The sequence below is a fragment of the Bos taurus genome, chromosome 3, assembly GCF_002263795.3.
Source record: "Bos taurus isolate L1 Dominette 01449 registration number 42190680 breed Hereford chromosome 3, ARS-UCD2.0, whole genome shotgun sequence".
Classification (NCBI taxonomy): domain Eukaryota; kingdom Metazoa; phylum Chordata; class Mammalia; order Artiodactyla; family Bovidae; genus Bos; species Bos taurus.
The window spans coordinates 55050567-55338924 of record NC_037330.1 but is presented as its reverse complement, the minus strand read 5'-3'; the positions used below and the strand labels follow the sequence as shown (position 1 = coordinate 55338924).

Below are 288358 nucleotides of genomic sequence, written 5' to 3'. Positions count from 1 at the left end.
TGTAAAAATGGAAGAACATTTTAGTGCTAAAGCACATGGTGCTAATTGATTAATTCATACTTCTTTGTATCCCCCATAGTACTGGGTGTACTCTTTGCCCATAATAAGCACATAAAAACCTTCGTTTGATTGACTTATAATGCAATATGAGTTCAGAGAAGAAAGAGCATGGTAATGGGAAATTTTTCTTGAAGAGGAGGAACTGAAGCTGAGCATGGACTGTAGCCCACCAGGCCCTCTGTCCATGAGATTTCCCAAGCAAGAATACTGTAGCCATTCTCGTCTCCAGGGGATCTTCCTGACCCAGGAATCAAAACCGGGTTTCTCCTGCATTTCATTTCCTTTGTTCATCTCATACTGAACCTGACATTCTTCTCCTTTTAGACTGCAGTACATTAAAAATTCATAGTTCACAACTTGGTTTATTAGCCTGTATTAGCCACCAACTCAAGAAGTTGGGGGACCTTTTTGATGTTCTCAACTTTATCTTTCCAAGATCCAAACAGGTTTGTGTCATCTAAGGAAGTTGAGGTTCCTTGTAAAGTTAAGAGTTCAAGGAGTAAAATGGCTATTGATTGCATCAATAATCCACTAGGCAGCATCTTTAGATTTGTCTGCTGGATCATCCTTTCAGTTTTCACCAAAAAGAAACACATTCTCATTTCCCTCCTGTTGCTACTAGAGGTTGCAATATGCAAAAACCTATATGCTCTAGCCCTCAAATCAGTAAGTACTCAAAATTGTGTGCAAAATATGAATAAAATATTGATTTCATTAAAAATGTTAAGGACTACTTAATTCAGAAACATTTTATATGTTTGCATATTTATTTCTAAATTTGCATATTTGTTTGCATATAACTTGTAAAGATGAATGTTAATTATACTTTAAAATCATTTATAAATTGTAACTAAGAATGTTGTATGAATTTTTAAAACTGCCAAATTCTCAAGTACCACTAATTATAAAGTGTCATGTAAAGTACACTGGAGCAGACCTCATATTGAAAAAATATTGAGATCTTGACAAATGGAAAAGCAGAATTATTAACTGTGCTTGCTGATTAAATGATTCCTGAGGCAAGTGAAACTTAAGTGACACTCTGTGCTTTTCCAAAGCATCCATTTACCTCCACGGTATTATGATGAGAAACTCATGTCCCTAAGCACACAAATATTTCACCTGATGCCTCCACAGTAACCCATGTTAGCATGTGAGCTTCTGAGTATCATTCCATATTTTAGCTGTGCATATTTATTTTCTGAAAGTGACAAAGAGAAAGTAAATAAGAATCACAATAAGCAATAAGGCCACCTCACCAGCGCCCTGCGTCAGCTGAGGTGAGCTGAAAAGATTTGACTGTGCATGCACTAATTGGATTTGTAAAATGTTTCAGAGTAATTTAAAAAACATTTGCACAAGGTCAGATATGAACTGGTTTCCAAAAAGAACCACAGAGAAGAATGAAACATCCGAGTAATTACACTGGACATGTAGATCTAACGCTCTATTAAATTGGGCATGAAATTGGACTTTTTAAAAGTACAGTAGGTTTTACACTATAAATCTCTGGACAGTTTTCTATATTTTTGATAAAATGTTTAATAACTGTAAGCACAGATATGCCAGAGATAGGTGCTATTGCTCATGTATCATTTTTCCCAAATCAGCAACTGCTGTAAGTGAATTTCTTTTCAGAAATTGTTAAAGCATTGCAGCATATTAAAAACTGACTAACTGGATTCAGCTTATTCCAACATCTACAGTCTTGCCAATAGAAAGCAACATATTGTTACCAGTTTTTACTTCTCCTCCACCACCATGCCCCTTATCTCTATTAGTTTAAGGTTGACTTGTAAACATCTTACTACAGGAAATAATTATGCTAAATTATTCCATGTTGTTATATTATCAGTGTCCTATCTGAATCCATACTAATATAATTAGAGATAAAGTCGACACTGAAATAACAAGTAGCTCTTAAAGTTCCATGCATGTTAAGTAGCATTTGCTGGGCTGGCAGAACAGAACTTAGATCTTGAAAATAATTTGATATTAAAAGACAAAAGTAAACAAATTAGATTGTAAGTTTGTTTTTTTCCCTTGTGTATTAATCAGCCCTAGTAAACCCTGTATTATACTCTTCAAACCTGTGCTAATCAGAATTTAGGTTTTGAAAGGCAAAGGAAAAAAATTGTCTCCCTCTGGTGGGGAATATAACAAGTTTTTCTTTCTGAATTGTTTTTTCCTACAGTCAGTGTCAGATAAGTCTCATGATGCTCTAAAAAAGTACTCTTGAATAACCAGATTTTATCATGTTTTGATCACATTTTACTATCTTTTGAACATGACCAACACTCAGAAAATTCAGATTCAGAAATGACATTTACTATTTTCATCTTTTTTTTTTTTTTCAGAAGAAAATAAAAGGATAAAGAAAGAAAATATAAAACCATCACTGGAGCTAAAACCTGGATGAGTTTGTGTATGTGTTAGTTGCTCAGTCGTGTCTGACTCTTTGCAACCCATAGACTGCAGCCCACCAGGCCCCTCTGTCCACAGGATCCTCCAGGCAAGAACACTGGAGTGGGTCGCCACTTTCTTCTCCAAAAGGAACTATAGAAAGAAAGTGAAGTCACTCAGTTGTGTTCGACTCTTTGCAACCCCATGCAGTGTAGCCAACCAGGCTCCTCCATCCATGGAATTTTCCAGGCAAGAGTACTGGAGTGAGTCTAGTCAAGGCTATGGTTTTTCCAGTGGTCATGTATGGATGTGAGAGTTGGACTGTGAAGAAAGCTGAGTGCCGAAGAATTGATGCTTTTGAACTGTGGTGTTGGAGAAGACTCTTGAGAGTCCCTTGGACTGCAAGGAGATCCAACCAGTCCATTCTGAAGGAGATCCAGCCCTGGGATTTCTTTGGAAGGAATGATGCTAACGCTGAAACTCCAGTACTTTGGCCACCTCATGCGAAGAGTTGACTCATTGGAAAAGACTCTGATGCTGGGAGGGATTGGAAGCAGGAGGAGAAGGGGACAACAGAGGATGAGATGGCAGGTAAGGCATCACTGACTCGATGGACATGAGTCTGAGTGAACTCTGGGAGTTGGTGATGGACAGGGAGGCCTGGCGTGCTGCGATTCATGGGATGGCAAAGAGTCAGACACGACTGAGTGACTGAACTGAACTGAACAGCTAACTAGAGATTTTAAGGCAGGAAAAAGCTTATAGGCAAAACTTTAGGACTAACTAGACATGTGATCATATACAAGCCACTTCACATTTTGGGCTACATAAGTAAAATGAACAGGCTGGACTATGATGATCTCTAAGCTCCCTTTTAGCTTGAACCACTTAGGATTGCTTGAATTTCATGATTCCACTTCCTCTTGTTATCTCTCCCATGATACTTCAATGGCATGAGTGCAAATTGAATGGTATAAATTAGGGCTTGCTTCAATTTTCTGAGAGTTGACAGTCCCGAAGTAAGGAAAAAGTAAAACTTGGAAACTGTCCTGATCTCATCCATGGAGTTTGGAGCAAAATCTCTGGCCTGTGGATGAGAGCCAATTAGGAGACCTGCTTCATGTCACACACAACCTGACACCTCTTTATGGAAAATGATTTGATTAAAATCATCCCAAGTACATCATTTACTCCCTTTGAAGAGTTACCAAAGAGTTTTTTCCATTTTTAAAACAACTCTTTACAAGTCACATTTTAAGGTTCATGAAAAAAAGCTCAAATTACATGGATCATCTTTTTCTTGCAACTAACACACATCAGCACTTTATTGTGACAGTCACAAGTGATGTGCACAAAATTAAATTATTATTCCCATCTCAACTGATTCATTGGGTGGGAACAAGTTCACATATGGGCTGATCCACATGACTGTACCACTGGAAAAAAAAAAAAAACATAAAATAGCATAGTATTTATGTACCAATTGACTAAAAACTGATAGACTTCTCTCTTTTTTATCTTTTTGCTTGTTTTCATGTAGACTAATTTATAGCTGGATTTTATACATCATGTCAGGAAGCAGTGGTAAAATAATAGACATTTGTCAGCCCAAATATTATTCATTCACTCATTCATTCATCAGTACTGACTTACTAAATGCCAGGTACCAACATTTGTGCATTTAATGGTAAAGATTAGCCAGTACTAGTTTTCACAGAGTTAATCCATCTAGTGGGAGCTACCACCACCAGATGTCACTAACTTCACCCCTCATAGCATCTGTGAGAATAGGAATGCCTGTCTAACACTAAAAAGCTTCATATTCACTTGCATTTATTAAAAAATAAGTACATTTTAGTGTCTGTTCATTGCAAGTATATAAAATGATACAAGTTATTATGAATTTAGTAATTCTTTTAATAAATGTATATGTATTCATCAAAGTCTTTACATACATTTGAAAGGAAATATTGCATCCATTTGGAAGACATACTATTTTGCCCATCAACAGTATATTTTATACAGGTGGAATTGTGGTTCTCTTGCCTTGGAGCTTAACTCCTTTTCCAGCAGGTTTCAGATACCAAGAGCCTCTGCTAAAGCCTGTGATGAAATAAAGTCAGACAGTGATCTCTGCAGTTCTGATATACTTGCTGAATTATGGCATTGGAATAATACTGTGTCCACACAGTGTTACTGTGTATCTCAGTTCCAAGTAACACTACTTTCTTATCCCAAAAATCTCAAGGAGAGTTTGTATGAAAACCATTTTCAGATATTTTAGTTACAGCTTCTTCTACATCCCACCACTTTCTGCCTCAGGCTCAACTAGATGAGGGCTGGAGGAATGCTGAACTCATAAAGGAAACCTATCCTCCTACCACAAAAGTAATGTTATTTTGCACAAAGGATATGTTTCTGATTCTGATTTTTTATTTACCCAACCTTATCCCTTGTTCCTGAGACTTCTCCAACTCTTAGATAAATGGACTCCTAAAAGACCATCTCACTAGAATGACCCATATGCTCAGAAATGTCCAAATCCCAAAGGAAAACACACTTTGATTTGCCAATAGGATACTCCCCTATGCTTGACAGTAATTAACAAGTACCATAGAGATGTATGACCTCTGTGCTGGCAGAAAAGTGAAAAGGTGGTACTAATTCTGATGGTGGAGTATTCCCAGAAAGTGCATTGGCCTGAACCTGATAAAATAAGTAGACTTTGAACACTTGGGGAAGAGAGAAGGATCATCCAGGCTATGAAAGAAATGGGAGGAGAAGGGATCTGGAACACAGAAAGTAGCCTAGAGACTAGGGTTTCTTATTAGCTACACTCATTGGCTTAAGCAAGTTATGATGTCAATGGTGACTCTTGCTTCTGGAGAGAGAGGGCAAGCCAGTTGGGGAAAAAACATCCCTAAAGGAGCAGATGGAAGAAGAAAAGAGATAAATGGCAGAAGTAATCTTTTCCTCATTCATACCCTTTGGTGTGCTTCATTCCACACATATGATACTTATCAGAGATTACCTTGCTCTCCATCCTTTGTGTTCCTGTCTCTTCTCCTCTATTGGATTGTAATTAAATTCACACAGCAGGGCAGCGATGTGATAGAGTAAAAATAGCAAAGAATGTGTAGCCGAACAACTAGTTACATCCAATTAGTAGCACTTCCATGTTGTGCTGTTGTTTAGTTGTTAAGTCGTGTCTGACTCTTTTGCGATCCCATGGACAGGGCCCACCAGGCTCCTCTGTCCATGGAATTTTCAAGGCAAGAATACTGAAGTGGGTTGCCATTTCCTTCTGCAGGGGTCGCTCCCGACCCAGGGATCGAACTCGCATCTCCTGCCTTGACAGGTGGATACTTTACCTCTAAGCCACTAGGGAAGCCCAGCACTTCCATGTATGTGACCTCAAACAAGACTCCCAACCTCTTTTAGACTTCTGTTCTTTATCAAATATTGATGGCAATGCCTACATCTTAGGGTTATCTTAAAGAGTAAGTGAACTAAGTAAAGCATATGAAGTCTAACATACAATAGACACATAACAAATACGTTTCTTTCCCAATCCTAGCTCCATGTTATATCCTTAAAATTTATCTTCATGTCTTTCCTATAGTTCAGTTATGGGTTCATTATGAGCTAAGTACAAAGCAGTTGCATTGCATTCTAGATCACCCTAGATAATACTGCTTCAGACAATTTGGCTTGGTTTGCAGTCTATATAAACTCTACTCCAAAAATCATTCATTAATCACCTTCAATGTCTGGCACTGCTAAAGCCTAGGACCATAAATGTATGTTCATCATGAGCCCTGGTCTCAAGGAGTTCAAGTTTAGTGAGTTATTCCTTTGATGATTCATCCTTAGGGAAGGACTTTTAAGGAAATAAGCCAATGGTATGCTGAATGAAGCCATTAAACCTGAATCATCCAAGAACATATTTTTAGAGCCAGGTAACTCCTTCACGAGAACATTCTGTTAATGTTAAAAGAGCCTTAGACTAAAACTAATGCCATAGTTAAAATCAAGGTCCTTAGCCTGGAGAATCCCAGGGATGAGGGAGCCTGGTGGGCTGCCATCTATGGGGTCGCACAGAGTTGGACACGACTGAAGCGACTTAGCAGCAGCAGCAGCAGCAACAACAGAAGAGAACTCTGGGGAGAAAAGATTTTATCCTATACTAACAAAATTATGTTTGATCTTACTGGTGAATTTGCCTTTAAGTGTAAGATGGATAAATAGATTTAAAACTGGCTCAAGGATGTGACAAAATACATGTTTGCATATTTTGTATAACCTCAACAGCTAGAAAATAACAGCCCCAGGTGATCTGAGATGAAATACCTTTATGTAAGGTAGCACCCAGCAAGCTAGAAGCTTAGAGAAAAGAGGCCCAGTGACAGACATGTCAAGCTGCGGCCATAGTCATGTCCTGAGGACAGACTTTCCACCAGCCTAGAAACAGCAGCACTAAGTGGAATGGTAATTATGGACAAACACAGCAACCTAAAAAGGTAGAACAGCAGGAAGGGATATGAAAATAAAAGTGCCTTAGATAATCAAAACCAAGAGACTGTGATTAAAACTGAAGTGACTCAAAAAGAAATTTTAGGGACCTCCAGAGCAGTCCAGTGGTTAAGACTCTGCACTTCTAATGCAGAGGGTGTGGATTCAATCCCTCATGTCACTAAGATCCCCTATGTCACGCAGCAAGGTCCCAAAAAATTTTTAACTAAAAAAAAAAAGAAAGTGTAAATTAGTAAAATTAGAGAGAAACTCTCTCCCTCACACGATCATGAAACTCCTTTCTCTCTACTTTTCTTCACTCCCTAGTATCCTGATCATTCCTTTTTCTTCTTCTACATCTGTACAGAGAGCTTATATAGGCCAGGTACTCTGAAAGGCATTTGACACATGGTATCATTTTCATTTTGCAAATAGCCTAGGAATTAAGAGTTGATATTAGTCCCACTATGAAGATGAGGAAAGTAAGGCGTAGAAAAAATCTTTGAATTCACATACAACTCAGTTTGAGAGCCAGGATATGAACTCAGGTCTTTCTGAGGACAAAGTCTAGGCTTCTTAGACTGTTCAAGTTTAATATGTTACCCTTCAAATAGATAACAACATTTTATAAATTTATCAGTGTTTCTTCAACTTCAATTTATCAGATACTCTTGAAAATGAAAATTCCATTTAGAACAAAAAGAATAATGATGAGATTTCAGCTGAAGTCCTGGGAGAACTAGAGGTCAGAGGGGTTAAGATGGGCAATAGGAAACCATTCTCAGGGAACTCAAATTTTACCCCATAGGTGGTTAATAGAGTCAAGACGCAGGGCTAGACAAGAGTGGGAAATAGAATGTTTATGAACTTGGAACAGAGTTTCAAAGCAGTAAAGTTAAAGGAGAATGATAAGGTCAGACAAAAGTGTCTCCAATTTAACCTCAGAAAAGGAGGAAAAGGTGGGAATATGCTTCAAAATAGGGATAAGAACTGGATATATTGTATCGAGTTTCCCTCCTCCCTAAAGTACATCCCATGGTTGTACTATTCATGAGTATAAATGTTGTCTAGGTTATTCCCAGTTTAAAAAAAAAAAGCAATTGACCGTCTCCTTTTCACCATTTTAATGTTGAGCTATTATAATCTCACATTCCAGTGGCCTTCTAACTGCATGGTTATAGTCTCCTTACACTTACTCTGAAATTGTTTTTCCATTGTTATCCTACATTATAGTCGCATCGTAATGTCATGTTTAAAGGTTCCCCATACACTTGTAATGAAATCGTTTTGCAGTTCAGAATGGCATCATATTGGCACTTTAAGCAGGGTATCCATCACCCTGTATTGATAGTTTTCACAACAAAACACCCTATTTTAGTGACTGTGAAAGTAAATAGCTGTTGCCAGTGATCTGTTCTTCCATTTCAAACTTAAATGGTCTCATCTGTTTTATTTTACCTTGCAATTTTCACACCCACTGTGGTATGGGCCAAATTTATACTGTATGCTTTCAAATGAGGACTGTCATTCCACTGGCTCATAAATGTTTATATGACAAGCCACTTATCTGTTTTGGTGTGGCCTTTGTGTCATAGATAATTCCTTGCACTCTGATAATATAGTTTGGCCACTCCATTTGCACTGCTAATATAGGCAAGTCTGCTAATTGAAATCTAGAGGCAAATTATTTGGTAAATGTTTTTGAGGCAAACTAACTGCATATCTAAAAATAATGCATGCGATTATGTTACTACACAATAACATCAAAAAAAAAAAAAGGATTCTATTTCCAAATAGCCACATGTGAAAATTTTGAGTAGTGTTTAAGGCAAAGGCTTAAAGACAGGAAATTTGAAAAGAGTAAATGTTGTATTATTATGATTATTACTGAGAATCAGGCGTTTAACACCGTTATCCCCCCGGGGTGGTTAAATTTTGAGAGGTGAGCAATTTGATTCAAATCTTCCCTTCAGAATTAAATGCTACCCAATCCAAGTGTAATCCAAACTAACTCAGACTTGGAAGTTGGCCAGGGCAGGCTCAAGTCTCCCAACAGTAGGCGCTTCACTTTGAGATCTTTCTATTCTCTGCTGTTAAAAGAGCCATTACTGCCCACAACACAACTCTATAGCTAGTTTGACGTTTCTTTACAGGTCCAGCTAGAAGTCAGGAGAGCAAAAAGAGAGCAAAAGTGTACATTTAAAAAATAAAAGAAAAAAAGATTTCTGCTAGCATTTTCATACTCAAAAGCAAAATGGCATTCAGTCGGAACTGGGAGTAAACTTCAGATAAACCCTTATTTTTTTCTATAGAACCACTTCTCTCTTTTTAGGAGCTGATTATAAGGATGACGCAGCCAGCAAATCAGCAGGGCCCAAGTGTTAACTACTGTAAATCCCCTTGTTTTAGGTGTTTGTGCCTGAGCTAATGCATGAATGTATTTCTACCAGAAAAAAACATGGCAATACCTGCAGTAATGATTTTGGTTCTTGGAAAATCCAAGTTGCCCAAGAAGTGGTAATAAATTCTTTAAAATATCCCCCCAGATTCGAATTTGCTTTATTTAAAAACCAAACGTATGTCCTCCAAAGGAGAATATGGTGTAAATTGGAAAACCAAACAGTATGTGAGACAGGGATGTGCATCACTCCACAGTGCCCAGCCCAAACGTCACTATCTCAGTGTGAAGCTCTCCCAGTTCTTTCGAAATTGCCTTTGGAATGAATCCAATGAGGAAAATGTGTACTTGAGTGACCACACATGAAAAACCTGACTGTGGATTTAAGATACTAGCTAAGTATCGCCACCCCAAAATCTCACATAACTTTGCAGAAGGGCATCCCACATGGTCATGGTCTCTGAATTTCTCTGCCCTCTAGCTCTGTTAAACAATTTATCTGCTTATAAGCAGCTCCCTCTCCCACTCCTGAAAGCAACCGCTAATTCCAGACTCCTGCAGTCTCCTCAAGGGCTCAATCCTGCACCTCTCCCTCACAGCAGTTGACACTGCCTCCCTCCTTACTGGGAAAACTGAATTCATAGTCGTGACCTCATCCTCTAGCTCTCCATTCCACCATAGCCACCACAGTCTATTAATATGAGTGTGTCTATGGCCGCCCACATTGACCCTTTTCCTCTGGACTCAGAGAATGAAACAAGTTTTCCTTGAAGACTCCTCTCCCTCTTCTGGGACTTCATTAACCAGTTGAATGCTCTCTCACTTAAATCTCAAGTTAATCTCAAGTTAATGTCCTGTCTCCTTACTGTCTCCTTGTCAGCCCATAAACAATGTCAAGTTGTTCCCATCATATGAAAAAAATAAAAAAGTTCCCCTGATTCCATACCTCCCTTGTCCCTAAATCTCCCTCAACTGTGTCCCAGCCTCTCTCTTCCCCCATCATATCTCCTTCAAAACTTTTCAAAAGAGCAGTATTCATTCATTTTCACTCACAGCTCCACTATAACGTCTCCTTAACCCTTTTTCTACTGAAACTGCCCTGGGTTCAATAGTCACCTTTCTGTGTTTCATGGCTGCATTGAATTATGTTGAAGAATTACTTTCTTCTCAGCAAAACTCTAGCCTCCCTTGGCTTTAATTTTACCATCTTCTCTTGATTTTCTTCATTTCACTCTGACTAGCCCTTCTGTCCTTTGACATGGGCTCCTCTTCTTCTGCCTCCTCTGTCAGTGGTGTTTCTTGACCAGCTGAGTACTAGTCCTCCTCAGCTCTTACATAATCTCTTCCACCCTTCAGACTTCAGCTATCACATGAAGGTGAGAGTGTTCTCTACCCCTACCCTGACGTCCCCCCTAGACTTCACTTTATACATATAACTGCTTCCTGAACAACTCTACTTGGATGTCCTGTCGACATCATAAACTGCATATCCAAAATGGCATTTCTCATCTTCTCCCAAATCCATCTCTTCCAGCTGATTCACTTTCAACAATGATATCACCCCAATCCTTTGAAGCACTCAGATTAGAAACTTGGGGTTCATCATGGACTGCCCCTTTCCCTTTCTACATTAATCAGATATTTCAGACTTAGCCAATTAAAATTGTATTGAACACCATAGCCTCTTTTCCATTTCTCTAGCTGCTCACTTATTTAAAGCCCTGGCGATCAGAAGTCAATCTACTTAGCAGTCTCTATGTCTGTCTCCCTTTAGTTAAAACCATCTGCCTAAAAAAATCCACCCATATCTTTCCCTTCTTAAAAACCCTCTAAGGGCTTCTGCAGCCATGAGATATTGTCCAAGCTCCTCCACATTTTGCAATTTGCTTCCATGAGCTTGTCTTACTGACCTCTCCAGCTCATCTTCCACTTCTCCATTACTTGTAGCTTATGGTCTAGAAACACCACACCCTTCACATATCCATGACTTGAACCCTAGAAGAAATATCTAGGATTTTTTCCCTCAGTTACCTTGATCTATAGATCAAACAACATTATTCACTGGGCTTTTTCAGATGACACACTGAAATTACTTCAGTTAAAGGGAATTTGTTGTAACATAAATGGGGAATAAGAGACAGGCTCATATAAAGACATCATAGAACCAGGCCTGCAGGAGAAATGGAAATCATTCTAGACACAGGCAGCAGGGAATCCTTCAGTGCTACTCATAGAGTCTCCCGTCCAAAAGATGTGTCTATTGCTCATGACTCAATTGGCCTACATTATTGTGGCACAACTTTTCAAAGAAGTTCTACTTTCCCACTTTGGGCACAAATGACTTGTTTACTGTCACCATATTATGGCTTCTTTCTATTCTTCTTTCTAACTCATGTTGCTCATTGCCTTTTCTCTGTACATCATTCTGCTTTTACCACCCTCCTGCCTTATTTTCTTAAAAAAAAAAGTTATTTAATTACTTTTTGGTTGCACTGGGTCTTCGTTGCTGCATGTGGACTTTCTCTAGTTGTGGCAAGCAGGGGCTACTCTTCCTTGCAGCACAGGGGCTTCTCATTATGGTAATTCCCCTTGTTGCAGAGCACAGGCTCTAGGCAAGTGGGCTTCAGTAGTTGCAGCACATGGGCTTAGTTGCTCTGCAACATATAAAATCTTCCCAAACCATGGTTCACAAACCCAGGATCGAATCCATGTCCCCAGCATTAGCAGGCAGATTCCTATCCACTGCACCACCAGGGAAGTCCTCTTATTTTCTATATGACTAGAATTTAAACTTCTGATTCGTTGGCCAGATGCCATCTGTATAAATGCCATACATACTTCTCTGGACAGCCCATTTTGAGTGACATGTCCTTTCCTGAGTGTGAGAGTCATGAAGAAAACTTGTGAAGATTTCTGAAGAAGTCACCACCAAGAAAACTGAGAATGTAAGTGCACCCTGAGACCTCTCAACAGGAGGTAATACAACTGGAAGAGACTCTCCATGACTTATAAGTTCACTTTCTAAATGCTTACAAACACATCATCATAATAACATTCACCATTTATTAAGCAACTACTATGCACCAAATGCTTTACATATATTGTTTTTAATTCTTACAAAAAAAAAAAAACACTGAAATACAGTAACCACTAACACCTTGCTGAGAATCAGCAAAGATAATTAGCATGTTCAAGTTTGCACAAATAACCTAATATATGGTAAAAACAATTTGAATCCAAAAATGTGTGGCTCCAAGGCTAATGTCATTTCCTCTGTACCTGACTTTATCTAGACTGTATTCCTCCAGTCTCACAACTCTAATTTATTACAGATCACTCTGTAATACTGTTGTTGTTCAGTCACTCAATAGTGTCTGACCCTTTGTGACCCCAAGGACTGCAGCATGCCAGGCTTCCCTGTCCTTCACCATCTCCCAGAGCTTGCTCAAACTCAAGTTCTTTGAGTCACTATGCCATCCAACCATCTCATCTTCTGTCATCCCCTTCTCCTCCTGCCTTCTATGTTTCCCATCATCTTCCCCATCTGGGGAAGATACTATATTATTATTAGATCCCAGCATCTAATTTATTACAAATCACTCTGTAATTCTAACCGCTTTACAGCTGTCCTCAGCCACGTCTTTGAACAATACTAGAATAAAGTTGCATCTTTTGACACATGATAACTCAGTCTCACTGTCTAATGGATGTAAGAACTCCCTCTCCAAAATTCTGTCTGGTATCATGCTCAATCAAAAATTGATCAAAGTTGAAAACTGACAGTATGATGTCCTCATTAGTCCAGTTCTTCTCTCACTGAGAAGATGGCTTCAGTGTAGAAATTTCCCAGTAGCATTTTTCTTTAGAATGTGGCTGTACTTTAAATATACAAATATGCTCACATCTAAGTCTCTTTAAAAAGATAAAAATGAGTGTCAAGAGTTAAATTCTGTTGGCTCAGTAAGGAGGATGGAAGAGTTTATATTTTTAATAAATGTATATAAAATAGAAATGCACATTTGAACAGAGCAGCAAAAAATTGTACTATAGTAGAAATGCAAATATTCCCTTCTTTTTTCTATGTGGAGTTTTTAAAACTGAAAAGTGAAAGACCATGAACAATTATGCACACCCGGGCTTAGCCCGGTTCAAATACCATTCAGAGGTGCTGAGTGGAAAGGAACCCATCCTGAAATCAGAAGGCTATACAACCAAACATGATTGCCAACATTTTATTTCCACTTTTCAAATTGTGTTTATTTCCACAGCTGCTTCCTTCTATTAGAGGTAAGGGCAATCACATCTCTGCTTTTAAAGTGATATTACAAAAGAAAAATGGTCAAAGTTTGCAAATTCCTTTTGGAATTCTCAATGGAAACCAATCTCTATTTACCTTGTCCCGTAGCTGGCATCCCCCGAATTACTACCTGGGAATAGTAGCTTACAAATTTTTATATTAAGTAACTGTAAAGCATTAGTACTGAAGCAAAGTACCATTATTTTGACATACTCTAATTTGAAAAGGGTAAATCAATTTAAACCATTTTTGTTTAAAATCAGCTCCTTAGGCTGTATACTCATAGTGGTTGCCAAGTTTCAACCCAATGTGAATGTTAAGGTCTATGTTATTAACCCTTGAAAAATGAGCTCTATCATGGAAACAATGACAGACCTGGGGACTACCAGGTGCAGGGGCTGAAGCTGACAGTCAGTCAAGCAAGAGTAATGCCTGCTTCCTTCATATGCAAATCACATAATATGTGCTTACCTTTAAAGGGCAATGTCAGATTATTGTGAAAGTGCTTAGATATAAATACCTTTTTTAAAGAAACTAAATTCATTTATATTGAACTCTCTATGGCTGACATACCATGATAAATCACCTCATTACTCAGGAAGCCACAAATATGGCTATTGAGGATGAGTGTGATTGCAAATGAGACCACTGGAATTCTATTGTGGCTTGCAATGACCCTCAGTAAAAAGATACCTGTAGGTCACAGCAATAGTTTCTCTTGGAATTATCTTGAAATAGTGAGCGCCTTGTACCCCACACTCAAACAATGTTATCCAAACAAGTTTTCTAGGGCTTGGCTTTTGCTTCTTAAAATGAAGCTATTGGGATATATTTTTTCTAAGCAGTATCTCTGAATTAAACAACTATAAGCCTTCTTTTAAACATGTTGCAAGAGATTAAGAAATACAAATTGATGAATTTATATGCTGAGAGGGGTCACAAAGTAGCCTTCTGGGATGTTAAGGAGTGTGTGTGTGTGTGTGTGTGTGTGTGTGTGTGTGGAGCTGTACACCTCAGATTTGTATACTTTATTTTATATAAATTATTTCACAGTTTTCAGAAAGTTAAAAATCAAAGGAAAATACATTCTGACATCACTAAGTCATTTTTAAGGGATTGCCTAAAATGAGAATTGCTAATGCAAACTCTAAGCACATGTGCGTGCACGAATGCTTGCTCAGTTGTGTCTCACTCATTGCAACCCTAGGGACAGTAGCCTGCCAGGCTCCTCTGTCCATCGAATTCTCCAGGCAAGAATACCCGAGTGGGTTGCCGTTTCCTCCACCAGGGGATATTCCCAACCCAGTGATCGAACTTGCATCTCCTCTTTCTCCTGCATTGGCCACTGGATTATTCACCAATGAGCCACCTGGAAACTCTAAGTACCATTTCCCAAAATGGAAATCCATGTCCTGCTTTCTAGCCCTTGCCTCCCAAGTCTTTTCTTATATTCTTCAAATATAAAAATGTCAAGGTAAAATTCTTTCTGGTGTGGAGTTACTATTCAACTCTAAAAATATTCATGTTAAAGTGAGATTTCAAAAAATTAGAATAGAGTGTCTGTATAGAGTGGAAGTAAGATGAGAAGTTGCTCAAACAGTTGGCTGAAAATAAAGGACAGAAAGAAGGGGAAAAGCAAAATGTTCTGAAGGGTATAGAGAGCAGGAGATCAACTATCCCTGGCTTTTCTGTTCTCAGGAGTCCCCACAGCCTTCTTGATCCTCAGTTCATCATCTGCCACTATTCATAATCTTATAACCTGTGCTTCTGATATCTACCTCACCCCTTAGCTGCTCCATCACCAGGTGTAGGACAAAAGGCACTGAGGGGCCCCCAGCTGTGCTATCTGCCCAGGGACATGGGTGTGTACCAATTGTTCAGACTTCTGTTTTAAAAAATCAAATCATCCATTTATTTTCAGTTTATTTTCAAGTTGGAAATTTTTATGGCCCTAAGTAAAGAAAACCCAAAGTATTTTCAATATCTGTATTTATGCAGCATGTAGACACCTGAGTATATGGTAAATGTAGTTTCAATAGCACATGTCATTCCTTATTTAATTCATCTAGCCTTACAGAGTTGGTAAGAATGAATGCAACAATAATAATATTTCATTTAGTTCCACTGGCATTTCTCACGATGTACATTAAAAAGATGTAATATATATTATGAATGTGAGAGCAGGTAGATACACAGACATGCATTTTATTCCAAGGAACATTAATAGAATGATAAATTCCATGTATTAAATCTACAAGAACCAAAATACTCTGAGTTAAGACATCTGTACAGAATAAGGTGCCAAATGAAATGTCACAATCAAATAAAACATCCCTTTATGAGAATCAAAAGCTTTTTTTAGAGCTAAAAGGAACCTTTGAAATCATCTAGTAAAACTTACTCATTGACAGACATCCTACCTGAGCTTAAGAAAAATTAAATGACTTAAATAAGGTCACAGCTAGCTAGCAGAAAAGCCAGGACTAGAAACTCTCTTCTCCAGGTACAATGCTCTTTCCATTCGCAGAAACTTCTCATGAAACAAAAATATGCAAGGGCTTACCATTCATGTGCTCACTTCAGTGTGTGCCTGGATGGTCTTTGTGACGCATGCGCACATTGTATCACACTGTAGCTAATTCAGTCCACCTCTCTTCTCAGAGTGAGTCTGGAACCAAACCGCAGTCTTCATAGTACAAACCAACCCAGGGATCCTATGGGCATGCGGATGTTGGTGATGGAGCCAAATATTGGCCATTGGACTTCCCTGGTGGCTCAGACGGTGAAGCTTCTGCTTACAATGCAGGAAACCTGGGTTCAATCCCTGGGTCAGGAAGATCTCCTGGAGAAGGAAATGGCAACCCACTCCAGTATTCTTGCCTGGAAAATCCCATGGACGGAGAAGCCTGGTAGGGTACAGTCCGTGGGGTTGCAAAGAGTCGGACACAACTGAGCAACTTCACTTTCACTTTCGTATTCTATACAGATAATCACACAGCACCCACTTCAAACAGACAAAATCAAAATAAAATCTATTTAATATAGTACCTCTGTCCTAACTAGACCAAAGTAACCTGAAAGCTGAAAGAGAAGTATCACAGATCAGGATGTCTCAACTCAGAGCTCAAGACCAGGGCAGACGGATGCCTGGTCAGTGACGACTATGAGGGAGGGACCGTTTCAAGTTTCCAAAGCACGTGGGTGAACCCCCATCAAGCTATGGTCACAAAAGGAGCTCCAAACTGAATCATGGGTTTAAAAGTTCTTTGAAGTCTAATCTCTGAAAAGAATATGAGTATCAAAACTGCCATATTTCAGCAAATGTCTGACATGAGATTACCAAAGACTCATGCTGAAGGCCAGGGAGAACGTTAAAATAAACATTCAGCATCACTCCTGCCCAATTTGCTGTTGAGAAATTGAGTCATGCAAACCCCAGTTGACCTTCTGTCCAGCAACTCAAAAGTCAGAATATGTGCCTATATCTCTGCTGAAATGTTGTTTGAGCTGAAGTGCAAGGGAGCAAACTCCAGCTTAGACAATGCATTCTTAAAGCAGTTCTTAATACAAGGACAGTGAAATCCAACAGTAGGAGCAGGTTGCTAGCTTTTACACATGATTATAGGATTTAGCATAAATGATTGAGTTTTGAAGATTATCAAGGATGCAAAAAAGACCATACACAAGGCTAACACAGGACAGGTTACTTTTTGTTTTTTGTAAAAATGTATAGCTGGAAACCACTAGCAACACTGCCTTGGATACTAGTAAAATTCCTGTAGAGTGTTTTATAAAGGTAATGAACTTGTATGTGCCTCACTGAACAGGCCTGCTAGTAAATCTTCCCTAGAACACGGGACAAGATTACTGGGGTGTTTTGTGAGTGATCTGAGCTTTTTCTGTAGCAGAGTCAGGAATTTTAATTGCTGGCCCCTAAAATTATGATTTTCACTAAGTAAAATAGAAAGCAACTCAGTACATATTCCACATCATCAATTTTTAATCTACCTTATTTTTAAAAGATTTCTCTTGTTAGAAGTAGATTTGGGGGAAAGGAGTAAAGAAGAACTCTCAAATGACAAATGTCCAGCCATGACAACCCAATCAGAAACAAATTAAATGTCCATCTCTGTCACAGCTGGCAACCCCAGCCTGGCCTGGGGGAAATCCTCCATGTAGTTCAGAACAAATGTATTGGAGGCTAATCAAAATTTAATGAATCCCTCAGGAAAATAGCTTCCTTTGTCCACATCTATAAGAATTATACTCAGTTTGAGGGAGGTATCTACCAGTTGTTTTCTGGTATAGAAACTGTTTCGTAAAGAACAGAACTGGACGCCTCTAGGATGATACTTTGGCCAAGTCTATTATTCAAAGCTATGTCTTCATTCACCAAAGTGTCAAGGTGATGCATTTGTTGATCTGTCTCACAATTTATTTTATTACCGACATGTAGAGATTGAGACAACCAGAGGAGGAAGTTGGACAGAGCAAAGGAAAGAGAAGTGATTTTTGACTTCCAGACAAAGCCTGTCTGTGACTAGTTGGTCTGATTAGCACCGCCAGTTTCTTTTGTCTAAATGGATGAAAGGAAAAAACAAAAGAGAGGGTCTGATAAGAGTGAGTCTGGGACATTAATTTAACCCAAGGAAAGCCAGGGACATGAGAAGGGCAAAGAAATAAGAAAAATGCACTGAGAGTTATCATCAACATGAACCAGATTTGTCCTGAATCCTGATACTTTTCAGAACCTTTCACTGCTGGAACAGTGGGTGTTAGTCGTTCAGTCATGTCAGACTCTGCAACCGCATGGACCGTAGCCTGCCAGGCTCCTCTGTCCATGGAATTTTCCAGGCAAGACTACTTGACCATGTTGCCATTTCCTTCTCCAGGGGATCTTTCCAATCCACCTGGATCTCCCATATTGCAGACAGATCCTTTACCACCTGAGCCACCAGGGAAGCCCCTACTTCCCTGCTTCCCTACTAGAAAACAAGCTCTTTCAATCAGAATAAAAACTATCATAATTGTATCAGGTATTTCTTAGCTAAACACCAGACACTTGACACACTTTAAATCTCATGATCACCTGGCAAGGAAGAAGGTATTATCTCATTTTGTAAATGAGGAAACTGAGCTTCAGAGAGGTTCAAAGCTTGCTGACAGCCAACCACAGAGCTGTTAAGTCACAAACCCAAACTCAAACTCAGAGCCTGAGCTGTTCTGCTTTCCCACACTAGAATCCATTCCTCTTCTCTCTCTGGTCTACTTGATAGTTTTCTCTCTCAAGAAAATCCTATTGCTTATTGTTTCATATTTAAGGTAAATGAAAAAAAGCTACCTCAAACCAAAAGCATGCCTACTCCAAACCATGTAATCAGCAAGATAGGTAAAAATCACTTGGCTTTCTTACTTTGCAGATTATATTATTAGTCAAAGCAAATTAGTCCAAGGCACGTGGAAGCAAAGAGTAGTGCAGGACTACACTCCTCTCATGTATATTCAGCCTTTGCCCCAAGACTTATTGTTCTCACCTTTCTTAGCAGATGGAAGGGTGCTGGGTTCCAACATCACTTTAAGGTTTACAGCGCCTGGATGGACTCAGATAAAAATGAGGCAGCATCCATATGGTTCCGTTTTTTGTTTTTTTTTTTTTTTAAACAAAGCATACTACACACATCTAATTAAAGTATATAAATTAGCACTGGAATGGCAATTAAAGGACTTTACACATCTAGGGTCCTCTGACAACATGTTCATTCACACTACCATCTAAAATTTTGATTTGTTCCCATGGGAACTTACAATTTAAATATTTTATGGTCTATTCCAAATACATGTTTCAAAGAGATTTGAGACATCTTGAAAAAACCTAGAAATCTAATTTTGCTTTGAAATGACAAATATTTTTTTAATTGCTTGTGAACTGTGTTGGACTTCCCTTGTGGCTCAGCTTGTAAAGAATCTGCCTGCAGTGTGGGAAATCTGGGTGAGATCCCTGCGTTGGAAGATCCCCTGGAGAAGGGAAAGGCTTCTGCCTCCAGTATTTTGGCCTGCAGAATTCTATGGACTGTATAGTCTATGGGGTTGCAAAGAGTCAGACGTGACTGAATGACTTTCACTTTCACTTGAACTGTATCAGTAATCTTTGTTAAAAGTCATTTTGGTGCCTACATGCTTCCTGGGGGACAATGTGATGTCAGTGAGTGTCAGGGAAGCTGGGAACCACAGCCTGAGAGCTGGTGTCAGATATAGAACAGCTTCAAATTCTAGCTTCTCTTCTCACTGGCTGTTAACATAGGGCACATTATTTAAATTCCGTGAGTCTCAGTTTCCTCCTGTGTAAAGTGAGATCAATGTATGTTTCACGGGGTGGTTTTAAGGATTGAATAAGGTAAAGCCCATCAAATGCCACAGAATGCCTTGGCACATAAGAGGGTCAAAAGCCTTTCCAGTCTGTATTTTCTTCTCTAGATTCTAGTAACAGATTTGCTCAGTCAGTGTTTTAACCAATGCTTTTTGCACTTAGCCTAGCTAACAAGGCACAATTCTAAGACTCTAAGTGCTAAAATAAATAAATCATTGTCTTTTCTTATTCTTAAAGAGCTGGTAGACTATTGGAGGAGTTTTTTACATATTACCTACACATATAGAGAAATGTTTCTCTCAGACATTGTGTGGTAAGTAAAACTAATGGCTAATATCTAATGAATATTTTCATTGTGCCAAATACTGCATTTTACACTGCTTAATTTCTACAATCTTTATGCTATAGGAGATAGAAGCAAAGTGCTATAAAAGCTTGTTGTTTAGTTGCTCGGTTGTGTCCTACTCTGGGATTTTCTGGGCAAGATTACTGGAGTGGGTTGTCATTTCCTCCTCCAGGAGATCTTCCTGACCCAGGGATCAAACCCATTTCTCTTCATCTCCTCCATTGCAGGTAGATTCTTTACCAACTGTGCCACCAGGGAAGCCCAGGTGGCATAGTGGTAAAGGATCTATCTGGCAGGGCAGGAGGCCCAAGGGACCTGGGTTCAATCCCTGGGTCAGGAAAATACCCTGAGGGAGGAAATGCAACTCACTCCAGTATTCTTGCCTGGAAAATTCCATGGACAGAGGAGCCTGGCAGGCTACAGTCCATCAGGGTCGCAAAGAGTTGGACATGATTAAGGGACTGAGCACACACACACTCACACACACACACACACACAAAAGGCTTAGAGAAAGAAATTACTAATACCAAGAAAGGAAATCACAAAGGCTCTTCCAAAATACTTGCAGTATTTAAGTCAGGTCCTGAAGGATGAATAAATGTTAATGCGCTGACATGTTTAACAGCCTAAGAGGATAAGACTATTCCAAGTGGAAGGAACAGCAAAAGTAAACACGAAGCACTCATGGGAGTGCTCAGTGTGTTCAGAAAGCCCAGAGTGGCCACCAGACAGGGAGATGCAGCTGGAAAGATCTACTGCAAGGAGCCTAGAGTAGAGGCCACACTAAGGACTTCAGATTGTTCCCCACCACAGGACTTGTGAATTGCCCAATCAGATCTAAGTTTGTTTGCTTGTTTTTTTACATTTTTATTCTTTTGAATTTTTCTATTTTGTATTGGGGTAAAGTCAATTAACAATGTGGCGATAGATTCAGGTGAACAGTGAAGGGACTCAGCCATACATATACATGTATCCATTCTCCCCCAAATCCCCCTCCCATCCAGGCTGTCATGTAACACTGAGTAGGGTTCCCTGTGCTATACAGTAAGTCCTTGTTGGTTACCCATTTTAACTATAGCAGTGTGTACATGACCTTCCCAAACTCCCTAACTGTCCCTTCCCCCTGGCAACCATAAGCTCTTTCTCTTAAGTCTGTGAGTCCCTATCTGTTTTGTAAGTTCATTTGTATCATTTCTTTTCAGATTCCAAGTACAAGGGATGCCGTGTGATATAACTCAGATCTAAGTTTTAAGAAGACCATAGCAGTGGATAGGGCAGATTAGAAAAAGGACTAGCTGGAAGTAGGGAGCCCCACTCTGAGCCTAGAAGTAATGGTCAATGTTATGTTCAGTGCTATCCTTGCCAAAGAATGGGGGTAAGCAGTGCTTTCTAGTGGTATTGGTCTGTAGAGGCGTAAATAAATGAGTCAAGCTAAATTTGTGTCTGTCATTGTCTTTCAGAAAAGTCAGACTCCTAACAGCACAAACCTTGGATCTAAAGGGAACTCTTGTAAATCTGAGAGGCAAATAAAAGCTTGTTTAAAATAAAAGGAAGGAGAGAGCAGATATGAACCAAATGTAGGTCTCTGGAAGACTTGTATTGATTTTTTTTTTTACATATCTGAGCCTTATTTTAGCTACATATCACACTAATAAAAAGCCACCAGCAAAGCATCATCCCTTAAAGACTTCATAGCCTTTTTTCTCTTTTTTGCAGTGAATAGAAGGGTAGATATTGTTTACCGGTTCAATACCCCTCAGTTCCTCAAGGGAAGGTTCTATTTATTCTCATCCTTATTCCCCCAGCTTCTACGCAGGACATGGGACATAGAAGATGCTGCATAACTCAGCAAACATTTAATTATTTAATCAATCAGTTCAAGGCAGGAGATCATAAGAGGCTAAACCAGATTTCAGCTGGTTCCAGTTGTGTGGGAACCATCTCCTTAGAATTTCAAACAAGAAGTGGACTCAATAATGAGTTGAAGTCCATATCTAGACAATCCCTGCATCTCTTAAAAGGGGATTCATAACAGAAGGCTGTTTCCTCCTCCCCTGACCCCATGATCTGTATAAGACCCCATCTTTTACATATAAGACACTACCAAGTACAATAGAATCTTTGCTCCTGAACAAACATTTTTCCACTCCTGTAGACTTTCTATGCATGGAGTATTGGCATTTATGTGAATTGGTCTTTCCTAAACAGGTAAATGCCTGAACATGCTAATATATATGAATTACATGTCTTTTTAGATAGGCCTATATATAAAGTCCAGAAGTTGTTGAAAAACTCATTTTCCTCCTCAAATCTCCTTATCATTCAGTAACTGAGCCCCTCCTCTTGGTGTCTCTCTGTCTTCATTTTTCATTTATTCCTGATCCCTTTGCACAGTGTCCCAGCTCTTTCCCCTTGACATTGGACATATAATTTCAGTTAGTGGTTCTAACTAGCTTTCACCCCACTGGAACTACATGTGGCTCTTCAAATTCCAGGGTAACTGAGAAGATGAAGGAAAATAATCTTTCCTAGTCCAAGCTCAGAATTAAATATGCAAAAGAGATAGTTTGTTTGATCATATATTGAATTAGAACTCTGTTGTTAGGCTGATACTCTTTATAATCTGCTTATTTTTTCAAATCTTTTCTGTCATCCTTAGAAGGTATGAGCCAGGACTTCCCTAGTGGTCCAGCAGTTGAGAATCTGCCTGCCAGTGCAAGGCACAGAGGTTCAGTCCCTGGTCCAGGAAGATTCCACACGCCATGGGGCAACAAAGCCCATGCCCCACAGCTTCCGAGCCTTCACTCTAGAGCCTATGCTCCACAACAAGAGGGGAGGCTGCACAGAACAAGAGAGTGGCACCCACACACCACAAGTAGAGAAAACCCATGCACAGCAACAAAGACCCAACACGGCCAAAAATAAATAAATACATTCTTTTTTAAAAAAAAATTAAAAGGTGTGAGCCAGGGCTCCAGAAAGTATGAGTAGAACCTCACTCGGCCCAAGAAAGAAGTGGAGAAAATTCTATCTGCCTACAATATTATAAAGATATAAAGTAACAAAATTAACAATTTTCATGATTTCATGATGGGATTTTTCATGTTTAAAAATTACTCTACTATTTAACAAATACTGCTCAACATATTTAACAATTATGGCTCTACTATGAAACTAAGCTTAACCAGCTGGGACGTATCATGAACAGTGCTGACATGCTTCAGTTGCAAACATAAGCTCGGACATGGCCTTAATTTCCATGAAAGGACACAAATTATTAGGAATATAATCTACAGACAAAAAAAAGGCTGGGGCACAGAGGACTTTTGATGAATTATGTTCCATGAACATGACATTACTTTTAACTTTGCCCTTATTGGCTACTTTGTAAGCCTTTTTTTTTTTTTTAACAAAGGATGATTGCTGAATCATCTCCAATTTTAAAAGAACAAAACCAGAGAAAGTGGAGTTAAATTTCAGCAGAAGAGATTTGAGCTAAGCATAAAGCAGAGTGTCATAGTAGAATCTGAGGGTCCTTGCTTGAAGAGTAAGATGAAGAGAGGGGCTAGTCACAGAGAGATAGGACTTCAAGTCTTGTAAACATTCAAATCTTGTCGCCTGGCACGAGTAGAGGATTGACCATCAGAATCAATGGTAGGAAAGCAGTTCCTTGAACACACCAAGCTTCTGGACATCCCATTCCCACTCCGTAAAATGACTTTCCCACTTGGCAAACTACTACTCATTCCTCAAAACCCAGATCAGATGCCACCTTCTCAGAAGCCTTCCTTGTTCATCACCCCAGCTGGAGTTAATCACTCCCTTCCCCGTGTCACCCATCTTCTGTGTGCATACTTCTGATGCAGCATTTGCACTAAACTGCATTTGTTTGCAGGTTGGCTTCCCTACCACAAATATTAATTCCTTGAAAGTCAGCCAAAGTCTTATTAAACTTTGAGGAAGTAAAATATCTGAAACAGAGCAAGCACATTTTTTAGTTTGTGGCACTGAGGAAACAAAGACTAAATGTGCAACATTGCTAAGCAGTTCTTGGAGCATATTTTGCAAAGCCTGAGAAGTCACACAAGGTTTCATCTTTAGCACCCCGGCTCTTTTTTGGCAATTTTTTTTTACTCCCTTGATTTCGGTTGTTTCTCTTTTGATTGCCAAATCTACATCTCCAGCCCTGAACTTTTGTCCAAGTTCTAGACTCACATCTCCAACTTCCACTGAAGATTTTCACATGAATAGCCCACGAAGTCCTCAAAGTTTCAACATACCCCCAAAGAACTTTAATTATTTTGCGACAAAGTTACCCATTTCACTGTATTCTCTGTTTCAACTCACTTTCCCTGTATAACATCTTCCCTGTGTTACAAGGTGAACATTTAGTCAGCTTTTGCCCCTCTTCTCCATCATCTACCATGTTCAGTCAGTCACTGCTGCTGCTGCTGCAGCTAAGTCGCTTCAGTCGTGTCCGACTCTGTGCGACCCCATAGACTGCAGCCCACCAGGCTCCCCCATCCCTGGGATTCTCCAGGCAAGAACACTGGAGTGGGTTGCCATTTCCTTCTCCAATGCATGAAAGTGAAAAGTGAAAGTGAAGTCGCTCAGTCACTAAGTCCCTTTATCTGCCCATTCATTGTCCTTGGCTTAGGTCTTCTCTTTTCCACTTCTACTGAATTATTTTAAGCTCTCAATATATTTCTCCTGACCAAATGCAATAAACTACTAAAAGGCTTCCTGCTTCCAGCCCTTGTAACCCAACTCCCATTATGCTGCAAATTACTTTCCTAAAACAAAGATATATTTGTGTCAGTTCTCTGCTCAAAAACATCACTGATGGCTCCCCACTGATACAATTCCTTTTTCTAGCATGTCAAACCCTTCACAATTGCTTCTCTTCCTATGCATTCATCTTTCTCATTCTGCTCCACACAATGCACATTCTACACACACACACACACACACTCAGACACACACTCATAAAGGTCTTAGCCATACCTATCTACTCCTCAAATATGCAGGGCCCAAAGGTAAAATTAAGGGGATTTGTGAACTTGGATTAAAGAAAATTGCATCTTGATTTTCACTAACTTCTGACTGAAGGGTAGCCTTTCCTTCTATTATGAATCTATAGGCAACAAACTATAGATATATTAGAAGTACATGTGACTTTGTCACAAATAGAAATCAGATATAGCCATATACCATTACAGTCACTGCAAATAGCATGAATTATCACTTGAGTTCATCACTATTTTGATATTACAAGAGCTATTAGATTTGCAACTGGAATTTTTAAATTAATTCCATAATAAAGAAGTGTACCTTTTATGATTTCACAACTTTTTGATATTTCAATAGCTGTGGTTCAATTGAATTGGATTTTATCTTTGTGCTTTATTTTATATATAATAAAATAAACATAATATATTACATAATATAATAAATATATAATATATATTTCATATATTTCAAAACATTGTTCTGAGACTGGGTCAATAAGTATAAAAAACATCAAGGATGCCTCTCGGAGTTTATCCCAAACTACCTCTTTAAGAAGTTTTCCCGGATGTCTCCGTACTACACCATGCAGTTTAAATTAATATTTCCTTCCACTATGAACTCATAAACTGGTTGAAACTCCCTCTGAAGCACTTATCACCCTCCCATCCTTTGTAGTTATTTATTAGTCATTTACTAGGTTTTGAGATCCTGAGGATAGGGATACTTAATTCCCATTTTTGAGTATCATGGAGTCTGTGTTTATGGTAGGTGATGAACCTAAGCTGTGCTAAACATATTCCTATTTCAAGGAATGTTTTAGGTTAAAGGAATTCAAATAGAGAAAATACACATGATGCTGATGTATTTCTGTGGTTGAAGTGAGCTTGCCTACTTGAACCTGAACTAAACAGGCTCTGTCTTGATACCTGATTTCAGAACAAGACAGGGAAAGATGAGCAAGGACAGAAAAGGTGACTCTAGAAGTTTTCCTTTAGGAATCCAGATGCATGGCAATGAATGATTTGAAATACACACACACGTGGTTTTATGGTGCTTGTTTAGTTGTTAAGTATGTCTGACTCTTGTGACCCCATGGACTGTAGCCCACCAGGCTCCTCTGTCTATGAGATTTCCCAGGCAACCCAGTGGGTTGTCATTTCCTTCTGCAGGGGATCTTCCCAACCCAGGGATCAAACCTGGATGTCCTGCATTGCAGGAAAATTCTTTACAACAGAGCCACCAGGGAAGCTCCATCACATCTAACAGTTAAAACAAGTTGAATTTGAACATTCACAAGATAATAAAAAAGCATTTGGAATACTGACCATTCAATGACCATCTATGTTGCAGTGTTAAAGAAGTAATTTTGGAACAGTGACTTTTACTGTTACTTGCAATTGCATGGCATAAGGTCTTTGTGTGAGGATATAAAACAGTTCTTCCCCAATGAACGTGTTTTATGTTCAGTTCAGTTCAGTTGCTCAGTCGTGTCTGACTCTTTGTGACCCCATGAACCGCAGCACGCCAGGCCCCACTGTCCATCACCAACTCCCAGAATCTACCCAAATCCATGTCCATTGAGTCAGTGATGCCATCCGACCATCTCATCCTCTGTCATCCCTTTCTCTTCCTGCCCTCAATATTTCCCAGCATCAGGGTCTTTTCAAATGAGTTAGCTCTTCGCATCAGGTGGTCAAAGTATTAGAGTTTCAGTTTCAACATCAGTCCTTCCAATGAACACCCAGGACTGATCTTTAGGATGGACTGGTTGGATCTCCTTGCAGTCCAAGGGATTCTCAAGAGTCTTCTCCAACACCATAGTTCAAAAGCATCAATTCTTCTGTGCTCAGCTTTCTTTATAGTCAAACTCTCAAATCCATACATGACGACTGGAAAAACCATAGCCTTGACTAGACGGACCTTTGTCGACAAAGTAATTTCATTGCTTTTTAATATGCTGTCTAGGTTGGTCATAACTTTCCTTCTAATGAATAAGTGTTTTTAATTTCATAGCTGCAATCACCATCTGCAATGATTTTGGAGCCCCCCAAAATAAAGTCTGACACTGTTTCCACTGTTTCCCCATCTATTTTATGTTCAGTGATACCTAAATCCATAACCTTAATATAGTGTACTTTAGAAAAATAACATACCATAACATAGGCATAGGATACTCATTTCTGAACAATTAACTGAGACTGATAAAAATCAACACCAGATAAACACTCTTTTGACAGTGAGCCTCATGATATGATGTTTGAGAAAAACAGAAATAGTGAATGATAAAGAAAATACAAAAAAAAAATGCTACATACATTTCCAAATTATTACAGAAATAAACATTACAAGCTATACCTGGGTTCAATCCCTGGTTTGGGAAGATCCTCTGAAGAAGGAAATGGCAACCCACTCCAGTACTCTTGCCTAGAAAATCCCATGGATGGAGGAGCCTGGTAGGCTACACTCCATGGGGTCACAAAGAATCGGACACGACTGAGTGACTTCTCTTTCTTCTTTATACATTTAACCAAATAATCAGGAATTTTGTCATTCTGTGATTTTATCCCTAGTACAGAGCCTAAGATACAACAAATGGCCCCCAAACCATCTGCAAGAATAGACATCTGCATGCTGATTTTTTTATAATTCATAATTTTTAGTTACTTGGGCAAGCTCCTTGCTCTTCTTCTTCCACTTTTAGCCATTTCAGTGTTCCCTGACACAATCCTGCTTTTTATGATGACTGGCAACAGAACTACTGATGTTAGTAATAATGATAATAATAATAAATATCCCCATGCCCCATGTCTGCATAATGTTTTATAGCTATTAATATTTTAGCTATCCATTTAGCTCTCAAAATTACATGTGAGGAAGATAGAACAGTTATTATACAATAATATACAAATATACAAATAAAAACAAATATGCAAATAAATATACAAATAATATATAATAATATACAAATAAAAGGACAAAAATTCATGGAGATTAAGTGGTTTGCCCCAGTTTCAGAGCTCTTGAACAACATAGTCAAATCATAAACCCAGGTCTGCTGCTGCTAAGTCACTTCAGTCGTGTCCAACTCTGTGTGACCCATAGATGGCAGCCCACCAGGCTCCCCCATCCCTGAGATTCTCCATGCAAGAACCCTGGACTGGGTTGCCATTTCCTTCTCCAATGCATGAAAGTGAAAAGTGAAAGTGAAGTCGCTCAGTCGTGGCCGAGTCTTAGCGACCCCATGGACTTCAGCCTACCAGACTCCTCCATCCATGGGATTTTCCAGGCAAGAGTACTGGAGTGGGTTGCCATTGCCTTCTTCGGCACCCAGGTCTACTGAGTCCAAATTCAGTTCTCTTCCCATGTTTCCATTCTATCCAGGGAAGAGTCAAAAATCAAATAATTACATTTGGGTGATTTCTGAGTCTAATTCAATTTTTCATTATTCACTGTAGTTAAAGGCATAATTGACCACAGATAGAGAGTAAGCATTTAATCATTTGTTCATTTATTTACACAACAAATAATTCTTTAGCACCTCACATTTGTCAAGCATATAAAACCAGTTGGCAGATCCAATTGTTCTTAAGCACATAGGGCATTTACATTACAAGGAAACAACTTGGACTGGTACATCTTTAACCTTTCAGGAGAATTCCCAGGAGGGAGTCATCTGTCTCATGCTTGTACCCACCCTGATTGTAAAAGGTAGAGAGTGGAGAAGGACACTGCAGGTGCACTGAAAGGTGGTGATGAATGCGCTAATGCACCCCCAGATGCTACAGCCCCTTCACTGATCCACGTGCTGGGACTATGGTGGCAGATAGCTTGGAGCTGAGTGCCTCTCCAGACATTGCCTTCAGCTGAATGAAGAGAGTCACCTCATCCAAAGCCATGCTCCCTCCCTCAGTGGCAGCCTATATCCAATAGCTGGTCTATGCTCCATAGTTACCATCAGGTCAATTGTGCAGAAGATCCCAGCATCCCACCCCCCTGCCACAGACTGGCAGCCCATCCCTGCTTCCTCCTGTCATGAACGTTAGTCTCATCATACAATAAAGAAGACTTATACATGAGACAGAGGGACTGAATTCATCCATTATCTCACTGGCATTGAGGGTCTCCTCACAGGTAGTAGATGGAGCATGAATAGCCCATGGTATGTGTTACTGTGATATTGTTAAAACTTCCACTACTGGAAAACTGAAATGATAACCAAGTGGAAGGGGATATCCTGGAAAGTGTAATAGCTCCTATGCTGGAGAAACATGGGAGAAATAGTATATATAAAGATAATAGAATTAGGCTGTTTCTGGGAACAATCAGGGCTTTTAGAAAAAAGATAAAAAACTGAGGATGATTAATTAGCAATTAACTATCAAGCCAGAGCCCCTCTTTGCAGCATAGAAGGAGACTCGTCTCCCATAGCCAAAAGACAGGTAAGGCCAAGGACCACAATCAGGTTTTACTATACAAGCAGTAGAAGTCCAGAAAAGGCTGAATTCTTGGCCACAGCAAGTCTGCTTTGTCAAGGACAGGACTCTGATTGGGAAGAAGTGAGACCTTAAAATATGAAATGGCAAATCTTCAAACACCATGAATTACCATGTTCTCTGGACTCTCTGGAATCACAGAAATGACCCACTTCTCCCAGGTAGGATCTAACACTTCCCCTCCTCCACACTTGAAGATGCTGTAGAGGCCTCTGCCTTTCAAAACAACATGAATCCCCTCAGAATATTCCGCAACCTCTCTTCCTGGTTACATAGCCATAATCTAATATTAAGTCACAACCAAACCTACTTGAAGTTGAGTTCAGCCTGCTAACAAAAAAGAGACTCTATCTGGAAGGAGCTACAGGATCTAGAAAGCAGGTACCTTTAGAAAGCAAGCAAGTTCATTTGGGATAGATTCTGAGTGTGCTGGACCAAAAAGATGGTATATAAATTTGGATTAAGAAGAATTTATTGATTTGGGAGCCCAACTCAGGATTACATATTCAGGCAAGTGTCCTAAAAAATCATGCTAACACTCTACTAGAATGACCCTTTATTTGGAGAAAACAGTGGTACCTACTAAGTCTAAAAGAAGTGCCACAATTGTCCTGGCAGACCATAGAAGAGGAATCAAAAGACTTAGAATGCTAGAGCACAAACTCTAACTAGAAAACCCACCAGCTGATTATAGCCTTCTAGAAGGCCCAGAGGGCATTCGGTTACCAAAGCAATAAGAAATGTACTGCCTGAGAGACACCAGCATCACTGAGAAACTGAGTAGCGGCTGTCTTTTTTTGGTCAGAGCTGATAGTAAGAGATTTCAGACCACTTGATAGCAGATGGGATGATAAGACCCCCAAATAATAGAAGTAAGGTAGTAAAAGATAACCATTAAAGTGAACACAACAGCAAGATTGGAATGTCAGCCTGTAGGGTCTGACCCACAGAGAGCTATAGAGGTGATTAATAGGATGTGGTGCCCACAAGGGCAAGATATATGAGCAACTAAGAAGGGTACTGCTCAATCTGTACAATCAAAAAAAAAAAAAAAATCAAATATAAATGACCAAGAAGCTGAAAGTAAAAAGAGTTGCAATCACTTGCCCAGTTTCTGGACCCGAGCCAGTTGTCAGACCCAAACTAATTGACTGAAAAATTTACTGTGTCCCCAGGAGAAAGGCTCCTGCAACACTATGCAGGCACACATGGTAATGATTCCCCGGTCCCTCTCAAAGGGACCAACAGCCATTTGCTTAGGTAACCATAAACTGCAGACAGGGTAATGTCAAATATTTGTAAGATTTACTGAATCGAGTGCCCATATTGACATACTAAAAGAACTGAAGTATCATCTGTAACTGCTTATTAGAACAGGGGTATGTGGCGACCAGGAAATTTTCAAAAGTGCAGCTCACAAACGATACAGTGGGTCCTCTAACCAAAAGAGACTTTCTTGGTAGCTGGTACAACTCCAAAATGGGCTTGGCCAACTGAGATTGCAAATCAAAAACAATACTAGAACCTGTGGGAACTGGCAGAAGTTGGTGCCATCCTTAAAGATCTAAAGACTTAGGGGTGGTGGTCACCATAATTTCTTCATTTAATTTCTTCATTTAATCAGTTAAGTTCTGAAGGATTAAGAGCAAACTAGGGGCTTCTGAGATGGCTCAGTGGTAAAGAATCCACCTGCCAGTGCAGGAGATGGGGGTTCGATCCCTGGGCCAGGAAGATCCCCTGGAGGAGAAAATGGCAATCCACTCCAGCATTCTTGCCTGGAAAATCCCATGGACAAAGAAGCCTGGAAGGTTACAGTCCATGGGGTTGCAGAGCAGACACAACTTAGTGACTAAGCATGATCATGAGCACCACAGCCTCAACCAAGCAGAATCCTTGATTATAACTACTGTACTGGGTGTGCAACTTTGCTGGAGCAGATTAGCACAGACTCGGTATATGGTATGCAGCCACCGACCAGGTTTATGCATTTCTTTCCATTTCTATCAGAAACAGTTCTCACAACCACGTATATTCAGTCTTGCCTCAAGGCTATGGTAACTCTCACATTATATCATCGAGTGGTCTAAAGGGAGCCGGCTCATCTGGGTACACTGCAGAATATCACATTTGGTCTGCCATATCAATGATAAGTAAATTGGGCCAAAATATCAAGAAGCAGCAAGTATGCTGGAAGGTTTATTAATAAACATAACACTCTGGTGGGTAGAGATAAACCCTACAAAGATTAAGAGGTCTGCAACATCAACAAAATGTTGGCGGTCCAGTGGTCTGGGAGCATGCCAGGACCACCTCTCAAAATAAAGAAGAAAATATTGCATATCCTACCTCCTACCTCAAAGAAGAAAGCATAATATCTGGCAGGCCTTTCGGAGGGCCTAGAAAAAGCATATTCCACACTTGGACTATTATTCTGACATGTATACCAGGAAACAGGAAAGGTGGCCAGCTTTGGATGCATCCAGAGCTGTTAAAGTCCAGGTCATGGTATAGGTAGTCTTACCACTTGGGCCAGAAAAAACAGCAGACCTGATGGATTTTCAGGTATCTGTGGAAGGGAAAGACACAGTGTAGAGTTTATGGCAAACTCTAATATGAAATGGAAAAGAAAATGGCAATCCACTCCAGTATTCTTGCCTGGAAAATTCCATGGACAGGGGAGCCTGGTGGGCTTCTTCATGGGGTCGCAAACAGTTGGACATGACTAAGCACTCAGATATGCAAATGACACCACCCTTGTGGCAGAAAGTGAAGAGGAGCTAAAGAGCCTCTTGATGAAAGGGAAAGAGGAGAGTGAAAAGGTTGGCTTAAAGCTCAACATTCAGAAAACTAAGATCATGGCATCTGGTCCCATCACTTCATGGCAAATAGATGGGGAAACAGTGTCAGACTTTATTTTTGGGGGCTCCAAAATCACTGCAGATGGTGACTGCGGCCATGAAGTCAAAAGATGCTTACTCCTTGGAAGGAAACTTATGACCAACCTAGATAGCATATTGAAAAGCAGAGACATTACTTTGCCAACAAAGGTCCGTCTAGTCAAGGCTATGGTTTTTCCAGTGGTCATGTATGGATGTGAGAGTTGGACTGTGAAGAAAGCTGAGTGCCGAAGAATTGATGCTTTTGAACTGTGGTGTTGGAGAAGATTTTTGAGAGTCTCTTGGACTGCAAGGGGATCCAACCAGTCCATTCTGAAGGAGATCAGTCCTGGGTGTTCATTGGAAGGAATGATGCTAAAGCTGAAACTCCAATTCTTTGGCCACCTCATGTGAAGAGTTGACTCATTGGAAAAGACCCTGATGCTGGGAGGGATTGGGGGCAGGAGGAGAAGGGGATGACAGAGGATGAGATGGCTGGATGGCATCACCGATTCGATGGACATGAGTTTGAGTAAACTCCAGGAGTTGGTGATGGACAGGGAGGCCTGGTGTGCTGCGATTCATGGGGTCACAAAGAGTTGGACACGACTGAGTGACTGAACTGAAGTACACAGTACTAATAAGAAAATCACAACGAAGAATCCCAGAATTCTGTAGTAAAGCCTCACCACCAGCAGTGGAAAATTAGACACCTATCAAAAACACACAGCTCTTGACATGCTACTGGGCCTCAGTTAAACTGCAGCACCCAACTATAGGACAGCAGTAACCATGCTGTCAGTACTGCCCACCGTGGGCTGGATTCTGTCCAGCCTCAAAACCAGCTGCAACAGTGGGGGCTGTGACTCATCCTATTAACTTTCCTCTTGAAAATTTTCCCCTAGGAAAAGAGGTTCAGCAAAACCCCAAAGGAGCAGTCCCTAGAACTGGTACAAGGCAAATGGATTTCAATGGCACAAGGAGGCGATTTTGGTAAACATTTAAGTATGCTGTCCAGCTCATCCTTTCCACTTCAGTCCTGAAGCACTCATTCCCCCAGCTGCCCAGGGTATCAGCTAACGAGAGCCTTCTCTTTCCATGTCATGTTCCCTTCCCAGGGACTGGTCAATATAAAATAGAAATGCTCAGTTCCCTTGGTGCAGTGCCATTTTAGCTCCAGAGCTCCCGATGGGTCAGCTGAGGTCTTCGTTGCGATGACATCAGCTCTTTCCTCTGCGCCATTCTGCATTCTTCACTGACCTATAGGTATTGATGCAAGAATGGTAAACTTTCTGCATGCTAATCTTCTCAGAATTTTCTTCCCAGGGAATCTGACCTGTAATAGCTGTACTTAGAGTGGGCAGCCTTCCCTTGACATACTCCCTTTCACAAAAAATGCTTTTCCAAAAGTTTTGAAAAACAGAACTAATGGTCCATCCACAATTCAACAGTGTTTTCATTTTTGTTCTTGGGTACACTGCAAGATATGAGGGATCTTAGTTCCCAGAATGGGAATTGAACCCATGCTCCCTACAGGACATGGAATCCTGTGGAAGCATGAATTCTTAACCACTGTACTGCCAGGGAAGTCCCCACAATTCAAGAGTTTAATCTTTCCAATTGCCTCTGAAAAACTAAAGTTAAAATTAAGAAGCCATATATCTCTTTATTGAAATAGTTGTTTCATTACTCTATAAACATATTTCCCATTCTATGAAATTAACATTATTGCTACATTTTCATACATCTTTCATAAAAAGATAAAATCATTGCCTTTTATTTCATTCAAACTTTAAATCTTTCTACTAAGAAATAACTATAAATTCCTAAAACTCTAGTTGGCAATATTGCCAATTACTAGAGCCTAATGACGAAAGCAAACATTAAACACATAATAACATAAATGATCATTTGAATAACAATTGTGATAAGTGATCTGAAGGAAAAGCCAATGTGTTCTTTGCTCATACAACAGAAGACCCTAACACAGGGGTGCTTGGGCTTCCTAGAAGCTGTTGTATTTATGCTGAGAGCCAAAGAGTGAATGAAATTAGCAAGATGGAAGAGGGGGAAAGGGATGTGCAGAGCAGGCAAGAAAGTAAGACGTGATAAAATTTCAAGATGGATGGAGGAGATGGCTATCTTCTTAGTACTTCTTTCTTAGCCCTTCACACTATGTTTCAAAATACTGAACACTTAGTTTTAGGAGCCTCATAAAAGTAGTGAAAGAGTACTCTTTGGTCTCTGGTCCCATGAGCAAAATGGCATGAGTCATTATTTCCTTTTGAAACACAGGAAATGTTCCCATCTTGTTGGGTTTTAGAATATCACTGCCACAGACCCATTTTAACCATGCTACATTTCTGCAAGCACAGGCTTTAATTGCTTAAGAGAAGAGTCTATTGTCCATTGTTTCTAGTAGTTTGAAAGCAAAAGAACATTTTACATATAGAGATGTTCCCTCACATTTGCTTCTCCACTTCAGGAGAAAATTTTCTCCCACCTTCTATATACACTATATTTCTTAAGGGCAAGAATCATACAAGAACCAGGTCTTACCCAGCCCTGCATTTTCAGCTTTCAGCACAGTATCTGATACATAACAGATGCTACATTTAAATCAAACTTTAATAATCATTTGTATTGAATCATACATTCAGATAATAACTGTGACAGATAACAGGACAAGATTTTATCAAGTTCGAAATTTAAAGAATCTTTGAAACATTGTTTTAAATAGTCAAGCTTAATTTACAATTTTAAAAAATCTTCCATACAATCATTTGTGAATAAGTGTTACCTGAGAGTGTAAGTAGAAAGTCCAAGCAAACAACTAATGCTTTCTCCAGGAATTAATCTCCTGAAATGAATCCAAGCTAGGGTAGTGCAGCCTGTTGATTCCTTAGCAGAGATTTTAGTAAAGATCACCTAACATTCAGAACTCATATAATTTCAGCATCAAGTGATGCAAGGGGAGGCCTAGCATGCCTGGGTGACACTTCTGCTCCTTACTGCCTGTCCCCCACTCCACCATGAGAGGACAGGTGCTTGTGTTCTCAAAGTGCCACCACTTATGCCAGCTCTTTCTCATTTTTGTTAAAGTATGGAAACAATTGCTATATGACTTCAACCATCGTCTCGTCATCACATTCTCAGCAAGTTATTTGGGGACCCAAGTGGCATTTTGTACTTCTATATATATTTCAGCAAAGTGTGATTCTCCTTTTTAGCAACTGTACAATATAAAAAAGTTATTGCAGAAGAGATCAGTATGACATTTTGATAAAAGAAGTTTTTATTTTAAGAGAGAAGAGAAAAATCATTGCAAATGTGAATGCAAATTTCCTTGAGAACAAAACAAAATAGTAACTATGACAATGATAGCATTGTACATTGAAGATTACATCAGGCAGTACGGCTTCACAAAGTAAAAATTCTATGTCAAGTATAAACTCTAAATATCCATCTCCTTCAAGTTAATTATTAACTACAAATCTATATAGCAAGCAAGAAATGTCAAGTTATTGCTCTTATTCTATTACTGATAGACTGTGAAACATCTTAAAAATAATGTTCTAGGGGCATCCTTGGTGGCTCAGACCGTAAAGAATCCTGCAGTGCTGGATACCAGAGTTTGATCCCTGGGTTGGGAAGATCCCCCGGAGGAGGGCATGGCAACTCACTCCAGTATTCTTGCCTGGAGAATCCCCTTGGACAGGGGAGCCTGGTGGGCTACAGTCCATGTGGTCGCTAAGAGTCGGACATGACTGAGAGACGAAGACCACACACACCCAGGGCTTCTCTGGTGGCTCAGTGGTAGAGTCTGCTTGCCAAAGCAGAAACATGGGTTTGATCCCTGATCCGGAAAGCTCCCATGTGCCATGAAGCAAGTAAACCTGTGGGCCATAACTATTGAGCCTGTGTTCTAGGGCCCAGAAGCCACAACTGTTGAGCCCATGTGCCACAGCTACTGAAGCCGAGAGCCCTAGAGCCCGTGCATCACAAGGAAGAGTAGCGCCCAGCACTCTCCACAACTTCAGAAAAGCCTGCACAGCCATGAACACCAGGCACAGCCAAAAATATATCAATAAATAAATGTTTTAAATATAATAATGTCCTAAGCCATAATTGTATGAGTGTGTACATGCAGTACTTGGATACAATCTCAAAAACGACAGAATGATCTCTGTTCGTTTCCAAGGCAAACCATTCCATATCACAGTTATCCAAGTCTATGCCCCAACCAGTAACGCTGAAGAAGCTGAAGTTGAAAGGTTCTATGAAGACCTACAAGACCTTTTAGAACTAACACCCAAAAAAGATGTCCTTTTCATTACAGGGGACTGGAATGCAAAAGTAGGAAGTCAAGAAACACCCAGAGTAACAGGCAAATTTGGCCTTGGAATACGGAATGAAGCAGGGCAAAGACTAATAGAGTTCTGCCAAGAAAATGCACTGGTCATAGCAAACACCCTCTTCCAACAACACAAGAGAAGACTCTACACATGGACATCACCAGATGGTCAACACCAAAATCAGATTGATTATATTCTTTGCAGCCAAGATGGAGAAGCTCTATACAGTCAGCAAAAACAAGACCAGGAGCTGACTGTGGCTCAGACCATGAACTCCTTATTGCCAAATTCAGACTTAAATTGAAGAAAGTAGGGAAAACCACTAGACCATTCAGGTATGACCTAAATCAAATCCCTTATGATTATACAGTGGAAGTGAGAAATAGATTTAAGGGCCTAGATCTGATAGATAGAGTGCCTGATGAGCTATGGAATGAGGTTTGTGACATTGTACAGGAGACAGGGATCAAGACAATCCCCATGAAAAAGAAATGCAAGAAAGCAAAATGGCTGTCTGGGGAGGCCTTACAAATAGCTGTGAAAAGAAGAGAAGTGAAAAGCAAAGGAGAAAAGGAAAGATATAAACATCTGAATGCAGAGTTCCAAAGAATAGCAAGAAGAGATAAGAAAGCCTTCCTGAGAGATCAATGCAAAGAAATAGAGGAAAACAACAGAATGGGAAAGACTAGAGATCTCTTCAAGAAAATCAGAGATACCAAAGGAACACTTCATGCAAAGATGGGCTCGATAAAGGACAGAAATGGTATGGACCTAACAGAAGCAGAAGATATTCAGAAGAGATGGCAAGAATACACAGAAGAACTGTACAAAAAAGTTCTTCATGACCCAGATAATCACGATGGTGTGATCACTGACCTAGAGCCACACATCCTGTAATGTGAAGTCAAGTGGGCCTTAGAAAGCATCACTACAAACAAAGCTAGTGGAGGTGATGGAATTCCAGTTGAGCTCTTTCAAATCCTGAAAGATGACTCTGTGAAAGTGCTGCACTCAATATGCCAGCAAATTTGGAAAACTCAGCAGTGGCCACAGGACTGGAAAGGGTCAGTTTTCATTCCAATCCCAAAGAAAGGCAATGCCAAAGAATGCTCAAACTACCACACAGTTGCACTCATCTCATACGTTAGTAAAGTAATGCTCAAAATTCTCCAAGCCAGGCTTCAGCAATATGTGAACCGTGAACTTCCTGATGTTCAAGCTGGTTTTAGAAAAGGCAGAGGAACCAGAGCTCAAATGGCCAACATCCGCTGGATCATGGAAAGAGCAAGAGAGTTCTAGAAAAACATCTATTTCTGCTATATTGACTATGCCAAAGCCTTTGACTGTGTGGATCACAATAAACTGTGGAAAATTCTGAAAGAGATGGGAATACCAGACCACCTGATCTGCCTCTTGAGAAATTTGTATGCAGGTCAGGAAGCAACAGTTAGAACTGAACATGGAACAACAGACTGGTTCCAAATAGGGAAAGGAGTACATCAAGGCTGTATATTTTCACCTGTTTATTTAACTTATATGCAGAGTACATCATGAGAAATGCTGGGCTGGAAGAAACACAAGCTGGAATCAAGATTGCCGGGAGAAATATCAATAACCTCAGATACGCAGATGACACCACCCTTATGGCAGAAAGTGAAGAGGAACTAAAAAGCCTCTTGATGAAGGTGAAAGAGGAGAATGAAAAAGTTGGCTTAAAGCTCAACATTCAGAAAACGAAGATCATGGCATCCGGTCCCATCACTTCATGGGAAATAGATGGGGAAACAGTGTCAGACTTTATTTTTCTGTGCTCCAAAATCACTGCAGATGGTGACTGTAGCCATGAAATTAAAAAGACACTTACTCCTTGGAAGGAAAGTTATGACCAACCTAGATAGCATATTGAAAAGCAGAGACATTACTTTGCCAACAAAGGTCCGTCTAGTCAAGGCTATGGTTTTTCCTGTGGTCATGTATGGATGTGAGAGTTGGACTGTGAAGAAGGCTGAGCGCCGAAGAATTGATGCTTTTGAACTGTGGTGTTGGAGAAGACTCTTGAGAGTCCCTTGGACTGCAAGGAGATCCAGCCAGTCCATTCTAAAGGAGATCAGCCCTGGGATTTCTTTGGAAGGAATGATGCTAAAGCTGAAACTCCAGTACTTTGGCCACCTCATGTGAAGAGTTGACTCATTGGAAAAGACTCTGATGCTGGGAGGGATTGGGGGCAGGAGGAGAAGGGGACGACAGAGGATGAGATGGCTGGATGGCATCACTGACTCGACGGACATGAGTCTGCGTGAACTCCCGGAGTTGATGGACAGGGAGGCCTGGTGTGCTGCGATTCATGGGGTCGCAAAGAGTCGGACACGACTGAGCGACTGATCTGATCTCTGATCTGATCTGTACTAGCATTAAAATCATGGACAGAAAAATGCAAGAATAGAAGTGATCAGGGATGATCTATGCCATAGTTACCAAAATAACTAATAAATAATATTTCTCTCTCATTCTAACAAATATGTAGTAATAAGTATAATGTATTATCAATATATGTTTAATATATACATATTATACTGATTTAATAATAGATTCACAACTTGAAAATTCATTTAGAGTGTTCTGTTTTAAAACTTTAAAATAACATCCTTTTAAGACTGGGGAACTTACTGTCACACAGGAACACTTAATGAAACACACGTTTTTAACACCAGGGCAGAGCAGACAGCTTCGATTAGGAAACCTAGAGGATATTTCATTTGATTGCTCTAAAGATGAAAAGCCAAGAAAGAAAAAGGATGAAACAACTTCAGATGCTTTCAATGCAGTTATCAAATCAGAATGAACTGCTTTTGACTATGGGTGCAATAAGTCAGAAGGCATTCACTAAACCAAAAAGCAAGAACTTCTGTTCCACCATGACTAATTCAACTTAATGAAATTATTTAAAAAAAATAAAAACTACACATATGAGACATAAGAAAAAAAAGGGAAGATAGAAAGGCAAGCAACAGCTGGTATGTTTCATGAAAAGACAATGGCTACAATTTTGAACCGATTAATGTTAGAATTTCTGCCTGACCTTGAATTTGACAAAATTCAATATAAAGACCAAGCTTATAAAAGGCCTTCAATTATAAGAGGTTATCTAAAGAGCACTTAAACTGGTTTTCAAGATGAAATACTAACTGAAGTTTGTATTTATTTCGTAAACAACCATGTTAACCTTGCTATTTGCACTGCCAATGACATCTTCCCAAGACTATAGAATCCCTTTGCTATAAATCTTTATAGATAAGCAGCTCATTCCTTGTTTGTCAAACTATGGTAGGAAGTTGTACCAGGAAAATAATATAGAAATGAATCAAATGCAATACTGTATATTACAGAAACAAAATATATTATAGAACATGCCATATACTTCATAATAATCTTTTCTCCCCTAGAAACAAAATTGACATTACAGTAACCAAAACATTTATACCTCAGAGAAAGGCCTTAAGAGCTAATAAAATATAATAATAGTATTAATAACCCCTTGCATGTGTTTATTGCTTTATGGTTTACAAGCCTCTTTTGTCAGTATTCTATCAGTTGATCTTTACAAGAGTCCTGTAAGACAGGTTAAGGCTTGTCTTAGAGAGGGGACTTGATTTGCCCAAGGTCATATGGCTAATAAGAGGAAACTTAGAATTCAAACACAATCTAATTTTTCTTTGCAACTATTTCTCTGAAGTTACTGTGCTTGGTCAGGGATAGAAGATAGGAAAAAAGAAAATATTACAATGTCAATGCTCATAAAACTTTATTTGATCTATTATAAAAAACAGAAACCCAAAATTCTTTCAGCATTTAATATTTTTTAAAATATCGTCCACAGATTTATTTAATCAAGCAATACTGCACAGAATTTCTTATATAGTAGAAACTTTATCAAATGTAATCAGGGCCAGTATTAGGGTGCTAATTGAAGAAATCAGTGGAAGTATGAAATTATTGAAAGATAATAAATACTTAAAATATTTTATTTTGTTAAAACATATAATGTTTTAATATTTTATATTTATATGTTAAACATATAAATGTTTAAATATTTTATATTAGATGTTATATAAAATATTTATTCACCAATTTTTTATAGGTGCAGATTTTTATTTGAGAATGGGCCCAGTGATTGTCATCCTAAATGTCTATCTTACAGCAGTCCCATATATAACTTATCATGTACAATTTTCAGTTTCAGTTTATTCAGTTTGAAGCAAGAACTTAATTACTTGAGTAGAAACTGGATTTGCCTAATGTCAAACTATCTCCTCCATGAAATATATTGACTAGAAAGGGAAAAATGCAGTCACTACCTTAACCAAGTGATAACATAACCAGTAGTGAAATGTATCAACATCATGAACCCTTTGATATCAAGCACTGAGAATGGCAGAATATCACTTCTATAGTATTTTTGCCCAAAATGTATACACTGCTTCCAGTCATAAGGAAACAGGAAACAAACACAAACTGAGGGTATTCTACAAAATAAATGATCAGTTCTCTTTAACAGTGTCATGGTCACAAAAAGCAAGAAAAGATTGTGGAACAGTTACAGATTGGAGAAGATTAAGGAGAAATAACAGCTAATTGCAATGTGAGATCCTGAATTGCATGCTGGAATAGAAAAAAGGAAATTAGGGGGGAAACTGATAAAATTCAAACAAGATCTGTTAGTAGTTAGTCATGCACACTCAGTTCAGTTCAGTTGCTCAGTTGTGCCCGACCCTTTGTGACCACACGGACTGCAGCACGCCAGGCTTCCCTGTCCACCACCAACTCCCGAAGTTTACTCAAACTCATGTCTATCACATTGATGATGCCGTCCAACCATCTCACCATCTGTCCTCCTGCCTTCAATCTTTCCCAGCATCACAGTCTTTTCCAATGAGCCAGTTCTTCACATCAGGTGGCCAAAGTATTGAAGTTTCAGCTTCAGCATCAGTCCTTCCAATAAATATAGAGGACTGATTTCCTTTAGGATTGACTGGTTGAATCTCCTCGCATCCCAAGGGTCTCTCAAGAGTCTTCTTCAACACAACAGTTCAAAAGTATCTGTTCTTCAGCACTCAGCTTCCTTTATAGTTCAACTCTCATATCCATACACGACTACTGGAAAAATCATAGCTTTGACTAGCAGACCTTTGTTGGCAGAGTATCGTCTTTGCTTTTTAATGTGCTGTCTAGGTTGGTCATAGCTTTTCTTCCAAAGAGCAAGCACCTTCTAATTTCATTGCTGCAGTCACCATCTGCAGTGATTTTGGAGCCCAAGAAAATAAAGTCTGTCATTTTTTCCATTGTTTCCCATCTATTTGCCATGAAGTCATGGGACTGAATGCCATGATCTTAGTTTTCTGAATGTTGAGTTTTAAGCCAGCTTTTTCACTCTCCTTTTTCACTTTCATCAACAGGCTCTTTAGTTCCTCTTCACTTTCTGCCATAAGGGTTGTGTCATCTGCATATCTGAGGTTATTGATATTTCTCCTGGCAATCTTGATTCCAGCTTGTGCTTCATCCAGCCCAGTATTTCTCATGATGTACTCTGCATATAAGTGAAATAAGCAGAATGATAATATATATCCTTGATATATTCCTTTCCCAATTTGGAACCAGTCTGTTGTTCCATGTCCAGTTCTAACTGTTGCTTCTTGATCGGCACACAGATTTCTCAGGAGGCAGGTCAGGTGGTCTGGTATTCCCATCTCTTGAAGAATTTTCCACAGTTTGTTGTGACCCACACAATCAAAGTCTTTGCCATAGTCAATAAAACAGAGGTAGATATTTTTCTGGAGCTCACTTGCTTTTTTGATGATCCAATGGACATTGGCAATTTCATCTTGGGTTCCTCTTCCTTTTCCAGCTTGAACATCTGGAAGTTCTCAGTTCATGGACTATTGAAGCCTCACTTGGAGAATTTTGAGCATTATACTTTGCTAGCATGTGAGATAAGTGCAATTGTAGGGTAGTTTGAACCTTCTCTGGCATTGCCTTTCTTTGGGACTAAATTGAAAACTGACCTTTTCTAGTCCTGTGGCCACTGCTGAGTTTTCCAAATTTGCTGGCACTTTCACAGCATCATCTTTCAGGACTTGAAATAGCTTAGCTGGAATTCCATCACCTCCACTAGCTTTGTTCATAGTGATGCTTCTGAAGGCCTACTTGACTTCCCACTCCAGGATGTCTGGCTCTAGGTGAGTGATCACACCATTGTGATTATCTGGGTCATTAAAATCCTTTTTTGTATAGTTCTTCTGTGTATTCTTGCCACCTTTTCTTAATATCGTCTGCTTTGTTAGGTCCATACTGTTTAAGTCCTTTATTATGCCTATCTTTGCATGAAATGTTCCCTTGGTATCTCTGATTTTCTTGAAGAGATCTCTAGTCTTTCCCGTTCTATTGTTTTCTTCTATTTCTTTGCATTGATCACTGAGGAAAGCTTTCTCATCTCTCTTTGCCATTCTTTGGAACTCTGCATTCAGATGGGCATACATTTCTTTTTCTCCTTTGCCTTTAGATCTCTTCTTTTCTCAGCTATTTGTAAGGCCTCCTCAGACAACCATGGCTGACTCTTCATGATTCCATGGACTGTAGGCCACCAGGTTCCTCTGTTCATGGGATTTTCCAGGCATGAATATAGGAGTGGATTGCCATTTCCTTCTGCAGGGAATCTTTCTGACCCAGAGATCAAACCTGTATCTCTTGCATTGGCAAGTGGATTCTTTCCCACTCTGCCACCTGGGAAGCCCAGTTAATATAGTAGTATTATGCTAATGTCAATATCCTGGTTTTGTTGATTGTACTATGGTTATATAAGATTAACACATTAGAGGAAGTTGGGTAAAGTGTATACAAGAACTCTAGGTACTTTTTTTTTTTTATTTTTATTAATGGCTGAGTAATACTCCATTGTGTATATGTACCACAGCTTTCTTATCCATTCATCTGCTGGTGGACATCTAGGTTGCTTCCATGTCCTGGCTATTATAAACAGTGCTGCGATGAACATTGGGGTACACGTGTGTCTTTCCCTTCTGGTTTCCTCAGTGTGTATGCCCAGCAGTGGGGTTGCTGGATCATAAGGTAGTTCTATTTCCAGTTTTTTAAGGAATCTCCACACTGTTCTCCATAGTGGCTGTACTAGTTTGCATTCCCACCAACAGTGTAAGAGGATTCCCTTTTCTCCACATCCTCTCCAGCATTTATTATTTGTAGACTTTTGGATCGCAGCCATTCTGACTGGTGTGAAATGGTATCTCATAGTGGTTTTGATTTGCATTTCTCTGATAATGAGTGATGTTGAGCATCTTTTCATGTGTTTGTTAGCCATCTGTATGTCTTCTTTGGAGAAATGTCTATTTAGATCTTTGGCCCATTTTTTGATTAGGTCATTTATTTTTCTGGAGTTGAGCTGTAGGAGTTGCTTGCATATTTTTGAGATTAGTTGTTTGTCGGTTGCTTCATTTGCTATTATTTTCTCCCATTCTGAAGGCTGTCTTTTCACCTTGCTAATAGTTTCCTTTGATGTGCAGAAGCTTTTAAGTTTAATTAGGTCCCATTTGTTTATTTTTGCTTTTATTTCCAATATTCTGGGAGGTGGGTCATAGAGGATCCTGCTGTGATGTATGTCAGAGAGTGTTTTGCCTATGTTCTCCTCTAGGAGTTTTATAGTTTCTGGTCTTAACGTTGAGATCTTTAATCCATTTTGAGTTTATTTTTGTATATGGTGTTAGAAAGTGTTCTAGTTTCATTCTTTTACAGGTGGTTGACCAGATTTCCCAGCACCACTTGTTAAAGAGATTGTCTTTAATCCATTGTATATTCTTGCCTCCTTTGTCAAAGATAAGGTGTCCATATGTGCGTGGATTTATCTCTGGGCTTTCTATTTTGTTCCATTGATCTATATTTCTGTCTTTGTGCCAGTACCATACTGTCTTGATAACTGTGGCTTTGTAGTAGAGCCTGAAGTCAGGTAGGTTGATTCCTCCAGTTCCATTCTTCTTTCTCAAGATCGCTTTGGCTATTCGAGGTTTTTTGTATTTCCATACAAATTGTGAAATTATTTGTTCTAGCTCTGTGAAGAATACTGTTGGTAGCTTGATAGGGATTGCATTGAATCTATAAATTGCTTTGGGTAGTATACTCATTTTCACTATATTGATTCTTCCAATCCATGAACATGGTATATTTCTCCATCTATTAGTGTCCACTTTGATTTCTTTTACCAGTGTTTTATAGTTTTCTATATATAGGTCTTTAGTTTCTTTAGGTAGATATATTCCTAAGTATTTTATTCTTTTTGTTGCAATGGTGAATGGAATTGTTTCCTTAATTTCTCTTTCTGTTTTCTCATTATTAGTGTATAGGAATGTAAGGGATTTCCGTGTGTTGATTTTATATCCTGCAACTTTACTATAATCATTGATTAGTTCTAGTAATTTTCTGGTGGAGTTTTTAGGGTTTTCTATGTAGAGGATCTATGTACTATTTTTATAAACTTATAAGTCCAAAAAAATCAGTTCAAAATAAAAAGTTAAAAACAACAAATACATGAAACATTTGCAAAGCAATCTGACTGCAAATGAGTAGGAATGCAGCCAAACCCCAATAGTTAAAATAAACAAAAGGGAGTAAAGCAAGTTGTAAAATAAAAGGAACCAAATGGCCAGCATTAAACAAAGAGAAACAAGATTCTAACTTCATAGATAAAGAAATGCAAGTTAAAATATCTTTGCTTTTTCAAACTGACACATTGGTTTTACATATAAAATTCAGTGTTTTATTGCATACAATTCAGTGTGTGAAGATACGGGGAGAAAGGCATTCATAACCACTACAGGTGGGAATGTAAATTGGTATAAACTTCTTTGAGAAAAATTTTTTCAATTTAAATGTCCATATCCTTAGGGCCAGCATTTCCATTCTCTAAAAAGTTATTTTGAAGAAATAAATGTCAGGAATACAAAAGACATTTATTGCATGAAAAATTTTAAACAACCTAAATGTTCATCAATAGGGAGAAGAAATTATTATGATGTATTCATGAAATATTATGCAATAATTTAAAAATATAATCTAGAGTTATATTAGTTGACATAAATAGATATACATGAATTATTATTATGCAAAATATGGATAGAAAAGAACATGTATGGTAATTATCAATTATATAGTATACCTGTTTATACTATATATACATAAATATATTTGATTTTCTTTTTTCATATTTTGATTTTCTATTTCTTCTACAACTAACATATATGACCTTTGCAATAAAACTTTTTAAATTCATGCCCCCCTCAAACTTTATTTACTTTTCAAGGATCTCTGTGTGAGGAGGGTCACTAACTCCATTCAGCTAACAGATGGAAAACCAACCATGGGATAGGCCTGCACTTTTAGGACATGTCACTTGGTGGTACACTGTTTCTCTAGCAGATATTCAAGACATTTTAATTTGTTTGCCATACACACTTTGTGCTATGATCCAAAGATAAAAATCCAGTCCCATATAGCCATACCCCTGAGATACTGTGAGTTTGGTTCCAAACCACTGCAATAAGCGAGTCTTGAGAATTTTTTTATTTCCCAGTGAACAAAAAAATGTATGGGGGCTTCCCAGGTGGTCCAGTGGTTTAAGACTTCACACTGCCAAGGCAGGGGGCATGGGTTCAATCCCTAGTTGGGGAACGAAGATTCCACATGCTATATGGCACAACAAAAAAAATTTTTTTTTGATTCTTGAAAAGTTATGTTTATACTGTAGTAGTCCATTAAGTGTGCAAAAACACTATGTCTACAAAAAAAAAGACTCTAAGTAAAAATTACTTTATTCCTAAAATTGCTAACCGTCATTTGAACCTTCAGTGAGTCATAATCTTTTTGGTGATGGAGAGTGCTGCTTTGATGTTGATGGCTGCTGATTGATCAGGGTGGTGGTTGCTGAAGGATGGGGTGGCTGTGACAATTTCTTAAAATGAGTTTTGCTGCACTGGTTGACTTTCCTTTCATGAACGATTCTAATGTAGTATGCAGTGCTGTTGGATGGCATGTTACCCACAGCAGAACTTCTTTCAAAACTGGAGTTAATCCTCTCAAATCCTGTTGCTGCTTTATCAACTTAGTTTATGCAATATTCTAAATCCTTTGCTGTCACTTCAACAACCTTCACAGCATCTTCATCAGAATCAGATTCCATCTCAAGAAACCACGTTCTTTGCTCATCCATAGGAAGCAACTCCTCACCCATTTGAATAGTATCATGAGATTGCAGTAATTCAGTCACATCTTTAGGTTCCACTTCTAGTTCCCTTGAAATTCCTCCTTGATCCATGTGTTGCAGAATGGACGTTGTGTTAGCAGGCATGAAAACTACCTTAATCCTATTGCACATCTTCATCAGAGATCGTGACAAATCAAGTGCATTGTCAGTGAGCAGTAATACTTTGAAAGGAATGTTTTTGCTGAAAAGTAGATCTCAACAGTGGGCTTAAAATATTCAAAAACCACATTGTAAACAGACGTCCTGGCATCCAGGCTTTGCTGCTTGCATTTGTAGAGCACAGGCAGAACAGAGTTAGCATAATTCTTAAGGACCCTAGGATTTTCAAAATGATAATTGAGCATTGGCTTCAACTTCAAGTCATCACCTGCGTTAGCCCCTATCAAGAGAGTCAGGCCATCCTTTGAAAGCTTGAATTCAAGCATTGATTTCTCCTCTCTAGTTATGAAAGTCCTCTATGCCATCTCCTTCCAGTAAAAGGTTATTAGATGAAATAGAAACTAGACAAAGTTAAAAATCTGCTATTTGGTGCAGCCACTTTCATTAATGATCTTAGCTAAATCTTCTGGATAACTTGCTGTAGCTTCTTTGTCAGTACCTGCTGCTTCACCTTGCACTTTTATGTTTCAGAGATGGTTTCTTTATTTAAACCTCATGGACCAACCTCTGCTAACTTCAGCCTTCCTTTCTGCATCTTCCTCACCTCTTTCAACCTTCATAGAACTGAAGACAGTGAGGGCCTTACTCTGGATTAGGCTTTGGCTTAAAGGAAAGTTTTGACTGGTTTGGTCTTCTATTCAGACCATTAAAACTGTCACCATATCCGCAATAAGGCTATTTAACTTTCTTATCATTCGTGTGGTCACTGGAGAAGCACTTTTAATTTCTTTCAAGAATTTGTCCTCTGTATTCACAACTTGGCTAACTGTTTGACACAAAAGCCTAGTTTTTAACTTGTCTCAGTGTTTGATATTCCTTCCTCAGTAAGCGTAGTCATTTCTTGGTTTTGATTTAAAGTTAGAAAAATGTAACTTTCTTTCACTGGAACACTTATAGGCTATTATCGGGTTATTAATTGGCTTAATTTCAATACTGTTGTCTCAAGGAATAGCAAGACCAGAGAAGAGGAAGGGAGGTGGAAGAATGGCCAGTCAAAACACACAACATTTATCTGTTAAGTTTGCCATCTCATATGGGCACAGTCTGTGGTGCCCCCAAAACAATTACAATATTAACTTCAGAAATTTCTAATCACAGATCACCATAACAAACATTTGTTGCTGTTCAGTAATTAAGTCATGTCTGACTCTTCATGACCCCTTGCACTGCAGCATGCCAGGCTTATCTGTCCTCCACTATCTCCCAGAGTTTGCTCAAATTCATATCCATTTAGTTATAGAGGTCATCTAACCATCTCATCCTCTTCTGTCCCCTTCTCCTCCTGCCCTCAACCTTCCCCAGCATCAAGGTCTTTGCCAGTGAATCAGCTCTTCACATCAGGTGGCCAAAGTATTGGAGCTTCTGCATCAGTCTTTCCAGTGAATATTCAAGGTTAATTTCCTTTAGAATTGATTGGTATGATCTCCTTGCAGTCCAGGGACTCTTAGGAGTCTTCTCCAGCACAATTCGAAAGCATCAGTTCTTTGGCGGTCAGCCTTCTTTATGGTCCAACTCTCATATCTGCACATGACTACTGGAAAAATTATAGCTTTGACTATATGGAATTTGGTCAGCAAAGTGATGTCTCTGCTTTTTAATAATATGTTTAATAACAAACATAATAATAATGAAAATTTTGAAATATTCCAAGAATTTCCAACATGTGACACATAGACACAAAGTGAGCAAATGCTGTTGGAAAAATGGTGCCAATAGATTTGCTTGATGCAGAGTTGCTACAAAACTTCAATTTGTAAACAATGCAATACCTGAAAAGCACAATAAAACAAGTTATGCCCTTTTTCATTTATCTAAAAATGATTTTACCTTCTCTCAAATCACTGTTAATTTAATAGTCAGTTGCTCCATTGCCTTATGGTAGGCATTCAAGAAGAACTCATTATTGGGCAAAAAAGACATAATTAAAAACAGAAACAACAGATGCATTAAAAATTGAACAGTTTCTTCATATCATTTTGCTGTCTTTGTAAACGAAGTTGAACTGGTTTCATGGGGGCCTTTAATATGATATTCTGCATTGTGGATCTACACTAGAAGAAAAGATCAGCATTTCTCAAATGTATTTCAATTCCCTTCTTTGGTGTAAAGTATCTCTGAAGGAATGACATTCCAAGGAATACAACTTGGGAAACCCGCCCTCAACACTTGTCCATCTTGTTTAATGAAATCACCCTAGCATCAGTCCAGCTGAAGTTTCCATCATCCTCACTTCTTGTTGTGGACTTCATCTTGACTCCACTCATATTCCCCGCCGCTATCATATCCCATCTTTTCATTTGCTATAAGTTGCCCACAAGGTGCTGAAGTCTGTCAAATACAAATCCTCTGTACTTAAAGCACTTCTTGTTTGTCTCTCCTACTAGACTATGAGCTCATTGAAAATAGTAAATATGTATAGCTCACCTCAGTACCCCCCTAATAACTAGCATGGTGTCTGTAACATTGTAAGTCTTGTTATATCTATTTATAATTATATAGACATTATCTATATCTATATATAATGTATCTATTTGAAGAATAGACACATTAAATAAGTAAATGAGTGAATAGGGTAATATGTTTATCAATAAAGACTAGAAGGAGCAGCTCAGTTCTAATAATACAAAAACATAAAACTTGCATTAAATATGCTAACATTAAAATGGCTTCCTCATTCATTCATTCAATCAAAAAACGTTAAATACATTGCAGACATTGTGCTAAGTATACAAAAGTCAATAAAAAATAATTCAGCCTTCAAGATGTACAAAGTGTAGTAGATAAAAATTTATTTAATGCTTCAAATATTTTCATGTCTGATATTCACAATAATCTAACAATACATATTTTTCATATCTACATTTTAAATCTTTTAAAAAGTCATTTGTAGCTACAAAAGAACCTTATACAATTGTGTAAGATATAAAGTAGAATGACTAAACAAGTTTCTGTGTAGGCACCACCCAATTTAAAAAGCAAAAACATTCAGATCCTCCATCTCCCCTTTTTATTTCCCCCAAGAGAAAATGCAAACTTGAATTTTCTCTTTACCTTTTTTTTCCACTTTATATTTAACTATATTGGTTTTACTAAGCAATATACTACATACTTTTCCATGTTTGGACTACATGTGGAAACATACTGGAAACTTGCTGTTTCTACCCAACATTGCAGTTTTGTCTTGTTCATGTAAGTCTTAATCCACATGGATTTCATTTTTCTATATGTGGTATGAGATAGATCTCCAAAGTCATTTTTTCACTTTCAGATTACCAGTTGTCCCAACAGCATTTATTGAAAAGTTTATCTTTTCCTAACCAATGTGCAGTGTCAATGTCATCTCAGTCATAGGTCAAATTTCCATTTTTGGTATAGGTCTGCATCTGAGCTCTCTTTTCTATTTTGTTGGTCAATGTGTATACCCCTGCACCTAATCCCAGACCAAATGAAGAAACAGAGATGCATAGTAAATTGTTAATTTCTCATTAAAAAAAAAAAACTAAACAGTTCTTTCACTTTGTACTTCTTCTTTAGGAATGTCTCTTTTATTCTTAATCATTTGCTCTTGCATATACATTTAAAACTCATTTTGCCATATCTCCTTTCACATGTAACTGACTTGTACCTCAAAATGGTTCACAACGAATTATGGTGAAGCCAAATATTGAACCCATTCCAGGGTTTCTTCCATCTAATACCAAGCATTACAGAGGAGATCTATTCTCACATCTTCCAATAAAAGACAAACTTATAAAGCTACTTCAGAATGTATCATGAAACAAATTTACCAGGAGATTCTTCAAAATGTAAAATGTTCTTTAAAACAAAGGGTTCCCTACGCCCATACTAAGGTTTTTCAACATATAGTTATGACGAGACTGCTAGTACTGATTCATCATTCATTCTCCCATTGTTTCTCACTGACAAAACCTTCATTTTGTTGGGAGATGAGGGCAAAGTGCCCGGCTAATAAAAACTAAATTCCCCAGCCTCCATTGTAGACAGACCTACACACGAACAGAGGTATCCATGTGTCAGAGTTCTGGCCTAGGAGATAGATATAAGTAGGTGTGTGAGGCAGGAAAAATGAAAATACCTAAGGGAGGTGGGGACAGACTCAGCTGGCACGCCCATTCTACACTCTGTGTCCTTTGCTCTCTCACCTTTCTGCATCTTCAAGTGCAGACACGATGGCAGGTGCTACAGCAGCCACTTGCAATTGATCACAAAGGAAAAGCTAGCAAGTCCTTAGAGAACTGATATCCTGCAGTTTCTTACCATGCCTGCCTTCCTGCATATTTTTTGTATCATGAAATAAAATTAAAATTTTGTCTAACTCAAGCCACTATTATTGATATTTGGGTGTTTTACTACACACAGCCAAATTTAAGCCATACTTGATAAAAGAAATAATTGAATTGCACATTTGTAAAGTTATACCTGCTTACAGTTATCTCTCCCATAGTATATAGCACAGAACTTTAGGGCTTCAAGCAGCCATTAAGTTAAAGCTCTTTGCCAGAGCATAAAAGAGGCTCCAGCTATAGGTATGCCTACCACTCAAGTTGATGGTCAGAGTTAGCCACCTATAAAGCCTTCCTTGGACACGACTGAGCTACTAAACTGAACTGAACTGAACTGAAAGCCTTCCTCAGCGGTCAATGCAAAGAAATAGAGGAAAACAACAGAATGGGAAAGACTAGAGATCTCTTCAAGAAAATTAGACATACCAAAGGAACATTTCATGCAAAGGTGAGCTCGATAGAGGTCAGAAATGGTATGGACCTAACAGAAGCAGAAGATATTAAGAAGAGGTGGCAAGAATACACAGAAGAACTGTACAAAAAAGATATTCATGACCCAGATAATTACGATGGTGTGATCACTCACCTAGAGCCAGAGATCCTGGAATGTGAAGTCAAGTGGGCTTTAGAAAGCATCACTATGAACAAAGCTAGTGGAGGTGATGGAATTCCAGTGGAGCTATTTCAAATCCTGAAAGATGATGCTATGAAAGTGCTGCACTCAACATGCCAGCAAATTTGGAAAACTCAGCAGTGGCCACAGGACTGGAAGAGGTCAGTTTTCATTCCAATCCCAAAGAAAGGCAATGCCAAAGAATGCTCAAACTACCACACAATTGCACTCATCTCACACGCTAGTAAAGTAATGCTTAAAATTCTCCAAGCCAGGCTTCAGCAATACGTGAACCATGAACTTCCAGATGTTTTTAGAAGCTGGTTTTAGAAAAGGCAGAGGAACCAGAGATCAAATTGCCAACATCTGCTGAATCATGGAAAAAGCAAGAGAGTTCTGCTTTATTGACTATGCCAAAGCCTTTGACTGTGTGGATCACAATAAACTGTGGAAATTCTTCAAGAGATGGGAATACCAGACCACTTGACCTGCCTCTTGAGAAACCTGTATGCAGGTCAGGAAGCAACAGTTAGAACGGGACATGGAACAACAGGCTGGTTCCAAATAGGAAAAGGAGTACGTCAAGGCTGCATATTGTCACCCTGCTCATTTAACTTATATGAAGAGTACATCATGAGAAACGCTGGGCTGGAAGAAGCACAAGCTGGAATCAAGATTGCTGGGAGAAATACCAATAACCTCAGATATGCAGATGACACCACCCTTACGGCAGAAAGTGAAGAGGAACTAAAGAGCCTCTTGATGAAAGTGAAAAAGGAGAGTGAAAAAGTGGGCTTAAAGTCCAAAATTCAGAAAACGAAGATCATGGCATCTGGTCCCATCATTTCATGGCAAATAGATGGGGAAACAGTGGAAGCAGTGACTGACTTTATTTTTCTGGGCTCCAAAATCACTGCAGATGGTGATTGCAGCCATGAAATTAAAAGATGCTTACTCCTTGGAAGGAAAGTTATGACCAACCTAGATAGCATATTCAAAAGCAGAGACATTACTTTGCCAACAAAGGTCCGTCTAGTCAAGGTTATGGTTTTTCCAGTGGTCATGTATGGACGTGAGAGTTGGACTTGAAGAAAGCTGAGCACCAAATAATTGATACTTTTGAACTACGGTGTTGGAGAAGGCTCTTGAGAGTCCCTTGGACTGCAAGGAGATCCAACTAGTCCATTCTGAAGGAGATCAGTCCTGGGTGTTCACTGGAAGGACTGATGCTAAAGCTGAAACTCCAATACTTTGGCCACCTCATGTGAAGAGTTGACTCATTGGAAAAGACCCTGATGCTGGGAGGGATTGGGGGGCAGGAGGAGAAGGGGATGACAGAGGATGAGATGGCTGGATGGCATCACCGACTCGATGGACACAAGTTTGAGTAATCTTCGGGAATTGGTGATGGACAGGGAGGCCTGGTGTGCTGCGATTCATGGGGTCGCAAAGAGTTGGACATGACTGAGCGACTGAACTGAACTTAGCTGGATGCCCCATATAAACTTTGATTGTTACTTCCCTCCAATTTCCCTCATTCTGGGGTTTGACATAAATGATGCTATTTTAATAAGCAGATATCAACACTTCATATACTTTTCAAAAGAGTCATAAGCCCTTGAAAATGAAAGTGAAAGTCACTCAGTCATGTCTGACTCTTTGCAACCCCTTGTACTAAACAGTCCATGGAATTCTCCAGACCACAATAACTGGAGTGAACAGCCTTTCCCTTCTCCAGGGGATCTCTCTAACCCAGGGATCAAACCCAGGTCTCCCACATTGCAGCGGATTCTTTACCAGCTGAGCCACAAAGGAAGCATAAGCCCTTAAACACAGAAAGAATTGTTGCATGAAGGGGGACCCCTTCCAGGGCCCGAAACTGGGCTCTTGTCTAACACTCAGAAATGAATTGTCTAAAGAGACACACATGTCCATTGGCAGGCAAGCTGGCCCCTAGGTACCCCGAGTGGTCAGGATGTCAGTCTCAGTGAAGAAGAGTCCCCACCAGAGTCGCCATTTGTTGCATGAAGGGGGACCCCTTCCAGGGCCTGAAACTGGGCTCTTGTCTAACACTCAGAAATGAATTGTCTAAAGAGACACATGTGCTGACAAAGCAAGAGATTTTACTGGGAAAGGGCACCCGGTGGAGAGCAGTAGGGTAAGGGAACCCAGGAGAACAGCTCTGCCACGTGGCTCGCAGTCTCGGGTTTATGGTGATGGGATTAGTTTCTGGGTTGTCTTTGGCCAATCATTCTAACTCGGAGTCTTCCCTGGTGGCACACGCATTGCCCAGCCAAGATGGATGCTAGCGAGAGGGATTGTGGGAAGTGGACATACACGTGGTGTCTCCTTTTGACCTTTCCCAAACTCTTCCAGTTGGTGGTGGCTTATTAGTTCCGTATTCCTTACCAGGATCTCCTGTCATAAAACAACTCATGTGAATGGTTACTATAGGGCTGGCCAGGGTGGGCAGTTTCAGTCAGTGTGCTTCCCCTAACAACTCCCCCCTGAGAGACTTCATACTCAAGATACTTCTTGGGAATTGGGGCAGAGGTCTCTTTCTTCTGTAACTTTTTCCTGCTGTGCATGGGTGTAGGCCTGCCTAGTAGAGCAGAAGTCTCTCTCTACCTGATCAAGGTATTTTTTGCCTGAAACCAGCATTCACCCTTGTAATAACAGCAATTTAGTTTGAAACTGTTGGCCCCTCTCAGAGATGAAATAGACAGGGGCCAAACAGGAGACCTAACAGGATGGTCATTTCTGGTCCCTGGACACAGAAGGCAACATTTGGGGTGAGGGTGGCAGGGTTTGTGACTCTTTTTGATTGGTTGGTGGTGAGGCAACAGAGCTGTGCTTCAGAAATCTTGAGTTCTGTCTGAAGTTACCATCCTCCACCTGGGTGGGGGCTCAAAGACGTTGTTATGCATGGAGGCTGTACCAACCTTTGATTGTTTCTCCTGTTTCTGTATCCCCTCCCTTCCCTGATTAGCAATTGTTTGAATCCGCCCTTTGGAATTCAGGGAAGGTCAAGGATGCTGAATGAAGCCTATATCCTACAGACAAGAAATGGAGAACACAGAGCAGATCTCTACTCCAGAGCCCAACAGAGTCCTGCTCAGTTTTAATTTAGGGAACTGGGCAACTATGACTGTGGTAACTCCCTGTCAAAATGGAGCATAGGACTGCCTCAGCTTGGAGAATAGACACTGAATTGGAAGTATTTCTGAGTTCCAAGTTCTAGATCTGAGTCTTGTATGATTAAAATCTCAGTCCCTTGGTCTGCCATTTTTGTGTAACAGATCCAGTTAGAAGTAGTTGGAGGAGTGATAACTGGAATTTAGTAGACAAAATAAATCTCATTTTTTTTTAGAAGAATAAGCCTGAAACCCAGTCTGGACCTGGCACTTCAGGGAGACTTGTAGCCAGGTAGACAGTTGCCTAGTTTTATGAAAAGTAAGGTTGCAGTTACTAGCTTCCAGAAGACATTGTTTTGAGAATGGTGGCATCCAAGCCTGACACGACTCAGAAAACTCAAGTGTTTAGCAATACAAGGTCTAATCTGAAAGTACACCCATACCATCACCCAGTTATTTCCCAGGATGTCTGAACCATAGCTACTCTATTTGGACTTTTAATTGTAAAGTTTTCCTTAATAGCCAAAGCAGATTTCACTGTTAATGACATCAGTGTTTCTCTAGGTATGAGAAGATGCAAGAATTGGGACTTATAAAATCTTCTCCTGAAAAGATCTAACTATCTGAAGGACTGTTCTGCCAGTTTTTTTCCCAGAGCACAGAGTGCCTCATTCCTGATTTTTACCCTGAACTCCTTTCAGGGAAGTTGAAGGTCAGCAGTTGCAGTGGTCATGATTTAATCTTTGTAGATGTAGATGGCAAGTGTCAGTTTCAGTTGGCAGAGTCTCTTTTGGCTCATAAACTTGACCATGATTTTGAGGGAGGCATTTCATGACCATTTTATCCCATGGTGCTGAGAATGTCCATTCTCAGGTTTGGCAAAAATTTTGTTGACAGGCCACTCAATGTGCTTGCTGTTATTGGACTAGGCCGTAAAACAGTATCCAAAATTCTCTGGACCACCGGTCTTACTAGCCTTTTGGTCCAGGAAAACATTCCCTCTTGTTGCTTCTTCCAATATCTAGAGTTACACTGTTACCATCATCGATCTCATGTGGAACTATATATTATCCTATCAAAGGCCTCAGTCACATATTTGGCAGTGTAAGAAACAGCAATTCTGTAAAACAGGTGAAATACAAATAACATAGCCAGCAGTATTAGTAAAGTCACAAGTAAGACTTAAGAGCTTCCATTAGATGTAGCCTAGTATATCCCAGGTCATCTGACTTAGTCTACTCTGTACGAATCTTTATCTTCCAGGGAAATTATATATTGGCACTGTCTATAAGGCACATAGCCCAGTGTTCTAGTGTTACTAGACTGAGATTTAACATTTTTTGAAATATCTTTTTTTTCCCCTAAAGTTACTCTCATTTTCATCAAATATAACCAAATTAAGGCTAGTTTGTTTGCAAAATAAGTCTGTTCTCACTAATTTTGGTCTGATGATTTATATAACCATAATTGATCATAGACTTTTTATTTTGCTGAAACATTTATAGAATCTCAGACTGAACTTTTAAAATAAAACAGGACTGGGAAACACACCAAAGGCTTATCACAGATTTTGCCTAACAAATCTAGGTGAATTCTTCCCTTTTTAAGGTCTCAAAAATTCCTTGAGATTTTTGTACCTGTTAGTGAGATAATCTTCCTAGCTCATTTGATAAACTTACTGGAAACCTAAGAGTTTCAAATTTCTGGAGGAGTCAGATAGAGAGAAATATAATTGTTTTGTTTATAACGTATAATTTTACCAAAGCATTGTCATAATTAGAGAGGAAGGTTTTCTCTACTCCCAGAAAACATAAGATTCAAATCCGTAATTTTTCAGATAGAAACCATAAAAGTTATAAGCATATTCGCTGGTTCATTCAGTCCTTTTGGTAACTTTTGTGAAGTCATCAGGTTTTCCATTAGAATACCAGGACAGATCAGAATGTTAAGAACTCCATATAATTTCTAGGATATCTGTATTAGTAATTTTACCATACATTATAACATGAGCAGATGTATTACTCATTTGATAATTTTTTATGTAATTTAATGAACCAAATAAACACAGTTTAATATCTCTCTTTGGGATGTTTCAGGGGCCCTCTGAAGCACCCTGAAGTTAGCTAGAGGTCAAAAGAACTTCAAAAGAGTTCTATTTAGGAAGTTTTATCGAAAAGATCAATTAAAAGGATTTAGAACATTTGGTCAGATTTAGTCCGTGTTGATGGGTGTATCATTTTGCTTGTTGATATGTCACAATAGGCTTAAATACCAAGGCTCAAGATCTAGTGAAAATCAGCCATCTTGGACCCAGTTGACTCTAACCAGTTTTCTTATGGCTGTGTCATTTCTAATAAAATCCATTTATCTAACTAACTGTAATCCAATTTTAGAAAACCCTGATCATGCATAACTTTTTAGTATTTTTTCATACCTTTTTCTTTTTTTTTTTTTTTAACTGAAAACACACTTCTTACTTTCCTTTAGCAACCAAGAACTAACTTTTATATTAGCATTTTATAGATTGGTGAGCATAATTACCAGTGATAATTTCTAAAACCCCTGCTTTCTTAGAACATTTTAGGATGGCACCAAACATTATTCATTTATAGTCCCAAATGTCTTTAGTTTCTCTGTAAAAGGAAATTAGTATTTAGTAGTAAATGTTTCAAAATCTTATTTTATTTGGAAATGGCCTAACTATTCAATAGACTTCCAACACTTAGCACACTTGGCACAACCCTTAGAAATTTAAGTTATGCCAAGCTGGAAAGACAATTTTAGACAGATATTTCTAAAGAATAATCATTCTTAATAGAGTTTATATAAAAGCTCATATCTCATTTACATTTTTTTTAGAAGTTTCTTCACTTGAGGTAATTTCCTTGTTGACGAACTTGTAATAGAAATAATATTTAACTTATATTAAACCTAGGTACAATGAAAATATTCTACTTAATGTTAATTACTCTAAGACATGTCTATATTAGATAGGTCAACAAACAAACATTAATATCAGGTATTTAATACTGAATATTTCCCAGTTCACATGAACCTGGAATTTATTGTTTAATTTAGAATTATTTGATTTGTAAGCGCTTACTTTTTTTTAAGCCAATTAAATAGAGTTCATTTACAAATTAACCTCAAAAATATTACTCAGAGACAAAGACATACCAAGACATATTTAGACAGACACAATGCAAGATCTAGCTTCATTTTCTAAGTTTAGTCATGAATTAGATATTACAACATAAAATTTACTAGTCTATAAAAAAACAGTTGAAAGAGATGGTCTAGATAAGTGTTCCTGAGAGCCCTGGTCTCAAGGCACAGGGAAAGAAAATCAAGTTCTAACAAAATGGCAGCAGATCTAAACCAAATGGTAGCCAGACAAAGCAAAATGGCCATCAAAAATCACAACATAGAACACAGAGTTAAAACACACATACATTCCTGGCAGTCCTCATCAGACACTCCCTTAAATACAAGTATACAGTCTCTCAGAAAACCTCCTATAAAGACACAAAACTTCAGATCCAAGTACTAACAGAGTAAATGAAAATATCTCAGGTCTTCATACATTTCAAAGGGAGGAAAGGAAGCCAGGTTGAAAGAAGAAGGGGGAGGAGGAGGGAGAGGGGGGCGAAAGGGGTGGCCTTACGGATGTCTCCTGCCACCTGCAGATACCCAGGCGTTATGGGACTTTACCCTGGGCCTCCAGAGAAAGGAGGACTAGAACTCGGCCCTACCAGAACCAGAATTCAAGTTCTCTGCCAAGAGGAGGTGATCAATCTCCAATCCTCAGCTCAGGCTGAGGCCCTTCAACCAGATTCCTGCGTCCAGGACCCGGGGACTAGAAAAATGGGGAAGGATAGGAAAGGTTAAGGAGAGGAAAAAGAGAAGGAAGGGGAGAGAGGTCAATAAAGTCTCTTGTTCCTTACCAGTCGAGGCACTCTGGCCAGTTGTCTGCATCAGGAGGAGACTAGGGACAAAAGGGTCCCAGTTGCGGCTGCTGGGTCTGGTCCATTGGCAGGCAAGCTGGCCCCTAGGTACCCCGAGTGGTCAAGATGTCAGTCTCAGTGAAGAAGAGTCCCCACCAGAGTCGCCATTTGTTGCATGAAGGGGGACACCTTCCAGGGCCTGAAACTGGGCTCTTGTCTAACACTCAGAAATGAATTGTCTGAAGAGACACATGTGCTGACAAAGCGAGAGATTTTATTGGGAAGGGGCACCCAGGTGGAGAGCAGTAGGGTAAGGGAACCCAGGAGAACAGCTCTGCCACGTGGCTCACAGTCTCGGGTTTTATGGTGATGGGATTAGTTTCCGGGTTGTCTTTGGCCAATCATTCTAATTCAGAGTCTTTCCTGATGGCGCACGCATCGCCCAGCCAAGGTGGATGCTTGCGAGAGGGATTCTGGGAAGTGGATGTACATGCAGTGTCTCCTTTTGACCTTTCCCAAACTCTTCCAGTTGGTGGTGGCTTATTAGTTCTGTATTCCTTACCAGGATCTCCTGTCATAAAACAACTCATGCAAATGGTTACTATAGGGCCTGGCCAGGGTGGGCGGTTTCAGTCAGTGTGCTTCCCCTAACAGAATGGTAGGATTTAGTCCAATTTCCCTTGCAGATCTCTGTCATTCTAGACACTGATCATCTGGCAAGGCATCAAGCTAAAAGTTATCAGGGAATCAGACACTTAAGATATAACCCTTGTCCTGAAAGAGTTTATAATGTAATAAAGAAAATAGACTCACTTGATGATTCAGCCTTCTGAGGTTGGGACTCAAATAGCTGAGATATGAGATTGAGTGAAAGGTCAAAGGGAACCAGTTCATTTCTACAGTTCATTTTTCTGTCATGGACCCAGAAAAAAAAAAAAAAGAATTGTGGCAACATTTTGCTTATCTCAGATGTCAGAGAATACCTGTTTCCTTAATTTTACATATAAGATTTCTGTTCTGTTTTATTCCTATTTCCTTATTTTGCATAATGAGTACTATCCCCATTAAATCTGTACGTCCCCAATCCCTTTAGAAAAAAGAACATAAAACTAATTTATGTGATATAATGCAAAGATCATTTGTTTTTGAATGGTAAATATTGGTTCTAAGACTCATTAGCTATGTGATTCTGAGCAGGTCATCTAACTTTTCTTAACACCATGCCTCTCCCCACAGCCTGAGTAAAGCCCCTTACCATAAGGAGTTCTTATGAGGCTCAAATGATAAAAATAGGAATTGAGCCAAAAAAAAAAAAAAAAGCAATGCATTGCAAATCTATCATAAACAAGCACTATTCAAAACATAGTGAATGAAAAAAGACACTTCCTGCCCACATGTACTTACAGTATGAAAGTGAAAGTGAAGTCGCTCAGTCGTGTCCGACTGTTTGAGAATTACAGTATAGAATGTGAAAAAAGACATGTATAATAGTATCAGTAGTGAAAGTGTTAATAGGAAAAATAAAGCAGGCTATGTAATTATCATTATAGTTGAAAATAAGGCACTATTAGGGGGAAGTACCTTTTTTGGTATGCTCAACAAAGAGGAGCATCATTTGAACAGAGTCCTAAATGAAGTGAGACAGACTATGCAGGTATCTGGAGAAAAGCAATTTCAAAGAGACAAAAAAAGGTAAAGGCCTAGAGGCTGGAGTGTGTTTAACCTGTCAAGTACCCAGCAGTTATCTAGTTAGCAGGACAAAACAGTTCCTTTGCAGCTCTGGGAATTCCAGCTGACCGTTCTGAAACGAAGTTGCATCACTGCTTTATCTCCTTTGCTCTGGACTCTGTACCATAACACAAGCTCTTTCTTCTAGATTCCAATAACACAAGCATTCTCTCTCTTCTTCTTTTACTTTTAGCTTAAGCCTAGATTCTCACCACAGATACTTATAGTGTTCCCTTTTTTTAAGTTAACACACATTGAGAGCTAAACATATATCGAGCACTTTACTTACTAAGCAGTTTGTGTATCTTAGGTTATTTGATCCTCACAAAAATCCTAGAATGTAGCTATATTGTGTTCCACAAATGGAAATAGCTTTGAGAGGTTAATGTGGTCACGTTCACACAGCTAATCAGAGCTTGAGTTGGAACTTGAACCTAAGCCATCTCAGGTTTATGCCCAACAGATTAACCACCATTCTACGCTGCTTGCTAGCAGTTGAAGAAGGATCCTGCAAGCCCATTGATGAATAGATTTGACATAGTCTGTTTCAGAGAAAATCCATTTTCATAATGAAATGATTCCCAGCTCTAGCCTTTCAGAACTTCTAGGGTATTTGCATTCATGCATACAACATTTCTTGAGCAAAAATTATGTGTAAGTAGTTATGTGGGGTTCTGGGGACACAGTAAGCTGCTGTGAGTTGTCTTTGTCCTAACAAGTCAAAGGTATAGAAAAACCATAGAAATGAAATTCATTTTCTTCCTTTAAGAGCATGATGTCACACAAATAAAATAACAAAATAATTATAAACAAACCGTTACTAAACTCAACTGCAAAGAAAAGTTGAAAATCACCTCTCTAAAGAGGTGGTCTTAAGTAGTCTGCCCTGTCCTAATCAGGTCCCATTTACCATCCCAAAGGGACTTCTCTCTACTATAGATTTTAAAATATCCCATTATAAGAATTAGCATTAGGTCCAAACATGTTCTTTATTGTTTGATGGTCTCCATCTATGTGCATTTTTACTACTTAGGGTTTGACAGGCTACAAACTAAATTTCAAAAACCATAAAATCTTAAAATGCTATTAACTCTCAGTGAACTTATTCTTTCATTTCCTGCTCCTTCACCCTTATTAGAATTTCACCTTTTCTCTTTCCTCTATGAATTCCAGGCTCTGTGTGCCTATGCGGGTGAATGGCGAGCAAGCAGCAAGACTATATTGATTCTGTTCTTATGCTCCACAGAAGATTAAATCCTGTCCTTCAACTACAGACTACAAGCCAGTGAAGCTGAGGAGCAATCGAATAGCACACTCTGTTAGGCAGCAATGAATTTTATGACGTTTAAATGATCCCTAATGACTTTGGGGGAGAAAATCCAAGCTAACACCAACAGCACTGTGGAAGAGCATTTTCTGGGATGACAGAAACAGTCTGTGTGTCCAGTTCAATACAATAGCCACTAACAATGGTGACAGAGTATTTGCAATGTGGCCAGTGTGACAGAGGAATTCAATTTTTAATTTCATTTCATTTTAATAAATTAAAATTTTAAACCCCATATTTGGCTGCTGGCTACCATATTGGTCAGCACAAACACATAAGGGAAAGATTTCCCTTGATGTTTAAATATTCCTAATGGCATGAAGACCGCTAAAATTCTTAAACTGACTTCTATCATAAAACAATCATTTCATAATCCTCATCTTAGGGCCTGTACTGCGAATAAAAGGTGGCACTAACCTGATTTGTAAAATTACATTTTCTTCTCGAGTGGCAACTGCAGATGTTATAGCTTGTTCATTAATGCCACAGAGCTAAATGTGCTACTTTAAAGAGATAACATTTACTAGAGCAAGATTTGGGGCATATTCAAAATGAGACTCTACCTAAAAGGCCAAACAAAGCTTTTCAGTCCATCAATGAAAGAACTGACAAAATGTGGTTTATACATAAAGTAGAATATGATTTAGCCTTAAAAAGGAAGAGATTCTGACACAGTCTACAACGTGGATGAACGTTGAAGACATTAAGTGAAATAAGGTGGGCACATAAGGACAAATACCACCTGATTCCACTTACATGACTTCCTAGAGTCATCAAAACCCCAGAGACATACTGTAGAAGAGTGGATGCTGGGGGCTAGAGAGAAGGGGTAATGGGAGTTATTGTTTAATGAGTGGAGACTTAAGACTTCCAGTTAAGGAAGAGGAAAAGTTCTAGTAATGGATAGTGGTGATGATTGTACAATAACATGAATGTAGATAATGCCATAGAACTACAAACTTTAAAATGTCTAAAATGAAAAATGCTATGCTATATATTTTTTACCACAATAAAATATTTTTAATAACTAATTATTTAAAAAGCATTTCACATGATGAGTTCTTACAGAGCAAATCACACACTACAATGAAGCTAATCCTCAGTCTAACCAAAGCTCATAAAGGAAAAGTACAGCTCAGATTCAGCAAATAGTTCAGTTCAGTTCAGTTCAGTCACTCAGTTGTGTCCAACTCTTTGTGACCCTATGGACTGTAGCACATCAGGCTTACTTGTCCATCACCAACAAACAGAGCTTGCTCAAACTCATGTCCATCAAGTCGGTGATGCCATCCAACCATCTCATCCTCTGTCGGTTCCTTCTCCTCCTGCCCTCAATCTTTCCCAGCATCAGGGTCTTTTCCAATGAGTCAGTTCTTTGCATGGCCAAAGTACTGGAGTTTCAGCTTTAGCATCAGTCCTCCCAATGAATCGTCAGGACTGATTTCCCTTAGGATTGACTGGTTGGATCTCCTTGCAGTCCAAGGGACTCTCAAGAGTCTTCTCCAACACCACATTTCAAAAGCATCAATTCTTTGGCACTCCACTTTCTTTATAGTCCAATTCTCACATCCATACATGACTACTGGAAAAACTATAGCTTTTACTAGAAACCTTTGTCAGCAAAGTAATGTCTCTGCTTTTTAATGTGCTGTCTAGATTGGTCACAGCTTTTCTTCCAAGGAGCAAATGTCTTTTAATTTCATGGCTCAAATTCCTAATAACTCAGACACACTCCTTAACTTGAGAATGTGTGACTGGGTGATTTTTACTTTTTGTCTTGGGATCAACTTCATCAGTAATGTTGGCCTGTGGAAATATTGAATTGCCCTAGGGTGCACTACTGACAGCAACTGGTAGCAGAGAAATTCTGATCTAACTTAACTTCCAGTGAAAGACTGCACTGAGCACATAAACCACAGACTGATAATGTGAAGGAGGAGGGAGCTGTTAGATTGGATGGGCCAAGGTCATGTCAGTGGTGCTCACAGCTGCAAACTTAAGACCCAGAATATGCCTCTATGTAGTAGACATTTAATAGATGTGCTGATTGTTTTCAGCAAAACAATGAATTAATTAATCAATAGGAAATATTTCTGCTTTGAGCCTAACCTGCATCTCCACATGTTGGGCTGGTCAGGAAAATAGATGGTATGTTATACCTGAATTCTATTCACTTGTGGGATTGAGGAATAATCGGGGGAAATAATTCTTCTAAGAGTCAAGCATGTACCCTTGACTCAATAACAATGTTTCAGTTACACAGAGAATATTTATTTTGAGAACATCAAGGTTTGTGTTACTCATAATTGTCTTCCATCCCAACACCTAGTCTTGCTGTGAGCCCTAAGGAGAGAAGAAACCATGCAGAAAATCTCGATTCACTAAAATGTCTATGGCATCTTGGAAGCCCTCATCAGGATTTCATCAAGACCAAAGATGGGGGTGGGAAGTGATTTAAAGTGTAGCAGGATGGGTAGTGGCTTGAGTTGACACCGCTGGTTTTAGCAGAAATGGCAAGGCTAACATTCTGTATCAACAGCTTTGGAGAGAAAGCTTTGAGAGAGACTAGAAATTACACCTGACACAGACTTCAGTGCCCTCAAAATGGACACAATGAAAACATTATTTGGATCTCCAAGTTTCCCATAGTTGAAATTAAAGGGATGTTTACAAATATGAAATGCATCCCGAAGAGTTTCAGAAATATTTGAGGACAGTTTTGTAGAATCCTGGAGGTGGATGAAGGCAAAATTTCAATAATTATTATCTGTTATCATCATTGTGTTCCCAGGTTGATGTTAACAAAGATGGCACACTTCCACTTGAACACTGTGACTGAGAAGGTTACTGGGCTCATTCTTGATGGCACAAAGCCATCAAAAAAAAAAGAAAAGGATCACACTCCCCAGTCTCCTTTGAAGCTGTGAATGACCACATGACTCAGTTCGAGCCAAAGAATGTGTGCAGAAATAAAATATGCTCCCCTAGCGGACATTTCCCCAGAGTAGGAAATTGTAACCCACTCTAGTATTCTCGCCTGGAAAATTTCATTTCTTAGCACCTCGCAACCCTTTCTTCTTTTATGTGCCGGTTTCATCTTTGGGCTGTTTCTTTAATCAGACAAAATGGTAGAAACATTTCTAAGCTTCATATCTTCACCTTCAAAATCCAATGGAGAGCTTGGAGAGAGGAGCCTGGCAGGCTACAGTCCAAAGGCTCACAGAGAGTTGACCACAACTCAGCAAGTGAGCATAGTGGATATTTGGCAGGCCTGGAGTTACTTTCATTGGGGGATGCTACCAGCATCCAGTGGATAGAGGGATGCTGTTAACCATTCTAGAGTATACAGAACATCCTTCATTAACAAAAAATAATCTGGCCCAAAATGTCGATAGTGCTAATGTTGAGAAACTGATTTAAAGAAAACAGACATATCCTTCTCTTCTTTGCCCCTTCCATTGGAATTGGGACACAATCATGACCCATGTTTGACCGTGGAGATGAAAGCAACACCCTGGAGAAGATGGAGCAACATCCTAGTCCTTTACAGTTTTACAGCACAAAGTTACTACACCATATCAGATTTTAAATGAAAGTGAAATACACTTCTATCTTGTATAATATACTGCTATTTTGAGTCTTTATTTCATGTACCTGAAATTATTCCAACCCATACAAAAACTAAAAAAAATTTAAGTAATTCATTTGTTTGTTGGTTTGTTTTTTAATTTTTGGCTGCACTGGTTCTTCATTGCTGCCCACAGGCTTTCTCTAGGTGTAGCAAGTAGGGGCTACTCTTATTGCAGTGCACGGGCTTCTCACTGTGGTAACTTCTCTTGTTGCTTGTTTTCTCCATGGCATGTGAGATCTGAGCGCTTCCTTGGTGGCTCAGTGGTAAAAGAATCTGCCTGCAATGCAGGAGACCTGGGTTCAGTCCCGGGATTGAGAAGATCCCCTGGAGAAGGGAATGGCTACCCACTCCAGTATTCTTGCCTGGGAAATCCCATGGACAGAGGAGCCTGGCAGGTTACAGTTCATGGGGTCGCAAAGAGTCGGACACGACTGAGCTACTAACACTTTCACTTTTCATGTGAGATCTTACCAGTTCAAGGATTGAACCCATGTCTCCTGCATTGGCAGGCAAATTCTTTACCACTGAGCCACCAGGGAAGCTCTCCATTGGATTTTGAAGGTAAAGATATGAAGCTTAGAAATGTTTCTACCATCGTGTCTGATTAAAGAAACAGACCAAAGATGAAACTGGCACATAAAAGGGGAAAGGGTTGTGAGGTAATAAGAAATCATTTGATCCCCCAGATCAAACTGCACCTATGACAAGACCTACCTCTGGCCCTTTTATTTGAGCCAATAAACGTTTTGTTACACAAATTTGAGTTAATTACTTGGTCACCTGCAACCAAAAGATTTCCAAGAGATACAGAAAGTTTTATGGTGGAAAAAAAATTCTGATAAGAGAAGGTTCACATGTGGGATCTTTGCATTTTACTCAAGAGTTAGGACATCATCTGCAACATTTCCTGTATCAGGAAAACAATTACAACAGAAGTTTTGCCACTGCCTGTGTACTAGGGGACTGGGTGTAAAGAGATTTGAATCACTAATGTTTCTTGGTGTGACATATGCCTCTTAGACTTTAGTCTACTACCCTCATGTATGACACACCTGTTTGTCTTCCCCTTACTTAACTTTACCCAGGTATCCAAACAATCAGACTGGAGAGGAACTCTATTTTCTTTCATGTTGTTATTCTTGTGTGTTTCATGTTGTTAGTCAAGGCTAGAGATGTTTAGCAATCATTCTGAGTATGTTTGATTGCTCAATTTCCCTAGGAATCATAAACTGTCATCCCTAAATAAATTGACCCAAATTTGTATTTGGGTTTTGTAAACTTCCACTTCATTTGCCTTTTTCTTATTCCTCAGTTCCAGGTTCCCATTTTTATTAAATATTGCTTAGGAATTTATTTTCTGCTCAACAAGCTATCAACTTTAAGAGAACTTTGGGAGAAAATTCTTGTTTCCAAGATTTAACTGTTCTAATAATAGGATGTTAGGAAGGTGCCATGGCAGGTAATATTGTGGATGCTTTCAGACCAGAAGACTTGATCACTCAGACCAGACAGTTAATATGCTTGTGTCCATGATAAAAGTTTTAGTTCCCTTGTTGTCCTGTATTGTTGCAGTTAGTGGTCAGCCTCTGTGGTTGTTCTTGATCTTCATATATTACAGTGGTCATGCTGCTCTTGATTCTAATATATGGAGAACATTGTTGCCCCAGGTCTAGCCTATACTCAATATAATAGCCATAATTGAATGGCTCTGTAACCTAGGAAAGAACACTGGAGTGGGTTACCATTTCCTTCTCCAATGCATGAAAATGAAAAGTGAAAGTGAAGTCGCTCAGTCATGTCCGACTCTTAGTGACTCCATGGACTGCAGCCTACCAGGCTCCTCTGTCCATGGGATTTTCCAGGCAAGAGTACTGGAGTGGGATGCCATTGCCTTTTCCTAACCTAGGAAAAGGTATCGAAATGCTCCAAGACCCAAATGAGAACAGATGGGAACCCAAATGAGAAGAGTGGTATTGGGTACCACTGGTAATTACAGTGTTTCAATTCAAAGAGTCATATCCTACAACCAAAAGCTTTGGAATCTTAGCAATCCACTTCCAGGGATTTATTTTAAAATAATAAAAGACCTAGAGAGCTGTCAGGGATGTTACATTTCAATCTAAGACTTGAGGTCAAAGAACAGTTGCAAATGGATAAACTCCACACCTTCCACACATCAGATAATCAATGAAACTAACTACTACATTGGGCTTCCCTGATGGCTCAGTGGTAAAGAATCCACCTGCCAACGCAGGAGACACAGATTCGATCCCTGAATTGGAAAGATCTCTTCGAGAAAGAAATGGCAACCCATTCCAGTATTCTTGCCTGGGAAATCCTATGGATAGAGGAGCCTGACAGGAGTCAGTCCATGGAGTCAAAAAGAGTTGTAAACAGCCACTAAAAACAACTACTACTACATTATTCATAAACAATTCAAGAGAAGATTACCTGGCAGAGCAGCTACCTTGACATTTTTATTAAACTACATTGACTCTTGCCTAGGGCCTTGGCATACAATGTTCTCTCTACTTGGAACACTCTGTCTCCTCTCTGCCCTGCTGTTACCTGTACTTCCCATGAGACCTCAAGATAGCTCATATTTTCCCATGAGAGCTGAAAGATCAGCTCTCACCCCAGACATCACTTTTTGTGGAAAACCTTCCCTACCTAATCTAACCATCCCATGGTTTCCAAACTATGGTCTTTATAAAACTTAACATAAAACTGAGTTTAAATTGTCTATTTATTACTTACACAAGAGTATAACTTCCATGAGGACAGAGATAGCTGTTATACACAAATATTAAGTTCTCAATAAATACTTATTGAAGCAGCAGATTGATGGATAGCTGAATAGTAGGAAGGATGAATAGATTGGCACAGTGCATTTTCTCATGGTTGCACATTGTAAATCTGAAAAATGACAGGCCCACCTACACTTGCAAAGCATTCTTAATTTTCAAAGTGTTTTCTTTACCTTACTTCCCTGAGTGAGAAATAAAACAAAGGAAAATCTTTTAAAATATGTGTGTAAAGATGGCTTAAAAGATAAGAAAGTACCAAGAGTTTTAAATGACTTAAGAAAACATAATTGTATGGAAATCTGGATTTCTGAATTCTAACTCTGTATTTGTCTTGTTTATCCATATTCCTCTCCAGGATTTGGAACAAGGGCTTGAATATTGAAAAGGCCATTGAGAAACCCAAATAGCGTGACTCTTAATACACAATAAGATGTTATTCTACTGCCATCTTAATACCATCAATCATTTGTACTAGTTAAAATGAAGATATACTCAATGATGTTATCAAGAAAATGAATGAGGTTAATTGAATATGACCAAACTGCAAACATATATGATTGCTTTGACTCTACACAATGGCCATGTGTTTTGCATATTGTTGTTTTGTAAGGGGCTGGAGATTACAGTTTTGATTAATTCTACTAATTCTGGGACTTAGAATCAAACTAAGAGGTATGCAATTCTTAGGCCCTTTCTTGTCCTTTATAAACCTTCCTTGGGAGGTCTTGAAAATGACTTTCAAAAACTGAAATTAGTTTTCTTTCTAATCCCCTAGAGATCAATGCAGTGAATTTCATCATGCCATGATGATTAAAAATGCTGAAATGAGTCATGATATAATTAGGAATTTCTTTGTCCAAATCAAGCCCCATGAACTATATCTCACACTGATTCAATTTATAAAAATCAGTCTGTTCTTCCTGATGCAGGAGATGAATTTTGGCAAGGAGATTTAAAAATCTCATAACTTTAAGTATATTTATTTAATCAGTCAATTTTTCTAAATGGTACTAAAGTGACTCAGGATTTTCCAGGTGGCTCAGCAGTAAAAAATCCACAGGAAACGCAGGTTCTATCCCTGGGTCAGGATCCCCTGGAGTAGGAAATGGCAACCCAGTCCAGTATTCTTGCCTGGAAACTTCCATGAACAGAGGAACCTTGCTGGCTACAGTCCATGGGGTTGCAAAGAGTCGGACACAACCGAGCAACTGAGCACACAAAACATCTCAGGAAGTTGGCAGCTTATGCAAAGACATAGTAACAGAGAACAAGGAACACTACAAAACCTGCAGGAAATTCATGCAGTACATGCAGCATGAAGTACATGTAACAAAATGAAGGAACTTTTCCTCTTAGCCACTGGTAGGATAATTCCTCTAGGAGCTTAATTGACATCATATTTTTATTAATAAATAAAAAGTTTAATATGCTACTTGGGATGAGAGGTGAGACTACAAGGGACATATTTAAACTAAAAATAATGGCACTCAACAAGAATGGAATCTAGAAATAGAAGGCACTTTGTTTTGTTGAGCCCTTGGATGGAGTTGGGAATGTATATTTATAAACAGGGGTTAGAACAAAGCCAAATTGCTCAGTATAATAAAGGGATGAGTGTAAAGAGCTGGGGTGTGGTGCAGGCATGAGTGGATCCAAGAAGACTATATACCTTGGGGGGAAAGTAAAGACAAAGGGAAAAAAATTCTAGGAGTTCCATAGAAGAAAAGAAACTTCGGGGGATAAAAATGTCAAATGGTAAATTGGGGATTGTTACTCTACCACATGTGATGGAATATTCCCTTCCTATCCCCTGTGAATTCTTAGTGCTTCCCACTAAGACTTTTGTAAATATGAATTTGGAAAGAGAATGTGAAGACTTGCAAGTGTTCTATGTCCATGTGGGTGTAAAGTAAAAATAAGGCTTGCTTTTACAGAGGAGACAGCTGGCCCCTGGGCGTCTATACATCGTAAGAGGACAGTGAGAAGGAATGAGTCTGGAAGGATAAGCAAGGTAATTTTATGACAGATCATGTGAGCCATCTAAAAATGTGTGCATCTTATTTCAGGGCTAATAGCAGTGAAAAAGATTGAAGGAGAAGAATGACATCATCAGGTTTGTACTTAAAAAAAAATTACTCTAGCAACAACTCAGAGAATGGGTTAGAAGAAGCAAGATAGAGGCAAAGAAAAGTTACAAAGCTTTGCAGCAGTCTAGACAAGAAATAAAATTGGCACTTAGTAACCTTAGTTCTTGGAGAAGGAAATGGCAACCCACTCCAGTATTCTTGCCTGGAGAATCCCAGGGACAGAGGAGCCTGGTGGGCTGCCGTCTATGGGTCGCACAGAGTGAGACACGACTGAAGCAACTTAGCAGCAGCAGCAGCAGCAGCAGACAAGAAATGGGAAAGCCTTGTACTGATTGCAGTAGCAGTGGAGATGGAGAGAACTGACAGCTGGACATACTAAAAAGCTAAGAGTCAGTGGGTCTCAATGACTGACTGGATGAGGGGGAAGGGGTGACCAGCCTCCTTAGTTTGCCCAAGATGGAAGGGTTCCCAAGATGTGAGACTTCCAGCTTTAAAATGGGACAGTTCCAGGCAAGTCACTCCAGTTTCCATAGATGTAGGAACTTTTATGCTAAAACCCAGAAAGTCCTGGGAAAACTGAGATGAGGTAATTATCTTAAATGGGAGTTGAAGTTGTGGATGAGTGAGTATGATATCTAATTTCTGGCTTGGGAATGGAAGTATCAGTCACTGAGACAAGGAAGACAGGAATAGGAACAAATTCAGGTGGGAAAAAAAATACCATTTCATTCTGGGACATGTTTCAGAAGCCTATAGAACATGAAAGAGGAATATCTAGGAGACAATTAGAATTTTTAAAGAATCTGGTATTGGGGTAAAAAATGAAGGGAAGAGATAATTGGGGACTTTGGGATCAACATGTACATACTCCTATATTTAAAATGGATAACCAACAAGGACTTACTGTATCACACATGGAACTCTGATCAACGTTATGTAGCAGCCTGGATGGGAGAGAAGTTTGGGGGAGCGTGGATCCATGTATATGTATGACTGATTCGCTTTGCTGTCCACCTGAAACTATCACAACATTGTTAATTGGCTATACTCCAGTGTGAAATAAAAAGTTTTAAAAAGATTAAAAAAAAAAAAAAAGAATCTGGTACTCAAGCTATCTTTCTTAGGAAAGGAGATTGAATTTTAAGTATAGTGTTGGGAGTTATTGGCATATAGTTGGCACTTGAAGCTATGAGAATGAATAATATTGCCCAGGGATAGTTTATAACTGAGAAGAAGAGTGGAGGAAAGGAAGAGGAGGGAAGAGAAGGGATAGGAGGGGAGGGGGCTGAGGACAGATCCCTGGGAAACATCAAGACATATTCACAAGACATAAAAGGTGACTGAGATGGAGCAGCTATAATGGCAAGATAAAAACTAAGAATGCACTGTCTAGAATTCAGGACAAGACAATGTTGGAAGGAGGTGAGGTCAGTGTCAGGTGCTGCAGGCAGATCAAGTAAGATAAAGACTGAAAATTATCCTTTGGATCTAAGCACAACAGATCATTATTGATCTTGGTGAGAGTACTTTTAGAGAAATGGTAGAGAGATGTTAGACTGAAGAATGAATGGCAGATAAGAGAACAAAGATAAAGAGTAAAAAAAAAAAAACAAAACAAGTCTATTTCAAAAAGTTTCAAAGGAAGAGAGATATAAGTAGAATATATGGAAGAAGATGTGGGGTTGAGGAAAATTTTTTTATAATCAGTATCTTAGCCCAGGTCCTCTAGGAAACGGAGCCTGAAGTAAAGATCAAAACACTCTTGTTTGTGAAAAGTGAGTCCAGGGATGTAGGGGTAAGGAAAGGGGGAAATAAGGCAAGCAGAGGTGCAAAGCAATGTGATGAGCTGCTTGGAGCCCTGATTGCCACTTTATGATGATGCACAAAGAAACAGGGGAATCTGCAGGCCTTTTTGAAAAGCTGTCAGAAGCAATCACACCTCAGCAGAGCCCGCAGAGGGGAAAGGTTGAGGAATTTATTTTATCCCTTCCTACTCTTGAATCTCACTGGTCATTTCATTTCACTGGGCACTTACTCCTCCACATTCTAGGCTATATCATCTGGCCTTAGCACTCATCAGGATGTTAAATTCCATGCCTGTAATGTAGTTTTTAATCCAATATGAATGAAACATTAAGGGCACCTTGGAACAGAGGATTCAACGTGTGGATCCAGGTGCTAGTGATGGCTGTGGTTAATAGCCCAGACCAGGGACCAGCAGTGTCTTTGTAAAGAAAGTAACCAGGATAGTCTCAGGTGGACAGCAAAGGGACAATCACAACATTGTTTATCAGATATAATCCAATATAAAATAAAAAGCTCTTAAAAAAATAACCAGGAAAATCTGAGAAGGTGCCCAAAGTTTGTGTTTCAATTACTGGAAAAGACTTAACACATTTAGTCGCTGGGGTGGAGTCAATAGAGAAAAGGTTGAAGGCACAGGAGAGAAGGAATCTCTTTGAGAGGTTTGGCTACTGAAAAAAGAAGGTGGAGACAGAAGTAATTTCAAAGGAAAGATGAAAGGAGATTGTCAATTCCCCACTTAAACTCTATTAAATTTCCTCAGTCCTTGAACATATTTATTTAGTGCTCACCTCCCTGATACTATTTGAGCTGGGCACCAAGAAAAGTCAACACTATAGTCCACCAACCTTAATCTAATCTTCCTCTAACTTTAGAAATCGTATGTAAAGTTCTGTGCTCTTTGGGGACAGAGACAAAAATATAGGGTAGAATAAGATATTATAGGGCTTCCCTGGTGACTCTGATGGTAAAGAATCTGTTTGCAGAGCAAGAGACCCAGGTTTGATCCCTGGGTTGGGAAGATCCCCTGGAGGAGGAAATGGCAACCCACTCCAGTATTCTTGCCTGGGACTTTCCATGGACAGAGAAGCCAGGTGGGCTACAGTCAATGGGGTCGAAAAGAATGGGACATAACTGAGCAATTAACACTTTCACTTTCTGGTGGCTCAGTGGTAAAGAATCTGCCTGCAAGGCAGGAAACCCGTGTTTGACCCTGGATTGAGAAGATCTCCTGGAGGAGGAAATGGAAACCCACTCCAGTATTCTCACCTGGGAAAATCCCATGGGCAGAGGAGCCTGGTGGGCTATAGTCTACAGGGTTGCAAAGAGTAGGACATGACTGAGCAAGCAACTGAGCACACACGCAAGCTATTATAATCAAATATTGTCAGGAAAGTAACAACCCAGATAATATCATCAAGGAATAAGGAATGGCACACTGCAGTTTTCTGGGAAGGCCTCTTGGGCAAAGATTGGAGAGACTGGCAGTGAGCCACCATCTAGGCTTTTAGCGTTTCTGTAAGACCTGGGTGCTGATCTTTCTTTGTCATCTACTGATTGTATCTGCCAAAATTACTTAAGCTTTTTAAGTCTTAGTTTCCTCTTTTGCAAAATGGAGATGATAATAATTGTTCCTAACACATTGAGTCAGAGAAGGTAGTGGCAAGCCATTCCAGTACTCTTGCCTAGAAAATCCCATGGACAGAGGAGCCTGGTAGGCTGCAGTCCATGGGGTCGCAAAGAGTCAGACACAACTGAGTGACTTCACTTTCACTTTTCACTTTCACACATTGGTGAAGGAAATGGCAACCCACTCCAGTGCTCTTGCCTGGAGAATCCCAAGGACGGGGAAGCCTGGTGGGCTGCTGTCTATGGGGTCATACAGAGTCGGACACGACTGAAGCGACTTAGCAGCAGCAGCAACACATTGAGTTTCTGTATTAGATAATATATGACAGGAAAACAGTTTGCACAGCACCTGGAACATGCTAGGCATTGTTTTTTTATGGAACCTAAAGCTGTGCTAAGTGTTGAGGATTAGCATGATGAAAAAGTCACAGATCCCTAAACTGGATAACCTTGCCAAAGAGGTAAAAATGTTCATATCGGAAACAGATCATCGATGGGGAAGCCTCTGCACTCTCTGCTTCTGCCCCCTCGTGACACCTCTGCCCTGGCTCTAAACACATAGAAATTCTGGACACAATTTAACAACAATGACAAACTTTAAATACACAGCTAAATTGTGAACAAGAAAGAAATACTATCTAGTTGTTAGAAATAAAGACAGAATTCAAAGTGAGAGCCATGAGCAGAAACTGAAGCCAAAATTTTATAAGGTGATTCAAAAAAATAGAGGCCTTGAGTCTTTAATACCTACCTGAGGGACAGGGGAGTCTAGGGCTCAGACACCTGATCTCTGGGACCTGGAACCAAGCTACCTGCATAAGCCTAGGAGCAAGGAAGGCTGCTCACTATGTGACATGGGCCTGAAATAGGATAATCTAGGCTAGAAGCAGTTCTCTGTAGAGTACAGCAGATTAAAAACTTCTAAAAAAAATTAAATCTGTGGTCTAAGTTGCACAGGGGCATGTGGTCTGAATTCAGACTACCTGTAAGTGAGGAAACCTAAGCTAGGAAGTTGACATAAACTTGGGCCAGAACAGATGGAACTTTTAAAAGTAAAAGTAAGCTGGACACTGTTCATAGGAATATTTCCAGGACCTAGGACTCCCATGAAAAACAACTTACAGGAAGAATCGATGCACATTAAAAAAAAAAAAAAGAATGTTTATCTTTAAGAACAAGAGGAAAAGAAAAATCTAAAATAAACTTCAAGATAAAGGGAAGTGTTCAAAATTATAAAAGAAGAATCTAATAAGGCAGTAAAAGAACAGTGCTTCTGTAAAACACAGACCAAATAAAAAGAAGCCTGGAAATTAAAAATATAAGCACTAAAATTAAATATACAATGGATAGGTTGAAATGTAAAGTAGACACAGCTGAAGAGAGAATTGATTAATTAAAACACAAAATCTAGAAAAATCACTCAAAATGCAACCTAGAGAAAATAAGAGAGGAAATAAATGAAAGCAAAATTAAGAAAAATAATGGATAGTGTGCTGCTGCTGCTAAGTCGCTTCAGTCGTGTCTGACTCTGTGCGACCCCATAGACGGCAGCCCACCAGGCTCCGCCATCCCTGGGATTCTCAAGGCAAGAATACGGGAGTGGGTTGCCATTTCCGTCTCCAATGCATGAAAGTGAAAAGTGAGAGTGAAGTCGCTCAGTCGTGTACGACTCTTAGTGACCCCATGGACTGCAGCCTACCAGGCTCCTCCGTCCATGGGATTTTCTAGGCAAGAGTACTGGAGTGGGGTGCCATTGCCTTCTCCGAATGGATAGTGTAGGAAATTCCAATAGGAATTTCAAAAGAGTAAGAATCAGAAAGATGTAATATTGGAAGACAAAATGGCAGGAAATGTTTTAGAATTGAAGAGAGACCCATGTATAGAATATGAACGGTATATACACCATTTTAGATGCACAGCACATATACCATTTTAGTGTGTTTGACTCTTGTCTGTCTCAAGTCTACTGTCTCTGAGCTACTACCGCAGTGATTGACCTCATTCAGGCAAAACACTTACCTCATCCTCATGCTGCACACTGTCCCTTGTTACCTTGGCGCTTCTATATTGATATCAAGGTCCAGACGCTCCAGTGCCCGTATATGTATACCCCATGAATGAAAGGGAAAAAACACTCCACGGGTGAATCTCTGACGTCAGCTAGGTTGTGTGCTTATCACGAATCAATCTGTGGTGTTTTCATTACTCTAATTCTTTACCAAATTAAACATTTTATAAACTGATGAAGTATGTGTGAGGAAAAAAAGAGAATTTTTTAATGAAATTTAAGTGGAAAACTTTCATAAGACTAGATGAAAGCAGTTGCTAAAAAAACCTTACTGTCAAAGGTAGATGAGACAAGCGTAAAAAATTGGGAAAAAGTTAAAATCTCAAGGGATACAACACTAAGATTGCTTTGCAGGTATCTTTAAATTTTTGTTTGGCTTTCAGGAAATGAAAATTGGAAAACGTAGGCAATGCGTTATGATCATGACTGAAGAGGAAAAAAAAAAAAACTTTAGAACAAGGTTACATTTTAAAAACAAGTCCTTTACCTAACATCAAAATATTGATGAACTAAGACATCCCTGGTGGTCCAGTGGTTAAGAATTTGCCTGCCAATGCAGGGGACATGGGTTCAGTACTCTGGGCCAGAAAGATCCCACAGGCCATGGAGCAACTAAGCCAATGCACCACAACTACTGAGCCCTGTGCCCTAGAGCCCGTGCCCTACAACAAGAGAAGCCACCACAGTGCGAAGCCCAAGCCCTACAATAAATTAGCCTCCACTCATCACAACAAAAGAAAGCCCAAAGGCATCAACAAAGACCCAACACAGGCAGAAATAAAAATAAATAAATACATTAAATTTTTTAAAATAATGGTGTATATATGTACATCTTTGGGATTTAATACAATATAAAGTAAAATGTTAATGGCATTCTCAATAGCCTTCCATTACATACTACTTCCATACTTGTCTTCCAAATGCTGTGTTTGTTTCCCAAATCCAATCACTAAGCTAAATCCAGTGGTTTAACCAATTCTACATAATTTTACCTAGCTTAATTCTCCAATTTTATTTTCTAATCATATACCTTAAGTTTAGCTCAATTAGACCTGTAATTCTTTGAACACAGGCTCTAATTTTAAGCTCATGCTAGTCTCTTTAACTGGAAGAAAAGGAAGGAGAGAGGGAGACAGAAAGGAAAGAAGGGAAGGAGGAAGAAAGGGAGATGAAGCAAACAGGAAGAAAGGAAGAAAAGGAGGAAGGGACAGAGACAGGAAGGAAGAGAGGAAGGAAAGGAGGGGAGGAGATAGGGAGGGAAGGAGGCAAAAAGGATTAGCTGGATGAGCTAATTTCATCTCATCACCAATGCTCCCAGGACATCTGTCCTCCCACTCAGCTCAAACTACCCCATTTATTGTTAGTCTCACTCAGTCGCATCTGACTCTTTGCAACCCCATGGACTATAGCCTGCCAGACCTCTCTGTCCATGGGATTTTCCAGGCAAGAATGTTGAAATGGGTAACCATTCCCTTTTCCAGGGGATCAAACCCAGGTCTCCTTCACTGCAGGTAGATTCTTTACTGTCTGAGCCACCAGCGAACCCCATTTATTACATGTATTAAAATCTATGGATTCACAGTAATGGGTTATTACATGGGGCAAGCACAGGAATGTGGGCTTCCCAGGTGGCTCAGTGGTAAAGAGTCTGTCTGCCAGTACAGGGAACCGTAAGAGACGCGAGTTCAATCCCTGGTTCAGGAAGATCTCCTGGAGTAGGAAATGGCAACCCACTCCAGTACTGCCTAGAAAATTCCATGAACAGAGGAGCCTGGCGGGCTACAGTCTTGGGGGGTCTCAAAGAGTCTGACACAACTGAGCACACACACAGTTACACAGGGAACACATCAACCCATGAAAGAGTATAAATGAAGCCAACCCTGTGGAAGAGAGCAGAATTCAAAACTTTTGTAAGTAAAATATAGGTAGCTAACTTTTAAAAGGACAGATGTAAATTTCAAGTGATATAAAGAGCTAATGTTCACTTGACTGTTTTATTCTGTAAATTTGCTTCAGTTCACAATCAAAAGAAATTTGTCAATATATACAAAATCTTCTACGAGATGAGACGAGTTGTGAAGTCAATTAGGGGAAACTAAAGTACTCTGGATTGGAAAGGAAAAGACAGGACCCTCTGTTGGTTAACAGTCAGTTAAGCCCCAACAAAGGACTACTAAAACAACTGACTTTGTGATTTCAAAATAATTTCTAACTTAAATATTGAAGCTTTTGAATCTCTTCACTTCTTTCTCACTCCTGACCCAAGAAAGTTAATAATTTCGTTAGTTTCCCCCCTTTTTTTTTGCATTACATTTCTGTCCGTAATTTTATTTTTCCATTGATCCAATAAAGTTTTTCTTAAAAGTGACAGAATTATAAACACTCCAAGTTAGAAAAGACCTTGGGCTATTATCTTCCATTTCGCTATTTTCAGACAGCATCACAATAAAGCTATCCCAGGCAGATGAAGATCTATGTTGTTTTTTAACCTCCAGAGAAGATGCTACAATCTGCCAACACTGACAACTCACACTGTCAGAAAATTCTTCCTCATATAATCTAAGTCTCTCATGCTGCTGTTCAAATCAGTTTCCACTCGGCAGAGCTGAGTCAATATTGAGAACAGCTGGTCTTCAGTCTCTATGTAGAAATTCTTCATTTGCTGCCACTGTAATGTAATAAGATTGAATTTTCTGTATAGCTTTGATTTAGTCCTTAGCTTATATCCTTCTCCAAGCTGATTAACCCCTGTTCCCCAACCTACCTGGAGAGTTCATTCAAACTCTGATCTGTACTCCCACTTCACTTTATAAGCTTCTCTACCAGAACATTATTTCAATTTAGTGTGATTATATGTATACAGGACTATTTCCCCACACTTCCTCCTGCCTTATTTGTGTGCCTATCTCTGTGATTAACATACAATAGGTCCTCAATAAATGACTATTGAATGAATCAGTGAATTAATAAATGCCATCCCGATAAACAATTTTCTTCCAACATTTCAGGCATGGTTGTGGCCATCTTCTGTTAGCTAAGTTTCTTTGTATAACACATAATATAAACCAATTCTAGCAGTAAGAGCAAAAGCAGGGAAGTGAAAGCAAGAATATCTTACAGAATCCAAGAACTAAAGGGAGGCTCAGAAAGGATAGGATCTAGGGCAACTCCATGTATTTCTTCTGCAAGAAATTGTGGGCCTTCCTTTCAGAGCACTACACTGTGTCTCAGCTACCAACAACTTCCAGTAACACTGATGCTCTTCTAGCAACATTTCCATTTCATGGGAGAAATAAGCCCATTGTCTCACTTTAGGTGAGATGACAGACTGGAATCAACAAGCCATGGTCCAGGGAACTCTTTCCTAACAATGAGATGGCTGTCGAGACAAGGGCAGAGAGAGCCCCTCTCTGTGTATCTTGGCAGCTCCTCAGAGAAGCAGAACCCTAGACTGTGGAGTCACCACGAGAAGTGCCCACTCAGGCTCGTTGTCACCACTGAATTCTTGTGAGGATGTCACAGCTAAATAAATAAGGTAAACCTTAACCTTTTTTAAAACTATTTTCTTTAGGCCTTCCATTACCAAGATTTAAGAAGATAAAACATTTATATTACAGTGTTGCAGTGTAAATTTCCTTTGAATTATGGATCGGTACTTGAGTTAATGACAAATATTATTACAAGGTTTACGGCACACAGAAAAATCTCCCTTTCTGAAATTTGATGCAATTTATGTATCACTGAATTGGTAGCAGACTTATATGTGAAATACTGATTAGCAAGAAACAAATAGTGGCCAAGGCCACAAACATGCCCCAATTGGCTCAGTATCCCTGAAGTATCTGGTCTTGAACTTCCTCAAGAGCATACCTGCCAAAAAGACCCTAGAAAAGAAGGGGAGGAACAATGGACCAGCTATACGGCAGTAACACTCTGCAGTGATTCAGGAGTATTCCATTTAAGTCAGATTCTTTCATATTGTTTAGCCCACTTTGTAACTGAGTTAAATACTTAGAGAGGTGAAAATAAGCCACCAATTCTTTCTATCCCCTCTCACAAAGAGGAGGCAGCTTCTCCATTCCCTAAATAGGGGATGGCCTTGAAACTGGGTCTAACTGAATGAGGAGGAAATCAGATTGTGTGCATTACAAGGCTATGCCTCAAGAGACCTTATGAATAAGCCAGATAAGAGGATAAGAAACCATGTGGAAACTTCCATATTTGGGAGGGTGGGGGATTGCAGAAATAGATAACATACATCACAAAAACTCACAGCTAATTTCAGACTATAATAAGAAAATAGGGATCCAATAAGGCATTTACATTATATATATATATTTCAGTTTAGTTCAGTCGCTCAGCTGTGTCTGACTCTTTGTGACCCCATGGACTGCAGCACGCCAGGTCTCCCTGTCCATCACCAACTCAGAGCTTGCTCAAACTCATGTCCATAAAGTCGGTGATGCCATCCAACCATCTCATCTTCTGTCACCCCCTTCTCCTCCCGCCTTCAATCTTTCCCAGCATTAGGGTCTTTTCCAGTGAGTCAGTTCTTCACATCAGGTGGTCAAAGTATTGGAGCTTAAGCTTCAGCATCAGTCTTTCCAATGAATATTCAGGACTGATTTTCTTTAGAATGGACTGGTTGGATCTCCTTGCAGTCCAAGGGACTCTCAAGAGCCTTCACCAACACCGTAGTTCAAAAGTACCAATTCTTCAGCACTCATTTATTCTTATAGGCCAACTCTCGCATCCATACATGACATTTGCAAAAACCATAGCTTTGACTAGACAGACCTTTGTCAGCAAAGTACTGTCTCTGCTTTTTAATATGCTATCTAGGTTGATCATAACTTTCCTTCCAAGGAGTAAGTGTCTTTTAATTTCATGGCTGCAATCACCATTTGCAGTGATTCTGGAGCCCAAAGAAAGTCTGTCACTCTTTCCACTATTTCCTATCTATTGCCCATGAAGTGATAGGACCAGATGCCGTGATCTTCATTTTCTGAATGTTGAGTTTTAAGCCAACTTTTTCACTCTCCTCTTTCACTTTCATCAAGAAGCTCTTTACTTCTTCTTCACTTTCTGCCACAAGGGTGGTATCATCTGTATATATGATTCCAGCTTGTGCTTCATCCAGCCCAGTATTTTGCATAATGTACTCTGCATATAAGTTAAATAAGCAGGGTGACAATATGCAGCCTTGACGTATTCCTTTCCCAATCTAAACCAGTCTATTTTTCCATGTCCAGTTCTAACTGTTGCTTCCTGACCTGCATACAGATTTCTCAAGAGGCAGGTCAGGTGGTCTGGTAATCCCACCTCTTGAAGAATTTTCCACAGTTTGTTGTGATCCACACAGTCAAAGGCTTTGGCATAGTTAATAAAGCAGAATTAGATGTTTTTCTGAAACTCTCTTGCTTTTTCGATGATCCAGTGGATTTTGGCAATTTGATCTCTGATTGCTCTGCCTTTTCTAAATCCACCTTGAACATCTGGAATTTCATGGTTCGTGTATTGCTGAAGCCTGACTTGGAGAATTTTGAGCATTACTTTACTAGTGTGTGAGATGAGTGTAATTGTGTGGTAGTTTGAGCATTCTCTGGCAATGACTGTCTTTGGGATTGGAATGAAAACTGACCTTTTCCAGTCCTGTGGCCACTGCTGAGTTTTCCCAATTTGCTGGCATAGTGAATACAGCACTTTCACAGCATCATCTTTTAAGGCTTGAAATAGTTCAACTGGAATTTCATCACCTCTACTAGTTTTATTCGTAGTGATGCTTTCTAGGGCCCACTTGATTTCACATTCCAGGATGTCTGGCTCTAGGTGAGTGATCATACCATCATGATTATCTGGGCCATGAAGATCTTTTTTGTACACTTCTTCTGTGTATTCTTGCCACCTCTTCTTAATATCTTCTGCTTCTGTTAGGTCCATACCATTTCTGTCCTTTATTGAGCCCATCTTTGCATGAAGTGTCCCCTTGGTATCTCTAATTTTCTTGAAGAGATCTCTAGTCTTTACTATTCTATTGTTTTCCTCTATTTCTTTGCATTGATCACTGAGGAAGGCTTTCTTATCTTTCCTTGCTATTCTTTAGAACTCTGCATTCAAATGGGTATATCTTTCCTTTTCTCCTTTGCTTTTCACTTCTCTTCTTTTCACAGCTATTTTTAAGGCCTCCTCAGACATTTTGCATTTCTTTTTCTTAGGGATGGTCTTGATCCCTGTCTCCTGTACAATGTCATGAACCACGATCCATAGTTCTTCAGGCGCTCTCTCTATCAGACCTAATTCCTTGAATCTATTTGTTACTTCCACTGTATGATCGTAAAGGATTTGATTTAGGTCATACCTGAATGATCTAGTAGTTTCCCCTACTTTCTTCAGTTTAGATGCTTCAAGATGATGCTTCGATAAGCCTCTTATCCTTCTCCATCAGAGGGCAGACAGACTGAAAACTTTGGAACTCGGAAGGTCATAATGGTTGAACTCTTACCTATAAGAAATCGGGGACATAAAGACCTTTGTGCCTGGAAGCCCCACAGGGCCCTGCTTGGTTTCAGTACCTCTTGCTTTTTATTTGTGCTAAGTCTCTTCATTTGTGTCCAACCCTTTGTGACCCTATGGACTGGAGCCCACCAGGCTCCTCTGTTCATGAGATTCTCCAGGCAAGAATACTGGAGTGGATTGCCATTTTCTGTCCCAGGATATCTTCCTGACCCAGTGATAGAATCTGTGTCTCCTGTGTCTCCTGCATTGGCAGGCAGATTCTTTACCACTGCGCCACCTGGGAAGCCTTTTATTTGGTATGACACAAATCATAGTCTTCCTTCAGAAATTTTTGATATGTGTTTTTCTTTACCATAAAATTAATAAGTAAGTCCAGCTTAGTTTCCTAACGTTTCGAATGATGTTCATACTTAAAATGTGGTTAATTCATGATCATTCTTCTCTAGGTTATTTAAGATATTCAGACAGCCCATAAAATCTTTTTCCAAATGTAAAACCATTTGCAAAATTCTTGCCTCTCTTTTTGCATCATTTACTGAGAGAATTAAACTTATGTTTTATACGCTTCCAGTTCTGTTCTCCTGAGTGAATTATCTGAAAGTTAACTGGGTAGTTGAAATCTATGGTCCATCTCCCTGGATGTAGAGATTTGGCTTTGTTCCACTTCATCTTCCCTGACTTCCTGATTTGGAGATCTGTCACAAGCCCCTGCTGTGAGAGTGTCTTTATTCTATTTTCCTTATCTTTACCCAGAGACTTTCAAGAACTCTTTGTTCCTCCTATTTCCATAGTTACTTTGGTATTTGAATATCTTCCTAGGTCTCATCCTGCTAGAGAGAGAAGTTTATGGATGCTTAGCCTGAATATGGAATGAGAGCTGGGATACTTTATAATAAGCACAGAAGCCAGCCTAGGAATTCCCACAGCTGGTCATATCATATAGCCTTCTGTACTCATTATTTTTACTATGTTCTTTGATAATATTCTGCTTCTCAAAGACTAAATGAGTCAGTTTCTTGCCCTGAAAAGAAAAAAATCTTATTCATTTTGTGTGGTTCCACCTTTTATTCATTTTTAATCTAATATCTTTATTGTCCTTGTTTCCAGTTTCTGATTTTCTCTTCTCCTATAATGATTATTGGGTTTTCTTCCCAGGTGGCTCAGTGGTAAAGAATCTTACTGCCAGTGCAGAAGAACTGGATTAGATCCCTGGGACAGGACAATCCCCTGGAGAAGGAAATGGCAAAACCACTCCAGTATTCTTGCCTGGGAAATCCCATGGACAGAGGAGCTTGGAGGGCTACAGTCAATGGGATCACAAAAGAGTCGGACACAATTTAGCCACTAAACAACAACAACAACAACAAAATACCTTGCTTACTCTAAATCGAGCCTCTTTTTTTACCTCAGAAAAGAGATAGTAATCACTCTGATAAACAGGAGACAAGAAAAACTAAGTTCCATAGAATAAGAGTTGGAACATTATTTTAAGAGATTCCTGCATTCTTACTATTTCTCCAGGCATCAATATACCAGGCACCTCTATTCACATTCATCACTTGCTCTTCCAAAAGAAATAATGCTTTTCTGGAAGGTTGGAAAGAGGGTGGGAGGGTACTCCATGAGAAGACCAAGACACTATTGCCTGAAAACATCAAAAATAAATTACAATCCTTTTTATTTGGAGTTTACATTAGGGGGAGGAGAGAGAAAGCAAAACTTTGATCTCTTTCTTCAAAAAGCACTTATTGACCACTTTGGCTGTACAGTTTACATCTGCATGTCTCAGTTTCCAAAGTGCTCCATGTAAATTATATGTGAGATAAGTAGGCAGATAATGAGTTATTGCACATGAAACACTTTAATGATAATACACTGTATACATGCAAGAAATATTTCCATTTTACATGTTAAGCAAATGGCGGTCTCAAAGAAGCTGTGAGACCTGCCTAATCTGATATGCCTGTTCTCCTGACCCCTGGGAACCTCTGCATCACACCTGTGAGTCTCCTCTGTGCAGATCTCTGACTTTAAAGAGTTTACATGTATGTTATGGGAAAATGCTGTACACAAAAAAGAACAAATAACATCACCACCACCACTATCATCATCATCATTTAGTGCTTATTTTCTGCCAGGCATTGTTTTGCCTGCAATGATTCATTTAATTCTCTCAGCAATCTTGTTAGATAGGCATTATTTTTATTTTCAGTGTAGCATAGAAATAATTAAGATGCAGAGAGGTTTAGCAACTTGACTGAGATCACCAGGAATAGTGAGTGGTAGTACCAGGATTTGAAATCAGTTTCCTGGCTCCTGAGTCTATACGTCACAGACCACTATACTTCACTGCCTTTCTACAAAACAGTATATGGAATTCCATATTCAGTATATGAGTGTGGTAGAGCATCAGGGAGATTCATGTTAAGGAAAAGAAAGAAAAACAAAGAGAGATGGATAGAAGGAGAAAGGAAGGGAATGGAGAGGAAGGGAGGAAGACAAGAATTTGTGTCCCAAAAAAAAACTAGTATAGAACAGAAATTTAAGTTAAGATTTACTTAACTGGAAAAAGCTAAGAAAATATCATAAGCAAAAAAAGAAAAAGAAAGTCTGTGCTCGGTATTTTCAGGAACTACCAATGGAACCATCTGACTAAAACTGAGGATTTAGGTAAGGGCATAATAGAAATTAACACTGGAGTGTTAGGTATGAATAAGTTGTGACTGGTCTATAATAACAAGCTAACTTTAGGACTCAGCAATAAACAACAGAAGACCAAAATGCCTTCTTAGCAAGAGGCTGAAGTCCTCGAAAATCTGTTTTTCTGTCATAAACAGAATAGATTAGGGAGGGGAAGACACAAGACCTGTGGGGATGAGTTAAGCAACTCTTGCACCAGCCCCTGGAGGTCACAAGGGCTTGAACTAGAGCGATGCGAAGAGGAAGGGAAGGACAGAGAAGCCCAGTGGACATCATTCACAGAAGATTCATAGGTTCTGGTGACTGACAGGATGGAGAAAATGGGGAATGCAGAGCTGACTCGACACTTCCAAGCCTGTGAGAATGAGAAAATGATAAATGTCATTCATGAGAACAGGGTGTTCATAAGGGAACTGAGTTGGAGACACATTTGATTTGGACATAGTAGATTTGGCATGACAGGGTGACATCAAAGGGGAAACATCAAGGAGTCAATCAGCAAGTATCTATTGAGCCCCTACTTTGTGTTAAGGCCATGTGCTGGTGCCTGGGGCTACTGCTGTGACAAGACAGACAAGGTCTCTATGCTTGTGGAGCTTGGGGTAGAACCTGGACACATAGAAGACTAGGCAGACTTGAAGAAAAGTCAGGGACAGAGACCAAGATTTCGAAACTCCCTATCCAAAGTGGTGACTAGAACCAAGATGCTGTCCTATACTCTTTCTCTTGCTGGCTCTTTCTTTTTTAACCTTCTAAGAGGTTCTTAGAAAAGACCCTGATGCTGAGAAAGACTGAAGGCAAAAGGAGAAGGGGGCAGCAAAGGATGAGACGATTAGATAGCATCACTGACTCAATGGACATAAATATGAATCTGAAAAGACTCTGGGAGATAGTGGAGGAGAGAGGAGCCTGGCATGCTACAGTAGTCCATGAGGATGCAGAGTTGGACACAATTCAGCAACTGAACAACAGAAGAGATTCCGTTATTATTATTTAGGCTCTCACCCCATCAATTGAATTACTGTTAAGAGTTGTTTTTCTTCACAGAGAATTAAATTTTTTAAATGCTTACTTAGGAACCCAAAGAAGCAGGGAGGTATTCCAGGTCAAGAACTTGAGTTTGCTACATCCTACAAATAGGGATGATCAAGCTCCCGTCACAGCCAGCATCAAACAAGAAGAGAAGAATTAAAAAAAAAAAAAAAAAGTAAAACAGACAATTTATTTTTAAATTCTACACAACAATCTATTTGCTGATAAATGAGCTATGGCCCCTAATGTTGGCCACACAGTCCCTAGGCCAGTGATGACTTTGCAGCTCATATCTGTGCATATCATTAGACCTTTTGCTTTCTTAATTACAGAGCAGAGAAACCAAGATCTTGATCATTTTTGATGTATAGGTCAAAGGTTGAAAATGGTGCCAAGGGTTAGATTGGCCCATAGGCCTGTTTTGTTTGGTCTGCACAGTGTTTGCTTTTTTTTTTTTTTTTTTTTTAAGTTTGGGTCAATATTTAAAATTCAAGTTTTGAATTTAGAGGTTATACACAAGACTCAGGATTTCCAGATGCTCTTGAAAAATCAGAGTACCCATCAACAATGGGTTAGCTTTTCTGGCTGACAATATTGGAACAGAATTAAGTCAGATCTGTTCTTTTGGACACAGCTCATACCTTCACACGAGAAATACAACCTTTCAAATGTGTAGATCTCTGCGGAAGTTCAGCAAAGGCCCTTGTCTGCAGGAGATAGTAGAGCAGAGGTCTGTGGCCCCATGCTAAACTGATATATTAGTAGGAATAAAAATGAAGGAGTTAACCAATAACCAATAGAGGGCTCTTTCAGGAGAAAGGGGCTTTGGTCATTAACAGTGAGACCTTGAACAAGTAATTTATATTTTCTAAAACTTAGGTCTCTAATTTGTAAAATGAAATTAATAGAATTTATCCCCCTAAATTGTTGATTCCATTTAATGAGGTCATGTTGCATAAAACCCTTAGTACAGTACTTAGCTTCAGGTGCACATACAAGCTGGTTTTTCTATATATTTTATTCATCCATGTTCATTGTGCACCTCTTGGGGCACCCCCCCCCCACCCAGAGAGTTAAAAAGCTGGCTTAAGATTCAACATTCAAAAAACTAACATCATTGCATTCAGTCCCATCATTTCATGGAAAATAGATGGGGAAACAATGGAAACAGTGACAGACTTTATTATCTTGGGCTCCAAAATCACTGCAGATGGTGATTGCAGCCATGAAATTAAAAGACGCTTACTCCTTGGAAGAAAAGCTATGACAAACCTAGACAGCATATTAAAAAGCAGAGATATTACTTTGTCAACAAAGGTCCGTCTAGTCAAGGCTATGGTTTTTTCCAGTGGTCATGTATGGAAGTGAGAGTTGGACTATAAACAAAGCTGAGTGCCAAAGAATTGATGCTTTTGAACTGTAGTGTTGGAGAAGACTCTTGTGAGTCCCTTGGACTGCAAGGAGATCCAACCAGTCCATTCTGAAGGAGATCAGTCCTGAATATTCACTGGAAGGACTGATGCTAAAGCTGAAACCAATACTTTGGCCACCTGATACAAAGAACTGACACTGGAAAAGACTCTGATGCTGGAAAAGACTGAAGGCAGGAGGAGAAGGGGATAACAGAGGATGAGTGGTTGGATGGCATCACCGACTTGATGGACATGAGTTTGAGCAAGCTCCAGGAGTTGATAATGGACAAGGCAGCCTGGCACGCTACAGTGCATGGGGTCACAAACAGATGGACACCACTGAGCGACTGAACTGAACTGACTGTGACATCGGAAATATATAAGAATAAACATCATTCATGTCCTTGGGGAATTCCCTAGTAAGAAGTCAAGACTTCAACAAAAAAGAATTAGCAAGAGAAAAAAGTTTCTGAAGTGGACAAAACCATCTAAGATGAAAAATTAGAAATAAACAACTGGAAAGAAGCAAAAGAGGCTCAAGACCATAGTCAAGAAGATTGTATATGGGAAAATATCACAAAAGGTGAAAGCGAAAGAATATTTTAGATTATGCTGAATTGGGGATTTCTGTAAAGAAAGAATGTTTTAGATCATGTTAAATTTGGAATTTCTATAAAGAAACAATATTCTTGCTCCACAAAATATTATCTTCAAACAATAACTCTGTGACAACTAACCCCTATAGCACTTGCTACATATCAATCACCATTCCTAGTGATTTGCATATATATATATATGTATTAGTTTATTTACTTTGCAGAACAACTTTTCAGATAGGTTCTATGATTTACCTTTTACAAATGAATAAATAACAGCACACAGAGTTCAATAATTTGTCCAGGGTTATTCTACTATTAAATGGTGGATCTAAAATTTATAATAAAACTAGGCATGACCATAACCGATGCTCATAAGAGAATCTGGAAGTAGATCCAGGAAGAAGGGAGGTATTTTCATAGCGGAAACCCTTCCAAGGGAAAAAGAAAATGTGGTCTAACACATCAACCCAAAGTGCTGTTCTCCTGGGATACATATGCAGGTAACTTCATGGAATCTGTCCATACACTTTTTCTGATCAACTTTGCCATCAGGAAATCTTGGCTTTAGTGCCAAACCATGCTTTTGAAGGTCTGAGGAAGAATGAAGGGAAGAAGATCTGACTTCGGGCATGTCCAGGAGCAAGCACACCATCTCTGCTTTCCAGCTGACTGCTAAGATTTTAGGAGAGAAAGCTGGATTTGGAAAGTGAATGACTGATCACATAAACAATGTCATAGGATGGGATTTGGGTTTCTCTCACACTGAAGATATTGCAATGAAGAGACCTTCTCAGAGTAGGAACACGTTACTAGCTCAGGGAAGCAAGAGATTCCCAGTGGCTTTCCAAATGGATCCTGAATACGTGTCATGATTCAGTTACATGCCAAATCAATACCAGGAAATCCACAAACACACAAAAGTCAATAATAATACTAGGACAATTTTACGGAGTACTTATTCTGTGTCAGATATAGTCCCAAGTGCTTTCCATGCAATATGTAATTTAACCTCACAACTCTATGAGAGGGGCAGTATTATTTTCATTTTATGGATGAAGAAACTGAGACACAAATGCCTCCACAGCTAATAAGGTCTGACAGAGTTTGAACCCAATTAGCCTGACCTGCAAGCTCTGTTCATTTCCAAGGCAAACCATTCAATATCACAGTAATCCAAGTCTATGCCCCAACCAGTAATGCTGAAGAAGCTGAAGTTGAACGGTTCTATAGAGACCTACAAGACCTTTTAGAACTAACACCCAAAAAAGATGTCCTTTTCATTATAGGGGCTTGGAATGCAAAAGTAGGAAGTCAAGAAACACCTGGAGTAACAGGCAAATTTGGCCTTGGAGTATGGAATGAAGCAGGGCAAAGACTAATAGAGTTTTGCCAAGAAAATGCACTGGTCATAGCAAACACCCTCTTCCAACAACACAAGAGAAGACTCTACACATGGATATCACCAGATGGTCAACACCAAAATCAGATTGATTATGTTCTTTACAGCCAAAGATGGAGAAGCTCTATACAGTCAACAAAAACAAGACCAGGAGCTGACTGTGGCTCAGATCATGAACTCCTTATTACCAAATTCAGACTTAAATTGAAGAAAGTAAGGAAAACCACTAGACCATTCAGGTATGACCTAAATCAATTCTCTTATGATTATACAGTGGAAGTGAGAAATAGATTTAAGGGCCTAGATCTGATAGATAAGAGTGCCTGATGAACTATGGATGGAGGTTCGTGACATTGGACAGGAGACAGGGATCAAGACAATCCCCATGGAAAAGAAATGCAAAAAAGCAAAATGGCTGTCTGGGGAGGCCTTACAAATAGCTGTGAAAAGAAGGGAAGCGAAAAGCAAAGGAGAAAAGGAAAGATATAAGCATCTGAATGCAGAGTTCCACAGAATTTTAAGAAGAGATAAGAAAGCCTTCCTGAGCAATCAATGCAAAGAAATAGAGGAAAACAACAGAATGGGAAAGACTAGAGATCTCTTCAAGAAAATTAGAGATACCAAGGGAATACTGCATGCAAAGATGGGCTCGATAAAGGACAGAAATGGTATGGACCTAACAGAAGCAGAAGATATTAAGAAGAGGTGGCAAGAAAACACAGAAGAACTGTACAGAAAAGATCTTCACGACCCAGATAATTACCATGATGTGATCACTCACCTAGAGCCAGACATCCTGGAATGTGAAGTCAAGTGGGCCTTAGGAAGCATCACTACAAACAAAGCTAGTGGAGGCGAGGGAATTCCAGTTGAGCTATTTCAAATCCTGAAAGATGATGCTGTGAAAGTCCTGTACTCAATATGCGAGCAAATTTGGAAAACTCAGCAGTGGCCACAGGACTGGAAAAGGTCAGTTTTCATTCCAATCCCAAAGAAAGGCAATGCAAAGAATGCTCAAACTATCGCACAATTGCACTCATCTCACATGCTAGCAAAGTAATGCTCAAAATTCTCCAAGCCGAGCTTCAACAATACGTGAACCGTGAACTTCCAGATGTTTTTAGAAGCTGGTTTTAGGAAAGGCAGAGGAACCAGAGATAAAATTGCCAACATCTGCTGGATCATGGAAAAAGCAAGAGAGTTCCAGAAAAACATCTATTTCTGCTTTATTGACTATGCCAAAGCCTTTGACTGTGTGGATCACAATAAACTGTGGAAAATTCTGAAAGAGATGGGAATACCAGACCACCTGACCTTCCTCTTGAGAAATCTGTATGCAGGTCAGGAAGCACCAGTTAGAACTGGACATGGAACAACAGACTGGTTCCAAATAGGAAAAAGAGTACGTCAAGGCTGTATATTGTCACCCTGCTTGTTTAACTTCTATGCAGAGTACATCATGAGGAACGCTGGACTGGAAAAACACAAGCTGGAAACAAGATGGCCGGGAGAAATATCAATAACCTCAGATATGCATATGACACCACCCTTGTGGCATAAAGTGAAGAGGAACTCAAAAGCCTCTTGATGAAAGTGAAAGAGGAGAGTGAAAAAGTGGGCTTAAAGCTCAACATTCAGAAAACGAAGATCATGGCATCTGGTCCCATCACTTCATGGGAAATAGATGGGGAAACAGTGGAAACAGTGTCAGACTTTATTTTTCTGGGCTCCAAAATCACTGCAGATGGTGACTGCAGCCATGAAATTAAAAGATGCTTACTTCTTGGAAGGAAAGTTATGACCAACCCAGATAGCATATTGAAAAGCAGAGACATTACTTTGCCAACAAAGGTCCATCTAGTCAAGGCTATGGTTTTTCCTGTTGTCATGTATGGATGTGAGAGTTGGACTGTGAAGAAGGCTGAGTGCCGAAGAATTGATGCTTTTAAACTGTGGTGTTGGAGAAGACTCTTGAGAGTCCCTTGGACTGCAAGGACATCCAACCGGTCCATTCTGAAGGAGATCAGCCCTGGGATTTCTTTGGAAGGAGTGATGCTAAAGCTGAAACTCCAGTACTTTGGCCACCTCATGCGAAGAGTTGACTCATTGGAAAAGACTCTGATGCTGGGAGGGATTTGGGCAGGAGGAGAAGGGGACGACAGAGGATGAGATGGCTGGATGGCATCACTGACTCGATGGACGTGAGTCTGGGTGAACTCCGGGAGTTGGTGATGGACAGGGAGGCCTGGCGTGCTGCAATTCATGGGGTCGCAAAGAGTCGGACACGACTGAGTGACTGAACTGAACTGAGCCTGACCTGAAGCCCATATTCACCACAATTTATTACAGGTACATATGTAATCTTGATTTCTAAATACCTTTTAACTAGACTAATATTTTTCACTCAACTCACAGCACATTTCAGGCCTTATTAAGGCCTGAGCCAAACTTGTTTCTAAACCTCAGAAGGGCTCCTAGCATTTCTCTCCTGCTAATGCTTCCCTGGTGGCTCAGTGGTAAAGAATCCACCTGCCAGTGCAAGAGTCGTGGATTCAGTCCCTGGTCCAGGAAGATCCCACATGCCACAGAGTAACTTAGCCTGTGGGCCACAACTACTGAGCCTGGGCCCTAGAGCCCAGGAGCTGCAAACTGCTGAGCCTATGTGCTGCAACTAGTAAAGCCCGTGCTTCCCAGAGCCCGTGCTCTACAGCAAGAGAAACCACTGCAATGAGAAGCCCACGCACCACAGCTACAGAGTAGCCCTTGCTCAGTACAACTAGAGAAAAGCCCACGCAGCAATGAAGACCCAGCACAGCCCAGAAAATAAAATAAATATTAAAATTTTAAATAAAATAAATAAAATGTAGGTATAGACATAGATAGCAATGTAATGCTAGTTCCTAGACTTATTGAGAATGAAATAAGTATTTGAAGTTTGGTGAGCAAATACATCTTTAAGTCTATAAAGATTAAGTAGTGATGTTTTCTATTTATGTGGAGTAATTGTCAATTAAGTGGCATAATAAGATAGTGAGTCTATTACATAGTTACCAGATCGAAATTGAATAAAATCTTACCCATGAAAAACTAAAATCTCTTCACTAAAGTCATATAACGGTTCACCACTAGATGGAGCAACTAAATTTTGTATTTTTTCACTAATGGCAAACCTTCAAGCTTGTTTTGAATTTAGTCCTGATTTTAGGTTACTTATTAACTGTGCTATTTTTCCTTATCAGATGTTTTGACATTTATTACAGTGTCTAGTAGAGAAAATTTAATGAAACAGCATTGCTATTTAGTGCATCTGATGCTTGTAGACATAAAGCTTTGTGAGAAAAAATTGGTCAGACAAAAGTTCACAATTTCAAGAAAAATACATAAGAAATTCAACTTAAACAGATTTTAATATGCTTAACAACTGCCTTAGCTGCCCTCCTATCTGTAATCTCCTACCGAACAATGTGCCTCATCCAGTCAAACCAAGCAAAAAATACCCTTGACCCACTAGAACAAATTTCACAGAGTTGGTTTACAGATGGCTTCATGTACTGATGGTTTTGTATGTGCATTAAACAACGTAAGTCCTGGCTGGAAGAGCCAGGATGCTGTTTGACAGTGGGCATAGGAAACACAACAGTTTAGGGGTAATGATTTCTGTGTAATTGAGGGTCATTTTCCTAGACAATGTGTATTATACTTTTCCCATTGAAAGCCAGAGTAATCATCATTTATTTAATAGATATTTATCGAGAGACTGCTAGGTGCTGGGCATCATAATCTCTATGACTTTCATCTCAGAGATAGAACCTTGTCTCAGAATTGGGCTGAGCTGACTGTGAGATATCAAACCCCACAGAACATTATTCTGAGCATCATTGTTAAGATAGCTACTGATAATACATGTGCTTATATTTCAAGCTGAGCCATATTCATATAATTTTGTGTTGTCATTATAAATACCTGAGTTAGAGAACGCTTTTGTATATAACATTAAAATTCTCTCTGGGCCAATTATAAGGGTCAAGATTCTGTTGATCAAAAAAAGCGAGTCAGGTAAGCAGCCCCTCTTAACAGAATGCTGCTGCTGCTAAGTCGCTTTAGTCGTGTCCGACTCTGTGCGACCCCATAGACGGCAGCCCAGGCCCCTCTGTCCCTGGGATTCTCCAGGCAAGAATACAGGAGTAGGTTGCCATTTCCTTCTTCAATGCATGAAAGTGAAAAGTGAAACTGAAGTTGCTCAGTCGTGTCTGACTCTTGGTGACCTCATGAACTGCAGCCTCCAGGCTCCTCCATCCATGGGATTTTCCAGGCAAGAGTACTGGCGTGGGCTGCCATTGCCTTCTCCCTTAACAGAATGATACCTCATTAAAGCTTTTTCCTGCCTGAATAGGCCAGCTGCACTAATGCTGGCTTTCCTCATAAGCTGGTTGGGTTAGGCATTCACTCACAGACCGTTTCATTTTATCTTATTTAGACTTGAATAAGCCTGATTATCTGGTTTCCTAGTCCTTAGCAGATTTGAAATAACAAACAAGAAAGAGAATGATAATAACAAACATTTATTGAGTATCCATTATTTTCCAGGCATTGTTCTAGCCAGTTTTATTTCACTTAATCTTCATGACAACCTCATGAGGTAGGTGCTATTATTATCTGCCACTTCATTCATGAGGAAACTGAAGAGCAGAAAGGTTAAGTAACTTGCCCAGGGTTTCCTGCTCTTACAAGACACATCCGAGATTTCTACCCAAACAGCCTGGCTCCACACTCCCTCTCAAGTCCACTACCTCTACTGTGAAGAAGGGATATTAGCTGGCAGGCCTTAGACAGCAGCAAGAAATGGCTTGACAGCAGGGGAAAAGAGGACATTTGAATGGCAGCTGAATTGATTTAAAATTCGCAGTAACCTTGGATCATTTAAAACACCAGAAAATTGTTCTTTAATTACATGTTTTCTGGATTTTTTTCAGGATACTTCAGATTTTAAGTATTTATTTCCATAATCTCCATAGTGACACTCAAAATTTTCCCACTGATTTTCCTAATTTTCAATTAAGAAAATAGTTACTACACACAAAACTTTCTTAGCAGTAAGTGCAATCAATGATGTAGCTCAGAGATCATGAGAGTCAGTGTCTAAATGTGCCTGTGTCCTGGAGGAAATATCACTGATCCAAGTTCTCTGAAAGTTATTTGTGTTCCGAGTACTAGGGCCCATGATTAGGGGCCAGGATTTCTATAAATGGGGCCCTGGGGTGTATGCAGATGGCCTCTGCTAAGGGGAAAACTTAGAAAGAAGCCACCACAAATCTTATTCAGGTGGCAGGGCATGTGCCCCACCCCACTTGCAGAGCTAGTTACCGGACATGCAAGTGTGCATACTAAGAAACCAGTTCTCACAGCCAGTCCTGTGACTCAGCCGAAGACAGGAAAGCTGTGGTAATACAGACCCCTATCCATAAGACAAGTGAACATGAGGGAACACTGGGGTACTACTGCCTGCTTCCCCAGAATCAACATCCCGAGCTAACTTTTTGGGGTATGCCTCCCCTTTTTCCAAGAAAGGAAAAACTAGAAAACCTTTGGTGGGATTCCGTCAACCTCCTATTGTTGTTTAGTCAGTAAGTCATGTCTGACTCTGTTTATGACCTCATGGACTGGAGCGCTCAAGGATCCTCTGTCCATAGGATTTCCCAGGCAAGAATACTAGAGTGGGTTGCCATTTACTTCTCCAGGGGATCTTTCCATCCCAGGGATTGAACCTGCATCTCCTTCACTGGCAGGTGAATTCTTTACCACTGAGCCACCAGGGAAGGCTGTTAACTTCCTATAGGAAGACAAAAACAGTATAAAATAAAAAGCTCAGTGTATAAATTATGCTAAGAGTGGGGTGGGTACAAGGATGGGTCCACGTTTTATGATGCCTGATGCTAGCACAATTTGGGAGTATCTTTTAAGAAAAGGAATAAAAACTTATGAATTTAAAACAGGGTCAAAAATGAATATTTATACAGAATAAGAACAGAAATTACAATAAATTACAAATTTTGAAAAGCTGAAAAATATCACAAACTTCCCTAAATCCAGAAATATAACATTTTACTAATTAATTTTATGATAATGTAAAATAGTTTGCTATACTTTTGGCTATGTATTCTCTGATAACATCTTTAAATGATAACGATTTTATAAAATTATCTATAAAAGAAATTAAAAGATAATTTGTCTTTCCTCTAGAATGACTGATCAAAGATTTTTAGTTCCCTGATCAGGGAGCAAACCTGTGCTCCCTGCTTAGGGAGTGCAGAGTCTTAAACACTGGACCACCAAGGAAGTCCCCGAAGTTTTTTATTATTATATTATTATCAATAGATTAGAAAAGTTTCTTCCAGGTTCACAGTTTATTATTCCCAATGTCATTTTTAGGACTGCTGTCAACTCTGAGAATATCAAATTTTTATTATAAATCAACTACAAGATTTTAGGGCAATTCAAGTTTTTTTGGCAGGAACTATGTTAAGAATTTTGCTGGCATATTGAGTGCAGCACCTTCACAGCATTATCTTTCAGGATTTGAAATAGCTCAACTGGAATTCCATCACCTCCACTAGTTTTGATTGTAGTGATGCTTTCTAAGGCCCACTTGACTTCACATTCCAGGGTGTCTGGCTCTAGGTGAGTGATCACACCATCGTGATTATCTGGGTCGTGAAGATCTTTTCTGTACAGTTCTTCTGTGTATTCTTGCCACCTCTTCTTAATATCTTCTGCTTCTGTTAGGTCCATACCATTTCTGTCCTTTATCGAGCCCATACTTGCAATAAATGTTCCCTTGGTATCTTTAATTTTCTTGAAGAGATCTCTAGTCTTTACTATTCTATTGTTTTCCTCTATTTCTTTGCATTGATTGCTGAGGAAGACTTTCTTATCTCTCCTTGCTATTCTTTGGAACTCTGCATTCAGATGCTTATATCTTTCCTTTTCTCCTTTGCTTTTTACTTCTTTTCTTTTCACAGCTATTTGTAAGGCCTCCCCAGACAGCCATTTTGCTTTCTTGCATTTCTTTTCCATGGGGATGGTCTTGATCCCTGTCTCCTGTCCAATGTCACGAACCTCCATCCATAGTTCATCAGGCAGTCTATCTATCAGATCTAGGCCCTTAAATCTATTTCTCACTTCCACTGTATAATCATAAGGGATTTGATTTAGGTCATACCTGAATGGTCTAGTGGTTTTCCCTACTTTCTTCAATTTAAGTCTGAATTTGGCAATGGTTCATGGAGTTCATGGTCTGAGCCACAGTTAGCTCCTGGTCTTGTTTTTGCTGACTGTATAGAGCTTCTCCATCTGTGGCTGCAAAGAATATAATCAATCTGATTTTGGTGTTGACCATCTGGTGATGTCCATGTGTAGAGTCTTCTCTTGTGTTGTTGGAAGAGGGTGTTTGCTATGACCAGTGTGTTCTCTCAGCAAAACTCTATTAGCTTATGCCCTGCTTTATTTTGTACTCCAAGGCCAAATTTGCCTGTTACTCCAGGTGTTTCTTGACTTCCTACTTTTGCATTCCAGTCCCCTATAATGAAAAAGATGTCTTTTAGGGGTGTTAGTTCTAAAAGGTCTTGTAGGTCTTCATAGAACTGCTCAACTTAAGCTTCTTCAGCATTATGGATTGGGGCATAGACTTGGATTACCATGATATTGAATGGTTTGCCTTGGAAATGAACAGAGATCATTCTGTCATTTTTGAGATTGCATCCAAGTACTGCATTTCGGACTCTTTTGTTGACCATGATGGCTACTCCATTTCTTCTAAGGGATTCCTGCCCACAGTAGTAGATATAACGGTCATCTGAGTTAAATTCACCCATTCCAGTCCGTTTTAGTTTGCTGATTCCTAGAATGTCGACGTTCACTCTTGTCATCTCCTGTTTGACCACTTCCAATTTGCCTTGATTCATGGACCTAACATTCCAGGTTCCTATGCAATATTGCTCTTTACAGCATGGGACTTTACTTCTATCACCAGTCACATCCACAACTGGGTATTGTTTTTGCTTTGGCTCCATCCCTTCATTCTTTCTGGAGTTATTTCTCTACTGATGTCCAGTAGCATATTGGGCACCTACCGACCCAGGGAGTTCCTCTTTCAGTATCCTATCATTTTGCCTTTTCATACTCTTCATGGGGTTCTCAAGGCAAGAATACTGAAGTGGTTTGCCATTCCCTTCTCCAGTGGACCACATTCTGTCAGACCTCTCCACCATGACCCATCCATCTTGGGTGGCCACACATGGCATGGCTTAGTTTCATTGAGTTAGAAAAGGCTGTGGTCTGTATGATCAGATTGGCCAGTTTTCTGTGATTATGGTTTCAGTGTGTTTGCCCTCTGATGTCTTCTTGCAACACCTACCGTCTTACTTGGGTTTCTCTTACCTTGGATGTGGGGTATCTCTTCATGGCTGCTCCAGCAAAGCACAGCCATTGCTCCTTACCTTGGATGAGGTCACCCCTCCTGACCTTGAATGTGGAGTAGCTCCTCTTGGCCCTCCTGTGCCCATGCAGCCACCGCTCCTTGGACGTGGGGTTGCTCCTCTCGGCTGCCACCCCTGACCTCAGACACGGGGTACCTCCTCTCAGCGGCCACTGACAGAATGACGACTTGTACCAGAAAGCCTTCAGTTAGCAATTATTATTAAAGTCTGCTCAAGGTAAAGCCAATCTACTGACACCGGGTTGTGTTGAAGGAAAGTGCAGGTTGCAGTGATGGAAGTGTACAAAAGAGTCCAGGAGAGCTAGTGCTGAAAAAAAAAAAAAAAAAAAACCTGAATTCAATATGCCAGCAAATTTGGAAAACTCAGCAGTGGCCACAGGACTGGAAAGGTCAGTTTTCATTCCAATCCCAAAGAAAGGCAATGCCAAAGAATGCTCAAACTACCGCATAATTGCACTCATCTCACACGCTAGTAAAGTAATGCTCAAAATTCTCCAAGCCAGGATTCAACAATACGTGAACTGTGAACTTCCAGATATTCAAGTTGGTTTTATAAAAGACAGAAGAACCAGAGATCATATTGCCAACATCTGCTGGATCATCAAAAAAGCAAGAGAGTTTCAGAAAAACATCTATTTCTGCTCTATTGACTATGCCAAAGCCTTTGACTGTGTGGATCACAATAAACTGTGGAAAATTCTGAAGGAAATGGGAATACCAGACCACCTGACCTGCCTCTTGAGAAATCTGTATGCAGGTCAGGAAGCAACAGTTAGAACTGGACATGGAACAACACACTGGTTCCAAATAGCAAAAGGAGTACGTCAAGGCTGTATATTGTCACCCTGCTTATTTAACTTATATGCAGAGTACATCATGAGAAACGCTGGGCTGGAAGAAGCACAAGCTGGAATCAAGATTTCTGGGAGAAATATCAATAACCTCAGATATGCAAATGACACCACCGTTATGGCAGAAAGTGAAGAGGAACTAAAGAGCCTCTTGATGAAAGTGAAAGAGGAGAGTGAAAAAGTGGGCTTAAAGCTCAACATTCAGAAAACGAAGATCATGGCATCTGGTCCCATGACTTTATGGCAAATAGATGGGGAAACAATGGTAACAGTGGCTGACTTTATTTTTTGGGGCTCCAAAATCACTGCAGATGGTGATCGCAACCATGAAATTAAAAGACACTTACTCCTTGAAAGGAAAGTTATGACCAATCTAGATAGCATATTAAAAAGCAGAGACATTACTCTGCCAAGAAAGGTCCGTCTAGTCAAGGCTATGGCTTTTCCAGTGGTCATGTATGGATGTGAGAGTTGGACTGTGAAGAAAGCTGAGTGCCGAAGAATTGATACTTTTGAACTGTGGTGTTGGAAAAGACTCTTGAGAGTCCCTTGCACTGTAAGGAGATCCAACCAATCCATCCTAAAGAGATCAGTCCTGGGTGTTCATTGGAAGGACTGATGGTGAAGCTGAAACTCCAATACTTTGGCACCTCATGTGATGAGTTGACTCATTGGAAATGACCCTGATGCTGGGAGGGATTGGGGGCAAGAGGAGAAGGGGACGACAGAGGATGAGCTGGCTGGATGGCATCACCGACTCAATGGACATGAGTTTGTGTAAACTCCGGTAGTTGGTGATGGACAGGGAGGCCTGACATGCTGTGATTCATAGGGTCACAAAGAGTCAGACACGAGTGAGAGACTGAACTGAACTGAACGTTAAGAAACTCCTTGAATTCACAACATTCAATTGGCCAGGTTGCTAGGGTCTTGGAATCAGCCCAGCCAAGTGTTGAGCCCTGAAGCTTAAGCTTCAGTGACTTCATGATAAACCCTCTTCTGGGTAAGCAGACAATTTCCAGCTGAGATTTGGGAACCAGTAGAAAGCTCAGTGGAAGATGTCTAGCTACGCATAGCGGAACACTCCCACAAGTGGCCATCTGAAGACTGGGAGCCACTTCTAATCTTAACGACTAAGCCACACAGCATCAGCAACAACACAGAGGCTTCAGCTAGGGGATAAATCTCTGCAAGCAAAATAAGGAAGCACTGCGTGAATTTGGACCATGTCAGTCAGTGGTAAGAGTGGCCAGAGCTATCATACATTATTGGTCAAAGGGAAAACATATTCCTTCTATTTCCTTTCTCAAGGCCTGACTCCTTTAGAAGAGGTTTAATAAAATGCAGAGGCAAAAGGAATAGTGCATCATAATAGGTGGTTTTCAAAAATCAATACTTTACTTCATTTTAGAGGAGACCTAGAAAATATGGTATTGCAATTGATGTTTGGAGGTCACTCCTGATAAAACAGTGTATTGGCTTTGGAGGCAAGTGGACTTAACCTCAGACTTCATCATCCAGTTTAAATTATTTTAATATTGATTGATTAATTGATTTGGCTGTGTCAGGTCTTTAATGAGGCATGCAGGATCTTCATTGCATCATATAAGATCTTTCACTGTGGTGAACAAATTCTCTAGTTGGGGTGCTTGGACTTCAGTAGTTGTGGCCCAGGAGCTTAGTTTCTCTGCAGCATGGGGAGTTAGTTCCCTGACCAGGAATTGAACCTGAGTCCTCTGCATTGCAAGGTGGATTCTTAACCACTGGACCATCAGGGAAGTCCTCAGTTTCAAAATGTATTAACTCATGCTACCCTGGTTTCTCCTATACCCAATCCATACCCCATCTCCTTCATCTCCAAACAACTGTAAAAACAAATTCCAGGAATCATAACTGCTCATTGGCAAATATTCTAGAATGTATTTCTGAAAGAAAGGGCTTGTTTTGTTCAGCTTGGGCCACTCTAACAAAATACCATAAGCTGGGTAGCTTATAAGTGACAGAAATTTCTCACCATTCTGGAGGCTGAAAATCAGAGATCAGTATGCCAGCACATCAGGTTTTGGCCCTCCTCCAGGCTGCAGACAGCTGACTTCCAATTGTAACTTCACACGGCAGAGCCAAGAAAGGAAGTAAGCTCTCTCCTGCCTGTTATAAGGGCATCAATTCCATTCATGAAGGCTCCACCCTCATGCCCTCATCTAACCCTAATCTCCCAAAGGCCCCATCTCCTAATACCATCACACTGGGGGAAGGGGTCAACATATGAACTTCGGGGGACGCAAGAAATAGCTAGTCATATCTTCCTTTACCAATGTAAAAAACCAAAAACTTAAAAAATGAAAAACAAAAATTTTAAAAGAACAATGAACTGAAAGTGAAAAAAAAATGTTTAAATCAGTTTTTTCCAGTATGCATACATGGCAAATTCTGGACTTTGATTCATCCTTATAAAATGAAGACAATTCCTATCCCACGTAACTCTCATTCTCTCATCATTATTACAAAGAGCAAGTAACACTTCTCAGAGCTTTAGTACTTCATCTATAAAATGGGAATAATATAAAGTTAACCTTATAAAGTTGCTATGAATATTGGAGGAGATGAATCATTTGAAATATCTGGCACATACCACCATTGAGAAAGAGATTAGTTCTCTTTCACTTTTGAATCCCAACTTCAACTTCAAACAATACTGCTACATTTCATGGTGTACAATCCTTGCTCTGATATTCTCTCTCAAGTATTCACAACAATCTGGAAAAGTAAATAGCTCAGGTCGTGTGTAATCCAGGGATCAGAGCGATTGACTTGCCCAAAGCGCACAGCTGTTTAACGATGGAACCAAGATTTGCATAGAAAAAGCTCCTTAATCTTCTGTGTTCTTTTGAACCTGTGACTTCAAGTGAAAGCTAAGTTTTATTCTGAATATTAGTTCACAAAGGCATATATATATATATAATAGTCTTAAGGAAAAATTCCATCTAAAATGGTTATATATTTAAAGTTTTTCAAACTATTTTATCTCAGAAATTTGTTTCTTAGATGTTCAGGACAAGAGGTTTCAGTTTTATCTATGCCAAAATGAGCTATGTGAAGGCTTTTAAAAACAACTACATTGACACTCAAGTGTCCAATTTGTACATATTTCAAGGGCAGTTTTTCTAAAGTTGAATGTCTATTGGTTTTAAATAATCACATTTTAAATCTGTTAATGATAGTTCACAATGATTTTTAATTTCTTAACAAACATGCCTATATTTTCCAGTAAAATAAAACCAGAAACCATTCCTGCAAGAAATACCACAACCTGACCAAATGCTCATTCTAATTAGAATGTTTATTGCAATTCAGGTTGCAGGTGGCCCAAAACCCTTTAAATTTCCTTGATTTGGTGTACTTAGAAAGTAACAAGTCACAAAGTGTGTAGCTTTCCACCACAGCTCTTCCACTAGAAAGAACAGCATGCGTTCGCTTAACCCACTTCATCTGGGTGAATACTATGTCTTTCTCAGCTACAAACCTGTAGGAAAAGTTATCTTACAGCTCAATAGTCCTGTATTTTCTTTACATGAGTCTCACATGATTCTTCTTAAGGTCATTTCTAGGTATTTTATATAGTTTCCTGCTATTGTAGGTGAAATTCCCCTAGAGGGATTTTTTTCACTGATATTTGCTGTGCCTGAGGGCTTAGTCACTTCAGTTGTGTCCGACTGTTTGCGACCCTATGGATTGTAGCCCACCAGGCTCCTCTGTCCATGGGATTCTTCAGGCAAGAATACTGGAGTTGGTTGCCATGCCCTCCTCCAGAAGATCTTCCCAACCCAGGGATCAAACCCACGACTCTTAAGTCTCCTTCATTGGCAATTGGGTTCTTTACCAGTAGCACCACCTGGGAAGCCTGGTATTTGCTGATACATAAGTAAATGATTGGGCTTCCCTGGTGGCTCAGTGGTAAAGAACCCGACTGCCAATGCAGAAGACTCAGGTTCGCATCCCTGGGTTGGGAAGATCCTCTGCAGAAGGAATAGAAATGGCAATGCAATCCGATATTCTTGACTGGGAAATCCCATGGACAGAGGAGCCTGGTGAGCTACAGTCCATGGGGTCACAAAAGAGTCAGACATGACTTAGCAACTCAGCAACAACAAGCAAATTATTGCAAACCTGGGTGACAGAAGCTCCTAAATATTTCTGGTAATGGATAATCACTAGCCAAAAGATTACACCAGAATTCAAAATGACCTTGAAACATTAGCAAAATGTTAGAAACAAAGAATACAGTATTTAGCGGACCAGGCACAACACAAAACGACAACCACCCATTTTTCAAAAAGAAAGGGATTCTGGAGAAGGCAATGCCAACCCACTCTAGTACTCTTGCCTGGCAAATCCCATGGACGGAGGAGCCTAGTAGGCTGCAGTCCATGGGGTCGCTAGGAGTAGGATACGACTGAGCGACTTCACTTTCACTTTTCACTTTCATGCATTGGAGAAGGAAATGGCAACCCACACCAGTGTTCTTGCCTGGAGAATCCCAGGGATGGGGGAATCTGGTGGGCTGCCATCTCTGGGGTGGCACAGAGTCGGACATGACTGAAGCGACTTAGCAGCAGCAGTGGCTATACAAAAGACTGTCAGCAAAACATGTAGGGTCAAAGTGAATAAGTAGCTGACCATGAATGAGCAATGAAGCCCTACGTTTTTTCTTATCAGGAATCTGGTATGTGAGAACCGTCAGTCCACATCCCTGGTGTGTTCAGTGCTAGTGGAACCTCTACCATGACACACACTAATGCTGACAGGCACCTCTTTAAGAGTAGTGCAGAGATCTTAGAACCTAAGTTGACATGACAATGCTGAGGACACCTATACGTTTTTTTAAAAATTAGAAGAAGGAATTACCAAAAAGATAAAGGTGCTATAATAATAAGACAGAGACCAACAGTAGCCATGTACACAGATGACAAAAGATAAAACAGGCTTAACCTACAACTTGAAGTCTTGCCATAAATGGCAATGTTTTTGGATAGCAGGTTTATTAGTCACTAAAATGGATTAACACATGAGATTGTCAAATTTCCTGTTCTGGAAATGTAATTTATTAAAGTTCTCTACTGTGTTTCTCAATTCTAAGAATACTGACAACTCCAGTGACCTCAGGCTGTTTTTGAAGATGCTAGTGGCTAAGATATCCACAGCTAAGAAAGTAAATAATTCACCTTGCTCCTGAATACAAACAAAAGGATAGTCCAGCTAGTGAGTGACTGGGAAAGAACAGAGTGTTTATCTTACAGTGCTTAGTGGAAGAGGAACATGGCGTGTTTGTTATACCCAGCAACCATCCAGGTCTAGTCTGTGGTGTCTGCTGTGTTTCACAAGAAAAGACAAGGAGAAGCAACTTGGAAATAAGGTAGGATCTTGTTGGATCAAATACAAAACTACCTCCTAACACAGGCAAAAAGAGACTCCCAGCATCTGAGAAACAATCCTTAATCGAGAGGGACAAATTCATTTAAAGAGGTTTTGGACCAAGGTATGAGAGTTTAAGGTTGGTATGACCTCTTAGAGAAAAACGTTAAGAATTGATAGGGAAACATAAGAGCAGTGCTAAAGATTATAGCACAGATGAAGAATTACTCCATGCTTCATTTAAAAATAAAGAGGAATATACCTTTTTTTTTCATGGTATATTTAGGATTATTTGAGATATGGCCTCTTGAACTGCCCCAGGTCAGTACTGATGTTTTTATTCACCTCTTTCTGGAGCCCCATGAAGGTCACTATTCATTTTTTTTTTTTTTTTGGTACATACCAGTATGTTTTCCTTTCCCATAATCCTATGTTCTTCCCTTTGTAATATGCCCTTTTCTTACTTAAAACTTATTCTACAATTCATTACATTCATGCTAACAACTGTTTCCTATTGTCTTAAACTTAACCTCATGAAAATGTGCAGATAGATCTGTAACGCAAACTGACTCTCCCTAAACTGGCTGTCTTACAGTTTGCCCCCTGTATTTATATCATTTCCTGACCTATAATTCACTACACTAGCAGTACAGAGCAATGACACTGAGTAAGGCTAGATGTGAAACTGGAAATACATGTGGAAGAGTCAGTCTTCTACTTACAAAGGAAAACTATATTTAGAATACCTATAGTACAGAGACTTGAGTTGGCATAGTTTGGAACAGAACATGTGCTCTCATTTTGAATACAGGGAAGTAATACTTTTTCCCTTTGATTTTCTTTGTCAAAATTTTCAGGAGATGTCCTTAGATTATCAGATTAATGCTGACCTGAGACGGCAGAGAAAGGATTCCAGTTCTTACTCTGCTGACAACAGATCTTTACATATGGCTAGATTATAGGATAAGTCAACATATTTTTTAGAGGCACGCTCTTGTTCATAAGGAATCCTTGGTTTGGTCTAAGTTAGGCTTTAATTGTTTTCAGAACATTTTATTAAAGCTCCAAATATTATAATTAATACACACTAATAAAATATTATTTTAGGGTCATTAAAAATGATGAAAATAATACAATATTTGATAGCTCAGTGAAATCTAAATTTGCATTTTTATCATTTGAGACTTGGCAGAAATAGCAATCAAATATTACTCTGAATCAATGTAGATTACAAGGGGCCTTGTAAGAATCAATGTAGATCACAAGGGGCCATACAAACAGATAGGATTTTAACTGAGAAGTAATGGGGAGCCACCTTAGAGGAGCAGCAAAATCTGATTTGCATTTTGGAAATGCATCTCTAGTGGAAGTAAATACATCTAGTGGATGTATTAGGAGGAAGTGAGGCTAGAGACTGGAAGCCTTTTTGAAGGTGATTGCAGAAGCCCAGAGGTGATAACAAGCATCTAAGGGAGGATCCTAAGGCAATGGCCATGAGGATGATGAGAAGATTAATCTGAGCTAAAGAGTAGGTTTGACATGACTAGTACTAGACGAGAGATAAAATACAGAAATGAGGAGGCCTTACAAATAGCTGTGAAAAGAAGGGAAGCGAAAAGCAAAGAAGAAAAGGAAAGACATACCCATTTGAATGCAGAGTTCCAAAGAACAGCAAGGAGATAAGAAAGCCTTCCTCAGTGATCAATGCAAAGAAATAGAGAAAAACAATAGAATGGGAAAGACTAGAGATCTCGTCAAGAAAATTAGAGATACCAAGGGAACATTTCATGCAAAGATGGGCTCAATAAAGGACAGAAATGGTATGGACCTAACAGAAGCAGAAGATACTAAGAAAAGCTGGCAAGAATACACAGAAGAAGTGTACAAAAAAGATCTTCATGACCCAGATAATCATGATGGTGTGATCACTCACACTCACCTAGAGCCAGACATCCTGGAATGTGAAGTCAAGTGGGCCTTAGGAAGCATCACTACAATCAAAGCTAGTGGAGGCGATGGATTTCCAGTTGAGCTATTTCAAATACTAAAAGATGATGCTGTGAAAGTGCTGCATTCAATATGTCAGCAAATTTGGAAAACTCAGCAGTGGCCACAGGACTGGAAAAAGTCAGTTTTCATTCTAATCCCAAAGAAAGTCAATGCCAAAGAATGCTCAAACTACCACACAACTGCACTCATCTCACACACTAGTAAAGTAATGCTCAAAATTCTCCAAGCCAGGCTTTAGCAAATACATGAACCGTGAACTTCCAGATATTCAAGTTGATTTTAGAAAAGACAGAAGAACCAAATATCATATTGCCAACATCTGCTGGATCATCGAAAAAGCAAGAGAGTTTCAGAAAAACATCTATTTCTGCTCTATTGACTACGCCAAAGCCTTTGACTGTGTGGATCACAACAAACTGTGGAAAATTCTTCAAGAGATGGGAATAACAGACCATCTGACCTGCTTCTTGAGAAACTTATATGCAGGTCAGGAAGCAATAGTTAGAACTGGCCATGGAACAACAGACTGGTTCCAAATAGGAAAAGGAGTACATCAAGGCTGTATATTGTCACCCTGCGTATTTAACTTATATGCAGAGTACATCATAAGAAATGCTACTCTGGAGGAAGCACAAGCTGGAATCAAGACTGCCGGGAGAAATAGAAATAACCTCAGATACGCAGATGACACCACTCTTGTGGCAGAAAGTGAAGAACTAAAGAGCCTCTTGATGAAAGTGAAAGAGGAGAGTGACAAAGTTGGCTTAAAGCTCAATATTCAGAAAACGAAGATCATGGCCTCTGGTCCCATCACTTCATGGGAAATAGATGGGGAAACAGTGGAAATAGTGGCTGACTTTATTTTTTGGGGCTCCAGAATCACTGCAGATGCTGATTGCAGCCATGAAATTAAAAGACACTCCTTGGAAGAAAAGCTATGACCAACCTAGACAGCATACTGAAAAGCAGAGGCATTACTTTGCCAACAAAGGTCTGTCTAGTCAAGGCTATGGTTTTTTCCAGTGGTCATGTATAGATGTGAGAGTTGGACTATAAAGAAAGCTGAGCGCTGAAGAATTGATGCTTTTGAACTGTGGTGTTGGAGAAGACTCTTGAGAGTCCCTTGGACTGCAAGGAGATCCAACCAGTCCATCCTAAAAGAGATCAGTCCTGAGTGTTCATTGGAAGGACTGATGCTGAAGCTGAAACTCCAATACTGTGGCCACCTGATGTGAAGAGCTGACTCATTTGAAAAGACCCTGATGCTGGGAAAGATTGAGGGCAGGAGGAGAAGGGGACGACAGAGGATGAGACGGTTGGATGGCATCACCGACTCAATGGAGATGGGTTTGGGTAGACTCCAGTAGTTGATGATGGACAGGGAGGCCTGGCATGCTGCAGTTCATGGGGTTGCAAAGAGTCAGACATGACTGAGCAACTGAATGGAACTGAACTGAGGATAATTCTAAGTTTTCTGGCTTGACCAATTAGGTGGCTAGTGGTGTTAATAACTAAAGTAGATAATATAGAAGGAAATGTAGATTTGAACAAAAACAATAAAATGAGCTTGGTTGAAGATAAATGGGGTTTGAGGTAGAACTATTTGGTTGTTCTTTAGAAATATTGTGATTAGGACAAAGATATGAGCAGGATAAACATATGCATAAGTAAGTTAGTCTTAGTTGCTCAATCGTGCCCGACCCTTTGTGACCCCATGGACTGCAGCCCACCAGGCTCCTCTGTCCATGATATTTTCCAGGCAAGGATACTGGAGTGGGTTGCCATTTCCTTCTCCAGGAGATCTTCCCAACCCAGGGATCGAACCCATATCTTCTGCACTGCAGGCAGATTCTTTACCAACTGAGCTACAAGGGAAGCCTAATTAACAGGAGTTGATGAAATGGCTCAGGTGTGAAACACTGATTCCTAGCCATTTCCCAGGCCAACATACCTGCATGATATATCACAGCCCCATTGGTGACTGTGGCAATAGTGGATTTATAGGTATGTGATCTTAGCACTCTCTCCTTTGAGTGTTGAGAAAGAAAGTGACAGAATCCTTAAGAATGGATATACTTAAAGCACTACTGCTTAAACTCAATGTGTACAGATCACCCAGTAAGCTTGTTAGAAGGAAGATGCCTAGACTCACCCTCAGAGACTTGGATTCATGGTGTAAGACCCAGGACTACACTTGTTTAAAAAGTAACTTCTACTATGTTGTATACACACTGAAGTTTGAGAGGTTCTAATAAAAAGAAATAAGAAAAGGTAGTCAGAAATTTGCATATGTGAATTGTACCTTTAAAATGACCATTTATTTTACTTCAATCCAATTATTCTTTTTGTTTGTTTTAAGTTCATGGTTTTAGTCAAAATCTAGAGACTATTTTTCCTAGAAAAGTTTGTAACAAACACATTTTCCTGCTTTGATTCATAGCAGCATGATTCCCAAGACTTAACAAGGAAAAAACCTAAAGTTAAAAACAAAACAAGCAGTGAAAAAGAACTGGTTTATAAAACCTGGAACTTCCTAATTTAAAATTTTAGACTCATTATGCTTAATGGTAAGGGTGCTAGACTGAAATTCAGAAAATCTGCATTATTTGGTATTAGTACTAACCTTGAACAAGTCCTTGGAAGTTTCTAGGCCTTCATTTTCCCATTTACCACAAGAAACCCTTGCGTTGGGAAAGTCTCATAAGATTCTAGATAAAGATGAAGTGTGATCTTTTAACTTGTATAGTAAGTTGAGTCAAGTAAAAATGATGCTATTAGTATTTAACCATTTTGACCTACAAAAAAATGGCAATTTCATGTTTCAACATATCTAGGATCAAGCTGGAGGAGGCCATGGAAACCTACTCCAGTGTTCTTGCCTGGAGATTTCCCATGGACAGAGGAGCCTGGCAGGCTACAGTCCATGGGGCGGCAAGGAGCCAGACACGACCGAGCAAACTAAGCACAGCACAGAACAGCACAGGATTGAGCGGACCCACTAGGCAGGAGCAGCCCAGGGGCTCTATATCACCCCATCTCACAGTCACAGTTGGCTTTATGTTCTCCAGCTACAAGTAGTCTTTCTCTACGGCCACAAGCAGAGCAGACACACATTTCCATCCTTCAGGTTCTGTGATTTCAAATTGAATACTCCTGAAGAAGGATTCAGATTATCATGGCTTGGATCATACCTTCACCTCAGCCAAATGCTGCAGAGTACCATTTCTGGATGGAAATGGATCACTTTCTTGTCTTAGTGACTAGAGGTATAGAATATCATGAATGGCTGCTGTTAGTCCCCTCAAAGAGGTGTGGTACTGAACAGACAAAAACTAGATATCCTCTACATGTCTGTATGTCTCTGGGTGTGTCATGACTTAAACCATACTTTATTCATTGAAAGTAGACATTATGAACAAACCAGCCAGAAGGAAGATGATTTTGATTCAAAATCTTTATGACTTGGGAAGTTATTTCCTTCTTTTGAATCTATTTTCTCATCTGAAAAAAATTTATTATAAATACCTCAAAGGTTTATTATAGGATTATATGACAGTATGTATATGAAAATTTTCATGTGTATGACATTATAAAATACTACAGAATTTAAAGAATCTTTCATTCAATAAACTATTGAGTACCTACTAAGGGCTGTGAACCTTGTTAGGTGTTGGGAATATAAAGATGAATACAATATGGTATTTTTCCTCTTTGTAATATCACAATAGAGTAGTATAACACCCAGTATTTAAATTACCTCAGTGCATCTTTTAAAATATTTTAAATAGATCAAGTGCTTGACAGTTGAGTCAAAAGAGTACAGTAGTTTAACAAATGCATGCATGCATGTTCAGTCACTTCAGTCATGTCTGACTCTTTGCAACCCTATGGACTGTAGCCCACCAGACTCCTCTGTCCATGGGATTCTCCAAGCAAGAATACTGGAGTGGGTTGCCATTGCCTTATCCAGGGGAACTTCCCAACCTAGGGATTGAATCTGCATCTCTTATGTCTCCTGCATTGGCAGGCGGGTTCTTTACCACCAGCGTCATCCAGGAAGACCTTTACAAATGCAGGGGTAGGCAATATATTACAGAATAGAGATATTACTAAAAATCTGAGTGTAAAATGAATTTCTTCAAAGCAAATCTTTCACTTGATTTACCTATATTGACAACACTTTATTTGGTTCTGTTCACCTCTTGAGCAAATGATTAATTTCTTCAAGATTAACATTTATTGCCTCAAAACTGGCTTTTATCAATAAACAATCATATAGCTAGTATTCTATTCTGTGTCTTATCTCTATACACACTTAGCCTGAAAACAGCAATTCTTACCACATAGTCTCTTGCACACACAATTTTCAAACTCTTTCCTAAACAAATCAATTTTGAACTTGATTTGTGTTAGTTTTTATTTTTATCTTTTCTTGGCACAATTCTCTTATTAAATTGTATTGTCCCACTCAAGCTCATGCCTTGGGAAAAGGTTGGTAAAACTGAGACTTGTCTATAAAATGATCTTACAATTGTCCTGCCATTTGGGATCTAAAATTACCAATATCACTCAGGACAGTCAAACATTTCTCACAGTGGTCTACATTCTCATCATTATGAAATACACTTTGAAACAAGACTCATTCAAAATGTTCAGATCAGATCAGATCAGTCACTCAGTTGTGTCCGACTCTTTGTGACCTCATGAATCGCAGCACGCCAGGCCTCCCTGTCCATCACCAACTCCCAGAGTTCACCCAGACTCATGACCATCGAGTCAGTGATGCCATCCAGCCATCTGTCGTCCCCTTCTCCTCTTGCCCCCAATCCCTCCCAGCATCAGGGTCTTTTCCAATGAGTCAACTCTTCGCATGAGGTGGCCAAAGTACTGGAGTTTCAGCTTTAGCATCATTCCTTCCAAAGAAATCCCAGGGCTGATCTCCTTCAGAATGGACTGGTGGGATCTCCTTGTAGTCCAAGGGACTCTCAAGAGTCTTCTCCAACACCACAGTTTAAAAGCATCAATTCTTCAGCACTCAGCCTTCTTCACAATCCAACTCTCACATCCATACATGACCACAGGAAAAACCATAGTCTTGACTAGATGGACCTTTGTTGGCAAAGTAATGTCCCTGCTTTTGAATATGCTATCTAGGTTGGTCATAACTTTCCTTTCGAGGAGTAAGTGTCTTTTAATTTCATGGCCGCAATCACCATCTGCAGTGATTTTGGAGCCCAGAAAAATAAAGTCTGACACTGTTTCCACTGTTTCTCCATCTATTTCCCATGAAGTGATGGGACCGGATGCCATGATCTTCGTTTTCTGAATGTTGAGCTTTAAGCCAAAATTTTCACTCTCCATTTTCAAAATGTTAACAAGATTAAACAATAAAGTCTAAGAAAGTTTTCAGGAACTTCCTGCTAAACAATATTTGCTTGCTCTGCACAGTTTATATGACAATCACATATTTATTCAGCATGAATTGGCCACACTGCAATGAGTTCCTGTCACTATTGCTGCTGCTGCTGTTGCTAAGTCGCTTCAGTCGTGTCCGACTCTGTGCGACCCCAAAGACAGCAGCCCACCAGGCTCCTCCACCCATGGGATTTTCCAGGCAAGAGTACTGGAGTGGGGTGCCATCGCCTTCTCTGCCTGTCACCACTAGAACTGTATAAAATTCTCAAATGAAAGGCTAGCTTAGTGTTCATAATGCCACTCCTTCTTGCTTGTACTTTATACTTATTGTTCAGTTTGGCATGGGTTCCTAGCTCACTCTTCTTGAAATGCTTTGCCTGGCTTTGCATATTCATTTCTTCAGCAAATATTTACTGTATCTTTGAGGGGTATGTACAAAATTAACAAGGCACAATCTTTGTTCTCAAGGCCCTTACAAAGCAGTAGAGGAGACAGAGACCTAAAAAGACAACACAGGAGAACAATGTAATATGGGAAGTATGGTTTGTGTCTATCTCCTCCTAGTTCCTTTAGGTGATTCTTCCTCAACTCTACTGGTCTAAAAACTCTACTGGCTGATCATATGGGTTCAAGGATGGGCATGAAACTGGCCCACGTCTATCAAAGGACTCCTCAGAGCTTTTCCTGCTGGAGTTAGAAGGGGAGGAGTATCCCTATGTCACAAGCTTCAGGTGTGGAGCCTGAAGCATGCAGGTGATTTCACTATTCGAAATGAGAAGTAGCACTTTTCCCACCATATGGAGAAAACAATTCAGGAGAGACCACAGGTAACATCCGAGGAGTAGCAGAGGAGAGCAAGACCTGAGAGATGAAGAAAGCCTCGCTGGTCCCTCGGTCTGGTATGCCTGAAGCTGTCACTTCCCTAGACTGACCATATGGGGTGGTAGGCAATTCTGGGACAGTATGGGTGGCTCCATAATCATCAGGGATCCAGGCTCCTTCTGCTTTTCTGCTCTGCAGTCCTTAACATTTGACTTCCATCCTCATGTATCAACTGCACTTTCAGGCGCACTTTTACTACAGTCTCCATCATTTCTTAACACCTCTGGCACAGACACTGTGTTCTGTGCCAGTTGTCATTTATCCTCAAGTGGTGTTGTTTTCCTTATGCTCTGCCCACTTCACTCATTACTCACTTAAACTCTGTAGCTTTGAGAGTATTGTCCCTAATAAAAATCAAGAGGGACATCTACTTAAGTACACTCCTATTGGGCTCAAGCAAGAAGTCTAACCACTCCTTTGTTGTAAATCTTCTGAAGAAAAAAAAAGACTCATCAATGACAGTGTTCTCAACTCCAAGGGTATGGGACAATGGTGTATCTACCTATGGTGAAGGAGATGAGGTATATCTAGTAAACTTACTAGATAGATGTAATTGTTTTTAAAGTTTGCTAACAGTGCTGTCTTTCTTTTTAGATAAGACTAAAGTTCATTCATATAATAACATCATTTTCTGTCTGTTGTATTCTTGTATGCTTGATAAAATAGGAAGATAAAAGGGTCAGAAGTACTGGTTAATTTACAACCTTGAAGCCTATTTAAATATATTCATAAGTGTGTCATGGGGGGATGGGTGGGAGGCTCCAGAGGGAGTGAATACAGGTGTACTTATGGCTGATGCACATTGTTATACAACAGAAACCAACACAACATTGTAAACCAATTATCCTCCAATTAAAAAAAAGTGTGTCAGAGATTTGAGCATCCTTTACATGCAGTAGCAGCAGAATATCTTAAGTATAACCCCAAAGCAGGCAGACATTATGATAAAGCTTGGAAAGGGACAGGGAGTAGAGACCAACTGTCATCACTAAATATGCAAGTCATTTCACTAGTCATGAAAAGTGCCAAATGGGATTCACTTGCTGGCCAAATGGGGTCCTGTGTGAACTTTAGCATATGTCAGTAGTCTCCTGGGAAAGTCCCACCTTAAGATTAGGAAAAGAAGATTGATGTTACATTTAGGAATGGAGTGTTGTGGATAAGGAAACAGAATGATCTACTTCTGAGACCATGGCTTGCTCCTCTAGTAATTTGGAAGGAGCAAGCTGTAAATAAAGGGTATCTAAGATGAAGAATTTCAAATCAGAGATGGTGCTGCCAGAGATGTGGACTCTGCTACAAAATTTGTCTCAATAGAAAAATAGAAGGAATCTAGGCCTTCAGATGTAGCTGTTAGCCCCAAACAATGAAAAAAAAAAGAAAATCACCTGAGAAAAATACTGGCAAGAACCTAGATAATAATTTGATGTTAGTGATGATGGCAATAAGCAGATTTTAGCAGCAGAAAATGGAGCAGCCAATTTTATAGGAACAACTCATCCAAAAATCGTGTGATTTGGGAGAATGCTTAGTAAGAGATATTATGAGCCTATGAGTTATATTAGAGACTGTGACTAGCGAAGTGGCCTTAGGAAAAAAAAATAAGGGATAGAAGTAAGAAACAGTTCAGTTCAGTCGCTCAGTCGTGTCTGACTCTTTGCAATCCCATGAATCGAAGCACGCCAGGCCTCCCTGTCCATCACCAACTCCCAGAGTTCACTCAGACTCACTCACGTCCATCGAGTCAGTGATGCCATCCAGCCATCTCATCCTCTGTCATCCCCTTCTCCTCCTGCCCCCAATCCCTCCCAGCATCAGAGTCTTTTCCAATGAGTCAACTCTTCCCATGAGGTGACCAAAGTACTGGAGTTTCAGCTTCAACATTAGTCCTTCCAATGAACACCCAGGATTGATCTCCTTTAGGATGGATTGGTTGGACCTCCTTGCAGTCCAAGGGACTTTCAAGAGTCTTCTCCAACACCATAGTTCAAAAGCATCAATTCTTCGGTGCTCAGCTTTCTTCACAGTCCAACTCTCACATCCATACATGACCACTGGAAAAACCATAGCCTTGACTAGACAGACCTTTCTTGGCAAAGTAATGTCTCTGCTTTTCAATATGCTGTCTAGATTGGTCATAACTTTCCTTCCAAGGAGTAAGTGTCTTTTAATTTCATGGCTGCAGTCACCATCTGCAGTGATTTTGGAGCCCCCCAAAATAAAGTCTGACACTGTTTCCACTGTTTCCCCATCTATTTCCCATGAAGTGATGGGACCAGGTGCCATGATCTTAGTTTTCTGAATGTTGAGTTTTAAGCTTACTTTTTCACTCTCCTCTTTCACTTTCATCAAGAGGCTTTTTAGTTCCTCTTCACTTTCTGCCATAAGGGTGGTGTCATCTGCATATCTGAGGTTATTTATTTCTCCCAGCAATCTTGATTCCAGCTTGTGCTTCTTCCAGTCCAGCATTTCTCATGATGTACTCTGCATATAAATTAAATAAGCAGGGTGACAATAGACAGCCTTGACATACTCCTTTTCCTATTTGGAACCAGTGTGTTGTTCCAGGTCCAGTTCTAACTGTTGCTTCCTGACCTGCATACAGATTTCTCAAGAGGCAGGTCAGGTGGTCTGGTATTCCCATCTCTTGAAGAATTTTCCGCAGTTTATTGTGATCTACACAGTCAAAGACTTTGGCAGAGTCAATAGAGCAGAAATAGATGAAACTCTCTTGCTTTTTCCATGATCCAGCAGATGTTGGCAATTTGATCTCTGGTTCCTCTGCCTTTTCTAAAACCAGCTGGAACATCTGGAAGTTCACGGTTCACATATTGCTGAAGCTTGGCTTGGAGAATTTTGAGCATTACTTTACTAGCGTGTGAGATGAGTGCAATTGTGTGGTAGTTTGAGCATTCTTTGCATTGCCTTTCTTTGGGATTGGAATGAAAACTGAACTTTTCCAGTCCTGTGGCCACTGCCACACTAATGAAGTAATAAACAGAGAGGACTTGGAAACTGACAATGGATAGGTGGGAAGGGAGTAGAGAGGTAAGGAATAAAAATTCACTTTGTTATTTTAGGTCTAAATAACTAGAAGAAATATATTTAAAAATATAGATATACTACCTTCATATAAATAAAGAAAACTGGTAGAAAGATTATTTTAAGGGGAAAGGTGATATATTCAGCTCTAGATAATTTGAGTTTGAGGTGAATGAGAAATATTCAAGTGGAAATGTTCAGAAGAGTCAGTAACAGGAAATGTGAGACTGAAGTTAAATGAGAGAGGTCAAGGTTACAGTTCTAGATTGGAAGCTATTCTCAGTGATATTAGTGGAAGCCGGAAGAGAAGACGACATCACCAAGGGAGATGCTAGAGACCAAAGTGTGCCACGTGAGCAAGTCTTTTCCCTTGTTCATGCATATTAACCTTAAATATGCGTACTGCAAATACTCATTTATTGCCTTGAACTGGTGATCATTTATAGCCTATCGTCTGAAACATAACACAACAGGGTACTTGGTTTGAATTTGAATTTCAAAATTAGATTAGTGCAATCAAGAAATTTAAATATATATGGTGGGTGAGAATATTTGGATACCAAAAAGTTGCTCCTAACTTGTGTTATAACCTAAGTTTAGTGACAGGTACTTTAACATTTAAGCTTGCTGCTGCTGCTGCCGCTGCTAAGTTGCTTCAGTTGTGTCTGACTGTGTGCAGCTCCATAGACGGCAGCCCACCAGGCTCCCCGGTCCCTGGGATTCTCCAGGCAAGAATACTGGAGTGAGTTGTCATTTCCTTCTCTGCTGCTGCTGCTGCTAAGTCGCTTCAGTCGTGTCCGACTCTGTGGGACCCTATAGACGGCAGCCCACCAGGCTCCCCCGTCCCTGGGATTCTCCAGGCAAGAACACTGGAGTGGGTTGCCATTTCCTTCTCCAGTGCATGAAAATGAAAAGTCAAAGTGAAGTCGCTCAGTCGTGTCCGACGTCAGTGACCCCATGAACTGCAGCCCACCAGGCTCCTCCGTCCATGGGATTTTCCAGGCAAGAGTACTGGAGTGGGTTGCCATTGCCTTCTCCCATTTCCTTCTCTAGCCAATACTAAATGCATAGGTTGACTTTCACATGATATTTTTCCTTAATTCTATTGCGATATGTTTTTTTAAAGAAGAATTTCAAAATCACTTCTGAATTTTTTAAATTGTATGGCTTTAAGTTAGATGAATGAAATATGCCTTTTCAAATATAGCGTTAAAGATTTTAGTACATGGTATTATCCAAACTATTAATATCTGTGTTCATGTTTAATTATATAAAGAACATTATGCAAATATTTACCTGAACAAGTAAGATATCATTATTAATGATGACTTGTGAATATAATTAGAAATGAGTAATTAGGAAAAATACAACAGTAATAAAGAGTATATTTCAAAAGTAGTACACTAGGGATATGAAAATAAGCCCTCTATATGTCCTTTATGTACCAGTAGAATATGCATATGGTGTTCCTGCCTATGAAATGCTTTGAAATGGAAAGGTAGGAATAAAAGAATCATAATGATCTCTTATCCTCAGAGTAATTTTAATCTTAGCTACTGTATTCTATTACTCAGATTTGAATAGACTAGGTATCTTAGAGAAAGTCTTATCCTCTGAAGAGCAGATTGTTATCTTATCTTCCAAAATAACATATTAAAAAAGGAGTTTTGAGGCTGGTGGATCAAGATGGAGAGTAGGAATACTCTGAGCTTACCTTCTCCCATGGACACACCTAAACTACAACTACATATAGAACAATTATCTCTGAGAATGACCTGAAGTCTAGCAGAACAAATTTTCTATAATTAAGGATGTAAAAAAAAGGCCATACTGAGAAGGGTGGGAGGGGCAGAGATATGGTCTAATCAGAACCCACATGCCTAGTGCAGCAACCCACAAGAAGAAGGGTTATCAGAACTAGGAGGTCTCCTCTGAGGAGAAAGGGGTCTGAGCCTCACATTGGGCTCCTCAGCCCTAGGAACCAGCACCAGGAAATGAGCCCCCATTACACCTAGCTTTTAAAAAAACAGTGGGGCTTACCTCTGGGAGAGGAGGAGGGCTGTGGGAAACCAAGACTCCACTCCTGAAGGGACTTGCATAAAAACTTACTTACTCCAAGTCCCAGCAGAGAGGTAGCAGCTTGGAAAGCACAAGGGTCATATGAAAAGAAAATTCAGATTTTAATTTTAGAGCATGTGCCAGAGGGAAGGGATCTGATGGAACTCTCTCCAGGTATGGAAGCATTCAAGGCACCATATTTTCTATTAAACTCTCCTTCCATCTAGCTGGTACAGAGCTGGTAGCTACCATTTTTGTCACTCTCTATCAACCTTGCTAACATCATGCACCTTGCCCAGGCATTCTTCTGAGGACCAGCCCTGCCCAATAGGCCTGCCCTAGGAGGCCCGTCCAAAATGGTTCCCACCCCTCCCCACTTGGTGGGCAGCACTGGCCTGCACCAGCAGTATCCCCCCAAAATGGCTCCTGCGCTGGGGGGTCCAGCCCACACATCACTGTGCTCACAACAGCTATAGCTGGACATCACAGCCAGTCATGCTGGGGACAAGTCCTGCACATTAGTGTGCCCATAATAGTCATAGCCAGGCCTCTCAGCCAGCCAACTCGGGGGCAAACTCACCCACCAGCAATCCCACAGCAGTCACAGCCTAAACACAACAGTGAAATACATGCAGCACATACAGGGGATACCCCTAGAGCACCTAGCTATGGGGACGGGGGGCTGGGGATAGTTCCACTGGCCCCACTGAACACTTCCTACATTAGGCCACTCTTTCAAGACTAGGAGACTTAGCTGACTTACCTAATACATCGAAACAAACATGGAGAGTTAGGTAAAAACGAGGAGACAACAGAATACCTTCCAAAGGGAAAAATAGGACAAAACCTCTGAAAAGGAACTAAAGAAATGAGGGTAAACAATCTACCAGGGAAAAGGTCAAAGAAATAGTCATAAAGACACTCACCAAATTTGAGAGAAGTCAGTGAAAGGGTCAACAAACAGAAAATATTAAAAAGAACCAATCATAACTGAAGAATATGATAACTAAAGTGAAAAATACACTAGAGGGAATCATCAGCAGATTAGAGGAGGCAGAAGAGTGGACTGAGATCTGGAAGACAGGGTAACGGAAATCACCCAATCAGAACAGCAAAAAGAAAAAAGAGTTTAAAAAACGAGTGTAGTTTAAGGGACCCCTGGGACAATATCAAGCATGCTAACATTTTCATGATAGCGGTCCCAGAAGGAGAAAAGAAAGATATACAAAATCCACTTAAAGAAATAATGGCTGAAAATTTCCCTCACCTGGCAAAGAAAACAGACATCCAAGTCCAGAAAGCAAAGAGAGTTACAAATAAGATGAAATGAAAGAGACTCACACCAAGGCATATTAGAGTTAAAAATAAAATAGAGAATCTTAACAGCAGCAAGAGAAAAATAACTAGATACGTACAAAGGAACTCCCATAAAACTATCAGCCAACTTTTCAGTATTGACTTTACAGGCAAGAAGGGAGTTACACTATACATTGAAAGTACTGAAAAAAACTTACAAATAAGAACACTCTACCAAGGTTATCATCAGAATTGAAGGAGAGATAAAGAGTTTACAGACAAGCAAGAGCTAAAGGAGTCTGTCACCACTAAAATGGCCTTTTAAGAGATATTAAAAGGACTTGTTTAAAAGAAAAAGAAAAATCCATAACTAGAAACAAGAAAATTATGAAAAAAAAAATTCACTGGTAAAGGCAAACATAAACTAAAGGTAGTGAATCAACCACCTACAAAGCTAACATTAAGGTTAAAAGACAAAAGCAGTAAAAAATCATCTATATCAAAAATAACTGAGTGTTATATAAAATTAAAAGATGCAAAATATGATATAAAAACATAAGGCAAGTGCTTTTAGAACATACTCAAACTTGAGTGACTATCAAAACAGACCCTACATACATAGGTTGTTACATATGACCCACATGTTAATCATGAACCAAAAACCTGTAATGGACACACAAAAAATAGAAAGGAATGCAAACATATTAATAACACTAAAGAACATTATCAAATCACAAGAGAATAAGAAAGGAACTGCTGCTGCTGCTGCTGCTGCTAAGTCGCTTCAGTCGTGTCCGACTCTGTGCGACCCCATAGACGGCAGCCCACCAGGCTCCCCCGTCCCTGGGATTCTCCAGGCAAGAACACTGGAGGGGGTTGCCATTTCCTTCTCCAATGCATGAAAGTGAAAAGTGAAAGTGAAGTCGCTCAGTCGTGTCCGACTCTTTGAGACCCCATGGACTGTAGCCCACCAGGCTCCTCCGTCCATGGGATATTCCAGGCAAGAGTACTGGAGTGGGTCGCCATTGCCTCCTCCAAGAAAGGAACAGAGAACTACAAAAAAAAAAAAAACCCTAGAAAATAACTCACAAAAGGATGACATGTACATACTTATCAATAGTTACTTTAAATGTAAATAGGCTACATGCTTTAATCAAAGGATATAGGATGGCTGAATAGATAAGAAAAAAACAAGATCCATATATATGTTTACCACAAGAGACTCACTTCAGATTTAAAGACACACATATACAGATTAGTGAAGGGATGGAAAAAGATATTTCATGCAAATACAAATAAATATGAATGGAAATAAAACTGGGGTACCAATACTTAGACAAAACACAAATATTTGTCTCTCCTAACAAGAGACAAAGAAAGACATTAAATAATGTAAAGGGTTCAAGCCAACAAGAAGATAAAATACTTGGAAATGCATATGTACCCAACATAGGAGCACCTGAATAAATAAAACAAATACAGACATAAAGGGAGAGAATGGCAGTAATATATTAATAGTAGGGGATTTTGACACCTCACTTACATCAAAGGATGGGCCATCCAGACAGAAAATCAATCAGGAAACACTGGCCTTAGACAACACACAGATCAGACAAACTTAATGGGTATATGTAGAATATTCTACACCAAAACAGAATACAGATTTTTTGCAAGTGTAAATGAAATTTTGTCCAGAATAGATCAAATGGCATGCCACAAAACAAGACTTCATAAATTTAAGAAGGTTAAAGTCATATCAAGTATCTTTTCCAACTACATAGTATGAAACTAGACATTCATTACAAGAAGAAAACTGGAAAAATAGGATAGTACTTGGCATAAATGTTTATTATTGTCATAAGAAATCTATTCAAGCCATGCAAATACACATATTCACATAACACATACGTATTATATCTTGTTGTTTGTGACGGTTAGGTACAAAAAGTACCAAGGTAAACAGGTAGGCACAAAAGGAAGCTTCGATTCAGTCTCAAGAGTTACACTTAGAGCTAGTATAGGTCCTCTGGAGAGAGGTAAAATTGAATGTGTGTTTTATTTAACTTCAAGTTCTACTGTTGTTTTAACCTCTTTGCTTCTTTATTCTTTACTGTTTACTCTTTGTGACTCAATTAAACAGATGCCAATATAGTCATGCAGAGAAATACAAAATAGTGCCAACACAGTCAGGTGAAAACAATAACAATAAAATTGTAGGAGCAATTTGAACTAAAGCTAGAACTCAGATCTTAAACACTGTCTAAAATGAAAAGGAAGAATTTTCTTTTCTCTAGGTTGGCTGGTCATATTGATCGCATTCACAGGCTAATTCAAATTAAGAAGCAAATGGGACTCTAATACATTCTTTTGATATTTAAGGAAATTGAATTTGGGTCACAAGTAACAAGTTGACAATTGATGGACAGAGAGTTGAATAAGTCATCCAATTAATTCTAATATATACATATATCTGTAAATATTTTTGCTTTCAATTGCTAAATATAAACATAATTATTCTATTTTGCTATCTATTCAGATACTCTATTTCACAAGTTGAGAGTGGTGAACTGATGTAAATTTGAAAAAAATGTATAGATTGACCAAAGGAAGAATTTTAAGATTGCAATTCATGGGGAAAAGGCGGATTATTTTCTTTTGGAAATTTTAAAGTTAGAGTTATTCTCCTAGTTGGGTTAGGTACAAAACACTTTAGAATTCTAGATTCTTAAAGTATATCAGTTCAGTTCAGTCGCTCAGTCGCTCTTTGCAACCCCATGAATCGCAGCACACCAGACCTCCCTGTTCATCACCAACTCCCGGAGTTCACCCAGACTCACATCCATCGAGTCAGTGATGCCATCCAGCCATCTCATCCTCTGTCGTCCCCTTCTCCTCCTGCCCCCAATCCCTCCCAGCATCAGAGTCTTTTCCAATGAGTCAACTCTTTGCATGAGGTGGCCAAAGTACTGGAGTTTCAGCTTTAGCATCATTCCTTCCAAAGAACACCCAGGGCTGATCTCCTTCAGAATGGACCGGTTGGATCTCCTTGCAGTCCAAGGGACTCTCAAGAGTCTTCTCCAACACCACAGTTCAAAAGCATCAATTCTTCAGCACTCAGCCTTCTTCACAGTCTAACTCTCACATCCATACATGACCACAGGAAAAACCATAGCTTTGACTAGACGTACCTTTGTTGGCAAAGTAATGTCTCTGCTTTTCAATATGCTATCTAGGTTGGTCATAACTTTCCGTCCAAGGAGTAAGCATCTTAATTTCATGGCTGCAGTCACCATCTGCAGTGATTTTGGAGCCCCCCAAAATAAAGTCTGACACTGTTTCCACTGTTTCCCCATCTATTTCCCATGAAGTGATGGGACCAGAGGCCATGATCTTCGTTTTCTGAATGTTGAGCTTTAAGCCCACTTTTTCACTCTCCTCTTTCACTTTCATCAAGAGGCTTTTTAGTTCCTCTTCACTTTCTGCCATATGGGTGGTGTCATCTGCCTATCTGAGGTTATTGATATTTCTCCCGGCAATCTTGATTCCAGCTTGTGCTTCTTCCAGCCCAGCGTTTCTCATGATGTACTCTGCATATAAGTTAAATAAGCAGGGTGACAATAGACAGCCTTGACATACTCCTTTTCCTATTTGGAACCAGTGCGTTGTTCCAGGTCCAGTTCTAACTGTTGTTTCCTGACCTGCATACAGGTTTCTCAAGAGGCAGGTCAGGTGGTCTGGTAATCCCATCTCTTTAGGAATTTTCCACAGTTTGTTGTGATCCACACAGTCAAAGGCTTTGGCATAGTTAATAAAGCAGAATTAGATGTTTTTATGGAACTCTCTTGCTTTTTCGATAATCCAGTGGATGTTGGCAATTTGATCTCTGGTTCTTCTGCCTTTTCTAAAACCAGCTTGAACATCTGGAAGTTCACGGTTCACATATTGCTGAAGCCTGGCTTGGAGAATTTTGAACATTACTTTACTAGCGTGTGAGATGAGTGCAATTGTGCAGTAGTTTGAGCATTCTTTGGCATTCCCTTTCTTTGGGATTGGCATGAAAACTGACCTTTTCCAGTCCTGTGGCCACTGCTGAGTTTTCCAAATTTGCTGGCATATAGAGTGCAACACTTTCACAGCATCATCTTTCAGGATTTGAAATAACTCTACTGGAATTCCATCACCTCCACTAGCTTTGTTTGTAGTGATGCTTTCTAAGGCCCACTTGACTTCACATTCCAGAATGTCTGGCTCTAGGTGAGTGATCACACCATCGTGATTATCTGGGTCGTGAAGATCTTTTCTGTACAGTTCTTCTGTGTATTCTTGCCACCTCTTCTTAATATCTTCTGCTTCTGTTAGGTCCATACCATTTCTGTCCTTTATAGAGCCCATCTTTGCAATAAATGTTCCCTTGGTATCTTTAATTTTCTTGAAGAGATCTCTAGTCTTCCCCATTCTGTTGTTTTCCTCTATTTCTTTGCATTGATCACTGAGGAAGACTTTCTTATCTCTTCTTGCTATTCTTTGGAACTCTGCATTCAGATGCTTATATCTTTCCTTTTCTCCTTTGCTTTTTGCTTCTCTTCTTTTCACAGCTATTTGTAAGGACTCCCCAGACAGCCATTTTGCTTTTTTGCATTTCTTTTCCATGGGGATGGTCTTGATCCCTGTCTCCTGTACAATGTCACGAACCTCATTCCATAGTTCATCAGGCACTCTATCAGATCTAGGCCCTTAACTCTATTTCTCACTTCCACTGTATAATCATAAGGGATTTGATTTATGTCATACCTGAATGGTCTAGTGGTTTTCCCTACTTTCTTCAATTTAAGTCTGAATTTGGTAATAAGGAGTTCATGATTAAAGTATATATATGGACAAAAAAATCCAGACCCTGAAATGAATTGATGCTGTAACTGTGGGATATTATTCTGCATGTCTGTCTTCACCAATCTATTGTGAGTAATTTCTAACCATGTGAGGTAAAGAAGGAGGTGAGTAGCGGAGAGCAGGGGGTCTGTGTCAGGGGGAAAATGATGGTATGTTGGAAAACATATTTTGCCACTTATAGATATAACTACCATTTTTCTACAAGCTACCTCCATCAAAGAGATACATTGATATCTCAGCACGTGTAGAAAGAATGAATATGTAGAAAACCCTGACTATCACACTTCAGATCTTTCTCAGGAATGTCCTATCTTTCATCCATTAACATTGCCTTAGACAAAGATGTTCTGTATGCAGTGCATACTGGTAACACATTACATATTTAATATATTTTAGCTTCGTTTTTCACAAAAATTTTTATAGCTCCTGGCCTCATTTACTTTTCAAAGAAAAACAATGAATTGAATGTATTGTTACAGCTAAGAAATTTAAATTTCTTTCAGCATTTAAGGGATAAGAGAAAGCCTGAATTGAAATCAGCTTTCACTTGGTACGTAGGGCAAGGAAAACAGGTGTTAATGAAAAATGATTCACTTAGAGCTGTCATTACCAGCATTGTTAATCTATATCAGAAGCCAGTGGGAGGAGAAAAATGCATTAGAAGGTTAATTGTTTTGGAATGACAGTTCAAAAATGAACATTTGAAGTAATGCAAGATCTGCTAAATAATCAACAGGCTGTAAAAAATTATTTGCTTTATTTTTCTGTTAACTATACTCAGTGCCAAACTGAGAAGTTGAAAATGAGAAAATTTTATCTGCTGGTTTTGTTAAATATAACAGAATTTTATCATTATACAGTTATATGCAAACAATGTCTACACTGTGAGCTATAACATATGGGCATAACATAAATAGTATCTATTAAAATAACTGAAGAAAGTAACAAGTGAGCATTTATTTCCCATTATGTATCTCCTCTTGGAGAAGGCAATGGCACCCCACTCCAGTATTCTTGCCTGGAAAATCCCATGGAAGGAGGAGCCTGGTAGGCTGCAGTCCATGGGGTCGCCAACAGTCGGATATGACTGAGCGACTTCACTTTCACTTTTCACTTTCATGCATTGGAGAAGGAAATGGCAACCCACTCCAGTGTTCTTGCCTGGAGAATCCCAGGGATGGGGGAGCCTGGTGGGCTGCTGTCTATGGGGTTGCATAGAGTTGGACACAACTGAAGCGACTTAGCAGCAGCAGCAGCATGTATCTCCTCTATGTGTCTATGTTCCTTTGTCTTTATTCATATACTGATGAATATATTATAATGAATTTAAAATTTTAATACTGTTTGATCAGTATCAAAGGTTATAATGGAAATGATTAATGTAATATTTTATTAAATGTTTTAGTACAAAGAAGTATTTATGAGAAGTGTTTCAAGTCAGGAAGGCATGCATTTCTTAGGTGAATTACTCCAAGTACAGATTTTATCAGCAAAAGAAAACAGTGCAAATGGATATTGATAATATAGGTAAGCCATTTACCACTATTTAAGAAGTATTTATAATAAAACAAACATAATCTGGGAAAAAAACTTTAAAAAACTTATGTTCCTTTGAGTGAAAGCCCATAAAATATGTTTATACCCAAAATAGGTTGTATGATTATATACCCATTACTAAAAACTTAAAAAAATTCTCATTTATAAGGTCAGTCATTTTCATTCTTTGTTTTAATATAGATAGCTCTGAAGAGCTTTCCATTCTTAGCATGTGAAAAATAGGAAGTGTTTTTCTATGCCACAGATGAACTCATAAGAAAATCTTTGAATATCTTCTCTGCAGCCCCAATTTCAAGTCAATAGATTAAGTGCCCACATTGTTTGCAACTAAGTCACAGCTGTCTAAATTGCTTCAGAAATGTTTAGCAGATTGCTTTATAGCAGGATAACACAGTTTGAACCACAGTTTCTTGAATACATCTTGCTGAGAGCTTATCTCATTCAAATGATGAAGGCAGCTGAAGCATGGTATTTGAATCAACCACATTTTGTTCTAACAAAGGAAAATTTTAGGAAGCTCTAGTTGTGATAGGCAACACAGTAAAGCAATTGAAATGTGGATATTATATTTTACACCATTCAAACTACTTGCGTATATGTGTGTGGTGATATTTTAAAAATAAAATTTTTTCATTTGGCGAGAACCTTACAGTTAAACTGTAAAAGCAATATACAAATCATGTGAATTGCCAACATATAAAAATAAATATGCAAATGAGTATAATATTCTTTTCCAAAATAGCATCTTTAATAGGAAACACTTCATAAGAATCTTTACAGAGTGATGTATTTTAAAGTCATTTTTATATTTCATAAGTACTTATAACTAGCAGTTCTTATTTTTAATTAGAAAATACACATCTCTTCAGCCATACCTGAATAAACTATAGATACGAACATGAGGAATGGGTACATTCACTTCTAAATTTTAAAAATTCTTATCAAGGAATTTCTTATAAAGTACTTTCTACACATGAGCTTTACATATACTAGATGCTGTTGTGATTACAGAAGTCTGATATATATTTTTTTCACTCAAGAAGCTAAAAATCTACTCGGGAAACATGAGTATAATAGGATCCTAAGGTGTGTGGCTTATAAATATAAACCCAGTAAGTTGTAGATACTTCAAAAAGTTGTTGAGAAAGTGAATGTGTTATATACAAGTTAAATTTTGTTTTTAACTGATTAGAGAATGTATTTAAATATTTCAGAAAAAGTCTATCAATGGCAAGTTTGAGAAGAAGGCTTATCTAAATATCCAGCTTGGAATGTTTGCTCCAATTATCTATTGCCATGTATTGAGTTGGTCAAAAATTTCCTTTGATTTTTTTTAAGTAAAAATAAAAAGACACATTTTTCATTTTCACTAAGAACTTTATGGAACAACGGATTCACCATTTTATTACACTACCTTATGCCATTTTTCAGGTAACTTCATAACTCCATGTTCCCAAAGGTTTTTAAGCAAAGAACTGTTACAGGTGCCTTTTCCAGTCTTCCAGGAAATTGAAAATTTTTTCCATTAAAAGAATTTTGTAAAGACGAAAACAAATGGATATCCAAAGGTGCAACATCTGGTGAATAGGGCAAATGAATCATAACTTCCCAGTCAAGCTGTAAGTTTTTGCCTGGTCATCAAAGACACATGCAGTCTTATATTATCCTGAAGGAAGATTATGCATTTTTGACTAATTCCAGATGCTTTTCATTGAGTGCTGCCTTCAGTTGGTCTAACTGGGAGCAGTACCTGTTGGAATGAATAATTTGGCTTTCCAGAGGATCTCATAATAGAGGACTCCATTCCAATCTCACCATATACACATCATCATCTTCTTTGGATGAAGACTGGCCTTTGGTGTGCTTCATGGTGGTTCATTTGCTCCATGAACTCTTCCATTCCACATTATTGTACAGTATCCACTTTTCATTGCCCATCACAATTTGTTTGAAAAAATGGAACATTTTCATTACATTTCAGTAGAGAATCACATGCAAAAATAAGGTTCCAACGGTTTTTTTGGCTTACCTTATGTGGAACACAAGCATCAGAGTGATTAACAAAACCAAGCTGGTTCAAGTGATTTTCATCACTTGATTTGAATATTTTGAGTATGTCGGCTATCTCCCAGGTGATGTAACATTGATTGTTCTCAACTAATGTCTCCATTTGATCACTATTAACTCCAACTGGTCTATCTGACCATAGAGCATCATTCAGCAAGAAATCTCCTGCAACTAGAATTGTCTTACAGAAAAAACAAAATGGACTTTTTGGCCAACCCAATATACCTATTGCTCCCAACCCCTGAAACAAACAATTCTATTATGCTCACAAATTATAAATTCAGAAATTTGGACAGAATATAGCAGGGATTGTCTCTTCCCATAATGTTTATGGCCTCAAATAAAATGATTCTAACATTTGGTGACTTGAACAAACAGGGGCTGAAATTGCTGAGACAAGATTCGTTACCAAAATGGTTCTTCACTCACCTGTTTGGGGCCTGGGCTAAGATGATTTGAAGGTTGGGCTTAGCTGGGACTGTCGACCAGAATATTTACATACAGCCTCTCCATGAGGCTTTGGCTTCTCACAGAACGGTGGCTGGATTCTAAGAAAGCTCAGATTAAGAGGGAGTGTTTTAAGAAATAAGTGTTTTAACATAGTAATGTCTGCAGGAGGAGAAGGGATGACAAGATGAGACGGTTGGACAGCATCACTGACTCAATGGACAGGAGTTGAGCAAAATCCGGGAGATAGTGAAGGACAGAGAAGCCTGGTGTGCTGCAGTCTGTGGGATCTCAAAGAGTCAGACACAACTTAGCAACTGAACAACAACGCTTGCCATGACTGTGAAAAAAAAAATTGTTTTTTTTTTTAAACTGACACAATGTATGTTTACTCTATGACACAATGTAGTCACTCAGTGACTAAAGAATCTGATAGTTACAGATCTGGAGCTTCCATTTTAAAGCTTGAGAAATAGAACACTTTGCTGACTATAAATTCTATGTAATGGATACTGTGAATTGTCAACCAAAATCCAAATTCCTCTTCTTCAGTAAAAGGGTTGACCCATGACTAGTCAGACAGCACAAGTCTCAGCCTCGTTTGAGGCTGTGTGGTCAAGTACCTACATTCTCACAATGGAAAGGAAACAGAAATGATGTGTGCTACTTTTGAATCTGGGCCTTAAAACAAAGTACATATCATCCTTCATGCTCTTTTTTCCTTCCTACAAGGTAGATCATGGAGTTGCTTGACCCAGCTTCAACCATGCAATTGAAAATAATGCCACAGAGGATAGTAGAGCAGTAAAATAGAAAGCCCCTGGATTTCTGGATGACCTTATGGAGCATAGCCATTCTGAAAATTTGGATTTCATGTGTGTGAGGGAGTAATACATTTTAGTGTTTTTTAAATCACAGTGTTGTCTGTTAAAAGTTTAGCTTTACTCTAATTTAGACAGTAGATGCACATGACTTAATAGTAGCTGGGTGCTAAAGAAATGATGGTAAAAAAAGCCAATTCCCTGTTGTCCAGCTCCCAAACACTTTAAAATGCTTGGTATGACTGATGTTGCATTCTTTGTGTCCATTCACTTTTATTGACATTTTGCAGTTGCCGAAGTTTTCTTCTTGAGGAAGTGCCACTAGCAAAACGGTCATGTTTTACATAATTCTTTTTTCATACCTATACTCCTTTTCTATTTTGAAAAGGACACATTCTTCATGTACCACATCAATGTTCCACTTGAAAACTACAGAAGTTTGTAATTATTTTGATGTGGTTGTAGAGCTTAAACTCCGGAAATACAGAGATCACACATCCATATTCGCATTCAGAGAAATTGTACTAATTCAGAATCATCAGAAGTAGCTTCACAGGTTAGAAGAGCAGTTCACAAAGTGTGGTTCAGGTGGTCAGCAAGGTCAAACCTATTTTCATAATGATATTAAGGTGTTGACTCATCTTTTTCACTTTTATTCTCCCACAGATGTAAGGTGGAGTTTTTCAGAGGCTAAGTTCATGGGAAGAGGTCATCACTCTGATAGACAATGAAACGTGAATTTGTATATACTTGTACTTTAAAAACTTCAGTTTTTAACTTCTAACACAGTATACATTAGGAGCTGTAACCCACATAAAAGTTCTTTAGTCTCCAATAGTTTCTTGGTCTAGAAAATTTTAATTTTTAATTATTAAAATGCATTACAGAATACTTTATACATTCCAAAAGAACAAAAAGTTAACAGAAATCTATATACTAACTACCAGATGGTTTGCCAATTATAGAGTATATTTCACTTGAATTATGTAAACATAGAACACCTTTTTTGCAACAGGCAAATGAATGGCTACATATTAATTTTTTTTTTTTTTTTGTCCAGTTGACATTTACTCACCAGTGAGACCTCAGAATAAGTATAAAGTACTTGGGAAAGAATCAACTGACCTGTGTTTAAGGACTCTGAAATCACCTTCTTTGTTATTATGTCTCTTTAAACTACAAGCCCCATGAAGACAAAGACTAGGTATGTATTGATAACCATTATACAGCAAGTGACAAAGAGGAAGGACTTTTATCTTTCCAAACAGCAGCTTTTTCTGCATCTTTGGACACATGGCAGAAAATAGTCTTTCTAGCACTAGGACCTAACACTTCCCACTCTAGAGCCACCAATTGACCAGCATTTCAATATTCTATTTCCAGTAGAGTATTCTATTCTAAACTTGGACCTGTTCTATCATGGTCTATCCATAATTTTATGGATGATCTAGGTAAAGACAAATCAACATGGCTACAGAGACTTCTCTGGTGACAGAAGCGATTCTCAGAGAAGGGAATGAGGCTGAGCAGATGCCTCCAAAAGTACCTGCTACGGTCACTACAGAACTCATGTGTTCTGAACTTTAACAATCTTGCTCTTGAAATTATCTTCATAGAGCTTGACAAAGGGTTCCTAAGGAAGAAAAGGGTGGTGACCAAGTAGCTCTGACTCTGTCTCTCTTCTGAGTTTGCCTCTCCTTTGGGAGTCTCTAACTTTGATTACCACTGTTACTTTACTTTTATCCCTTGGGAGTAGGGAGTTACTCTTTCTTTTTTTTTTAACACTAACGTTGCAAAAACAATAATAACAAAACAAAAACAAAAAACCTCTCCATGAATGCTCCATAATGCTGTTGGAGAATTTCAAAAAACACTTTACTATTTAAGAACAAAAGAGAAATTGACAAATACAAGTAATAAAAACAGTGTGACTCACAAAGTAAAGGTTTCTGACCCTTTCCCTGGATATACAGTTCTTGTCTCATTTCTAAGAGAAAACAGAAGCCTTACCATTTGAATAGCTGACTGTCTCTTGCCAGCAGCCCAGAACCCAACAAAAAATAAAGTTCACTAGGATTTTTACTGTAACATTTCTTCTTTCTTAAGAAAATAGAAGATACTTTCTAATTATTGTTAATTAAAACTATTCTACATGTTTGGTCATTTCTATTTCTTAAAGACTTTATTTTCTTGGACTCCAAAATCACTGTAGACAGTGGCGACAGCCATGAAATTAAAAGGCACTTGCTAGGATTTTTACTGTAACATTTCTTCTTTCTTAAGAAAATAGAAGATACTTTCTAATTATTGTTAATTAAAACTATTCTACATGTTTGGTCATTTCTATTTCTTAAAGACTTTATTTTCTTGGACTCCAAAATCACTGCAGACAGTGGCGACAGCCATGAAATTAAAAGGCACTTGCTCCTTGGAAGGAAAGCTATGACAAACCTAGACACCTTATTAAAAAGCAAAGCCATCACTTTGCCAACAAAGGTCTGTATAGCCAAAGCTATGGTTTTTCCAGTAGTCATGTACAGATGTGAGTTGGACCGTAAAGAAGACTGAGAGCCGAAGAATTGATGCTTCTGAACTGTGGTGTTGAAGACTCAAGAGTCCTTGGACTGCAAGGAAATCAAACCAATCAATCCTAAAGGAAAGCAATCCTGAATTTTCACTGGAAGCACTGTTGCTGAAGCTGAAGCTCCAAAACTCTGGTCACTTGAAATGAAGAGCCAACTCATTGGAAAAGACCCTGATGCTCATGGCAAAAGGAAAAGGGGGTGGCAGAGGATGAAACAGTTAGATAGCATCACCAACTCAATGGACATGAATATGAGGAAACCTCAGGAGATAGTGGACGACAGAGAAGCCTGGCATGCTGCAGTCCCTGGGGTCATAAAGAATCAGACACGACTTAGTGACTAAATAACAAAAACAACTTCTTAAAGACCTTTAAAATATCCATGAAAAAAATTAATAGCTACCTTCATAACTAGTGACACAATTCAGATACTTTTTAGGTCTTTAATTTCTTATATGGGAATAAAATTTTAAAAACCCTCTTTTTCATTATTTTTTCCATTGTTAACATAAATGATACCATAACTTGAGATGAACTGTATTTAGGATTCTCTAAAGACATTTGCAAGTAGGGATTGAATACAACTCATTTGAAGCAACATGATATATGTGTCCATTAAAACTTTTTCAAGTGTGCTTCATTTTGATAAATACATTACACATTCTATTACTTGGTCTTTCTCCTCACTATTCCCCCCATCATAGACTGGGATCTGGGTAGTAGTACCTTAAGCTAATTTACTGTTTAAATCACCACATTTTTTAGATTCTCAGGCAGTTTTTATATTGTCTTGATTCCCTTTTGTATTGTTCTCCCCAACATAAACTGACGTCAAAAATAATTCCCATAACTTTAAAAACTTTTTATGCTGGTTGCTTACATTTACATGTGATACCTGAAATTAAAATTACTATCAATACTTGATTTAGCATTGGAAACATGTAAAGTTTGAAGTCTTTTTCTTTGGTAAAAAATATTAGAGAGATTATGTTTTGAGTTCAATTTAAATGAGGAATCTATTTTAAAGTACTTATAGCAGCATGCTGTAGGTTTAAACAAGCACAGAATTGACAATTAGGAGACTAAGATTCCAATTTCCATCTCTGCCACTAATAATGTTTCCATGCTAATTAGTTAAGTAAATTATGGCTTATTTTCTTCTACCTATAATAAGAATTGGACTCAACATTTTAAGTCTCTTCTAGTTTTAAAATTCCACAGTACTAATAGGTGAACACTTTTATATCTGTTTATTTTTAAAAAGAATGCTCATTGGCTATCTAACTCCTTACATAGGTATTTTAAAATTACATCATTATTAAGCACTTGCTATGTGTGTCAGCCATCTTAAATCCATTCTGAAAAAAGGCAAAAGAAAAACAAGCAAAATATATCTCATGCATTTGATGCCATTGAACTGTACACTTAAAGTTAGTTGATATATGTTTACTACACACAGACTATATATATATATATGTTCAGTTCAGTCGCTCAGTCGTGTCCGATTCTTTGTGACCCCGTGGACTGCAGAACGCCAGGCCTCCCTGTCCATCACCAACTCCCGGAGCTGACTAAAACTCATGTCCATTGTGAAAGTGATGCCAACCAACCATCTCATCCTCTGTCATCCCCTTCTCCTTCTGCCTTCAATCTTTCCAAGCACCAGGGTCTTTTCAAATGAGTCAGTTCTTCACATCAGGTAGCCAAAGTATTGGAGTTTCAGCATCAATCCTTCCAATATTCAGGACTGGTTTCCTTTAGGATGGACTGGTTGGATCTCCTTGCAGTCCAAGGGACTCTCAAGAGTCTTCTCCAACATCACAGTTCAAAAGCATCAATTGTTTGGCACTCAGTTTTCTTCATAATCCAACTCTCACATCCATACGTGACTACTGGAGAAACCATAGCTTTGCCTAGATGGACCTTTGTTGGCAAAGTAATGTCTCTGCTTTTCAGTATGCAGTCTAGGTTGGTCATAGCTTTTCTTCCAAGGAGTAAGTGTCTTAATTTCATGGGTGCAGTCACCATCTGCAGTGATTTTGGAGCCCCCCAAAATAAAGTCTCTGTTTCCATTATTTCACCATCTATTTGCCATGAAGTAACTGGACTGGATGCCATGATTTCTGAATGTTGAGTTTTAAGACAACTTTTTCACTCTCCTCTTTCACCTTCCTCAAGAGGCTCTTTAGTACCTCTTCACTTTCTGCCATAAGGGTGGTGTCATCTGCATATCTGAGGTTATTGATACTTCTCCCAGCAATCTTGATTCCAGCTTGTGCTTCATCCAGCCCGGCACTTCGCATGATGTAATCCGCATATAAGTTAAATAAGCAGGGTGACAACATACAGCCTTGATGTACTCCTTTCCTGATTTGGAACCAGTGTGTTGTTTCATGTCCAGTACTAACTGTTGCTTCTTGACCTGCATACAGATTTCTCAGGAGGCAGGTCAGGTGGTCTGTTATTCCCATCTCTTGAAGAATTTTCCACAGTTTGTTGTGATCCACACAGTCAAAGGCTTTGGCATAGTTAATAAAGCAGAAATATATGTTTTTCTGGAATTCTCTTGCTTTTCCAATGATCCAGTGGACGTTGGCAATGTGATCTCTGGTTCCTCTGCCTTTTCTGAAAAGAGCTTGAACATCTGGAAGTTCACAGTTCACAGTACTGTTGAAGCCTGGCTTGGAGAATTTTGAGCATCACTTTACTAGTGTGTGAGATGAGTGCAATTGTGCAGTAGTTTGAACATTCTTCCCCATTGACTTTCTTTGGGATGGAATGAAAACTGACCTTTTCCCGTCCTGTGGCCACTGCTGAGTTTTCCAGATTTGCTGGCATACTGAATGTAACACTTTCACAGAATCATCTTTTAGGATTTGAAATAGCTCAATTGGAATTCCATCACCTACCTCCACTAGTTTTGTTCATAGTGATACTTCCTAAGACCCACTTGACTTTACATTCCAGGATGTCTGGCTGTAGGTGAGTGATCACCCCATCATGATTATCTGGGTGGTGAAGATCTTTTTCGTATAGTTCTTCTGTGCATTCTTGCCACGTCTTCTTAATATCTTCTGCTTCTGTTAGATCCATACCATTTCTGTCCTTTTTTCTTGAAGAGATCTCTAGTCTTTCCTGTTCTATTGTTTTCCTCTATTTCTTTGCATTGATCACTGAGGAAGGCTTTCTTATCTCTCCTTGCTATTTTTTGGAACTCTGCATTCACATGGGTATATCTTTCCTTTTCTCCTTTGCCTTTCGTTTCTCTTTACTCAGCTATTTTTAAGGCCTCGTCAGACAACCATTTTGCCTTTCTTTTTCTTGGGGATGGTCTTGATCACTGCCTCCCGAACAATGTCACAAACCTCCATCCATAGTTCTTCAGGCACTCCGTCTATCAGATCTAATCTGTTGAATCTGTCTGTCACTTCCACTGTATAATTATAAGGGATTTGATTTAGGTCATACCTGAATGGTCTAGTGATTTTCCCTACTTTCTTCAGTTTAAGTCTCAATTTGCAATAAGGAGTTCATGATCTGAGCCACAGTCAGCACCTGGTCTTGTTTTTGCTGACTGTATAGAGCTTCTCCACCTTGACTGCAAAGAATATAATCAATCTGATTTCAGTGTTGACCATCTGGTGATGTCCATGTCTAGAGTCTTCTCTTGTATTGTTGGAAGAGGGTGTTTGTCATGACCAGTGCATTCTTTTGGCAAAACTTTAGCATAAACTCAGGCCTTGTGGTGGCTCACTGGTAAAGAATCTGCCTGCAACGCAGGAAACGTGCAGGAGACATGGGTTCAATCCCTGGGTTGGGAAGAAAGGAAATGGCAGCCCACTCCAGTATTCTTGCCTAGAAAATCCCATGAACAGAGGAATTTGACATATATGTATATGTATATATACATACATACACATATATCTGAATTTGGTGGGACCCCAACATTTCACAATTGCCGTATAAAATTGCATTACAGTTTTGGATACAAGTTGGTTTCTCCAAAGGACTCAGTCACTTTGGGGACAAAGACTTTCTTAATCCTAGCTGTAGCTCCAGGGTCTAGAACACTGTCTGGCTCTTACAGGGAGGACATTCGTTCTGGCTTTTCCAAGTATTTGATATATTTTAATTATCATTTTCAACCAATCAACGTACTAAACATGTTGTTACTGTTTAGTTGCTAAGTAGTGTCCAAGCCTTTGAGAGCCCATGGACCGTAGCCTGCCAGGATCCTCTCTCCAAAGGATTTCCCAGGCAAGAATACTGGCATGGGTTGCCATTTCCTTCTCTTAAGAGCTCCTTCCCACCCAGGGATCAAACCCACATTTCTTGCTTGGCAGGCAGATTTTGGCGAATTCTTTACCACTGAGCCACCTGGAAAGCCCAATGTATTAAACATATGATCAGTTTTTAAACGTATGAAATACTTATCAGAAAAAATCTTTATCACGTGGAGTTCAGAAAACATCAAAGAACACTAGGCCTTCAACAAATGTTTGTAAAACAAATGCATTAGACTTTAGAAGACAAAAAGATAAACTTAAGCCCTAGCATCAGCCCAACAGATCTTACATGCAGCAATAAAAGTTCAGGACAGCATACTTAAAAAGTATGCTCATGAAACCATCCGTCAAGTAGCTAGCTAACTAAACAATCGCTATCACTTTCCTTAAATAGCTTTTAACAAAGCCAAGGTGTCTCAGTCTCATATAATAAGTCACCCAGTTGCCTAGAATATCCATTCACTACTCAGACAAAAGCTAAGGGTCGGAGATTTTATTGACATTCCTGAATACTACAGTGTCATTTCTTGAACCCAAACTTAAGACTATCTAACTCTAGGTTACTAACAGACAGGTTAGCTTGGATGTTTACTACACCAGGGAAAGCTGGCTTTTCCCCATTCATGAGGGTAAAACCGTCCCACCTCCTTCACTTTAGATTCAGTTAAACAATTCAAAAAACTACCTAATTAAATTCTAAGTTCAGCGGAATGCTACAGCCCAAACCATAGTGCTAGCGGTAATCGGTCTGCCAACGCAAGAGACTCAAGAGAGACGGGTTCGATCCCTGGATTGGGAAGATCCCTTGGAGGAGGAAAAGGCAACACCCTCCAACATTCTTGCCTGGAAAATTCCAAGGACACAGGAGCCTGGCGGGCGACGGGTCCATGGGATTGCAGAGTCCGACACGAGTGAGCACACACACACACATACATACATATACCATAGTGCAGCGCTTAGGAAATGATATCTTTAAAACACCGTGCATTAAAAGTTGCCAAAGGTCGAGAGCCGCTAACACGTCTTGAAATGTACAGACCACGCCCAAGTTTCACCAGCTGAGCACCTTACTGGTCGCGGAGCGGCGCAAAGCAGGAGAGCAAAACGCACGAATTAATCGCTTGGGCTGCGGACTAATCTGTAAGGTTTGAGTCTCGAAACTTTTGGCGTTGTGGAGGTTAGAAAGGGGTCCCTTTGCGTTAGGCCTAAACTTGGGCTAGAAAAGAGAAAGGGGCCTGGCGAAAAGAAAAGGAGTAGGCTCCCGACTTCCAGCGTTCTCGGCAGGGCCGTTAAACGCAGCAGGAAAGCGGGCGTGTGTTTTCTTCTTCCATTTCCCGCCTCCCAGGAGACGCGAGCCCAAGCCCTTCCCCTCCTTTTCACCCCGACGGGGTCCAATGGCAGTCCCCGCCGCGGAGTCGTGTCGAAAGACATCCCGCCCTTGGGGTCCCTACGCCCCACCTTCCCAGCCCGGCGGGAGGCGGTGGCCGTGGCCGTCACGTGACCTGCCTGCCGCCAAGTGAGGCCGCTTTTGCGACGAGGTGACAGCCAAATGGTGCGACAGGAGGAGCTGCCGCCGCGGCCGCACCGCCCTGCACCGAGAGGCTTAAGGCGGCTCCTGGTGTCGCCCAGAGGCAGCGACTGAGCAAGGGAGTCCGGCGCAGACGGGCGGGCGAGCGGCGGCGGCGGCGGGCGGCGAGGGGGAGCCCGCTACTAGTACCCTCGCTCCCCGCCGCTCTCCATGAACCTAAGCCGCGCCTCCAGCGGGGGCTGCGCCTCCATGAATCCCTAGGTTTTTTCTTTCTCTCCCCACTCCTCACCCCCCACCCCGGATCCCGTCCCGCCTTCTCCCTTCGCCGGCAGCGGCTGCGTCCAGGTGCGGAGTTCAGAGCGGATCGCAATGGCGTCCAATCCCGAACGGGGGGAAATTCTGCTCACCGAACTGCAGGTAAGGGCCGCGGCCCGGGCGCGAGGCGGTGGCGGAGGAGAGAGGGAGGGAGGGGGAGGGTCTGGCTCCGGGTAGGGGGCCGTGGGGAGCCGTGTGGCCGCCGCGCCCCTAGCCCGCTAAGTGCGGAAACTCTGGGATGTCACTCGGGAGCCGCTTCCTTCTGAAGCCAGAGCCTCTGGCCCCGCTGGAGCCCTGGCCTGCCACCGCTTTAATTTGACTCTACCCACCAGAGGGACCCCATCTTGCGGCCGAATTCCGCTCTCACTCGGTGCGGGGGCGGCCAGCCCGCTGCCCCCTTCTTAGTGTCAGAGCCGCCCGCGGACACCCCTGGCGCCCCCTCCCTCCTCTTGGCGGGGCCCCGCCCCGCCTTTCCCTAGAACACCGCTCCTTAAACTCCTTTGAATGACTCCCAAGCTGTTTTCTCGTCCCTCCCCTTCCCCTCCGACTCCGCACAAAGAGCGCCCCCATAACTTCCAGCCCCCAGACAAGTTTTTTTTTCTTTCTTTTTTTAAGGGGAAAAAAAAAAAAAAAAAGGGAGGGGGGGAAGTATCTCACCAAATGCTTGCTTCACTTCACCAGCCCTCTTCAGGTGACTAGATTTTTTTTTTCTTTTATCTTGCGGGCTACTCTTTTTTTTGTTGTTGTTAAACGAATAGATACAGGTCCCCTTCTCAACTACTCCCCTGCTCAGATCGGGAAGCCCAGATGCTGATGCTTTTCAGGCTTTCATTTTCCCTCCTGTTTGAATACCAGAAAAAGAGCTACAGAAGTTGTTTACAAAGGGCAAAGCAGTCGACTCAGGGAAAATGTTGGGCACCACATGCTTGCAGAAGACGAGAACAAAATAGATAGCTTAATTAGTTAAGTCCACGTTAAGTAGCAATATTATTCTTTCCATTTTCCAGCTAAATATTTGATGATGTAGGCATGATTTTTGTTTTTAGATCTCTATGATGTGCGCTACCTTGTAGAGTTTATTTTTTTACTTTGGAGTGTACCAGAGATGTTTACATCTGGATTAAAGTTTCATGCTTGTTCTCTGACTTAAACTTATTTTGGTTTGTTTAAATATAGTCGTTTTCTAGCTACTTGAAGATTGAGATGGAAATTAAGAGAAGAAAAAAATAGCCCACTTACATTGATGTTTTGTGTATGTGCTGGGCAGTTAATTTTTTTGAGAAGGCTTAATCTAGGCACCCTGAAGGATTGATTCTTGATTTCAAAATTCAGTTGCTTCTACATTTTTTGCTGTTTAAATATATTTTTCGGTAAAATCCTGTATTAGTTGGTTTATTGTGCATTTAGATGTAAGCTTGACGGCACTGTTGTAATACTTGATATTTCCTCCATAAAAAATAGAAATTTCAGTAAGGTGTATCAATGCACGTTTGTGAATTTGGAATCCTTTAGAAACGCACAGCTGAATTTCATATTACTGAACATGTTGCTGTATAGTGTTCTAATTACTCTTAGCTTTTTCTAAGGAGGTCTTACAACATACCAGTTTGCTAAATGAATGGAATTTGTTTTATTACTTTACATGAGCTTTTGAAGTGAAATTTGAGGCACATTGGAAACGCTTTCCATTATCTAGCCTTGAAATATGAAAAGCATACTAATGACTGAAAAAAACCTTGGAAATGACAAGAGAATTTTCTTTGAGTAGAGTGGCTTCAGAATCATAAAGTATTTGGTATCCTTATTTGTATTTATAGAGAGTTGACATAAAAGATTCTTACTTTAGCACTGAATGTGAAAATATATTTTCATCTGTATTAAAATATAAGATTTAGGAACTTTTGATAAGACCGGTTTTTACAGTAACAAGGAAGCATGTTAAATAAATAGAAATATTTAAACATGAGTATTTTAAAAATGGGACCAAACTAGGGGAACATCCAATCTAAAGCTAAACTTTTAAATAAACTAAAATATAACTCCCTCCAGAAAAAGCATAGTTTTTATTAAGTGTTACTGATAGGCTGTCATGTATATCCAGGGCATTTTTCTTGGTATACTTGACTCTTAGTTCTAATAAAGGTTATTGCATTTGAACTTTATCATGTTTATTAAAATAATTGAGAATAGTATTTATATCAGCACTCAAATAAACCATGATAAAATTTGCTTCACAAGTATTATGCATCTGTTCAGACATTCTATTATTTCATTGGGTTATGAAACTAGAATATAGTAACCAAGTATTTATCAAACTTGTTTGGAGAACCAATTTTTAAAAACCGTCTAAGTTGTTTGAATTTATTTAAATTGAAAAGTTGTTTAATGTGAGGTTCTTAATGCTTTTCTGCTGTAAAGATTTTAAGTATTTAAATAGTAATTTGTATAGCAAAATTTTAAATTGTTTAGTTGAAAACTGTTACTTTCCCTTATCTCACTGAAAGTTACATGTTACAGCCTCTTTTAATGAAATTGATATTTATTTAGAAATATTGTATATCCAACTTTTAAAAATTTATTTTTCAAATTATATTACGGAATTTGAAATACTTTACTACTTGAGATGAAACCAATAACTTTTGGTTATGAAAAGACAAAGAAAACCTGAAACCAGTCTTATTAATTACTGTAATATTTTTGTATAATGTAATGTTCCTCATTCTTGTTAGTCATTTAGGAGGCTTATTCAGCAAGGAATCATTAGTAAAGTATACACAAACTTTGATGGCTGGAGGCTTTAATGTGTAAGGAAGAATATATGCTGTGGTAAAAACAAAAATAGGCTGTTAAAAAATATAAACTTGGTTGGTAATTTCTAATTATCTCTTATAATTAACTATGTCCTGTTCTCTTGTTTTTTATTTGAAGTGTAGTGGGAAAATTAGTGAGATACTTTTGTAAAGCCAAAGAAATTAAAGTTTAATACCACAAAAACTGAATGAAAACTATATAAAGAATCTCAAAATGAAAATGTTGGCTATGACAGTAATTTTGTAGAGTGCAGACTCAAATATTGAGTAGCATACTAATAAAATTACCTGGTTGATTATTGGAAATTCGTCTTCATCAGAATGGTTAATAAAGTGTTGGGAATCTTAAGTTCCCTTCTCAGCAGAATTTGTTTAGGTAGAGGTGACTTGCTTAAGTGGAAGGTTGAGTTAATTAGTCTTAAATTACAGGGATTTATTTCAAGAAACATTTATTGAGTAGCTACCAAAGGTATATCAGAGGGCATAAAGATGACAGGATATGGCTTTCACTTTCTACAGGAAAGTACAAAAACATTTCTTGATTATCTGCACTATGTCAAACAATGTACTTGGTACCCTGTGTACTTTATATAATCTTGAAAACCATCCAGTAAAGTTAATGTTGTTATTTCCATTTTACAGATCAGGAAACTTAAGTTCAGAAATAGTAAGTCATTCATGTTCACACTGTAAGTCTTGAGTTTGAGTTTGGATTTATATCTTTCCCACTATACCATTTGTAATATGTGGACCCATAAATAAATGTTTTGTATTCTGATGTTGTAAATATGTGAACTTTCTAAAAATTGGCCCAGAATATAGTTAAACAAAGCTAACTTTAATTTAAACTTCTCTTTATTAGGTTCCTCTATAACAAGGAAAAGTGATTTCCACATTTAGTTAGGTCATTTAACAGTACTTTATTACTGCAAATAAGGTGTAGCATTCTATAAAGAATAACAGTACAAATAACCTTTTTTTCAGGTTTTCTTCATTTAACCATTACTGTTTCTGATGAAAGTTGTTAAATGTTTGCTCAAAACTTTCCAAAAGATTTCATAGTTCTCTGTAGACTATCCATAAGATAAACTTTGCTTTAAAAATTTAAGCTATGTAACCAGGCTATGCATTTAACACTGAGTAAGTACTCAGTACATTGATTCAAAGGTTCAGTTTGTCACCTAGGATGTCTTGACTGTTAGAAGTTGTTTATGATTACTTAGTTTTCTTTAGTTTACATAGCTAATCCCTTGTCCCCAGAATATTCCCTTTAAAAGTTCAAAAGGATTTCTGCACTAGTTATGTTAAATCTACATGTGAAGTGAAGTGAAGTCGCTCAGTTGTGTCTGACTCTCTGCGACCCCATGGACTGTAGCCTACCAGGCTCCTCAGTCAATGGGATTTTCCAGGCAAGAATACTGGAGTGGGGTGCCATTTACTTCTCCAGGGGATCTTCCCACCCAGGGATCGAACCCGGGTCTCCCGCATTGTAGGCAGGTGCTTTACCGTCTGAGCTACCAGGGAATTTTACCCATTTGATGGGAAGTTAGGAGGTGACATCTATTTTGCAGTGATACTGAAAAGTAGACAGTGTCTGTGTTGTGAGGATTAAGACGTCAGTGTGAGTTGCAGGAATGTAGTATGAGAATGTAGGCACATGGGTAAGACAAGTTTCACAGCTTTTTTCAAGTTATCAATGACTGGATGGCATCACTGACTCGGTGGATGTGAGTCTGAGTGAACTCCGGGAGTTGGTTGATGGACAGGGAGGCCTAGCGTGCTGCGATTCATGGGGTTGCAAAGAGTCGGACAAGACTGAACGACTGAACTGAACTGGATGTAATACAGGTTTATTCTAGAAAATCAGGAAAATGCAGAAAAGCACAAAGAAAATAAAATGTGTTCATAGTCTCATAGTTCTATCAGTCAGTTAACTGACAAACTTTCCGAACGTATGAGTCCCAGGGCATTTGAGTTCATTTCCTCTTTTTCTTCGCTTTTATTAAAAAAAAAAGAGGGAGAGATATTTGACATACAATGTGTAATTTTAAGGTATACAACATACTGATTTGTTATTTTTTCTTCCTTCTATATCCTATATTGCTGCTGCTACTGCTGCTGCTAAGTTGCTTCAGTTGTGTCTGACCGTGTGCAACCCCAGAGACGGCAGCCCACCAGGCTCCCCTGTCCCTGGGATTCTCCAGGCAAGAACACTGGAGTGGGTTGCCATTTCCTTTTCCAATTCATGAAAGTGAAAAGTGAAAGTGAAGTCGCTCAGTTGTGTCTCACTCTTAGGGACCCCATAGACTGCAGCCTACCAGGCTCCTCTGTCCATGGGATGTTCCAAGCAAGAGTACTGGAGTGGGGTGCCATTGCCTTCTCCGATATCCTATATTACTTACTAGAAATTTACAGAGAAATGAGGTTCATAGAGTTTTAAGACAGAAATAACTATAAGTTAAAAGTTGCCACTAGTTCTTGATAAATGGATCTAACTAGTTTTATTGACTGTTTTTGTCTCAAAATATTTTGATTTTGAGTAAGTCTTTGTGCTGAAACTAGTATTATAAAATGATAGCTCTAAAATGGTCATGTTTTCTTATTGTCTCTAATTAGTACAAGAGAGATTAGTTCTAGTCTCCTTACAGCTCCTACTATTCACAAATGATCAATATATATTTTAAAATTATTTTAAGTTTTTATCTATTTGTTTTTGGCTGCGCTGGGTCTTCATTGCTTTGCAAGAGCTTTCTCTAGTTGCCGCCAGTGGAGGCGTTGTGGTGTGTGGAGCACAGACTCCAGGTGCACAGGCTTCAGTAGTTGTAGCACGTGGGCTCAGTAGTTGTGGTGCATGGGCTTAGTCGCTCCACACCATGTGGGATCTTCACAGACTAGGGATCCAACCCACATCCCCTTCATTGGCAGATGGATTCTTATCCACAGAGTCACCAGGGAAGTCCTGTTACCAGTGTTGAGTAGGAAAGGTATGGACAGGGAGGCCTGCTGCTGCTACTGCTGCTAAGTCGTGTCAGTCGTGTCCGACTCTGTGCGACCCCATAGACGGCAGCCCACCAGGCTCCCCTGTCCCTGGGATTCTCCAGACAAGAACACTGGAGTGCGTTGCCATTTCCTTCTCCAATGCATGAAAGTGAAAAGTGAAAGTGAAGTCGCTCAGTCGTGTCCGACTCTTAGCGACCCCATGGACTGCAGCCTACCAGGCTCCTCCATCCATGGGATTTTCCAGGCAAGAGTACTGGAGTGGGGTGCCGTTGCCTGGCATGCTGCAATTCATGGGGTCGCAAAGAGTCAGACAAGACTGAGCGACTGAACTGAACTGAACTGAAGGGCCTTTTCCAGGTGTTTTCTGTTGGCCCCAGGGCTTTGCATCTGATTCCTTGGGCTCTCCTTTCTGATTTTTAAATTTGGCAACAGTAAATTTTCATGTCTCTTATCATGTAGTTCCTCTGTGTCTATTTTTAAACAAATGGGAAGAGTGGAGTGGTAGTTTGTAGAGATGAATATCACTTAAAATAATGTTACTTCCAGACGCATATATGATGTGTGAATAGAGTAGTTAATTTTGTGTCATTTTCTAGTATTGTGTTCTATGTTAAACAATTGTCAAGTGTCTACTGTTTTTCAGATACCCATCTTACTCTAGAGTATGACAAAATCATGTGACATTTAATATGGTTATATACAGCAGAGTTCAAACTTGGCAACAAAGAAAGTTAAAACTAGTTAAAAGCTTTAAAAAGATATGTAAAATCTTGACTGGAAAAAAATATACTAATGGAAAAGTAAGCTTCTAATGTCTTAGAAAAGCAGAAATAGAGAACATTTATTTTGATACATGTCTAGATTCCCTTAATTTTAATCTAATGAAATCTTACTTGAAGCTATCTCGTCACATTTAGTTTTTCACAATCTCAGAAACCTTAAAGTTTTCTAACAGTATATACATAACTATTATCTGTTAAAAATGAAGAACAGGAAAGCCTGAGGAGTGTATTTGATGATGATAATAAATACCTTAGATCCGAAGGTAACATCTGAAGGTAACATCATTTAGACATCAACATCTAAATGTTGATGTCATGTTATAGAGATGAACTGATAGATAAGAATTACATAATATATACCATTATTATAAGAATTTGTCTATTTTAGGAAATGGCAATGTTTAGTTTTTATAATTGGTTGAAGCTTTACTGCTCTGGCTTACAGACATCTTAATTTATTGGAATGTTGTTATTATAGAATTAAGAATTTATTTTAGATTGCAGAAAATATACTTATAACCTAATATGTGTGCTGAAATTATGTATTTTACAATTAATCATATTGTTTTCCCTTTGCTATAGTTATTTGTGAAGTAATTCTCTAAGGAGGTGCTTCTTTTGTCTGTTTCAGAATTTTCATTGAACAAATTTCATTAAATTTTCAGATTTTATTTTTCTTTTTATTAAACCTTAGGTACACTGGTTTGGATTAATCATTATCCATCTATATATATTGTAATAAACACCCAGGAATCACTACACACTCCCTAACTCCCCCACAAAGCTAGGATCTTAACCTACACATGGCTTTTCTTTATTCCATTCCCCTACCTCCACTTTCTTGTCATCCAGAGTAACCATCATGTTGAGTTCTGTGTTCATTCTCTTTCTTTGAATTCAGTTTTCTTGGACATATAATTCTAAAAGTTGTACCTCTTTTTTTTTTTTTTAATTTTATTTTATTTTTAAACTTTACATAATTAGTTTTGCCAAATATCAAAATGAATCCGCCATAGGTATACATGTGCTCCCCATCCTGAACCCTCCTCCCTCCTCCCTCCCCATACCATCCCTCTGGGTCGTCCCAGTGCACCAGCCCCAAGGATCCAGTATCGTGCATCGAACCTGGACTGGCATCTCGTTTCATACATGATATTTTACATGTTTCAATGCCATTCTCCCAAATCTTCCCACCCTCTCCCTCTCCCACAGAGTCCATAAGACTGTTCCATACATCAGCGTCACTTTTGCTGTCTCGTACACAGGGTTATTGTTATCATCTTTCTGAATTCCATATATATGCATTAGTATACTGTATTGGTGTTTTTCCTTCTGGCTTACTTCACTCTGTATGATAGGCTCCAGTTTCATCCACCTCATTAGAACTGATTCAAATGTATTCTTTTTAATGGCTGAGTAATACTCCATTGTGTATATGTACCACAGCTTTCTTATCCATTCATCTGCTGATGGACATCTAGGTTGCTTCCATGTCCTGGCTATTATAAACAGTGCTGCGATGAACATTGGGGTACACGTGTCTCTTTCCCTTCTGGTTTCCTCAGTATGTATGCCCAGCAGTGGGATTGCTGGATCATAAGGCAGTTCTATTTCCAGTTTTTTAAGGAATCTCCACACTGTTCTCCATAGTGGCTGTACTAGTCTGCATTCCCACCAACAGTGTAAGAGGGTTCCCTTTCCTCCATACCCTCTCCAACATTTATTATTTGTAGACTTTTGGATCACAGCCATTCTGACTGGTGTGAAATGGTACCTCATAGTGGTCTTGATTTGCATTTCTCTGATAATGAGTGATGTTGAACATCTTTTCATGTGTTTGTTAGCCATCTGTATGTCTTCTTTGGAGAAATGTCTATTTAGTTCTTTGGCCCATTTTTTGATTGGGTCATTTATTTTTCTGGAATTGAGCTGGAGGAGTTGCTTGTATATTTTTGAGATTAGTTGTTTGTCAGTTGCTTCATTTGCTATTATTTTCTCCCATTCTGAAGGCTAAAAGTTGTATCTCTTATTGAGTTGTTTATGGTCTCTCCAAACTTGATTTTTCACTTATATTGCTGATTTAACCATATTGTATTTGCTGTGTAACATTTCAATGAGTAAAATATTCAGCTCTCCCCTTATGGGATATTTGGATAGTTATCCACTGATTTTTCCTTATTGGGTGTTTATTTTATGGTTTTTGTAATTGTGAACAATGATGAATGTTCTGTGCATATTTTCTTCTTGCATATATATGAATTTCTATTAATTATACACCAACATGTAGAAATTGTCAGAGAAGGCAATGGCATCCCACTCCAGTACTCTTGCTTGGAAAATCCCATGGACGGAGGAGCCTGGTAGGCTGAAGTCCATGGAGTCTCGAAGAGTCGTACACGACTGTGCGACTTCACTTCCACTTTTCACTTTCACGCATTGGAGAAGGAAATGGCAACCCACTCCAGTGTTCTTGTCTGGAGAATCCCAGGGACGGGGGAGCCTGGTGGGCTGCCGTCTATGGGGTCGCACAGAGTTGGACACGACTGAAGTGACTTAGCAGCAGCAGCAGCAGCATGTAGAATTGTTACTTCACATGGTAATGCCCAGCTTCCAGTGTGGTGGTGCCAATTTATATTCATGTCAGCATATAATAGATAAAAGATCCTTTGCTTATCCATCTTCTCTGACATTTGGTATTGTCTTAATGTTTTGCAGATGAGGAAAGTGAAAAATGCGATCTTATTATGGTCTTGATTTAGGTCTTGATTTACATTTTCCTGAATTGGTTATTCAGTTATATGCATAGCTTGTCAATAAAGTGCTGTAGTTGATCAGATTTAATATTGAATATAAATAGAAAATAGTCTTCTCTTGCAGGATTTATTGGTATTTACAGATCTAGAATACTAAATACAGTTCTTATCATTTCTGTGGTATCTTTTGATGAAAAAATTAATCTTTATTTTAGATAAATTTATTGATGGTCTGCCTGAAAAACTTTTTGACAAATTGAGCACTCCTTAAAATTCCACTAAGAAAAATGCATTTGTTGAATATATAAATATATGTATATCATATAATCAAGAAAACTTTATAACTTAAGGTACCTTTTTGATAAATAAGTGAATTTACTGATTGATCATGTAGCATTTTGATCCACTGGCAAATTAGCCTGCTTCCTATTTTGCAACTCTTGTAACTGAATATATTATCCAATATGGCAAGTATGTGTCAATACTCATCCAGTTGTTAAACTGGATGTGTATCCAATTGTTAAATTATATGTGTATCAGTTTCAGGACAAGAATTAAATCTTACTGGATTTTCTGTCCCTAGCACCTGACATATGGCTTATAGTTAATATATGCTTGCATAAACAAATGCATAATAAATGATGTCTATGACTAATTCTGTGACCAGTTACTACATCTGACTTCTCTGTATCCCTAAAGGTGATCATTCTTTCCCTGGTTGACCAAACTAAAAAAATCTACTGGTCACTTTTACTTGACTGCTGTCTCAGCCTATTCGGTTGATTCTTCTACTTATGTAAAGTGAATTCATTCATCACTTTGCCACTATGTAAGTTTGGACTCTGATTATCATTTGGATTGGATTGCAATATTCCACCTCTACCTTTTCAGTCTCATTCTGTTTTTGTTTAGACTGTGTACAACTGCTAGATTGAGAAGTTGTCTGCAGCTTCCAGGGACTCCTGACTGCTTGTGAGATATAGTCCTAATTTCTTAGCTCAGCACTGAAAGCTGTCATTGTTGTGGCCTCAAAATACCTTTTAATTCTTAACTCTTTTCATGCAGACAACCTGATTTTTAGGGATACTGTGATTAGCGATTTTTTCTCACCTATATTCTGTCTATATTGTTACATTTTATCAACTGGAATGCTTCTTTAGGACATAGTTTAAATCAGCTTTTTAATTTTTTTCCCTTATATTCCCCTAGTCATGAATAATGTCTCCTCAAAACTTAAGTAGGCTATTTTCTATCTCATGACTTTTACCATACATTGTATTCCACTGTAGTTGTTTGTATCCTACCTCATCTTCTCTCCTGTGTTGAATGCTTAAAATCTTTGATGAAAAGAACTATATATGCTGTCTTCATCTTTACTGTTTTGTCCTGAGCAGAGCAACTTGTACACAGTAGCTATTTATTAAAGTTTGAGAAGGCAATGGCACCCCACTCCAGTACTCTTGCCTGGAAAATCCCATGGACGGAGGAGCCTGGTAGGCTGCAGTCCATGGGGTCGCTAAGAGTCGGACACGACTGAGCGACTTCACTTTCACTTTTCACTTTCATGCATTGGAGAAGGAAATGGCAACTCACTCCAGTGTTCTTGCCTGGAGAATCCCAGGGACGAGGGAGCCTCATGGGCTGCCATCCACGGGGTCACAGAGTTGGACACAACTAAAGCGACTTAGCAGGCAGGTTGAATAAATATCAGTCTTTTGCCTAAAAGTCCCCAAATTTTAAGTGTATTACTTTAAACTGGTTTTTTTTCTTCTATTTTTGCTGTGGTATTTATGAGGGAATAGAACTGCATTATGTTGTTTTTCTTTAGGTGGAGCCAGTTGATCAGTATATGACTTTAAGTTTATTACCTTCAGTTGTAGTAATTTGGTCTTCCCAAGTGGCTCAGTCGGAGAAGGCAGTGGCACCCCACTCCAGTACTCTTGCCTGGAAAATCCCATGGATGGAGGAGCCTGGTAGGCTGCAGTCCATGGGGTCGCTAAGAGTGAGACATGACTGATCAACTTCACTTTCACTTTTCACTTTCATGCATTGGAGAAGGAAATGGCAACCCACTCTAGTGTTCTTGCCTGGAGAATCCCAGGGACGGGGGAGCCTGGTGGGCTGCCGTCTATGGGATCGCACAGAGTTGGACACAACTGAAGTGACTTAGCAGGTAGCTCAGTAGTAAACAATTCACCTGCCAAAGTAGGAGTCACAGGAGCCACAGGTTCAATTCCTGGTTCAGGAAGATCCTCTGGACAGAGGAGGCTGGCAGGCTATAGTCCTTGGGGTCACATAAGAGTTGAACATGACTGAGCCTTTGAGCATGTACATAGTACTTTAGGGATCCTAAATTACCATGGGATTACGTAGTAATCCTAAATTCTTGAGGAATTCAGAATTTCCATAGGACAGAGGAAGCAGGCTCCTCTGTCCATGGGATTTCCCAAGCAAGAATACTGGAGTGGGTTGCCATGTCCTTCTCTAGGGGATCTTCCCAACCTGGGGATGGAACCCATGTCTCCTGCTTGGCAGACAAATTCTTTACCAGTGAGCCACCTGGGGAACCCAGTATGTAAGTTACAGTGTACAGTATAGTGATTCACAATTTTTAAAGGTTATGCTCCATTTATCAGTTCAGTTCAGTCGCTCAATCGTGTCCGACTCTTAGCAACCCCATGGACTGCAGCACGCCAAGATTCCCTGTCCATCACCAACTCCTGGAGCTTGTTCAAACTCATGTCCATCGAGTCGGTGATACCATCTAACCAGCTCATCCTCTGTCATCCCCTTCTCCTCCTGCCTTCAGTATTTCCCAGCATCAGGATCTTTTTCCAAGGAGTCAGTTCTTCGAATCAGGTGGCCAAAGTATTTTAGTTTCAGCTTCAGCATCAGTCCTTTCAATGAATATTCAGGACTGGTTTTCTTTAGGATAGACTGGTTTGATCTCCTTGCAGTCCAAGGGACTCTCAAGAGTCTTCTTCAGCACCACAGTTCAAAAGTATCAATTCTTTAGCACTCAGCTTTCTTTGTAGTCCACCTCTCACATCCATATATGACTACTGGAAAAACCATAGCTTTTTATTGTAAAATATTGACTGTATTCCCTGTATTGTACACTGTATCCTTTTTGTACCTCTTAATCCCCTACTACTGTATTGCCCCTACCTCCACCCTTCTCCCTACTGGTAACCACTAGTTTGTTCTATCAGAGTCTGCTTCTTTTTTGTTATTTTCACTAGTTTGTTACATTTTTTAGATTCTACACGTAAATGACACCATACAGTGTCTGGCTTATTTCACTTAGCATAACACCCTTCAAGTCTATCCATGTTGCTACAGATGATAAAATTTCATTCTTTTTTATGGCTGAGTAGTATTCCTGTGTGTGTGTGTGTGTGTGTGTGTGTGTGTGTAACACGTGCACGTACCACAATTTCTTTTATCCATTCATCTGTGGGTGGACACTTAGACGCTTAGATAGCTTCCATATCTTGGCAAATATAAATAATGCTGCTGTGAACATTGGGATTCATGTATCTTTTTGAATCTTTTGTGGTTTTTTTGGATATACAGGAGTAGAATTACTGGGTCCCGTGTAGTTCTATTTTTAGTTTTTTTGAGAAAACTGTTTTCTGCAGTGGCTGTATCAATTTACATTCTTACCAAGAGTTTAGGAGGGTCCTCTTTTCTCCATATCCTCACCAACGTTTGCTTATTTTAACTTTTTATTTCATCTTGAAGCATAGTCGATTAACAATGTTGTGTTAGTTTCAGGTGTACAGCAAAGTGATTCAGTTATATAATACATGTATTTATTCTTTTCACATTGTTTTCCCAGTTAGGTTGTTACATAATGTTGAGGGGAGTTCCTGTACTATACAGCAAGCAGGTCCTTGCTGGTTATCCATTTTAAATAACAGCAGTGTATATACATGTCAGTTGGAGAAGGAAATGGCAACCCACTCCAGTATTCTTGCCTGGAGAATCCCAGGGACAGAGGAGCCTAACGGGCTGCTGTCTATGGGGTCGCACAGAGTCGGACACGACTGAAGCGACTTAGCAGCAGCAGCAGCAGCAGCATATACATGTCAATCGGAAACTCCCAAACTATGCATAGTTCTCCCTACCCCCACCCCTCACCTCTGTTAACTATAATTTCCTTCTCTAAGTCTGTGAGTCTGTTTCTGTTTGGCAAATAAGTTCATTTGTATCTTTTTTCTTTAGATTCTGCAATAGGGGATATTATATAGTATTTTTGTTATTTGTGTTGTTTTTGTTGCCAGCCATTCTGACAGATGTTAAGTAATATCTCATTGTGGTTTTGAGGTGCATTTCCCTGATGTGTTTTTTTGAATGATTTACATAAAGTTCCTGGTATATAGTAATCTTTCCCTTGGAAGTTTATATTTTAGGATTACTTCATTTTTCTTTAAATATTTAAGTTTTGTGGTTGACAGGCTGACCGAAGTTGGGCATAAAAGCTCTAGAGAACTGATCATACTTCATAGGTTGTTTTCCCTTTTCTTCCCTCTTTTGCTTCATGTAGAATATAATGTGGATAGCTGTCTAAAAGGTGTATGTGTTTCCATGATTGTCTTAATTTAAAGTATCAGTATGCTGAAGTATGGTGTGTAAGAATAATAAAAGAAATCATAGATAAATGATGAACTTCTAAGATTAAGCTTTCATTTGAGAATCTGTTTCTTTGTCATGCAAAAAATATGCATTGTAAATATTGAGCAGTAAAACAGTTCAGAGATTTCATGAAGCAGTTTAAGTTCAGATTCTTGTCCTTTCCCAGAGGACTTTTTATAAATTTGAACTAAGATTATGTAGTTCAAATTCCAAAATGGTCCTGTACATTTCAGCATTGAAAAAACAGACTTGTGGCAATAGACTTCTGAATTTTAATAAGTTATATCAACTCTAATTGAATATACTTGAGCTTTGATGTGTAAGTTATAGTAAATGTCCAATTGTCTGTTGCTTATTTGATAGCATAATTGACTTTTCATTTTATTTCTTTGGAGACCTTGTCTTTGCACTCCGGCATCAAGAGAGTTCTTTTTACTATAATTTTTTTTCTGGTGTGTGTTTTCATTGTGTTAAAACCTCATAAAACACTGTACAAAATTCTACAGTTAGTTTTGGCTTGTCCTTTTAAGGACTAGAAATCTTAAGTATCAGATCTAAGGTAAAATTATTTTAGTTACCAAATCCCTAAAAAAAAAAGCACTTAACTAAATCTTAAAAAAATGGACCTTTCCTTTCCTTTTCTTTGAAGTTGGCCAGATGGTGAATAGCCTGTATTTGACTATACTGTAATGGTAATCATAGAAATGGAACTAGTATTAGTTATAAAGTTCTCTCATATAAAATAAAGAGGAAAACATTGAAAAAATATGAGTAATATTACTAATGGCAATATCAGTCTATGTTTGTGAAGCATTTTTGAGCACTGTTATATGTATTATTTCAGTTGATTCTTAATCCTTTTAGTTAGGCATGAGAAGAGATTATTATACCCAGTTTACAGGTGTTCATGTTTACTCAGCCAATGCTTGCTTTAACATGAACTGTTGTCTTCTGATTCCTACCCTTCATTTTAGTCTTCTATACAATTCTAGTTCATTAACTTTTAAAGTTGTAATTTTTTCTTTAGTATACCTAAAAATGGTTAACATTATTAGAGCTATTTTTAAAATGCTTGTCATTTTTTTTTCAAGAGAACAGAACTATAAAGGTAATATATAGTTTCCAACTAGCTATTAGTATTCATGGTAGTATCAAAGTCCTCTGTAGAATTTTTGTAATATAAAAATACTGTAGAGGTGTAGTGATGCCGGCAGCAGTAGTATGTAACTTCTGGAGAGTTTATCATGATTTAAAACTTATACAAAATTTAAAAATCATTTAAAGAAGCTATTACTAATGAAGTTGAATCATATTATGTAAATTATGTTAAAATGGGCCAGTCATGTTACCCACAATATCAACCTGCAAAGTGTTTCATTGTGCATGAGATGCATTAGTGCACTGAAAAAATACTTGTTTGTTTTATATCATTTAAAGGAATAATATATTTATTCCTATAAGTGATGTTAAAGTTTAGTCTGTACTTTTTTCTAGTTTTTGACTGTGGGGTCAAATATAGTAACAAACTGCTTTAAATATAAAAGTTTTTAAAATTTTTATACAAGCTTCATTTTATATACCCTTTTCCACTCAAGTGGATGCTCAAGCATCTAATAACTTTCCTAAAATATTTTGTTGTGATGGTTTAATATTTCTAGTGATTGGAGCATTTGGGCCTAAATACATTCAAATAGATGTGTGAGAAAAAAGATGATCTGTTTGTTTTTGTTATCTACATTAATTTTATCCTCCTATCTTGCACTTAAGCAATTTCTCATTAGTGGTAGTATTCTCATCTCTACCCTAGTTTTTCCCTGCTAGGCTCTTTACAACCTGAGAGCTGTACTTTTATTATGCCCTTTTACTAAAATAGAATTCATGTTATCTTCTAAGAAAGTTAAAAATAACTGTACAGTTAACTGAATGTATTTCTGTTTTGTTTTTCTTGTTGCTCATTATGTGACTCGCCCAAGGCCAGCTCTATTGCCAGGGCCTAAAACCAAATTAAACCAAACAACAAAACAGACAGTACTTTACAACTCAGCTTTGACTTTACTTTGTCTAGCCTTGTGCCTTCTTAAAAGAGACAATACTCTCTGTCCAGCTACATCCTGAGGAAGTAGAATGCTCAGCTCTTGGCTCTAGTGGGTTAATCTAATACACCTTTATTCCTTATGGGCTTACTATAGCTTTTTCTCAGCAGATCTGATGTTTTCATGTGTAGGAAGCACGGTATTCCCTTTTTTGGTGACTTTAGATTTCCAGTTAGCTATTTTATCAGAAGTACTTATTTGGTCAGATTATGATGCTTTTAAAAAGTTTTTTGATTGTGGTGAAATGTACATGACATTTGCCATCTTAATAATTCTTGTGTGCCTTAAGTTCGGTGGCATTAAGTATATCCACTGTGTTGGGCAGCTGTCACCACCATCCATCTGTGGAGCTCTTCTCACCTTAGAAAACTGACATTGTGCAACCATTCAGCACTAACTTCTCATTACCATCTTTCTTCAAGTCCTGGCAAAAACTGTTCTACTTTCTGTCTTTATGAATTTGACATATCAATGGAATTATGCAGTGTATATCTTTCTGTGGTTGGCTTATTTCACTTCACATAATGTCCTCAAGGTTCATCTTTGTTGTAGCATGAATTTCCTTCCTTTTTAAGCGTGAATAGTATTCTGTTGTATGTATATACCATATTTTGTTTATTCACCCATTAACGGACACTTGGGTTGCTTACTTTAATGCTTTTCTCTTCATATGTATTACACTGAGGTATTATACCTAGTTGTGATCATTTGATAGGCTGTAACTGTTCAGTACAGTAGCCACTAGTCATATGTGGCTATTAAAACAAATAAATTAAAATTAAAATTTAATTCTTCAGTTGCATTAGCTACATTTTAAGTACTCAGTAGCCATATGTGGCTAGTGACTGCCTTAGGAAAGCATTGATATAAAGAACATTTTAATCATCACAGAAAATTCTGTGGAATAGTACTATATAATGAATGCATAGGCCTATTTTAATATTTTTAAATTAAGGAAAACAGAAAAGTCTCTTGTGGATTATGGAAATATTTTTATTTGTATTTGAATAAAGAAATGTTTTCGTTTTGCTTAGAAAATAATTACGTCTGTTTAAAAATAGTGTTCTTTTGTGTTTTTTTTTATAGTGAGTCGAGGTTTTGGTTCACACTGATGGGGAGGTGTTAAAGTACTTTGTACTGAATGAATGTTAAGTAAATTGATTTTCAAGGGAAGTAAATAATGTCTTAGGAGTTTAATACATTAAAAATGTATAAAGTGTCATATATATTTATATATATCAGAGATTTTCAGAAAAATAGATTGCGTTTAAAATGCTGTTTTGTGTCCATCATTCTCTTAGGACAATATGTGTTGTGTTCTCTTTTAAGAGTTGGAGTTTAGTTGGTCTCAGGTGTAGAAGACAGCATATGATGATTAGTAGTAATTTTTCCAGTTTTTCTTCATGTTGAAATCTTAAAACAGCTTTATCCTAGAAATTTTATGTTTAAAATTTTTAATTGTGTTTTTTATCAAGATATAATTGCTATATAACAGTGTAATAGTTTTAGGTATACAACATTAATGATTTGATACAGTATATGTTGCTAAATGATTATCATAATAAATCAGTTAACATCACTATCACACATAGTTACACATTTTTCTTATAAGAACTTTCATAAGATCTGCTCTTAACTACTTTCTAATATGCTATACAACATTGTTAACTAGAAATTCTGTACTGTATTCTAAGCATTTTTACTGTCATTGAAATTAGATGAAGCTTTTCTCTTTTTTTGCTGACAGTCTCAAATGCCATCTTTAGAAAACTAGGGGGCAAGTAGGGTGTGTGTGTGTGTGTTTAGCATTCCTTCTATTATTCTGCATTGTGTGTGTTCATTAATACCAGTTTGTTGACCTGTCTTTTTAGATTACTTTTTAAAAATTTATCAGAGGACATTTTTAAATGCATGAAACAGTTTTTTAACCTACTGGTTATGTTTAGAAATTATTTTGATTGCTGAATAATTGCTTGAACTTGAGAACTTATTTAAATCTAGCATTTTTATAGTAATTTAAAAAATTTTATTAATTCTGAGTATATTATTTGAAAGACTGTAAGTCAAAAATAAAATTCCTCATTTCTTATGAATAATGGTTCATATATTTCTTTTCAGAAGTAAATGGGAAATTGATCTAATTTCATTTTTCAAAGTCTATCAAATGACTTTTTTTATATCAAAACTTTTAACTGTTATTGCACTAATTTGAAAACAGTTTTTAGTTTGAACTAATATTAAGGAGCAAAAAATTAGGCAGTGTTTGTTCTGATCTAGTGGAAAGAGAATGGAGTGATATTGACAATAAGCAACTTTGGAATAGGTATCTTTTTAGGCTTAATTATTGAAATTGGACTAAGAAAGGATACCAGTTCACATTCCAGCTCTTTGTAAAACAGAAACTCTTTGTTTTTCTGTGAATAACTTGGCTTCCTATAGTTACAGTTAATGAGCTGGTATGATAATGAGAAGTGGCTGAAGCTGAGGAAAGTAGATAATTTTTTAAATCTTGTATATGTAGATACCATAAAACACCTACAAATAATATACATTGAGTTCAGGAAAGAGTTATAAAACCAGAATTGCACAATTCACTATTTGAACATTAACATTTTATTTTTATCTGATGTGCTTAAAGCAATTTTTTTCATATCTAGACAAGGATAGAATTCATTAATTCAGTCAATAGGAATGCCTATTGTGTGTCTGCTATTGTTATCAGTATAAGCAAATGAATTTTGGTATTATTGTGAAATTAAAATAAGCACCTCTTAGTTTCAGTAGTCCTCAAAGGAAACTTTTTAAAAAATTAGTTTCAAAAGTTGCATTATTAAGATGTGTTTTTGAGAGACTCTCCTTGAAAGGCAGTCATTAGGCATTGCCAACTAGACAGCATACGAAAATTTTTTATTCAGAACTTTTCATTTCTAAAAAAAGAACAGTTTATTTTAAGGACTTGTAATGTTGAAAGGATTATGTGTCAAACTGGCCATGCGATTTTAAGTGCACTATAAGTTTAGAAAACTGATCAAAATTATTTCTTATATTACTCAATAAAAAATAATTTTTAAATGTCCATAGAGTTTAGAGCAGAGGTCGCAAGTAATATGCCTTCACTGTCTAGGCAAGTAACAAAATAGTGAAACAGTTGAGTGTAAAGAACATACACACAACATGGAATTGACAAGTGTAAAAGCAACTGGCAGCAATCATTTCTTGACTGTGGTCATTTGTTTCCATGCTTTTTTTTTCCATTCTCTCATTGCTTTTTTGGGAGGAGAGATGCTCTAAATTTTAAAATATTTGTTTAAATTTTTAAAAGACTTCAACAAGGCATTTGTAGGACCCTCTCTTCGAGTACAGTAATTTGTCTTTATTAAATATTGAAGTGCCTACCATATTCAGGTACTATGTTAAGTACTATAGGCTATACAAGTAAACATTGGACCTGGCTACTTCCCTTTAGAACAATAGTACTTCTTGGGATGGTAGAAATGTCATATATCCTTATGGTAATTGTTCCATATGGTAGCCACTGCTGCTGCTGCTGCTGCTGCTGCTGCTAAGTTGCTTCAGTCGTGTCTGACTCTGTGCGACCCCATAGATGGCAGCCCACCAGGCTCTCCCGTCCCTGGGATTCTCCAGGCAAGAACACTGGAGTGGGTTGTCATTTCCTTCTCCAATTCATGAAAGTGAAAAGTGAAAGTGAAGTCGCTCAGTCGTGTCCGACTTTTCGCGACCCCATGGACTGCAGCCCACCAGGCTCCTCCATCCATGGGATTTTCTAGGCAAGAGTGCTGGAGTAGGGTGCCATTGCCTTCTCCGATGGTAGCCACTAGCCACATGTAAATCATGGCTGGAGGTCACACAGTTTCTAAGCGTGTTGTCCAGGCAGTTGCTATAGGACTTCAGAGAGGGGAGTGGTCACTTAAAGATAAACTTTAGAGAGGAGGTGAAGTTTAAACTGGCTCCAGGGATAGGTGGAATTTTATTAAGAGGAAAAGATGTTCTTGGAGAGTGGGATAATGGGAACCAAATGCATGCAGGCAGGGATAGTTAAAGAAAACTTTTCATTCTGAAGGCTGCCTCAAATTATGTTTCTTGTTTTTTTCCTATTTTGACAGGCAGATACTTTAATAGTTGAAGTTGGCCTTGATGTATTTGCTGGTTCTAAACTTTGGTCAATAGCTCAAGAAATAAGGCATTGTACTATTTTTTATTCTTTGAGGTGAACAGCCAAAAAGATGTAAAGAATGTAAACTTTAAAAAAATAGCTTTAGTACCTTTCACTCAGTTTCACTGTGAGTCTAACACTACTGTAAGAAATAAAGCCTTCTACTTTATATCATATTTATTCCTTTTCCTTGAAATATGCAGATTTCACCACTTTTAAAGTTTTTTCATCAGTTATGCGTTTTCTTTCTTGGATGATGAAAGATATTTTAACTCAGAGAGCTAAGGGGAAAGCAAATGAAAGCTTTCAAATGCTTAGTTTTCATGAGATATCCTAGTTTCAGTTGAAAATTTTTTCTATTTAATAGTTGCTGAATCTTTTTGGGGGGGAATTTAACTTGCAGCATAGTGTTTGAAGTATTATGTGTCTGTTCATTCATATATCACTTTAAAGGGACTTCTTAAGTAGTTTAGACAGGAAAATCTTTGGCTAATGCACTGATATTTTGTGTAGAAAAATGTTTTGTGAATTAAAATACTCTAAAACCCTCTTAAATAATACCTTGTGAGAGAGCATTTCCTTGATTGTCTTATGTAAAAGTAACAGTACTTTCCACTCTACCTTCCAGCACTCCTTTCCCCCTTCTGCTTCTGTGGTTTATTTATGTAGATTACATGAAATAGAGCATGTATTCCTCCTTTATGTGCCCCATACTTAATGGGCACTCAGTAAGTAGTCTCCTCTAACCTTCCTCATTCATGATGAGTAAGCAAACTCTTGCCTTTTAAAATTTATAGTGAGAGATACTTTTTAAAGTGGTAGTAGTTATTTTAATTTATGCTAATAAATGGAAATTGTTTTCATGTATTACAATAAAACCTAAAGCACACAAATAGTTTTATAACCTAAAGCACTGTTTCATCATTGTTATTACCATTTATTAAACACTTGTTATGTGACAGTCATCTGCTGGACATCTTACCCTTTTTATTTCACTGATCCTCACAATAACTCTATGAAGTGTTATTTTCTTTATTTACATATGACAAACTGAGGCATAGGGAATTAAAATTACTTGCTGATATTACACAGCAAGTTAGCTCAACAGGCATATGAAACTAGGGCTGTCTAAGCCAGTGCTTTTGTTTGTATATTTTATATTTTAGTTTTTTCTTCCAGTTTTATTGAGCTATAATTGATATGTCATACTATATAAGTTAAAAGGTATATAGCATAATTATTTGACTTAACATACACCGTGAAATAATTATCACAGTAAGTTTGGTGAACATATATCATCTCATTTCTTAAAGAGAAACAGGAAAAATATTTTTTTTCTTTTTGGTGAGAACGCTTAGGAATTTACTCTAATACCAGTATATGTATATGTATATATGTATATGTGTATATGTATATGTGTATATGTATATATAACACAGAGCAGTGTTAATCATATTTATCATGTTGTTTGTTATATCCTTGTCTTCATTTATGTTATAATCCATTTCCTTCTCCCTCCACCTGTGGTACCACCTGTGGTAACCACAAATCTGATCTCTTTTTCTGTAAGTTTGTTTGTTTGCTTGTTTTTGAAGTATAATTGACCTACAGCAATATGGTAGTTCTTGTTACACAACATATGGTTTGGTATTTCTGTACATTTCAAATAATCACCACAATAAGTCTAGTTAGAATATGTTACCACACAAAGATATTACATAGTTACTGACTTTATTCCCCAAATTGTACATTTTATACCGATTACTCATTTATTTTGCAATTGAAATTTATATTTCTTAATTTCGCTCACCTATTTTTTTTCTCCTCAACTTCACCCAGGGATCAAACTTTAGTATCTGTTCCATGATATATTTATATACACACCATACCTTCTTTATGCATTCATCTATTGATGGATGCTTGAGTTGCTTCCATATCTTGGCTGTTGTGTATTGTATAGGCACAGAGAAATAAAATTACTTGTTTATGTTACATAGCAAGTTAGCCCAACTGGAATTTGACAGTAGGTCTATCTAAATCTAAATTTATGCTCTTTTCAGGTATAGTTCATATTTTAACATTTTAAACAATTATAGAGGTGTACTGTTGAATTTTGTAATAAACATTTTCCCCATCACAGATGTGATTTGATTTACTATGGAATTTTTAGAACAACATAGTGTGATAAAAAGCTGAGGCATCTTGTCTAGTCTATAGATCTATAAAGTATTAAGTGAGAGGGCAGTATACCAATTTAGCCTACAGTATATCAACTTAGCCTAATCTAATTTTACAGATAAGAAAAATGAGACCCAGAGAGATTAAGTGATTTGTATGCCATCACTAAGTAAGGGAATCGAGACTAGAACTAAGGTATACTAACTCGAGTAGAATATGGTTTTTAATAAACAACCTTGAATGTAATAAAAGGAAAATATAACCATGTCTAGGATAAGGCAATAAGATAATTAAAAGGCTTTCTCTTTAAAAAAAAAAAACCTTTCTTTGTTGAGATCTAATTGACATACAGTAAACTGCACAATTTGATATAGTTTTGGCATACCTCTACACTCATGAAACTATTACTCATGAAAGCAATCATCGTAATGAAATATCTGTCACCCCCCAAATTTCTTTTTGACACGTTGTGATCTTGCCATTACACACTCTTTCCTCAGTTCCCAGGCTCAGAAAACTGCTCTCTTTCTTTTTTTTTTTTTTTGAAGATTTTTTTTTTTAATGTGGGCCATTTTTAAAGCCCCTTTATTGAATTTGTTTCAATAGTGTTTCTATGTTATGTTTTTTGCTTTTTGGCTGCAAGTCAGATGGGATCTTAGCACCCTGACCAGGGATCAAACCCACACACCCTGCACTCGAAGGCAGAGTCTTAACCAATGGACCACCAGGGAAGTCCCTTTCTAAAGTATAGATTTATTTGCATTTTCTAGAGTTTTACATGAATGGATCTTACAGTGTGTACTTTTTTTTAAAACATAATTTCTTACACTGTAGTGATTTTTGAGATTTTACCATGGTATTGTGTATAGCCATAGTTTGTTCCTTTTTGTTGCTGAGAAATATTCCATTGTGTGGATATACCACAATTTATCTATCTGCCTGTTCATGGATATTTGGATTGTTGCCAACTTTTCATTACAAATAAAGCTACTTACTAAGTTGGACTTCCCTAGTGGTTCGGTGATTAGGCCTCCATGCCATTACTTCAGGGGGGCATGGGCTTGATCCCTGGTTGGGGAACTAGGATCTGGCATGCTGTGTGGCCAAAAAAAAAACAAAAAGCAAAGCTGCTAGGAACATCTGTGTGCAAGTATTTTAATGTATTTATGCTTTTATTGTTTTTGGGTAATTGCTTATGAGAAAAATAATTTGGGTATGAAAAATATCTCACTATTTTAATGACGTCTCCTAACAGAGGTTTGGTGGGTTTCACTTCCTTATTGTTCATTCTGAATTTTCCTTGGTTGTGGTTTTTTGTTTGTTTTATTAACCAAAATATTGAAGGAAAGCAACTCTAATATTTTACATTTGTTCTTCCCAGGGTGCTTTAGATAATGTCAAAAGTAATCCACGAATAATTTACATTTGAATTGCTGCAGCACTTGGATCAATAATTGTTTTTACATTTTTCTTTTGAATCATTTTAACTTATTTTGTGTATTTGAAGAAAATCTAGCTTATCAGACAGTATGTGGGAAGAAAACTTACTTGCCATTTGGTTACATTCAGTAGCATGACTAGCACGAATGCTGATTGACAACTTGGAGTGGGGAGGGGAATCTCAAATTATTATTATTGTTATTGTTTCCTTGATACATAATGCCTTAGTGCCATTCTATAGATTTGCAGTAATAGCCTACCTGTTATCCTCTAACTACGGTGTTTGTGGTTTAACCTGTCCAACTTGTAGTTCTTGTGTTAATGTGAATAGAAATAAGGAAACTAGTTATGGCTATTGACTGGCTCTCTGGAGGTTTTTGTTATCTAACCCCACCCATAATGGAGTATGTCATTTTATAAGCTGTGTTCTATTTAGTAATAAAGAATAAGATAGTTCAAAGTCTTATTGTAACTATTTATCTTACTTTGGGGTACTGCTTATATCAGTGGAAAAGTTGGTTTTTCATTTTGGAGAATGTGAAATTGGATGTGTTGTGATATGATAGTCATATCACTTCAAAATTACCAATTTTAAATTGTGATTAAAATGTAGTTTAATTAAATATTCAGACGTAATTCATCGATGGGAATAAAGTATATGTTTTCCAAATAAAGTAGTCTAAACCCTTTAAACATATGAAGCATTGATTTTTAACATTGTTTTTAGAAATTACATTTATGCCATAAATGTCACCTTTTGCTGCCTGATTTACATAACATACATAGAAAATTTGACTCGTTCTTGAAATATGTAGTACTTCTTATTTCTGTACCGGATGACTTCAGTGGTGATTCTTTTTTCTTCTTTTCCACTCAGGTATTATTTCTCACTGAAGTATGTCAACTTTACTCCACTCAAAGCCATTTCTCCATTCAATAAATATTTACTGAGCACCTTCTGTATTCAAAGCATTTTGGGGCCTGGTCAAAATGTTCAGTAATGATCAAATATACTTCCTTCTTTCAGGGAATTTAAATTTTGAAAGGGAAGATAAATGTTAAGAAATTATACAGGGATATTGGGACTTCCTTCTAAACTAAGATAATGAATGGGGGGTTCAGTTCAGTTCAGTTGCTCAGTTGTGTCTGACTCTTTGTGACCCCATGAATCACAGCACGCCAGGCCTCCCTGTCCATCACCAACTCCGGGAGTTTACTCAAACTCATGTCCATCAGCTCAGTGATTCCATCCAGTCATCTCATCCTCTGTCGTCCCCTTCTCCTCCTGCCCCCAATCCCTCCCAGCATCAGGGTCTTTTCTGATGAGTCAACTCTTCGCATGAGGTGGCCAGAGTATTGGAGTTTCAGCTTTAGCGTCAGTCCTTCTAATGAACACCCAGGACTGATCTCCTTTAGAACAGACTGGTTGGATCTCCTTGCAGTCCAAGGGACTCTCAAGAGTCTTCTCCAACATCACAAAGGAAGCATATAATCCCGGATCATCACTAAAGCAAAACTTGTTTGTAGGATTCATAATGGATACAATGTAAAGTTTGGATTAAAATTAGAACTAAAGACCAATCTGTTGGTTAAAAAAGTTAAAACAATTTAAGAATTTTCCATTGGTCTTATAGCAAACCAGTGACAGATCCATGACTAGAATTTCAGTTTTCTTATTCCTAATATCTCTCTCTGTCTACTGCCTTTAATATCCTACCTTTGCTTTATCCATTGTCGATAGTTTTGGTTGTGAAAAGAGTTTCTGTATTGGAAGCATATGAGAGCCTGATATTTGCACATGCTCTCTCTTAAAATAGACATGATTTTCAACTACATTTTTTATTGAGATGTCATTTTGCCAGTAATAATTTTAGTAATATGGAATAAGAGATACGCAGATGACACCACGCCTATGGCAGAAAATGAAGAGCCTCTTGATGAAAGTGAAAGAGGACCGTGAAAAAGTTGGCTTAAAATTCAACATTCAGAAAACTAAGATCATGGCACCTGGTCCCATCTCATGTCATACAGATGCGGAAACAATGGAAACAGTGAGAGACTTTATTTTGGGGGGCTCCAAAATCACTGCAGATGGTGACTGCTGCCATGAAATTAAAAGACGCTTACTCCTTGGAAGAAAAGTTATGACCAACCTAGACAGCATATTAAAAAGCAGAGACATTACTTTGCCGGCAGAGGTCCATCTAGTCAAAGCTATGGTTTTTCCTGTAGGCATGTATGGATATGAGAGTTGGACTATAAAGAAAACTGAGCACCAAAGAATTGATGCTTTTGAACTGTGGTGTTGTAGAAGACTCTTGAGAGTGCCTTGGACTGCAGGGAGATCAAACCAGTCAAGGGAAATCAGTCCTGAATATTCACTGGAAGGACTGATGCTAAAACTGAAACTCCAATACTTTGGCTACCTGATGAGAAGAACTGACTCATTTGAAAAGACCCTGATGCTGGGAAAGATTGAAGGCGGGAGGAGAATGGGATGACAGAGAATGAGATGGTTGGATGGCATCACTGACAGAATGGCAATGAGTTTGAGTTAGCTCCAGGAGTTGGTGATGGACAGGGAAGCCTGGCGTGCTGCAGTCCATGGGGTCACAAAGAGTCAAATACGACTGAGCGACTGAACTGATCTGATAGGAGATATGATTGAGCTGAAAAAATGATTTCCATATTAATGAAGTTATTAAATCATAGATGTTTAAGTTATTACTTTGGATATACCAAGCATTTTAATAAAATGAAGATACTTCAGGAATGTTTACTGCTGTTGTTGTTCATCTGCTAAGTCATGCCTGACTCTTTTCAATCCCTTAGAATGCAGCAGGCCAGGCCCTCTATCCTCCATTGTCTCTCAGAGTTTGCTCAGATTCATGTCCATTGGGTAGTTGATGCATTTTAACCATCTCATCCTCTGCCACCCTCTTCTTCTGTTGCCTTTAATCTTTCCCAGCATCAGGGTCTTTTCCAGTGAGTTGACACTTCATGTCATGTGGCCAGAGTATGGGAACTTCAGCTTCAGCATCGTTCCTAACAGTGAATATTCAGGGTTGATTTCCTTTAGAATTGACTGGCTTGATCTTGCAGTCCGAGAACAGCACCGCATTTGGAAAGCAGAAATTCTTTGGCCCTCAGCCTTCTCAGTGGTCCAATTCTCATGTCCATGACTACTAGAAAAATCATAGCTTTGAGTATATGGATCTTTGTTGGTAAAGTGATGTCTCTGCTTTTTAATATGCTGTCTAGGTTTGTCATAGCTTTCCTTCCAAGGAGCAAGTGTCTTTTACTTTCCTGGCTGTAGTCACCATGCACAGAGATTTTGGAGCCCAAGAAAATAAAATCTGTCACTGCTTCTACTCTTCCTCCTCCTATTTGCGGTAAAGTGATGGGACTAGATGCCATGATCTAGTTTTTTTGATGTTGAGTTTCAGGCCAGCTTTTTCATTCTGCTCTTTTACCTTCAAGAGGCTCTTTAGTTCCTCTTCACTTTCTGCCATTAGAGTGGTATCATCTGCATATCTGAAATTGTTAATATTTCTTCTGGCACTCTTGATTTCAGCTTGTGATTCATCCAGCCCAGCATTTCACGATGTATTCTGTATAGAAGTTAAATAAGCAAGGTGAGAATATACAGCCTTGTTGTACTCCTTTCCCTGTTTTGAACCAGTCAGTTGTTCCATGCAGGGTTCTAACTATTGCTTCTTGATCTGTATACAGGTTTCTCTGGAGACAAATAAGGTGGCTAGTGCTCCATTTCTTTAAGAATTTTCCTCATTTTGTTGTGATCCACACAGTCAGAGGCTTTAGTGTAGTCAATGAAACAGAAGTAGATGCTTTTCTGGAATTCCCTTGCTTTCTCCATGATCCAGTGAATGCTGGCATTTTGATCTCTGGTTCCTCTGCCTTTTCTAAGTCCAGCTTGTACATCTGGGAAGTTCTTATTTCATGTACTGCTGAAGCTTAGCTTGAAGGATTTTGAGCATAACCTTACTAGAATGTGAAATGAAGAGTAATTGTATAGTAGTTTGAGCATTCTTTGGCACTGCCTTTCTTTGGGATTGGATTGAAAGCTAACCTTTTCCAGGCCTGTGGCCACTGCTGAGTTTTCCAAATTTTCTGACATATTGAGTGCAACACTTTAATAGCATCATCTTTCAGGATTTGAAATAGCTCAACTGGAATTCCATCATCTTCACTAGCTTTGTTTGTAGTAATGCTTCCTAAGGCCCACTTGACTTCGTGCTCCAGGATGTCTGGCTCTAGGTGAGTGACCACACCATCGTGGTTACCTGAATCATTTAGACCTTTTTTGCATAGTTCTTCTGTTTATTCTTACCACCTGTTCTTAATCTCTTCTGCTTCTGTTAGGTCCTTGCTGTTTCTGTCCTTTATTGTGCCCATCTTGACATGAAATGTTCCCTTGGTATCTCAGGTTTTCTTGAAGTGATCTCTAGTCTTTCCAATCCTATTGTTTTCATCTATTTCTTTGCATTGCTCATTTAAGAAGGTCTTCTTATCCCTCCTTGTTGTTCCTGGAACTGTGCATTCACTTGGGTATATCTTTCCCTTTCTCCCTTCCGCTTTGCTTCCCTTTCTCAGCTATAATGTTTGTAAAGCCTCTTCAGACAACACTTTGCCTTCTTGGATTTCTTTTTCTTTGGGATTGTTTTGGTCACTGTCTCCTGTACAGTGTTCCGAACTTCCATCCATGGTTCTTCAGGCACTCTGTCTACCAGATCTAATCCTTTGACTCTGTTCTGCACCTCTACTGTATAACCCTAAGGGATTTGATTTAAGTCTTAGTTGAATGACCTAGTCATTTTCCCTACTTTCTTCAATTTAAGCCTCAATTTTGCAACAAGGAGCTCATGATCTGAGAGCCACAGTCAGCTCCAAGTCTTTCTTTTTGCTGATTGTACAGGGCTTCTTCATCTCTGACTGCAAAGAACATAGTCAAGCTGATTTTTGTATTGACCATCTGTTGATGTCCACGTGTAGAATCATCTCTTGGGTTGTTGGGAAACGGTGTTTGCTATGATCAGCATGTTCTCTTGACACACCTGTGTTAGCCTTTGCCCTGTTTCATTTTATACTCTTAAGGCCAAACTTGCCTGTTATTCTGGTATCTCTTGACTTCCTACTTACACACTTCAGTCACCTGTGTTGAAAAGGATATCTTCTTGTGTTAGTCCTTGAAGGTGTTGTAGATCTTCGTTGAACTGGTCAACTTCAGCTTTTTCAGCATTAGTGGTTGGGGCCTAGACTTGGATTACTGTGATGTTGAACGGTTTTCCTTCGAAGCAAACCAGTATCATTCTGTCGTTTTTGAGACTGCATCCAAGTACTGCCTTTCTGACTCTTGTTGACTGTGAGGGCTAAGCCATTTTTTCTAAGGGATTCATGCCCATAGTAGTAGATATAATGGTCATCTGAATTAAATTTGCCTGTTCCCATCCATTTTAATTCGGTGATTCCTAATATGTCGATGTTCACTCTTGCCATCTCCTGCTTGACTATGTCTAACTTACCTTGATTAATGGACCCAACATTTCCAGTTCCTTCTTTCTGGAGCTGTTAGTAATTGACCTCTGTTTTTCCTTACTAGCATATTGGACACCTTCTGACTGCGGGGGGGGCTCATCTTCCGGTGCCATATCTTTTTGCCTTTTCATGGGGTTCTTGTGGCAAGAATACTGGAGTGGTTTGTCATTTCCTCTCCAATGGACCACGTTTTGTCAGAATGCTACACCATGACCTGTCTGTCTTGAGTGGCCCTGCACAGCATAGCTCATAGCGTCATTGAGTTACGCAAGCCCCTTCTCCATGACAAGGCTGTGATCGATGAAGGGAGGAATGCTTATAAGACCCTACAATTGTAGATAGAAATATGATCATTTACTAATATATTGCTGAGGAGATAGAGAGATGAAATCTCCATAATTTCAAACATACAGTATTAAAATGAGGTTTGAGGAATAGTAATCAAAATTTGAGGAGGAAGGAACTGTATTTTATGTACTTTTCTTTCATTGCCCACTACAGTTCTAATATAAACATATTTATGATTTGGTTGGTTTATAAAATTACTATATTTGGTATATTTATGTATGTGTAAGCCTGCTAAGAGAAATGGAAACTTTAAGATAACATGGCTGCAATTTTCAGATAAAGTAGATATGTTTCTGTGAATTTCAATCTGAGCCACTGCTTTATAGGAAGAATGGCATGATCATCTTTGTATCATCAGTGTCTAGAACTCTACATTTAATAAATTGTTGCTGAATGAAGCAGTTTTGAAAATGCAAACCTGTATGCTATGTTATAGGACAGAAGATGAGAGTTCCTATGCCAAGACCCAAATTATGGTTTATATCTGAACAGACTACTCCCACTTCTTGTGAATGTTTTTGTAGTACCTTGTGGAATATGACTTTTGTAGGAGGAACATGCTTGCAATTATGATTATTGTATACTACTATATAATTTGTCAAGAGAACTAAACATTCCACATTCTAAATTGTTAAGAATGTGTGATTCCTTCAGATGGGTAATAATCAGGGGTTTTATGAGTTATTAAAAACAGTATATTAATGTACTGTTATATGTACCATAAAATATAAAATATTTTAAATTAAGGCTGTAATTCAGAATCTGTTTACGATACCAACTTGACTCCTAATATATTGGTGTCATTTTATTTGATATATTAATATTTGTGAACATCATCTTTACAGTATGAGAAAAAATCAGTGAGATACCACTAAAAATGTAATTAAGTAATAGCTAGGAAGCTTCATTTTTAGTAATTATAAAAGAAGCTTATGTATTACATTGGACATAAATTTAAATATGTATTTAATACTTACATTCAGTATACTCTGTAACATGCCATTTAAACTTAATTCTTATCATGTTTTCAAGCAAATATATTCTCTGAGTAGAACAATTTTAAGAGGTTGGGGGGCCCTTACCTTCAAAATTTCAGACAGGGGACTATTCTACATTAGATGACCATCCCAGAAATCTGTAGTCTTCCGAAAGTACCTTCTCAGTAATGAAATCTAGTATCTTTTACTGTTAGATAGCTCCTCCTTTATTTTTTGTATCATTCTTTCAAATGTGCATAGGGAGTATTAACTACCCATCTAAAGAAGTAAACATTACAAGTGCAATTGAATGAAGCCTTCTGGATACCTCTCTCTAGCATTTTTTCCCTTCCCATCCAACTACTTTACTTTATCCCCAACTACTTTACTAAATCTGGTATATTTAGAAATCATTTCCACACCAGATGTTATTTCTTGATAAAAACTCTAACTCTGAAACTGTTTTTTCTTGTGTAATCAGCAGACCTGAAGACCAGTATGGACGGTGTAGTGGTTGCTCCTGTTTTCTTTCATGTACCACATTTCCATCAACTTGCCAGTAAAACCCTGTAATTTATCCTTCACTAAGTTTTAACTTGTTTCAACCAAGTCACTGGGTTCTTTTTTATTTCTATTTGTAAACAGGTGTTACATATCTAGCATTAACTAATTAGGTTTACTTCTTCAGGGACCTTCTTTTGTGTTCTGTATAGTTTCATTGTTGTTCCCCAGGCCCAGCTCTGAGTAACTGACAACTTGCTTTCTATTTCTTCACCCTAATCAGTAAAATAAAACATTAAATGAGAACCCCAGGTCTGTTCCCCACTTCCGTCCTCTCCCTTTCTCCCCTCCTTTTACCGTCCTTCTTCCCTCCCTTCTTCTCTCCTGTCTGTCCGTCTGTCTATAATCTGTTTATAATCTTAGTTTGATTGCCTTTTATTGTATACTTTCAAACAACATGGGCATCTCTGGGCTTTTCCTTTCCAATCTCTTTTCTCTTAATATCTCTTTATTCTTACGCTGCCAAATTCTTACATTATGCTTGAAGGAAATATGCTACATATATTTTGTTTATGCCTATGTTTTAAAAAAATATTTGCCATTTTAGCTAGCACATTGGAGTTTTTGTGTGATAGGTCTGCTCTAAATTAAGCATGACAAATAAAAATTAATTTTAGTTCCATATTTTCTTCACTTTGATATCCTATAATCTTTTGCCAAAACACTTTTTGACTGGTTTTAGTGATAATGGTAATGATTGAACTGATGAAGATTTTTGTATTTTACTAGTTTAATCAGTCTATATTCTCTCAAGATAAAACTTTGATTGGTCTTGACTCTTCTGGTATACTTGTAGTTGTTACTATTTTATTAGAGGCTTTTGGCTTTCTTTGTCATAGTATTTGACTCTGCCTGGTCACCACTTCCCTACCTATCTGACTGTCTCTATCTTATTGTCATCATTATAACCAAAATTTCTGAGTATTTCCAGAATTATCTTAGGAGGTGATAAAGCCCCTAGTAGAAACTCTGGCTAGAAGAAATGACTTGTGGTTCACAAGTATAGATGAAACAAAAATACAGTGTGTAAGTAGACCTTTAAAAATTTTGTTTACCCTTTGTTTTTAAAAGTTTCAGTTGAGGTTCAAGAGGGAGGGGATATATGTATACCTGTGATTGATTCATATTGATGTATGGCAGAAACCAACACAATATTATAAAGCAGTTGTCCTCCTATTAAAAATAAATAAATCTTTTTAAAAAGTTTCAGTTAAAGTATAATAGTAATAGGTGTTTGCAACTGTTATCATTATTTCTTTTAGTATTAGGTCTAGGACTATAGACACAAAACAGGGTTTGTATGTTTTATCTCCTGGGAAGCACAGGAATGGGGAAGGTTTGGAATGAAGATCACCAGTTTTACCTTCAGTCCTGTGAGGACAAATAAAATCTAGACACTGAGAAGGATTTGTTTCTCTGATCGTCTAGAGCACTGCTTAATATAATTTTTGAAGTTGTTTAAATTTTTAACATGATTAATTTTGTATAAAGGAGGTATTCTGGGAAGTTAATTAGTCAAGGCCTTGTTGTATGCCTTTTTGTGAATATGGTGTATTTTCCTTAAAAGTCCTTTTTGCATATTAAGCTCCTAAGAAATAGGTAATAGCTAGAACTGGTTGACAGTTCTATTCCTCGTGTTTTGAGAAGTCTCCATACTGTTCTTAGTGGCTCTATCAGTTTACATTCCCACCAACAGGGTAAGAGGGTTTCCTGTTCTCTACCCCCTCTGCAGCATTTATTGTTTGTAAGTTTTTTGATGATGGTCATTCTGACTGATGTGAGGTGACACCTAGAAGTATGATTGATTTTTGAGTCTTCTTGTATCCTGTGATACTATTGAACTCTTTTATCCTAAAAGTTTCTGGTAAATTTCTTGGGATTTCCTATGTAGATGACCATGTTATCATGTAATAATGACAGTTTTACTTGCTTTTCAATCCGTATGCCTTTTATTATTATATTGCAGTAACTAGATTGTCCAGTACTGTGTTGGATAAGAGTGCTGAAAGTAGACATGCTTGTTCTGATCCTGCTCTTATTTAGCCTTTCACAACTACATATAATGTTAGTTGTAAGCTTTTTCTAGGTGCTCTTTATCAAAATGGGGAAGTTCTCTATCCTAATTTACTGAATTTCTGATTGTGAATGCATATTGAATTTTGTCAAATGCTTTTTTTCTGAATCGTTATGAATTCTTGTTCAGCTTAAAGTAGATATGAATGTCTTTTTTAAACCGTATGTCCAGTGTCAAGTACAGCATCTAGCACAGGTAATAGGTATTTGGTAAATATTTGTGGGATAAATGGATCAGTCCTGTTTGGTCAGGATATGGGACAGTCAGATTTAATCAGGTGTTTATCCTTAGAGATCTGTAGGATCATGTAAGAGCATCAAGGGGCTTCCCTGGTGGCTCAGATGGTAAAGAATCCACCTACAATGCTGGAGACCTCGGTTTGATCCCTGGGTTGGGAAGATCCCCTGGAGGAGGGAGTGGCCACCCACTCCAGTATTCTTGCCTGGAGAATCCCCATGGACAGAGGAGTCTGGCAGGCTACAGTCTGTGGGGTCGCAGAGAGTTGGAACAACTGAGCAACTAAGCATAGCACAGCACAAGAGCCTCAAAGACCTCACTAAAATCATATGGTTTGAGTGAGATAAATATTTCCCAGAAGCTCAGGGGAGAAGAGCATGCAAAATGAGACAAAAAATTACTAGTGGCATCCTTTAGAACAGGGTGGAAATATGACCCTGAGTTCAGTTTTGTGGTGTAAAATGAGATTATTTAGAGTGATAGAGAAGACAAACATTTATTGGGGAATATTTTTCTTAATATTGGAGAAAAATCATATATAGAAGTTTGAATTGAAGTTATCATTAATAAATTAGAGAAAATTTTAGGTTTCAAAGCAGGGTGCTAGACCTGTCAATATTATTTGGAACTCTGATTTGTGGTAAGAGAAAACTTGAAGTCACACTAATTCAAGCAAAAAAGGAATTGGTTGGCACTGTGACTAAGAAGTAGGGGCACGAGGGAATGTTTGCTTTCAGTTCAGTTCAGTCGCTCAGTTGTGTCCGACTCTTTGTGACCCCATGAATTACAGCACGCCAGGCCTCCCTGTCCATCACCAACTGTCGGAGTTCACGCAAACCCATGTCCATTGAGTCAGTGATGCCATCCAACCATCTCATCCTCTGTTGTCCCCTTCTTCTCCTGCCCTCAATCTTTCCCAGCATCAGAGTCTTTTCAAATGAGTCAGCTCTTTGCATCAGTTGGCCAAAGTATTAGAGTTTCAGCTTCAACATCAGTCCTTCCAATGAACACCCAGGACTGATCTCCTTTAGGATGGACTGGTTGGATCCCTTGCAGTCCAAGGGACTCTCAAGAGTCTTCTCCAACACCACAGTTCAAAAGCATCAATTCTTCAATGCTGGAAATTGCTTATTTCAAGTACATAACTACTGCTAAACCAATCACTAAATCTAAGGATTGAATACTCTCATCCACATGCAGCTTATGCTTCGTTTTGTGACAGGAATGGTGGAGAAGCCAGGCAAATTTTTTTAAACAAGTCTGTTTTTTAGAATAATGACTTTATGTTTTGTTTTTTAAGAGGATTGTTGTCTGTGCCTGCGTCTTCTCAAAGCGTTAGGATGGTGAGGTAGAAAGTGGGAAAGAAAAGGAAAATTGTTTTTTCTTTTTTAACGTAATGATAATGTTAAACCACCCCCATTCCCACTTTTTATCTATTGAGAACCAACAAAATGCAAATCATAATCAGAATTAAAGAGACTGCTTAAAAATCTCATTGTCTGTCACCTGGATTACTGCAATAGCCTCTGTATCATGTCTATTGTAGTGTAATAAACGCACCTCAGAATTCTTTGGGTATAAGAGGTGTTTCTTCTGCCAGTCTTGCCTGTGCTTAATTATGGAGCATCATTCATCTGGTGGCTAAGCTGGACTGGAATGTCCACTGTGGCCTCTCTCACAAGCCTGGTGCCTCAGCTGGAATGGCTGGGACAGCTGGAAAGCTTTGGTTCTCTTCCACATGGCCTTTCTCCACATGATCTCTCTCATTCTCCAGGGGCCTGCCGCTAGCAGAATAATCAGGACTTCTTTAAATAGTAGTTGAGTTTTCAAGAAGCAAAACAGAAGCTATTAGGCCTCTTGAGGCCTCTTCTTGAAACACCCTGCCCATCATCAGAATGTTATTTCCACTCTACTATTAGTTAGAGTAAGTCAAAAGGTGCACTTTGAGTCAGTGTGGAAGGAGGCTACATAACGATATGAATATAGAGAAGCAGGATTCGTTTGAGGCCATTTAGTAACAATCTGCCATAGCTTCATAGCAGGTTTCCCTGCCTTTCCTTGCCCCGCTCAAATCTACTTTTAACACAGGAGGTCATACAGTGTCACTTCTCTGCCTAAGCCCTATACCATTTCATTTTGAATAAAAGCCAAAGTCTTTTTATTGGCTTATGAGGCCCTATATAATCCTTAGTCAGATTGGGATTTATAGTTCATCTGAAACACAAAGTACAAAGTAGGCAGTCTTGGACTTGTGTAGCAATTCAAAAAAGCTGTCAGTGTTCTGGGCTCTTCCTCTGCTTTGTCATCCTTGTTGTTTTTGTCCTGTTGACCTATTACTGTCATAGGATGGCTCCTGCACCTTTGCCTAGGCTTTGGGTGTGCATTCTAGGCAAAGAGAAATGGAAAAGTGGAAGCTTCTTCCAAAATCCTGGGTGTCTCTTTGACAAGGATTTTCATATGACTACTTCTAGCTGCAAGGGAGTCTGGTAAAGTAAGAATTTTATCTCTGCACTTTGTTGCATCTAACAAAATGGAAATTTTCTTAGTCAGGAAACAGGGGCTGGATATTATCTGTCAGTGCTATGAGCCAGGAACTGTACCGTTGCTATAAAAGCACACTTAGAAATAATACAGTCAAGGTAGTTATAATAATTCCATTGTACTGAAAAAGAAATTGAAGCTTTAGCATGGTTACAGTATCAGAATATATGCATGGCCAGTCTGACTCTAAATGCTCAGTCCTTTCTGTCACACTGTATTCAGACTGAACTTTTTGTTAAAACACATGTGTGTTCACATGTGCACCACACATACACACAATATAGCCAACATTTGCTGCTTCTTTAGATTTTGTTTGGTTTTTGTGTCTGTCTTCCTTAATAAATAGAATACTTGAAAGAAAGTAGAATTGTGTCATTTCCATTATCTGCTGTTGCTGCTAAGTCACTTCAGTCGTGTCCGACTCTGTGCGACCCCATAGACGGCAGCCCACCAGGCTCCCCCGTCCCTGGGATTCTCCAGGTAAGAACATCCATTATCTAGCACTCAGTGAATATTTGAATAAATGAAGTTTTGTTTTGTTTTGTTTCTTTTAAATTAAAAGATGGGAGAACCAAACATAATTTGGCAGATGGGCAAACAGGTACAGAGGGATAGGATAACATGCTTGGGTTGTATAACTAGTGACACATAGTTGGTGTTAGAAGTGGCTTCTTGCTTTCTGGTGAGAGCATTCTCTCCTTAGATGTGGAAGGTTGGATTAGGATGATATGAGAGAATAAGAGGAAATAGGTCCTGTTAGTATCTCTGAATTTAGGCACATAATAGTCCTTAGTTAATGCAAATCAGTAAAATAAAGGGAAATGGATACTCCTCTCAGAAGGTAGTATGGAGTAAAAGAGCACCAAACTAGGAGTTAAGAGAATAATATGCTAAACATAGCCAGGTCACTTTTTATTTGTGACCTTATGTGCTTTGACCCTGCTTTCCTCAAAACTAAAATCAAGGGAGTTATACTACATGATCTTTGAAATCTCTTCTAGCTAAATAGTGTATGAATCATTATACCCAGTGAGTTTTTATGGGTTCTCTAACATTTCTTGGCATCTATCAGGTCAGGCTGTTTTATATTTCTATAATATAGAGAAAGTAACAGCTTTCTCACTTCTTCTCTGGGAACTTGGCCAGTGAAAAGTAAACATCCTTTCCTGTTTCTCCCTAAATGAAGTACTTGGTCATAAGTGACAGACTTTTTTCTTCATTTTGTTCATTGAATGTGATCCTGTTCTTATTTTAATGTTTTTCTTAACTTCACTGTGAGTTTGTTGAAATATAGTAAATTGAAAATGTCAAGTTTATGTTTAAGCCTACAGATCAGAATTTCAGTATTTTGTAAAATAAAAATAGTTGTATTTATCAAATACATATTAACACATTTGTGTATTTGAAAATACTTGGCTGGCACATGATGTGGTCTAGTTATAATAAGTGGGATGTGTAGTCTCATCTTTTGCAGTGGAATTGTATTGACTTGAAATATCCTAGTTAAATAATAGCAAATATACTGTAGAGTATAAGATATCATTATAAGCTTTTATATGTGCCAAAAGTGAAATAAAGGGAAAATTACTTTTGATGTCTTTAAAAAATAAAGACTTTTTTTTATTATAAATGTCTTTTTAAAAGAAAGACATTCCTAATTAGACAGGCAGCATATATTAATTGCTCTAAAAATTGAGAAAATATGGAAAACTTTGAAGAACAAAATGAAAATCCTTCTTAGTTTTTTTTTCTTTTAGCTCAGACATAATATTTTAATCTCTCCCCTTCCAGTCTTTTTTTTTTTTTATTCTTATTTTAAACATATTTTTAAATAAAATTGTGTGTACACAGCAGCAGTACACTGAGGTGGACATACTACTGAGAAATAATAAACAGTATAAGTAAAAGAAACTTTTCTTTATTCCCCATTCTGTTTGAAATTCTTTTGTTATGACACTTGGCATTTTGAACTTTCTCTTTCCTATATGTTTGTTTAAAGCCCTGCTACTTGTAAGTTTGTATGGGAGTCTGTCTGTGCCTAGCATATATTATTATTTTAAAAATTACTGCATTTACCATTCTATAGAGTAATTATCTTATTAGTTTACATTTGTCAAAGTAGAATTACTGGGTCAAAGGGAATCACTATTTTAAAATTTCTTCTTACAATCTGGATTATTGCCAACAGTATGATTAGAAAAGTCTTTGTCAATTTAAAAGGTGAAAATGGTACAGTCTCTTCTGTGATAGCACAGGTTTTTTTTTCAATAGAAATTAACACATACATGAAAGTGAACAAGGGAATGATGTTAAAAGTATAACGTGGGCACTGGCTTAGTTCATCTGTCATTTTCCCAAGAATGTTAATATTTTGAAGCAGCTGGGTTTTAGATTTTTTTAATTTTAGAGAAAGCCTTAGCAGTATATGAAGACCTTAAGATAAAGGCTGAAAATCCTGTTTGGTAGTTTGGAGCCTCTGTTGTTATTAAAGAATAGTCTTCTGTTGATCTAATTATCATTCATTTGCAGATGAAAATACTTCTGTTTTCTTTGTTGTTTTTGCTGTTATATTCATTTATTTTATTTGCAACTTGGGATGACCTTCCAGTCTAAGGGTATATCATGCTTCAATTCTGGAATATTCTGATGCATTTATTTCTTCTTGTAGTGCTTCTCTCTCCTTGTCTTTATTTTCTTATTCTGGAGCTCTTATTAGGTGGATTTGGATCCTCTCATTCTGTCTTCCAGGCCTTTTAATTTCTCTTTTATCACTTTATGATGAATTCAGAGTAATTCCTTCAAGTTATCTCTCTGCCAGTATACTAATTTATTAGCTTAGTCTAATCTGCTATTTAACCTATCCACTGAGTTTTAAATTTTGGTTCTTTCGAACTCAATCTAATTTTTGTTCTTTTGTTTTTTATTCATTAAAGTCTCTATTCCTCCTTTTATCTGTTTCTCTACATGAAATCTACTAACCTAAAAATCATTTGATTGTACTGCTATAAATCCAAAGTGTTAATTTTACTAATGGTTTCCTTGATTTTGGATTTGATCCATCTGATTTGAATGACTGCATTAAGGATATGGATGATATAAAATTTAAAGTACATTAAAAATAGGTAGGATGAGTCATGAAAGAGTTGAAATATTTTTTGAACAGTATTTTGTGACAGTGGATTTGGATTGATAGTGAAAGGAATAGGGTATAAGAAAAAAGATATAAGAAAATATAGCAGCAAAAATGTTAGATTAATTTATGTAGAATGGAGTGGCTAACTAAGCTTGTTGATTTCAGTGGTAATTAATGGTATTTCTTTTTTGTATAGATGCCTGGAGAGTCATGAATATTATTAGGAGTTTAGTTTTATGTTTAGGATTACGTTTGGTTTTTCCTTTTCCTTCCTTTTATCTCTTTACTTTCCGAACATATTAATGAATTTAAAAAGGTGCTTGTGATTAGAAGATGGATCAAACTTTGCTTCATTTTGAAAACATGGGAAAAGGTTACCTACAATTTACTTTTGGAGGAGACCTGAAGTTCATTATAATAGGAACACAAAGACTTGACTAGTGGATGAAAGTGAAACACTTGTAAATGTAAATTAATATAATGTTCCTACAGCCTTTCAGAGAACCTACTGCGACAGAGATTATCACTGAATATTTTCACTGGTTAAATAGCTGTTTATTTTCCCGAGGCTGATTTATTTCACTGTGTCAAGATTATTATTGCATTGCCTAGTATTGATTCCATTCATGATGTAATTGCTCTTATTATTTTTTAGGGTAGAGACATAATTTAATAGATGGAATAACTCATTTCAGTGTTCCAAATGGAAGAAAATTATATTTTCCAATAACTTTCACAGTTTATTGCAACTAAAATTTTCAGGAAAGGAGTAATAGTACTGTAACCTTTTTTATCAGCTGTTAGGGGGCATAGTTTATCTTCAGTTCAGTTCAGTAGCTCAGTGATATCTGACTCTTTGCAGCGCCATGGACTGCAGCACACCAGGCCTTCCTGAAGATCACCAACTCCCGGAGCCTACTTAAACTTATATTCATCGTGTCAGTGATGCCATCCAACCATCTTATACTCTGTCGTCCACTTCTCCTCCCCCTACAATCTTTCCCAGCAACAGGGTCTTTTCAAATGAGTCGGTTCTTTGCATCAGGTGGCCAAAGTATTGGGGTTTCAGTTTCACCATCAGTCCTTCCAGTGAATATTCAGGACTGATTTCCTTTAGGATGGACTGATTGGATGTCCTTGCAGTCCAAGGGACTCTCAAGTCTCCGACACAGCAGTTCAAAGGCATCAGTTCTTCGGCTCTCAGCTTTCTTTATAGTCCAGCTCTCACATCCATGCATGACTACTGGAAAAACCATAGCTTTGACTAGACAGAACTTTGTTGGTAAAGTGATGTATCTGCTTTTTAATATGCTGTCTAGGGTGGTCATGGCTTTTCTTCCAAGGAGCAAGCATCTTTTAATTTCATGGCTGCAGTCACTATCTGCAGTGATTTTGGAGCTCTCCCACCCCACCCCCCAGAAAATAAAGTCTGTCACTGTTTCCACAGTTTCCCCATCTTTTTGCCATGAAGTGATAAGGCTGGATGCCATGATCTTAGTTTTTTGAATGTTGAGTTTTAAGCCAACTTTTTCACTCTTTTCTTTCACTTTCATCAAGAGGCTCTTTAGTTCGTCTTCACTTTCCGCCATAAGGGTGGTGTCATCTCTGTATCTGAGGTTATTGATATTTCTCCTGGCAATCTCGATTCCAGCTTGTGCTTCATCCAGCCTGGCATTTCTCATGATGTACTCTGCATATAAGTTAAATAAGCAGGGTGAAAAATACAGCTTTACAGACTCCTTTTCCTGTTTGGAACCAGTCTGTTGTTACATGTCCAATTCTAACTTTCTTCCTGACTTGAATACAGATTTCTCAGGAGGCAGGTCAGCCTCATCTCTTTAAGAATTTTCCAGTTTGTTCTGATCCACACAGTCAAAGGCTTTGATGTGGTCAATAAAGCAGAAACAGATGTTTTTCTGGAACTGTCTCACTTTTTCGATGATCCAGCGGATGTTGGCGGTTTGATCTCTGTTTCCTCTGCCTTTTCTAAATCCACCTTGAACATCTGGAAGTATGTTCAACACAGTTCACAGTTCACGTATTGCTGAAGCCTGGCTTGGAGAATTTTGAGCATTACTTTGCTAGCATGTGAGACGAGTACAATTGTGTGGTAGTTTGAGCATTCTTTGGCATTGCCATTCTTTGGGATTGGAATGAAAACTGACCTTTTCCAGTCCTGTGGCCACTGCTGAGTTTTCCAGATTTGCTGGCATATTGAGTACAGGACTTTCACAGCATCATCTTTCAGGATTTGAAATAGCTCAACTGGAATTCCATCGCCTCTACTAGCTTTGTTCGTAGTGATGCTTCCTAAGGCCCACTTAACTTCACATTCCAGGATATCTGGCTCTAGATGAGTGATCACACCATCGTGGTTATCCAGGTCGTGAAGATCTTTTTTGTATAGTTCTTCTGTGTATTCTTGCCACCTCTTCTTAATATCTTCTGCTTCTGTTAGGTCCATACCATTTCTGTCCTTTATTGTGCCCATCTTTGCATGAAATGTTCCCTTGGTATCTCTGATTTTCTTGAAGAGACCTCTAGTCTTTCCCATTCTTTAGTTTTCCTCTATTTCTTTGTATTGATCACTGAAGAAGGCTTTCTTATCTCTCCATGCTGTTCTATGGAACTCTGCATTCAAATGGGTATATCTCCTTTTCTCCTTTGCTTTTAGCTTCTCTTCTTTTCTCAGCTATTTGTAAGGCCTCCTCAGACAACCATTTTGCCTTTTTGCATTTCTTTTTCTTGGGGATGGTCTTGATCACTGCCTCCTGTATAATGTCACGAACCTCCGTCCATAGTTCTTCAGGCACTCCGTCTATCAGATCTAATCCATTGAATCTATTTGTCACTTCCACTGTTTAATTGTAAGAGATTTGATTTAGGTCATGCCTGAATGGTCTAGTGGGTTTCCCTACTTTCTTCTATTTAAGTCTCAATTTGGCAATAAGGAGTTCATGATCTGAGCCACAGTCAACTCCCTGTCTTGTTTTGCTGACTGTATAGAGCTTCTCCATCTTTGACTGCAAAGAATATAATCAATCTGATTTCAGTATTGACCATCTGGTGATGGCCATGTCTAGAGTCTTCTCTTGTGTTTTTGGAAGAGGGTCTTTGCTATGATCAGCATGGTCTCTTGGCAAAATTGTGTTATTCAGTTCAGTCACTCAGTCATGTCCGACTCTTTGTGACCCCATGAACTGCAGCACGCCAGGCCTTCTGTCTGTCACCAACTCCCAGCGTCCACCCAAACTCATGTCTATTAAGTCGGTGATGCTATCCAACCATCTCATCCTCTCTCATCCCCTTCTCCTGCCCTCAATCTTTCCCAGCATCAGGGTCTTTTCTAGTGAGTGTGCTCTTTGCATCAGGTGGCTAAAGTATTGGAGTTTTGGCTTCAACATCAGTCCTTCCAATGAACACCCAGGACTGATCTCCTTTAGGATGGACTGGTTGGATCTCCTTGCAGTCCAAGGGACTCAAGAGTCTTCTCCAACACCGCAGTTCAAAAGCATCAATTCTTCGGTGCTCAGCCTTCTTCACAGTCCAACTCTCACATCCATACATGACCACTGGAAAAACCATAGCCTTGACTAGACAGACCTTTGTTGATAAGTAATGTCTCTGCTTTTTAATATGCTGAGACATTAGGTTGGTCCCAACTTTCCTTCCAAAGAGTAAGCATTGTTTAATTTCATGGCTACAATCACCGTCTGCTATAGTTTATCTTAAGTTATTGATTATATTCTATTTATCTCCTGTTCCTTTCCAAAAGGTATTTGAGCCATGTCACAACAAAAGATGGGAATAAAATATGGTTACTAAAAATCCTTTTAGGAAAGAAAGTAAACATGGTAACTCCATATGGTTTATATCTAATATCAAATTCTAGCCAGTATAGTTGCTGTGATTGAATGTCAATTTTGCCTTTGAGCTTCCTGGACTATGAATTCTCGTTGTCACAAAGAGGAAAGCATGACTTCCTTAGCAGTGATAGATTTTCCTGAATTCTGAACGAAGAATATTAAATAATTATATCATAATCAACAAATCATTAAGAAAACAAAACAGAACCACTCTGCCAGGCGTAAACTCTGCTCTCAAATTGTTCACAGTCTTTGGAGTTGTCAGATAAGAAAAGGAATACTTGTTTAAATAAAATCCACATTATCAGAGTACACAGGAGAGAGGCATTTAATCTAAATTCTAAGAGAGGGCATAGGCAGGAAATTCTTTTCCAGGAAAAAAATTATGGTAAACTTTGAGACAAAATTAAAGTTAACTAAGAAAAGAAGGGACTAGGAAGAGATAATTGAAGGAAGAAGGAAAAACAGTACATCCTAAAGGTGCAGCATGCATAGTAGCTAAGCCAGAAGAGATTGTCTTTGGCAGTTAATTTCTGTAATTTGATATGATTGGAATTTAGGGAGCAAATTGAAGTAGGAGTTGAAGTAACCCAAGGGTAACTGTGTGTGTGTGGGGGCGGGGGGTTGTTTTTGGGTTTTGGTTTGTTTTTCTTTTGTTTTTGAAGGTGATAGTCTTTGTCTGACTCTTCATGACTCCATGGACTGTAGCCCTCCAAGCTCGTTCATCCATGGACTTCTCCAGACAGAAATATTGGAGGCATGGGTTGTCATGCCTTTCCCCAAGGTATCTTCCCAACCCAGGGATCCAACCTAGGCTTCCTACGTTGCAGGCAGATTCTTTACCATTTGAGCTATCCAGGAACCCCCTTTTGTTTTTATTAGCCTTTAAATATTAGTACCACAACTTCCAAACCTGCCACAGAACTCTCTAGGGTGTCTCAGCAAACTCTCAGGAAGCTGCAGTATACTTTAAAATTTTCAAGGCAACACAGTGATACCATTTGTTGCATACCATGTGAGCTAACCAGAGTCTGTAAAACTTCAATATTAAGGTTATTCTACAACCCGTATGTACTGGCAGAATAGGTGATGAAGGTGGGGAATGTCCAATCTGATTTCAGGTTTTGAGAAATTCCAAGTTACCCAGTGTGCAGATCTTGTTAATAAGTAACTAGTTATTAAAGAATGAAATAAAAATTAATTTTTCTTTCAATGTGTATTATTTTAAAAAGATACTAAATTATTACAAGTATTGATTAAGTTATTTAGACCTTCAGATCAGATCAGATCAGTCGCTCAGTCGTGTCCGACTCTTTGCGACCCCATGAATCGCAGCACGCCAGGTCTCCCTGTCCATCACCAACTCCTGGAGTTCACTCAGACTCACGTCCGTCGAGTCAGTGATGCCATCCAGCCATCTCATCCTCTGTCTTCCCCTTCTCCTCTTGCCCCCAATCCTCCCCAGCATCAGAGTCTTTACCAATGAGTCAACTCTTCGCATGAGGTGGCCAAAGTACTGGAGTTTCAGCTTTAGCATCATTCCTTCCAAAGAACACCCAGGGCTGATCTCCTTCAGAATGGACTGGTTGGATCTCCTTGCAGTCCAAGGGACTCTCAAGAGTCTTCTCCAACACCACAGTTCAAAAGTATCAATTCTTCAGCGCTCAGCCTTCTTCACAGTCCAACTCTCACATCCATACATGACCACTGGAAAAACCATAGCCTTGACTAGATGGACCTTTGTTGGCAAAGTAATGTCTCTGCTTTTGAATATGCTATCTAGGTTGGTCATAACTTTCCTTCCAAGGAGTAAGCGTCTTTTAATTTCATGGCTGCAGTCACCATCTGTAGTGATTTTGGAGCCCAGAAAAATAAAGTCTGACACTGTTTCCCCATCTGTTTCCCATGAAGTGATGGGACCGGATGCCATGATCTTCGTTTTCTGAATGTTGAGCTTTAAGCCAACTTTTTCACTCTCTTCTTTCACTTTCATCAAGAGGCTTTTTAGTTCCTCTTCACTTTCTGCCATAAGGGTGGTGTCATCTGCCTATCTGAGGTTATTGATATTTCTCCTGGCAATCTTGATTCCAGCTTGTGTTTCTCCCAGTCCAGCATTTCTCATGATGTACTCTGTTTATAAGTTAAATAAACAGGGTGACAATATACAGCCTTGACGTACTCCTTTTCCTATTTGGAACCAGTCTGTTGTTCCATATCCAGTTCTAACTGTTGCTTCCTGACCTGCATACAAATTTCTCAGGAGGCAGATCAGGTGGTCTGGTATTCCCATCTCTTTCAGAATTTTCCACAATTTATTGTGATCCACACAGTCAAAGGCTTTGGCATAGTCAACAAAGCAGAAATAGATGTTTTTCTGGAACTCTCTTGCTTTTTCCGTAATCCAGCGGATGTTGGCAATTTGATCTCTGGTTCCTCTGCCTTTTCAAAAACCAGCTTGAACATCAGGAAGTTCACGGTTCACATATTGCTGAAGCGTGGCTTGGAGAATTTTGAGCATTACTTTACTAGCGTGTGACTACTTAATAAATGGAATTGTTAGGTATTTCTTTATACCCCTAGTCTATGGGGCATAAAGAAAAAAATTCCTGAGACACTTAAGTTCTGGATTAGTACCTAGTATTAAAGTACAGATTTGTGAAAGCAATTCATGTGGTATTTTCTAAGTCTATAAAGATAGAAGCAAAAATATCAGATATCTAGAGGAATGCAGTTAGCTTAAACTTTTTCATTTAAGAATTGTTTGCCTCAGTTTACTTTACCTAAGCTAGACAACAGAAATTTGGGATTTTCTGTTTTTATAATAATCCTTCGTATTTGATGACCAGTCAAAGGTGGATTTATAAAGTTTGGAAACTGAATAAATAGATGTTAGGACTGACATTCCATTATAAATAGTGATAAACCTAATAGACATTTTAGTCCAGATAGGAGATCACTCTGTTTGTATTTAAGGCCAGTTGGTGTAGATCACCTATTTCAAGAATTTGTAAGAGCTAAATTGTACATACAGATATGAAGTTTTATTTGTTCTCCTTTTTTTTTTTTTTTTGGTCAGAGTTTCAAAGGAGCTCTTGGCCCTAAAAGGTTAAGAACAAATTTATACATCAACTATATACTTCATTTTTGGGCTTCCCAGGTGGCACCTGTTAAAGAACCCTGCCTACCGATGCAGGAGACTTAAGAGACTCAGGTTCAATCCCTGGGTTGGGAAGATCCCCTGGAAGAAGGCTTGGAAACTCACTCGAGTATTCTTGCCTGGAGAATCTCATGGACCAAGGAAACTTACTGGTGGGCTACGGTCCATAGGGTCTCAGGGAGTTGGGCACAACTGAAGCGACTTGGCACACACATACTTCGTTTTTTGCATAGTATGTCTGTTGGCACCAGGTAAATTCATACCAAAGCCAAGACAAAATCCTGGTCTTTGCATCTGTTAACACACTATTTTGCAAAATACATGTTTTTCAGAGGTTAAGAATTAGACATAATTCTTGCACCAAGAATTTAAATAGAAATAATTTTATGGGTGTGATGAATTCTCAAAAAAATAAAAGAAAATCTTTTAATTACTTAGATCTATGGTTCAAAAGATACATAAAGGGTGAACATCTCTTCTGTGTCTTTCACAAACTTAATTCCTCGTCCCAAAGGTAAAAGTTAACTTAAAAACCAATAGTGTTATAGTATTCGAATTTAAAATAGTGAATGATGTATCAGTACAAATAGCCAGAACATGTTTTCTTGTTTTAAATATGGATTAGATGTGCTTACCTGATTTGATTTTCATTTTAAGATGAATAACTGATACTTTGTATTGTCTTAGCTTCTATCAGTAGGATATGGTTTAGACTTTTTTTTTTAGTACTTATTTTTATGTAATGTCAACCAAATTATCAATTGGAATAGTTAGCCATGAAATATATAGAGTTCTAAAATAGTTTTCCCAAGCCCTAATACTTTTAATTGCTTAACTAAAAAGTGGTCATAAGGATATAATTTTATTTTTGCAAATATTATTTTATTTTTAAGAGATTTCTTATAGAAGATAAAATAGAATTTTATCTTACCTATGGAATTTAATAATAATCTTTACTTATTAAGTGACTATATACTGGGCCAGGAATTATATTTGGAATTTCACATACGATATTTTAAATTACCATGTTACCTCTGAAAACTGCCTAATATTTATATGTTGCAGACAATTAAACTGAGTATTTGAAAGGTTAAATAACTTTCTCAACTTTCACCGTTTAGGTGCTGCTAGAATCTAATTTGGGCTTGTGGAATATCAAACATTCACTGTTTTTACAGCCCAAAGATGCCTTTGTGTGCAGATGTGTTTATTTTAATGTAAATTTGTCAGGTAATGCTATTTAGTGAGTGGGCAGAGATTTTGAAGAATTGCCTTTAGTACAATTTTATTCTTATACTGAATATTTTACTGAGCAAATAACTTTTTCTAAACTCCCACATTTGTATGTTTGTTTTTTTTCTGTAGGGCGATTCCCGAAGTCTTCCTTTTTCTGAGAATGTGAGTGCTGTTCAAAAATTAGACTTTTCAGATACAATGGTGCAACAGAAATTGGATGATATCAAGGATCGAATTAAGAGAGAAATAAGGAAAGAACTGAAAATCAAAGAAGGAGCTGAAAATCTGAGAAAAGTCACAACAGATAAAAAAAGTTTGGCTTATGTGGACAACATTTTGAAAAAATCAAATAAAAAATTAGAAGAATTACATCACAAGCTACAGGAACTAAATGCACATATTGTTGTATCAGATCCAGAAGATGTTACAGGTATTTTATTTGATGTTTATATAGTGTACTAACAAGAATGTATTATTTTACAAATAGTAAGATTTTTGCCATGTATAGTCTTTAGCCTTAACAAAAGTACAGGGGCTATATTTTCTACTACAGTTAAGGTCTTATTTATATTTTATTCAGAAGTGCATTGAGTTGATGGATGTGAAGATTAAAATATTTACTTAGAGATGAGTAATTCTGCTGTCTACTCTCTTACTCTCTGTCACTAAGACATTACTTATTTTCCATTATTTGTGTTTTGTATTGGATCAACCACATGCTCTTACCTGATTCATTCTTGTGATCAGCAACACAAGTTTGCCAGATGACTTTTTAAAGTTAAAAATGCACTGTATGACCAAGGGATATTTTTATTTTTTTGCAAATGTCGTTGTTCAAACCTGTGACCTCTGTTCTTTGTGCTCTAAGTGACTGAATTAACAACTTACGCTACCAGGCGTTTTGTTTGAAAAAGAAGAAAAACGTTTAAAAAGCCAAATATTACTTTTTTTCCTTCGGTATAGAAAATGAAAGGAAAATACAACCTATAAGTCCAGCTTAAGAGCATAATTTCTAAACATTAGAATTAACAGATGTTCATGTTGGAAATTTTTCAAATGGTACAGAAAATAAAAATAGAAAAATGACCTCTATCAAGTCTAGGCCCTCTCCCTAAAGGTACTATTGCTTTTTTGTTGTATATCCTTACAGAAAAAAAAAGTCTGTATTTGTATCAGTGTTCATCCATTTATATTTATACATTCTTTCCAAACCTTTTTACTTAACAAATCATATAAGACACATTTGATCTAATAGTTTTGTCTTTGCAAAGAAAATATTTTAAACTAGTAATTTAATGTCTATAATCCTTAGTTTATTTATTTGCAAAGACAAAGAGTGGTATATGTAGAGTGATGTATCTAGCACCATAGAAATTTTAGAAGAACCTTGTGATTAGCTAAGAAAAAATGATATAAGTAAAATTAAAGTGAAGAAAGTACATAAATTTGATTAAGATCCATAAGTTGCCAATCTTAAATGTTGTACTTCTGATATTCCATGTACTTGATAGAACTTGTTTTAATACATTCCTTTCAACATCTGGGACTTACCTTAGGGGTTTCATTTGGAGATTCAATGTAGAGATTTTAATCATGTAAGAGTAATTAAATCTTAAAAGTGAAAGAAATCATAAAGAAACCAGTCTTCTTATTTTAGAACTGAAATAATCCCAAAGATGTAAATTAGTTTGCCCAGAATTACAAAACTAGCTAAAGAACTCTTCAATCTAGTATTTTTTTATCCACGTATTCAATAATTACATTATAAATGGAAATTTGTATTATGAAATGCTTTTTTTAGCAATATCATATAAACTTGGAAATAGCCTGTTCTGTTGGAACTCTGCCGAGCTCTACATTCTTTGCCCATTACTTCTTTAGGAGAGTTCTAAAATAAGAAACTGTGCTGGAGCTTTAAACTCCATTTAGAGAAAACATTTTGCTAATCACCGAATACCAATGACTACCTTCTAATTGGAATATAAAAGTGTTTTTGCCATACAGAGAATAGCCCATTTGGTTTCCCAAGTCATTTTTAAACAACTAACTTTACTGAAGTGTATAAATTACTTATGATAAAATGCACATATTTTAAGAATATGATTTGATGTGTTTTAACAAATGTCTGTATCCAGGTAACCATCACTACAGCTAGGGATCCTGACCATCACTTCAGTGGTTCTTGTATAGTATACATAATAGTCCTGTCGATCTCTGATTCCCATGTTTGGGTTTAGGTAACCACTGGTTTGCCTACTATCACTTTAGATTAGACTTGTCTTTCCTAGAGTTTCATATGAAGAAATGACCTTATAGACCTTCTGTCAGATTTCTTTTCTACCTCAACACTCAATTTGGATATCACTGAATCCTTCCTTGACTTTCTCTGATTCTCTATTCTGCTTTGTCCACTCATTGTTGTATTATGTTGTATTACAATTTATTTTTGCACATTTTGATAGTACTTACTAAACTGTATGATGCTTGAGGACAGGACCATTGTTTTTATTCAGGTATTTTCAAGGTTTATCATAAAAGAGTGGAACATAGTAGGTGTTGTGAATATTATATCTCAAAAAAAATCCCAGTAAATAAATATATTAGTTTTTATAATTATAATAATACCAAACCATAATTTATCATGGTATTTTATTTAATAACTTGGGGAATAAAACCTTAAATAAAGTTTTATGATAAATATTTCCAGAAACTTTCTTTGCTGTTCATTTGACTTATCAGATAATTACAGGGCAGATGTTCTATGAAACATAACTTTCTAGTGTTACTTCTTAATGCTTAAGTTTGTTGCAATGAACTTGACAAGTTGGTTAAAATTTGAATGTATTAAAAAAAATAGTTCTCTTCACAAATGCCATATGCACACATCTTGGTGATGTTTGTTTTTTTTTTTGCTTTTGTTTTCATTTTCTCTTATAACTTGACTGCATTAAAATCAACAATAGCACAGGGGATTAAGGTAGTTAATCATTAATTTTTACGTCAGATTGCCATGAAATTTTATGTTTTACATCACATACTAAAGTAGACAAAATCATTTAACTTGATTAGATCTGACATAAAGAGTCAAGGACCTGGTGTTTGCTTTCAGTTCTCTAAAGTATAAGTATGTGCACATACTTACATGCAGAAGTATTTGGCTAATTCCTGTTGACTTGAGGGTATGTGAGCAGAATGAATGATTCAAGGAGATAGGGATAGAATATAAATTTGCATTGTATATATGATTGCCATGTAAGCAGTTAGGAGACCTGCTTTCAACTCACTTCTGCAATAATTAACTCCTTTAGCCATTAGTTTCTAATTTGTAAAATAAGGACATTTATCAGATAAAATTTAAGACTTTAGCCATAAAAGTCTCTGAAATGTTGCTTATTATAATGTGAAGATGATCATTTGAGACTGTTAATGTCTAAAATATATGTGTTCGTTTATTCTTGAGTAGTAAAAAGCGAATTTTTTTTATGTTCTCTTCATGTTTATGATATTATAAGCTTCCTATTCACCTTCCATATATTTATAGGATAGTCTCATGGAGTATTATTATTATTCCCACTTGGAAATGAGGCTGACTGTACTTTGTGAAAACAGTTTTGAATCTCTGTAAAGTGGATTTGTAATCTAGGTCATAGTTGATAACTAAAACTCTTAAATATTTAAGAAAGAACTGATTTTCTGAATCTTTGGAATCTTATATGTTATCCCTAAAGAAGAGGACAAGAATATTTCTCATATTTTATTAGGTATAACTAATAATTTGTATAGTTTAAATCCCTCTGTTTTTACCTTATTTCCTTCTCTTTCCCTCTTCCCATTTCCATTTTCTCTGACCCCAACATGCTTAGATTGATTTTTTGCCATTTGAGGTGGGGAATATTTTCTTTAATATGTAGAATATTCAGAAAGGCAGTATTGATTTAATATAGAACTAATAGTGTTGGAATTTTGTGTGTGGTTTTGCTTGTTTGTTTTGGCCGAAGTGCACAGTGTGCATTATCTTAGTTCCCCAACCAGGGATTGAACCCATGGCCCCTGCAGTGGAAGCACAGAGTCCTAACTATCAGACTGCCAGGAAATTCCCTGGAATTTTTTGGAATTAACTTTGGAAACTTCTCAATTTCTGAGCTGTATCTGTATCGAGGGAGCCAACTTAATAACTAAAATGTAGTTTATGAAGTCTTTCTTGAATGAGTACAAGTGAGAATTTAAATTTCTTTTTTATTATTGGCCTATCCACCTAAATGTAGCATAGAAATTATAGTTGACTTTTATGTTTATTAAAAGGTGTAGCTTGATTTATTATGCTATTTCTACATAATCCTTATTTCTGATTGAATTTCTCATTTTGAGGTAAGCATATGTTGAATTAAGTTGTGAACTTCTAAGGAAAGGATTGCCATTAGGTTGGTAACTATAATCATTAATTAACAAGTCACTTTTAATGCCTCTTTATTTTCTTGTCTTTAAAATCATGAAATTAGTTGATTCGTAGACATCTAATGTGTGAATTCTTGATGATATATTTTTTAAAGTTAATACACAGTAAAACTGATTCTTCCTGGGTCCCTCATTCAGTGAATTTTAATACACAGATAGGTTCATCTAAATACCACCACAATCAGGAAAAAGGGCAGTAGTATCCCTTTGTAGTCACACCCTCTTCCTACTCCATATCCCCTGGCAACCACTGATCTGTCCTCTGTCACTTATAGTTTGCTTTTCAAGAATATCATATAAATGCAGCCATAAAGTTTATAACCTTTTAAGTCTGACTTCTTTCACTCAGCATATTTCTGTTTGAGATTCATCTAGGTTATTGCATTTAGCACCAGTTTATTCTTTTTTACTGCTGAGTAATAGTCCATCATATAGATGTACCACAGTTTATTTATTCATTCTTCCACAGGGAACTTTAGAGTTCTTTTAAATTTTTTGGCAGTTATCAGTAAAGCTGCTATAACTGACCATTAACAGGTTTTTGTTTGAACATGTTTTCGGTCCACCTAGGTAAATACTTAGGTGTGTGATTGCTAAATCATATATTAATATGTGTGATAATACAAGAAACTGCCAAAGTGATTGTATTATTTTTCCAGAGTGGCTATATTATTTTTCATTCTCACCAGCAATATATGAGAGTTCCAATTGTACCACATCCTCTCCAGCACTTGGTATTGTTAATGTATTTTTTTAAGCAGTCTAACTGGTGTGTAGTCATTGACCATATATATTATTATAATTAGGAAGAGGAAAGAAAAAAAATGGCACCATCTTAAGCAGAATTTATGAAAGAATTGTGCATGCTGTAGGTACAGAATGTAGGCCTTTTCTACCAACAGTTAGGCAATAAGCAGTTTTTGAACATTAAGGTGTCATGTAACAGATGAAGGCAGTTATGAAATTTTAATGCCTAAGTCGCTTATTTTAAACAAAAAAAAATTACAGCCCACAATCTTGTTTCTTTTTTTCTTAATCTCAAGATCATCAACTAAGTTTTGTTTGTTTCATATCTGTATCACCTAACATCATGCCTGAGAGTAAGCAGGTCCTCATTACCTGTTTGTTGAATAATCAAAATGAGTTATCTTTTAAGTCTATATATTAAAAGCAGTCTTTGAGCTGAAGATTGATCAAAGACTGCCAAACTCATAGCTTTGTGCTTCTCCCTGATCTTAAGTTGCATTGGATTTGTTGTTAAAAAAGCCCCATTTTCCCATCTCCTATGTGGGTTAGCTAGGGTGTAGTCTAGATGTTTCTGCCACATGCCAGATCAGCCTCAGAGCTCAGAAGGATTTATAGCTACTCAGTGGTTCTATCAGAGAAGGCAATGACACCCCACTCCAGTACTCTTGCCTGGAAAATCCCATGGATGGAGGAGCCTGCTAGGAGGCAGTCCAAGGGGTCGCACAGAGTCGGACACAACTGAGCAACTTCACTTAAACTTTTCACTTTCTTTTTTTTTTTGACCTGGTGAACAAAGAAACTTTAGTTGCTCAGTCATGTCCGACTCTTTGTGACCCCATGGACTGTAGCCTACCAGGCTTCTCCGTCCATGGGATTTTCCAGGCAAGAGTACTGGAGTGGGTTGCCATTTCCTTCTCCATCATTTTTCACTTTCATGCATGGGAAGCCTGGTGGGCTGCTGTCTATGGGGTTGCACAAAGTCGGACATGACTGAAGTGACTTAGCTTAGCAGCAATGGTTCTATCCAGCTTCCCTGGTGGTTTAGCCAGTAAAAAATCCACCTGCAATGTGGGAGACCTGGATTTGAACCCTGGGCTGGGAAGATGCCCTGGAGGAAGGCATAGCAACTATAAAATTCTTGACTGGAGAATCCCCATGGACAGAGGAGCCTGGCAGGCTACAGTCCATGGGATAGCAAAGAGTCACACATGACTAAGTGACTAAACACAGCACAGCACAGTGGTTCCATCATTTCATAGACATTTTTTCCATATGTTTTGACTCTAAACTTCAGTCGTCAGTTTTGTTTTCACACTTGGGGCCCAGTTACTGACTTTTATAAATTAGCTCTGGGCCTTCTCAGTACTTCATTCCTTTTTAGTGCTGAATAGTATTCCATTATATGAATATACCATGTTTTCCTTAGTTATTCACCAGCTGATGAGACATCTGGGTTGTTTCCACAGTTGAGCTTTTATAGATATTGCTGATACGAACATTCACATACAACTTTTATATAAACTTATCTTTATGAAGGTATTTAACTTTTCTAGAGCATTTTATTTCTTCATGTGGATTTAAGTTACCAGCTGGTGCCATTTCTTCTCAGTCTGAAAGACTTTTAATATTTCTTGTAAGAAAGTTCAGATAGCAATAAATTCCCACTATCTTTGTTTAACTGGTAATTATTTCGCCTTCATTTTTGAAGGATAGTTTTGCTAGATATAGAATTGTTGGTTAACGGTTTTTCCATCTAGGACTTTGGCTGTGTCATCCCACTTCTGGTGGTCCTTTATCCTTTCATATGAGGAGTCTGATATTCGTAGTTATTGTTCTGTATGTAGTGAGTCTTTTTCCTCTTGCTGCTTTCAAGATTTTCCTCTTTGTTTTCAGTTTTTAATGCTTTGACTATGATGAGCTTTGGTGTGAATTTCTTTTGTATTTATCTTGAGCTTCATAGGTGTGTAGATTAATGGTTTTCATCAAATTATGAAAGTTTCTGGCTTTCATACATTTTCCTTTCCTTTTTCTGTTGCTGGTATTTCTGCTTAATTAAAAAGCATCACTACGAACAAAGCTAGCAGAAGTAATGGAATTCCAGTTGAGCTATTTCAAATCCTGAAAGATGATGCTGTGAGTGCAGCACTCAATATGCCAGCAAATTTGGAAAACTCAGCAGTGGCCACAGGACTGGAAAAAGTCAGTTTTCATTCCAATCCGAAAGAAAGGAAATGCCAAAGAATGCTCAAACTACCGCACAGTTGCAGTCATCTCACACGCTAGTAAAGTAATGCTCAAAATTCTTCAAGCCAGGCTTCAGCAATACGTGAACTGTGAACTTCCAGATGTTCAAGCTCTTTTTAGAAAAGGCAGAGGAACCAGAGATCAAATTGCCAACATCCACTGGATCATGGAAAAAGCAAGAGAGTTCCAGAAAAACATCTATTTCTGCTTTATTGACTATGCCAAAGCCTTTGACTGTGTGGATCACCACAAACTGTGGAAAATTCTTCAAGAGATGGGCATACCAGACCACCTGATCTGCTTCTTGAGAAACCTATATGCAGGTCAGGAAGCAACAGTTAGAGCTGGACATGGAACAACAGACTGGTTCCAAATAGGAAAAGGAGTCCATCAAGGCTGTATATTGTCACCCTGCTTATTTAACTTATATACAGAGTACATCATGAAAAACACTTGGCTGGAAGAAGCACAAGCTGGAATCAAGATTGCCAGGAGAACTATCAATAACCTCAGATATGCAGATGACACCACCCTTAGGTAGAAAGTGAAGAAGAACTAAAAAGCCTCTTGATGAAAGTGAAAGAGGAGAGTAAAAATGTTGCCTTAAAGCTCAACATTCAGAAAACGAAGATCATGGCCTCTGGTCCCATCACTTCATGGGAAATAGATGGGGAAACAGTGGAAAGTGTCAGACTTTATGTTTTTGGGCTCCAAAATCACTGCAGATGGTGATTGCAGCCATGAAATTAAAAGACGCTTACTCCTTGGAAGGAAAGTTATGAGCAACCTAGATAGCATATTCAAAAGCAGAGACATTACTTTGCCAACAAAGGTCCATCTAGTCAAGGCTATGGTTTTTCCAGTGGTCATGTATCGATGTGAGAGTTGGACTATGAAGAAAGCTGAGCACCGAAGAATTGATGCTTTTGAACTGTGGTGTTGGAGAAGATTCTTGAGAGTCCCTTGGACTCCAAGGAGATCCAGCCAGTCCATTCTAAAGGAGATCAGTCCTGGGTGTTCATTGGAAGGAATGATGCTAAAGCTGAAACTCCAGTACTTTGGCTATCTCATGCAAAGAGTTGACTCATTGGAAAAGACTGATGCTGGGAGGGATTGAGGGCAGGAGGAGAAGGGGACGACAGAGGATGAGATGGCTGGTAAGGCATCACTGACTCGATGGACATGAGTTTGAGTGAACTCCAGGAGTTGGTAATGGACAGGGAGGCCTGGCGTGCTGCGATTCATGGGGTCCCAAAGAGTTGGACTTGACTGAGCAACTGAACTGTACTGAAAAAGTATAATATTCTTATCTTATTTTTATACTTAAGCTTGGTTTGTTGGGGTTTTTCCCTGTGACAGCATATCATAGTCACAGACAATGATGGGTTAGATGTTACGCTCAAATGCTTTGGGTCAGATAATCTTATACCCTTTGCTGGTAGGAATGCAAAAACAGTACAGTCACTTGGGAAGACAGGTTTGTTTTTGTTTTTTTTTAATTGGAGTATAGTTGCTGTACACTGCTGTGTCATTTTCTGCTATACAGCAAACTAAATCAGCCATACATATATACTCCTTTTTTTGGATTTCCCTTCTAGTCAGGTCATCGCAGACACCAAGTAGAGTTCCCTGTGATATACAGTAGGTTCTCATTACTTATACATTTTATACATAGTAATGTGTACGTATCAATCCTGATTTCCCAATGCATCGCACTCCCCCACTTCCCGTTGGTATCCATTAATTTTTTTTATACATCTGTCTCTTTGTTTCTGCTTTGCAAATAAGATTCCACACATATGTGTTAACATTATTTTTCTTTCTGACTTACTTCACTCTGTATGACGTCTATGTGTTCATGTACATCTCTGCAAATGACATAATCTTTTCCCTTTAAATGGCCAAGTAATATTCCATTGTATGTATGTACCACATCTTCTGTATCCATTCCTCTGTTGATGGACATTTAGGTTACTTCCATGTCCTGGCTATTGTAAGTAGTGCTTCAGTGAGCATTGGGGTGCATGTACCTTTTTGAATTATAGTTTTCTCTGGGTATATGCCCCGGAGTGGGATTGCTAGATCATGTGGTTCTTCTGTTTTTAGTTTTTGAGGACTTTCCATACTGTTCTCCATAGTGGCTGTATCAGTTTACATTCCTACCAGTAGTGTAAGAGGGTCCCTTTTCTCCGCACTCTCTCCAGCATTTATTGTTTGTAGATTTTTTTAATGATGGCCAGGTATATCACCAGTGTCAGGTGATATACCTCATTGTAGTTTTGATTTCCATTTCTCTAATAATGAATGATGTTGAGCATCTTTTCATGTGTTAGCCATCTGTATCTTTGTCTTCTTTGGAGAAATGTCTAGGTCTTCTGCCCATTTTTTGATTGGGTTGTTTGTTTTTTTGAAATTGACCTGCATGAGCTGCTTGTATATTTTGGAAATCAATCCTCTGTCAGATGCTTTGTTTGCAACTATTTTCTTCCATTCTGAGGGTTATCTTTTTGTCTTATTTATGGTTTTCTTTGCTGTGTTCAAAATTCTCCAAGCCAGGCTTCAACAGTACATGAAATGTGAACTTCCACATGTTCAAGCTCATTTTAGAAAAGGCAGAGGAATCAGAGATCCAGTTGCCAACATCCACTGGATCATTGAAAAAGCAAGAGAGTTCCAGAAAAACATCTATTTCTGCTTTATTGACTATGCCAAAGCCTTTGACTGTGTGGATCACCACAAACTGTGGAAAATTCTTCAAGAGATGGGAATGTCAGACCACCTGACCTGCCTCTTGAGAAATCTGAATGCAAGTCAGGAAGCAATAGTTAGTACTGGACATAGAACAACAGACTGGTTCCAAATAGGAAAAGGAGTCCGTCAAGGCTGTATATTGTCACCCTGCTTATTTAACTTCTATGCAGAGTACATCATGAGAAACGCTGGGTTGGAAAAAGCACAAGCTGGAATCAAGATTGCAGGAGAACTATCAATAACCTCAGATATGCAGATGACACCACCCTTATGGCAGAAAGTGAAGAGGAACTAAAGAGTCTCTTGATGAAAGTCAAAGAGGAGAGTGAAAAGTTGGCTTAAAGCTCAACCTTCAGAAAACGAAGATCATGGCATCTGGTCCCATCACTTCATGGCACATAGGTGGGGAAACAGTGGAAGGAGTGTCAGAGTTTATTTTTTTGGGCTCCAAAATCACTGCAGATGGTGATTGCAGCCATGAAATTAAGAGACGCTTACTCCTTGGAAGAAAAGTTATGAGCAACCTAGACAGGATATTAAAAAGCAGAGACATTAGTTTGCTGACAAAGGTCCATCTAGTCAAAACTATGGTTTTTCCAGTGTAATGTATGAATGTGAGAGTTGAACTATAAAGAAAGCTGAGTGCTGAAGAATTGATGCTTTAGAACTGTGGTATTGGAGAAGACTCTTGAGAATCCCTTGGACTGCAAGGAGATCCAGCCAGTCCATTCCAAAGGAAATCAGTCCAGAATATTCATTGGAAGAACTGATGTTGAAGCTAAAACTCCAATACTTTGGCCACCTGATGTGAAGAACTGACTCATTTAAAAAGACTCTGATGCTGGGAAAGATTGAAGGTGGTTGGAGAAGGGGATGACAAAGGATGAGATGGTTGGATGGCATCACTGACTCAATGGACATGAGTTTGAGTAAACTCCGGGAGTTATTGTTGGACTGGGAGGCCTGGCGTGCTGCAGTCCGTGGGGTTGCAAAGAATCAGACACAACTGAGCAACTGAACTGAACTGAACTTGGCTGTGCAAAAGATTTTAAGTTTAGTTATGTCCCATTTATTTTTGTTACTCTAAAAGGTGTGTCAAAAAAGATGTTGCTGAAATTTATGTCAAAGTGTGTTGTGCTTATTTTTTCTCTTAAGAGTTTTACAGGATCTGACCTGTAACCCACAATCCTATCCATGCTGTTTTTGTAAAATACTAAGAAAGTTCAATTAAAGGTTGTAGTAGTTATAAATTATTTCAGCAAAATTACTTCAGTTGAGTGACATCTGACAAAGGTCACCCTGAGTACACAGAAATCGTGATTAAGATCCATTAATAACTAATGAGCATTTATTATAATCTGGACAGTTTCCAGATGACTGTATAAGGTAAGCATATCTGTTTAAACAAGAAAGCTGCATCTGGAGGGAAATAACACAGTTAACATAATTGTAACACAGGTCAAGAATCTGGAGCAGCTTATTTTAAAAATCAGTGTATAAGTAAAAACCAAAATGTTGACCAGTGAATAGTAACTGAGAGACATAGATTGTCTTTGTGAGAGTGGTAAATAAATAGGAAGATAGTGCTTCAGTATATTACTGCCTTTATTAATTTAGATTTGGCTAGATTTACTTCAATTATATTCAATTATATTTCCTCTTATTTAAAAAAAATTAAATAGTTTTGTTCCCTAAACAGACATCCTGGCTATACAAGACAACATTATGAATATTGAGCATTGGGAGTCAGCTAGGTGTGAAGACCATAGTTTATATAATCCAAGGTCTCATCCCGGCTGGGCCATCATGTATTTATGTGGTTGTATACCACTTGTAGTGGTACAGTCTCTCCAGGCCTTGTTTCTCATTCATAAAACAGAGAAAATACAGACTATTTATGCTCTTTCTATGGTGTTTGGTGAACAGGGGTTTTAATAGCCTAAGAAAAGGTCAAGTATGAGGCATTTAATTGTTGTTCTTTAGTAACTAAGTCATGTCCAACTCTGCAACCCCATGGACTGTAGCTTGCCAGGCTCCTCTGTCCATGGGATTTCCCAGGCAATAATATTGGAGTGGGTTGCCATTTCCTTCTCCTGGGGGATCTTCCCAACCCGGAGATCGAATCTGTGTCTCTTGCATTGCAGGCCAATTCTTTACCACTGAGCCACCAGGAAAGTCCATGAGACATTTAAGCTTTTCTGAATCTGAACATGAAACCTGTATTGGCATGTAAGTAAAATCTGAGGAAACTTTCCTGAGGCTGGGAAGTAAAGATTCAGTTACAATACTAACCTCCAAGAAAATCAAGGAAACAGTTTAAGGCTGAGCCTTAGTTAGAAGTCTTCTATGGATGAGGACTGCTCCTGTGTTCTAGAACTCTTAACTCATTTTGAAAGCCAACCGCTCAGTTGTGGATTTAGAGAAAATACTAAAAGCACCAGAAACAGTATATCTGTTGCTCTGCACATTGTTGGGGAAACTACTAGCAAATTCCATTTTTACTCATCTTTCTGCCCTTGGAAAATGTTATCCCTAAGGAGAATAACACGAATAATTAGAGAATTGGAAAAAACATATACTTCTGGTTCATTGACTAAGCTAAAGCCTTTGAATGTGTGGATCACAACAAACTGGAATATTCTTCAGGAGATGGGGATAGTAGACCACCTTACCTGCCTCCTGAGAAACCTGTATACAGGACAAGAAGCAACAGTTAGAACTGGACATGGAACAATGGACTGGTTCAAAATTGGGCAAGGAGTACGTCAAGGCTGTATTAATGTCACCCTGCTTATTTAACTTATATGCAGAGTACATCATCCGAAATGCTGGGCTAGATGAATCACAAGCTAGAATCACAATTGCTGGAGAAATATCAACAACCTCAGATATGCAGATGATACCACTTTAATGGCAGAAAGGGAAGAGGAACTAAGGAACCTCTTGATGAAAGTGAAAGAGGAGAGTGAAAAAGTTGGCTTAAAACTCAACATTCAGAAAACTAAGATCATGGCCTCCAGTCCCATCACTTCATGGCAAATAGATGGGGAAACAATGGAAAAAGTGACAGACATTTTTTTCTTGGGCTCCAAAATCACTGCAGATGGTGACTGCAGCCATGAAATTAAAAGACGCTTGCTCCTTGGAAGAATAGGTATGTCAAACCTAGACTGTTTTAAAAAGCAGAGATGTCGCTTTGCTGACAAAGACCCATATAGTCAAAGCAACGGTTTTTCCAGCAGTCAAGTATGGATGTAAGAATTGGACCGTAAAGAAGACTGAGTGCTGAAGAATTGAACTGTGGTGCTGGAGAAGACTCTTGAGAGTCCTTGGACAGCAAGGAAAGCAAACCAGTCAATCCTAAAAGAAATCAACCCTGAATATACCCATTGGAAGGACTGATGCTGAAGCTGAAGCTCAAATACTTTGGCCACATGATGCAAAGAACTGACTCATTGGAAAAGACCCTGATGCCTGGAAAAATTGACGGCAAGAGGAGAAGGGTGTGACAGAGGATGATGATGTTGGATGGCATCACTGACTCAATGGACATGAGTTTGAGCAAACTCAGGGAGATAGTGGTGGACAGAGTGGCCTAGTGTGCTGCTGTCCATGGGGTTGCAAAGAGTTGGACGCCATTTGGCAGCTGAACAGCAACAAGGAGCTTTTAACCATGTCGTATTTTCTGCTGACTTCTAGAGTGGTATTTCAAACCAAGATGGATTTTCTGGGCTTCATCTGAGAATTTATAGCCTTATTACCTTTTGGATAATTACCTGAATATAGGTATTATCCTACTGAGTTTGCCTTTTGTCATGTTTAAAGTTGAACTCTTCTTTTCTGGAACACTGCCTCTAAATCTTTCCCTTTTGTTTTCTGCCTTGTTAATGGCATGGGCCCCATAATCTATAAATGAAATCTGACATTTACTATAGATTTCTTTCTCTCTTTTTTACTTTCAGGCTTCAGTGTAAGTCATTTCACCAAGCCTGTAGATTCTACCTGTGACACAGGTCTCGAATTTGTATTCTCAATCCTCACTGCTAAAGCCTCCAAGTTCAGGTTTAATCCAACCTAAACAGTGCTACCAGTAATTTTTACTTAGTATTCAGTTTTGATCCTGTTACTTTCTTGCTTTAAATCTCTCAATGACTTTCCATTCTTTACAGAATAGAGTACAAATTTGTAGCATTACAGAGATACCCTTCATATAATCTGGGCTCTGTCTCTTACTTCAATTCTGACGCTGTTCCTCCTAAATCTAATTTTCCCATCTCCTCCTACCATTTATATTTGCTTTCTCTCTCTCTTTTTTTTTAATCTTTCTTCACAAGTGTTTGGGGTGTTTGTGTGTTTGTATGTGTGTGTGTATTGGTAGAATCTAGGTGGTGGGAATATGGGTGCTCACTACACAATTCTTTGAATTCTTCAGTATACTTGAAAATGTTAATGTATGCACACATATACTATTTAGAAATGGACACGCATACCCCTTTATGTACGTTTATAGACTGTATCTTCTAAGCTGTCTGAGAAAAGGAATTTTTTTCTCAAGTCCTTTGCACAATACCTGAATATTTATGATGTAACCATTTCCCTGTGTTAAATTCCCTTTGTTCGAAATATCTAGGGTGGTTTCTCTTTGTCAACTAGACTCTTAGTGGTATACCTTCTTTCCATACCATATAAGAAATTTAGAATAATTTCAGTCTACTTAACTCCACTTATGTGCTGTCATCGTTCATATTCTAGTTCTATCATTGTATCTTCAATTCCATAAATTAGATTAATTGTTATTTTATATAGTCATTGTTGGTTTACATTTATTTTCTTTGTACATCATTTCCTCATGCTTCTCAGACCTTCCTTCATTTTGTTTCTTTTTCTTCTTAAAGGTATAGACTTTAGAAAGATATTTTCTCTGGTATATCATTCTAGGTTGGAATTTAATTGCTATCAATAGCTGTAAACTATTATTTTATGTCTTCTGGATTGCCCTGTAGTTGAATAGGCAGCTACCAGTCTAATACTTAAACTGTGCTGATATTCTGCCCTTTCTCCCTAGATGTTTTTAACAAGCTATTTGTCTACAGTGTTCTGTATAATGGTATAGGTTTCCTTTCATTTGATCTGCTTGGGATTTGTTGGGTTCCTGAATCTGAGATTTGTGTGTTTCATTGATTGTGAGAAGTGCTTAGCCCCTCTCCAATATTGCTCCTCCTCTATTCTCTCTTCTCTTTCATTTTGTTGCTCTAACTAGACGAATAGTAATTTCTTCAAGTCTTTGCTCATTTCTGTAATAATTTCTTTCTGCGTGTCCAGTTTGCTCTTGACCACGTATATTATATTTCTAATTCTGCTGTCCATCTATCTATATACATATATATATATATATATATTTTTACTACTACAATTTATGCTTAGTTTTGTTAATCTTTGACAGTCTCTTGCTTTAGTCATTCTTTTGATACGTTTTTAATTTAACTTTACCTATAAAATATACTTTTTCACATTTTGTGCAACATAATGACAACAAATGAAATCTTTGCTATGCTACTCCTAGTTTTTTCCTCACTCGTGGTGAATTTCTTTTTCTGCCTGTACTTTGTGATTTCTAATTGTTGTACATTTTCACTGGAACTTTACCTGTGGGAATTATTTTAGTGCCTGGATTTAAAGTGCCTTCTTTCAAAAAGGATTTGAATTTGTTTCTGTAAGATGCCTGAAAGCATTAATCTGAAGCCAATTAAAATCAATGCTTAGTTTTGGCAGGGTTGCATAGATAGTATGGTTTCCTGTGTCAAACCTGTATGAGAGCAATAGGAATTTTGTTTTTTGTTTTTTAAAGAATATCTATTTCCCTTCCCCCTAGTCACCCCAAGCCAAAGGCAAGTCAATAAATTCAGCTGTTATGGATGACAACTTTGAGGTTCCTGTCTTTAATCATGTTTTTCCTGATCTGACTACTTTGTAAGAGTCCTTAGGCCTTTTCTTGAACTCTTATTAAAATCCAAGCTTTCCTTTATTAGGATGATGAGAACCCAATAAGTACTTTTGTTCAGAAAAGCAAAACCATTCTCAGAAGCACAAAGGTACAAATGTCTACTTATATCTGTCCTGGAATTCTGTCACATGCATCATGAATGCACTGCCTCCTCCCTAGCCCCCAAGTGCAAGTAAGTCTGAGAAATCTTGCTTTTTTGTTTTTATATTCCCCTTAAGCTGCCTCTTATTTTAAGCATGAAAGAAGGAGATTACACATGGAGTATTAAGTTAGTCAACCTACCTTGTCAGGTACTTAAAGACTTCAAATATTTGCTAGCTAATTTATTTGAGGTGTTTTGTAGCACTGTGATTTTTTTTATAACTGTTATCTCTTCTAGAGTTATTTTTGTGGAATTATAATTTCCTAGAATGTTTTCCAAAGCTATCACACACACAAAAAAACAGTTACAGGCCAATATCACTGATGAATATAGACACTAAAATCCTCAATAAAATACTAGCAAACCAAATCCAGCAATACATTAAAAGAATCATACACAACGATCAAGTGGGATTTAGCCTAGGGAAGCAAGGGTTTTTCAGTATTCACAAGTCAATCAGTGTGATACACAACATTAACAAATTGGAGAAAAAAACTGTATGATCATCTCAATGGAAGCAGAAAAGACTTTTAATAAAATTCAACATCCTTTTATGATAAAAATTCTCCAGAAAATGAGTATAGAGAGAACATACTTAAACATAGTAAAGGCTATATATGGCAGTCCCAGAGCTAACATCATACTCAGTGGTGAAAAGTAGAAAGCACTTCCTCCAAGATCAGAAATAAGTCAAGATTCTCACCGCTTTTATTTAACATCATTTAGGAAGTCCTGCTGCTGCTGCTGCTAAGTCGCTTCAGTCGTGTCCGACTCTGTGCATCCTCATAGATGGCAGCCCACTAGGCTCCACCGTCCCTGGGATCCTAGCCACAGCAATCAGAGGGAGAAAAAAAAAAGGAGTCCAAATTGGAAAGGAAGAAGTAAAACTGTCACTGTTTCCAGATGACATTGTGCTATACATAGGAAATCCTAAAGATGCCACCTAAAAATGCTTATCAATGAATTCAGTAAATTTGCAGGATATACAATTAATATACAGAGATCTATTGCATTTCTATACATTCACAATGAACAATCAGAAAGATAAATTAAGGAAACAGTCCCATTTACCATTGTATCAAAAAGAATAACTAAGGAGGCAAAAGACCTGTAATTCCAAAAACTATAAGATTCTGATGAAAGAAATTAAAGATGACACAGATATAAAGATAAACCCTGTTCTTGGATTGGAAGAATCACTATTGTTAAAATGACCATATTACTCAAGGTAATCTACAGATCAGTGCAATCTCTTATCAAAATACCAATAACATTTTTCACAGAACTAAAACAATTTTAGAATTTATATAGAAACACAAAAGTCCCTGAATAGCCAAAACAATCTTGACAAAGAACAGAGCTGTAGAAATCAAGCTCCTTGACTTCAGACTATACTGCAAAGCTACAGTTATCAAAGCAGTATGGTACTGGCAAAAAATCAAGGGAATAGGCTAGAAAGCCCAGAAATAAACCCATATTCTTATGGTCAATTAATCTATGACAAAGGAGGCAAGAATATACAATGGAGAAAAGACAGTCTCTTCAGCAAGTGGTGCTGGAGAAACTGGACAGCTGCATATAAAAGAATGAAATTAGAACATTGTCTATCGTCATGTACAAAAATAAATTCCGAATGGATTAAAGGCCTATTTAAATCCAAAAATGTTAAACTTCCAACAAGAAAACAGGCAGAACACTCTTTGACATAAATCATGGCGATTATTTTTTGGAACCCTCTTGTAAAGTAAAGGAAATAAAAGCAAAAATAAACAGATGAGATCTAACTAAAAAGCTTTTGCACAGCAGAGGAAACCATTGATAAAACAAAAAATGTATTGAATGGGAGAAAATGTTTTCAAATGATACAACTAATAAAGGATTAATACCCAACATACGTAAACAGCTCATACAGCTCAATGCTTTTAAAAAAATTTTAAAATAGCCCAAAGAAATGAATAGACACTTAGCCAAAGAAGAAATGCAGATGGCCAACAGGCACATGAAAAGATACTCATTATTGCTAATCATCAGAGGAATGCAAATCAAAACCACAAAGAGGTATTGCCTCACATCTGTCAGAATGGCTATCATCAAAAAGCCTATAAAAAAACAAATGTCTGCAAGGAGATGGAGAAAAGGGAATCCTTGTACACTGTTGATGGGAATGTAAATTGGTGGAACCACTGTGGAAAAAAGTATGGAGATTTCTCAGAAATAATATGACTCAGTAATTGCACTCCTGGGTATATATCCAAAAAAAACCCAAACCACGAATTCAAAAAAAATGCATGCACCCCAATGTTCATAGCAGCATTGTTTATAATAGCCAAAGTATGGAAACGACTTAAGTGTCCATTCTCTGATGATAAAGAAGCTGTGGTGTGTATATGTGTGTGTGTGTGTGTGTGTGTGTGTGTGTGTATATATATAATGGAATACTACTCAGCCATAAAAAGAACAATTTTGCCATTGTAGTCACATGGATGGACTTGGAGGACATTGTGCCAAGTGAAATAAGTCAGAAAGATAAATACTATATGATACTGCTTATATGTGGAATTTAGAAAGTATGACAAATGAATATAACATAAAATAAGCAAAGTTGTTGCTAACAGAGAACAAGCTAGTGGTTACCAGAGAGGAGAGGAAAGTTGGGGGAGGGCAGTGTAGGTGTGGGAGAATGAGGTACAAACTATTGAGTGTAAGATAAACTCAAGGATATATAATACAATGCTAGTAATTACAAATATTTTGTAATAACTGTAAATGAAAAGTAACCTTTAAAAATTGTATAAAAGTTAAAAAAAATTTTAAACAAATAAACTAGAGAAAGTAGCAGGTTGAAAGAGAAAACAGCTAAAATCTAAAGAATACAGCACAGTGTTTTTCTAACCTCTAAATGAGTAAAAAGTGGGCTTTATAAAATAAGACATTTCTAAAGTTGAATTTCTGATTGGCTTATGTATACTTGTGACTTTTGCAAATTACTTAGTCTCTCTGAGTATGCTTTTTTATTTGTAAAATGAGGTTATATTACAAAATTTGTGAGTTCCTTTGGAGATTAGATGGCAGAAATATCGGCTGCTTAACTGAGCCCTGACACGTAATTTTATTGAGCCCTACGTTTTAGCCTAAGCACTATTCAGGATTTATCTTCACAGTAACACCCAATTTGTGGTTAGATAATTATAACACAGATATTAAGTATCTGATTAAGATTACACCAATAAGTAACAGTCACAGGGTTTTAACTCAGACATTCTGACCTCAAGAGCCCAGACTTTAACCATTGTGTTCTTTGTTTTTTTAAATTTTATTTGTTTATTGGCTGTGCTGGGTCTTTGTTGTTGGTTACGGGCTTTCTATAGTTGGGGCAAGTGAGGGCTAGCTACTCTTTGTCTTGGTGTATGGTCTTCTTGTTGTGGAGCACAGGTTCAGTAGTTGTGGCACACAGGGCTTATTTTCCCTGTGGCATGTGGAATCTTCCCGGAACAGGGATCGAACCTGTGTCCTTTGCATTGATTGATAAGTGGATTCTCAACCATTGAACTGTCAGGGAAGTCCTCCAGTGTGTTATTTCTTATGTTCTTAAAATTCTTTTAAAACTCAAGATGTAATTTTCCGTGGAAACAGTATTAGACATTATAATATTACAAATTGACCAACTGATAGAATGAATGGCTATTTCAGTGTTGTGGACAACATGCTTTAAATGTGCGAGAATTTCTTATTTAGTATTTTTAATAGTTTATAATCTAGTTTCTATGTAAATGCTTCCAGAGACAAGGGATTTTATTACATTTTTAAGGTAAACCATTTAATTTTTAGATAACTCAAAATATAAGGAATTTCTCTTTTTCTGTGATAAAAGTTTTGCTATCGCTACCTTTACCCATTGTTTCTAACTCTCTACCCTAAGAGAAGATTGTGAAAGGACAGCTTCTTTCATAATTTTTTAAATGTTTAGGCAAAAATCATTTCTCTTTCTCACTGTAGGCTAAACACCATCAAATATTTTATAAGTAATACATTTCCATACATGTCTCTAATGAGGACCTTTTAACTCTGATTTCATTCCAGTTCTTTTTAAAAATGTGCTTACTAGAAATTAACTTTATGTACCAGATTTTTTATAATTTTTTTCCCAAGAGTCTTATATCAGTTATGTTTTAAAAAAAGGGAAATGGAGGAGAAAACGTAATTGTTCATAAATCTGAATATACTTTTTAGTCATTACTGTAACGTGCATTTGATTTATGTATTCAGCAAACACTTGTACACTGACTAGTTCTAGTTAATGTTTATTGGATTTACTATGCACCCTGCCCTTTTCTAAGCTCTTTACACATAACATTTAGTCACAATAATTCTGTGGGGCAGAGGTCATATTCACTATTTAACAGATGAGAAATATGAATGAAGCACAGAGCTATTAGATAATTTATCCCATATCTCATGGTTTGTACTAAATCTCAGGGCCCAAACTGAGATTCAGACCTAGGCACAACCTCTGAAGTGTGTGTGGGGGGGTGTGTTTGTGTGTATAGTTATGTCTTAATCTAGGCTACTTTAACAAAATACCATAGGGACTTCCCAGTGGTCTAGTGGATAACACTCCACACTACAAATGAAGGGGGGCCTGGGTTTGATCCCTGGCCAGGGAACTAAGATTACACATACCACAACTAAGCCTGTGAGCTGCAACTCCTGAGCCCACACACTGCAGCTAGAGAAGCCCTTGTGCAGCAATAAACACCCAATGAAGCCAAAATAAATAGTAAATAAAAATATAATAATAATTAAAGGAACTACTTCTTAGCAATTAAAAAAAGAATTTAAACAAAATTTTAATTGTTTTAAATTCTTTTTGTTTAAAGAATTTAAACAAAATACCATAGACTATGGTTTTTAAACAAAATACCATAAACTAGAAATTTGTTTCTCATGGTTCTGGAGGCTGAGAACTCCAAGATTAAGGTGCCAACATGGAGTTACAATGATGGCCCTCTTCCTCATTTGTAGACATCTTTTCACCATATCCTTACGTAACTAAGGGAGACTACCCTTATGACCTCATTACTCCTGAAAGCCTCACCTCCCAAGTTCTCTCACATTAGAGGTTCAACATATGAATTTTGGGGGTGAACAAACATTCTGTGAAATATGTTTAATAGTTCTTTTGTGTGCCTGAAAAATTATCTACCTTTTATAGTGGTTTTAAGTGTATGTCACTTATTAAAAAAATCAACTTTCGGAGCAGTTCATTTGTAATATGAGAATTTAGTAACAATAAAAACCATTCATGAATTTCAATCCTAGTTAATAACTCTGACTCTACCTATTTCCTGATGTGTAAAGCGTGCCTAATATCTGTCTCAAATGGTTGTTTTTCTTAAAGAATTAATATGCATGTATACACATTTGTGTGTATAAATTATACTGTTAAATATGTAAGTATACACACAGAGTCTAGGACACTTGTTTACAGGACTTACAAACAGCTAAAAGGTAGCATAGCACAGCAATTATTAAGCTAGACTTTGGAACAGAACTGACTTACTAGCTGTATGACCTTGGGCAAGTTTCTTAACTTCCCTGTGCTGTAGTTTTTTTTCTGTAATATAGATATAATACTTGTTACAGGGTGGTTTATGAGGCCTAGTGAGTCAAGAAAGTCCTTAGATCAGGACTTACACCTTGTAAAGTAGCTATATAAATTATAAAATGGTATTATTTTGTATCAGTATATAACATAGTATCTGTATTTTTGTAAGTTCATTAACTTGGTGTGGATAAAACACAAAATAGTGAACTTCAATATGAGGAATTTTAGATATGTGGTCAAATTATTAGATGTGTTTCAACAATAATGGATTATCAAGAATAATTAGAATGTTGTATTTGAAGTTTTTGTTTTTGTTTCCAAATAAAAGTACCATGGTATGCTTTATGAAAAGCAGTGGACTTAAATTTTTGGTCTTCCTACACCCCCTACCATCATAGTTGAAAATAAAATGTGAAGGCTTTATGCATACACTTAGATTATTACTTAATTAATGCTAGTATGATATTTGAAGTACCCTTAGTCCTGTTTATAAGTAATTATTTTAGTAGAGTTTGTTTGAGAATGCTTTATATTTTAACTAATCAGGTAATAAGTAGGGAATTTAGTTTAATTGTTGAACAGATTAGTCAAAATGATTTAATTATAAAGTAATTGTGCTAGTAAAACTTTGAACAGTGATTAAACTCAGCTTCAGACTCAGGATAGTCACTTCTATAGTATCCTTGGCAGGTGGTCCTACAACTCCACTTGAATATTTTCCTGACTTAAATTCTCATGTTATCTGTAAGCGTGAAAGTAAAGTTGCTCAGTCGTGTCCAACTCTTTGCGATCCCATGGACTGTAGTCTACCAGGCTTCTCTGTCCATAGGATTTTCCAGGCAAGATTACTGGAGTGGGTTGCCATTTCCTTCTCCAGGGGATCTTCCTGAGCCAGGGATCAATCAAACCCAGGTCTCCTGCATTGCAGGCAGACGCTTTACCCTCTGAGCCACCAGGGAAGCCCATATAATAAATTCTCATATTATCTGTAAGCATAAGGAGATTCTATTTAAATGACTTTAAGCTTATCTCAAACATTATAATTCTTTATTCTTTGAAAATATTAACTTGCAATTTTAAGCAGCAATTCATCCTAGTAAGTAATTTTTAATGTGCTGTTTGACTTACAGATTGCCCACGGACTCCAGATACTCCCAGTAGTGACTCTCGTTGTTCCACCAGCAATAATAGGTTGATGGCCTTACAAAAACAATTGGATATAGAACTTAAAGTAAAACAAGGTGCAGAGAACATGATACAGATGTATTCGAATGGATCCTCAAAGGTAAGTACAGTAAATAAATGTAGGCGTATACAGTTGATTCTTGTTATTCACAGATTTCCCCATGTGTGATTTAGCCTACCTGATAAAATTTATTTGAAACCCAGAATCAGAATTTGTGGCACTTTCACAGTCATTTGTGGACAGGGTACAAAGGTATAAAAAATTTATCTGATGTGAATGTTCACAGTCGATGTGAATGAAGTGATACTCTTCTTGTTTAAGCTCTTATACTGTAAACAAGTATCCTTTTCATGGTTTGTTGAGTACTACATTTCTTGCATTTTTTGCTTTTCATAATTTTACTGTTTAAGCACTATATTAGGATTTCTGAAATCTCTTTAACCTCCAAATTTATAAGTATTGACAATAAAACAAGTTGGAAACTAAAGATTTCTAAAGTAATACTTTCTAAATTGCTCATTTCTACCAAAATCAATCAGTACAACTTTTTTAAGTAGAATTGTCCGAGTAAAGGGTGCAGAGGAACTGTCCACAGAAAACTGCAACTTTTCTGTAAATCTATAGTTGTTCTGTTAATAAAACAAAATTTATTTAAAAAGATTTAAGCTATAATGAGTTTTCCATCACTACATACAGATCTTTAAGAAAGAACAAATGAAAAGAGAAAACATTCTATTGTTAATGATTGGACTCATCTTTGGGTGCTTTAGGGCATCTGGTATGGACATGTTACTCCTAATTGAAAACTAGTGTTATAGGGAGCACTTGTTATTAATGGGAGTGTGTCCTTTTTCTGAGATGTAATGTGAAAGAGAAAATGTTAGGAACAACCAAACCAGTTTAACATGAAGGTCCTTTCCAATCTAAGGTTTTATAGTTTTATAATTTTCAAAAAGTTTTAGAAAGGTGGATTTATCATAAAATCCACCCTTTTACTTTCAGCTTATTTATTTTAAAGATTTTTGTCTCTGTGAATTAGTTTCTTCCATATTTTAATAGAGATTTCATAATTTCAGAATAAAAGTGAGTAGGAATTTTTTTTTTTTTTTTTAAGTTTAGCAGGAATTTAAAATTGGGGGAAGAGAAGGGGACAGTGGGCGTCTTTGCTTGGAGACATGTACCTTACCTGTGTGTGTGTGTGTGTGTGTGTGTGTGTGTGTGTGTGTGTGTTTATAAATAAGATTTTTTTAAGCTTAAGTGTGAAAATTAGTTTCATTATGTGCCATATTTCAAAATAATTTTAAAATTATTTTTAGAGAAATGTATTGTTCCTACTTGATATATTATTTACATGATTTAATACTTAATAGTATACTACTTCACTAACTTTGAACTTTTATTATGGGGTAGTAGAGTTGATTTTTCTGTGTTATTATTTTTAGTATTGATCATTAGTTTGGGTTTTTGTTTTTGTTTTTTTCCCACTTGTATCAAATGTTATTTGGGGCTTCCTTTTTAAAAAGCAAATATGGTGTTCTTGAAACTGTGAATGCACCATATTATGCTGAGTGTTTTGAAATGAAAACATTCTGGAGTAAACTTTTAACCTAGGGTTGATGGATTAGATTAAGAGATTGATGAATCCTTGAAGTTATAAGAAAATTGTAGCCTGCCAGGCTCCTATCTCCATGGGATTTTCCAGGCAAAGATACTGCAGTGGGTTGCCATTTCCTTCTTCAGGGGATCATCCTGACCCAGGGATTGAATCTGCATCTCCTGCATTGGCAGGTGGATTCTTTACCACTGAGCCACCAGAGAATCCCCATATTCTGATACATAAGATGAATAAGAGGATGAATAAGAGTGCCACAGGTTTCGCCGTACTCTCAAAGTGGTCTGTAAGCAACACCCTCCCTTTCCCAAATTTAATAGATTTATGGATGTATTAAAAGGAAAACATAACTTATAATAACCACAGGTTGAAAAATAAAGAGGCCTGTGAATAGAATCTGATAAAACAAATGGGTAATTTCCATTTGTTTTTAATTAGCCTTTTATTTTTGATTAGATTCATTAATTTGAGAAGGGGTCAAGTTCAATATCCAGAGCATATCAACAGCCATTATAGTCTTTGAGATAGGTCTGTGAGTTATTCTTGTCTAGATTTGGTTCTAATAGTAATAGTCATCAGTTCTAGCAGTTATTCTCGATGAAAAGCCATGAACTAATGGGGAAATATCTGAATCTCCAGAAAGGCACAATAAGACTTTTTCTTTTTTCCTTTTCCCCCACTGAAAGAACTTTAAGCAATGAGGTATAGTGAGAGGTGTAGCTAGCATAAAGACAAACCAGATTATAAGTACTTTGTACAAAATTAAGCAGTTGAAATTCTATCTTATAAGATGTGTGGAGCCGCTAAAAGACTTTTAGCAAAGAAAATATGTGTTCAGATTTAAAATTTAGATAGTTCACATCCATCTTCCTCAGACTTGAAAAATTAATGAGAGGGTCAAGTCTACAGACAGCAAGTTTAAGGAAGCTTTTGTAGTAGTTCAGGTTAAACATGCTTAAAGCCTCTTACAGCACCAGTAAAAAAAAGAAAAAGACAGAGTCAAGCAGTTTTGGTAGAATAAATATTATGTACTGTCTGGATATGAGGAAGAAGGAAGAATCAAAGATAATTCTTAGATTGGTTATATGAACAGACTGATAAATGGTAGTATCCTTCACAAAAATAGGTATTTCTTAATGAGGAGCAGATTTAGGGATAGGTATGACTAATTCAATTAGGCAGTAGATAGTCCCCTTCAGAATTTTGCTTATTTGATTCTGTGATACAGTTTTTACCCCTGTGCATGTTAGAGCCTGAGTTGTCCTTTTGAAAGGTAAGTCAGATATTTTCACATGCTTATTAAAAACCCTGCAGGGACTTTCTAGTAATTTTAGAACAAAATCTTACAAAAGAGTTCTTACTGTGATCTGCAAGTTCATACATGATTTACCCCTGGCTACCTTCCTACCTTATCTTCTAAAACTCTCTCATTCGCTCTCATTACACTCTAGCCATACTGGCGGCTTTACTGTCTTTTGGACATACCAAGCACACTTACCTCAGAGCCTTTGCATTTACTGTCTCTGCCTAGATAGCTCTTCTCCTAAGTACTTTCATGGCTTTCTCACTTCATTACAATCTGTGCTCATATGGTACCACTTCGAAAAGTTCTTCATTACTATCCTATGTAAAATAGCACCCCCTGCCTCTCTTTATCCCTTTCACTGCATCACCTCTACCTGAAGTAATACACAATTTCTTTATTTTCAACATTAAAATGCAAATTCATGGCTCTTAAATAGTACATTGATTTTCAGAATAATTTCTGAGGGCTTGATAAGACATGTTGAAGAAATGTTCCCTATTCTTATATTCAGATGACAGACCAAGGTGTTCATTAATATATTGGATTATTTCTAGCCTCTACCACTTTTGAAAAAAAATGCCTCTACGTTTTTTCATTCTCTTTCATCATTGAAAGTACCTGGCCATCTATCTAGGCCTTCCTTTCCCAGTCTTTTAAAACAGATAGCCAGTGGGAATTTGTATGACTCAGGAAACTCAAACAGGGGCTCTGTAATAACCTAGAGGGGTGGGATGGGGAGAGAGGTTCGAGAGGGAGGGGACATGTGTATACCTATGGCAGATTCATGTTGCTTGGCAGAAACCAACAAAATTCTGTAAAGCAATTATCCTTCAGTAAAAAATAAAAATAAAGTTCACATATTCCAGTCTTATATATACCAAGGGAACATTTCATGCAAAAAAGGACAGAAATGGTATGGACCTAACAGAAGCAGAAGATATTAAGAAGAGGTGGCAAGAATACACAGAACTATACAAAAAGATCTTCACGACCCAGGTAATCATGATGGTATGATCACTCACCTAGAGCCAGACATCCTGGAATGCGAAGTCAAGTGGGCCTTAGGAAGCATCACTGCAAACAAAGCTAGTGGAGGTAATGGAATTCCAGTTGAACTATTTCAAATCCTAAAAGATGATGCTTTGAAAGTGCTGCACTCAATATGCCAGCAAATTTGGAAAACTCAGCAGTGGCCACAGGACTGGAAAAGGTCAGTTTTCATTAGAATCCCAAAGAAAGGCAGTGCCAAAGAAGGTTCAAACTACTGCACAATTGCACTCATCTCACACACTAGTAAAATAATGCTCAAAATTCTCCAAGCTAGGCTTCAACAGTACATGAATTGTGAATTACAGATGTTCAAGCTGGTTTTAGAAAAGGCAGAGGAACCAGAGATCAAATTGCCAACATCCACTGGATCATCAAAAAAGCAAGATGGTTCCAGAAAAACATCTATTTCTGCTTTATTGACTCTGCCAAAGCCTTCAACTGTGTGGATCACCACAAACTGGAAAATTCTTCAAGAGATGGGAATACCAGACCACCTGACCTGCCTCTTGAGAAACCTGTATGCAGGTCAGGAAGCCTCAGTTAGAACTGGACATGGAACAACAGACTGATTCCGAATAGGAAAAGGAGTACATCAAGGCTGTATAATGTCACCCTGCTTATTTAACTTCTATGCAGAGTACATCATGAGAAACGCTGTGTTGGGTGAAGCACAAGCTGCAATCAAGATTCCCAGGAGAAATATCAGTCACCTCAGATATGCAGATGACACCACCCTTATGGCAGAAAGTGAAGAGGAAATAAAGAGCCTCTTGATGAAAGTGAAAGAGGAGAGTGAAAAAGCTGGCTTAAAGCTCAAAATTTGGAAAACTAAGATCATGGCATCTGGTCCCATCACTTGACAGCAAATAGATGGAGAAACAGTGGAAACAGTGGCAGACTTTATTTTGGGGGGGCTCCAAAATCACTGCAGATGGTGATTGCAGCCATGAAATAAAAAGACACTTATTCCTTGGAAGGAAAGTTATGACCAAGCTAGACAGCATATTAAAAAACAGAGACATTACTTTTGTCAACAGAAGTTCGTCTGTTGAAGGCTATGGTTTTTCCAGTGGTCATGTATGGATGTGAGAGTTGGACTATAAAGAAAGCTGAGTGCCAAAGAATAGATGCTTTTGAACTGTGGTGTTGGAGAAGACTCTTGAGAGTCCTTTGTAGAATGCGGAATGCTAATTACTAATAGTCAACTATTTTATCTAGTCTGTTAGGCTGTGTGCTCAGTCACGTCTGACTCTTTGCAGCCCCATGGACTGTAGCCCGCCAGGCTCCTCTGTTCATGAGATTCTCCAGGGAAGAATACTGGAACAGGTTGCCATTTCATTTCCTTCTCCAGGGGATCTTCCTGACACAGGAATCAAACTCACATCTCTTGCATCTTCTGCATTGGCAGGCAGATTCTTACAACTAGTACCATGTGGTCTGTTAGGTTGAACCAAATGAAATTGCTATTTGTTTAGTTAAAATCAGTCAGATATTGGCATGTTCTTATGGTTCAACCTATTTATATAAAATTTTTCTCATAATCTTAGGATAAAAATCAATATTTTTGTAATGTATAAACCAAGTCTTATGCTTTGGATCTAGCTTTTCTCTTGCCTTGAATGTATTAGGTGCTCAATAAATAAGTCCATTGAATGCCTGAGAAAATACAACTGATAGTAAAAATTCATTGAATGCTGGAAAGCATTAGACTGACATTCAGTAACTGTCAATTGCCTGTGATAGGTAACATCCAATATCACCTTTAAAAACCTTTTTCACACTTTAGCATCTGTGCAGATCTTTCAGAAGTCCATGTGGAAAAATCATTTACCTTGTAAAATGAAATACAAATACTTGTCTTTGTGTGTTAAATTAAAATAGTTAAGAAGAGTATTTCTAAAGAAGTAAATGACAGAACTACTGTTTACAGATAGTGATAAAAGTAATAAGAGGAATAGCTTATTTGAAAAGCCTAGTATTTTAAAAACACTTTACTTAATATTTATACTTTTACATTAGAACTTCATTAAAATAATATAATTAATCATTGTTTTTATTCCTCTAAAAGACAACGTTTTAATGGCAATCATGCTAGGCAATATAATTTTAGTTTTATCTAATGCTTACAGCAGCTCTCTATTGTAGAGAATGGTATTCCTATTTACATGATTTCTTTAGGAAAGCTATATATCCCATTAAATTAGAAGTTTTGAAGTATTAATATTTCTATTATTTTAATCTGGTCTCAAAGAAATAGAAAAGTTATTTTGAATCTTTAGTCTGATTTTCCTCCTGGATAACAGAAGGAAATTTTAAAGTTTTTTTTCATTTTAAACTTGGAAGATTAATATGTATATTCATAAAAGCATATATAATGAGTCATAGACAGCAATTAGATTCAAACTAATGTCCTTAATGGTAAAGCATAGTTTTAAAAAAGTATAGTGTGTGTGTGCACGTGCATGCATGCACAGATACACACACACATTTCATGTAAATGAATATTTAAAGGACTTAGTAAACTATTTAAGCCCAGCTCCTTAATGTGAAATCTGAATATTTTATTTAATAAACAACAAAGTATGACCAGATGCTCGTTCCTAAATTATTAACTGTAGGAATAGGAGAGAAATGAAAGAAAAATTCATGTATTTGCTAATTGCTTTTGCCTTCAATGCATGTTAACCTAGTTCGGTGTTTAACATGATACATTTTTCACTTCACTTTTTTTTCCTTATATATATTGTCTCTCCCATCATAAATATCTCCATTCTCCCCTTTATTCAGTGTCATGATATATTGTGTGTGTTTGATTTATTGAAATGATGCTGCACATCTGATGCTTGTCTCTTAGCTTCTAGTATTTTCAAATTAATACAGACTGCCTTAGTAGAGATGTGTAAACAATATGAAAAAATTGGTCTTTCCTATGATTGAGTGCTTTCTAACTTGATGCTTAGTTGTATTTATCATTCCTTTTTTTTTTCTTGTAGATTGAAGCATACTAGACTTTGACAGCTAATATAACTAACTAGGAGATGGCATTAACTTCTGTTACTTGTCTCATGACTTAAAAAAAAAAAAAGAAACCCTATATTGGTTACTGTGGCTGCTGTAATCAGTTAACAAATTCATTGGCTTAAAACAACTCAACTTTATTATGTTATAGTTTTATAATTGAGAAATTGGAAATGGATTTCACATTCTGGAGTATGTAGGAGAAAGTTTGTTTCCTTGCCCTTTTTAGCTTCTGGAGGCTGCCATGTTCCTTGGCTCATGGCCCTATTCCTCTGTCTTTGAAGCCGAAAACAGTGGCTCCTGTTCTTCTCACATGACCTCCTCTTCTGCCTTCCTTTTCTACATTTAAGGACCCTTGTGATTACATTGGGCCCATCTGACTCTGTATTTTAAGATTGGGTGATTGACAGCCTCAGTTCTATCTGCTATCTTAATTCCCCTTTGACATATAAGGTAACAAATTCACAAAGTTTGGCGGATTGCCGCATGGACATCTTTATGTGGATTGTTATTTTGCATACCACAGTTCCTAAAATGGTAAGTTTTTTGTGATTCAGTGTTACCGGAACTTGAATGAGAAGAAGGACATTATTTCACTTAATTCAGGCCCTTTCTTGAAGTCTTGAGACATATAACAGAAGTTTATTCAGTAAAACTAACTCCCTAGCTTTTAACTAATGGAATTGTTTTTCTTATTTTCCATCCGATCAGTTTGATAGTTTTTGAAAGTAAATATATCTACAAGTATATATATTATAGTACTCAGAAATATATTCTTTTGATCTTTGTTTTTCACTTGCTGATATCATTTGATGTTACTTAGAAGTTATAAAAATGTTTTATTTGTCTGTGTTTCTGCTTACCTTTTCAAACTTACTTTTCATAGGATCGGAAACTCCATGGCACAGCTCAGCAACTGCTCCAAGACAGCAAGACAAAAATAGAAGTGATACGAATGCAGATTCTTCAAGCAGTCCAGACCAATGAATTGGCTTTTGATAATGGTGATGGAACAGATAAAATTGTCATTTCTTACCATTATGGGCATATATAGTACTAAATTAATTTTATATAGGAAAGAAGTGGTGGTTCAGAATTAGGGAGGAAAGAGGCATACTGTTTTTTATCTTGAGTTTTTATCTTTGAGTTTGGGTGGCAAAAATAAAAGATTGTGTATTTTAACATTGTGTCTGTTAAGTGTTTATTTACTTCAATGTTTATTGATTTTTAAGTACTAACTTTTCTTTTAGAATAAGGATTACTTTCTTTTTCTTGAGTTTTAGTTACTATGTATTAGAAAGTCAAATAAATGGTTCAATTAAGTTTTCTTTTTCCCCTTCTTTAGCCAAACCTGTCATAAGTCCTCTTGAACTTCGAATGGAAGAATTAAGGCATCATTTTAGGATAGAGTTTGCAGTAGCAGAAGGTGCAAAGAATGTAATGAAATTACTTGGCTCAGGAAAAGTGACAGACAGAAAAGCACTTTCAGAGGTAATTTTAAATAAAAATTTTAGCTTAATAAATACTCAAAGAATATAATTATTTAAATGATAATGTTATCTTTTCCCTTTGTAAGGCTCAAGCAAGATTTAATGAATCAAGTCAGAAGTTGGACCTTTTGAAGTATTCATTAGAGCAGAGATTAAATGAACTTCCCAAGAATCATCCCAAAAGCAGTATTATTATTGAGGAGCTTTCACTTGTTGCATCACCAACACTAAGTCCACGTCAAAGTATGATATCTACCCAAAACCAATATAGTACCCTGTCCAAACCAGCAGCACTAACAGGTATGTAGCATATATCTTCCTGATTTTTTTTCATGCGTTTTTAGTCTATATTTGGTTCTGATTTAATAATAATGAATAAAAATGTGTTTATACAATTTTTAAGTATTGTGGTGAGATAGAACAGAATTTATTATTTTAACCATTTAAAAATAATGGTTAATAACATTTTAATAATAACCAGATAATGGTTAATAATATTTAATAATATTTTAAAATAATCAGAATTCATAGGCATTTAGTATACCCACACTAATTGTACAACTCTAACCGGTTTCTGGTTCTGGGATATTTTCATCACTGCATAGGGAAACCCAGGACCCATTAAGTAGTCATTCCCAATTCCCCCTTTCCCCTCAACCCCTAGCAGTCAAAGTTGATTTTCTGTTTCTATAAATTTGTCTATTATAGATGTTTCCTATAAATAGAATTTTATAATTTGTGGCTTTCTTTGTCTGATTTCTTTCATTTTTCTGTACTGTTTTCAAGGTTCATTCTTTTTAAGACATATATCAATACTACATTCCTTTTTATAGCTAAATATTCTGTTGTACAGGTATATGTCTGGTTTTATTTATCTGTTCATTAATTGATGGACATTTGGGTTATTTCCACCTTTTGACTACTGTGAATAGTGTTTCTGTGAATTTTTGTTTGCAGGTTTTTGTTTGAACACCTATTTTCAGTTATTTTTAGAATATACCTAGATGTATAATTACCAGGTCATATGGAAATCTTATGCTTATATTTTTGAGGGACCATCAAACTATTTTCCATAGGGACTTCATCATTTTACATTTCCAACAGCAAAGCATGAGGGTTCCCATTTCTCTGCATTCTCCTCAACAACACTTGTTACAGTAAGTCTCCTAGATACAAACATGTTCATAAGTCCAATTGTTTATAAGTCTAACAAAGTTAGCCTAGGTTACCAAACACAGTCAGTTGTATAATGCTGTACTGTAATAGGTTTATAATGCTTTTCACACAAATAATACATAAAAAACAAAACATTTTTAATCTTACAGTACCTTGAGAAGTACAGTCGTACAGTACAACAGCTGGCATACAGGGACTGGCATCAAGTGAACAGGCAAGAGAAGTTACTGAGTGGAGAAGGGAAAGGGGGTGTGAGATGGTAGAGTTGAAGATTGTCAGCAATAGGAGATGGAAGGCAAGCTGCTATTTCACTCACGCCTCATGTTGATGGCACAGGTTCTGGTTCTTTGCTGGATTCAGTTCTATCTAGCTCCTGGAAAAAATGATTCAGTGATGTTTGTTTATGCTCAGCCTCTCAGTCATGTGCAAATCTTTGCAGCCCCATCAGCTGTAGCCTGTCAGGCTCCTCTGGCCAAGCCAGTGTCTGGTTAGTAGCTCTTGTCTTTTCTCCTCATAGATGACACCATAGCACAGGATTGCATTCTGAATGGTTGTTGCAACCTTTCATGTACTGTTCTATGTTCAAGTCCTGGCCTCAAAAACTAATAGTGCCTCCTCACATAAAGAAAATCCCCTTGCCATTTCCTGCAGCATGAGTCTCTTCGGTTCTTCAGTTACTTCTTCTTCCTCCTATCTCTGTTTGTCCTTTCTCTGGGCCTCCAATTCCAATAGGTCTTCATTAGTAAGCTCCTTATATGGAACAACAAGTTCAGTGAAGTCATCCTCTTGCAGATTTAGCTTAAAATAATGATATTGTGCTACTGTACTCTATATAGTGTGTGCATGCTAAGTCACTTCAGTCGTGTCCAGCTCTTTGTGACCCTATGGACTGTAGCCCGCCAGGTTCCTCTGTCCATGAGATTCTCCAGGCAAGAATACTGGAGTGGTTTGCCGTTCCCTCCTCCAGGGAATCTTCCCAACCCAGGGATCGAACCCACATCTCCTGTGTTTCCTACATTGGCAGGCAGATTCTTTACCACTAGTGCCACCTGGGAAGCCACTCTATACAATACGGGTACAGAAAAATCACAGTCACTTGTAGAGGATGCATACACATGACGGTATACCCCAAACGCGTGAGCTAACTTATATAAGCATGACTGGACATGAACACATGTTCACATCTTGGAAAGTTCTCAACTTGAAGGTTCATTTGTGGGGAATTTACTGGATTTTTCCTTTTTTTAAAAAAATTACTGCCATCTTAGCTTCATTTTTGAAAGTGTGGTAGTGGTAGCAAAGTCTCCAACTATTTTTGTAGATTTGCTTGTTTTTTCCTTTCAGTTATATAAGTTTTTGGTTCATATGTTCTCAGGCTCTGTTGTTCAGTGCATATGTTTATAATTTTTTATCTTCTAAATGGATTGACTATTTTATCAAAATGTAATATCCTTTTTCTACTGTAACAATTTTGGATTTAAAGTAGTCTATCTCTCAATCTCTTCAACAAGTGGTGCTGGGAAATCTGGTCAACCACTTGTAAAAGAATGAAACTGGACCACTTTCTAACACCATACACAAAAATAAACTCAAAATGGATTAAAGATCTAAACGTAAGACCAGAAACTATAAAACTCCTAGAGGAGAACATAGGCAAAACACTCTCCGACATATATCACAGCAGGATCCTCTATGACCCACCTCCCAGAATAATGGAAATAAAAGCAAAAATAAACAAATGGGACCTAATTAACCTTAAAAGCTTCTGCACATCAAAGGAAACTATTAGCAAGGTGAAAAGACAGCCTTCAGAATGGGAGAAAATAATAGCAAATGAAGCAACCGACAAACAACTAATCTCAAAAATATACAAGCAACTCCTACAGCTCAACTCCAGAAAAATAAACGACCCAATCAAAAAATGGGCCAAAGAACTAAATAGACATTTCTCCAAAAAAGACATACAGATGGCTAACAAACACATGAAAAGATGCTCAACATCACTCATTATCAGAGAAATGCAAATCAAAACCACTATGAGGTACCATTTCACACCAGTCAAAATGGCTGCGATCCAAAAGTCTACAAATAATAAATGCTGGAGAGGGTGTGGAGAAAAGGGAACCCTCTTACACTGTTGGTGGGAATGCAAACTAGTACAGCCACTATGGAGAACAGTGTGGAGATTCCTTAAAAAACTGGAAATAGAACTGCCTTATGATCCAGCAATCCCACTGCTGGGCATACACACTGAGAAAACCAGAAGGGAAAGAGACACGTGTACCCCAATGTTCATCGCAGCACTGTTTATAATAGCCAAGACATGGAAGCAACCTAGATGTCCATCAGCAGATGAATGGATAAGAAAGCTGTGGTACATATACACAATGGAGTATTACTCAGCCATTAAAAAGAATACATTTGAATCAGTTCTAATGAGGTGGATGAAACTGGAGCCTATTATACAGAGTGAAGTAAGCCAGAAGGAAAAACATAAATACAGTATACTAACGCATATATATGGAATTTAGAAAGATGGTAACAATAACCCGGTGTACGAGACAGCAAAAGAGACACTGATGTATAGAACAGTCTTATGGACTCTGTGGGAGAGGGAGAGGGTGGGAAGATTTGGGAGAATGGCAATGAAACATGTAAAATATCATGTAGGAAACGAGTTGCCAGTCCAGATTCGATGCATGATGCTGGATGCTTGGGGCTGGTGCACTGGGACGGCCCAGTGGGATGGTATGGGGAGGGAGGAGGGAGGAGGGTTCGGGATGGGGAACACATGTATACCTGTGGCGGATTCATTTTGATATTTGGCAAAACTAATACAATTATGTAAAGTTTAAAAAAAAATAAAAAATAAAAAAAATATATAAATAAAAAAACTAACAGAAAAAAAAAAAAAAATAAAGTAGTCTATCTGATGTTAGTGTAGCCATTCTAGCTCTCTTTTGGTTACTGTTTACACTGAGTATCTTTCTGTTCTTCCTCTTTCAATTGATATATGTCTTTGGTTCTAAAATGAGTCTTTTTTAGACAGCATATAATTTTGTCACGGTTTGGGTTTGTTTATTTTAATCCATTCTCAGTCTCTGCCTTTATTTTGAACAGTTTAATCCATATATGTTTAAGATAATTACTGATAAGGTGCAGTGCAATTCTGATGCTGACTACCCAGAGTTAGGTCAAATTTCATAGGTTTATGGCACAGTCCCCCACAAGACTGCCTTCACTTCAGACACAAGCTGCAAGCTTGGGGTTTCCCCAACCACTCACACTTCTGACCAACTGGCTACAAATTTAGGGGTTCCTACTACCACCTCAGACAAAGTAATTCCATGGAACAAGTCACAGAACTCAGAAAAGCTCTATGTTTATAAGTAAAATTTTATTATAAAGGCTACAAATTAAAACCAAAGAAGAGACAATAGGGAGAGATCTGGCAGTTTCCCTGCTGTCAATATGCATCACCCTCACAGAACATCAATTTCTGTTTTTAGCCAGTAATAGCTCTGACTATTCAGAATTTTTATTGTGGCTTTATTAGTGGGTTGGCGAAAGGGTTTGTTCGTTTTTTTCCATAAGTTGGCTCTAGTAGTACTTAATTGTCTTTAACTTCATTGGAAAAAATTTTGTTGGATTGTATTGTGACAGCTGTCATATCAGCATGCATTTTTTAAAAACTTATCAAAATTAATGAATTTTTGTGTAGCCATTTTAATATTGAAGGGGGCAGGAAAGAAGTAACATTTTAGCGTGTTATGCTTTATTATTTCAAGAAAGGTAAAAATAACAACTGAAACACAAAAAAGAAAAAAAATTTGTGCAGTGTATGGAGAAGGTGCTGTAACTGATGGAATGTGTCAGAAGTGGTTTGATAAATTTTGTGCGGGAGATTTCTCACTGGATGATGCTACATGGTGGGGTAGACCAGTTGAAGTTAATAGCAATCAATCAAGACATTGAGATCAGTCAATAGTATACTATGCAGGAGACAGCCGACATACTCAAAATATCCAAATCAAGCACTGAAAATAATTTCCACCAGTTTACTTATTTTAATCACTTTGGTGTTTGGGTTCCACGTAAAGTAAGCCTTCTGGTCTATATTTCTGCATGCAATTCTCTACTTAAATGTAACAAAAACGTTCTGTTTTTAAAACAAATTGTGATGGGCAATGAAAAGTGGATACTGTACAATAATACAGAATGGAAGAGATCATGGAACAAGTGAAATGAACCACCACTAACCACACCAGAGGCCAGTCTTCCTCATAAGAAGATAATATTGTATAAATGGTAGGATTAAACTCTTTCCAGAAAACCAAACATTTAATTCCATCAAGTACTGCTCTCAGTTAGACCAACTGAAGGAAGCACTCAATGACAAGCATCCAGAATTAGTCAAAAGAAAATGCATTATCTTCCATCAGGATAGCCTAAGACCACATATGTCTTTGATGACCAGGCAAAAACTGTTACAGCTTGGCTGGGAAGTTCTGATTCATCTGCCTTATTCCCCAGACATTGCACCTTCAGATGTCCATTTACTTCAGTCTTTACAAAATTCTCTTAATGGAAAAAAAATTCAATTCCCTAGAAGACTGTAAAAGACATCTGGAACAGTTCTTTAAAAGATAAAAAAATTTTGGAAAGATGGAATTATGAAGTTGGACTGAAAATTGGCACAAGGTGGTAAAACAAAACAGTGAATATATTGTTGAGTGAAGTTCTTGGTGAAAATGAAAAATGTGTCTTTTATTTTTACTGATAAAAAACCAAAGGAACTTCTTGACCAACCTAATACATAGGAGCGAGTGATTGAATCATTGGCCACTTGATTGAAATCAGTCTCTAGACCCTGACCTTTTCCAAAAGACCATAGTTCTGACTGATATGTGGGTCAAAACATGAGCCCTCTAACCATATAGTTGGTCTTTGTGTTATAGCCAGCCCCCATTCTGGAACTGTGCACAGGCCTACTGTGAGTCATTTTGTTAGCATAAACTCACATGTGGTCTGAGGAGTCCACCATGAATAACAAAGATACTGCTATTGCTAGGGAACTGACAAGGGTTTAGAAGATCCCTCTTAAGAACCAGGGAAATAAACCAGCGAAATTCATTATTATGGAACAAAAAGGCTTACTTCTACCATTTTCCTATTTGTTTTCTATAAATCTTCATCTTTTTTTCTGAATTCTTTTGCTTTCTTTTATGTTTGATTGAATTTTTCTAGTTTACCTTTATTTTATTCTTTCCTTGACTTCTTTTCTGTATATTTTAAAATTATTCTTAGTGGTTACTCTAATGATTACAGTTAATATCCTAAGTTTATAACAGTAGGTCACAAAAACTCTGCTCCTATACGTCTGTGCATCCTCATCATTATATTTTTGTTGACATAGAGTATGTCTTTATGCACTGTGTGCCCATTTGATTAGATTGTATTATATATTATATTACAATTATTGTTTTATCCGTGTCTTTTAAGTCATAAAGTAAACATGGAGTTACAAACTGAAAATATATTAATAGTGATACTGGCTTTTTAATTTACCTATGTAGTTAGTTTTACTGATGCTATTTTTTTTTTTCTATGATTTCAAGTTACTGTCTAGTATTCTCTTTCATGTCAATCTGGATGATTTCTTTTAGTATTTCTTCTAGGAAGATCTGCTAGTGATAAGCTCCCTTAACTGTTGCTTATTCTAGAATCTTTTATTTCCTTCATTTTTTTTTCTAATTTTATTTTATTTTTAAACTTTACATAATTGTATTAGTTTTGCCAAATATCAAAATTTTTTGAAGGTTAGTTTTGCATATATAGCATTCTTGGTTGACAGGCTTTTTCTTTCAGCATTCTAAAAATATCATCCCAGCCCCTCCTGGCTTTTATGCTATCTGATAAAGAATCAAGTTTTAATCTTATTGAGGATTTTTGGTAACTAATGATTTGCTTCTCTCTTGCTGCCTTCAAGATTCCCCTTTTTGTCTCTGGTTTTTCACAATTTGATTATAATGCATCTCAAAATGGTGATTTCTTTTGAGTTTATTCTACTTGGATTCTTTGAGCTTCTTGATGTGTAGTTTCATGTCATTCATCAAATTTGGGATGCCTGTGCATGTGTGTGTGTGTGTTTATTACTTACTTTAGAGATTCACATATGCATATTGAACTTAATACAATCTGTGATCATAGTATATACTCTCTTCCAAATTAGTTGCTGACCCTTGAGTAACGCAGGCTAGGGATGCCAGGCCTCTGCAGTCACAAATCTGTATATAACTTCAATCAACACCCACATGTCTTCAGATTCAACCAACTGTGGATCATAGAGCACTATGGTTAAGTATTTAGTGAAAAAAATTCACATGTAAGTGGACTTGCTCAGTTCAAAGCCATGTTGTTCATTTCCAATCTATATCTTCTAGTTTTGTTTTTACTTTAAAGAGCAAAAAACTTTAAAGGTATAGGTGATCCATGTTTGATTGAATTAGTGCATATGGGATTACAGATATGGAAAACCTACTATGAAGTTACATGCACATTTTTGACTCTGCAAATGGTCAGTGTCCCTAACTCCCACATTGTTCAAGGGTCAACAAAGTATTTTTTTCAAAAAACAAAACAAAGCATTGTCCTTTATATCTAGTGACTCATTATTCTTTCTGCTCTTGTTGTACTTGAAATTTTCTGTTAAAATTTTCCTGTAGCCTATACTCCTTTCTTTAGCATTTATTGTAGTAAACATGTGCTAGAGTCTAATTTTTCCAGTTTTTCTCTTCACAATAACATCCTTCATTCCCCAACATTGAATTTCCTTCATTTTTTTTTCCCTTTCTTTTCCTAAGACTGCACTTTCAATTCAGATATCTTTAAGTTTTCTGATTTTTCAGCCTGCTTAAATATGGTGTTGAACAACTCTAGGAAACTTTAAAAATTTCAATTAGTGTACTTTCCAGCTCCAGGATTTCTATTTGGTTCTTAGTTATAAATTCTATGTCTTTATTAATATTCCCTATTTGTTGAAATACTATTCTCCTTTTTCCCTTTTGGTTTCTTTTAGGTCTTTGACCACATGTAAGCTTTGACCATTTGTAAGACAGTTGGTATAGTCAATCCAACGACTACTTTGTGTAGTAAATCCAATGTTTTGACTTCCTTATGGATGGAGAAGGAAATGGGAACCCACTCCAGTGTTCTTGCCTGGAGAATCCCAGGGACGGGGGAGCCTGGTGGGCTGCAGCCTATGGGGTCGCACAGAGTTGGACATGACTGAAGCAACTTAGCAGCAGCAGCAGCAGCGGGGATAGTTTCTGTGAATTTCTACTTTTCTTGTGAATTGGCCATACTCTCTTATTTATGTGCTTGCCTCATAATTTTTTATTGAAAGCTGGTTATGGTGAATATTATTTGTAACTCTGGAATATAGTCCCATTTTCTATAATTTCTTATTGCTGTTTGACACAGGATGTAGTTGTTTAGTGACTTTGTAATTATGTGTGGTCACTGAAGTCTCCATTAAGTTATTAGTCAACTAGTGTTTTGACAGACATTTTTTTTTAATGCCTGCAGGTAGAAAGAAAAATTTGCCTTACATTTGCAGCTGAATTCTTTGTTTGTGTGCCAAGGCATACTTTCAGCATTCACCCAAGCATTTTATAATTCTGCCTTTTCTTGTACAGAGCTTGAATATCAGCCTGATGTGAAAGCTTAGTGCCTTCTTAGATCTCTTCTGAGGATGTCTGCTTTTGCAGCTAGTCTTCTGGTTTTCCAGTAACATGTAGAAACATTGCAGAGCTCTTATTCCCTAAAACAGCTTACTTCCTATCTCCCGCCCCCCTAAGACTATAGGATGTCTCTTAAATAATATAGACAACTGATACCCTTTGCTCCAGGCTTCATTTGCCTTTCGATGCCTTGTACTTAGCTGTTTCTCTGCTTTGAAAGATTTCTTAGTTAGTTGAAAGAAAGGTAAACCTTTTCCGTTAGTCCTCCAGGGAGCCTTCAGAGAGGTCAAAGCAGGCATCCAGAGTTCTTTGAGAATGTAGTCTTCTATGCTCCCTCTGGCACCAAGAACCTGAATCAGAAATAAAGCCTGCTGTCTTCGGGACTCCTGGGCTTCCCTCGCGGCTCAGTGGTAAAGAATCTGCCAGCGGTGCAGAGGACACTGGAGCCGTGCTTTTGGTCCCTGGGTCAGGAAGATCCCCTGGAGGAGGGAGGGCAAGGCAACCAACTCCAGCATTCTTACCTGGAAAATCACATGGACAGAGAAGCCTGACAGGCTACAATCCATAGGGTAGCAAAGAGTTGGACATGATTTGAAGTGACTGAGCACAGACACCGTCATCAGGACTATCACCAAGCCATTGGGGTTGGGGAGAGGAGAGATGAAGCTGAGATAAATTAAAATGCCCCAAAGCTTTCCCACCAAGTGTTCATTGCATTTTTTGATCAAGCATTTGCTTGGTTGCAGTAAACCTTTGACTGTTTCCCAGATTTCTGGTAGCGTTTATTCTAACCAGTTTTCCTGATTTTGTTTGTTTTCCTGTGTTTCTGTAAAGAAATTGCCTTTAAAATTTGCTACCCTACCATTTTCTTACCATTACCTACAGAGATTTTTATGGCCCATGTGAATGTGACATTCTGGATACACAGGCCTTCCCCATCCCCAAGAATCTTTAAATTATCAATATGAATGTCAGCAGGGGCTTTGCCTTAAAAATAATGTCATTAAATATTTTGAGGATGTGAAAGTGTTCTTCAGAATTGTACAGCATACTGTCATATTCTAGTAGCTTTGGATATCATTATCAGTTTTATATTATGGCAGACTTCTACATTAAATCTTGAAGGACAAATTTATAGTTGGACAGTGCTGTTACTACTATTAATATCACTCTAAAGCTTCAGTTACCAAATTGAGTTCCTAAATTTGTGGTACCTTGGGATACCAAGTGAATTCACGAGTTACCCTGGGATGCCAACTGAATTTTCCTTCACTGCTATATTAATAAATACTATAGGAAAATCAATATGGAATAGAAAATAATGGTGGCACTTTTCAATCTAATTCCAAAGTTTGATAAATTGTACAGTGCCCAGTAGGTACACATATCTCATTAGGAAGTGATCATGGTTATTTAAGAATGAAATATGATTACTTTTCAGTATATTTTTTTTCAAATAGTTATTTATAATATCCTATAAAACAGAACTGTTCGGTGTATCATTTAGACTACTAGCACAATGAAAAAGTTGAGATACTAGGCTACTATGAAACGGAAAAGCTTGGAAGCCTCTGGCCCAAACTTTCTATTGTATTTTAAATGTTTAAAGTATTTATTGTTTAAAGCATTTATCTTATGAGGTATCACCTCGCACTGGTAAGAATGCCCATCATCAAAAAATCTACAGACAGTAAATGCTGGAGAGAGTGTGGAGAAAGGGAACCCTCTACACTGTCATGGGAATGTAAACTGGTATAGCCACTATGGAGAACAGTATGGAGGTTCCTTAAAAAACTTAACAGTAGATACCATATGATCCAGCAGTCCCATTCCTGGGCATATATCTGGAAAAAAACATAATTTGAAAAGATTCATGCACCCCAGTGTTTATTGCAGCACTATTTACAATAACCAAGACATGGAAACAAGCTAACTATCCATCAACAGAGGAATGAATAAAGATGTGTTACATATAAACAAAAGAAGAGACTTTTGGACTCTGGGAGAAGGCGAGGGTAGAATGATTTGAGAGAATAGCATTGAAACATGTATATTATCATATGTGAAATAGATCACCAGTTCAGATTTGATGCATGAGACAGGGTGTTCAGGGCTGGTGCACTGGGATGACCCTGAGGGATGGGATGGGGAGGGAGGTGGGATGGGGGTTCAGGATGGGGAACACATGTACACCCATGGCTGATTCATGTCAATGTATGGCAAAAAACCACTACAATATTGTAAAGTAATTAGCCTCCAATTAAAATAAATAATTTAAATTTGAAAAAAGTAAAAAAAAATGTGTTACATATAAATAATGGAATGTTAGTCAGCCATATGAAAGAACAAAATAATTCCATCTGCAGTGACATGGATTGACCTAGAGATTGTCATGTGCATGCATGTGTGCTCAGTTGTGTCCAATAACTGTAGCCCGCCAGGCTTTTCTGTCCATGGAATTCTCCAGGCAAGAATGCTGGAGTGGGTTGCCATTTCCCACTCCAGGGAATCTTCCCAACCCAGGGGTTGAACCTGCGTCCCTTGGGTCTCCTGAATTGGCAGACAGATTCTTTACTACTGTGCCACCTGGGAAGGCCATAGACTATCATACTGAGTGAGAAAAGCAAATATATGACATTGCATATGTGGAATCTAAAAAACAGGGTACAAATGAACTTACCTATCAACACAAAACGGAAATAGAGTTACCAGTATAGAAAACAAACTTATGGTTACCAGGGAGTAAGGTGGGGCTAGGGATATTGGGAGATTGAGATTGACATATATACACTACTGTATATAAAATAGATAATTAATAAGGACCTATTGTATATAACACAGAGAACTCTACTCAATACTCTGTAATGGCCTATATGGAAAAGAATCCACAAAAGAGTGGATATTTGTATACGTACAGTGATTGACTTTGCTGAACACCTGAAGCTAGCAGAACATTGTAAATCAACTATACTCCAATAAAAAATTTTAAAAGTAAATAAAGCATTTATCTTTCCAACCACATCCTCTATAACTTGTATCACACATCTTCTGTCACAATCTGATTTGTGCACAGTGCCTATTAAATGTCTTTGACTTATTATATGTCTCCTTTTTTAAAAATCAAAACTGGAATATAGACCTGTGAAGAACAAAGTCTTTGTCATCTACCTACATGTACTCTTAATCCCCATCACAGGGTACTTTATACATTCATTTCAGTTCAGTTCAGTCGCTCAGTCGTGTCTGACTCTTTGTGACCCCATGAATCGCAGCACGCCAGGCCTCCCTGTCCATCACCAACTCCCGGAGTTCACCCAGACTCACGTCCATCAAGTCAGTGATGCCATCCAGCCATCTCATCCTCTGTCGTCCCCTTCTCCTCCTGCCCCCAATCCCTCCCAGCATCAGAGTCTTTTCCAACGAGTCAACTCTTCGCATGAGGTGGCCAAAGTACTGGAGTTTCAGCTTTAGCATCATTCCTTCCAAAGAACACCCAGGACTGATCTCCTTTAGGATGGACTTGTTGGATCTCCTTGCAGTCCAAGGGACTCTCAAGAGTCTTCTCCAACACCACAGTTCAAAAGCATCAATTCTTCGGCACTCAGCTTTCTTCACAGTCCAACTCTCACATTCATACATGACCACTGGAAAAACCATAGCCTTGACTAGACGGACCTTTGTTGGCAAAGTAATACATTCAGTAGATACTTGGTAAATATTATTTGATAATAAGGCAGGGACTGTACTTATCTAAGTTTCCCCACCTAATGGCTCAGGACTGAACATAATATTCAAAACTTAAGAAAGATTCACTGGTTAAAATACAGTTGCTAAAGTTATACTTTTAGAAAAGTAATAAAGCTACATTTTAGAAAATCAGCTCATGTGACTGGAAATTATTTTCCTTTTCTAGTCTAGATGGTGCCTCTTCCTAACTCTTTAACCTTTTTTTAGTTCTGTCCATGTTCTTCATTCCCTTACTTTACTTTTAGTGATGTAAGTCAAGCCTAAAAGGAAGTATCTTAAGATATTTTGGTTTTTTAAAAAATTGCTCTAATTATCTACTGGACTTTAAATTTGGAATTAACTAGAAAGAGAAACAGTAGTGGTATTAATAAAGGATTAGACATGATAAAGGATTAGTCTAGATAAGTAGTTGGAGTATTTACTGCCCTGACTTTTTACTGCATGCTATTATTTATGGTTTGTCTCATTTACACTTGTTTCTTTTGCAATGCTATGCTTATAATACTAAAATTTACAAATTACTTTGATACAAAGTATGATTGAATTTTTTAGTCCAAAATTTCAAGACTAGTTTCAAGTTTTTATCAAAGATTTCCTCAGAATTAAAACAAAAAAAAGTTACTCAATTGTACCAAGTTGAAATATTGAATTAGTAAAATTGACGTAAAATAATTTTTCCAGAAAGTAAGAGAAATTAAAAAATATTTACTTATTCTAATGGAATTCATAGCTATTGCTTATGAATATTTACTTCTTGGCTTTGTTTGTTTTTAAAATTTCATATTATGGGTTATAAAAGTAAAAAATTTAATTTTAAGCTATTTCTTATATGGTTATATGCAGATGCAATTGTGTCACCTCATAAAAGAAAGAAACTTCTATATACTTAATAAAGATCTTAAATATCTCCAGGTTTTTTCCTAAATGAAAGCAGGTGTTGAACATTGTCATCTCCTAATACATTGAGATTACTAAAATATTTAATTATTTACCAGGATTTGAAGTAGTAACTAGATGTTTTCAGTTTTCCCAGGATGACTTTTACATCCAAACATTTACAGTGGAAATGAACTAAGTTTACCACCTTAACAATAACAAAAAAAAGCAAATAAAACACACAGACACAAGTTGTTTCTTTTGAACCAGAATTGAAATGATATTCGTTAAACTTACAATGAGCCTTCATACTTTACAGTGAGATAAGGTTTCCATAGCCAAACCAAAAATAAGTTTGAACTTTTCCCTCATGCTTAGCCATCTTTATTGGGATATATTTGAAGTAATACACAAATTTTTCTGGTTTTAAATATAGTTTTACAATTTTTAGTGAATAAATATACCTGAGCTACCATTATCGATATCCAGTCTATAGAACAGTTTTATTGCATATATTTGAATTATATAATTTGAGAAGTTTTGTTATATATATAAAGTATGAAACCATCACCACAAATCAAGATAATTATATACATCATCTCCAAAAGTATCCTCATGTGCCTCTGTGAAACCCCTCCTTCTTTCTCTTTTCCTGCTTTCTTTCCCCATACCTGTCCCCAGGCAAATCACTGGCCTGTTTCTGTCACTAGATATTAGTTTGCATTTTGTAGAATTCTGTATTAATTGAATCATACAGTGTATACTTTCGTGGGGGAAATCTGGCCATTTTCACTCTGAATAATTCAGAAGAATTGCATGTATCAGTAGTCCCTTTCTGTTTATTGTTGGTACTATTTAATTGTGTGACTATACCATAACTTTTTTACCCATTCACCTCTAGTTGATAGTTGGGTTGTTTCCATTTTGTACTTTTTTCAAATATAACCGCTAATAACATCCTTGTATAATTTTTGTGTAAACGTGCATTTCACTTCACTTGGATAATACCTAGGAATGTTGTAGCTGGATCACATGGTAGTCTTCTGATAATGGGTTCTTTATCCACTTTTATATTTGAAAAAGCTTCATTTTTGAAAGATATTTTCAGTAGATTTAGAATTCTAGGTTCATGGTTTGTTTCCTCAGTACTTGGAAGATATTGCTTCTCTGTCTTGCTCTCATTGTTTCTAATGAGACATCTGCTGCCGTCCTGATCTTTGTACGTACTTGTCTTTTTTTCTCTGGTGGTTTTTAAAACTTTCTTTTTATCATTTGTTTTGAGAAATTTAATTATGTTATGCTTTGGTGTAATTTACTTATTTTTCTTTTGCTCAGTGTTTATTGAACTTCTTGGAAAGTTTCAAGCACATTATAGTTTTAACCATATTTGGAAAATTTTTAGTCATTATTTTTTCAAATGTCTCTTCTGTTCTCTGTCCTCTCTACTTTTCATGAAGGTCTTTCAGTACTCATATATTAGGACACTAGAAGTTAAACTCACAGCTCACATATGTGTTGTTTTGGGAGTTTTAATTTGTTTTTTGTCCTCCAAGTCTTTCCTTTCTATCTTCTATTTTTGATCATTTATATTGCTCTAGCTTCAAGTTCACTAGCCTTTTCTTTTGTGATGTGAATGTGCCACCAATCCCATCCAGTTTTTTTTTTTTTAATCCTCAGACAGTGTAGTTTTCATCTCTAGAATTTTTTTGTTTTTTTTTTTTATTTCTTTGATGTCTCTCTTCAACATTTTAAATAGAATATATTTATAGATAACTGTGTGAATGTCTGCTAATCATAATATTTATATCAGTTTTATTTTTTAAATGGGTCCTACTTTTCTGTTTATTTGCTTTCCTGGTATGATAGGCAGAATATTAAGAATGACTTCCAGAATCCCTCCCATGTGAATATGATGGAGCATCACTTCTGTGATGTGGCAAAGAAGAGTTTTACATACGTGATTAAGGTTACTACTCATTTGAGTTAATGTAAAGGACAGTTATCTGGATCAGCTTAATACAGTCACATGAGCCCCTCAAAAAGCAGAAGAATTTCCCTGGCCAATTATTATTATTAAAGCTGCTCAGTCATGTCTGATTCTTTGTGACCCCATGGACTATATAGTCCATGGAATTCTCCAGGCCAGAATACTGGAGTAGGTAGCCTTTCCCTTCTCCAGGGAATCTTCTAAATGCAGGGATTGAACCCAGGTCCCCTGCATTATGGGCAGATTCTTTATCAGCTGAGCTACAAGGGAAGCCCAAGAATAGTGGAATGGGTAGCCTATCCCTTCTCCAGTAGACCTTCCCCACCCAGGAATTGAACCAGGGTCTCTTGCATTGCAGGTGGATTCTTTACCAACTGAGCTATGAGGGAAGCCCTCCCTGGCCAATGGAAGAAGGGAAAGTCAAAGAGATATGAATCATAAAAAGGATTTTATGTGCCCTTGCTGGCTTAGAGATGGGGTGGGGTCACATGACAAGGGATGCAGGTCACCTCTAGAACTTGAAAATAGCTCCTGGCTGTCAGTAGCAAGGAAATAGGATCCCTATTCTTATGGCTTCGGGAAACTAGAGTCTACCAGTAACCTGAATGAGTTTAGAAGCAGGTTCTTCAGAACTTCCAGATTAAGAGCCCAGCCTGGCAGACACAATGATTTCAGCCTTATAAAATCTTTAGCAAAGAATGCAGACCCTCCCACTCAAGCTCTGGCCTACAGAACTATTGGGTAATAAATGGATGTTGTTTAAAGGCACTGTGTTTGTGATAATTGGTAATACAGTAATAGAAAACAAATACACCTGGTAATCTTTGAGTGAATGCCAGACATTTTGAATTTTAGCTTGTGAGGTGCTGGGTATTTTTGTATTCCTACAAATATTACAAATATTTTTGAGCTTTATTCCAGGTCACAATTAAACTACTTGGAAACAGTTTGGTCTTTTGGGTAATGCTTTTTTTAATTTTTTTTTTTAAATTATTTTTGGCAGTGCTGGGTCTTCGTTGCTGCACACAGGCCTTCTCTAGTCATGGCGAGCAGGAGCTACTCTTTGTTGTGGTGCCTAGGCTTCTGTTTATGTGGCTTCACTTGTTACAGAGCACAGGTTCTAGAGCCCACGGACTTCAGTAGTTGTGGCTCGAGGAACTAGTTACCATGCGGCGTGCAGAATCTTCCCAGGCCAGTGATTAAACTCGTCCCCTGCATTGGCAGATGGACTCTTAACCACTGGACCACCAGGGAAGTCCCTGGGTAATATGGGACTACAGCATTGTTTAGTCTAAGGGTAATTATTCTGTGTTCCTGAATCAAAACTGAATACTTAGTCTGAGGAAGCTTCTGTACGTCTCAGGAATTCTGTCTCTGGATAGCTGTATTTTTTCCTTTATGCTGGCTGTGAAGTCTAGCCCTCCCAGTGCAATCTCTCTCGTTTCTGTCTCCTTAACTCAGGTAGTCCACTTGGCTCCCCCTTTCTGTACTGTACTGATGTCCATTAGCCTTTAACACTTTTTTTTTGTACTCTTTTTTTTTTTTTAAGTTGTTTGAGTTGAGAGTAAATACAGACTTTCTTTACTTTGCTGAAAGTCCTTTGGTTACTTTTAAATAATTAAAAACTTTAAATAAAATTAAGTTTTAATTATTTAAGTTTAATGGGACAGCTTTTCCCAGAAGATACTCTTCCTAAAGTGCTTACTATATGTAGTATCTAAAATTTTAATATTGAAGAACCATTTTAAAATTTTAGTACACTAACTCTAGCCCAAATGATGACAAAGCCATATCTCCAGATAGCTAAGCTCAGATGTCCTCAGTTTCATTTGAACACCTTTCATATGTATTTGCCTAAGAAAACGACAATTATTTTATGCTTGGATAATTATAGCCCATTATTACTTGACTAACTAAACTATTAAAGTGAAAAGATAATGTTATTTTACATCTCAAATAGAACAGAAATCCATCTATTCAACCCCCCCCAAAAAAACCTGTAGTCATTTTCTGTGTTAACTGTGCAATTATTAAAAACAACTGTTATTCACATAGTCAGATTTCCTTGTTTCTAATTTCTGTATGTCTGTTTTAATAGGCATATTATTTAGCTTTATATTTCCCCTCCCACTTGTTTTATCCATATAATTCTGTAATTCTTCCATGTAATTACAGAAGTGACTATTCATATACACTAGAAGATGATGTAACTAGTTTTGTTCTGTGCCCTGTAGACAGCTTTTGGGAAGTGCTTTTCTTTCTATAAATTTTTTTTATAGTTGTCTTAAGTGAGAGTTTTTAATAAATTTTCTAAATAAAGCAAGAAAGAAGATAGTTACCTCAAAGAACCTCTGGGAGAAGAGATGTTGTTATTTTAGCAAACATTTCCCCCCCTATTTCTTAATAGTTAACAAAGACATAATTCTATGTGTGGAGAATTAATGTTTTCTTTCTTGATACTTAAATATGCTATAGGTACTTTGGAAGTTCGTCTTATGGGCTGTCAAGATATCCTAGAGAATGTCCCTGGACGGTCGAAAGCAGCATCAGTTGCACTACCTGGTTGGAGTCCAAGTGAGACCAGATCATCCTTCATGAGCAGAACAAGTAAAAGTAAAAGCGGAAGTAGTCGAAATCTACTAAAAACTGATGACTTATCCAGTTCAGTAATCAGATTTTTTTTTTAACAATCAAATAACAAATTAAAGTCCAATACAGAGGGCTGAGCGGTGGGGACAGAAGAGTGAGAAGAGTGAAAATTGGACAACAAACTTTACAATTATGATTTCCATAATTTAAAATATCAAAAGCTGTAATGACAGGAAAATTTTAAAGGCTACAAAATTTACCATACTGAAAATGTTGGAAAACTGAATGACATTTAGCATTAATTTCTTTAGAATAATGAAATACTGAACACCACTCTTTATGACAAACTCTTTGTGTCACATCTTGATTCTTTAAATGGAATAATGACACTTCTAAAGTAATGAAGAAATTTTGATAAATAACCGTGTTAAATTAGGATTATAGCCTAGTGTCCAAGAAGTAAACTGAAATGGGGGAGTGGGTAAAGAATAAAATACAAGAGGTTTATGAAGTACTTTGGAGATACTCTGAAGTAGTCATAATCTATGATATATAACTGGTGGGAAAGGCATGTAACAATTCAGCCTAGTACAGTATATCTGCTTTCCTGTATATGGAGAGAGACTTTAGGAAAAATGTAAAAATAAAAATCATTTAAGGTAAAACCTTAATAAATAGCAAATGTAGAGGGAGAAAAACTGGGTGATTGATAATAATATATAAAAATACACCCACACATACATGTGTGGCAAACAACTACTGGCCACCTGTAAGTCCTTTCAGTAATTTTCTGATGTAAACGAAATAGCAATTAACTATTTATGTTTTTATAAAACACAAAAGATAACTTGGAAGGGTCTAGTAGAAGTGTGTGTGTGTGTTTATATACAGCTAGCTGTTTAAGATTTAAAAGCTTCAGTAGTGAGTAAGAAAAACTTATTTCAAAGTCCCATAAGACTTTTGTTGACATAAAACAGTGTTATTTCTATTTTAAAGGTTTTAAAGTACTTAATCAAATTTTAAATTGTAATTACAGATGATGTCTGTGCAGTTTTGAAGCTGGACAATACTGTGGTTGGTCAAACTAGCTGGAAACCCATTTCCAATCAGTCGTGGGACCAGAAGTTTACACTGGAACTAGACAGGGTAAGATGAGAAACTTTTTACCTGAATTTTCATTATATTTATAATTCATTTTTCATGCATATTTTATGTTTTAGAAGAGTTTGATAAATTTTATTCTTAACAGAATCTAAGAAGAACCTAGGTATTTTTGACATTTCCCATCTGATGAGGTATATATAAATCTACCTTATCAGATTGCTGCAGGAGCTTTCATTTGTGCAGTGATTTGAAAATATATACTTTGTACTAACCTGAAAGATCGACAACCAGGTGAGATCTAATATTGAACTATTTTTTGAATTTTAATAATGTGCTGTCTAACCACTAAGGAGATTTTTCTGACTCACCACTTGTGGGTTATATTATCAAAGCTGCATTTGAAGTGAACTGTTGTGCTCAGACAGACATTCCTCCATGTATCTCAGTGGATTTCATGGATACTGTGAGTGGCTAGAATGTAATCTGTAATCTGCTGCAGAACCCAGCAGAAGTAAACTTGGTCCAGAGTAGAGTTAAATCCATGGTGATAATTTTACTTACATTCTGATGTATCCATTGGTGTGTGGGAAGAAAATATTAAAATTTAATCATAATTTTATCTAAAAGATAAGAAAGATGTTTTGATCATTTAGTATTCAGGTTAATGGTACATATGTCTTTAAAAAATTACATATATTAGTGAAAGCAGATTTATAGTGCTTAATGATGATATGATGTGGCACTTACTACTCTGGCCTCTACTTTTAAATATTTTTTCTGGTTTATTTCTTTTCTATCTCAGAGGCAGCATCTTAATCAGGCCCTCACCATTGCTTTTCTTGGTTCAAATACTATGTCACCCACTTAAATGTATTTGGACAAATGCTTAACTTTTTGTGTATATCAGTTTCCTTATCTTTAATACTATCCACCTCACTGAAGGGCTTTCCTGGTGGCTCAGCAGTCAGAGAATCTGCCTGTAGTGCAAGAGACGATTTCCCTGGACAGGGAAATGGTAACCCAGTCCAGTATTTTTGCCTGAGAAAGCCCATGGACAGAGGAGCCTGGCAGGCTACAGTCCATGGGGTTGCAAGGGTGGGATATGACTTAGTGACTAAACTACCACCACTAAAGAGCTTTTGATAGGGAAATTGACATCTGATTTAGATGATCAGATGTAAATAATACAAATATTGTTGTTGTTGTTCAATCGCTAAATAGTGTCCGACTCTGCAATCTCATGGGCTGCAGCACGCTGGGTTTCTCTGTCCTTCACTTTCTCCCAGAGTTTGTTCAAACATATCCATTGAGTCATTGATGTCAGCCAACCATGTCATCCTCTGTCACTCCTTTCTCCTCTTGTTCTCAATCTTTCCCAGTATCAGGGTCTTTTCTGATGCTCTGAAAGAGCTCTGGAAAAGAGCTCTTTTCCAGAGTCAGCTCTTTGCATCAGGTGGCCAAAGTATTGGAGCTTCAGCTTCAGCATCAGTCCCTCCAATGAATATTCAGGACTCATTTCCTTTAGGATTGAGTGGTTTGATCTCCTTGCAGTCCAAGGGACTCTCAAGAGTCTTCTCTAGCACCACAGTTAAATGCATCAGTTTTTTGGCACTCAGCCTTCTTTATGGTCCAACTCTCACATCTGCATGACTACTGGAAAAACCATATCTTTAACTATGTGGAGATTTGTTGGCAAAGTGGTGTCTCTTTTTAATACGCCATCTATGTTTGTCATAGCTTTTCTTCCAAGGAGCAAGTGTCTTTTAATTTCATGGCTTACAGTCCCCATCTGCAGTGATTTTGGAGCTCAAGAAAATAAAGTCTGTCACTATTTCCATTGTTTCCCCATCTGTTTGCCATAAGTGATGGGATCGGAGGCCATGATCTTCGTTTTTTAAATGTTGAGTTTTAAGCCAGCATTTTCACTCTCCTTTTTCACCTTTATCAAGAGGCTCTTTAGTTCCTCTTTGCTTTTTGCCATTAAGGTGGTGTCATCTGCATATCTGAGATTGTTGGTGTGTCTTCCGGCAATCTTGATTCCAGCTTGTGATTCACCCAGCCCAGGATTTCACATGATGTTCCTTGCATGTAAGTTAAATAAGCGGGGGCTTCCCTGGTGGCTCAGACTGTAAAGAATCAACCTGCAGTGAGGGAGACCTGGGTTCAGTCCCTGGATTGGGAAGATCCCCTGGAGGAGGGCACGGCAACACACTCCAGTATTTTTTGGAGCTTCTCTGGTAGCTCAGTTGGTAAAGAATCTGCCTGCAGTGTAGGAGAACTGGGTTTGATCCCTGGGTCAGGAAGATCTTCTGGAGAAGGAAATAGCAAACCACTCCAGTATTCTTGCCCATGGACCAAGGAACCTGGCAGGGTGACAATATACAACTTTGATGTACTCCTTTCCCAATACAAATATAGAAGCTAATAAAAAAGTTACTAGCCCATAATGGGAAAAAGTTTATAAAGGAAGAAAAAAAAAGCTCTAACAATCAAATCTTAAGCAGTGTCCCTAGCATAGGAAAAGAAGGAAGATTTGCCAAGGAGAAGTAGAAAACTCTGGGTAGAATCAGATCATAACCTTATGAAAGCTTATCCAGTATCTAGTGAAGAGTTGCTAGGATGTTGAGATGATGAAATTCCTGTTACAAATGAAACACTTCAAAGCAAATGGGATTTAAAATCAATTATAGATTTAACTAAGATTTGGTAACTGTCTTTAAAGTGAAAAGGAGGGGCTTCCCTTGTGACTCAGTGGTAAAGAATCCACCTGCCAATGCAGGAGACATAGGTTCAATCCCTGATCCGGGAAGATCCCACATGCCACAGAGCAACTAAGCCCCTGCACCACAACTGTTCAGCCTGTGTTCTGGGAGCCACAACTACTGAGCCCATGTGTTACAACTACTGAAAGCCCGTGTGCCCTAGAGCCCACGCCTGCAACAAGAAGAAGCCACAACAATGAGAATCCAATGCACTGCAATTGGAGAGTAGCCCCCACTTGCTCCAACTATTAGGTTCGTACAAAAGTAATTGCAGTTTCAGACCACGAATTGTAAATCATTATGATTAGGCTCAAACCCATTTTTAGCTATCAAAATAGGAACCATTGCAATCAATACATTTTGCCAATGAGAAATGAGATTGTTTTTTCTTATACCATAACAATCATGCTTCAGGATTCAGTAAACTTTTTGAAAGCATTTTCTGCCTCCTGCTGGTTGTGTGTTTTCCCTGCATAAAGTTGTTGAGATGCTTGAAGAAATGGTAGTTGGTTGGTGAGAGGTCAGATGAATATAGCGGATGAGGCAAAACTTCATAGCCCAATTTATTCAACTTTTGAAGCATTGGTTATGCAATTACGCAGTCAGGCATTGCTGTGGAGAATTGGGCCCTTTTTGTTGACCAATGCTGGCGGCAGGCATTGCAGTTTTGGTGCATCTCATCGATTTGCTGAGCATACTTCTCAGATGTAATGGTTTCTCTGGGATTCCAAAAGCTGTAGTGCCTCAAACTGGAAGCAGACCACCAGAAACCATGACCTTTTTTTGGTGCAAGTTTGGCTTTTGAAAGTGTCTTGGAGCTTCTTCTCAGTCCGTCTGCTGAGCCGGTCATTGCTGGTTGTCATACAATCCACTTTTTGTCGAATGTCACAATCTAATTGAGAAATGGTTTGTTGTTCTTGTGTATAGTAAGAGAACTTGTGTACAGTAAGAGAAGACATGCTTAAAACAACAGTTTTTTTTGATTTGCAGTCAGCTCATGAGGCACCCACTTATAGAGCTTTTTCACCTTTCTGATTTGCTTCAAATGCCAAATGATTATAGGATGGTTGACGTTGAGTTCTTCGGCAACTTCTCACATAGTTGTGAGGGGATTGGCTTTGATGATTGCTCTCAGTTGGTCGTTGTCAACCTCTAATTGCCAGCCACTATGCTCTCCTCTCCTTGGCAAAACTTCTTGAACCACCACTGCACTGTCTATTAGCAATTCCTGGCCAAATGCATTGTTGATGTTCCGCATTATCTCTGCTGCTTTATGAACTCAAAAAGTCATTCAAATAAAAAATGTCACTTGAATTTGCTTTTTGTCTATCATCATTTCTATAGTCTAAATATAAAATAAACCTCAATTATTAAGTCATCAGCAAAAAACATAAAGTAAGAAATTCACGTTAAAGTGATGTATAGTGTTGTTCGGTCACTAAGTCGTGTCCAACTCTTTGCGACTCCATGGACTGCATCACACCAGGCTTCCCTGTCCTTCACCATCTCTTACAGTTTGCTCAAACTCATGTCCTTTGAGTCTGTGATGCCATCCAACCATCTCATCATCTGTCGTCCCCTTCTCCTGCCTTCAATCTTTCCCAACATCCAGGTCTTTTCCAATGAATCAGTTCTTCACATCAGGTGGCCAAAGTATTGGAGCTTCAGATTCAGCATCAGTCCTTCCAGTGAATATTCAGGGTTGATTTCCTTTAGGACTGACTGGTTTGGTGTCCTTGCTGTCCGAGGGACTATCAAGAGTCTTCCCCTACACCACAGGTTGAAGGCATCAGTTCTTTGATGCTCAGCTTTCTTTATGATCCAACTCTTAACATCTGTACATGACTACTGGAAAAACCATAGCTCTGACTATATGGACCTTTGTAGGCAAAGTAATGTCTCTGTTTTTTAATTTTTGTCTAGGTTTGTGATTGCTTTTTTCCCAAGGAGCAAGTGTCTTTTAATTTCATGGCTGCGTGAAATTTATACATCATGAAATTAAAAGAGCAGGAGTCACCACATTTATTTAAGAATGTATTCCAGTATCAAATGGCAAAGTTCAACAATGCGAAAGCGCAATTACTTTTGCACCAACCTAAACAGAAAAGCCTATGCAGCAACGAAAACCCAGCACAGCCAAAAATAAATAAAATTATTGTTATTATTATTATTTTTAAATTATACGGAGGAACACATAAAACAAAAATTAAAGTAGGGATAGCAGTGAGATGTCCATTTGTGTGTATTGACTAAATGGATTGGTAGTAACTTCCTCAAGCTCACTGTTAAGGTTTATTGGATGAGTTGTTGTTTATGCTGATCAAGTAGCAGTGTTTGCCAAGTGCTTTAAAAGGGGCAAGTGGTAGGTTGTAGTACGTGTTCTGTTCATCCTTGAACATCCTTGACTGTATGCTTTGTGAGTGTGGAAGATAAAGCAAAATCAATGATGATAGATTTTATTTCAGTACAAAGAATAGTACTGTTCAAAAATAAATTGCTACAGTAAGTTCTCTCTCAGTGAGGTTTTTTAACTTCTCATTTTATATCAGAGTATAGTTGATTAACAATATTTTATTAGTTTCAGTTCAGTTGCTCAGTGGTGTCCGACTCTTTGTGACCTCATGAACCACAGCACACCAGTCCTCCCTGTCCAACACCAACTCCCGCAGTTCACCCAAACCCGTGTTTGGGTGAACTCAAATCCTTTGAGTCGTTGATGCCATCCAACCATCTCATCCTCTGTTGTCCCCTTCTCCTCCTGCCCTCAGTCTTTCCCAGCATCAGGGTCTTTTCAAATGAGTCAGCTCCTCGCATCAGGTGACCAAAGTATTGGAGTTTCAGCTTCAGCATTAGTTTTTCCAATGAATATTCAGGGCTGTTTTCCTTTAGGATTGACCGGTTTGATTTCCTTCCAGAGTGATTATATATCGATAAATTTCAGAGCTGATAGTAGGCCAGGAGTGTCCTTCAGAATGTTCTTTCTTCCTTGATAATTTGTATGAGATAGACAGTTAACAGTGGCAAAAATGAAGAAACAGCAGAAGATGATGAAAACCTGGTAAAGAGTGAATAATTTACTATTATCCAACCTATACACTTAGAAAACTACAAAGTTTGATAACTGTTGTTTGGTAATGTTTTACTTGCACTGTAATCTTCATCTGAAATTGTTTTTCTTCTTCATGACATGAGACTTTCTTCCCACTTTGGAGTAATCTCTCTTGAAACTTTGAAGACACTGCATCGCTAAGTAAAGCTATTCATCCCTTAGGTCAGTTTGACCTTCTGGGTTCCTAATGTGCATGTTACCTATCCCTGACTGGATTAGAAGCTCCTCTTTGGGGAAGGCCACATTGCTAAGCATGATAAATACTTCTGTTTATGTAGTATATTTTACCTTTCATGTGCTTTTTTAGTTTTTATTTTATCCCTTATATTTTTAGAATATTTATTTATAGAAAATGTTTATAGAAACATTTATAGAAGATATTATTTTAAACTGACATGTTCATGCTCAGCATTTTGCCTAATGTCAAGCTTCTTTGCTATGACATTCTAGAACTAAGTTGTCTATACTGTTTCTTTCTTTTCCAAAATACAAAAGTTCATAGGTCTTTTCATTTATTTTTTAATTTATGTTGTATTTTTGGTCATGCCATGTAACTTGTGAAATCTCAGTTTCCCAACAAGGAACTGAATCCAGGCCATGGCAGTGAAAGCCCAGAATTTAAACTTCTAGGCCACAGAGAACTCCCAGATAGATCTTTTTAGAGTTTTGAGATACTCTAGAAATTATCTAGATTTAGAATGATCTAGAAAAGTTAAAATTATGTTCCTGGGAGCTCGGGGCTCTTGTAGAATCATTTCAGATACAACACAAACTATTTTTATGTATGTGTTTTGATTTTGTTTTGAGATTCAGGGTAAGATGTCATTTGAAATTTGGCAGTTTAAAAAAAAAGTTTTGAAAATTACTGATGTAATCCAGCCTCCTCATTTTACAGATTAATAAGGATATTTTGTGTTCTAGAGGTTAAATAACTAGCCCAAGGTATAAACTAGGATTCTGAAGTGTCCTATCAGTTCCGAGTTCTTTCTGTTCTTATCAGGTTACCCTTTTTATATTTTCTTATAAAATTTCTTCTTTATTAATGTTTATTAGAAACACAATAGCTGTCTAATTTCACATTTTTTCTGAATTCCCTCAGCCTTCCTCTAGTAAAAAGTTTAGTCCTTCCATGAGAGATTGAAATAAAAAGCAAGAATTCTTATATATAACCTCTTCCCATTCACATTTCCTTTTGATTAACTTTGCTAATGTAATGGGGAACCATCTTTATCAATATTAGAAACAGGATGAATTGAAGCTTGGAAAAGTTTTATCAGGAACCAGTTCTGGAGAAGGCAATGGCATCCCACTCCAATACCCTCGTCTGGAAAATCCCATGGACGGAGGAGCCTGGTAGGCTGCAGTACATGGGGTCACTAAGAGTCAGACACGACTGAACGACTTCACTTTCACTTTTCACTTTAATGCATTGGAGAAGGAAATGGCAACCCACTCCAGTATTCTTGCCTGGAGAATCCCAGGGAAAGAGGAGCCTAGTGGGCTGCCGTCTATGGGGTCTCACAGAGTCGGACATGACTGAAGCGGCATAGCAGCAGCAGCAGTTCTGTTAAGAGCAGAGTACTAGAGAATGTTCACTGATCAGTGGAAAAAGAAGAAGAGAATATTGACAAAGTGGGAGCCAGTAGAAAGGTTGTAGAATTAGTGGATTAGAAGTAACAGTGAGGTTGAAGGATCAGTGGATGTTGAGGGGCTAGAAAGATTGAGCTACTAGAATGTTAGGAGGTGATGGTCAGAGAGAAGGATGCAAACAGCTGAGGCTGTGGAAAGATTATAGATACTGGTGGGAGTGAGAGGCTGAAATGTAGGAATGAGGACAAGATTAGTAGAGAACTTCTCAAGGGATTCCTATTTATTGTTTTTGCATTATCAGAAATTGCCAATACATAGTATTAAACTATCCACACTCCTGTCCTCATTCTTCCAAATAATTAAATCAGTAACTTAGGGTTTATATTATTATGAAAGTGAAAGTGTTAGTCACAGTGTGAAAAGTATAACAACTTTTAAGTATTACTAATTCCATCCCCAGCATCAATACTACTTTCATTTGCCTGACTCAAAACAAGTTTTCCTCCCTGATACTGTTGGAGAATACAGAAAGTAGACTTCTCCATTTCTAGTTTAAAATAATGTAGTCTAAACTACCAACCTCTGGTTCAATTATGTAGTTTATAGTTCCGAAGATAACTGTTTTCAAAATACTTAAAATTCTAACTAATGCTAAAAATGCTAATAATATAGCATTAATACTTATCACTTCTAAATGCCATTGTTGATCTTGAAATAATTATACTTCCCCTTTCATGACAAATATTCTCTGCATTAGTAATATCAGAAAGAAGCAGTGAGGTAGGAGGTCCTCAGCTCATGTGCTCACTGCCAAGGTGTCTTTTCCTCGTCATTTTTCCTGATTGTCTGTGAGACCTTCTAGCACATTGTGTCTTGACTGATTTTTTTCATGTGTTGTTTTTTGTTAGTATTTTCTGTAAGTCAAATGATTTTATTATGCATACTAGGAGTTTAGATAATAAGATGCATAAGTTCACAAACTGAAAGTTTTTATATGAAAGAAATAATGTATTACTTTGTTGAGCCTAAAGGAAAAAACATTTATCTGTATGGATGATCCACAAAATTCTGAAAAACAAAATAATGGAGAAGTCATGCTTTATAATTTAAATGTATGTAGATTATGACTTGTATGTAGAGGTCTATTTATGGCTTTGCCTCCAAATTATAAACTGTGTTCTACAAGTATATTTAATAATTGATTGTTAAAACCTTAAATATATTTTTCCACATAAGCATTATTTTTATAGAGTTTTCCCTCATGTAGATATGGTATAATATACTTGTCCCTGGTTTTGTGCAGCTTTTTTGTTTTGTTTTGTCTGATTTTGTAATAAATGAACATCTTTCTGTAAAAAACTTAGTTTTCTGTTTAATGCTGACCTAATCAGACCCCTATTGGTCCTGTTACTCAGTATTATTCTTTAGAAGATTAAATGATCTAACATTCTTAAAAGTGTTTGGCATAGTGTGTGGCACACTGAAAGCAGAGAATAAATGCTGTTTACAGATGTTTTCCTGATTTAGCATTGAGATTATAAGGTTTGGACTTCCCTGGTAGTCCAATGGTTAAGACTCCACACTCCCAACACAGGGGCCACAGGTTCAGTCCCTGGCCGGGGAAGATCCTACATGCCACATAGCCAAAAAAATAAGAAAGAAATAAAAAGGTTTGAATTGGGTTCTTTGAGGTGAACACTGAGGTCATACAATAGCACAACAGATGATACCAGTTAGAAGAGGAAAATCCAAAAGATATTGAAGCTGTGAGATGGGGAAGAGTTTCTGTGGTCATTCGTCTGTATTGTTAGTTCCCAGTTATGTATTCTTTATCTAAAAGAAATACCTTAACTGAGGAGTGTCAGAATATGAATTTCTTCCTTTTAGTAAAATATATGTTTGTTAAAGTAATACATAACAGAGAAACATTATAAAAGCACTCTTTAAAATAGTGTGACCGTTGTGTATGTTATCTTTGTTTATTGTATTTGTACTTTGTACTTTTTGTAATATTTTTTCACGTTTGTCCAATGATGTCTTCCCTGTTTTCTTTATTTTTTATTTAATTATTCTAGTCACGTGAACTGGAAATTTCAGTTTATTGGCGTGATTGGCGATCTCTGTGTGCTGTAAAATTTCTGAGGTTAGAAGATTTTTTAGACAACCAACGGCATGGCATGTGTCTCTATTTGGAACCACAGGGTACTTTATTTGCAGAGGTAATAAATGTATTTTATTTTAAGTATGCATAACTGCAATTGAAGTTATATATGTAAGCAACATGATGTAGAATGGGAAGAGTATTTAGGCTGAATGACAGATAACTTGAATTCTTGGCTCAACTCTGCCACTAAATAGTATATTACCCTAAGACAAATCATTTTTCTTTTCTAGGTCTGTTATCTTATCTAGAAAATGAGGGGATGGAACCAAATTATATCTTAGATTCTCTTAAGTTTTTAAAACTTAGAAAGTTTACTGAATTTCATGAACCATGAATCTAATGCTGTATTCATGTCAACTTAAATTTTCTTCACTGCAGGTTACCTTTTTTAATCCAGTTATTGAAAGAAGACCAAAACTCCAAAGACAAAAGAAAATTTTTTCCAAACAACAAGGTAATTACTAAGAAATAAGGTAGAGAGTGTTTTGGTGTTATCTTAAATATTTTAAATGTACATACTGTTTAAAAAGTGATACCCATCTTTGCTTTTTGCTTATTTGTTCAGTTATTTACTTAATTTTATTAGGGAAAGTTTTAAACATATATATAGAGACTAGTGCAATGTAACATCACTCAGTTTCAACAACAGTCAACTCATGTCCAATTTTGTTTCATCCATGTTCCATCACTCACAACTTCCTCAGCTTATTTGAAGTGAACCCAGACATCATATTGATTCATCCATAAATATTACAGTATCTCTAAAAGATGAGAATTCTTTTTTTTTTTCAACCTTAACCACCTATCATTACTAGACTTAAGTGAGCAATTCCTACCTATTTATTTTTTAAACAGATTTTGCTTTTTTGCACTAGCCTTTAATAACAAATAGTTAAGAACTTTTTTTAAATGACAGATACTGTTTGTTCTTCATAAATTATAAACCAATGAATATGAATTTTTCAGTTATGGCTTTTGGTAATAAAAAAAATTACTTGTTCGGTTTTCTTTATTTACAATATCCACAGGCAAAACCTTTCTCAGAGCTCCTCAAATGAATATTAATATCGCCACATGGGGAAGACTTGTGAGAAGAGCTATTCCTACAGTAAATCATTCTGGCACCTTCAGCCCTCAAGCCCCTGTGCCTGCTACAGTGCCAGTGGTTGATGTACACATCCCTGAATTAGCACCTCCAGCTAGGTATGCATTTTAACATTATTAAGCTTTTATAAAATAATTATTGTGACACTCATACATTTTGATTACAGTGAATCTATTACAAGTCTCATTTTTTCCAAATAGTATTTTGAAGTTAGTGCTCGACTTTTAAAAACAATAAAATTGTTTGCTTTAATTTTAAAGCTATTTAAAATATATACTTTTGATTACTGCTTTTGGTGAATTGCTTTATCTTTTATAAGTGATTCCACAGTAACCAAGTTGGACTTTGATCTTGAACCTGAGCCTCCTCCAGCCCCACCACGTGATTCTTCCCTTGGTGAAATAGATGAATCTGCAAGAGATTTGGATACACCAGGACAGGTAAGGCATTTTAAACCTTGTATAATTCCTTTCACCAAATAAATTACCAGTTATAGCATCATGGTAATTTATCAGCTGTAGCATCATTGGGCTTCCCTTGTGGCTCAGATGAGAAAGAATCTGCCTGCAATGTGGGAGACTGGGATTGGATCCCTGGGTAAGGAAGATCCCCTGGAGGACATGGCAACCCACTGCAGTATTCTTGCCTGGAGAATCCTCATGGACAGAGGAGCCTGGAGGACCACATGGGGTTGTAAAGAGTCAGACACAACTGAGCAACTAACACTATAGCATCATAGTGAATGAGATGCACTTTTAAGCTGTTTCTTGTGAGTGAAACATAAAAACCTCTGGATGCCCATGAGCCACTAGAGATGGAATAGGTTGCTTATTCTAGGAGCCTGGGAGTATTGCTGATATTAGATGAAGTATTTCCTGACTGTGCATCTTCTAACTAGGTTAACATAATACCTGAAAATGCATATAAAATGAAAGTAATGTATTCATTTTTTTAATTGAAATATTGATTTACAACACTGTTTCAGGTATACAGCATAGTGATTCAGTAGTTTTTTCAGAGTCTATTTCATTATAGCTTTTTACAAGATAATGGTTATAATTCCCTGTGCCATACAATATATCCTATTATCTGTTTTATTTATAGAAGTGTGTATCTAGTAACCCTATACCCTTAGTTTGTCCCTCTCCTATTCCTTCTCCCCCTGGTAACCACAACTTTGTTTTCTAAATCTATGAGTCTATTTCTGTTTTGTAAATACATTCATTTATATTATTTTTTAGATTCCACATATGGGATATATACCATTTCTTCCTCTGACTTACTTCACTAAGGATAATATTCTATAGGTCCATCCATATTGCTGTAGAGGGCATTATTTCATTCTTTTTGTGGGCAGAGATTAATTTTCCATTCTATATCTATATACCACATTTTAAAACAAAGTTGATATACAATGTTGTGCTTAATTTCTTCTGTAGAGCAGAGTGACTTAGTTATACATATAAATATTTTTTTCCATTACAGTTTATCGCAGGATATTGAATATAATTTCTTATGCTATATAGTAGGACCTTGTTGTTTATCCATCCTGTATATAGTAGTTTGCGTCTGCTAATCCCACATTCCCAATCCTTTCCTCCCCCAACTCCGTTGCCCTTGACAACCACAAAGCTGTTCTCTATATTTCTGAGTGCTTTGTTTTGTAGATATGTTCATTTGTGTTATATTTTAGATTCCACATATAAATGATATCATGTGGTATTTGTCTTTCTCTTTCTGACTTAATTCATGTATCATGATAATCTCTAGGTCCATCCATGTTAGTGCAGACAGCATTATTTCATTCTTTTTTAATGGCTGAGTAATTCCACTGTGTGTCTGTGTGTATATATACACACACACACACCAAGTGTTCTTTATCCGTTCATCTACCAGTGCACATTCAGGTTGTTTCCATGCCTTGGCTATTGTAAATAGTGCTGCAAGAACATAGGGGTGCATGTATCTTTTTGAATTAGAAATTTGTCTCAGTATATGCCCAGGAGTAGGATTGCTGGATTATAGGGCAACTGTATTTTTAGTTTTTTTAAGAACCTCTGTACTGTTTTCTATAGTGGCTGCACCAATTTACATTCCTACCAACAGTTAAGAGAATACCCTTTCATGTGCCTATTGGCCATCTGTGTATACCGCATCTTCTTAAACCAATGGTCTGTTGTGGACACTTTGGTTGCTTCCATGAAACTAGCTATTGTAAATAGTGCTGCTGTGAACACTGGAGCTCCTGTGTCTTTTCAAATTAGTATTTTTATTATTCATTTTTTACATTTTTAAGATAAGAGTAATATATAATTAATGACCAAAAAAATGAATATCTAATAATAATATCTGAATTTTATTTTCTCATTCATATTTATATTGACTTAACATTTTTTCTTTATTCTTACCTAATAAGTTGTTTTCTGAATGTTTCTATGATTTAATGAGTGTTTAATATTTTGCAGGATTCCGAAACTGTTTTTGATACTGAGAATGACAGAAACAGAATACTTCCAAAATCTCAATCTGAATATGAGCCTGATATCCCTCAGTCAGGTCTAGAGTATAGTGGTATTCATGAACTTGAGGACAGAAGGTAAAGAATATATCCACAGCTTTACTTACCTGTTTGGTCCCATGCTTTTGCCTTATTTTTAATCGGCATTACTGTTTTCAGATCTCAACAAATGTTTCAGTTCAGTCTACAAGACTTCAGATGTTGTGCTGTCTTGGGTAGAGGACATTTTGGAAAGGTAGTCTTTTAAATTTTCTTTCTTTGTAGGCATTCTAATCATTCAAATGAGAAATAATTATTTTAATCTAATTTCAGGTGCTTTTGGCTGAATATAAACACACTAATGAAATGTTTGCTATAAAAGCCTTAAAGAAAGGAGACATTGTGGCACGAGATGAAGTAGACAGGTTAGTTTTTAAAAATGAAATTGTTACACTTTTCTAAAGTTATAACTTATGAAAATCGATGTATTCAGTATATATCGAAATGACAAAATTATCTCTTTCAATAATACAGTCGATTGTTGAATAACATGGTCTTTAACTACGTGGGTTCACTTAAATATGGATATTTTGCATTTAGTAAATGCTGTAATATTACGTAGTTTGTGGTTGGTGAATTCATAGATGTGGAAGAACTGCAGATACATAGGGCTGACTGTAAATTATGCACGATTAACCCCCATGTTGTTCAGGGATCAACTGTTATAAGTAAAGAAACTAAATAAATTAATGCGTGAGGTGGGTATTGATTAAATATTGTTTTTCTTTTTAGCTAATTCCCTCTTCCCATTCTTATGACATTTTACTGCTTGGTGAATACCAAAAAAAGTCGATGAAATCTTTAAACTAATTCTAATAAGTTTTTATACTTGGAAATGTTGAAATATTTGTATGAATTAGGAACTATTACACATCTGTGGTTGGGTGAGGCTATTTCTCATTTCATACTACAGAAGTAATAAGATGTCATTTACAAGTAATCTTCAGTTAAGTGGTTAATTCCTTCTGCTTTTTAAAATACACCTGTATCTATTTTCATTTCTCTTAATACGGTAGCTTTTGACCACAGCATCTTTCCTTTCTGTGTGTAAATTGGTATGGATTCATCTTCATATATGATTATTAAAATGTAAGGACTTTGGGGATAATATTGTAATTAGGTTAGAGAATATATTTTAAAAAGACTATCTCAAATTAATGGAGTGGTTCAACCTGGAAATTGTTGTATAATAAAATGGCATTTTATTACAGAAAGAGACATTTTTTTATATTTAGAAGAACCAGGAAGCATCAGTTGATATTACTAAAAGGCAGCCCTATGTAATGAAAACAGCCTGGGATTATGAGTGAGAAGATTCTCTAGTCCTGATTGTTCCTTCTTAATTAATGATTTGATCCCAGGGCAATTCACTGAACATCTTTGAGCCTCAATTAACCCACGTATTTTTAAAATACATTTTTTGGTAATACTTGCCTTACTGAATTGGATTATTGCCATGTAATATATCAAATTGCTATTTTTAACATATTTCCATTGTATGGGAAGTTCTTAGAATTAGGATCAATCTTAAAAGATGAGCGTTTCCTTTATGTAAATCTTTTCCTTTTGGATTTGCCTATTTATTTTTTATCTGTTTCTCATACTCCTCAATTATGTCAAAATAAACTCTTCCTTGATCTAAAACAACTCAGGATTTTGCATAATATTTATAAAATATTCTGAACACCATAGTATATGCTAGCAGTTACATCAGTAGTTAAAGCAAACCTTTAATTACACTGTCAGTCTGTTTTTAATTACAGTAATAGTACGGTCAGATGTTTTTCTGGAAGAATATTTGCTTTATTCCAGATCCATAATGGTAAATTCATTTATAGCCTAAAATAATAGTTAGTAATATGAAAGTGGTAATTACTTGGTGGTTTATATAACTTTCTGCTACATTGTTACTGTTTTGAGCCACATCTCTGTAGGAAAAAAAACTTTGCAATTAAATATAGATAGAATAATGTTAATATTACTATTAAAGAAGAATGTCTGGATCAGAGGATGAAGCTTTAGCCAGATTCAGTGGACATGGGTTTGGACTCCGGGAGTTGGTGATGGACAGGGAGGCCTGGCGTGCTGCAGTTCATGGGGTTGCAAAGAGTCAGACACGACTGAGCAACTGAACTGAACTGAACTGAGGACATTACCCCTACTTTAAGAGGTGGCAAGAATACACAGAAGAACTATACAAAAAAGATCGTAATGACCCAGATAACCACAGTAGTAGGCTCACTCATCTAGGCCAGATACCCTGGAGTGCGAAGTCAAGTGTACCTTAGGAAACATCACTATGAACAAAACCAGTGGAGGTGATGGAGTTCCAGTTGAGCTATTTTAAATCCTAAAAGATAAGGCTGTTAAAGTTCTGTACTGAATATGCCATCAAATTTAGAAAACTCACTCAACAGTGGCCACAGGACTAGAATAGGTCAGTTTTCATTCCAGTCCCAAAGAAGGACAACGCCAAAGAATGTTCATATTACTACACAATTGCACTCATGTCACACGCTAGCAAAGTAATGCTCAAAATTCTCCAAGCTAGGCTTCAACAGTATTGAAACTGAGAACTTGCAGATCATCAAGCTGGATTTACAAATGGCAGAGGAACAGAGATCAAATTACCAACATCCTTCGGATCATAGCAAGCGAGGGCTTCCCTCATAGCTCAGTTGGTAAAGAATCCACCTGCAATGCAGGAGACCCTGGTTTGATTCCTGGGTCAGGAAGAGCCGCTGGAGAAGGGATAGGCTACCCACTCCAATGTTCTTTGGCTTCCCTTGTGACTTAGCTGGTAAAGAATCCACCTGCAATGCGGGAGACCTGGGTTTGATCTCTAGGTTGGGAAGATCCCCTGAAGAAGGGAAACGCTACACACTCCAGGTTTCTGGCCTGGAGAATTCTATGGTCCATGGGGTCACAGAGTCGGACATGACTGAGCGACTTTCACTTTACTTTTCATTGGATTATAGAAAAAAGCAAGGGAATTCCAGAAAAAAAATGTCCTTCTGCTTCACTGACTACGCTAAAGCCTTTGACTATGTGGATCACAACAAACTATGGAAAATTCTTCAAGAGATGGGAATACCAGACCACCTTACCTGCCTGCTGAGAAACCTGTATGCAAATCAAGAAGCAACAGTTAGAACTGGACATGGAACAACAGACTGGCTCCACATTGGGAAAGGAGTACGTTGAGGCTGTATATTGTCACCCTGCTTATTTAACTTATATGTAGAATACATCATGCGAAATGCTGGGCTGCATGAAGTACAAGCTGGAGTCAAGATTGCTGGGAGAAATATCAATAACCTCAGATAAGAGGAACTAGAGAGCCTCTTGGTAAATGTAAAAGAGGAAAGTGAAAAAACTGGCTTAAAACTCAACATTCAAAAATCGAAGGTCATGGCATCTGGTCCCAAATGTCATTTGTCACTTCATGGCAAATAGATGGGGGAACAATGGAAATAGTGGGAGACTTTATTTTCTTGGGCTCCTATTACTGCAGATGATGACTGCAGCCATGAACTTAAAAGACACTTGGCCCTTGGAAGAAAAGCTATGACAAACCTAGACAGTGTATTAAAAAGCAGAAATCCTTTGCCAACAAAGGTCCGTGTAGTCAAAGCTATGGGTTTTTCCAATAGTCATGTACAGATGTGAGAGTTGGACCATAAAGAAGGCTGAGTGCCGGAGAATTGATGCTTAACTGTTGTGTTGGAGAAGATTCTTGAGAGTCCCTTGGACTGCAAGGCGATCAAACCAGTCAATCCTAAAGGAAATTAATCCTGAATATTCTTTGGAAGGACTGATGCTGAAACTCCAATATTTTGATCACCTGCAGTGAAGAGCTGACTCGTTAGGAAAGGTTGTGATGCTGGGAAAGATTGAAGATAGGAGAAGGGGACGACAGAGGATGAGATGGTTAGATGGCATCACTGACTCAATGGACATGAGTTTGAGCAAGCTCTGGGAGATGGTGAAGGACATGGAAGCCTGGTGTGCTGCTGTTCCATGGGGTCACAAATAGTCCAACATGCCTGAGCGACTGAACAACAACAAAATTAATCTCAGTTCAGTCCCTCAGGCGTGTCCGTCTCTTTGTGACCCCATGGACTGCAGCACACAAGGCTTTCCTGTCCATCACCTACTCCCGGACCTTATTCAAAATTAATCTAGCCTTAGTGAAAGGTTGATGAGTGATCTTCATTTTACTTCAGTTATAAATTTACTTATTTGGTAACATGGAAGTAAAATAATCTCCAGTAGAAACAGGGAAATATAAAATTCAGAGTGAGAAATAAAACTCGCTCTTAGAGGAATTTGAGGAAAGCATCAGAAAGAGAACAATTATAGGAAGGCAAGAAAAAAATTAATTTAGGAAATAAGAAAATAGATTAGCATGTTTTTAAAAATAATGTAACTTGAAAGTCTGAATAGTAAATAACTAAACAGAAATCCACTATATCCACTTTTCAGTTCATTCTTTTAATAGATCCATAGAATTCAATGTTATTGCATATAAGTGCAGTTTTTTAATAGGTATTTCTGGAATACTTGATGGTTCTTAATGTCAGTTTTATTTTCTAAATTTTATTTTTCTAGTATGAATCTTATTATTTTACTTATAGAAAATTCCAGACCAACTTATTTTTTGTTTTTTTGGTTTGTTTTTGTTTTCTGCTGCTTTTATTGAGACAGAATTGACCTGCAGTACTGTATAAGTTTAAGGTGTACAGCCTCATTATTTGATTTATGTACATCTTGAAATGATTATCACAGTAAGTTAAGTGAGCATCATATAGATACAAAATTCAAAAATAGAAAAATACATATTTTTCCTTATTATTCTCATTATTCTCTCAACAACTTTTATATATAACATACAGCAATGTTAATTTTATTTATCATATTGTACATTATATCTCTAGTACTTACTTATCTTATAACTGGAAGTTTGAACATTTTTTACTGCCTTTACATAAATTATGCACTAACTTCAAAGTAATGCAATTCATGTACGAAGATCACGTTTTCCACCTACCAATAGTTGAACTTCCTGAGTGCCATCTTCCCCTACTCCTAAGTAAGAATGTTAAATATATGTTACAGTTATGCCTCCTCATTCAGCTTGGTTTCTGTACCAGTTCAAATTTCCAAGCAAAAGAATAGACTTGGAAGTACATTTTTGCAGTTGCAGAACAAAAACATGGCTAGCCAGACTTTTTATATATATCATATGTACATATATATGCTTTAATCCTAAGATTAGCCTTATTAGTGATGTAATTTTCTACTGACCAAAATAACTATTTATATAGTTTTTAAGTTTCTAACATATCTAATAATGTACTAAAGGAAGTATGCAAAAAAAAAATGTTAGAATTGAACTAGTCACTTAGGGAGATAAACCATAAATACATTATGCAAATAAAAGAAATTAGATATGCTTGAGTTAAAGATAAACAACAGACAGTCACAGCTCATAAAAGGGGAAACATCAAAGTGACAATGCACTGGTGGATGTAGGTAAGACCTTGTAAAGAAGAATGGATTGTGCTGGTCTTTGGCAGATGGAAGATATATGGGAACATGGAGAGGAGAAATGACAATTTAGGGAAAAATGTTTTGGACAAAATGAATAAAGTTTCAAGTTTTTCATGGACTTTTAAGGAGAACATACAATTTAGATTAAATTGGGAAAATTTAAAGACTTATGGAGCAGCTTTTTGGTGTGATGTAACATGCTTAAAATTATTATTCTTGTTTGGGTCTGTAAAAGAGCTTTCCTCCTTTACCTAAGATCTATATCCAGTCCTCATCAATATTGTCAGTCCTCATCAAAGAATTCTATGAATGGGATTAAAACCATTTTAAGGAGCACTCTCATCAGTTCTTTAGACCATTTATATGTTCAACACAGGTCTAACCTTATAGTTACCCATCCAGTTGAGAATCAGTAACTCACCAGTAGTGGATTAGTAATTCATGCATGACTGATACACAGTGAAGAGGCCATGTTTGTCGTCTGCTTGACAACAAAACATCTTGTCAGTTTGTTATTTCATGTGTATATTTTATCCTAATTAGCCACAATTTAGATAGACTGAGTAAATCACTTGTCTTAGAATCTAATTTGCAGATCTTGCCCAATTGTACATTATTTTCCAATACATTTAAATGGTGATAAAGTCAAAGCTATTAACTTTTCTTTTTAATCATCTGTGAATTTATTTCTAATAGTGACTTAATTTGCAGTAGCATTTAGAAACCTTGCAAATGTATGTAGACATAAGCCAAACACTCTAGAAGCAATTATAATGGGGGTTTCTGAGTATATATAAAATTATAAACAAACTGTATGAAATAGAGGGTAAGAACTCATCTAGAATATGACCATATTAGATCTACTGTAAACACTATTTCATAGGAGCTATATTTACTGTATTTAAAACTGAAGAGATGTTTTAGTTCATCATTCAGAATACAACTATATTAACAGCATTGAAAATTCCATGTTCCTTCTACACAACAGTTATACTTTTAAATGTTTTAAAATTCTCTTTAATTTTCTTGAGTCATAGCAATATAGTCTGGATATCCAGACAAATGCTTTAATCTTTAACCTGTTAAAATTAATTCTTAAGAGATCCCAAAGAAAGGAGAATGAGTCTACCTCCTTCTAACATTAGAATTTTGGTTTGGTATTTTGAAATCAACAACCACATATACACATAAACACAAATCTAAACAATTCGTTAATTTTAAAAATAAAAGCATTATTAATGCTTTTCAACAAACTTTAATAGCAGTTTTTTATTCTGGTCTCAAAAACAAACCAAAAAATGCCTATTTTATGTTAGAAACATAAATGTAAAATTAAATTTGTATATTGATGAGTCCTTAAAACGTTAATTCAAAGTTATATTTGAATAATGTTTGACCTGGTTTTCTTCTGCTTTGAGGTTTTTTTTTTCCTTTCAGTTACATGTATACGTGTGTCTATTTTTCAAATTCTTTTCCCATTTAGGCTGTTACATATTATTGAATAGAGTTCCTTGTTGGTTATCCACCGTAAATTTACCAGTGTATATATTTCTGCTTTGAGATTTAAGTCAGGTTGATTTACTAAATGTTTTCAGGGGACAGAAGGTTGGTATTTCTTGCCATTTAGGCAAAATTAATGTTTCAGAGTCAGTAAGTTTGACCACTGTTCTTTTAAACAGTTTATAAGAATTCTTACAGGGAAAACCTGTGATAGCTATATAGATTTTATAGATAAATTGTATCATTCTCCAAGAGCTTCCTATAAGCATGTTATAGAATTCTCCATGAAACTCCTTTATTTTCCAGTAGCCTTCTAAATTAAAATACTATATAGTGTATTTTTACCTCTCAGCTTTATATGATAGAATATTTGGATACCATAGTTTGTGAATTATACACTATCCTTGAAATCACCTTGATGACAAAGTCTATATTTTAAAATTATGCTTTAGGTTCCTAAATCCTCTGACCAATTTCTGAAAAATGTTCACAATTCACTTGCAATTAAGACATTTTTATGATTACCACTAGTCTTATGTGTGCTACTCTGATACTATCAATAGTGAATTTTATGTCATGGTAATCATATTTAGATTAAAGTTGTTTATATATCACATAGCCCAAATTTTCAAAGCATTTATAGCAAAATGACATATTTTACGGTTTTAAAGTCATAATGATTAAGAGCTTCGCTTATTTTAAGAGTTTAGTAATTTTTAAAGAATGTTATTTGCAACTAGAACTTTAAAAAAAAATACCAGTGATATTTTAATGTTTTCTCTTACAGCCTGATGTGTGAAAAAAGAATTTTTGAAACTGTGAACAGTGTAAGGCATCCCTTTTTGGTGAACCTTTTTGCATGTTTCCAAACCAAAGAGCATGTTTGCTTTGTAATGGAATATGCTGCCGGTGGGGACCTAATGATGCACATTCACACTGATGTCTTTTCTGAACCAAGAGCTGTGTGAGTATTTAGACGTTTCTCTGAGTTTCTTCATGACTGATTGCTTTCTGGGAAGAAAGAAAACTCTCTGAATTTTAGATTTATTTTTTTCCCTCAAATGGAAAATAGAGGAAGGAGTCTTAGAACTCTTTACTTGCCTTTTTGCCATATATAAATGTATCTATTTTTCTCTGTTGTTCATGTTGAAAATTTCATGTATTACCCTAAGTCACACTTGATAAGTTAGATATACCATATAGGTTTGTTTTAGTAGAATTTCTTTTTTTTCTAGTATATTTTATCCCTAATTAATGCCACCTGGGACCATAACTTTAAATATTAACTATACTCAAAGTACATTGTTAAGTGAAAAAAAAAATTTAGAAGAGTTCTTATCTTATATTTGTATGAAATATTTATATTTGCATTTTAAGGGGTAGTTTAAAATAGTATGCCTTAAGTATTAAAATACTTAATGCATATGCTTAAAATATCTCTGAAAAAATATAAAAGATTGATATGCATGTCACCTCCAATGAAGGGTGTAGAATCCAGATTTTTGATAATAAATAACTGAGTATACTGTTTAAAATTTATATTTCACTGAATACTTACTGGATGTCAGGTACTGTGTTAATTATTTTAATTTATCACCATAATCCTTTTTGTAGTTTTTGAGTGTGACATTATATGGAAGTTTTGCTTATTCAGATGCAAAAGAATAAATAATAACAAACACTTGTGACTAAACATAATGTGTATATATTCTCCCCTGTTGTTATCTCAGTTCTGTAGCTCTTAAGTGTGGAGCTAGGGATTTGACCCCAGGAAAATTTACTCTTAATAGCTATATTCTATGTGCAGGTGTTCACCAAATTTATGTGTCCAGCCCTTGTATCGTTCCTAAACTTCCAACTCTAATAGCATTCAGCAGCCAACTTGACTTTTCCCTTTATGTAGCTGATAAGTATTTCAAGTATGTCAAAATGAGCTCCTGATGTTTTCCATTTCCCCCCACTTCACCCACCACTCCCCAGCCTGTTGCTCTTCTAGTCTTCTCTCTTATTAAATGGTAATACCATGTACCAGTTGTTCAGACCAAAACACAAGGAGTCATTCTTGATTCTCTTTTTTCCTTACCTGCAACATCTAAATTCTGCCTCCAAAATATAAAAATCATAAACCAGTGATTAGTAAATGTTTGTTGTTGTTGTTCAGTCACTAAGTTGAGACCAACTCTTTTGTGACCTCATGGACTGTAACCTGCCAAGCTCCTCTGTCCATGTGATTTCCCAGGCAAGAATACTGGAGTGGGTTGTCGTTTCCTTCTCCAAGGTATTTTCCTGACCCAGGGATCGAACCTGCATCTCCTGAATTGGCAGGAGGATTCTTTACCACAGGGAAGCTCAGTAAACCTTTATTGGGTTTATTATAAAATCTTTATCTCTTGTCTGTATTCTGACAACTGACATTTGTGTAACATTTTTACTTTCCTCCCTTTATTTGATTCTTACCATAACCATTAGAGGTATAACAGAACAGATAGTAGTACTGTCATATTTTCAAATTTCAAATAAAGAAATAGGGCATTAGTTCTGGTGGATAGTGAAGCTTTCAATAAAGGAGGCAAAAGCCACAAAATAATAGGCGGCCATTAAAAATTTGTTCCCTGCATATTTAAAAATTAAAAGCAGACCATCTAGACTATGCCTAGCCCTGTACTAACTGCCATGGACATTTTGTTTTTGTTTTGTTACGCTTCTTTTTTGAGATAAATGTAAATTCCTATTCTGCATTAACACACTTTTTATTATTTTTGAGAGTACAGATTACATAGTACCAATGAAACAATTAACCCCAGTGAAATACAAGAATAAAATGCTACATTGCAATACTTTATATCTGCAGTACCTCCCTTTAATCATTCAGATCTCACCTGCAATGTCATTTCTTTGAAGGTCCTTTCTTGAGTACTTTATCTAAAATATCACTGTATCAATAATGTCTAAATCAGGCCATTCTATTCTGTTTTATATTTTATGTTCTCCATTCCACTTTATTTATATCTGAAATTGTCTTATTTATTTTTTACATTTTTGGTTGTCTGTCTCCACTCACTAAAGGGGCACAATGATCACTTATGTCTATCCTGTGTACTAGTAGAACACCTCGAGGGGAGGGGTGGCTCACATATGCTAGGCAAACATATTATTGCTTGAGACAATAGAATCAAAATTAGTCCTAGCCTTGCTGTGTTCTAGCTATGTGATTTTAAAATAGTTACTCTGTGAGAGCTTCATTTTCTGTTTCTGTGAAATATTTATCTTAAAGGTTTAATTTGAACATACTCCCTGTACTCAGTTATTTACTAAGTATCATTAGGACAGTCTTTTTACAAATAAAAGAGAAATCAAGGTATTTTTATAATTGTCACAGTTTTGTTTTGCCACCAAAATAAGTTTGCTTTAAAAAAAAAAATACCTTAAGCAAGTTTAGAATCACATTGTTTTAATGGACTTCACTTCTGATAATTATTTAAGATCTAATGTATAATAAAATATTTATTAATAGTTGAATTTTAAAATTCTCAAAATTATGGCTCCATCTTTATAAAAATAATTAAACACAAAACATATCTGCATTATCTATATGTACAAATAAATGCATTCTAAAAGTTTGGAGAACAGTCACCAAACTAATAAGAGCAATTATCTCTATGGATAGTAGTGGCGTTAGGATGAGATGGAGATGTATGAATGAAAAATTGTGCTTTGGGGTACGGGTGTTATGTGTTTTTTATAGAGGAAATATCCTTGTATTACTTGTAAAATTAAGATTCTCTTACGTGTCTCCTTGTAGGCTATTCTACACTGAAGACAGCCCTGCATTTTTTAATTCATTCATTTATTATTGACCTACCTCCTCATTCATTAAGGCTATTGTGTATCAAGCATTTTGCTCAGCATTTAGGCTGAACTCTGAAAAATACAAACATGGTCCAGTCTCTCAAGAGTTAATATTCTAGCTTGGTTGAAGTTTTCCTAAGATCGAAACCTATTTAGCCAATTTCCAGACGTCTTCACCTGTCCCGAGGCAATTTGAGGTCAATAGGCAAACACAAACTCACTTTCCCCACAAAACCTGGGCTACTTCTATTTCTTCACCTCTTCATTATAATAAAAAGGAAACCTTGAGAATCATTTTCAGCTTTTCCTTCTCCCTCATCCTTTATATTAATAGCTAATGAGACACTAAGTCCTGTTGTGCTCATTTTAAAGTTTCTCTTAAATCAATCTCTTATTCTCTTTGTGGTCACTACATTAGAGGTTCTAATGATCTTTCATCGGTACTATCACTTCAGCTTTATCTGTTCCTTATCCCTCTGGATATCTACCTACTTGCACTCCAGCCTTCACACTACTGTCAAGAAATTTCTCTCTAACATAAATCTGATCATTCTGCTCTCTTTAAAATGGTTTGATTCAGTATTGCTAAAAGAAGAATTTTCAGTACAGGCATACCTCAGAGATATTGGAAGTTCAGTTCCAGACCACTGCATTAAAACAAATATCATAATAAAATGAGTCATGTGAATTTTCTGGTTTCCCAGTGCATTTAAAAGTTACATTTACACTATACTGTAGTCTATTAAGTGTATGATAGCATTGTCTTTTTATTTATTTTTTTTTTCTTGTTTTTTTTTTATTTCAGTCACTTACTCCCAGCATTGTCTTTTTAAAAAATGTACATACTTTAATGAAGAAATACTTTGCTAAAAAATGCTAACTATCACCTGAGCCTTTGCGATAGTAATGTCAGAGATCACAGATCACCATAACGAACATAATGGTGATGAAAAAGTTTGACATATTGAGAGAATTACTAAAATATGAAACAGACACTTGACGTGAGCAAATGCTGTTGGAAAAATGGCACCCATTGTGTTTCTATTCAGGGTTGCCACAAACCTGCAATTTGTTTAAAAAAAAAAACAAACAGTTATCTGTGAAACACAATAACAGTGAAAATGCAGTAAAACAAGGTATGCCTTTGTTCATAATATGACAATCAGGGTCTTTTGCAACTAAATCTCAGGCTGTCTTCTCAGCCTCATCTTCCACTACTTCTTACCTCAGCATTTACTTCAGCCACAGACTTGTTATTGGTTGTCAAACATGCTATGCCTTGTACACCGCTGTTCCTTTCCCTCTTAGGGAAATGCCCTATATTTCCCCCACAAAAGTTCTACCTTTTATAACATCCTTCTGCCTCTATAATGGCATATTGTAATTTTTTCCAAAGAACCAGATCAAATATCTACGCTTAAGGACTTAAGTGACCCCCACCCAGACGAAGTTAATGGCTTCCATTTTAGAGACTGTATTTTTCTTATTTTTAAAAGACTTAGCACATATCTTACATGTCTGGCACATAGTAAGGACTCAATATTTGTGAAATTAGTTGACTAGAGTTCTGCTCCAAAGCATAAAGGTATAAACTCTGGGATTCAAAAACAGTGGAATTTATTAAAATTCTTTGATTTAATTCTTGAAACAGATTTTATGCTGCATGTGTAGTTCTTGGGTTGCAGTATTTACATGAACACAAAATTGTTTATAGGTGAGTAAAATTTTGATATCTTCTAATTGCTTATTGATATGAAGTAGAATTAAAGATAATTAAGAATAGTTTGTGTTTAACCATCTTCATAATTTTCTCTTTCATATGGTAAGTGACCACTAAAAAAGTTAAAACCCAATTTTGAAAGACATAGTTAACATAACAATTATATGATGAACTTCTCTGTTACTGGTCCTCTGACCATTACCTAATTAGAATAGTCAAATTGTAAGCTGGCCTGCTGCTGCTAAGTCGCTTCAGTCGTGTCCAACTCTGTGCAACCCCATAGACAGCAGCCCACTAGGCTCCTCTGTCCCTGGGATTCTCCAGGCAAGAATACTGGAGTGGGTTGCCATTTCCTTCTCCAGTGCATGAAAGTGAAAAGTGAAAGTGAAGTCGCTTAGTTGTGCCCCACTCTTAGCGACCCCATGGACTGCAGCCTACCAGGCTCCTCCACCCATGTGATTTTCCAGGCAAGAGTACTGGAGTGGGGTGCCATTGCCTTCTCTGGTAAGCTGGCCTATGATAACACAATTTACCAACAATATTCATCCTGGTGAATATTTCTATTCAGTTGATCTACTATAGAAAATTTCTATAGACTACTACTACTGAAAATTTGTTCATGATAAGTGGCTTGTGCCATTTTGCTTCCTTCATTAAGCCTTGCTTAATGAAGTGTACTTGAGGACATAGCTGATTAGCTGATTTATGTACTGACACAAACTCCTTACCAAATTGTAGACCAGTTAGAAATACTTCATAGTCCAGGAGCTCGTCTGTGGCTAACACCTTGAACAGCATTGCTCTAGATCAGACAAATTGTAGGAAGGCCAGTCAGAATTAAAAGACTATAAACATGAGTTTATTCAACTTCTAACAATGTTTTCAAGGTAATGGTTTCCTCATGACCTTATTATACTCAAAGAATAAAATATTTTCAAGTTAATTTGTAATCATTTAGTATGACTTAATAACTCCCTCTTTATTTTGAATTATTCTCTTAGAATGTTAAACCTGCTTGCTCATACCCTATTTATGCTGTTCATTTGACAGTTCTTTCTTATGGATGGTATGTAGGGAATTCAAACAAGTCTGAGAGTTCCCTGGTGATCTAGTGGTTTGGATTCAGCGCTTTCACTACTGTAGACCAAATTCAGTCCCTCGTACAGTAACTGAGATCTTACATGCCACGTGGCATGGCCATTAACTTATTTATTTATTAAGCTTGAATAACATGAAAGTATAGGTATCATGAAAGATACATGAACTCTTTCTAAGCTTTAAAATATATATTTAAATAAATAAAACATTTCTCTTGGATACAGTCTTACTTTTCTACATAATGGGGGAATATTCAGAAATTATATTTTGTAAAGTAATAATCTTGCCCCAAAATGAAAATGAATATTTATAATATAGTATTTATAGTATATCTCAAACCATAATATGAAAAAACTCATTTTTTAGTAAAGAGAAAGTATAACTCATATTAAAATGATGTTTCTACTTTATTATCTACTGATTTTATTGATTTTTTTTCATTTTGCTTTTTTTTTATCCTGAACAGAGATTTGAAATTGGATAACTTATTACTAGATACAGAGGGCTTTGTGAAAATTGCTGACTTTGGTCTTTGCAAAGAAGGTAATTGGATATTTTAAAGTGCCTTTTCTAATAAATTACTATTGCTTTGTTCTTTGGAAGTTTTCCTGATTTGTCTATGGAAAGCAAAATGTATTTTTTAATTTATTAAAAATTAAACTTTATTCTTTATTGAGATATTACAGATTGCTCATATAACCTAATCTATAACAATTATTAAGAATTTATTCTGTGAACATGAATAAGATTAGGTTTTCAGAAATCACAGTATGGAAAATAAGACTTTCTTTGTATGGTTAATAATTTTGTCACTACTCTAAGAAAGCATTGGTTAATCACCAGATTTTTTGCTTTGCTGTGATTGTGCAGAGTAAATTTAAATTACATATGCCTAAAAACCTCTCCTGCCTCTTAAAACTTTCAACATTTTAAATAGGAAAAAATGCATATGTATTTTATGTATATATATGTGTGTGTGTGTACACAGAAGTAAATAAATACCTAAACTGGGACAATTTGAATCATATGTAGCATAAGAAAGTGTAAAAAGCATGGGCTTAGGCACCACCCTTGAAGCCTGACTCTGCCACTTATTTGCTCTGTGTCTTTGGACAAGTTACTTCTAACCTCATGGAGTCTGTTTTCTCAGCTATAAAATAAGTGTAATTCTTCTTGTTTAGGAGTATTATGACAGCTAGAGATAGTGCCACAGTTTGTGGCACTGTGCCTAATTCAGTAAATAGGCACATTTAATGCATTGTATTGTAGGAAACATGGTCTCCCTCTCTACCCTGGTACTTCTTGTTTCTTATTCAGCTTTCTTCCCACCATATGCTGTAGTGCTCGGCACATCTTGAGTATTCAGTGAGTATTTAATTAATAAGTAGTTGGATGAATGAATGAATGTCTTTTGTAAAGCTTTGTCCGTTATTTACCCACTGACCTCCTAATTATTGAATCCAGTGAGTTTTTTTCTTTTATTGGATCTCTCTGTATTGGACATGTACCAAACACTGTTGACTGAAATGGTTTTGTTCCTCGGAGTCTGGCCTTAGCCCATTGCTATTCTTAGGTAGTTTTTAGCTAGCCATTATATACTGCTGCTAAGTCGCTTCAGTCGTGTCCGACTCTGTGCAACCCCATGGACTACAGCCTACCAGGCTTCTCTGTCCATGGGATTCTCCAGGCAAGAACACTGGAGTGGGTTGCCATTTCCTTCTCCAGTGCATGAAAGTGAAAAGTGAAAGTGAAGTCGCTCAGTCGTGTCCGACTCTTAGCGACCCCATGGACTGCAGCCTACCAGGCTCCTCCATCCATGGGATTTTCCGGGCAACAGTACTGGAGTGGGGTGCCATTGCCTTCTCCTAACTAATGATTCCCAAATCTATCATTTCCTTTCCAAACATATATAGTCAGCTATCTACTAGACAGTTTTACTTGAACAGTCAAGTCAGTAGGTACCTGAATCACTATCCAAACAGAAATAGTTTCTTTTCCTCAGTCTCACTGGCAGTTGATGGTGCCATAATCCTGTCTCCCAATCCGAAAATGTGAAATTGTTCTGGACTGTCTCCTCTTCATTACTTTCCACATCCAGTTAATCACCAAATTGTATTAACATCTACCTCCTTAATGTTTGTTTTTTTTTTCAAACAATATTTAAGTTTTTCATCTCCCTTCTATTTCCAATCATCATCTTGTTTTAACAAGGCTACTTTAATAGCCTCTTAACTTTTCTGTCTCTATTCTTTTTCTTCCTCAAATCTCAACCTGCCATATAATTGCTAAAATACAAAAGAGGCCCGTATAAATTCAAAGCTGAACATGGTACGTCCCTACTAAAAACCTTCAGTGACAAAGACGTGATATATCTTGCCTCACCTGATCTGCCTGCCTCCTTCTCCAGCCAGATCTCTCGCAGCTTGCTTCTTAGTACCTTCTGTTGCAGCAAAACCAAACTGCTTACAGTGTTTGTCTCTCCACCACTATCACTTATCTCAACTCTATTTGCTTCTGCTCATCCTTTATGCTTCTCAAGTATCACCTGCACATATAAGCTACCTGAGACTCATCTCCTCCTATCCCAAGTACCAAGTCAGCTTTCTAAGATGATCTGATCATCATAAGATGAATGAGCTTTTAACACTTTAGAATACGTTCAGACATTTTCTTCAATAAGTAGAATTTTATTTGACTAATTTATTACTGTATTATGAGAAACATATTTGGGCTTCCCTTGTAGCCCAGTCGGTAAAGAATCTGCCTGCAACGCAGGAGACCTGAGTTCGATTCCTGGGTCAGGAAGATACCCTGGAGAAGGAAATGGCGCCCTACTCCAGTATTCTTGCCTGGAGAATCCCATGGACAGAAGAGCCTGGCAGGCTATAGTCCTTGGGGCCGCAAGAACCAGCCACAATTTAGTGACTAAATATGAAGAATGTATTTAGAAAACCAGTTAGCTAAAATGTTAATACTGTATCTGTATATAATATAATACACTTATTCAACTCTTGATTCAACTCTTGATTATCCAAGGGTTTGCTTTTGGTAGTTTTCAGACTATACTCAATGCTATTTTTATAATAAAGCAAGTAAGCATATTTTAAAAATTTAATTGACAGGGTAGAAATTAAAGTTTAGAATAAGTTTTTTTTTCTTTTGTAACTTCTTAGCAGCACTTATAAAGTAATGACAAGAAAGAAAAAATAAGTAGTAAAGTGAAACACGGAAATTTTATTTTTATCCATTAATTAAATAATAGAGTTGCAGTTTACTCCATATTAATTCATAGCATTTTCTTTAAAATCTTTTTCATGGGCTACCCTGGTGGTCCAGTGCTCAGGACTCTGAGCTCTCAGTACAGGGGATCTGGATTTGATTCTGGATCAGGGAACTAGAGCCCACATTCCACAGCTAAAAGATTCTATGTGCTGCAGCTACGATCTGGTGAAGTAAAAAATAAATAAATAAATATAAAAAAAGAATCTTTGATGTATTTTGAGTTTGATCACCATGCACAAATGTACACCTTTAATTTTGCTTCCTAGCGATATCTTCTGACTCTTAAACGCTAGATTTTTTCTTTGCTAACAAATACCTGAATTTTATCTTTTTCAGGAATGGGATATGGAGACAGAACAAGCACATTTTGTGGCACTCCTGAGTTTCTTGCCCCAGAAGTTTTAACAGAAACATCCTATACAAGGGCTGTAGATTGGTGGGGCCTTGGTGTCCTTATATATGAAATGCTCGTTGGTGAGGTAAGTAGTATAAGATAGATAAAAGGGAAAGATGATTGAGAGAACAAAGCATGGCATTTATAAAACCACTTAATATGTTTCCTGCATAAATAGAACTTAAGCTTTATAAATACTTACATGTATTAGTAATGCTCATGATCCTATGTCACCTTCACTGTCTTTTTTAGGTTGTTATGTTTGTGGAATGTATACCAGTGGTTTGAAAATAGTTTATCTGAGTGTTGCTATGGGCTTCCCAGGCGGCGCTAGTGGTAAAGAACCTGCCTGCTTGTGCAGGTAGACATAAGAAATCAGGTGCAATCCCTGGATCAGGAAGATCCCCTGGAGGAGGGCAAGGTAACCCACTCCAGTATTCTTGCCTGGGGAATCCCATGGACGAAGGAGCCTGGTGGGCTCCAGTCCCTGGGGTCACAGAGCGTAGGATGTGACTGAAGGGATCTAGCACACTTGCATGGTTATATTGTATGATTTTTAAACACAGTCATACATGACTGATCATTTCATAGGAAACAGAAAGCAGGAAGACTGATAAAAGGAATGTACTCTGTATCTATAAAGAAAAGTCAGCTATGCATTGGTCAGAAATAAATGTTACCTTCAGAAGCAATATAGCAGAATTGAAAAGATTAACATTTTTTTCCTACTATTTTCTTTATATTAATTTAAAATAAATTTCTGGGAATAACTTAGTTTTACACAGAAATTGTTACCACTTAGAAAACAGTGAATTATATCTAATTAATAAAATAGTAAGAAGAGATTAATCTATTTTGTTATAAATTGTTGAAAATGATTAATTAGGGTGGAATTAAGAAAGAGTAAATATTTTTTAGACAAGTAATTGAAAACTACCTAGATGGGCTTGATGGTCTTGAGATGAAAGAAAAATTTTCTTAGGGAATTGGTTCCTTGTTCTGCAGTTTTTCCAATGCCAGTGACCAACCTTCTAGGCATGACAGAACTAGTAGCTGAATGAATGAATGGCTAAATTGTTGAATGTCAGAAATTTCTAGTTTTGCTCTGTGATTGTCATTTAGTGGCACTTATCCCAAACAAGTAAAGAAATGATTTTAGTTCAACCACTGACAGTGCCCTTTGATATGTAAATTGGAATGGAAACTTGGAAAAGAAATAGTGAATTAAAATATATACTATGTGCTAGGTAGGCACGGTTCTATGTGCTTTATAAGTATTAGCTCACTTAATTTTTCACCAACCTTTAATGAGCTCAATAGTAGTCTTATGTTTATTTCCAGATGCATAATTAGAGACACAAAGAAGTTAGGAACTTTAAAGTTTTACAGCTCTCATATAGTGGAGCTTGGATTTTAACTTAATCTCTAAACCATTGTACTTTGCTGCCTCCAAGATAGGGGATCCACACAAATTTATTTCACCTCTGTTTAGAAAAGAGAAACGCATACAGTGCTTTAAGACAGAAAGATATATTTTACACCTTATTCACAGTTTTCTTTACTTTCTACAAGTGCCAGAAGTACCATAATAGTTGTTTCTATAAGCTCTGATATACTTAAACATTTTTTTAAGTAACATTTTTGTTGCTTTTTTTTTTTTTTAATTTAGTGTTCAATTATGTATGAGATTTGTTACCAAAAATTAGGTGTTTGCTTAAAATTTACTCTTTGGAGATGACATGCAAAAAATGAGAGTCTGTTATCAAATACTATAGAATTAAGAGCCAGCTAATTTTACTCCCCCTGATTCTAAAGTATCAGGGAGATTTGGCAGTGAATAGTGAGGACGTTCCTGTTTCATATTGTTTAAAGGAACTTCTCATTGGTTAAGCTCTTACTAGGAGATAAAAGACAGTGAATCTGGCTATTTCTTCACAATTGCCTTTTGCAATTTAATTTCTTTTTAGCACCTCCATAAAAGGAGAATTGGGAAAAGAAAATTAAAACTCACTGGTACATATATTTTGTAATTTTATAGCACTGGTGAAATCTTAGCATTACCTTTTCTTAAATTTATAAAAGTGAGGTTTGGCTAAAGTTTATATCTAATTCCTCTATTAAGACAAATGATTGAAAACTCACTGGATATATCATATTTTCAAATTTGTATGAGTTGTGAGGACTTGAATCAACCCTAGGAATAAGCTAACATCAGGTCCCCTTTCTCTGTGCCAAAGAAGAGTGAAGGTATCAGAGAAGTTTAAAATAACCTTAGATACTAGACTTAGATCCTTGACATCTGAACAGACTATTGAATTCTTTTAATATGTGCTTAAAATAGATTTGTTAACCTTCCATTGTTAGTACTGTTAGCTTAAAATCTATTTACAGAAAAAACTTTAACAGCTTAACAAGTATGTAAATATATTTTCACTATTCAAAGACTTGTGGAGTGAGTTTTCAAATACAAAATTTACTTATCACATAGGAGTCAAAATTGCTTCGTATTACCATATGAAATTCTCATTGAAAATCCTTGTGAAATAGGATTTTCCCCTGACTTATTGTATCAATCCCAGAAATTATATTGTCCCATATAACAGGTGTTCAGTGTATGTATTTTGAGTGAGTAAATGAACAAGCCTGATTTTGTACAACAAGCCTGAGTTTTATCAGGCCAAAACTGAAATTTTGATAACTGAAAAGTTTGAAATTTTCTTAGATACAAACAATAATATTAGCAGTTCAGCTTTAGTATGTTGGGTTCTGAAATGATTTTCATAGGTTCCTCAGGTCAGAGATCCCTCTCTTGATACCGCTTTCTGCTTGGCTCTTGTTCTTTAACAACCAACAGGAAGTAAGCAGCCAACTCTAAGGTGTCTAAAATTCTGAGGTAATAAGTCATATCTCATAGCCATATTTTCAGTGTAGTTGAGAGTTTATCCCTATGTACATCAAATTGTTATACTGAATGTTTATTTAACTACTTTTTTTATTACTCAGCATAATTACTGTCACTATGAGCAACCATCTTAACATTCTTCTGCTGAACTGCCTCAAGACCTGTTGTGTATAGAGCATTAAATATGCCTGAAAATAATGTGATTTTTGGCTCCTTTCAGTTTAATTTTGTTTACAGTTGCTTCTTAGTACAGTCAAATTGTCTCTAATTGTGTTTTGCCATTATTAATTTAATACTGACTGGAATTCAGAACACATTCATGTCTGATGTATCTCCACAAACTGTGCTTCCCCCTGTAGTAACACTTCACCTTTTGCATTTCCTTCTGTCTTTCCACAAGATTTCAATAAGTGTATATGGTGTGTCCTCTGGATTATAGATACCTATCTGTTGTGTATCTGTTGTAGCTTCTTGTAGTCCTTATTTGTTTTGGTGGAGGGTTCTTGTTTGATTTTGTTTTTCCTTTTCCTTTTTCTTAGTTTCCTCACTACATGGTTCTTTGTTGTATTTCAGAACTTTGAATAGATAAGATTTTACTATATTGAAACACATTTTGACTAACTCAGGGATATTTCTTCTAGTCTCCCTTCCCTGGTGATGATGAAGAGGAGGTCTTCGACAGTATTGTAAATGATGAAGTAAGGTATCCAAGGTTCTTATCTACAGAAGCCATTTCAATAATGAGAAGGGTAAGAATTTTGTTGTAATATATATATTTTATTTATAAAATAAATACGATACTCAAATACTTTGGCCACCTGATGCAAAGAACTAACTCATTGGAAAAGACCCTAATGATGGGAAAGATTGAAGGCAGGAGGAGAAGGGGACAACAGAGGATAAAAGGTTGGATGGCATCACCAACTCAATGGACATGAGTTTGAGCAAGTTCAGAGAGGTGGTAATAGACAGCGAAGCCTGGTGGTAATGGACAGGGAAGTCACGGGGTTTCAAAGAGTCAGACACGACTGAGCGACTGAACTGACTGATATTAAGAATATGTCCCAGTAGCATTTTAGAAATTGTTTTTCAGTCTTAGATGTTCATGGTTTAGACAAACACATACTAAAAAAAACTCTAAAAGGTTGCAAGTTACGAGAATCCTTCTCAGTGAATCTCTGGTTTTATACTTACTTTCTTCCTTTGTATTGTGTTAGTTATTAAGAAGAAATCCTGAGCGACGCCTTGGAGCTGGTGAAAAAGATGCAGAGGATGTGAAAAAACACCCATTTTTCCGAGTAAGTGTGAAAGTATACAAATTTTCTGAAACTCTAGCAGTTAGAAGTAGGAAACTAAACTGGTCATTTTATATTTTGTAATCCAGCTAATTGATTGGAGCGCTCTGATGGACAAAAAAGTTAAGCCACCATTTGTACCTACAATTAGAGGACGGGAAGATGTTAGTAATTTTGATGATGAATTTACCTCAGAAGCACCTATTCTGACTCCACCTCGAGAACCAAGGATACTTTCAGAAGAGGAGCAAGAAATGTTCAGAGATTTTGACTACATTGCTGATTGGTGTTAAGTTCCTACACACTGTGAAACCAAGCAGACTGACTCACAAGAAGACCTCTTAAAAATAGCAGCCCTTCATTTGCTCTCTGTGCCAACAAAAGCTGAGTTTTTTTAAACATATGAAGATGTGTTTAAAAGTACTATTCTAATACCTTCTTGAAAAGTGGCTTTTCAATGTATTTTAAACAAAATTCTGAACACTGGAAACAGTTTTAATGAGTTTAAGCTGAATGAACATCGGCCATGAAAGTCTATCACAAATGAATACTTTTGGATCAATAGTCTTATTTTTTAAAATCAGAGGGGAAAAAAAACACTCTTCTGCAGTCCCTAGCTTTGCCATATGCCTGCCTTAAATGGAAGGAAAGTTAATGAGTTAATTTTCCTTAGGTGTGTTTTACAAAAAGAGGAAAAGAGGGCTTAGGATGTTATTACTATTCACACGTAGTATGATTCTGTTTGAATAAGGCAAATGCTCTTATTTTTTTAAAGAAATTACTGTAGTATCCAAAAAAAATGTAGTAATAGTTTGTGCACATTTTGGGGCTTTTTTAAAATGAAATGAATTGATGTCTTGTATTATACATTTTCTATATTTATTAGAAAATTTTTATTGCCTTATCTTTACCAACCATGTTAACAGAGCCTCATAGCTTTCCAACTGAGCTACTTGCCAAACGATCTTATTAAATCAACCATGCTGAAACAAACAGGAACAACTAAACATCTGCATTTACTTAAAATTTTAAGAATGAGGACTTAATGATCATCCTGAACCAAGACACTGTTACCTGTATGCATTCCCAAAGTCTAGATGCCTAGTACATTCAGTCACACTTTCTTCCAGAATCAGTGAACTGATTGCTCCTTTTTTTGATATGCATTGTACATTTATCAACCTAGTTCATCTTGTTCTTGTGTCTACTGTAGAAGGGAACTATATCTTTGTTAAAACATATGGATTATCATTGTATACATGCTGTGAACATGTATATGTGCAAGTTGTAATGTATTCTATGTTGTAGGTTTATTATTTAATTTCACCACTTCATCACTTTTGTACAGTGGCCAAGCAGACACCTCAGACTCCAGCATTTACATTAAGTGCATTTGTACATTTTAGGCCACTGGATCCAGATTTTATATTGGCAGTTACTGAGGGCAGAAGCAATATATTATAACAGAATGTATAAATATTTTTGATAAAACAGTCTATATTTTATAAAAATTATTATAACACTAAAGCTGTACCTCAAAAGTCTCAAAAATAATTTGATCAAATACTTTGTACAAGGATCCATTTGTGGCTTTTTAATGCCCTTATAGGAAAGTCTTTTTGCAAGCCATGACTTTTCTACTTGCCTGGAGTTTTGGTTTTTTGTTTTGTTTTGTTTCAGTTATTTTCCCTCCTAGTCCATGACTTTATTGTTTTTCCTTAGTTCAATAATAACATCTTTGATTCCGTGCTTAGTGTGTTAGCGTTGTCATACCTCAGGAAGAGCAAGTTGTTAACTAACCAATAATGAGTTAACCATTTAATCACTATTGTCTTATGTCTTAAAAATGCTGAAGTTTAAATCCTATGAGAAAATGAAATCCTGTTGATTTATAGAGGTTTTTTGAGCTTAAAACATATATGAATATTCCACCTTGCCAGGGTATGTTGGCATGTTTTTGCTATACTCTGAGAACAGTTAAAATTGTTCAGAGATAATTTCTATTTCCTTATAAATTGATTATAAACCATGATCCCTTTGGGGAAAATCTTATAGGAAAAGGGAGCAATATGTTGTTTTAAAATTATTTTAAAATGCCAGTTCACTTCCTTGGTAAAGGACAATAGAGGATCTTAGCCAAACTGTCTGCTTTTAATGTAAACAGTGTTAATACAACATTAAAAAACACTAAATACTTTTGAGGTACAGTCTGCTCACCTTTTCTGGTTCTCAAATATGCATAGAAAGCAATGTCTAAAATAGGTTTTTAGCATTAAAAACTGACATAGCATTTTGTAACTACACAGTGTACAGAATTTTTTTTTTTTAATTAAAGTCAATCACTAAAAAAATTAGAGGGCAGGGTATATTCACACAATTAAGCTGAAGAAAGCACTAATTTTTTTCTGTAGTTTTAAAAATATATATATTTTAGTCAGATTTAAAATTTTTAAACTCTATAGAGTGTAAATATATTTTGTTATTACTGTATGTGTAAGTGACTGCTCAAGCACTTTGTAAGGAAATTAGGATATTTTAGAATGGTACACTATGCATTCAAATGAAATGTGCCTTTATGTCATTTTAAGAAAAAGTGTTTTGCAGTCATAAATTACCACAAATGCACAAATTAAAGTTTAAATAGATTGTAATTTGTAATTTTGTTTTTAAGTATTATTTCCTTTTGGAAACTTACTGTTGGTCAAAATATGTATTAGCTTTACTATATTCAATATCCTGAAGACAAGTTAGCTTTAGTTAATCTTCTTGCAGGTACTTTTAGTCCTGGGGAAGGGCAAAATCATTAAGAATCAAACCGAATTTTCTACTTCACTGGTAATACTGGGAACATTTTGCATTTTTTTCCTATAAGTTTAGTAGCATCTTTCATTCAGTGGTTACTTATGCAATGCCTTCCGTGTGCTAGACACTAAGTATAGAAAAGTACAAAAAAGAAAGCACCAAAGTCTTCATAAATGAAGAATGGTATACATTAATGCTAAAATGTATTATATGTACTTTTGTTTGAGATTAATTTATTTAATTTTAGGACATGACTTTTTGAAAATAGGTAAACGAAAACAGATTACTAGCCATTTTGTAGTCATCTTATTCAAAAATTATGAATGGAATATTTTAGAAATGTAAAAAAGATCCATGCTATCTCTGTGACACAAATTAAGGTCGTAGTGTAAATCACATTATATGTTGACTAAGTGAAAGCTGCATTATAGATTGAAGTCTAACAGAAGTTTTACAAGTGCTGCTAATCTTTCCAAAGCACTGAGGGGTGAGTATGAGAAACCCAAAAGAGCAAATGCCAACCCATGGATCGTATTTTTAATTCAGAATTCTTATTTACCTTCTAGCTATTTTTTGATATCTAGTGTTTCTCTGATATAAGCTTCATATGTATATACAAATATAACTGTGTATTTATAAACATATGTATATAAATATATACATATATAAATAGAGGTAAGTTTTTAAAGTATCTTCTAAGTGTCAAAAATCTTGCATGATTTCTACTTCTAGTATCATGACTAAGTAGAAGCTCTCAGACATCCAAAAGGACAATATTTTGAATCATGGCTAGTCTCATTAAAGATAAAAGTGGTCTCTGGCAATTCCTCACTCCACAGTAGTCAAACAAACTTTTGAGCATGAATCTGGACACACTAAGGCTTCAGCATCTAAGAGTTAGGGAGTATCCAAGCACAAGAGTGAGAATACTCAGAGATGGGGAGATTAGTCCAGAGAAGTTGGAAGTTGGAGAGGATAAGAGCCAGGATGGAGGGTAGCTGACTTTGGAAATGCAGGCACCCAGAAGAAATAGAGTTGCCAAGGATGGATTTCTGTAGCACCGCTGTTATGGGGATAACAAACTTTGGAATTGCAATAGAACTTACATTCTGTGCTAAAATTCTCTAGAGGAGCTCAAGTTCTATTTTACATATCACTGTCTGTCTACTAGTAGAATCAAATATTTTCTGAATGAAAACTTCTCTGGAATGGAAATATATAGGATTTTCACAAATCAAAATCAAGCAGTACACTATCACAGATCACCAAATAGATGAGTGACAGGAAGTTATCTTTAGTGAAACCAGTAAAAAAAGCAAATATAGACATCCCCTTCAAAAGACTGCAAACATTAGGACCCTTAGATGCAGAATATAACTATATAAAAATGTTTATATGTCTAAAATTTATCAGCATAAATATGTAAAATGATATTTGAAAGAAATTAACATTTTGAAAAAAATTTTTTTTAATATATATAATTGACCAAGTTTGAAACTCAGTGGAAGCATTACAGCAGATGAGACAGGTGAAAAAAGAACTTAGTAAGTCAAATAAAGCAATGAGAAAATGAAAAATCTGAAAGGAGGTTTAAGAGGTGTGGAAGATGGGAGGGAGACTCAATCAGAAGAAATGGAAGAGAGGCAGTATGTACAGAGATAATGGCTGCAAATTTCCCAGAGATGAAAAATATTTAAGAAGTACCATATTCTCCATGCAGAAACATAAATTTATGCATGGAATCATTGTTGTGAAGCTGCAAACCACAAAGGCAACATCTTGAAAATACGCAGGGGGAAAGGACTAATAGTTTAAGGCTTCCCTGATGACTCAGACAGTAAAGAATCTCCCTGCCATAACAGGAGACCTGGGTTCCATTCCTGGGTCAGGAAGATCCTTGGAGAAGGAAATGGCTACCCACTCCAGTATTCTTGCCTGGACAATTCCATCATTGTAGTGAAACTGCAGACCGCAAAGACAACATTTTGAAAATACCAGGGAGAAAGGACTAATAATTATCTATGAAAGAAAGACAAACAGTTAACTTTTCAATAGCAGCAATAGAAGCAATGGAATATTTTCAGAGCATTGAAAAATGAAATGTCAACCTGGAATTGTGTAGAAAGTAAAATTATATTTTTTAAAAATCAGAGCAATTTAAAATATTTTTTAAAAGAGTTTGGATCAAGAGTCGTACTCAAAAGGAAGTGCTTCAAGAAGAAAGAAAATGATCCCAAAATGATGATCTAAGATACAAAAAAAAGGCTTGTAAGCAAATAAAATGGTAAACAAGGAAATCTAAATAAACCAAGTCCACACACAGAAGCCTTTTTTCCCCTAGGTTAAGTCAGCAGAAACCTGGATAGAAATGTAAGAAAGTGGAGAGAAGAGCAGAGCTAAAGTATTCTATTGTGTTGTTGGGGTGTCAAGGTATTGATTAACTTTAGTTAAATGTATAATCATAAAATGTCAAGATATTCACTGAATATAGTGTATATAAATTTCAAATCAAAGATAAGATGGTAGAAGTCTAAATGTATAGCAGTGTAAATAGAGAAAGCTGGTTAAAGGCTTTAGTTAAAAGCAAAGTAAAAAAGGAAATTGGCTTTCTAATGTTTACAAAAAGATCAATCTAAAATATACATACATAGAGAAGTTGGATGTAAAAGTAGGAGGAAATGTATATGATGCAAAAACCAGTCAAAGTGAAGGTGTGCTAGCTTTACTTAATATCGAACAAAACTGATTTTCGATGCATCTTGAAAAAAAGACATTTTTGTTACCAAGAGTGGAGTGTTTCTACACAATGATAAAAGATTAAATTCACCAAAAAGGTACAGTAATTCAAAGCACATATGTATCTAATAAAGTAGTCCCTAAATACAAACTTTAAGAGCAACTTAAAAATAACAAATATTCATTAGGGTGGAAGAGTTCAACTCACATTCTTGGACAACAGACTTTTTAATTAGCAAAGATATAAAATGTTGAAGAAAACAATAAGCTTGGTCCAGTGGGCATACATAGATTTCTGCATCCAACAATTAAGAGAATCTACATTCTTTTCAAATACATTTACAAAATGGAGCATTTACAAAAATTGCAGAAAATTATAAAATTATACCAATTTATTTTCTAACTAGTTAGAATAAAAAGATTATATATGAATTTTATCTCATAAATATTGATATAAAAATACTAAAAAATATTAGCAAATCAGATTCAGTGATATATATAAAACACACTATTCCATTAGCAAATTAAGGATGACTTAGTTTAGAAAATCTGTAATTGTCATTTACCATAGTAACAGGTTATAGAAGAAAAGGTAATAGATTTAGAAACAGCTGATCACATTCAAGCTTTAATAGGGCATGGCAGAGTTGGTTAAACTGATAAGTGATATATATAGTAAAACAAAAAACACAAGTAACAAAACTCAATGGCATCATCCCATATGAGGAAACATTCTCTTTAAAACTGGGGAATAGGGCTAGGATGCCTGTTATTACTACTTTTCAACATTGAACTCTGCTACTCTCAATCATATAAGCATTCAAAGGAGGATGTAAAATGGTTGTTATGATTATCAACCTAGAAAACTCAAAGACTACAATTAGCTAACAATCATAGTTGATCTAAGATTCTGGTTATAAGATGAAGATACAAAAAGCCGGTGACATGTCTTTGGATCATTATCAAGTAATTAGAATACAAAATATTTTTAGAAAACAACCTTTCAATAGCAATGAAATTTAAGTTACCTAAAAATAAATTTAACAAAAGATGTGCAAAATCAGTTGTTTCTGTTTTTTTTTAATTCTTTACAGGGAGACATTAAAGAAGACCTAAGTAAATGTAGAAATATCCCATCTTATCATGTGCTACCAAGTTTTCCTCAAATTGCTCTGTAGGTTTAATGCAACTCCAGTCAGAGTTTCAACATCTTTTTTTGGTAGAACTTTACAAGTTCATTCTAAAATTTATATGGGGCTTACCTGGTAGCTCAGCTCTTAAAAGAATCCACCTGCAATGCAGGAGATCCCGGTTCGATTCCTGGGTTGGGAAGATCCCCTGGAGAAGGGAACGGCTACCCACTCCAATATTCTGGCCTGGAGAATTCCATGAACTGTATAGTCCATGGAAAGTTTATATAGAACAAAAAGTCAATAATAGTAAAGAATAGTTTTAAAAATTTCTGAAGAACAAAGAGGAGGAGAAGGAATTTACCCTACCACAGATGAAGAATTTAAAAAGTGTAGCAATTATTTGTAGAATTGGTACATATTGCAAATTAAACAATAAGGCCAAGGAGCAGACCCACACACATATATATATATAACTTGATATACAAAAGAAGCAACCTGGGGACTTCCCTGGTGGCACAGTAGATACGAATCCGCCTGCCAGTGCAGGGGACACAGGTTCAATCCCTGGTCTAGGAAGATCCCAGAGACAACCGAGCCCATGCACTGCAACAAGAGAAGCCTCCACAGTGAGAAAGCTGCACACCACAACTAAAGAGTACCCCTGCGCACCACACCCAGAGGAAGCCCACACAGCAATGAAGATAAAGTCAATAAAAAGTTCTAAAAAGAGCAATATGACAATTTAGTGGAGAAAAATAATGTTCCATAGAGCCAGGAAAATTGCTTACCCATATGGAAAGGGAAAAAGAAACTGAATTTCTGTGTCACACCATCCTAAAATTTCAAATGAATTTTAAAAAATGTCGAAAATAAGACATCAATCAGTGAAAATACTATATACATAGGATAAGAAAGCACTAAAATGTAAGAAAAATTCATAATTCAACCATAGTAAAATTCAAAAGTTCTCTTTATGAGAAGACATCATAAAGTAAAAAGGCAAGTCACAAACTGGAAGATTATTTCCATCATGTAACAGAATGATAGCTAATATACATTAAAAGTTCCTGAAATTCAATAAGGAAGACAGTGACAAAGTTCAAAAGATACGAACAGATATTTCACATGAACAGTATATGTGTCCAGTCTCAACTGTTCTTAGAAACTACAAAATCAAGACCATACTGAGATAAAATTGTGTGCTGTGCTCAGTTGCTCAGTCGTGTCCAACTTTTGTGACCCTGTGGACTGTAGCCCACCAGACTCCTCTGGCCATGGGATTATGCAAGCAAGAATACTGGAGGTGCCATTTCCTCCTCCAGAAGATCTTCCCAACTCAGGAGTTGAACCCACATCTCCTGTGGTTCCTGTATTGGCAGGCAGATTCTTTACCACTGAGCAATTGCACACATTCAATTGACAAAAATTTTACATTCAGCTCATATCAAGTGGTAGAGATGGAGTCGAACAAAGATCTTGTGTAAATTGTTGTGAGGAGTATAAAGAAATAGCCACTCTGGGAACACAATTTGGTGTTATCTTGTAAAGTTGAACATTTACATACTTTGGTTCCCAGCAGTTCCACTTGGGTACTATACTATAGCCTTCCCAGGTGGTGCAAGTGGTAAAGAATCCGCCTGTCAATGCAGGAGATGCAAGAGACATGGGTTCAATCCCTGTGTTTGGAAGATGCCCTAGAGGAGGAAATGGCTACCCACTCTGGTATTCTTTCCTGGAGAAAGTGCATTGACAGAGGAGCCTGGTTGGCTACAGTCAGTGGGATGGAAAGAGTTGGACATGACTGAGCATACAGTGCACTGTATCCTAAAGAAACTCTTTCTACATACACACAATACTGTTCCTGGCACTATTTGTAAGCAAAATTGGAAACACCCCAAATAGTTATCAATGGAAGAAAATGGTTTAATAAAATATAATTAAACCGTGAAATATTACAGAGCAATGATGATCAACTGCCCCTATAGTGAACGGTACAAAACAGCAAAATATGTGAAAGAAGCTAATAAAGACTATGTACAGTGTCATAGAAGTTTTTGAAAGTTAAAAATTAAGCCAAACCAAACATAAATGTGATAAATTGCTTTTCTTTTCTTTTTTAAGCAAGTAATTGTTGAAAAATAAAGATAGGATTATCTGATGAAATGAAAGAATATGATAGGGGTGGAATACACATGATGATGCAAAGAGCTGACTCACTGGAAAAGACCCTGATGCTGGGAAAGATTGAAGACAAAAGGAAAAGAGGGAAGCAGAGAATGGGAGAGTTGGATAGCATCACTGACTCAGTTCAGTTCAGTCACTCAGTTGTGTCTGACTCTGCGACCCCATGGACTGCTGCACACCAGGCTTCCCTGTCCATCACCAACTCCCGGAGCTTGCTCAACTCTTGTCCATCAAATTGGTAATGCCATCCAACCATCTCATACTCTGCCGATATTTGAGCAAACTCCGGGAGATAGTGAAGGACAGGGACGCCTGGCCTGCTGCAGTCCATGGGGTTGCAGAGAGTCAGACATCACTTAGCAACCGAACAACAATAATACTGATAGGTAGAAGTTTAGATCTTCCGTTTGGATGGTGATTTAATTAGTTCAGTAATATTAATAAATTATATACTCCTCACCATCTTGAATCCTCACTTTTCTCCTCTTCTACCTTATATTGCCATCTCCATCATACTGTTTAATGTATATCCTCAGCCCCCTGCTCCTCTCTTGCTTCTTAACCCTGTTAAACCCATCCAAAGCTGTATTAAATCTGTTTCTGCATCTAAACAACCATGCTAGCTTGTCTCACTACCATGAAGTGAGCCAGTATGAAATTTCCTTAGTCTGGTGGTTCTCAAACTTTAAAGTGTATTAGGATCTCAGAATCATTAGATCAACTTGTACATGAGGCTTATCAATCAGATAGTTTTGGTTTTTTTTTGATATTGGTTTGTATGAGTTCTTTGTATATTTTGGATACTAACTCCTTCTCTGATACATGGTTTGCAAACACTTTCTCCCATTCCATAGGTTGCCTTTTCATTTCGTTAATTTTCTCTTGCTGTGCAGTAGCTGTTTAGTTAATGTAGTCCCACTTACTTATTTAGCTTTTGTAGCTTATGCTTTTGGTATCATATCTAAAAAGTCATTGCTCAGACCAGTGTCAGGAAACTTTTCCTATGTATTTTTGAAGTCTTATGGTATTAGATCTTAGGTTTACATCTTTAATCCATTTTGAATTAATTTTTGTGAATGGTGTCAGAGATCCAGTTTCATTTTTTTGCACATGGTTGTCCAGTTTTCCTAGCACCCTTTATTGAAGGGGCTATCTTTTCCCCATTGAGTGTTCTTGGATCTCTTGTCAAATATTAATTGATTATAAATGTGGCGGGGGACATATTTCTGGACTCTGTACTGTGCTATGTCCACTTTTATGCAAGTACTGTGCTGTTTTAATTAGCTATGTATTTTAGTTTAAAATGAGCAAGTGTGAATGAATGCCTTTGGTTTTGTTCTTTCTCAAGATCACTTTGGTCATTCGAGTTTCCTTTTGTGGCTCCAAACAAATTTTTAGGATTATTTTTTTCTATTTCTGTGGAAAATATCATTGGAATTGTGACGGAGACTGCAGTGAATCTATAGATAACTTTGAATAATACAGATGTTGTGTATAGAAACACAACTGATTTTTATATGTTGATTTTACATCCTGTAACTTTACTGAATTTGTTGATTAATTCTAATTTTTTTGGTTTCAGTCTGTAGGATTTTCTTTATATAATATCATGTAATCTGCAAATAACAACAATTTTACTCCCTTCTTTCCAATTTGGATGCCTTTTCATTTCTTGCTCAACATTTTTCTCACTCCAGTTTTGATCGCTTGCTGACTTTGCTGTAGCTTTATTTGCTTATACGTTGGAGCCAGAAATACTGTCTTTATGTCAAAGTGATCAGTTTGTCCTCCAGCATCAAAACACATTGCCGTTATTAAGATGAGCATTAGTTTAAGTGATGGGCTTGCATCTAGGAACTATGTTGTATACCCCACCGAACAAACACCTGTGAAAGGCATGTGAAATTGAGACCAGCTGAGAGACAGTTCACCTGCCTCCCTTATCATGTTCACTCTGAAAAATAGATTGATTAAGATATGGAGTAAAACAGGAGACAAACTGGTAGCAAAATTTACTTTTCTTTCTCTCTTGTATGGGTGTACATGCCAAGTAGGTATTTGTATAAATGAAATATGTGCTTGATGTTGCTAAGGATATATAATTATGTAATTTGTAAAACACCCCTCCTCTCTTCAAATAATCAGCACTGTGTATCTCCTAGGCATGAACATAAACAGAAAGAAATCTAAGAGATCAAGATCACCATCTTGGCACTGGGCTTTCCAGGGCAGTTTAAGTGTTCCCATTTTCACTGACATTTTAGATCTTGCCTTTTAACCCCACCCACTTTCTATTCAGTTCTATTTTATTCACTTGCTTGTCATCCTAATCAGATCTCTGACCTGAAACCATTGCCTGCTTGTGACCTTAGTATTACCACTTTTCCCTGTTTTTAGAAGCACAACAGTAATATTTAAAAATTTCAGTATTCTACCATATATGATCGCATTTAATCCCCAAGGCTATCCCTGTGAAGGTGGCCGAGTGAAGTAAGTTGCCCCAGCTCACACAGCTGCTAAGTGGCAGAGCCAGAACCTTGAGCCCTTCTTTGCCCAGTGTTTTTTGTTTTTTTTTTTCTTGTTATGCTACAAACCTTTTAAGTTGGTTTTAAATTAGGCCAGTAGATAGTCAACTCCCCCTGAAAGTAAGATGAAGACAGAATAAAATTAAAACTCCGCTTTACTTTCCCCCAGGAATACTAACTACATCAGTGGTATTACATACTTCTTATTGTATTACATCAGGAGAAATGTAATATCACATTTTTCCACTAAGTTTGATCACTTGTTTAAGTTGATGACCATGAGAGCTCTGTTTGTGAATACATATTTTTCCTTTATAACTAACAGACAATCTGAGACAATACATTTTTTTTCCAAACAACCTTCCTCCCAATACTTACCTGAATAACTTACTACATTGGGAGTTGCAGAATAATTTTCCAATGCTAGTATTTCATCTACAGGTGATAACTGCCATTCCTGTTAAGTTTTCCCTTTATCCTCCTAACCTCACTTAAAAAATAAAATTGAGTATTGTGTGGGTTTTTTAAAAATCATTGTATTATAATCCATTGCTATTACTATTTTTTTTCTTGGATGCTTCAGTTGTCCCCAGACTTGAACCCATTGGTGTTTGAGTACCTCCTTGCTTGCTTGTGCTATGAGATGTTCTTGTCCCACTATATGCAATCCCTGCAAAAGCTGGAATTAGCCCTTTTTATGAGAAAGAATATTTAGAAACTTAAAATCTGCTGTTGTGAAGTCATGATTTCTAAATCCTTTCAGTTGATATAGAAATAAACCTTTTTCAAAATTATGAGTTTATGCTGATTTAAATGGAACATTGCAGGATTCTTTATCAACTTTTCTTCATTTCATATTTTTATGTCTGTTCTGCCATTATAGACCCTCATTTTTAAGAGTCTGTATTTGTGATTCAGTTTCATACTAGAAAGCATTTTTCACTTGTTTTAGAAAAACTTGTTCAGTTTACCAAAGTGATCACTATATTTGAAAAGTAACAGGAGGGACTTCCCTGGAGATCCAGTGGTTAATACTCATTGCTTCCACTGCAGAAGGCACAGGTTTGATCCTTGGTCAGGGAACTAAGATCCCACATGCCACGCCACATGGCCAAAAAAAAAAAAGAAATGATATGAAAGCTTAAAAGCTTCATGTCACTACCTTCAATGCCTCAATGGGAAATAGGCAAACACATCAATGGTCCTGAAAAAATCCAATTTTTAGGTAATTGTTGTTACAGTTCCTAATTTCTATTTTCTTTTTTGCTATTTATACAAAGTCATCACACTCACAAGTTTATTTCTCCTAGTGTACAGATTCATATTTTAGATTCTCAGTGGAATCCAGGTCAGTATTTTTGACATTGATAGCATTATGGTGAATTATAGTATTTGCTTCTTCATGCTTTTTATATTTTAGTGAGCTGTTTTTGAGTTGCTGGTTTATTTTGTGAAATATGGATATAATATAAAAAAATTATGAAAAATGTGAACTAACCAAGACTAAACAATATGCAAATGAAAATACCTTATTGCCTTATCTGATTGGCACAGTCTGTGTAGGTGCATGCAGTATTTAAGAATGTAATTATTAACAAGAGTTAGGTTTCTATGGAAATAGTAACTACTTTTATCTTTTACAAATTTGAAATTGTGTGAAAAAACCTTAATCCCAGTAATTTTATCTTTGGCCCCCAAACTGCTTATAAACCACTTAGTAGACTTCTAGGGATTTCCAGCATTTAAACACTGTAAAAAAAAAAAAAAAAAAAGTCATAGCGTTTTCTAATCCACCATCCTGGGCTCATCAAAACCCAGGCTTTTCTGATAAAGCAAATAAGTTGCAATTTGATTTCTAAAGAACCCCTGATGCCTCCTTGGTACCTGCTTTTTCTTTACACACTGATACTACTGCTTCACTATTCCTTCAAGTTGTGTTATAGTCTAGTTAGAATAGGTAAGAAATAAATGCCAAAATGACCTTTTAAATGTTGTCATTTGAGGCCAATGCTCTAAATCGGAGACCTTTGAAATGAGGCCTATGAAGAAAAAAGCAGTCTAAATTAAAGTGTGCATGAACTGTTTGAACTGGAAATTACTTCTAGTTTAGTTAATAGAACTATATAAATTAAAAGTAATGCATATATATGTATTTCTTTATTCTGTGTTGTGTCTTTTCCATGTTGAGATGTCCAAGCCTAGAATTTGGGAAGAGGCCTGGGCTGGAGAGGTTTACAGTGGGAACAAGGGGCGATCTTTCAAGAAGTTTGGCTATGAGAGCAAGAAAGTGCCAAGGAACAAAGAGTTTAGGGCCCAGAAGAGACTGCACTGTGCTTACGTGTTGATGGGAGGGTGCAAGCCAGCCAAACTGCTGTCATGCCCACAGGGTCCAGGCAGTAGGAGGCCACCTGGTTTGATTCATGGTGATCATTTTCAGTCTTCCCAGAGATGGGCCTAAACCCAGTGAACTCAATGGTAATCATTTTCCAGATTCTGCTAAGGGAAAAACAATCTTTCTCTGACCACTCACTCTCAATATAGAATTAATCAAGTTCTCACTTGATCCCCCACCATAATCTGCACAATACTCTCCATGCTGTATTGCATTTATTTGTGTACATGTCTCTTTTCTCAATAAGTTGTGTTTTATTCAGCTTAGATGCCAAGTGCACAGCTCTGTTGCTGATGCACTGTAGCATTCAATAAAGAGTAATAGGCTTTTATTAAGTAATAAGATTCATTAAAAATAAAATCAGGCCTTTTGTGTTACTCTACGGAATCTTCACAACAACCTTGTGAAAAACGGTAAGTATTCGCAGTTTCTAAGTAAGAAACCTGAGACTTAAGAAAGCTAAGTAACTTGTGCAAAGTCACACAGTAAGTGGAAGAGTCAGGACTCCAGCCCAGTCTTTCACAAGATTCATGTTCTTAAGCTCACTATAGTCAGTTGGTGATTGAATAAGTGAATGACTGGATGGGTATAAAGGAATTCAAAGGGATAAAATTCCCATAAATGAACTACCACACCACTTTTTAAACATAACACATACTCAGAATGTGTAGTTGCTTAACAAATGCTTTTTGTTGGAAAAAAAATGGAACAGTTGCAAAACTGAAATTAAGGGTAAACTGTTAACCACTGGAGGCTTCTTGCTGTCTTATTCTTTGTAGAATACAAAAAGGATTAACATCCATCCTATCTTTGTTCATCTTTGTATACATTGCTTCAAGAGTTTAATGATACTAAAAAGACCAACTCTTCATGGGAAAAGAAAGTGTCTTTTGCTTTAAAACTTACCTGCAAAACAATAAGGCCCTATAGCAGAAAACTATATTCAATATTGTGAGATAAACCATAATGGAAAAGAATATGTATACATAATATGTATGTATATCATACAAGAATGGTGCTGCTAAGTCATTTCAGTCGTGTCCAACTCTGTGCGACCCCATAGATGGCAGCCCACCAGACTCCCCCGTCCCTGGGATTCTCCAGGCAAGAACACTGGAGTGGGTTGCCATTTCCTTCTCCAATGCATGAAAGTGAAAAGTGAAAGTAAAGTCGCTCAGTCGTCCAACTCTTCGCGACCCCATGGACTGCAGCCTACCAGGCTCCTCCGTCCATGGGATTTTCCAGGCAAGGGGACTGGGGTGGGGTGCCATCACCTTCTCCATCATACAAGAATATGTATACATAAAATAAATGTATACATATATATAAATATATATATAACTGAATTTGCTGTGCAGCAGCAACTAATGCAATATTATAAATTATGTATCAATAAAATACAAAAATAAATTTTTAAAAAATAGCACTATTGCCTGAAAAGACCACACAAACCTATTTATCCTCTCCTGCTTCAGGCATAAGGTTGACTACATCTGTAACTGTCTCAGAGGCACCCAGAGCAGTATGTGAAGCCCTTGCTTGCAGTACGTGCTGGGTGCGACTGCCGCTCATGGTCCCCAAGGCCACCAGCCTAGGCTTGTTGGTCCCGCTGGCATTGTGTCAAGCCACCCCATGACTGAAATAACATGGGGATGTCATGATCTCAAATTTGAGATCTTAATTTATATCTAAATTAAGAACTCAATTTTATATCTAAAAAACTTCAAGAAAGTCTGGGATTTTTGGTTTGTTTTTGGTGGGTAGTTTTGCTTTCTAGCCTCTGCTATTCAGGGATGTATGCTAGAAAGAAGTTAGTGAAGTGAAAGTCGCTCAGTCATGTCTGACTCTTTGCAACCCCTTGTACTATGTAGTCCACGGAATTCTTATCATTGCATAATAATTACACTATATTCTACAGATTGAACTTTACTTAAATCATTCTAAAAGTGCCCTTTGTTCCCCTTCCCCCATTTTTTTTTTCTTTCAGCATTCTGAATTGTTTCTTTAGGTTTAACCTAAAGGCAATTGTAAGAAAATAACCCAAAGAATTCACCTTTATTTCAGGTTGCTGCTTCAGACAATACAAGGTAAGCTTTTACCAAACCCGCTCATTATTTTCTCTGAATCATTGCCAGGGTCATTTTCATAGTAAGAGTTGAAAGTTTCTCTTTTTAAGTAAACTACTCAGTTCTAGAAACTTGCATAGAATGAGAAAAGAAACCTAAAAAGTTTAGTGCTTAACCATTTGATCTATAAATGAATCATTTTAGTCATAAGGATATACTCCAGTGTGGTTTCCTATCCCAAAAAACAAATCAACCCTCTTAATTAAAGTCAACCAATTTTTCCTATTGAGGTATAATTGAAAAATGTCACATTTCATTATATTTATATAGTTTCAGGTATATGACATAATGACTTGGTATTTTTATTGGATTAGCCAAAAGGTTCATTCAAGAAATTGTGTTGTAAAGTTATCACCACAATAATTCTAGTTAACATCTGTCACAATACATGGTTACAAAATTATTTTTCTTGTGATGAGAACTTTTAAGATCTATTTTCTTAGCAACTTTCAAATAAGCTATAATCACCACCTATATTTTACATCCCCATGACTTACTTTTTAATGGAGTATAATTGCTTTACAATGTTGGGTTACTTTCTGCTGTACAACGAAGTGAACTAATTTTATGAGTTTATACCCTTTGGTCACCTTCAGCCATTTCTCCCACTCTCCCCACCCAAGCACCAGTTTGTCCTCTGTGAAGTCATTTTGGTTTTTGTTTTTGGATACCATGTGTGAAATTGAACAGTGTTTGTCTGACTGATTTCACTTAGCATAATGTCCTCAGGGTCCATCCATGTTGTCACAAATGGCTGAAGACTATTCCATTGTATCTATATATCGCGTCTTCTTTATCCCTTCAAGCATCAGTGGACACTAAGGTCATTTCCAGAGCTTGGCTGTTGTAAATAATGCTGAAATGAACATGGAGGTGCATATATCTTGAGTTAGTGGTTTCATTTCCTTCA

The 288358-nt window shown here is 37.5% G+C and overlaps 1 protein-coding gene and 1 pseudogene across 3 annotated transcripts; one reads left to right on the top strand and one right to left on the bottom strand.

Moving 5' to 3' along the window:
* Nucleotides 1-47276: 47276 nt before the first annotated feature.
* On the bottom strand, nucleotides 47277-128106 carry LOC101903836 (tigger transposable element-derived protein 1-like; annotated as a pseudogene).
* A 9879-nt stretch (nucleotides 128107-137985) lies between these two features.
* On the top strand, nucleotides 137986-283724 carry PKN2 (protein kinase N2). 3 transcript variants are annotated; one of them, NM_001193242.1, is made up of 22 exons: nucleotides 138340-138387; nucleotides 185969-186269; nucleotides 208918-209072; nucleotides 216846-216963; nucleotides 217305-217450; nucleotides 217536-217749; nucleotides 235453-235638; nucleotides 236603-236712; nucleotides 246207-246350; nucleotides 246674-246749; nucleotides 247324-247498; nucleotides 247720-247840; nucleotides 249866-249996; nucleotides 250078-250153; nucleotides 250231-250322; nucleotides 257798-257974; nucleotides 262511-262573; nucleotides 264144-264220; nucleotides 267296-267438; nucleotides 270897-271004; nucleotides 271473-271553; nucleotides 271640-271936. In NM_001193242.1, exons 1-22 carry the CDS (start codon nucleotides 138340-138342, stop codon nucleotides 271841-271843), a joined length of 2946 nt encoding a protein of 981 aa, NP_001180171.1. In that variant the 3' UTR covers nucleotides 271844-271936. The 3 variants fall into 3 exon arrangements, with proteins under 3 accessions (XP_010801605.1, NP_001180171.1, XP_024844740.1); XM_024988972.2 differs by having other exon boundaries at nucleotides 138347-138387; nucleotides 185969-186001; nucleotides 271640-283724; XM_010803303.4 differs by lacking the exon at nucleotides 246207-246350 and having other exon boundaries at nucleotides 137986-138387; nucleotides 271640-283724.
* The last annotated feature ends 4634 nt before the right edge of the window (nucleotides 283725-288358 follow it).

Excerpts from the sequence above, each read along its gene's own strand:
- PKN2 (NM_001193242.1), top strand. The coding sequence starts at position 138,340 with ATGGCGTCCAATCCCGAACGGGGGGAAATTCTGCTCACCGAACTGCAG. Across the intron at positions 247,499-247,719 it reads GAATTAGCACCTCCAGCTAG|TGATTCCACAGTAACCAAGT; the intron begins GTATGCATTTTA and ends ATCTTTTATAAG. Across the intron at positions 262,574-264,143 it reads GAACACAAAATTGTTTATAG|AGATTTGAAATTGGATAACT; the intron begins GTGAGTAAAATT and ends TATCCTGAACAG.